Source organism: Talpa occidentalis, unplaced genomic scaffold (assembly GCF_014898055.3).
Source record: "Talpa occidentalis isolate TD23 unplaced genomic scaffold, MPIMG_talOcc4v2.1 talOcc4.11, whole genome shotgun sequence".
Taxonomy (NCBI): Eukaryota; Metazoa; Chordata; class Mammalia; order Eulipotyphla; family Talpidae; genus Talpa; species Talpa occidentalis.
In genome coordinates, this window is record NW_023601104.1 from 90,323,696 (window position 1) to 90,606,729 (window position 283,034).

Below are 283,034 nucleotides of genomic sequence, written 5' to 3' on the forward strand. Positions count from 1 at the left end.
TTTGTTCAGAGATGGGGTCTGGACACTGGGATTGTTCAAGATCTCCCATTTGCAGCTGGGATGGAGAACCCCCACATTTGCAGCTTGAGTGAAGCGGGACTGCTATTGTCCACTGTCACCTTTTCAGAAAACAACCACTGTGCACCTCCCCAGGGCCACCACGGAGTGGACTTAGGACACCTGGAGTCAGCCAGCATGGAGAGTCCTCAGGGGAGGTCAGAGGTGCCCCCAGAGTGACTCTGGGAAGGTGGAGGGGGGGAACCAGGTCTGGAGGAGCTGTGCCTGGAGGTGCCCGCCCCAGGTTTGGCCTCCTGCTTCCAGCCCTGCAGAGCCCAGCAAGTCACTCAGACAGTGCGCCAGTGCCCCGGGCAGATCCCCTTTGCGTCTGGGCCTCCTTGGCACAAGGAACATGGGGTACTCAGGCCCTTCCTGCCTCCAGCCACCAGCCTCTGCAACTGCCACCCATGGCCTTGCTCTCCTCCCAGGTTGCATTAATCTTGTGTCATGCTGTGTTGATGCAAAAAGCACTTGGGAGCACGAGCATGGGGTACATGCACCTATGATTTCAGACACCTGGGATTAAAGGGCTAAAAGGGGCTCCTTAGCTCTGGCATCACTCTGAGGCTAGGGGACTTGGTTGCTGCCTCCCTGCCTGCGGCTCTGCCTGTTGAGTCTGTTTCCCTGATTCAGCATTAAAGGTATGTTCAATATACTCAAGGCTTCAAAAACGCTCTTTTCGTCTGCCTCAATCAATAATGAACCTTCCAGGCCTGGGATGATTGCACAGTACCTGGTACCAGGCCTCTGGCTTGTCCCCAGTTCCCCCCTACCCCCAGTCCAGGAAGCTCTACCTTCTAGGCCTCCGGGCCTCCTGAATATGGAGAGGCCTGGCCATCCCCTCTGTAGGGTACATGAATTAATCAGGCTTTTTACGCCACTAGCCTCTGTGGGGCCACTGTGGCCATCACCTGTGGTTTGATGGCGTTAATTTAGAAGGCACTTGGGCGTGGGTGTGGGCACGTGTGCCTGATGGAGGACGCCTAGAGTATGGTGTGCGCATGCGTAAGTGTGCACACCTGAGCCTAGAGGCCAGGGCTATAAGGGCGGTGTCCTTCAGCGATGGACGACGGCTACGTGAAGACAAGTGGCGTGACTACAGAAGAGGTGAGACCACGTAACAATGAGAGCGGGAGCGCCCAGGGGAAGAGCTCAGATTCCCTGGGGGCTGGGACTCTGGTCCCCAACATCCCTGCCTGGTGTGCCTGTGTCCCTGAGAGAGCTTTGAAGCCTGTAAAAGTCCAGAGCTCCTGGACTCTGCATGACTCAATAGTGCACCTGCCCCAAGGCTGCTGGCACCAGGCCCTCCTTCCCTCCGAGGGCCACCTTCCCTTCCACCTTCCTTCAGCTTCTGTCTTTCTACACTTCTGCTCATCTGTCTCTGCCTGGGCCAAGTCTCCTGCGAGGTCTGCTGAAGAATGACCAGGGCCTGCGATCTGGGGGACCCTGGAGGCTGCAGGTCTGGGGGAGGGGATTCCCAGAGTCTGCGCTGACGGCAGTTCTTAGATCCTCGGGAAAGGCCCCTCCCTCCTCAGCCAGCGTGGTCTTCTTTCTTTCTCTGCCCCCTGAGGCAGCCCTTATGGATTCACCTGACTTGACAAGTGATGACTCTGATGGGTCAGGGGTCAAGAAGCTGGGCCCTGGCCGTATGCCCAGGCCGATGCCATGGGAGAGGACACTTTGAACCTATGTCCACTGATGGACTATGAAAGCGTGAGGACAGGGTCCAGCAAGGGGCCTGGGGAGCCGTTCTTGGGCAGCCTGTCCTGGAGGTGTCGTGTGTGATCTCACAGACATCAGTGGACCACATTCTCCAGCCTGCTCCCTCGGCTCGCCACACTTCCCCCCGTCGCATCCACTCGATTCAGTAAGGCGGAGCGGTGACCCTCACACCCTTCTGCTGCTACTCTCTGGACGAGATGACCAGCCGGGGTCACTGGGCTGGTCAGAGGAAGGCCAGAACATCCCCGGGGTGGGGAGGTGTGACAGCAAAGGTCCCAGCCTTTCTTAGAGGTTGTTCTTCTCCCATCTAGGCCTGACCTGGCGGCCCCCCACACGGTCCTACTGCCCAAGCTCGCCCTGACCTCCCTTGCCCCGTGCGGCTGGCTGGGGCTGGTGCAGGCCCGACCTCAAGCCCACTCCTTCTCGTCCATCCAGCCACCTGCTCACGGGGCTCCTGCCTTTGAAAAAACCCCAGGTACTCACCAGAAAGTCCTCCCCTCCTGCTGGGGGGCAGGGCTCAGAGCACCCACAGCTGAAAGGGGGAGGTGGATTCACTTCCTGTCTCTCCAGCAGACCTGGGGAAGCACTTGCCTGGTCTGCCCTGTCAGGAGGGGGCCAGGGAAGACCTCAGGGGTGAGGGGATCCCAGAAGGGCCAGCTCTGGTCCCAAGGGACAAAGCCCCTAACCTCAGGGAGGTTCATCTCTTAGCAGCTCTGCCTCCTTCCAAGCAGAGGGAAGGCCCTGCTGGGCCTGTCCAAATGCAGAGGCTCGAGCGAGCAGAGGTTGGGAGGACTTGTTTATTCAAGGCACGGTCATAGCATTAATAACAGAAGGTTCGGCATTCTGGTACATTCCTTTAGTGGTGGTAGCCAAGGGAAGTCCACACCCCCACCGGGCCCCCAGAGGATGCAATGCTGCTGATAGGCACTTTGCTTCCAGAAGCTTCTGAGAAAGAGGCAGGCAGGCATGGAGCTGCTCCAGGCCCCGTGGGGCACTTCTGGGAGGTTCTAGGCAATATCACTCCATCCCCTCCTCACCTGGGGCAGCTCCCTCCAGAAAGGATTAGGTCTGAGAGGGGGTGGTTCCCTGACAGGCAGGCCCAGCTGGGAAGGGGTTGGTGGCCTGGGGTGGGATGGTAGCAGGGAGGGGAGGTACTTGGAGGCTAGAATGTGGTGTGTGAGGAGCTAAAGCAGGCCGACACCTCTGCTTTCTCAGAACCAGACTACACTTAACCCAAATTCAGAGAGAGGAGCCGCCAATAGTGCGGCCATGTTATCTGCTGGGAGGCCTCCATAAGCAGCGTCCACAGGCTGAGGTGGTCAGCGGAGCAGAGAGGGACAGAAGAAGTAGCAGAAACAGCCCAGTGGGGGCCGCATCAGAGGGGGCCAGGCAGCAGCAACCGGCGGCCGACACAGGAGCGCCCACAGGCCAGCTTCTGGTAAGACACCCCAGCACATACAGTGTGTGACACACCGCGGGCTGGGCAGGGCTGAGCCGGCCCCCTTCCCACAGGGATCCCCGCTGAGGCCCTGACCACTCTGCTCCAGAAAGGACCCTTCCCCTTGTGGGTGGGTGAGATGCCAGGGCAGAGGTCCTGTGGGGCCAAGCTGGACCAGGACCGGGAGAGACCACCTCCCCAGTCAATCCAAGGTCTGCTGAAGAAAGATCCCTCACACCAAAGTTTGGGCCAAGACCTGGGAGAGGGCACTGTTTGCCCCTCAAGTGCTATTTTTTGCCTGGGGTGAAGCCTGGAGCGTCTGAGGCTGAGATGCAGGCAGAGGTGGAAAAGGGACCGGGCCCAGGTGAGTGAGTGCAGGGGTGTGGCGGGGGCCCACCTTCAGCAGGTTGGCTGCAGGGACCCAGGTCTCTGGAGCTCAGGAGAACCCTAGAGCATGGGGACCCCATTCGATTGGACTGGCTCTGGCCCATGGAAGCTCCTGCTGGTCCTTCTCTGTCCTCCACTAGGCTGCCTAGGGGTCCTGGTGGGGTCTGTCCCCAGAGGCGGAGGCTTGCACCCCCGCCTGCAGCACAGGTGCCAGGTGTCACCAGCACTGTTCCTACCCGGGATTTGGCTCCTTCAGGCCTCAGGTGCTGGCAGCTCTGGGAGGGCAGAGAGGGTTTCGTCATCGAAGACACAGCCCCCTCAGTCCCGCAGGGCAACCCCAGTTCTAAGCTAGGACTACCCTGGAGGCCACTTGGAGTGGCTTTCACTCTAGGGTGCAGGGTGGACCCGAGAGGAGCAGAAGGGCCCCTGCTTGGAGGCCAAGGAATGGTCAGTGCCTTCAGTTTGAAGGATGGACTTCTCCCCAGCTGCCTCTCCTCTTGGCCTTGCTGGGTGAGCGGAGGCCAGGGCACTCAGAGGGGATGAGGCAGGAGGGGCTCTCAGTGGCCACAGTCTTGGCCTTGGGGGTCCTCTCAGTAGGCTCTGGGGTGGTTTACCTAGATACTCTTCACACAGGATTTGGGGAGAGACCCCCCTCCAAGGATTCTGCCTCTGCCCCTCCCCACCTGATATTAACCAGCCGAGGTTGCCTTCATCAAAATGCACACAGGTCTCGTTTAATGAGCCCGAGTGACCGTGTCCCAGCTGCCCTTGCAAGAATAGGAAGGAGAAGGGCCTCTACCCTGCTGCTCCTGGGGCCAGCTGATGAGGGCTGGAGGGTAGGAGGGGCTCGGACAGCTCCTCTCAGGTCTGTGTTCTCAGTGACCCCTCACCCCGCACGATGCAGAAACTCTCTCTTCATGGATGCCCATGCAGGGAACCTGGGCACGGTGTTCGTCGGCCTCCTGTCGATGAGGCCCAGCACACGAGCCTTCGCTTCCTCAGACTGCGGAGGCAGGATGGACTGGGAGGAGGGTGGGTTGGGGCGGCAACTGCAGTGGAAGCTTCTTGGCAGGGCAGCTGGTAGAGGGTGGCGAAGACCCCAGAGTCTTCGGTGGGCCTCTTCTGCCGCCTCCTTTTTGCATATCTCCTCTGTCTCCATCCCAGTGGGAACCCCAACCTTCAGTCTCTGCGCCCAGAGCTTCAGCCACCTTTCCCAAGACGTGGTGCCAGCCTGTCTCCTTCAACCCATCCAGGGTCCCTTTGCACTGCCCAGCAGGTCGGCAGGTTGGGGCCTCCACAGGCCGATAGCCAGGGCAGCAGGCATCTCCACTTGGGCCTTCCCAAAGTCTGCAGGAAGTGGCCAGGAGGTGAGGCTGCCCTCCTGCCAGGCCCTCCCCTGGCTGCTGCTCCCAGCTGGAGTTGCCAGGTGGAGGCCTTGGGTCCTGGTCAGTGGTACTGGCTCTCGTGCGCCAGTTCCAGCCCTTCCTGGAACTGGGTCGAGTCCAGCTCCCTCACAAAGCCCGACGACGCAACACTCGCCTCCTCTTCCTCTCCTAGCTGTCTGCTCATGCTGCCGTAGCTTAGCCGGGCCTGGGAGGAAGCTGGGGTCAGGTTCATCTCTGGCTCTTGCAGCACGGTGGCCATGTACAGCTGCTCCGGACAGAGAGGGGACACGGGGGTGAGGTCACATCTGGGACAAGGCCTTGGGTATACCCTTCCCCTTCACACCCTACCCCCAGAGCTTCCCTGCAGCCTGAGTCCTTCCTTTCCACCCCCAGCCCAGCTGCTCTTGATCAGCCCCCAGGGCTGGAAAATGCAGGGCTCCTGACCCCTAGTCCTGTAGCCACATTCCTTTCATCTGTGGTTCCAGGTTAGGCTGAACCCACAGGGAGAAAACAGGAGGCTTCCCCAGCTGGAGCCTGGGGAGACCCCCTCCCTGAGCTCCTGCACTTTCTAAGACAGTTTCAGAGGTGCATCCCTTTGAGCACGTAACATTGCTTGGCCTGTGAATCTGGGTTTACAACTGAGACTGCCAGCTGAGGTCTGGGTCACGTGGCCGGTCAAAACCAGGATGGTCCCACGACTGCCTGGGAGGACAGCAGGATAGGAAACGCAGGAAGAACTGGGGGTTGGTGGTGGGGGGGGAGTTATTGGCATCCTTTGAAGAAACTTTAACACCAACTTCTTAATTTGAAAATAGGTAATTATGGGACAGAACTAAGCCTTTCCTATAGGAATTCATTTCAATGAAACCAAACAGCCTTAGTTGATGAGGGAGCTCTTTTCTTACAAGAGTCTAGAATATTTGCATAATACCAAAGGAAACTCTGCAGATGACCTTTCATAAGGAGAAACTAACCCTGGAAGAAGCCAGCTGTCACCCCCTAATCAGGGGGTCACTTTAGCATCATGAATGAGGTGAGCCCATGTGTCTCAGATGCTGTGCTACCTGGAATGTATTGTTGCCTCTACGTTGAACTTGAATGATGCAGCCTTTGGAGCTAACATCTAGCTTTCAGGAAATAGAGAAGTTAGTGGAAAATGCTGTAGGGCCTCAAGAAAAACAGCTAGAAAAATCGAGAAGGTGTGACATGCTGCAGGAATATTGGCTTGATCTCACCAGCAAATCAAAAAAAGAGAAGGTGCTGATAGAAAAGAGACATGCACAGGTACTACAGGTACTACACAGGTGTTAGATTAATCTAGCACAAAGACTGGATGGGGTCTTGGCTGGGAATACTTTCATTTGCAAATGAACAAAATATTTGAAGAGGCAAAAATTTATATATGGGAATGTAGAGAGTGTGAACTAAAAGTACAGGTTAAAAAATTATTTGCAGTATTTCATCTTAGCAAAAATTTTATATTTAAATCTATCTAGAAAAAGGAATGGTAGGGGTTCTCAGTGGTCATATCTGGGTGGTGGAATGTGGTGACTTTATTTCCTTTTTTTCTGACTTGCCCCTATAATTATCTACAGTATTCTTATACCCCTGTTGTAATAATGCAAGCTTTAAAAAAATAGATTTCGGTAATTTTTAAAGCTCAGGCTTTAGAGCTGGATAGAACTGGTTGGAACTTTGTTGGCCACTTCCTTGTTCAGTGCCCTGGGGTGGCATTAACTGACCTGCATGAGCCTCAGTTTCCTCTGCTATAAAATGAGATAAAACTCCCTACTTGTAGTTTTATCATAAAGATGAAGAGCAAGAAGCACTATTTAAAATAGGTAAAACCCTGAAAGAACCCAAATGCCCAAAAATGGATGACTGGATCAAGAAGATGTGGTATATATACACAATGGAATATTATTCAGCAATCAAAAAAGATAAACTCATGCCATTCTCAGCAACATGGATGGAGCTAGAAGGAATTATGCTCAGTGAAATAAGTCAGAAGGAAAAAGAAAAATATCAGATGGCTTCACTTATAACAGGAATATAGGGGAACCCAATAAGACATAAGTATAAAAAAATAATAACAGTACAAAACACAACAAAGCAACAACAGACAATTATAAACCAGCGACATCCTGCAAGGGAGGAGGCGGGAGAGGGATCAGAGGGAGGGAGGGAGGAGCACCGGGGACTGTGGTGATGGTGCACGGGTGCCTTGGGGGAGGAAACTCTAAGGGGACCACACCTGAGGGGGTGGGGGGAAGCAACTATTGTTTAAAAAAATTAAAAATTAGAAAAGGAAACTATGAACTAAAGAAAAAAACTAACACCTCTTGACTACTACTGAAGAAACAGTGACAATGTATATGTACAGATGTGACACAATTAAAAAAATGGACTATAAATAAAAAAAAAGAATAAAAAAGATTAAGAGCAAGAGTGGAAAAGCATCAGGTTCAGAAGATTTCAACAGCAGATGGCTAATAATGTTCCAGAGGGATCATGTTGGCAGGGCCCCAGCAAGATGCCAGGTGAATGGAGACTTTGGAACCTATTTAGTACCTCCAGCCCCGAAGCTCCTCCTTCCCGGCCACCTCCCAGACACTCTTCCTCCGTGGAGGTTTTTCCAAAGTGGGGCTGACCCGCAGCTCTGTGCCCGGGAGTGGGCATGGCCGCCACCGCTGTGTCTGCCTCCCTCCATCCCTGCCCAGACTGGGAGCCGTCTCTGCCTCCAGGCCCTGCCACCCACTCTGCATCAACCCCCACGCTGAAACTGACTTCAGCTCTTGCCTTCAGTTCCACCAACACCTCCACACCCCATTCCACCTGGCGCCCCCTCCAGCCCCATACCTGGAGTCAGATTAGACATTCCCTCCTCCAGGAAGCCCCTTCCGTGAGTGCCCGGGCTGGCTGATGCCCATCTTAGTGGTCCTCCAAGGACCCTAGAATCAGGGCAGGGGCTGACCTGCTACCCAGCTCAGTGCCTTGGTGAGCCCGTGTCCACATACGTGGCTGGGAGGCGGGTGAGTGCTCCCTCCAGGCTGAGCTACGGCGTGGGAGTCAGCACCCCGCTGCGGGGCTCCTGGTCCTGGTCTTCACTTGCAGCTGTGGTCTCACTTACCCGCTGCCGCCCGGCCTCCAATACCTCCCTGCAGCTGGGTCTGCGCGCTCGCCTGGCACCTGCGCCCCCGGGGGCAACCTCCGGTCCTGAGGCTGAGCCCCAGCTCATGTCTGCATCTACACAACTGAGCTCGTTGTGGCTGGGTTTGCCCTGACCTTTTTCTTCCTCTCTGAGTTCCTCCCAGAGAGTCTCCGGTAAATCTTGCTTGCTCGATCTTCCCAGGTCTTCAGCCAGGGCCACGGCAGCAAGGTGACCTGGGCCAAGTCCTGCTACATCAGAGGCGGGACCCCGGGGGCCACCGTCTCCTCCCCACTCCACCGGCACCAGGTGCCGGTGCTCCCCTCAATGATGCTGGAGTAGCCCAGCCTGTGGCCAACCCCCCTCTCGGCCTGCCCCCTGGGGTAGAGGCGCTGACTTACAAGTGAGGTGGGCGTGGAGGAGGTGCTGCTGGGCTCCATGTCAAACACAGTCTCCCTCTCCTCCTCGTGCTGCGCGGAGAGAGACGCGGAGGGTCATAAACAGAGGGTCTGCCCTCTGCCCCCGCCCTCCCCACATTCAGGGGGGCTCCTGGGCTTCTCACTCCCCTTGATCTCATCTTCTGTTGTTTCCCAGGCCTTCACCCGAGGACAGGACCGAAGCCCAGGGTGGTAGAGAGGGGGCTGGGATGTTAGGGGAACCTTCAGGCACATTCCATTCTCCAGGGCCGTAATGGAGGACATAAGCAGAGTGGAGACTGGGGTTCAAAGAGGAGCCTGCTTGGGCTCTAGGAAAAATCCTTGACTTCAACTCTCTCTTCCCGGGAGGCCCCTCTACCGGGAACAAACCCTAAACCAAGGTGCTCTAGGTCCTCCGCCACCTTCATCCTGAGAGCAGACGCTCGGGCACCCAGATCACTTGGCGTCGTTGCATCGGGAAGAAAAGCCAGAGGCGCCGTTGGCTGTGGCCCTTCACGAGCTGGACGCTCAGCCCTCCAGGGGACAGGAGGGGGGCCAGGCAGGGGGGCTCACCAGACAGGGAGCCGCGGGAGGCAAGGCGGTCCTCTTCCTTTGATTCGGCAGTATGCCAGTATTTTAAATCAACTTACTTTCTTCCCCTTATACAAGGGGGAAGGAAATAATTCACCATTATTGACAGAAAGCCTGTCAGTTGCCATCCACAGAAGGTTAAGTGGAAAAATTCATGGGTAACCATGAAGAATACTTGAGTGCACTGGAACTCATTCCAACACGCCCCTGCAGACACCCACTTTGAGAACTGCTGATGGGGCGCACACACGCCCCTGGCATGACTCCCAACAGGAAAGGACTGGCTCCCTTTTGGAATGATCTGGGCCCCCAGGGCCAGGCTTGTTCTACAGACAACCTCAGGCTCAAAACCCTGGAATGCGGAGACAATGACTGTCCCCCTTCTGCAGGTGACCATCCCTTACCACCCCCACCCTCTCTCTCAACTCCCCATCACTGGGATGCTGCTCCCAGCTCAGTGGCTGGACAGCTTCACAGTGTAGGAGGGACGGGCCAGGAGCCCGTGGTTGGAGGAGGTGACAGAAGGGGCGGGAAGGAGAGGACAGCTGTCTTCCAAATTTCCCCACCCCTGAGGTATGATTCTAGGGGTGAGAGCTGGGCCAGGGGCAAGGATATACGGGCATGCGCACACAGGCCTGGGGACCTCACCCCAGAATCACAGGAAGGCAAGGACCTCTTTATTCCTGTGGTGCTGTGGCTGCCCAGGTCAGCAGGGGGTCCTAGAGCTGTGCCCCCCCAGGGGCCCGGGAGCACCAGCGGAGGGAAGGCAGGCCTGCAACTCACCGCGAGTTCATGCACCGTGCGAAGTCTCCCCAGAAGAGTGCCAAAGCAGGCAATTACCATGGAAAGGACGAGGATGGACAGGGAAAAGAAGGTGATGACATGGGCCGAACCTGCCGAGAGAAGCGGGCGTGGGACGGGGTCCTGGAGGACCGGCGCTGCGGGAGGAGCACGCCGGCAGAGAGGCCACCCAGGCTGGCAGGTACCCGGGAAGCCCCTCCACAGCTCTGCAGGGACTCAGGAGTCGAGGGCAGAAGGACCCTTCCCCATTCGCCTAACAGCTGGGATCCTTGCATCTGCCGCTGTGGTCTCATCCTCTGCTATTTAAGAAGATTAGAATTTGGTATCTGGTGGAACCCATAACAAATTTTTAATTGACTTAAGCATCCACAAAGTGCCCATTCACTCCACTGTCAGTTACCTCCCACGCCATCAAGGTCCCTGGGAAGAATCTCTGAGTCATTCGTTTTTGCCACGGCCCCCAAATGGAGTCTCTGACCCACACCTTGCCTTGTCAGAACTTTGGAAGTGCGCGCGCTCCGGGATCTGAGCTAATAGCACTAAAAAGCAATCAAGGATTTAAGTTCTGTCCATTTCATTTGGGGATATACAGTTACTTTTTAATGAAGTAGCATTAGGTAAATATTAAAAATCAGTCTTTACAGGTAGAGGTTACTGCATAATGATGCTTATGGTTGGAGTTTTAGAACCAGAAAACCTTAACATCCAAGGCTGGAGAAGGGCTGCAGTGGCCAGAATTTAATGCTGCTGTTTAAAAGGCCTGGGCTCAGAGTTTGAATAACACACTATTTTCTTAGCTAGGAACATAATGTGCAGTGAAGGAACTCTGGAGACAAGATTGAATGTTATCAAATGATGCCACGATTTTGTAAAGTAGCAAACTGACTCCCGCTCTGCCCTCCTTCCCCAGATGTGCGCACAGAATGGCATCTGGAGCACAGACTTCAGACTCGGGGACATGATGGGTCATTTGACTTTTGATCTTTATATTTTTCCTATTTTTGATAACAAATGGTCGTCCTTCGTACTTATAGAGAAGTAGGATTAAGACATGCAGTCAGCTAGAGGGCAGGGAATGGCTGCTGGGATAAAGGCGTGGACGAGGTGCCCCAATAACTGAGAACTGACTGCTGCGAGTCAGGCAGGGTAAGAAAAGAGGGACTTGCCCTGCTCGCTGCACGCTGCACGCTGCACGGGGAAGATTAGGGTTAAGTCAAGTCCCTGTGGGAAGGCCAGTGGGGAGAGGGGCCGAGAGGAAGGGGGATGAGCCAGTCTCAGGGAATTTTCAGTCTGGAGCCCATGGGAACTTCCTCTGGAAGGGTGTCCCTGAGCTCACTGGGGCAGGCCGCTCTGTGTAGCCAAGAGTAGGAGAGAAGCTGGCAGCTGGGGCACGCTGCGAGTCTGCCAGGCTCTCAGGCACCCATGAGACCAGACTCTTCTCAGATCCCAGAGGCAATGTCACGGGCAGCGAGGCCCCTGGTTGCTGGCATTTTATTTCCTGCCAGCCTGGAGTAACAACGCAGCAAGAGGACCTTTCTTGTCCTGGGGCCTATACGCCAAATGCACAGTGTGGTTGGCATTGGTTCAAGCCCTTCCCATGGCTGCAAGGATCTGTGGGGTTTGGATGAACTCCTTAAGCCTAGAGAAGCCACCAGGCTTGGCTGCACTTGATAAGCCCTGCTCCTTCGGGGTTTTGCTGTTCTAACAGTTGTTAAGGGATTTACGGAGCAGCAAAGGGCCGAGCAGGCTTGGCACCCACCTAATCGTAGCACAGAGAAGAAGAGCATCCAGAACAGACTCAGGAGCGGTGCAAAGATGGCCTGGCTGACTGCAGCCATGTGGATCTGCTCGTTGAGCTTGGTGGGCGCGTAGGAGTAGTACATGTTGTAGCGGTCCGTCATGTGCTTCATGAACAGGTAGAGCAGGCCTGGGGGCCCGGAAGATGGAGACAGCCTCAGCTGCTGCTTCCACGGTCAGGACCCGTGCAGTCCCAAGGCCCCCAGGGGCCCGAGGGGCCAGATCCAGAGTGGTCAGAGCATCAGGGGCCAAGAGGAGGCTGTGGTGCCGACCTCTGGATCATTCACTCATGCATTCATTCAACAAGCATCCTATGTACACAGTCATCTCAAGTGGTCATCCATCCTCAGTCCTGACTACCTCATCCTCCCCCCTGATCTGGCCCTGGCCCTGACACCTCCATGCCCTGCACCAGGTTCCCTTGTGCTCCAGCGTTAGGGCCCATGTGGTGGCGCTTAGCCCCTCCTCCCATCATGAGAGTGTGCAGTCCTGGGATGATCAGGGATGACTCACCAAAAGGCACAATGATAGGGCAGGTGATACTGTATGCCATCACCACGCTGAAGACATTTATCATCCACGCATATTCTCGCCCATACTGGAAGTCCAAGGCGTGGTCCTGGAGCAGAAGGCAGGGTAACACTAAGGTGGCCTGCTGGCATAGGCTTGGTTGCTTCCGTGGCTGCTCCTTTTCCATCCCCTGGAGCTGGCTAACAGCTCAGGTCTGGAGACAGCCTATTCCACCCCTGGGATCCGAGCAGCACCAGCCCCACTGCAGCAGGCCTCCCTTTTGGGGCCCCTTGGTGCTTCCAACAGGCCCCGTTCCTGACACCCTCCCAAGGGCCTTGAGGGCCATTCTGAGGGAAGGGTCCGCCCTCACTTTTCTGATGTGGACTCTCTCTGGCTCCGACTTGGAGAAAAAGAGGCGGGTGCAGTACAGTATGAGAGACCCCGGGCGTAACAGCTCCATGCCTGTGCCAATCAAAGCTGCCGTGATGACGTAGTTGACGAAGAAGGCGCCGTTGTCTGGCAGGAACACACACCTGGGCGTGGGGGAGAAGGGAAGACAGCAGCAGGAGCCAGGGGAGAGGCGGAGGGCAGAGGTGTTGGGCAGGAAGAGGAGAGTAGGGGAGGGAGCGAGCCGAGGGAGTGCAGGTGGGGTGGAGGCAGAGATGGGGAAAATGAATTTCCTATATACAAATGAGCTTCCAGCGCAACTGAAGTTCACGAGAGCAGGGAGGGGGATGGTCTGCAGAAAGTGTGACGATGTAAGGAGATATACGCTCTGGCTTGATCTGAAGCTGAGATATTTGGTCTGGAGCCACAAACCAAAGGAGAATTTGGAGGGACTGTGACCATGAATGGGGAAAAAAATTGCATTTTTATTTCACTAACCTCTGACTACAATTTAGCACTTCTTTTGATTGTGAACATGGGAACGAACCACAGCAATGTCGGCCACAGCTGTGAGTCTGTCCCTCGCGGGCTGTGTCAGATCATGGAGCAGTCACAGCTGATAGCTCACAATAGCAGGGTGCTCGTCACCCCTTAAAGTGATGGTAGCTACGAGGCATGCAGCCAAGTTACACGAGACTGCCATCGTCCTGTCTGCACATGTGTATCAGATGTTTCGGGCCAACGTTGGCTGGGATGGATTCCTTCAGTCACCCAGTGGGCGAGCTGCCTGCCTCACCCTGGTGACCAGGGTGACTCTGGCTTTACAGTGTCGCATCTACACAATTCTGTCAACTCCCTCGAAAAGAGACATCTTGTCAACTTCCTCGAAAAGAGAGATCTGAAAGCCCCTGGACATATTTCAGGTCTCTTTCAAAGGCTATTTTTTCTGGATGACATCCAAGTTGAGTGATGGGCTCACACTGCTTCCCTCCCCATACGTAAACTATCCTGAAGACACTGACCTGTCAGAAGAAGGACTCATTCATTTTTTTTTTTGGGGGGGGGGGGAACCCAATTTATTACAATTATAGTTCCATGGCAGATACCTTGGAGAATTCTGGTTCCTGCCCTATAGTTAGGGAAGCTTGATGGTCATTTGCAACATTCTGACTTTTGAAAACTTTTTCAACATTTGTACCCCTAAAAACGAAAAACTCAAATGACTGTCTAATACCACTGCATGTTGCCTTGTCAAAGGTGCACGCCAGCCCCAATGTAATGCTCTTTTAAGTTTTATCAGCTCTCACACTGATGCACACTGCAACGAAGTAACAACAAAACTTTAGCCTTGCCTGCATTTAAAATGCATTGTCTTACTATTAAATGTGTTCATAGAGATCACTACCAATTTAAGTTTTAGAATATTTTCATCAAACATTTCACTATATTTGGTTTTCTTGAAAACCAAGTATATTGTGCACCTAAAGCTAACTCTTCTGCGTGTATGAAAAACTGGTGAAATCTGAATGCTGTCTGTGGGTTGCAGTAAGGCCAGTTTCTGTCTGCGATATTATGCTGTAGTTATGCAACAGGCTACGCTGGAGGAATCTGGGGGAAGGGATCACAGCACATTTATGGGGTTCTTTTTATGGATCTAAAATTATTTGAAAAATATCATTCAGAGAATGGCCAAAGCGGCCCATGGCACCAGGAAAGAGTAGGAGGCTGCCTAGTGAGGGCGCCTGCATGCACTTATCGCTACCAGCGTGGGAAAATAAGACTACACATGTCCGGCTGATGTGAACTACACACAGGGAAGGCCCAGTGTCCCCTGGAACATGCATTCGGTACTCACTGGAACCTGATGGATGCCTGTTCCAGATAGTAGATGTCAAAGAGCCAGCGCAAAAAGACATCCAAGCTAGAAACAAGAGCAAGACAGGCCCCATAGTTAATGAACCTATGAGAAAAGGCCTATGAACCTAGGAGTTCAATGCCTCTTAGACTGGCTTCCCTCTTCTATCTGCCCATGCCCACCCCCAAAGATGTTGCCACCTAATATTCCAGCTAGCCAGTCCACATCGCCTCTCTTCCTTCCGAGTGTGGGGCTTTCCCTGTCCCTCACCCTTTGGCCTTTCAACCTCAGGCCAATTCCTCCAGCAAACCTTTGTCAGCTATTTCTCCTGGTGTTCTCTCCTGAATTTTTACTGCGAGTTGGCTGTTTCCCCCACCTGGGCTGGCAGGCAGCTGATAGGCATGGCGGCTTTTCCCAGCTGATGATAAACTCTTTGAGGGCAGGGTTTATGGCTGAATCTGAGAGTACCTGGCTCATGCTAGGTTCATGACAGGCACTGGGCTGTCATTTGAGGACTAGATTTGCAGCAACCACAGGAAGGCCTACAGTTTCTGCAAGAGGAGGCGCCAACTCTAGGGTGAGTCTGGCTGTGAGAGGAAGTGTAGTACCTGGTCAACCCCATAGAAGGCAGAATGACCACCATGAACACCAGGAAGATATAGCACTTGTGCACTATGATCAGATTCTGACTTGATCTAGAAGGAAACAGAGATGTTCATCAGTGAGAGATAAGAGCCAAAGATCTAACTACAGAATGAAGAGAGAAACTGCTACTTGGCCTAGAAAATTGGCTTGAGTGTATTCCAATGCCATCTCAGGACCCTGATGAGCTGTGCTGCAACTGGCACCAGCAGTAAAGATGAGCATGATCAACTAGTGATGTCTGCCCTGGGCACAAGAAGGGAAGGAGGGCTCTGATTTGTCTAATACTTGACATCTTTGTGTTAAAGGGACATTACCTAGAGTTTCAATAATTGACATAAGCTTTGTTCTTGGCCAGGGGAAAGATTAGTCAGGATTTCTGTTAGGACAAACCTCCTAGTTTACTGCCTGGAAGGATGGTAGGAGTTTTTGATGCAGAGAATAACTTTAAGACCCACACAGTCTTCAGGTCAAAGCAGGAACTTGTCCCAGGACATGGAAAATACCTTCTAGCCAATTAACTACTATAAGGGCACTATAAGGGCTAACAAATAAGAAAAAGCTCCTGATTGTATAAAATGAAAGTACTGTGAGGGCTACACAGTTCATGGGCTCCTCTGATATGGTTACAGGAGCCTTCTTTGGGGGGGTCTCTTCTTATTCTAATCTGTGCGTTTTGCCTGGAGTGCCTAGCACGGCCCGATCTCTGTTTACAGCTCTATCCTCTCAGTGCATGGCTGGAGGCTCAGGGAACAGCCCAAAGATGACATGGTTTTGGCCTCACACCCTTACATGGTGAGATATCTCAATATTCTTGAGGCCAGAGGCTCAAAGACAACTCAGTGCCCTCCATCCAAAGAAAAAAAGATCTGGTAGTTTTGGGTATCAGAGTCATCCTACATCAATTCTATTCCTTTAGCCAGATGAGAAGCCAGAGCACCAAATTGGGGGTGGGGACAGGGACAGGGCTGGGGTCCCTCCCACTCACCTGGTCCAGTGGGCCTCGAGGAAGGCAGAGAAGTAGACAATCAGAGGCAGTATCACTGTAAAGGCCCAGAGCAGCAGTGAGGGGAAGAACTGGGTCACAACAGGGCTCTGCAGGGGTAGAGTAGAAGAGGGCAGGGACATTAACACAAGAAGTGGCTCTTTCCTCACCAGGCTGCCCGGTCTCTCCACACCCAGTCTCAGAGCAGGCCTGGTTTCCCTGGCGGCTGTGCAGTGGGCCTGGCCTTTCTGACCCACCTTCCTTGTCAGAGATCTACCTGTCTGGGGGTGGGCAGAGGCTGGCACCCCCAGGGGCGGAGGGGGTGCTCCCTTGGACACAGAAGAGCACAGGCCTCCTGTGTGCAGGTCCCTGGGGGGGCAGCTTGGGCTTCCTCTAGTGACCACACCTGAAGGCCAGAGCAGCATGTCACTCGTCTCAGACCTCAGGGAGAAGACCTTGACTGTCTCACTCGTGAGAGAAGTGGCAGAGAAGGGGGTGAGGGGATGTGAAGTGAGAACCTCCAAGGAGGGTTGTGGAGCTCCAAGGAGGGTGACTTAAGAGGGCAAGTAAGCAGCAGAAGCGGGTGGCCTGTGCATGAGAGCATGTGTGCATGCATGCGTGTGTGCATGAGTGCATGCATGTGTGCGTGCATGTGTGCATGAGTGCGTGTGTGCATGTGTGTGTGCATGTATGCGTGCATGAATGGCGGAGACAATATGGAAGGAGCGGCCTTTGAAGCCTGTTGTAACAGCCTTGAGGCTACAGAGTTCGGAAACAGGCCAGTGCACTCCTCGGATGCCCTCACCAGAAGGCGGCATCCTCCAACCTCAGGGACAGCGCTCCAGGGTGGGGCACTCCCATTCGGGAGCAGGGGTGTCTGGAAGTGAGGGAAGAGGAGACAGATCTGGAAGTCTTGCTTCTCTCAGAGGGGAGTATGGAACTTACCTCCTTTTTCCCAGCTTCCACCTTACCCTTCAAACCAGGGACCCTAGCTTTAGGGGAGGTGGGGGACACAGCTGACACTCACCACACCCTCTGTTCACCCTTTGTACCTCTAGTTGGCCTAGACTGACCGGATCTAAAGAAGCCCTCTGAATCTAGGCCGGTCTGGACTGCCTACCCCCCAAACTTACCCCAGAAGCTACCTATGCTCCCCACTCTCCCTCTCTTTTCCAGCCCCAGTCAGAGATGGGTAATAACCCGTCTTCACCCCCTTTAAAACTAGGGGCGCTCTAAGCCATATCAGCACCGCTGCCACCTCCACGATGCTGCGTGGACCCTGGAGCTGCGTGCCGTGGCCCGTCACATCCTCGCGGGAGCTCCTCCTTCACCTCTTTGGGGCCCACACGCCTGGCTGAGCAAAGCAGGTACCTGCAGGTTCTCGATGGGGCGGGTGACGTTGTACATGTCGATGGTGTTCATGATGATGGCAGGTGTGGTGAGGAAGAAGAAGAGGAAGAAGAGGGAGGTGTTGATTAGGATAAAGCGGGCCCACCAGGTGAAGCGGCGGACTGACAGGTGTTTCCTGGGGAGGAAGGAAGAAGGAGGTGCACTTAGGACCCCGGGTTCCAGCCCTGAGACAGAGCCCACATGCTGCTTCCTGCATGCCAGCTATGCACCCAGGCTGCCCTGGCCCAATACAACCCCTTGGGGCTCCCACAGCTGAGCCCAGAAATTGATGTGAGCTCTTCCTGCAGGAAAACCCTTTTCTTCCAGGGTGCGGTGCCTTCCATGCTCATGGTGAGGTGGGTTTCAGGAGGGCAGGGGCTGCAGTGCCCAGAAGAGGACATGGCTGCAGGTGGGCAATGAAGTGGGGCGCAGGCCCAATTCCTTTCCCCATTGTTTGCCTTCTTCAGTGTCAGAGGAGCTCTGAGGAGAGGGAGGCAGAGAGGGAGCTTACCAAATAATGTCTTTGGGGTGTGGGGCCAAGGAGATCCTCCACTGGTGGGATTTGACCACGGTGGTGACCGAGGACTGATTGGGGGGTATGCCGCAATGGATGAACTTGTAATCATCCAGGACTCTGCAGAGGGGAGAAGGGGACAGGTCTGGGGGAAAGAACAGGCTTGTGGGGAAGGGGAGTATCTCATGCCAAGGTCCCAGGTCTACTGTGAGGGTTCATCTACTCCCCGGGGATTTGAATAGTCTCAGAATTTCAGAGGTGGGCAGTGCCTAAGGCCTAATGGCTGGAGGGGAGAGGTACTGCAAGGCCCCAGACTGCCCAGGAAGGTGGCATGGGGGTTGGGGGACAGCCACATGTTTCTCAGTTAATATCTTTCCCTCTTAACAGCAGCGATGCCACAAAGACAGGCCCTTTCTGGGAGGTTGGTGGGGAGGTACTAATATCGGTCTTCTCATAATATTAACAGCTACCAATTATTGAGTTCTTTCTGTGAGCCAGATACTGTACAACTGGTGATCAGCATCATCCCGGTTGCACAGATTACTAAATTGAGGTCTGAGTTGTCTGCATATACAGCCAAAGAGGGGTAGATGCTGGCACTGGCGCCCTGTCTTTGGTCTTTGACTACAATTTTCTGTAATTAAACCCCAGCTCCTGTCTACCCAGTGACAGTACCTTGGACAATAAACCACATTGTCTCATGCAGGCATGTTCTCATATTTAATGCACACTAAATTGTCCCCCTAGGAGGTAGACAGGGAAGACAGAAGTAATCCAGTTGGACTGGTAAGGAGTTTGAGAATGTAAACAACTTGCAAAATTGCACACAATTTTTTTTTTTTTTAATTGCACACAATTTTTTGTGACTAAGTTCGGGGCTGTTCCAGTGTTCCTCTGTAGGGCTGGGTGGGTGAGGACAAAATCCTGATCATGTTGTGATCAGGCCCCCTCAGAGAGAGAAAGACCCCCATAAACCTTAGGAGACTGACTTTGGGGCTCCCATCTATTTGATGCAGTCCTAAGGATCCTTCCAGAACATTCTAGAGTGGGTCTAACCCATTCCCTACCAAGGGGGGTTGCCAGACGCTAGAGAAGAGGAGGGGGAAACAGGGAGGTTATGAAGCAGGAGAGGAGAGAGGTCAAGCGGGCCTTCTCTGCCCTGACTCTCACTCATGGTGAAGAGAGGGGTGACATGTAATGAGAGAGAAAATGGATATCATTTTTGTCAAGGCCCGAGACAGGAACCAAGGGGTCAAAAGCTACTCTACCTATCTCTGTGTTGAAGTAAGGGCTTATGGGAATAAGCTGCCCAGGGCCTATGCAAATCTGGACACAAGCTGAGCCTGGCAGCTGGAGAAAATGGAGAGACGTGGCCATGCTCTGGAAAGCAAGACGGCACTGCCTGTGAGGAGCAAGGAGAGGTAAGGGAGGGTCAGAATATGGCGGAATGGAGGGAACTTCTTTCTCCTCCCCTTGGCTGGAGTGGTGGTGAGAGGGCATGGTTCCAGAGAAGTAAAGGCTATTCTTGGGGCTACTTTGGGTACAGCAAGCCACCGGCCTTGGCACTCACTGCTTTGCCATCCTGGAGCTCTGGAAGGTGACAAAGATCAGGTCCAGACGCTTCATTCGGACTCGGTTGAACTCAGCATTGAACTCGTCGGTCAGCTGCTCCTCGAGCTCACTATAATATTGCTCGGCGTCAACCTGGGGTGAGATGTGGCCCTCAGAGCTGAAGCGGTCAGAGTGCTAGGAAGGGCTCGCCTGGATGTGGGCCTCTCTCCCCTCTGCAGCTCAGGGGGTGCAGGTCTGAGGCCCCAGTTCCAGCTCTCTTTGAAGCCCATCCAGGTGGGCTCCAAGATCCAACTCTAGAACAGGAAGAGGCTCTGACTCTGCCATTAGGCACTGGTGGGGGGAGGGAGTGTTGGGGGAGTAGGTAAGAGGTGCTGTCAGACTCGGGGTGGACTCTAGAAGAACACATTTGCAGCATTTTCAGGAAAGGGGATGATCCTTTTCCTTGACAGGCTGGCGGTTCTTCCTGCCCTGAGCAGAGTTCATGTCTGGGGCCTCCTTCAGCTGTAATATTGGGGTGAGAAGCTGGAACCCACTGCTTTCAACTATTCCTGCCCCAGCTTGAGGCCTGGCTACTGACAACAGCCTGCTGCGTGCTCTCGGGCCTTCCCATCCAAGACCAAGCCTCCAGGATCACTCTAGAGGTGGCCCCAAGAACGGCTGCAGCTCCTCTGCATTCTCAGCCAAGAGTGAGACATGGGGGGACGGAAGGGAGGAGCCACAGCCCCGGGACCACCCAAAGGGGGTCTGGGACCCCAAGATTTCGATGAGGGGCACTGTCCAGAGCCCTGGACAGAGCCTGGAGCCCCAGTATTCCCCCCCACCTCCTTTGCTGTGCCCTTGCCACCCTGGTGGCTACCTCTTTGAAGCAGGTCCAGCATTTGCAGAAGCAGAGGCGGGAGCAGGGGTGGATCTTGATCATCACCTTCCCACTTTTCTTGGCCTTGGCGGTGTAGTAGAGCCGGCCCCGCATGGCATGACGTCTGCAGGTCAGTGGGCAGAGGGGTGGGTGGGTTGGGGTGGGAAGACTCTTGTGATCAGGGACCAACAGAAACATCCTCCTGTCATCCCCACCCCAGGGGGAGACAAGCTGATGGCAGCTCACCTCTGATCATCCAAGTCAACCAGGGTCCTGACGTCATAGCAGAAGTGGACTCTGGTCACCACGCACCCTTGATAGGCCTCCCTGCAGCCACAAACACAGATGCTGAGCCCCCTGTGGGGCTGGGAGATTGCGGTCTCCACTCTGCCCAAGCTCCGGCCCACAGGCTGGGTGGCCCAGCTGCCTGTGCTCCCTGGGTCTTAGGCAGGAGAATCATCCCTGGCTCCTAAAGCCAAACTCCAGCATTCCCTGAGATTTGCCACATTCTTTCCAGCGGGCCTCTGGGACAGGGCTGGGGCAGATCGTGAGCTGGGGTTAGGAGCTTGGGTCACAAAGGGTCTCCTGTTGAACTGCTGGGTAACTTTGGTCCAGGAATTCCCTGGGCCTCGTAGTTGGAGAAACGAAGGGAAAGGAAGTTAGTGTCACCCCATCACACCCATGCCATGCAGGAAGCCCCTAACTTCAGAACCTGCTCCAGTCCCAGCGCCTGCCCCATTCTGAAGGGCTGATCCTACAGCAAAGTACCAGGGAGTCCCCACCTGGGGACCACTTGCCCACCATCCTGTGCCAGCTCACCACCCAAGTGAGGATCCATGCAGGGTGACTGGGAGGTGGCAAGCCACGCCTCAGCCCATCACCCCACTTACTGGAAATGCTTAGTGATGATTTCTGGGTCTTGGATGTCCTTGGGGACAAAGGCGATCATCAGCGTCTTTGAGGCCTAGAGAGGGAGGGATGGAGAAAGGAGGCTGTGTTCTCCCGAAGTCTCTGAGTAGGCCTCCTGGCTGCCGAGGCCCAGTGCCCCCCTGCTGGGTCAGCCAAGAGCCAGGTTCTCAGGCCGCATCCCTGAGGTCATCAGGCAGTGGAGCCGCAGGCAGGTAAATCACACCTGCCGTTCCCAGTCCCTTCGCCCTGGCCCCAGCCGCTAATGACTGTGGCGAGGGAGGAAGAGCCAGGCCTGTAGATGGGGCTGGGGTGGCCCAAAGGCCCTGCACTGAATCTGGTGGCTCTGAACCCCGTGTGAAGTCCCACGTGGTGGGGGCTGCCCTCAGCCAGAGTGGGTGGGGATGGAGAGGCCAGCTGGGCTCGGGCAGGGTTGAGAAACTGTCCAAACCAAATTTTCTTCTGGGAGTGGGGCACGTCTTCCTGAGTCATGGCCTCAGTGACAGCCTGGGAGACTGCTGCAAGAGAGGGGGTCTTGGCAGAAGCTTCCGGTGACAAGATGGAAAGACTAGTCAGGTTGCCCGAGCCTCCACGCCTGGCAGGTCAGGACGTTCAGGGAATCTTTCACGGCTGTGTAGATTTGCATCCTGGGGTGGGGCCAAGGGAATCAGTCCTTCAGTTTGGATGAACTCGAAGGTGCTGATCCCACTCGCTGGACTTTGATAGGCTCAGGATGGGCGCCAAGGACACTCCACCAACCTGTCTCACTTCCCATCGGTGCCGGACAGTCGTGTCCCTTCCCATGGTGCTGGCGCGCTCAAGAGCCAGGCAGCACCGCCACTGCCTGGGCCGCCCCAAAGGTAGCTGTGCACTTCAAACACCGGGCTCAGTTTGCACCCTCTTTTCTGGTGTTGGGGGTGTACTCAGCCCACTTCCAGAGCGAGCAAGGCGTGGAGGAGGTAAAGCACCCCACGCAGTCCTCTACCAGTGAGGGACTGGGTGCCATGCCCCAGGGCTCTCCCCTAGGCTGGATGCCCTACACCTGGACACCATTATGGGTGACGGGCACTTGAACGCAAGGGGGAGCCCTGGCCACCAGGTGTCTCACAGGGCTAAGAGGAGGCTTGCCTGGCTCAAGGACACTACCTCCAACAGGTATGCAGGAGGTGCCAAGCTGGGGTGTCTCTGCAGGCTGGAGTGGGAGGGTCCAGTAGGGGGGGGGCCAACAGCTGGGAGGGAACAGCTCCGCTAGCGCATTTTACTTACTCACCTTGTAGCTCCTCTTGGGCACAAACCCTAAGCAGTGATGAGCCATGAAGATGATGTTGGCGAGGAAGTAGAAAAAGGAGAAGAAACAGTGGAGCCACAGGATCTTATTCCTACCAGGAAAAGACACAGGAGGGTGAGGCCACCCTCCCCCAACCCCCCCAGTCGTCCTGGACCACCTTCTGGTGCTCCAGCACCCAGGCACTTGGAAGGGGGTGGCCACGGAGAGAAGGGTGTCCCACTCCAGACTCACATGTACTGAGTGCCCACTCTAGCCCATGCCCGGAGGAACAAGATACTTTCTAGACTCCTGTCCCATGTGAGGGTGGGGCTGTAACTATGTGCATTTCACCTGCAGGCAAAGAGGGTCACAGAGCTGGGTGACCCGGCAGGGGTGGCAGCCAGGGCTGCAGATGCCCTAGACTCCTTTGATTTTTTGCATAAAAGAACTGGGGTGTGGGCCAGAGGTGCAGGGGTTGAGAGGATTCACCAGAGACAGAGTGGGGAACAGAACAGGCAGACTGACTGAAATACACTGCTGAGGGGAGCAGCGGGCAAGACATGTGCCATGTGGGTTGCTCCCTGGCCAGGAATGGATCTCAGGCCATAGTGGTGATAGTGCTGAGACTTAACCCCTAGGCCACCCCAGGGAGGCCCAGAAGCCCTAGACTCTTTTTGGCTATGTCAGGCTGGCGGCAGCTGAGGGCTGGAACCCCACAGCTGCCCAGCAGGCCTGGCAGAGGCCACACAGTCTGTGGTGAAGGACTCGGGGCCCTCTAGAGGCCCACAAGGAAGGAGACCCAGCCATTGAGAAAATAGACCCACTGGTACCTTGGCCAGACCTGGTAGACTTCCCAACAAAGCTGAAGCAGCACTTCCCACAAGTGTGAGTGAGGGTTCCCAGGCTCCCACTCCACTCCGCTCCCCCACCTGGCTCCCTCTGCCCCTGCGTCCCTGCAACCCATCAAATGCCAAAGTCATCAGAAGGGGACCCCAGCATCTCCTGGGGTACCAATTCTAGGGCACTTAGAATTCGGGTTCAGGTGACACTGCCTGGAGACCTCTGGCCAGGGTGGCTGTTCAGAAATCGGGTCTGCCTTCTATAGTGTGGTTTGAGGGGAGAAAGGCTGCCTCACTTCAAAATGTATCCGCACGATTTGTCCCATAGGCTGACATTTCACTTAACATTCCCCAACTCTGGCTGCTCTATCCGCAGCTTCCTTAGAGAGGTGAGGCTATGTGGCCTCTTAGGAATATTCCAGCTCTCTGCCACATTTATGGGTGTGGAAGGCTCTTTGCCTCCCTGTTAAAATTCACCCCTGTTGGGCAGGGACAAGTACCCCTATACCAGGGGCCGGCTTGGGGAGGCTGGTAGGCACTGCACTGGGGTTGGCAGCACCTGGAGGAGTTGGCTGAAGGAGAGGTGAGAGGATGCTGGGGTCCCCTTCTGATGACTTTGGCATTTGATGGGTTGCAGGGACGCAGGGGCAGAGGGAGCCAGGTGGGGGAGCGGAGTGGAGTGGGAGCCTGGGAACCCTCACTCACACTTGTGGGAAGTGCTGCTTCAGCTTTGTTGGGAAGTCTACCAGGTCTGGCCAAGGTACCAGTGGGTCTATTTTCTCAAGATGGACCAGCAGGGCCACGTCTGGCTCAGAACAGAATGATTTAGCTACCAATTGTATTAAGTGATAGTAAAATTCACAGGGTCCAGAAGCATCAGGGATAAAGGGGGCTTGGAGATCATGCCCAACAGCTCTTCTCCTGCCAGGGACTAGGGAGGAGGTTCAGCGAGGGCGGGAGCACCGCCCAGACTCTGGCCAGCTAATGGTCATGAGGCTCCCACATCCTCTGCCGTGGGAGTCGGGTCGGTGCATAAGGGTTGATGTAAGCCCACTTTGTGGGAAGGGAAACATGTTAAACCTCTAGTTAGGATCATATTAAGCAAATAGGATCATCTTTCCAAGTCCCCACCAGAGAGTCAGGGACACCGAGGCACCAGCATCCTGCCCACACCGCTGAGAATGCAATTCGGCACCCTTCCCGGGACGCATGTGCCCAAGGAAAGCAGGCCTTTCTCTGAGCAAAGACAGTACAGGCCCAGGTGATGGACCTTCTCTTCCCAATGCCCCTCCCAGCCAACAGAATGGGAGGTAAGAGGATCAGGTACCTACTCTGTGGAGATATTGACGATGGTGGTCCGCCCAAAGTGACTGCTCCATTCTGAAAGAAAAGAAGGTGGCTGACCTCAAGCCTGGCTCCTCAGCCTGGCTGCTTGGGGGCCAGGATTCACATTCCCAGATGAATGCCCAGGTCTCGAGGTGCCCACCTCTGTGACACGCTTCCTTCTTGTCTCCAATTGCAACAAAAACAGCAGCGGACTCTTCTCCCTGGGGCTGCTGATTGGGACTCCCGGGCTGTGAAGTGTGTGGGGTGTGGCCCCCCCCAGGGTAGGACTGGCCCAGAGACACAGGAAAATGCTTGTGGAAGGGACTGGGCTGCAGGCCATGGGCAGAGATGACATGAGCAATACTGTTACCAGGGGCACCAACCACGGAATCCAAAACACCAGAGACTGTGATGCTGTCTTACTTGCACAAAACCAACCTTTCTGGCTAGGTGTCTTAGTTTGTCTATTTGCACATCAGCAGAAATGTGTCTGGAAATCCTGTGTTATTGCCAACATGCCAACATGTTTAGAATTTGGAACGATAGGACTCGGAAGTTATTTACTCTGGGAGCAGTACTTGGTGGCCTGGATATTCAGCGTGCTACACCGAATTAACCGAGGTCTACCTCTGGCCGAGGGGAAACAAGGAGCAACCCAAGGAAGCGGGTGGCCAGCCGGGCACTTGAGGGGCTGTGCTGCACCTGCCACCTGTGCACAGAGCCCTGTGCTGCGTCTATTTGTCGGGGAAACAGTGACTGTTATTATTGAGGGCCTCCTACATGGCAGGGCCTTGCTTATCTCCCAATCCCCACAGCAGTAGGTTAACTGAGGCCTTGAGATCTGCCACTGTAAGGTGAAATAATGTGATGGAGTGATGGACAGAGGTATTTTCCAGAAAGCAGATGTGGGTCCAAGTTGTGGAGTTATGGTTTTTCTCTCTTTAAAACCCAGGCTCTCACCCATATGTAATTTTGTCACAAGGACTGATCCTGTTATTACAACTGTGGGCAGACATCCCGTGAGGCACACCACACGCTGGGAGCTGTGTCCATTAGAGTGGGCCCAGGGAGAAATCAGGTTCAGGGCTCTTTGCGGTGGGTCGTACAAGGGCCTGGTGAATACCTGGTCAGCACTGGTAGGGGGTTATAGACAAAGAGTCAGTTCCAGAACTGGGCCAAACGTGACAAGGAAGTAGCACCCCCAGTCTCCACAGAAGACTGAAGAGAGGTAACATGTTATTAACATGACCACTAACTTCCAGGAGGATGATTAAAATCCAGATTTATAGATGCCGAAGACCCACACCCTGGCCCGCCAGCCAAGCTGCCTTAGGTCTGTTGGTGCCGGCCCAGGGCCTGCTGAGCTCTGCCTACCCAGAATTTTTCCAGTGTAGTTGATGGGCAAAATGATGCCCAAGGAGGGGACGCAGAGGATGAGGACGAAGAGGATGAGATGGTACTGGAACATGATGTAAATGCGGGCGTCATCTCCGCACTTGCTGATTAGATCTTCGTTCCTGGAAGAGACACAGATGGGACATTCCTCAGGAGCCAGTGTGGTCACGGCTTAAGTGGGGGCACCGTGTTTCATAGAAACACTTAGTATACATTTATCATAAATTTAGCTCTCTAAATGATAACAGGGTTCTCTAGTTCCACTATACCAAAATCCAGTGAACAAATACATTCATGATATCCACAAAAGATTTTATACATACAATAACTACCTCTAGAAACTTTTGCCATTAGGGTTTGACAAATAGTGGAAAGAAAATGAATTGGAAAGATGGGACAATTTCCTCATCTATAGGCAGATTTAAAAAAAAAAATCTATGTTTACAATGGCCAATTTTGATTAAGAATAATACTTGTTACCTGTACCCCTATGTTTATTGCAGCATTATTTACAATAGGCAAAACCTGGAAACAACCCAAATACTCAAAAATGGATGACTGGATCAAGAAGATGTGGTACATATACACCATGGAATATTGTTCAGCCATCAGAAAAGATAAACTCATGTCATTCACAGCAACGTGGATGGAGCTAGAAGGAATTGTGCTCAGTGAAATAAACCTGAAGGAAAAAAAAATATCGGATGGTTTCACTTGTAGCAGGAATATAGGGGAACCCAGTAAGACATCAGTGTAAAAAAATAATAAGAGCACAAAACACAACAAAGCAAAAACACGATCATAAACAGAGACATCCTACAGGGAAGGAGGCAGGAGAGGGAGCAGAGGGAGGGCGGGAGCAGAGGGAGGGAGCACAGGGGACTGAGGTGATGGTGCACGGGTGCCTTGGGGAAGGAAACTCTATGGGGACCACACCTGAGGGGGTGGGGTAAGCAACTATTGTTTAAAAATGAACAATGATGTAAAAATTAAAAAAAGAATTAATAAAAAAATAATACTTGTTCAATGGAAGGACATTTTCTTTCCCAAGTTTCCTGGCTTTTCTTATCATCTTGATAGGTATCATTTTAATTCTATACGTTTTCCAGCTTCACTGATGGAAATAACCCAGGAGGTGGTTCTGTGGTCACCTCGTAATGACTTACAAGCTGTGGAAGCCTGAGGTGTACAGCGTGTTCACCTGATTCACGCACACATTGCAGAACAGTTACCACCAGTTAGCTAGCACCTCTGTCTCCTCACATAATTACCATTTCTTTTTTTGTGGTGAGAACATTTAAGGTTTACTGTCTCAGCAACTTTAAAGTATACTTAAATAAGGGACCAGGAAAATGAATATAAGAAAGTGAAAATCAAAATCAACAAAAAAACTATGAACCAGAGACACTTTTTGGGGGGTGGGGGGCGGGAGGGGAAGGACTGGGGTCAGAATGGGGCGTTTGCAAGTGTATGGGGAATATAAAAATAAAATTTAATATTTAAAAAAAAAAAAAAAAAAAAAAAATAAAGTATATAATCGCCTCATTAACCATCGTCACCAGAATGCAGTTATATCCCCAGGCCTTTTCATCTTATAACTGAGTTTCTACTTTTTTTTTTTTTTAATGTTTGTTTATTTATGCATATAAGAGCTGGGGTACAGGCCAGAGATGCGAGGTGGGGGGGCTGAGAGGATTCACTAGAGACACAGTGGGGAGCAGAACAGGCAGACTGACTGAAATTCACTGCTGAGGGGAGCAGTGGGTGAGACAGGAGAGGTCTGCTGTGCCACGTGGGTTGCTCTCTGGATGGCCAGGGATCGAACGCATGCTGCAGAGGCTGCGGATTGCTTCATAGGTTGCGTCTTAACCCCTTGCACCACCAGGGAGGCCTGAGTTTCTACTCTTGATCAACATCTTCCCATTTCCCTAAACCCACAGGCCCTTGGGACCCCCCACGCTAGCCCCTGCTTCTGTGCTTTTTGACTCTTTTATGGTCCACAGATAAGAAACGTCCTACAGTGTTTGTTTTTCTCAGTCTTATTTCACTTAGCACTGTGTTATCTTCTGTGGCAGGAGTCTCTTCTTTCTCACGGACAATTTCTTTCTCTTTCTTAATCAGGTGGGAGGCAGGTGGACACCATGAGCCACAGTAAGTAGCCCCTCCTCTCCTTCCCCTTTGTCTTCTCCCTGTTGTGTCCCTGGTCACCAGTGCGGTTCACCTGGACACTGGAATAGCCTCCTCAGCTGCTCACTGGCCTTTGCACTTTCTCAACTGGCCACCGTCTTCCCTTACCCGCCACCACGATATTCCTGCCTATGAACTGATCATTATCCTGAGTTGGGTCCGCTACTGCCTGCAGAATAAAGCCCGAATGACAAGACGCCAGCTGATCCTTCCAGCCGAGTCTTCAAGTCCCCTGCTCGCCAGGTACCAGGTTTCTAGCCACAGCAGGTGCGCCTTCTGGACGGGCCTGCCACTCTGCCCCAAGTCTGCTCAGTCATTTCCTTCTGATGTTTCGTCCTCATCCACTGTCAAAATCCTTTCCATTCCTCCAGCCTTGCTCAAAACGATGCTTCTCCTGAAGCTCCTTGTTGGAATTAATTTCTGACTTTCCCAAATGCCCTTCCCACGGCAGTTATAGCCCCTGTCCCCCCAGCACCTTCCCCACTTCACCCCGTTATGAACTATGTGGGCATGTCTTGTCCTGTTTCTTTTTTTTTAAATCTTTCTTTTTTTAAGATTTATTTGTTTATTCAAGAACCGGGGTACAGGCCAGAGGCATGGGAGGGTGAGAGGATTCACCAGAGATAGAGCGGGGAACAGAACAGGCAGACGACTGACATACTCTGCTGAGGGGAGCAGCGGGCGAGACAGGAGAGGTCTGCCGCGCCATGTGGGTAGCTCCCTGGCCAGCCAGGAATAGAACCAGTGCTGCAGAGGCTGCGGACACCTTCACAGCGCTGCACTCAACCTGCTGTGCCACTGGGGAGGCCCTTGTCCTGTTTCTCTAACCAGGCCGTGTGGGCTGTGTGCATGGGGACTCTGACCTTCTGGGTCCCTCCAGGTGGGGCACTAAGTGTCTCTGGACGCTGCTCTGGGAGGGTGCAGGAGGCAGAGCGGGAGGCCCAGCCTTCCTTCCTGTGCCTGAGGGAAGGTCCACACTGATGGGGGAGAGGATTCTCACCCCACTGTGCATGCTGACCTCCCACTGCGGGCAGGTCAGGCTCGCATGTAGACACCTGCCCCTGTAGATTTGCACCAGCGCAGTGACCCGCATCTCGGACTTCACATCACACACACGACAGACACTGACCCACGTGAAGTCTTGTGAGGCTCTGCATGAAAAGAGTCTCCGCCCCCAACACAGACTTTCTTTCCTGCCTGTGTACACCCACCGACACGCCAGCAGACAGCAGAAAGTCAGTCTCGAAGTAGACTAAGGGGTCCATTTTCTTCCCACCCGGAGGATGTGATCAGCTCGGGCAGCCCCCTCGTCTCAGCATCCTTTCCTCTGACCACGCAGAGGGCTGCGTGACCCTCCTTCCTCCTCATCATTCATGAATTTTCTAAATCTGGTAACCCAGAATGAGTCTGTACAGCTTTTCGGATAACAAGCTCCAAATGTTCATACACATTATTGGTTATTTTTAAAATGCAAGAATAGTAAGTGCTTGTTGAAAAGTAAAATTCTCTGAATCTGTTGACAGATTACCTCAGTGGAGGGGTCGTGGGAGGGGCGTGAGAGACTGGAGGTGGACTTTAATGCTTCTCAAGGCAAGCGTGTTTATGTGCACTTATGCTTATTTAAAAATTACTAAAGCAAAACCAGAGAAGGTGCCAAGAAATAAAGGCTCTGCGCCGCCCCCCCGCCACTACATGTGGTAAGATTCCTGACCCCCACACCAACTAGCTAAGTCACTTTCTTGGGACTCGGATGACCAGGAAAGCAGACTGGAGGCCAAGGCCTTGGGGACACCCCCATCAGAGGGGCTGGGGCTCAGACACCAGAGGCAGCTGGTCCGAAGCCTGGTTCTCAGCGCCTAAGGCCAGGGCAGGGTGACTTGTGGCCCCTCTGGGTCCCAGGCCCTTCAATCAGTCTGGGAAAAATGTGCCCTGGTGGGGTTTGCAGGGGTTGGTGGGGTCTTGTGATAATGTATAAATGCCCCCAGCAATATCCTTAAATGCAGGCATGTGGGGAAGAAGGCCTATGAGCCTTTGGAGAGAAGCAAATTAGCAGGTCCAGTCAGACCCCCTGGTGCAAGTGGCCTCTGGGGAGCAGGGAGGCTATACCTCAAATGTAGGCATCAGCAGGCATGGACGGACACTGGGGAGGCGTCTGCAGGATGGTAGGGCAGGGTGGATGTGGCTATTTAGGCAGAACCGGTGATGTACTGGGCTCTGGGGGTGGAGGCAGAGCCGAGTGTGGCTGTGCCCGGTGTGCACACACCTGCACTGGGCACAGAGCTCTGATAAGGGTCTGCTCAGCGAAAGTGTCTGGCTGGCATGGGGGCGTGAGGAGAAAACAGGTGACTTGGGGTCTGTCTCCTTGTCAAGTGGGGTCTGGCACTACAGATACCCAGAAGATGGGGTGGGCTGGGGCTAGTAGCTCTCTGAAGTCAGTTAGCTGAGAGGAAGCCGGCTCTTATGCCCAGGGTTTGTTTTTCTTGCCATTTTTGACAAATACGGTGAATGATGTTCACAAAAATAAAACAAATAATAATAGAGGATGGACGTCTTTTTCTAGAGTGGCTTTCATAAAAGCATTTTCACAGGCACGGGCAAGCGGCCTTGCCTGGAGGCTGCGGGAGAGAGAAGCTCCGGGGCTCTGTCCAGGAGGCATTTTACCCCCTGTGCCCCAGGAAAGCGTGCTCAGCCGGGGCCACTGAGGTGGTCAGTGGGGGCTCAGAATTCAGGTCCAAGCCCAGTCCTGCAGGCTGGGGGCCCCTCCCCAGCCCCTTCCCCCAAAGAAGGCAACACTGTCAGAAGCTCGAAAGCTCAGGCACTTACTTCATGGAGATGGTGTTGAAGAACCAGGTATAGAAGCCCTGGGGAGAGGGAGAGAAAGTGTGAGAAAATCCAGTTCTGAGATTGCAGGCAGCTGGGGTTGGCGGAGCGCGAGGAGCATCCAGACAGGGCCTCCTTTCCAGGCAGGAGACGGGGAAAGTCTGGGTCCTGGAAGGAAACCAGCTGGGCCTGAATCAGTGGTGGCGGTTGAAGGAGATGTCTCCCTAGCAGTGAGGTAACATTTCCCAGCCCTCCTGTTAGAGCAAATGGGGGCTTGGAGTGGACCTAAGGGAGAGCAGGGACTTGCTCTGGAGTGGACATCCACTGCTTCCTTCTGGAACGTGCCCTTCCCCGAGGCCCGTGGCCTGGAGCGCTGTCTGTCTCCCACCAATGCGAGCATGACCCTGGGGGACCCATCAAAATTCTACTAAAGGGATTGATATTGGTGTTGGGAGAGAGGGTCTCTCCTCTTCTGACTTCCTGAGCCTTGGTAAGCACCATAAATCCTAGAGATCTGGTGCCATTTTGATGCCACATGCCAAGGGCTTGTCTGAGAAAAAGAGCCTTGTCCTCAGAGGACAGGGGACAAGACGGGGTGGGGAAAGGATCCTGGTGGCATCGCCGGAGTTCCTGGATCAAGCTGTAACTGAAGCAGGTACTTCTCTTGGATTTCCCCACACTCAAGCCACTTGATACCCTTTTGTTGTAATGCTAGTCTGAGCTGGGTTTCTTTCTTTTTTTAAAAAAAAGATTTATTTATTTATGCATGCAAGAACTGGGGCACAGGCCAGAGGCGCGGGAGGTGAGAGGACTCACCAGAGACAAAGTGGGGAGCAGAACAGGCAGACTGACTGAAATACACTGCTGAGGGGAGCAGTGGGCGAGACAGGAGAGGTCTGCTGCACCATGTGGGTAGCTCCCTGGCCAGGCGGGGGTCAAGCTCGTGCTGCAGTGGCTGCAGATAGCATCACAGTGCTGTGCTTAACCACTTGCGCCACCAGGGAGGGCCTAGTCTGAGCTGGGTTTCTTCTCCTGAACCTGAGGATCCTGTAAACTGTGCCTTTCTCGGGGGGGCTTTGCTGTCTGGAGTTTCTGGGTGGTGGGGAAACGTGACCTTGGCCATGGGGGAGTGGGGAAGGGGGCTAACTTGGGAAATATGTGCATGAGGGTGGACTGTATCCTGGTACGAGCTTCCTTCTGTGATCTCAGTGGGTTTAGCACAATCTTGGAAAGGGCTGCAGGTCTTGATTTGCTCCAAGAGTGAACCAGGCAGACCCACTTGGTTGACAGGCCCCCAGAACCACATGGCATCGGGAAGGACTATTTCCCAGAGGAAGCAATGAGGGGCAGGAGAACAAGAAACAGAGGGAAGTTCCCCACTCCCTCCAGCATAAGGCCCATTTCTAAGTCCCCTTCTGGTATTTGGTTGACTAACAGTGGGAAGGCCCATCTGGGGGAGTGTGAGCCTCGGGGGGGACCATTCCCCTACTGTGTCCTGGGAAGCTGAAATCAGGACAGATGCCCGGGTGTGAGTCAGAGACACGAAGGGGGACAGCATGACTGGGAAGCCCCAGGGAGGGGTTGGGCTGAGTCCAATCTTCCCTCCCTTTCTGGGGAGATTTTCTCCACTGTGAACCTTTGGACAAACAGGAGTGCAATTTACCAAAGGAGCAAGTAGGTTTATTGGTGGGCCCTGGGGAAGGAGGGCACACCTTCCTGGGAATCGCTACCCCTTCCAAGACGGATGCACGGGGGTGCACTGCACAGGGCACAGGTGCATCCTGGAAATGGCTCAGGACTGGACCATTCATGGAAGGGCAGAGGTCATGAGGAGGTGTGACCTGTGTGCCCATGATGAAAATTTATAGACACAGATATGTGAGCGAGCATGTGAGGACCCATCTCGCGTGCACACACATACACACATACTCCTGCACATACATGGAAGCTCTAAAAGGCTTAAACCATTCAGAAAACTTAGCAGGGCTGAGAGGCAGATGCCATCTACCCTCTATCCCCCTACCTCACCCACAAGATAACAGGAGCCAGCTCAGGTGACAGAACCAAGTGACAGTGCTTGGCTCACTGCGCCACCCTCCCCACTCCACACACGGGAGTGTCCTGATTTACCCGGGGTACTGTGGTGAGACCCACTGGCTTTGCCCACACCATGCAGCCTGGCCGAGCTCCCTCATCCTGGCTCCACTACTATAGAGGCCACTGCTACAGGGTCCCCTTTATCTGTCTTCTATCCTCCTCAGTTTGACCACCCCACTCAGCCACACTGATTTGTCTCCTATTTGTAAAGAACATAACGCTCTTTTTGTCATTGTACAAAAAAAATCCCACAAACAAAACCAAGCACACAACGAGCCAGGGTGATGTTTCTAAACATAGCCCCGAGAGCCACCGTGCAAGGCAGGTGTTACCGTCCTGATTCGGCGGAGGGAGCCTCCAGGCCACGGGCTTCTCTGCAGCTCCCACTCTGTTCCAGGCACGTCCTGGCAGGTAAAGGGACCTGGTCTTTTGGAGGGATGATCACAGAAGGCTTGTGGTTCAACTCTCTCATGGCATCCAGCAAATAGGTACCAGAGGCTAATGACATGACAGGCTGGACTGTGGCTGGGACAATGGGAGCGAACACTAGTGGGTGCCTGCTCTCTGGAGAAGTGGGGTTTGAGCTGAAATCTGAAGCAAGGGTGTGTGTGTGTGTGTGTGTGTATGTGTGTATGTGTGTGTGTGTGCGTGTGTGTGTGTAAAGGAGCCACTAGGGCAGGGGGAGAGGGACGTGCAGTGCAGGCAAAGGAGGTAGCACTTTTCAAGAGTGGCTGGGGTTGGGGGAGTTAGAAAGAGAAAGAGGAGGGACAGGTGGGCAAGAGGCCAAATCATGAGACCAAGACAAGGCGTCTGCAATTCACCCAGGAGCACAGGGAGCCACTGGGGTGTGAGTGTCTTGATTCATGGGGATCGTTCTGGATGGGGTAGGAGGCAAGTGTGGACCTAAACAGAGAGCAGCACAAACTTGATAATGAACTGGCTACGGCCAGGGGCCTGGGCAGCAGCAAAGGGAGCGTGTGTGGTTGTGATGGTGGAAAGAGATGGATCCCAGAGATGCAGGGACAGGTGGGCGTGTGGGGCGACCGTGGCTGATGTTTCAAACACACTGAATCTGAAATGCCTGTATTACGCCCATGTGGAGATCGTCTAAAAGCCATTGGGTAAATGGGACTGGAGGCCAGAGGTAAAAACTTAGGCGGGATCAGGTAGGGAAGTGTGCTTTTGTGATTAATGAGATTGATAGAGATTTGCAGATGTTTATTTTTTGTGCATGTGCAGCAAATTCTTGAGATGACCAAAGTGTGATCAGTTCCACGGACATTTTCCTCACATTTATGTGGCCTTCCTCTACCCTTCCTATCTTGCAGCTCCCAAAACCCTTACAAATGTCCTAAATAGTGAAGTGATAAAGGCATTTATTATTGGCTAAGGAGGTGACTCTGGGAAAGCCCCCCGAGGCGGGATGGGGGTGGGAGGCTGGTGGGCAGAACCAAGTGCAGGTTAGCGGGCTGGGCTTCCGGCCGGCCCCAGACCTCTGCGGAGGAGACCTGCAGGCTGAGGTCAATCATCAGTGATTTAATCAGTTGTGCCTGAGAAATGAGGCTTTCACAGGCCCCCCAAGGAGGGGCTTTAGAGAGCTTCTGGGTTGGTGGCCGAGCAGAGATTTGGGGAGAACAGCAAGCCTGGGGGGAGGGGAACATGAAGCTGACCCCTCTCCTCACACCTGGCCCTCTGCACCCCCCACAGCTGGCTGTTCCCCACTTAAGTCCTTTATAATCAATCGTGATCTAAGCAGTTAAGGGGTTTCCTGTGAGCCGCTCTAGTAAGTGAATCACACGTGTGGAGCATCGCGGGCGCTTCTGAGCTGCTGCCAGCCGGCCCAGAGAGCAGGTAAGGGCCTGGGCTTTGCTGGTGTCTGGAGGGAGGGGGTCTGAGCCTGTCACCTGTGGATCCTGACGTTCTCTTGGGTAGACGGTGTCGGAATTGGATTGAGCTCTCTGACCCCTGCTGATGGCTGAGAATTGCTTGCTGTGTGGGGAAGTCCCCACACACCCACCTTGGAGGTGGGGCGGGAACCCTGAATGCGGAGGCAAAGCAGTGAGTGCGGGTGACATTGCACGGAGGGAAAGCAAGAAGCGAGGTGGGGAGGGCCTGGGGTCAGCTGTGGGGACTGCGGGGGGTCAGCAGTGGGGTGGGGGGACTTGCAAAGGGGGCAGGGGAGGAACAGACAGCAGGAGAGGAGAACCCACAGCTACATTTCACAGAAGCAGATGAAGTGCCTGTTGGGTATGAAAGGTGCCCGGTGGCAGGTTTCTGAGGGATGAGATGAGAACTGGGGAAAGTCCATCGAATTTTGTGGCACGGGGGGGGGGGTCGTCTGGGTGGAATGATGATGAGGTGGCACCACATTTGAGGGGGTGGAGGAGGGGAAGCGCGAAATGGAGACACCTGGCCCAGCGCAAACTGCCCTTTTGGGAGCGCCTGTGATGGCGAGGGAGACAAGGCGTTGGGTTGAGACAGGCGTTGGGTCGAGACAGGCGTTGGTCGTGGGGGTGTGAGGTGCAAGGGAAGTTCCAGAGCCTCCCTCTCCCCCACGCTTTCCTGCACTCAGGTCCCTGCTCCAATGTCATTTCAGGCCTCCAGGTCTTTCCCCTCGACCACAGCCCCCAGCCATGCCACTTGAGCTGCTCCTGGGATTGCTGGGAGGATCCTTGCCCCCCTTCTTCCTTCATGCACTTGCCACCACCCTACAGGCGAGTCTGGGGGTCTCTCACCCAGGAAGACAGTGCCACAAAGCAGGACTTCACCTGCTCATTGGCTCACTGCCCAGTGCCCAGGCCAGCAGCTGGCACACAGCCATGCTCCAAAGCTTCGAGCTGAGTGACGAAGCAATTTAGGTGGAAGGTGGCATCTGAGAGGAGGGGAGGAGAGGAAGAGAAGACAAGACCACTCTCCGTGGGCGGGGTTGGGTAGCAAGAGGCTGAGGTAATTCCTGCCTGATATCTGGAATCTTCTATATGAAATGGGAAGCAAGTCCTTGGCTCAGAGTGGGGGTTTGGAGCAGGACTGGGGCTGTGAGAAGGGTTGGACATTTGAGAAAACTAGAAAAATTAGCTTTAAAAATCTCTTCAAAACAATAGAATTAGCGAACAGTTACTCAGCACCCCAGAAGGTAGCTATGGTTAACAACACCGTGAGTCTGATGGGGAAACCGAGGTCTGGGGAGGCTGAGGAATGTGCCTAAGGTCACCTTGCTAGAAGCGACCTGGCTGGCTGCCAAGCCAGAAGATGTTCTCGTTCCTTCCTGCACACACCATCCTGCTGCCCGGGTGAGGGACCCCTGCCCCGGCCCCCCAGCACTCACCTTGTCCTTGTCTTCCATCTCCAAGGAGATATCCGAGGGAGAAGTCTTCTCACTGTGCTCCCCATAGATCAGCGAGGTCATGCTGCGGGCCAGGAAAGGCAGAGGGAGGTGGAAGAGGAGGAAGAAGGCTAAGGAGCGCCTTGGTCTCTGGCCCGCTCCCTGGGCTGAGGGCAGCAGGCCACTCCTGCCCAGTAGTGGACACACGTCCACTTGCTTGTGAGCACACAGCTCTGTGTATAGAGAGCCGTCACCCTGGGGCCAGGTGCCCACACATCTGGGAGCCACAGGATCCAGAAAGTCTGAGATCTGAGAAAAAAAGTGGCCTCATGCCCAGCGATGGCTGCCCTCCAAGTCACCTTTGTCTGGGTGGGCTAGGAGGGGGCACGGGCAGTGTGGGCACCTGGTCATGGCAGCACCCCCCAGGGGAGCAAGCAGCTGACCCAGCCCTCACCTGTCATTGTGCATCAGCAGAGCCAGGCGCCCGTAGTCCCATGCAGCTTTCCGGAGGAAGGAGTAAACCACAATGATGACCTGCAGGCGAATCAGGGCAAGAGAACTCATGGATGCCTTCCCCTTGGCCAGCCTCCTGCGTTCCCAGGGGAGCTCCTGTCCCTGAGGCCCTTAGGGGGCTCCCCCAGCTAGAGGGAGGGACCATGACTTTTTGTTTTCCGAGTGCCCAGTGGCATCCTGGCTTAGAGTGCATGCTCACGCTTTGTTGGACAACCAGACAAGGAAACTCTTGAAGAAATCAGCAAGGGGAGAGAGCAGAGCCCACGGGCCCTAGCCAGGTGGGCCTTGGGACAGCGGTGCGTGGAAGACAATCTTGGGATTTCTTCCTGCTCCTCCACCCCGAGGTCCCGAGGCCCAAACACGGGGGCCACCGTGGGCAGGGCTGACATTCACACAGTTCCCACCAGTGTCTGTGGGGACAACTCAGGCCCTCGATGCACCACGTGTGAGAGCCGGGCTGTCTGCCCCAGATCAGACCTCACTTCCACCCACCACAGAGCCCAGACTCACCAGCCACAAGAAAACATTGATGAACAGCACTGTGGGGACACCTCCAAAGGGCTGCCCCTTCAGGACGGTGCTTTGAGACTGGAAACACTCGTCCATCGATATGTTATGTGTTTTTTCCACCACATTCAGTTTGGCCTGCGAGACAGCCATTCTGGAAGGCTCCCTGGTAAACAGAGGGGTCTCCAGGTCAGATATAAGGGCTCCTCCTCACTGTGAAAACACAGAAGTGAGTGCACGTCAGACCCAGTGCCCCGGGCCAGCCTGTAAGTGATGAAGGCAGGCAGGGCAGCCTCGAGATGGCCGCAGGCCTCCCTTGTGAGACAACAGCCTCCCAAACCCGGGACCATGAGCACTGGGTGACTCAGACTTCCTGGGAGAGTTTTGTTGGGGTACTAATGGCTTCATCTGGGGAGAGGTGGGGGAGACAGAAAAGGGAATAAATCTCCTGCCATGACCAGGAGATGGGGGTGACCTGGGAGCCCGAGGCTCCTGGTGCTAACATACAAAAACAGAACAAAGGGCATAATAAAGGAAGAAGATGTCCCTGGCTAGCATCTCACTGGACTAGGAAGCCTCTTGCTTATCTTTTTAAGTACCCCTAATCTCTGTTGCCTTTTCTGCCTAGGCTGCCCAGTTTTATTATCCCAGGTCACTGGTAAACTCACAAAGACACGTTTACCCAAATGTAAAAACACACTAGATTACATTGAACATGGCACGTTTTGCAAGTCAGCCTTTGCCGGAATCAGAGCAGCTGCAAGGCCGCTTCTGGGGTCTCTTGGAGGATGGAGCAACTCTGAGCCCCGGCAGGGAGTTGCAGTTCTGCTTGTGGCCACCGGAGGGAGCCAGTGCCGAGGAGGAAGCAGGTGGCAGAGGGGCGTGTGGGGCATGCAGGGCATGCTGAGGCCTAAGATTCCCTCTCCTACCTGAGTGGGGTCTCCAGAGAGGCTCCCAGTCAGGCCTGCAGGCTCCACTCAGCTATAGGGCTGCTGCAAAAGAACAGATGCAGATGCACAGGACTTAGGGACCAGATCTTTTCTGGCATCAGCCCTTTTTATGCCCAGGTTGCTGCTCTTTACCACAGACAGGTCTTGCAAACACTTTCGGTCTGTTCTTGTCTTCCCCTTCTCTTTATGGTGGATCTGAAGCACCAAAGTTTTGAATTTTGACAAAGTCCAGTTCATGCAATTTTCTTTTATGGACCACACCTTTGGTATGGCATCTAAGACGGCTCCGCCTGGCCCAAGGGCTTAGAAGGTCTTTACCAATGTCTCCTTCAAAAAATCTTATCGTTTTAGCTCTCGCATGGAAGGCTGCCATGTGTTTTGAGTTAAGGCTTGCGTCTTGGGTGAGGTAGGTTCTAAGCTCATGTTTTGGCATGTGGATGTCCAGTTATTCCAGCACTATCTTTAATAGGAAGGGAACAGCTCAGAGCCACCACCCCCATCCCCACCCCGGGGGCTTCCTGGGGATAGGAGCCAGGCCAAGGATGTAAAAAGCACTTGGGGCCACTATACAGTCATGGGGCTGTGGTGGCTGTTGCTGGTTAATACAGCACATGGCGAGGCAGGGCAGGGTCGGGGCTGTGAGGAGCTCAGGTTTCTATCTTCTCTGCGGAGGTCTGAGTCCTAGATGCTGCTCTTTCCATTCCTCAGCTCCCACTCCCCTTTGTCCCATTCTGAAAGTATCCCTCTCTCCTACCTTCCTTTCTCCCCCAAAGAAGGGCCGAGGACCTACTGTAAACCAGGCTCTGGGGGTCTAGCACCTCTGCTCCCACCTGCATGAGGCTCCCAGACCCTGGGGAGACAGGCAGGTATGCCAGGCACACACCCCTGAGGCCTCCATCAACCCAGGCCACAGGAGAGTGTCCCCTCACCCTTGAGGGGGCAGAGAAGCTCCTGCGAGGGGGTGGGTGGGGAGCATGAGCAAAGGGAGACTGAGCAAGGCAATTGGGAAAGTGAACATGAACAGTCCTGGCAAGCATGGAGGCTGAAGCACCTGTTCGTTCTTTCATTTGTCCATTTGTTCCTTTAACAAGGATTTATTTATTTATGCATACAAGAGCTGGGGTATAGGCCAGAGGTAGGCCAGAGGTGTTGGTGGGTGAGAGGATTCACCAGAGACAGAGTGGGGAGCAGAACAGGTGGATCCACTGAAATACACTGCTGAGGGAAGCAGTGGGCGAGACAGGAGAGGTCTGCCGCACCATGTGGGTAGCTCCCTGGCTGGCTGGGGATCGAACTCTTGCTGTAGTGGCTGCTGATAGCTTCCTAGTGCTGAGACTTAACCCCTTGCGCCACCAGGGAGGCCTCCCTTCAACGAGAATTTGTCGAGTATTTACTCTTGCCTGATCCCAGATAGAACCTAAACTTCAAACATGAGGTCCTTTGGGGGTGTTCATGGCTTTTGGGGTTTGGGGAGGCCTGTTCCTGGCTGCTGTTCTGCCTGGGAGGATCCCAGTTACATATCTCAGTCTCTAAGCTTGGAGTGGGGTGGAATCCACCCAGCAGGGTTAGGTCAGGACACGCTTTCCCCTCAACATGGCTGCCCCGCAGGAAGGGGAGATGAGGAAGGAGAACACAGAAGAGACTCACCCCATCTTGCCATCCTTTTCTGCTTTCTCAGCAGCAAAGAGGCAGGAATGAGGGAGGCTGTTGCCGTGGAAACCTAGAGCAGCACACGGCCTTTGTCATTACCCCTTCACCATGCCCTGACCTTCCTTCTTTCTGGAGGGAGTTACCTCTCGGGGGCTCAGGAAGGTACAGAAAGCTTTCTGGAGGCCAGTGCATCAGCACTGGGGAGAATGGACCCTGAAATCTGGGTGTGCTAAAGGAACAAAGAGCAGGGATGGCCACATGCCTGGTGGGGGGCATCAGGGATCCCTCTCTTGGGGCATGAATTTCATAGCAGAGCACAGGGAATCCCCGGAGCCAGGTCATCTGATCCATCCTTGATAGTTGTGTGACCATAGGCCGTGACTTCACCTCTCTGAGCCCCACTTTGCACATCCAGATAATCCTGGCTCATAGGATCATCGTGTAGACAAAATAATTCGGATGAAGCCCTCCGCACAGTAGATGGGAAATGCATGCGCTCAGTATGTGGCGGTACTGTCATCACCAACAGCTTACTGGTGGGCCTTCCTGACCAGTCCGAGTCTCCATCCCTCGGCTTTGTCCTCAACAGGCAAGGGAAGAGGTGGGGATTATGGGAAGGGGTCCTGCGCGCCTCAAACTGCAGCCTGGAAGTGGTCTCCCTGTGCATGAAAAGCCAACGTCAGCCTTGTTTTGGGGGCCGAGCAGGGGCAATGAAAGGTGGTATTAATATTGGTTCAGTGAGTCAGGATTTCCGAGTGCCCATCCCAGTCACATGCCCCGCCCCCCAATCCTAGCCTCCTGAGGCAAGGCTGGAGGCTCAGCAGTTGGAGGCTCACTCCCAGATTTCCAGATCTGGCCTGGACCAGACCAGCACTTAGCTCCCCACTTTTCCCTCCAGGTCAGGTGGGCACCAAGTTCAAGTCCTCTGTGTGAGAAGCCGAAAACCCAGGACTAGCGTGGCCAGAAAGTCCTAGGGAAGGGCCAATCTTACTAACAGCTAACATTTATTGAGCACTTAGTACAGGATAGATACTTCCCACTTATAAAACAGCTCGTTTAATCCTGACAAGTCTCCTAAGGTACTGGAATCATCCCTAGATGAAATAAAAATTCAAAGGCCAGACATGCGAATGGTCACAAGGTAAAGCGGCAGACTGTCCCTTGAGCCCAGCCAGTTTGTCACCCTCTGCTCTGCTGCATCCCAAGTCCTTCGGGCCTCTGCTGAGCTGGGCGGGGGCAGGGCAAGAGGATGACCTTGTTCAAGCCCTAGTTCAAGGGTAAAACCTTTCCCAGGCCTTTGGGGCAGTGCCGTGGAGAGTACTGCGGCCTGAGGGACCCCAGGAGAACGGGGCTCAGGTCCAGCAGTGCGGCCTTTGGCAGATGCCTGCCCTTATCTGGGTCACAGTCTCCTTGTCTGCAAGATGAGCGGTTTCAGGGGGAGATTTCTAAGGTCCTGGCTGGCCCCAGGATTCCAGGTGTCCCAGAGTCACAGCGCACAGCTGCTCAGCCTGCATTTACCAGCTCTGCCCAGGCCCACCCTCCAGCACCCTGTGGGTTCTCAGGCCTGCATTTTGGTTTGGAGAAGATCCCTGTAGCCATAAGCCCCATCCTAGGATAAGCAGCTGTGGGTGGACAGCCACCCCAACTCCACCTCCCCGCCCCCTGCCTGCTCACCCTACAGTGCAGAATGCCACAGGGCCTGCCCCCCCCCACCCCGCCCCACCATCTGGCCTCCGCTGTCTCTTCAATAATTCATCACCTTTATGTTAACAATAAGGAATGATCATTTCCCATGGTTCTGGGCCTTGAACAGATACACCGGAGTTCTGGCCATGGGTGTCAGAACTCACCTCCCCCTCTCTGGGTCTCTCTGCATCACCCCTTTTGTGCTCTTTGAACTCAGACCTCCTCCCCTCCTCCCTCTGTCCCCCACCCCCAACCTTTCCAGGAAGTCGGCTCTGTGGCTCAGATTCATCAGATTCATTCTCACTGCTGGGGACCCGGTGCTCTGCAGGAGGGGGGGGGCGGGGGGGGGGCTGCAGCGAGGGTTCTGGCCAATGTGCACCCCCACCCACCATGCCAGCTGGCCAGGCATCTTCCCCTACCTGTCAGTAAGCCCACCCTTGCTCTCAGTGCCCCCAGCATCGATCACTTCACATCTTCACAGCAAAGGAAGATTTGTCCAAATTTATACATGAAGAAACGGGCGGCCAGCAGGCTGGGAGATTTACCCGCGGCTGGGAAGGGAGGGGCTGTGGGATGCAAACTTGGCTTCTCTGGTTTCCCATTCAGTGCTGCCTGGCTGGGATCAGCCTGCAGGGGATGGGTGTGTGGGGAAATGCTAGAATCACCTGGAAGGAGTTTAGATCCAGATATAGGATCTGGATGCCACACTCCAGGCTTTAAAAGTGAGAATCTCTAATCAGTTCTTATCTGCAGCCAAATTAAAGAAACACCAACTTATGATTTCTAGAGTTATTTGCATCTAGATTGGAGGTTCTTGAAGCTCTGAAATGTTTCCTGAGTTCTCGCTTGAAGCTCTGAAAGGACAGACGATGGGAGATTTGGGGATAAAGGATGGCAACTCAGTGCCCCTTAAATCATGTTGTAACGGGTTAGCGCCTGAGGGGAGTCCTTATATTTCCTCTCAGGAGACCTCTCTGTATCCCCGCCTCCCTGGTACTCCCCTGTCCCAGTTCGTTCTGAATCTGTGGATGTTGGCTGGAGACATACAAAGACCACATCACCCCTTCCCTGGAATCCCCAACCTCTGGAAGTTCCACCTACACTAGAGGCCAGTGGCCCGGGCACTCCTCCACGGGCACCGTGCCCACCCACTGTCCCCGCCCCATGTCTCCCAGAGCTGCTCGATCTGCTCCACCTGAGCGTGAGCCACTTCCTGGGCTTGATGGGACCTTGGTCTCAGCAGTATTTATAGCCCCTGGGTGCAGCTCAAAGCCTAATCCCTCCCACCCAGGCTTTCTCCAATGACCAGCCAGGATTTAATCTCATCCCCACTCTCTTTACAAGCTGGCCTTGGCCACGACTGCCTGGCTTTGTCCTTTTGCTTCTCCACGCACATGAGCAGTCAGTAGCCCCAGTATATCTGTGGTCTCTTTGATAGCAGGACCCATGTCTCTTTCTCAAACTTTCCATAGTTCTTCCACAATGAGGATGCAAGCTGGAGGCCCCAGTGAAAGATCTGAAAGACGGATGACCCTTCACCCAGGACCGTTCTCAGGGCAGGACATAACATGGGGTGGTTTGCACAGGGTGCAGAGTATACCCGAGCCCCTCATTTTTGTCTCCCCACAGCACCAAGGTTACCAAGGCTTGTTCCCCAAGTCACAGCATGCAGTGGAGGGAGCATGCATGTTTGGATGAGGAGCCTGGGTGCCAATCTGGTTTTATTATTTATTAACAGCTACTGAACCCCTTGTTGCTCAGTTTTCTCTTCTATAAGAAGGATGTAACTACATTCATTCTCTGATGCCAAGATGGTTATGAGGATAAAGAAGATAGTACCTGCAGACATTCTTGTCAACTATGAATACCCAAAATAGTGGTTGTGTCTTTGCAGCCCTTTTACTAAGACTGAAGCCAGCCTTCTTTCAGAAACCCCTAAATGGACCCCTTCAGTCATCTCTGAAGCTCCGGCATGGGGTGAGTGAATTGGGGCTCCACCTTGCCATCAGGTCCACTAAAATAAAGCAGCCAGTAGCTGGGACCAGCAAAAGAGGCTGTCAGCACTATGGACAGCACCACACTGGGCAATATATTTGCGCTGCTGTCTCTTTCCCAAGCTCTGTGGACAGTGCTGGGCAGGGCCGGTGGGTGCCCCTCACCCAGTCATACCAGCTGACAGCTACAGAATGAGTTCCATGTGCAGGAACCATGCCAGATGTCTGAATGCATTATTGGGATGAACAAGCCCATCAGATTGTATGTTGGATGTGGCCAACGGCATCAGCATTCGCCCCCAGCTCTTCCCAGTGGGCCTTCCCAAGCTGCAGAGGCTGGGAAGCTAAAAACTGCATTTCCAACACTCCCTTGCAGTGGGGTTCCGAATACACATCAGGTCCCATTCCATCAATTAGATGCTCTGGACATAGAGAATACAGTGGAAGGAGGAGGCACTCATCTGCCTGGAGGTTGGGCCATGCTCTGCTGATAAGCAAGGCTGAAGAGAGGAAGGAGCGTGCAGCAGATCAATGCCCAGTCTCTGGCTCTAGCGGTGGGGGCGAGATGATTGTGGCACAGGCTGCAGAGGCTCCCTGATCCCTGGTTTGTAAATGAGGAGGCATGAATTCAAGCTTCAAGAGTCCCATTCTGGCTGTGGCTGAAGAGATGGGTCGGTGCTGCTCTGCTCTGAAGATCCAGGTCCTAACCCTTCTGGTGATTTTGCGAGCGTGTAATTCCCTGGGTTAAATTTTTAATTTTGCTTAAAGTTCTCAGAGTGGCTTTGCTTCCCGTGCAAAGAATTGGTTGGTTTATGATCCCATCTTATGGATGGAGTCTTCCACCTCTCTGAAGAAGTTAAGCAACTGGCTCAGGTAAGCAGCCAGTGAGCACAAGGACTGATGCCCAGGACAGCCGACTCTGCAGACCCTCCTACCCCTTTGCTAGATGCCATCCTATAGCAGAGAATGCCAAGCCCAGCAAATAAGAATGAAGTACCAGGTTGAAGACAAGCTAGGCAGAAAAAAGCTAACACTGATGGGGAATTCCGGCGGTGCACTCCAGGCCCAAGTAGGCACAGCCCCAAGAAGACCTCAAAAGAAGAAAGGGGAAGGAGAGGAAGCAGACATTTGTGAGATGGGTGCCCTCTTGTTATCCGTCACCCCACTGACCATCACTTATGCTCCCCGAGCAAGCTAAAAGGTAGCAGCCTAAGAGGGAGGTTATCAGTATCCCCATTTTATAGGCACAGAAATGGAGACACAGAGGGGTTAAGTATCTGGCCTAAAGCGTAGTCCACCAGGTCAGGACCACCAGGACTGCAACCCCCACCCCAGACTCCTGTTTCTCTTTTGTTTCCTCCCAGTCTAGCCTTAGTCCACACCCCCAAATTGGCTATAGGGGCCTCAGGGGCCACCATCCCCCACTGATTGATTGAGGGTGGGTGGCGGGCAGGAGAGGTGGAGCAGGCAGGAGAGGCTAGAGAGACAGAGGCAGGACTGGAATTGACAGCTTTCGGTGGCCTCTGCAGGTATAACTAGGGAGAGCTGCTTTGCCCATTCCAGGAGGGCCGTGTTTCTGGGGAGCAGGAAGACAGGCTCGCCACCCAGGTATGCTCTAACATGTAAGGCTCTCCCTGCTAAAGGGAAGGACAGGAGGCAGAGGCAGCTAGAGGGTGGAGGGGAGAGGGCAGCCGCCTGGACCTGGGCCAGAAGTGAGTATGCAGCCTACCCTCACCCCACCACCTCTGGGATGCTACAGGAGCCCCCCTAGCCAGGAAAGTTCCATCGCCTGTTTTCCAGACTCTGCGTCCCCACCAGTGGCCCATGACTTTCAGCCCTTGGCCCCAAGTCTGCAAGCCACCGCCAAAATGCCCACATGGGGGCAGGGGCCAGGCCTCCATGGGGTCATCACCCACATTCCGGGAAGTGAGCAGTGACTCGGTGGGACACTGGAAGAGAAGGGGTGACTCCCTGCTTGTGCCAAAAAGACAAAGCGCTAAGTAAAAACAGCAGAATGTAAAGCTGTTAAATGAGAGGATCTTAATTCTAAAAAAAGAAGGTAAAGAACAAAAACCCCAATGATACCTGTGGTAAAAAAAAAAAAGACCAGGGCCTCCCCCCGTGGTGCAGCAGTTGAGCGCTGGGCTGCGAAGCTGCCCACAGCTTCTGCAGAGCCGGTTTGATCCCCGGCCACCGGTGAGGGTCCCACATGGCGCGCAGACCTCTCCTGCCGCCCGCTGCTCCCCTCAGCAGTGTACTTCGGTTCTTCTGCCTGTTCTGCTCCCCGCTCTGGCTCTGGTGAATTCTCTCACCCTCCCCCGCTTCTGACTGTACCCAGTGCATGTATAAATAAATAAATCTTAAAAAAAAAAAAAAAAGACCAGCTTCTGTGGGGAGGAACTGTGTTCTTGCAGTGGTCTTTCACAAGAAATTTTGGAATTGAAAAACTATTTCATATGAGCATGTGCTAGTGATTAAAATTAGGGGGAAAAAGACTTAAAAAGGAAGACTTGGTATCTCAAGGTATCTCCAGGCACAGTCAGCTTCCTTCTGCACCAAATCCTCCTCTTTGCTCCTTAAAGGCCCTTGTTTCGAGCAGCTCCCACAGGGGCTGGTGAGGGGGTGGAGGAGACGGAGGCCTCAGCGGCTCCTGTGTGGGCTGCCTACTCAGGAGAGCCAAGGCCTGAGTCTGCCCCCCACCCCCACCCTCCCCACATAGCACCAGGCACAGGAAGATCAGGGCTGGACCCAGCAGCATGAGGTCTCAGTGGTTACCAGGGGGTCTGCCCAGAAGCCGGGGTGCCCTCCCTCTCCAGATCAGGAACTCCTGGCAGCTGACCACAGCATCAGCACCTGGGGGCAGTGATTGGGTGGGGTTGGTGGCCTCCCCAGCACAGTTCTCGCTTGGGGGCCAGCCTGCCCGGCCCCATCCACTTCTGCTACCTGCTCCACCTCTCCTGCCTGCTCCACCTCTCCTACCTGCTCCTTCTCCTGCCTGCTCCACCTCTCCAGCCTGCTCCACCTCTCCTACCTGCTCCTTCTCCTGCCTGCTCCACCTCTCCTGCCTGCTCCACCTCTCCTGCCCTCCCACCAACCCTCAATCAATCAGTGGGGGATGGTGGCCCCTGAGGCTCCTATAGCCAATTTGGAGGTGTGGACTAAGGCTAGACTGGAGGAAACAAAAGAGAAACAGGAGTCTGGGGTGAGGTTGCAACCTGGTGGTCCTGACCGGGACTACACTTTGTTCCAGGTACCCAAGAATGTTTATAGTCACCGCCTGGCAGGACAACAGCCCTGATGGGGCAGGGTGATGACTGTCTTCATTTTACAAACGAAGATACTGAGTCCCATCCTGCAGAGGGTGAGTCGCCTGCCCGCGTCGCACAGCAAGAGGTGGTGGGGGTGGGGGGCAGAGGGAGGCGTGCGGCCTGAAGCCGAGGCCCAGGCGTTAGCAGGGCCTACCTGATCCTTGTCTTCTGAGCTCCAGGCTCCCGGCCTGCTCCGGGGTGGAGGCTGGGACAGTGGCGGCTCACTAGGCTCCAGTACCCTCCCATCTCCCTACTAGAAGCCTCAGCTCTTGCACATGGGTGGCTGCTTGCCTCCTCAAGGCCTTCCTCTCCCCATTCCAAGCCTCCCCTTTGTGGGAAGCCTCTGATCCCTGCCCCCAGTGGAAATGCTCCAGGTCAACAATGGACAAGGCAGCCTTCTTCGAGCACTGGCCTCAGCAACGACGTCCTCCCTCCACTCACTTATTCTTTCCCGAGTTCCCCACAGAGACCTGGGCGCCAAGGAGGAGATGTGCTTCTCCCTCACAACCTGGTTCTCGAAGCAGGGTGATAAAGGCCTGCACTAGGGGCAGTTATAACTGGGAAGGGCTGAGCAGTCCCGGTGAAGCCACTGAATACAACCTGGAGTGTCCAGGGTCTTCCTGGACAAGCTGAGCCCAAGTAGCCCTGCAGGTTGCAATCACCAGCTAGAAGGGATGTCTGAAGCTCTCCTGAACGAGGCCAGCATGGCCTACCTGCTGCTCTTGCTTCACCTCATCCTACCCATCCCTCATCTGCACCCACGGCCTCTCATGTCTTTCCTTTACTTCCTGCAGCCACCGTCACTCTGCCACAGGGTCTTAACGTATGCTAGTCCTTTCCCTGGAATATCCCCCCTCCCGCTAGCTAACGCATTCTCTCACTAGGTAATCTCAATTTCTGCTTCCTTAGAAAAGAAATCCAGATCAGCTATAGGGCTTGGCCTCAAGGGGCTGCTAGCCAATGGCAGTGGGGAGGGACTAGAATCAAGGTCAGGTTACAGATCTACCCCCAGGTGTAGACTCACCTGGGAAATGGGAGGTCTACAGGAAGAGTGTCCCCCAAGGTGCCTGTCCTGTCACCCCTCCATTCCATATGCTCATCTTCTAGCCTCGGAGCATCTTGGGAAACAGAAGAAGTGTGGCATCTAGGGGTGGCACCCTACAGCTCCTTGGGTCCAAATCCTGTCTGCTGTTTACTTGCTCCACGTCTTTGGGCAAGTTTCTTAACCTCCCTGTGCCTCAGTCTCATCTGCAAACAGAGATGTTAATAGCATCTACCTTATTGCGTGGCTGTGAGATGAGCTCCGGTGAAGCACCAGGCCGGCGCCCAGCACACAGCAGCGGCACAATACAGTCGAGTGTTACTTTCCTTGTCAGTACCTAGTACATTGGGTGTCTATTTAGGGAACCACATAGCAAATGGCTGACTCCCCCAGTGGATGGAAAGCTCCTTGACGACAGAGCCCAGGGCAGTAGCTCCTCATTTTCGCTGCTGTGCTGGGGAGAATTTAGTGCTCTACAACGTTTGTTGAAGGAAAGAATGATTGGCAGTGGGGCTAAGGTGGGTCTCACTGGTGCAGTGTTTTGGCTGAAAAGGCTCTGAAAATCTAACACAAGTTCCTCCCTCTTCCGTAGACCAGTAAAGGGAGCTGCTGGCTAGTGTTTCCCTGGGCTTCCAATCTCACAAGGCTGGGCGGCCCTGTCACTGCCCCTTCCCCTGGGACTCTGCTCCATCAATAAACTGAGGGCATGGGGAAATCTCGGGCCAGGGCAGTCATTTCTGTCTTGATTTAGAAAAAAGTGTGGCACATGTCATATCTGAGTGTGGGGAGCAGATACATTCCCACCACCACTGGGTGAAGCTGCAGGCTTCAGTTCAACTCTGAGTTATTGCTGTAATTCCTGTCTCCGTGGCAACAGGTCCAGACTCAGCCTTCCACTAGCAAATCCCAGCAGTGCTGTTCTCTCCCCAGTCTGTTCCCTGATGGTGCCTGTGCAGGAGTTCTGAGAGCACTGAGGGGGGATGTAGCCATGGCAGAGGCCCTCCTCACCCCAGTCAGCCCCTGTTAGAGCCAAGAAGAAAGTACTCAGCAGCAGGAGCAAATGGGCAGGATGCCCATTTCCGCCCCCTGTTTCCCTGAGGACAGGCTCTGGGGGATGGTGCCCCAAATTCAGGGAGATAGAACAAAAGCTCTGCAACCTGGAGGCTGAGTCCTGGCCCCAATCAGACCCAAAGAACTGTTGATGAGACACTGATGTGTAGATAGAACCAGCCTTACCTGAACACCTGCTCTCCAGGCACTGGGCAAGGAATTAGGTAGGAAAAACAGGGAACAGGCTGCCCTTAATGAGCACACAGTCTTCCGGGGAGGCCCCAACACATGAAAGCAATGATGAGAGCAGAGGGGGGTGGATGCTGCTCAGTGCAGGATGCCGGTGTGCATGGCACACAGGGAAAGCTGCCTCTGTGCACCTGTCTGGGTCAATTGTTTCTGGACCCAAGGACCTCCTGAGAGTGTTTCCTTCTAGAAGGGGACTAGCTGCAGGCTGAGGCAGGGTGATGAAGACTGACTTTTCATTATATCATTTTTCACTGCTTGAATTTATATGCCTACCTAACCAATTCCAACAAAATCAAAAAAGCAAAAACTAAGATGAAAAGCAGCACCATGTGATGAGTGGCACAGAAAGAGTGTGACCTACTTTGTGCTGGAGCCCAAGGGGAGGAACAAGCAGCTCTGGCATCAAGGAACTTGTCTGCCCTAGGACTTCAGAGTTCTCATCTGCAAGGAGTGCCTCTCTGTCTGTCTGTCTGTCTGCCTCTCTTCATACCAGTGCACTTCTGATATGTGGATGTCTCTCCAAAACTCATGTCCCCCTAGAAACATAGAACATGACCTTCTATAGAAACAGGGTCTCTGCAAATATGATCCATTGTAATGGTGTCCTTCTAGGAAGGCTGCATGGGGACACACAGAGAAGACAGCCACGTGAAGGTGGAGACTGGAATGATGTGGCCACTAGCCAAGGTATTCGAGGAGGGCTGGTGACCACCAGAAGCTGGTGACCACCAGAAGCTGGAAGAGAGATGGTAGAGCTCTTCCCGGGAGGCGGCAGAGGGAGCACAGACAGGCCAACAACTTGGTTTCAGACTTACAGCCTCCAATATGGTGAGAAGAAATGTCTATTGATTTAAGTTACCCAGTTTATGATAACTTGTTGCAGGTGCCCGAGGAAATGAAGACAATGGGTCTATGCTTTTGTGTTTGTGTATTTTGCATGTGTGTATCAATGTAATCTGTGTGTGGGTATCTGTGCATCTTTTGGGTATCTGGATATGCTTGGGAACATGTCTGTGACTATAATTTGGGTTTGGAGCGCTTGTGTGTATTTTGGGATACATGCACATTTATATATTTGTATGTGTGCGTGTTGAGTTGTGCATGCTTATGCATGAGTGTGTATTTGTTATGTGTGTGTGAGCATATGTGTGTATAACAAATGATCTCTAGGGTCTCTCTAGCCCTAACATTCCAGAAGTCTGCCTCAGTCCCTGCTACAGGGCCTGGCCTCAAGGGGTTGCTAGCCAATGGCAGAGGGGAGGGACTAGAATCAAGGTCAGGTTAAAGACCCACCCCCAGGTCTAGACTCACCTAGGAAATGGGAGGTCTACAGGAAGAGTGTCCCCCAAGGTGCCTGTCCTGTCAGCAAAAAGGGTCTCAAGCTCAGGAATGTGGTTCCAGCAGATGCCACACTCTGGCACAAGCTGAGAGCCTTCTTGGAAGCCTTCACAGAGTAGAGACCCCCCCAAGGAGGCTCTAACCCTCTCTCCTCTTTGGGTTACTATAGGGGAAGATGAACTTGAGTCACGTTGAGGCCCAGAAGAGTGTTTCTCAAGTTCTGGTGCCTCAGCGTCACCTGAAGGGCTCTTTTTGCCGCAGATAGCTTGGCCCTGCCCAGTTTCTGATCCAGTAGGTCAAGGAGTCTGGGAATCCGCATCTCTAACAATTTCCTGGTGATTTGTTCATGTGCTGGACTGGGACATGCCTTGAGAATCATGGCCTCGTTAGACATGTAACTGGGTGGGGAGACCTCTTCAGCCTCCTCACTTTTCTCAAGCCTCAGTGCGGGCCTCCTGGTCTTCAAGAGCATGCCCTGGAAGTCAGACCTCACAGCTCACTCTTTGGTCTGTCTTCCAAACAGACTTGGGAGATCATTTATTCAGCAAAACGAGGGAGCAGGCTTAGTTCCCTGCACTCAGGGCACTTATAGCTTAGGCACAAGATTCTAGGGGGTACGTAGACCCCCCAAAGAAATGATAACAGCCTAAGTGCATTCTGGAGACCTGGTGAAGGGGTGCTGGGAGCAGAGAGGGACGTTTACTTCAGCCCTGGGCAATCCTGAAAGGCAGCGTGGAGGAGGTGCTAACCGAAGAAGTGTTTGGAGGATGGGCAGCATCCCATCTTAAGGCTGTTGTAGCAAGATTCGGAAAGCACTATCTCCCTTCACCCTCACAACAATCCTCAGATGGGAACTGCTGTTACCAGCCACATTCTCAGTCTCAGGTGCTTGTGGAGGTGGGGCAGGACATCCCGAGAGGAGATCATGCACGCACGGAGGAAGGGAGAGGGGGACAGGACAGTGGTGGGGTGAGACTGTTTTGAGGCTTCTCCTGAAGGGAGCTGAGGGCCCGCCTGGTGGAAATGCACCTTGCCCCACTTTCCCTGGGGCAGCACGAGCTTAGTCCCATCTGTCTAACTAGGGCAGGAGGCAGGCTGGCAGCTGGCTGTGGGATGGGCGGGAGCTGAAGGGAGGCGGATTGAGGGGGCTCTCCAGAGCACAGCTGCTCCAGATGGCAGAGGCTGCAGGTCTGGCTCAAATGGCCACACAGGGCCTGGAGGGCCGAGAGGGCCTGGAACTTGAGGGGCCTGAGAATTGGTGCTAGCATGCTGGGGGCTCCATTTAGAAATGTGCTTGTGAAGTATGGCCCTGAAGGGAGGCTGAGCAGAGAGGCTGAGGGACAGCTGCTGGCACAGCTTCCATACCGACAGACCCCAGACAGTCTCTGTGTGACTCTAGCAGTCACTGGCCTCCTCAACTAGAGCACAAGCTGGAAGCAGAGGAGGAACATTTGTTTCAGCCCTGAGCAATCCTGAAAGGCTGCATGGAGGAGGTGTTAGACACCATGCCTCTGCCCCTGGTGCGTGTGAGGAAGGGGGAGGTATCAGGAAAGCCACTCTGATCCATGCTGGGTGAAAACTAAGTAATCTGAATCCAGAGGGATGGAGCCAGAGGAAATGAGCTCTAGCTGCAGCACGAGGTATTCTAATTAGACTCAAGGAAGCACTGGCTGGGACACTGAAGGGAATAGTAGTCATTGCTGGGGGGGTGGTGGGGAGAGACTCACGCTTACATCTCTGACAGTCTGCCTCCCTGGGGAAAATATGGTGGGGCTTTCTCCCCTTCTAGCACTAGTTCCTCCATCAAATCTCACGTAGGTTTTACTTCCCCCGCTACTACCATGCTGGTATGTCACCTCTACCTTCCTTACCTGGGTGGGCGAAAGGCACCGCGCCCTCCCTCCCCAGCTAGTCCCAGTTGCGCGGGGCCTCTGAGCTGGGTGAGTCCTGCCCAGAGAGGTCTGAGCCAAGGCTCAGAGAGCTACAGGCCTCAGAGAGCACAGCTCCATGCGGTCGGGAAGGGCTGCAGAGCGGCGGCCAGCGGGATTTCTATGCTGACAGAAACCAGTGGGGACAGGGGCGGTTTGGCCAGAGTAGACAAATGAGTGCGAAAGCAAAGCAGGGGGGGGGAAGGGCTGTCTGGTGCGCTAACAAGCAGGGCCAACAAGCGCGAGACCCTGACTCTTGAGTGGTTTGCACGGAATTGTGCAGGCGACAGGGAGCTACTGAAGATTTCGGAGGAGAACCCGACAGTGTCTGGGTTGGGAGGAGGACTTCCAGGTTTTGCTCCTAGCCTGGGAGTTCATGAAAAGCACGATCCTTGGATTCTGAGCTGCTCAAGGGCTTCTCAGGGGCTCCCCAGGGAGGCCCACAATTGGCATCGCAAATGTCACCTTTTCAGCGAGGTCCGGCATCACGATCGTGTTTAATAACACAACTCCCCTGGTTCTCCTGATTGCCCTTTTCTTCTCTGTCCCCCCGCCACCCCCAGCATTTATCTCTGTCGAGCGTACTTCACAGTCTATACTGTTTATCGTCTGCCTCAACCCCATTAGAATGAAGGCCCTTGAAGGCAGGGTCACGGTCTGCTTTACATGGTGCTGAATAGGGCCTGGAGTCCCAAGAAATCATTTACTTGTTGAATGAATTGAAAGAAAAAATACCCCCGATCCGATGCATGAACCAGCATGGTCTGGCTGTTCCCTCCCTGTCACTTCATTCCTGGCTTCCCGATCTTGGCAGCACCCGAGTGGAAAAATCTCAGAAAGGCAGACAACTCTGCTCTTCCCTGCTGGGCCTCTCACCCTTGCCAGGAATCCGGGGAGAGTTAGCCTGTTCCTCTTCCCGTCCTCCACCAAACCACCCCCACTTTCCTGCATCTGGGAGTGGACGCCGGGGGAGGAAAATTTCAACCAAGGAAAGGCAGAGGCTTGCAGGACTAGGTGGATGATCAGCATATGGCAAATTACTGAGTGTCCACCCCAGCGAGGTGCTGGGCAGCGGCTCTGGGCCTTTTGTTCCATTTTGTCCTCCCATCAACACGAAGAAATGGACATTACCCTCCCATTTTACAATTGGGGAAAACAGAGGTTCACAGAAGTTTGCTGGCATGGCCAAGGTCTCCCCACCAGGAGATGAGCCTGTTTTGAACACAGGTCCATGTCCTACTCCAACCCAGTGCTCATTCCTCCATAGTGTTGTCCTTCTGCCGCAGAAGCAGCTGAGATGCAGGGTGTGGTGCTTGCTGAGTTTCTGTCCAAGGTCCCAGCTCCCAGGGGTCTGCGCTGGCCTCAGGCTCCCCACCTGAGCTCTGGGAATGGAGGTTTTGCCCATCCCCCAGTGGCGAACGAGCACAGTGACATCACGTCTGCCACCCGGCCTGAACTCATTGGAGAGTACGGTCACTGCCTGTGCTGGCTGGTGGCCAGGTGTCCTGTCCTCAAGCTGATGTGTACCATGAGGGCTGGAGCCCAAAGTCGGTGCCCTGCATTTGCAGCCCCAAAAGGCCCAAGGGAAACCAAATCTACCCCTGTGTCCAGACCCAGCACCCCACATCCACATTTGCACACAATGGGACCCTAGTTAGGGAGGCAAAGAGCTTGGATCAAACCTCTCAGGAAAAAGTGCTTCTGAGTAGGCTAAACACACTCCTGCTCAATTTCTGGAGCTTTAAGTGCTAGACTTCTGCTTCTTCAGACTATGTTCATCTACTTGGAGGGTGGAAACCCTCTCTCTCAGCACACATCACTGTTCCTTATTCTATGCAAGGTAAACAATATGGTTTCTGCCTTAAAGAGAAAATTAGAGCTTAGTCACTAAGTAGGCAATAGAGAGCCATTGATGGTTTTAGAGCAGGGGAGGGCATTGTGCTTTAGGGCGGTTCATCAGGCAAGAGTATGGTAGTAGAAAAGACTTTTGGAGTGATCAGCACTACCTTATATTAAGCACTTACTGAGTGCTAGATGCTGTTTCCAGCATGGTACAAATGTTAACCCGAATCCTCACTACTGCTGCTATCCCCATTTTTACAGATGAAAACACTGATGTACTTAGAGATTACAGGGCTGGCAGATGGAGGAGCTGGGGATTGCAGCCCTCTGGCTCCCGAGACTGATTTCTTTGCCACTATTTGATGTTACCTCTCACAGCAATCTAGACAGGAGGGGCAGGGGCTGGGGCAGGGCTGGGACCGTGGGCATGGCCAGAAATTAAGAAGGAAACACTACTCGCCTTGAAAGGCTCTCACAAGGCCAGATCAGAAAATAGGGAAGATGTGTCATTAAGCACTTTGATCTGTGCAGAAGAGAGCATTATCTACGCTCACTTTTATTGATAATAGCAGCCATCACAAGTTTCTTGGCCACCATCCCATACAGAATAACTTCTTTCATGGAAAAGAAATTTTAGGGACACTCTCCGATCGAGAAATCTTATCAACTCTCCAACCCTTTCTTGATTTTATTTATTAATCTATTTACTATAGGGAAGCAAGCCTCACTAGATCAGATGCTAATGGGCCTGAACACATTCTAGTTTTGGATGTCCGGTCACAATCCCTGCCAGTGTCCCTGTCCCAAAGCAGTCATGGTACCAGGAGTCACCAGGGAGGTGGAAGGCAGGGAAAGCTGGAGACAAAGGCCGGGCTGGGGCAGGACAGGGGCAGGCAGCTAAATCAGGAAGGGCAAGGTGAGACCCAGGGGCTTCCTGTGCTATTTTGACAAGATTATACTTGATTCCTCTGAGATGTTCAGCTACAACATTTTAAACTACACTATTGATATAAGGAACGCCTGAGAGCATGTGAAAAAAGAGACCGAGGTTGTATTGTATCACAAAGAGCCCTTCCAGCTCCAGCAATCTATGAAGATACCGTCTGTCTTAATCCTTTCCCGGGAGAAGGTGCGAGAGGCAGGGACCCTCAGAAGGGACTCTTCCAGGTCTGGCTGGGTTCTGGGCCTGTCCCAAGTCTGGATTGACTGGAGAAGAGCAGTTCTGCCTGAGATGTTTGTGTGGCAGGGGAACCCTAACCAAGACGAAAATGTCTTTAGTCCCCTTCCCAAGTCACCTGGGACATTGTCCTTTGGAGAAGGGACTGGGTCTTTCCTGCCTTTCCCTGCCAGGTTGTGGGTTTGGGGGCTCAGGAAAGCCTTCGCAGGCTTGAGGGAGGAGCTGGTGCTGCGGGCTGAGCCCTGCTGGGAGTATGATGGCAGAAAACCTACCTGGTGAGATCTGGGTTTCGGGCAGATGGGCTGTCACTCGCCTTCCGATCAGCTCTTAGGAAAAGGTGTTTCTGAGTGGCCCAGACAGATGCGTTCCTGCTCGATTTCCGGCCACAAAGGTGGCTTCTCCAAGGCTCTGTGGCACGGAGACAATGAAGCACTCTCAGTGCAGGCGGGCATGGATCCCAGTCCACCCTCGCCTCCGCAGGGCACCCTCCCAGCCCAAGCAGACCAGGCTCCTCCCAGGTCAACATCTTCCAACAAGGCCTGCCTTTGCAGAGTTCTGATGGGGTCAGGGGCACCCTAGATGCAGCAATGACCTCTAGTCTACCCCCCTCAATGACCTCTAGTCTACCCCACTAAATACAGCTGCCCAGAGGGTGAGCTGGGGGCTACCTTCCTCTCAGCTGATCAGGGGAACCGTGCATGGGGCACCACATGGGGAGTTTAAGCACCTAGATCTGCCCTGCCAGTTCCCTCTGGTGAGCTGGAGCATGCCACTTTCCTTCTCCCTGGTGAGCTGGAGTTCCCCACTTTCCTTACTGGGATTAGGGGGACTTCAGCCTAGGTTCACAGACAGTGTAAGCTGGGAGCCATCAGGTGACTTCAGGTAGGACTTTGGAAGCATCTTGGGGGTGAGGGACGTGCACACATGCACTAACCCACTGATCAGAATCTTCAGGGAGGTGCCTGGGAATATGCATTTAAACAAGTCTCCTATGTGGATGATAGAAAACAAGACAGGCTGGACTGCATGCTGGCAAGTGGCCAAGTCCAAAGATGAGGCTCTGATGATAAGATAAAGGGGTCATCAGCCCCTCTCCCGAAAGCTGCATCAGAGGGGTCCAGTCTCTACCAGCAGACGCTGGGGAACTTGCTGAACCCTCTCTGGGCTTTGTTTTCCTCATGGACAAAATGAAGCTTGGAGATGATCACTTGGACCATTCCAGATTTAAAATTGTGATGTGGTTAAAAAAAAAATATGTGACAAAACCCACGGAGAAATGAATTTAAAAAGAAAGTTCATGGTGAGAGACTTTTAAAATAGTTTGTATGCTTGGCTTCTTTTTAAATTCTGAAAATAATATGCTTAGGAGGAAAAAAATCAAACCATTCTAAATAATACATAATGAAAAGTTGCCCTGCTATCCCAGACCTCTGTCCTGCTACCCCAGACCTCTGTGCCAAACATTGTCAAGTTTTCTTTAAGAATTTTCCAGAAATATTAATCAAAAAATACTTAAGCCTGCACTTTATTTTAACCTCACCAGCAACAGCCCTGGTGTTCTATCTTTGTTATTTAGTACACATCACACATCTAAGCACACCAACACAGACAGATCTTTATTCTCATAGCAACTCGTCCTCCCCACCAAGGATGCATTATCTTTTTTTTTTTTTTTTCAATTTTTCTTTCTTAAAAAGTGATCTGATAGTGGTAGCTTATCAGGAGATAGGGAATGGGTTAGAGAATACGTAGGTATCTTCAGTGGAATCAGTATTTTCTTTCTTTTTTTTTTTTTTTAGAGGCATGTTTTTTATTTATTTGTTTGTTTTGTTTATACATGCACTGGGTATAGTCAGAAGCGCGGGAGGGTGAGAGAATTCACCAGAGCCAGAGCGGGGAGCAGAGCAGGCAGAAGGACCGAAGCACACTTCTGAGGGAGCAGCGGGCGGCAGGAGAGGTCTGCGGCCATGTGGGACCCTCCTCTGGTGGCCGGGGAGCAGCCGGGGATCGAACCGGCGCCGCAGAGGCCGCGGGCAGCTTTGCAACCCAGCGCTCAACCGCTGCGCCACCGGGGAAGCCCAGGATGCATTATCTTTTATGAGAATGTCCTGCTAATGAATGTTAAGGTTGTTTCTACTCTTTTGCTGCGCAAAGCTGCAATGAACATGTCTGAGTATATATCTATGGGCACATGTGTGAGGTGATCTGTAGGATAAATTCCTAGGAGTGACAAGCTGAAGTTAGGTGGATCTGCAATTCTAATCGATATTGCCAGATTGTCCTCCAAAGAGGATGAGCCAGTTTGCCCAACCTAGTCACACGTGACAGTATCTGTTACCCTCCACCCTCAACCACACAGCACATTATCAAAGTTTTAACTTTGCCAATATGAGAATTGAAAAATGAGGACTTGATTCCATTTGCAAACTTTAATTATCAGAAAGGGGGGGTCTCCCTTGTGGCACAGGGGTTAAGATGCAGCACTATGAAGCTATCTGCAACCTCTGCAGCATGAGTTCGATCCCCAGGCAGGGAGCTGACCCACATGGTACAGCAGACCTCTCCTGTCTCACCTGCTCCTTCCCTTAGCAGTGTATTTCAGTTCTGCTCCCCACTCTGTCTCTGGTGAATCCTCTCACCCCTCCCCCACCTCTGGCCCACACTCCAGCTCTTGAATGCATAAATAAATGAATCTTTAAAAAAAATTATCAGAAAGGGCAGACAGGATTTTCACATTTATTGACCGATTGGCCTTTATGCCATGTCTATGTTCTATGTCCTTTTTATCTTTCTTTCTGACTTAAGTTTTTCTAAACTAAAGCAATTGGCTTTTAGTCATATGTATTTGAATCATCATTTGTTTCTCTTTGACTGTATGATGGCATCTTTTACTTATAGAAATTTCAGATGTCTCTGTAGTTAAAAGTATTTCCCATTTGCGGATAATTTGTTTTCCACTTTTATTGCTAGGCTTGTCTTTATAATATTTCCTTCTTTTTAATCTTTTCTTTCTTGCATTTATTCTGGTGCAAGGAGTATGATAGGGCTCAGCTTTATTTTTTCCCCAAGGAGGCTCGTTATCCCAAAATCACATTTAATTAATCCATGTCCTACCCTCCCTCTATATTAAAAATCTCAGTTTAAGTATGTACTAGGCTACATACAAAGTATATAACCTTTATGTCAAGTGCTGGTTCAAACATTAGCCTCACTGGATTGAAGATAAGTTACCTAACCTTCCTATGCCTTAGTCTGGTCTAAAACTGGGGATAACAGTGGCAACATCTGCATAAGGTTATTGTGAAGATTAAATGAGTTATTTCCGGTAAGTGGTGTCAAATGAGGCAACCATGTGTTGTGTACAAGGGACTCACTTTAGATGTGAAGACACACATAGACTGCAAGTGAAAGGCTGGAAAAGATAGTGCAGGCAAAAATGGTAACCAAAAAAGAGGGGGTCCTACTGATATCATAGACTTTAGGTCACATATGATTTGGGTCCTTGTGCCTTTTACTCCATTAAATTCATATCAGTGGAAAGCTCATATGAAAGGTTTGCAAGCTACCAGAAAAAAACTTTACAGAGTGGACACCCCTTGCTTCTGAAAGCTGCCATGGAGAGAGATCCTGAGTGTCTGACAAGAGCTGGTTAAATTAAGAAATGCTTTTTATTTCTTGCACTATCTATGCTCTTTATCCACTTACAAGAAGGCCACTAAGAATTGGACACAACTGTTTAACTTGGACTCATGTAGTCTCGGAACTGAGAAATCAGTTCTATGAAAAAAATGAACAACTCAACTTCTGAACCATGGAACTTCTTGAGAAGTTCCAAAGCCAAGAGACCTATCAGACAGCTGGAGCTGCTTGTTTCCCCAAAATGACTCTCAGAGGAAGAGATGTAGGACCTCTGAACATGCCAGTATGGAGTGTTGTCAGGTCTGCAGAAAGAGAAAAACAGAAAATTCTGGGGCACAGGTTATGATGACTAAACACTCAGGCAAGGACAGCCTAAACCAGGAACTTATTCAGTGTCAAGCAGAACTTTTCATAAAGTGAAAGAGGTAAAGATATTAATTAAAGGATTATCTTTGTAACCCTATGCCTCTAATACTTGCTATAATCACAATCAGTAAGGCATAGTTATAGACGATTGAGACCTCTGTCCATGATCCCTCAAGAATGAGGTATGGGTATTCTCAGACAAGAGAATTTGTGAGCACATGATAGTAAATTGGTCCAGATCACCAGGCATTGGTCACTCTGTGCACAGCTTCTTGACCACAAATTAAACCGAAGTAAGAACCTATGCATGACAAACTTTCCCTGAAGATACACAGACCACAGACCTTTCACAGAGATAAGGACCAGAACCAGGGACAAAGACATCTCTGTAGACCCCCTGCCACAAGAAATAATACTATATAACTTTACCTAACTATCCCCTCCAAGAGACAGTTTCTTTAGAAATGCCAGTTTTTCTGTCTCCTTTGCTTGTCACAAGGAAATAAATAAGTGTCCTTTGTACAAAATAAATCAATAGACTTTAAGTCAAAAATTGCCATAAGAGACAAAGATATTCTATAAATGATAAAAAGGCCAGTTTTCCAGGAAGATATTACAATTACAAACACATGCACCTAACAACAAAGCACCTAAATATGTGAAAAAAACACAGACTTAAAGAGGAAAAAAAGTAGCACAATAATAGATTTCAATAAGCCACTTTCAATAATGGATATAACAACCAGACATAAGATCAATAAGGAAACAGAGGATTTGAATATATTCAACAACTGGACCCAACAGACTTAAACAAAACATACGCAAAACACTCCACCCAACAGCAGCAGAACACATTCTTCTCAGGCACACATGGAATCTTCTCCAGGATAGGTCACATGTTAGGCTACAGGAGAGGGCACAGAACAGAGCCAGGCACGTGGGAATGACCAGACTATGCTGGTGATTACTGTTATTACCACTGCAGGTCAAATGTGCCTGGGTCTTTATCTAGATACACTTTTCTGTTCCACTGATTCTATGACCCAGTTGACAGATACTGGGGGCCCAAAAGTGGCAAGCAGTAAAAAAGGGCACACTCACCACCTGGCTAGACTTTTCTAGTCATTTTTAGTATTTTACTGGTATTGTAAATGTTTCTTTGCATTATATTTTAAATGTGGCTAAAATTTATAGAAAGCTATGCATTTTGTTTTTAGTATTTTTAATAAATATATTTAACATATTAGCATCCACCTTAGAATATTATTTTCTTATTTCTAATAGTTTTTCTTAGTGAACTATCTTGTCCTTTTGCTCTCCAAGTGGTCCATTATATCATCTATAATTTTAATTAACAAATTTGCCTCCTTTTAGAATTTATGCTTTCAAAATTTGTATTGGCTTATATTTCTAGAGAAGTGTCACAGAATGAAGGTGTATATAGGTGCTCATTTTTTCCTGGTATATGTGTAAGTCTGCAAATACACACACATTACACAGATATAAAATCATATTAAGCAATATACAGTGAGTCTCATTAAATAAGAGTTAAAATTAGAGATATTAGGCATTTTTATCAAATGCCTTTTAGGTATTTTTAGCATTTTTGGAGCTGTTTATATGATTTTCCTCTTTTGAACCATTAATTTGTTGAATTATGAAAGCTCCACTTGCTTGTGTTCTATTCATTTTTTAAACATAATGCTACCTGATTCTATTTATTACTATTAATTTATAAATTTTATACCAATTCATACATGCAATTTTTTTTCAGTAATTTTTCTTTTTGTGCTGTCTTTGCCAGTGTTGTTCTGGTGTCATAGAATAATTTAGAACCTTTCAATATAATCCAATACAGTTGGTGCATATTAAATGCTACTGGAATTATCTGTTCCTTTAAGATTTGATAGAAATCAGAAGCTGTCTAAACAGGGTAGTTTGATGAAAACTCAGTTTCCTCCATGATTATTGGTCTGTTAGGATTTTTCTAGTTCTGATGTCAAACTGAAATTTTATATTTTCTTAGAAAAATATCAGTTTTTCTGAGAAAACTAGTTCCAGCTGGTTTTCAACAGAATTTGCATACTGTTGAACACAATATCTGTTAAAAATTCTATTTTCTCAATATTAGTGGCTCTTACCCCATTTTAATGTTTAATTTTATATATTTGGCTCCTTCCTCTCCTGGCCCCCACTAGAGTAACTTAGTCTTAAAAAAAAAATCATCTAACACCCGAACTTTTCATCTAGAAGCCTATTTACTATGAACACAGCCCAGAAAGAGCAGAGCTGGAATTAGAGACGAGGTTGAGGAGGGTAGCAGTGGAGGGGCAGCTTGACCACCAGTCATTCAACAAACATTTTAAAAGTCCAAAGAAAATAAATAAAACGTGCAAAGAGCCTGCTCTGAGCTTGAACACCCTCTGTCCCCCCATACACAGTGATTCTGCCAGCGGCCACCTCTTCCTGGAACCTTCCCTAACTTCCCTGGAAAAAGTCAGCCCCTTTGCTCTCATATCCCAGATTATGTTTCTTTTTTAATTTTGAGAATCTAAAATGCAAGAAAAGTTAGAAGAATAAAACCAACGTAATTAACAAATGCTAACAGTCTGTCATTTTGCTTCTGGCCTGTTTTGAAGAGTTACTGACACATTAGAAGTCCTTCCTTTTCCCCTTTCAGTCTCAGAAACTTCTCTCCTTCTCTAAAGTCCCCCTGGAGCATGAACTTTGTAGGAATTGTGCCATGGTTTGTATCCATAAATTGTAAATAGTGTTGTTTTGTGATTTTTTTTTTAATGTTCGCTAATGGAATTAATCTGCAGTTTCTTTCTTAATCCTGTTTGTGAGATTTATTCATTTTAATGCAAACTATGAGATCTATGTATATAGAGGTATATTTTACATAACAAAATTCTCCAATTATGGATATTCTAACTGCTGCCTAACATTGCATTTTTAGCTGTCTGCTCCGTTATTACAGATTTTGAAGATATTAAGGTTGAGATCTCCTGTGTTTCAAACATTGCTGCCCTAGATATCCTTGGAACTCTCGCCTTCTGCACAAGTATGAGTTTCTCTAGATAATTATACACCTAGATGTGAAGCTGTTGGTTATAAAGTATATACATTTTCAGCTTTAATTGCCATTATTCAAGTGTCCCCTGGCACTTTGCACTGCCATTACTGTAGCATATCTGAAGCTGTTGTCATTATCAGTTGGCTTGCCTAGCTGTTCCTTCCCAATGAATTACTGGAGGGCATGCGTGTGACTAGCACACAACAAACACTTGATAAATGAAAGGATGAGCTCATTGTTTAGCAGGAAAGAGACTTAAATGGAACAATGCATTAAAGGTTATAAGACCTCCTCTGGCTGGGATCCAGGGAAGGCTTCCTGGAGGAGGTGGCATTTGAGTTGAGCTTTGAAGGGCAGAGAGACTCTGACAGGAGAGGCTGAGGCCAAGGACAAGGTCTGGGCTGGGAGGAGAGGGGGGTCAGGCAGTGCAGGGCACATCTGATGTGCCAGAGTAGTGGTTCTTAGGCAAGCTGGGGGTGGGTGGGATGGGGTAGAAAAGCCAGGCACGTGTATGTTATAAACACTTCAATGTGATCTGGTACATCATTGTCCCAAGCAGGAAAAGCCTCTGAGCCAGGACATATTGTGAATAAAGGCCTAGAAACAAAAGCTGGAAAGGTAGTTCGGGCTTACTCCAAGGTGAGTCTTCAATGTGGTGGGCTCTGGGGAGCTGGTGGGAGGTGGGGCTCAGATGATTCATGGGATTAGCAGGTAGATAGCTGGGATGCCCAGCCCCTGGAATAAGGCCTGGGTCAGAAAGCCTCCCCCTCCCAACTCCCCTTCATTCTCATTCTCTGGGAAAAGATGGGGGAGCTGGCTTGGGTTCCTGCAGGAGAGCCCTGGGACTTGGGTCCCTTCTGCTGCTCCCCAATACAGCTCTGTGCACTCCCACAAGGGCTTCCAGCCACTTCCTGTTGCCTCTCCACCCTGGCTGGTCTGTGCAGGGGCCTGGGCCACCAGGAGCCCTCCACGAAGCCATGAGCCAAGGGCGTGGGGTAGGGGTGGGGTGGGAATCCTATCCTTCTGTTTTCCCTGCTGTCCTTCAGCAGAACCCAGCTCTGGGCGCCTTGCCCAGAAAGGAGGGGACGGGAGAGACGCACGCCCTTCACTTCCAAGTCCCTTGTCTGAAGCAACTTCAGCAAAACCACCAGCAGCAGCAGAAATAGCAGGTGAGCGGAGATGTGTCAATAGTGCTCCAGGGAGGAGGGACACTCCACTGGACTCAGACCAGTGTACATGTGTGTATGCACACGTGTTGGGGGGGGGCTATTACCACCTCTCTGAGGCTCAGCTTTTGCATCTGTCAAGCAAGCTACTCCCACCCGCACTATCTCTCACCTAGGTATCCAGAAGATGCAAACATAACAGCAAGGAATGTGAAATTGTAACAGGGTGGTCCCCAGGAAAGGGGGAGGTTCCAGGTTCCTTGCCCCACCCAAGGAAGGGTGGAGCTGAGCAGGAAGAGAAGAAGCTGCAAGAAGAGACGGAGGAAGGAAGGAGGATGGAGCCAGGAGACCTGGAGGAGGCGCATGGAGCCTAGAGACATGTGAAGAAACTGAGCTTGTCTTTTGGTCGTGGACTGGGTGACACAGATGTGGGTGAGACCCGTGGGGAGGTGACCATGGCAGCTTTTATCTGGATGTTGATTTTGCTCTTTTCCTTCCGGGCTTGTCCGGTTGTTTGTGACCCTTTTCTGTGGGTCCCCACTGGAAGATGCTTTAGACTTGTGGCAGGCTTTGGGGCCTTGTTCTGGGCCGATCCCATATGGATGGACTTTTACCCACGAGGGGATGGGTAACTTTGGGTGCTTCATTTAGAAACTAGACTCTTTGCCTTTCCTGTATTGTTTCCTAGTTTTATTAAAGTTCCTTCCCATTAAAGTCTTATATGTTTTGTGTTGATGCGGCGGATGGCAGAACCCATTTAGAATAGGCAGGTTTGCGGGGTTTGGGCTGCCCCTCTCCCTGTCCTATAACAAAATCACTCAGTGGCACCAGGTTCCCAGGCCAGGACATTGCTCAGACTATTGTTCTTCTGGTGCCTGAGAAGCTGTCCCCAAATCTTGGACTTGCTTGCAGGACTGTGCACATGAGGTCCCAGCCTAGGAGGGATGCCTGGCCCAGCCATAGCTTATTTGCTGTGCTGAGGGACACCCTCCCTTCCCCTCACATCCCCAGCCCATCCCAATGTCTGACATACCCAAATCTCCCACTCTACCAGGTCCTGGGGGTCTGAAGCTCTTTCAAAGGGAAAAACTCAGTTCTAACAGAGCCTGGAGCAATCAACATTGTTGGTAAGTCACTGCCACCAGAGTGTGGCCAGCCAGCCCAGACACTCCGGGACAGCCACACCAAGCACGATGTAAAGGGACAAGTGAGTGGGAGGGAAAGGTGGTTCCTAGTCTTTAAGCACATCCTGCAGGCACCTTCCTGCTTCCTCCCATACCTCCTCCCACTGGCCCTGTGCGGAGGGGTTATTCTGCCATGCAGTGAACAGCAGACTCACAGGGACGAAGGGAGCAGGTAAAGAAGCAGGTGAGAACCAACTTCCACGTGTCCCCAGGCAGCAGCGGCGTGCACCTGCAATGCCCAGGCAGTCTCTCCAAACATGGCTGGCTCCCCTCGGGGCCCTGGACCAGTCCAGTTACCTTCTGTGCCATTTCTAATCTATACCAAATCACTGCCACTCAGACCCCCGAGGTGACAAAACTCCCACATCAGAAGCCCAACAAAAAGCTGTATATCTGGTCAACCAGTATACCTCATTCATCTGCATCTCTCTAGATCTCAGGACCCATGCCCTTGTGCTAGTGTTATAGGACAGGGAGAGGGGCAGCCCAAACCCCGCAAACCTGCCTATTCTACAGGGGTTCTGCCATCCGCTGCATCAACACAAAACATAGGAGACTTTAATGGGAAGGAACTTTAATAAAACTAGGAAACAATACAGGTGAGGCAAAGAGTCTAGTTTCTAAATGAAGCACCCAAAGTTACCCGTCCCCTCGTGGGTAAAAGTCCATCCATATGGGAAGGGCCCAGAGCAAGGCCCCAAACCCTGCCACAAGTCTAAAGCATCTTCCAGTGGGGACCCACAGAAAAGGGTCACAAACAACTGGACAAGCCCGGAAGGAAAAGAGCAAAATCAACATCAAGATAAAAGCTGCCATGGTCACCTCCCCACGGGTCTCACCCACATCTGTGTCACCCAGTCCACGACCAAAAGACAAGCGCAGTTTCTTCACGTGTCTCTAGGCTCCATGCGCCTCTTCCAGGTCTCCTGGCTCCATCCTGCTTCCTTCCTCAGTCTCTTCTGCAGCTTCTCCTCTTCCTGCTCAGCTCCACCCTCCCTTGGGTGGGGCAGGGAACCTCCCCCTTTCCTGGGGACCACCCTGTTACACTAGGACCCTTAGCCTCAGGCCAGTGTCCCTGGTACAATTCTGAGATGACTCAGGCAGTGAGGAGACTCTGGTCTCCAGGGCCACCTTCCTTGGTGAGGCCACTCAGTGATGGGGAGGGAGGCTTGGCTTCCCCCTGGAAGCTGGCATGGCCCCTCTGCCTCTGACCCTCTGAGGGTGGCAGAGGCCCTGACCTGGCACGGAAGAGGGTGTGCAGGCACAGGACTGTGCTACACTGCTTCTCCCTGCTCCCCATCCAGGTTTTCCCTTCTCATCTTGAGGGTGATTGTGCACAGAGGGAAAAACAAAGCAGGAGCCTGAGGCACTTGTACCTGAGTCCTGGCTTTTTCAGTGGGTCCAGGCTTCAGTTCTCTTTTGGAAGATTACTAATCACCAGGAGGCAGGAGGTGACAATAGGGAGGTGCTTCCCACTCTTCTGCCTTTGCAAGTTTCAGGACCGGTCCTGGGGCTACTGACATTGGGGGGTAGCTTGGGTGATGATGCCCTAGGGCCACAGGAGGTGCAGCCACAGGTGCTCTGCTAAAAGCCACCCTCAGCTGGCCCAGAGCAATCCAGACAGATCTAGAACAAGGCCACATCATGCCTCCTAAGCTCTTCACATTCTCACATTTTCAGCTCAAGGACTCAGGTTGTCATTTCAGCAACCCCTGTGACCCTTCCTTGCAGCACAAGCTGCACCAACCAACTCATGGGCAGGAACAGGAGTCTGTTTCTACCACCTGTGCTGATGCCTGAGAGAGCCATGAAAACCGCTGGCCTCCCAGGGGCAAGGCCCCACCTCAGGCCACAGGACACTAAATGCTGCTGACCTCACTGGACGCTGACCATTTTCCCTAAGCACTTTCCTTACAGCCTTTCCTGGAGCGGGAATGGCTGTGGCCATAAGTCCCTCGAATTCCCACACATCAGACACTGTGTAAAGAGCTCCCAGGACATTATCTCGATGGTTCTACCAGCTGCTTCCCGGGCAGAACCCGAGTAGAATTTATGGGATTCTAGAGTTAGTGGGGAAGACACTGGCCTACAGGAAGGGCTACTGGTCCAATAGCCACTTGCATTTTATAGCGCAGAGATCCTTGAGTATCACAGGCAGGGAGGGGGACTAGAAGGAAGCCCTCAGGGGCCAAAACACAACTTACAGTGGCCTGGGGAGGCAAGGCCTACCTTCCAAGTCTAGAAGGGTGTGCCAGACTGGCCACAGAGAGAGAGTGCATCCTCCCGAGAGGGAACAGCCATATTTCCCACATGGAGGCGGGGAACAGAAGGCTGCAATCAGACCAGAGTCTGCGGGAATGACATTTCCCATCTGTAATAAACACTTGAGAGGTTTCCAAGCCCTCCCACCTATCTGGGGAAGGTGTTTTAATGCCCAGCTGCTAAGTGGGGAAACTGAGGGCAGAGTACCAGCCAAGAAGGGTTATGGTCTGAACTGGGCGCTGGGCTGTGCTCTGCAAGTGATTCTCTTCCCACCACGGGGGACCACTCTGTGAGGCCTGACTGCCTCTGCTAACTGGGAGCCACACTCCACCAGCTTCCAGGGGCCATGGGTAATGCCCTCCTCCTGGAGAAGGGCTTAAACAGACCCATGGGGAGCCCAGCAGAAGAGTCGGCACACTGTCTCTCTCCAATATGGTGGGTGTCCCCTCTGTGACAATGTACTGCCACCTACAGCTAACTGGTTTTGATCTCACTTATGGGGAGTCTCATCCCCTCCCACAGGTCACCCCAGTGGTTACTTGTGGTCGTCATGCACACCAAGTTGTGCAGTGGAATCGCCAGGAGCCAGCTGCTAGGGCTTGGAGCTCAGACGGCAGCTAAAGCCGGTGCAGGAGCCAAGCTCACACTGGGAGCTCCCACTCACTCTCAATGCCAGGCTGGGCAGTACCTCTGGGATGCTTCTGAGACAACTGAAGTCCTGCTGCCCAGGGTGCCCTCCCAGCTCTGATCACAGCGGCTGGCACTACTGCAGGTGGGAACTAATTTGGTTGGCTTTTGAGGTCTATAGAAATTGTGTGACCCATGGGGACATGATAGAAAATGTAATCAAGTGACTTTGGTTTCCCTCTTCAAGTTGCTACTTTCCCAAGAAACTTAAAAACATACCCTAAGGAGGAGAAAATGCCAGAGCTATCCCTATCCCTGATGTCCACCCCACCCAGGCCCCCATAGGGAGCATAGGCCCACTTTATCAGAGCTGACAGCTACGGGAGAGAGAAGACAGGAAGTGGAGGCTACAGTCTTCCCTGTGATGGGGCAGGGAGTTAGGACCTATGTGTAGACAAGAGTCCAGGCCCAACGCATGGCATGTTCTGTGCCTCAGTTTCCCCACCTGTACAATGGTGCTAGCTGGCCCTACCTCTAAAAAACTGTAGTTTGCTAGCTATCTCTGTTCCCTCCAGAGAGAGGCAACTCTCCCAGGGAGAGGATGACAAGGTGATACAGGAAAAGTTCACCTCCAAGGACAACAGATCCCAGATAGCCCATTTCTCTGGGAACAGAATTCGGAGAAAGGACAAGTTTAAGATGATACCACAGAAAATGATGCAAAGAGAGGACTGACTCATTAACACAGTTCCCTGGCCTCTTCTTGAGCGAGATGTGGGGACAGTAATGGAGAAAGTCCATCTCCTTGTATCCTGTCCTTCCAACAGCAGTCTCAGAACTTCCGAGTGGCTTCCATCAATGCTGGCGCTTGAAACTGAAGCCTGGACCTGGGCTGGGCCCTGGATCCTTCCCTCTCCCCAAAGCCAACTCTCTCTTTCCCTGAACCCAGGAGGACAGCAGAGGCCCACAGCCCCCTCTGTTCAGATGAGGCTTTTCCTCAGCAGTTTTCTCCTGCCCCCAGACAATTCTGACCCCTGCAGTGCTACAGGAATGACACCCTGGAGCCCCAGACAGTGTACCTCTTTCCAATCTCAGAGCCTGAGCACAGGGGGCATTAGGTGGGCGGTCCACCTCAGCTTGGCGGGAGAGCAAGAATGGCCCCTGCCCCTCCAGAAAGCATCAGGTCAGAGCATCGCCTGACAGACCAGTTCTGCAGGACCTACTAAGTGACTGCTGGGACTCAGTTTCCCCACGGCCATTATTCCAATCCAAAGTTTTCTCCCAAGGACAGGTGGGGATAGACAAGAACCTTCCTTTGAAAGCATCTGAGAAAAGGTGTCATCTCTTTGCCCCTGGGGACCCAGGAGCCCAGCCCATCCCGCACGTAAGGAGACCACCGCCCACCACCCCAGAACAGCAGGGCACGGGAGACGCTGTGGCCAACTCCTAACGGAGCAGTCTGCGGGCCAGAGCGCACGCTGCCCGTCCCAGGCCTGGGCTCGGGGACTCCCTGGGTGGGGTGGTCCAGAGAGGCAGCTCCCACCTAGCTCTCAGTAAGGCAGCTGGCTAGCGGGGGACCCCAAACGTGTCTCCTGCCCACCCACCCCCGCCCGCGGAGGAGGTCGACCAAGCCACAGCCGCGCTGGTGGGCGGCTCAAGCCACTCGCCTCCTGGCACAGGCCGGAGGACGGCAGGCATGGCCAGGGAGTGTGGCGCAGTCTCCCCACCCCCAGCCCTCCCAGCCCGAGGTCGGGGAGAGCTTAGAGCCAGCGATGCCTCCCCACCCCCTCCACCGTCCAGGACCCGGATCCTGCGCCCCTAAACCCCGCGCGATCAGCCCCAGCTCGCACCAGCCGCGCGCGCTCACCACATCCCGCGCTCCGCGCCGCGGCCCCAGCCCCGGGCACCGCGCTCCGGCCGTCGGGTGCGGGGACGGGCAGCCCGCTCCTACCTGGGGGGAGACGGCCCGCCGGCCCTGCACCTCGCCAGCCTCCACCAGCCGGCCCCACCTGGCAAGGGACTGTCAGCAAATTCCCCTCCGCATCACCGCGGGAGCAGCATCCCGGCTCCTCCCCGGGAAGAGCCAGCCCTGGCCCCGCCCCGGGGCTGTCTGACCCGCCGGGGAACCCTGGCTGCATTATCATATGCAAAGCCCCAGGCTCCGCCTCGGAGACCCTGTCGCCGCCAGGAACCATCTGCAAATTACCGTCGCTAAGCGCGAGGCTGCCGGGCCCCGGCTGCAGCCCCTTTGCTGTTCTGGGCCGTGGCAGCTGTCTTGCTCAGTGCCCACCGCGCAGCCCTCACCCCCGCCCTCAACTCTCCTCCCGGGCTTGTCTTCCGCTGAAATCTCTCCACCTCGCCAGCCAAAGCAAGGAAAGACACACAACCACACAAAGATAACGGCGCTCTGCCCCGCCCAGGGGCCAGCTCCTGGCACCGCCCCGTGCCTGGTGCACAGTTCCGCCTCCTCCTTCCCCAGCAAAGGGAAGATCTACAGGTTGGCCTGAGTCCTTCCTGGAGGCCCTTGGGAGCGAGCAGACTGAGTCATGGCCAGTTTGTCATGGGCTACTCTCCTGCAGGTAACCAGTTTCCTGGCTAATCTGCCAGAGAGTTTGCTAGAGATAACCAGTTTTGACTGTGGGGGGCAGGTACCAGGGCTTGGATCCCCAAAGAGCAGTATGCAAAGAAAGGGACAGTAGTAACAGCTGCCCTCACTCTTTCCCGGCAGGGAGACTGTGATCCAGGCTGGCAGCACCACAGCTAGTGGGAGGGCTGCCGAACAGTTTCTGACCGTGACTCTCAACAGTTTTATAGCGGTAAGATACTAATTGTTAGGGTTGTTAGCAAGATGATAAAGAAGGCCATAAAGAAGTAGCAGGAACACAAGGTGAGAAGATGCTCTGCTTGCACGGGGTGTCCCCCGCACACCCCAACCAGCAGCACTGTGCCCCCTCCAGGTGGATACTCCCAGATTGTCTCCCTCTGCCTTGTACCTGCCTCCCACCTATGCTCCCTGGTTCTTCTGGCCGAGCCACCCAAGAAAACCCAAGGTGAGCCATTAGGTATATTCTGTCATTCATTTATCGGTGCATTCATGTATTCACTCATTAATTCGTTCATGGCCCAGGAGGGCTTTTAGGATGTGTGTTATGCTATGGCAATAGGAATCAGGGGTCTGAGTGCTAACCCAGCACCAATTGTTAATGTGTTGTACTACAATCTTGGGTGACTTGCTTGATTGCTCTGTGTTTTTCCCTCTCTGCAATACTGAAAGGGCTACACTAGTTGGGGTCTAAGGTCTCTCTGGTCCTAACACCATTGTTACTCTCTTTTGGGAAGGGATTGGTGACAACAAAGATAAACCAAATAAATACAAGAGTAGTGTTTGAGAACTCCAGCTGTCTGGTTTCAAATTACAGCTGGGCCATCTATCTATGGAATTAATCCATCTGCTTCTCTCTTTGAATAAGTAAATGGGTGAAGTAATAATAATAATGACAACTTTAATGGCTGATTGTGAGGATTAAATGAGATCTTGCATACAAAGCTGATGTTCAGATTAGTGTCCCTGTTGCTGTTGTTATGGTACTGGTGGGAAAGAGTAAAACCTGGACACCAGCCGTCTGTCCCCTAGTTCTCTGTTTTCTCATTACAGAACTAGTATCTGACCCCAAGGTGGAAGGAATATGGGTCAAGCTGTTCCTTTAGAAGGGTGTTAAGTGGAAAGAACATGGTCATTGGATCTAGTTGAACCTTGGTGCCCATCTGGGTTCTGTCTCTTACTAGTTGTGTAACCATGCTGTATAAGTTATTTAACCATACTGAGATTAATATCTGTAAAATGAGTGCTGTAATGCAAACAAAAGGTGGTCAATAGTAGTTCTACTTCATTGAGTTGCTGTATGCATAAAGTGCATGTAAGATGCTTAGCTCAGTTTTGCACACACAGAAGATGCCTGATTAATGTTATTCTGTCTCTTTGTAGAAGGACCTGGATAGAAGGTGGAGACATCTTAGCCTTGAAATTCCCATGCTGAGTGGGAGACAATGACTGAGTGTCCTATGAGGAGACTCGGTGGTGGGTGTACTAGTCCAGATGCAGAGTTGGCTTCAGCCACTCTCCACCCACCTTCACCAAATGTGCGCCAGTCTCTGAGCATGCCCTCTGCTGGGATTGGAGGACAGAATGGGAGGCTTGGTCTCCCAGAATGGGAAGCAGGTCTTGGCAAGGCTCAGGAGTTTGGAATTAGTAGGTGCAAGGGAGTCATAGAAAGTTTTTGAGCAGTAGCCAACAGGTGAGATTTTGATCTAGCCACTCTAGGTCCCAGTGATGAGACCTGATAGATGAGCATCAAGGATGATCAATAAAGGGGGGTGCAGGATGGAGAATCCATGGAAGTGCAAGGTGGGCTATACCCTGATGAGATGACCCCAAGGTCCCAACCAACTAAAAACCAGTCACCTGGATGAGCAGGAGGCTGCTTAGTAAAGGTGTGGGAACGAAAATCTGAGTCTTTGTAGCCTTGAGAAGTTTTTAAGGGACAGATTTGTGGGTGCTAAGAACATGTTTCATGCTTGTTCTCATGTGGATTAAGGCGGAAGATCTTAAAAGAAGACCATTATTGTCTCTATGACCTCTTTGTTAATCTCTACTGCCTTATTTGGAAACACATTCCAGAACAACAACAAAAAACAAAAGCCTCTAAACAGCCCAACAACTGTCACACTGTCAAAAATCAGGTGCTTTTTCTTCAGAACACCTGGTATCTTCAGTAAGATCCCCCCTCCATTTTACTCTGCACACAATTTTAACAGATCCAGGTGACAGAGACTGCTTGGTGCCCGGCTTATAGCCTTTCCTCCCCTCTGCCTTTTAGCAGTAGAACTTTCAAGGGTAGAACTTGGATTCATGACTACCCTCCTGGAAACTACATATCCCAGACTTCCTTGCGGCCTGATGCCACAATGGAACTAAGTTGTAGCCAACGATATATGAATGGAAGTGATTTGCTTAACTTCTGAGCCACATTCTTATAAGGAAGGAGTCTGCTCTCTACTTTCTCCTTGCCTTCATACAGATTTGACCTTGGACCTGGGGGTGGGGGCAGGCAGATTTGATGATGATGACAAGGATAACACCCTAAGGTGAGACAGAAAGAACTTGAGTTTCATAATGACCTGGAAGAGAAGAGCCCTGGACCAGTGACTCCCTTAGATTTTTCCATAGAGAGCAAGACCCCTTGGAGAGATTCACTGTTTTGTCTCTGTTAAAGCAGCTGAGCCACTAGCCCAGCTGATAAACCTAGTTTCCCAAATTCACAGCAGATGAGAAGGAGCACCAGAAGGAGAAAAAGGACATATATAGAAAACAACAACAAGCAGACTCAAAAGTTTGGGACCATTTAGTGCAAGGTCACTCCAACAAGCTTTGAGAGCATCACTGTATCACTGGTTAATGCTGGAAAGATGCTCAGAACAATCCTGAATTGCAAAGAGAAGATTAATTCTGACCAAATATTTTATTTCAAAAGGAAAGTGTTTCTGATGAAAAAATGGTTCACATAAAACAAAACTTGTATGCTTAAGGGCAGAAACCTTCAACAACCAGAAAGCTCAGTCATCCCAATGATACCTTTCCTCAGGGGTCAGAAAATAAAGATTTTGATTCTTTGATATTTGCCTTCTCTGCCACTAGATTGTAAATCCTTCTAAGGTCAGATTGTCTCCTTTTTCTTTTTATTTCTAGAACCTAGCACAGTGCCCTGACTCAATAAATACTAGTTAGTGACTATGAGGGTGAATTTATGCTAGATGATAGAGCTTAGCAGGGTAGCAGTAATTTGGAATATTGAACAGTGAAATTGCCTGAGGTCATAAACCACCCCAGTGAAGAGCTGCAGGGGGGTCCATGAGCTCATTGTGACCTTGGGCCTTTGTTGTCTAGAATTATTTCATTATAAACCCTCCCCTGTGCTCGTGAGACCTACCTATAAAGATGACCATTGCAGAACTGGCTGTAACTGCCCACACAATCTGCACACCTGTACATGGCTTTTCTCCCAATGCCTGGATGAGTTCAGGAAAACTCAAAATGAGGGGGCAAAACTGAGAGGCCCAGGAAAGAGAGAGCTTGGCATGCTCACTGCTTGTGTCTCATCAGTTCAACTCTGGTGCTTTCAGCAAAAGGAGGGAGGAACTAGTGTCTCCACCACCCCAAGACCTGGTGCTGGCTGAGACTGCTAAGTAGGGGTCCCTAAGTCTGGAGGTGGTCGGTGTGAGATGCCCCACATTTTGCTCCAGGTTTCAGAGTCTAAATAGATGCCACTGCCAGCAACTTTATCTTCAGGGCAGAACCAAGTCTCTATTCACATCTGAAATGATGGTCCAAATATTTTAGGGTACCCCCTGTCCCCAAGGGTCAAATTAAGACTCTCCAAGAATATGGGTCCATTTTGGGAGTTCTGGCTTCTGTCCACACTCTAATCTGCTTTTCTGGACAGAAGGGTATTTGATTTCCTGTGCACAGGGTAGGGGAGCAATATCTTGGGGTGGAAAACTATTCTTCTAGTGGACACTGACTAACCAGACATGGGTTTGTGGAGTCTGAGAGAAGACAAGACCTCAGCTTAGGTCCAGACACACATCACTGACTCCTCATTAGAAGCTGGCAATTCCCAGGTTGCTGGGACCAGAGTGGAGAAGCCAAGGTCCTATAACCACTTGGCCCTCCATGGCGGAGAACTAACCCCTGGCCCCCCCATAGCTGCTGAGACACCCTGGCACCCTGCCCTCTCAGAGTGAGCCCTACTCACCAGCACCCCACCAGGCAGGTGCTCTTAGCTAGCAGCCATCTCTTTTACGAGTACGTCTCTCCTGGAAAATCCATGACTGTATTTCCTCCACCATCCTCCACCATCAACAGCCACTACCAATATTGAAAACTCCTGGTAGGCCAGGTCAGAAGCTGATGCTGGTGACATCACAAAGGATGTCACTTTTGTACCCCCCGCCTTGCAGGAACTCTAGAAACATTGGAGAGGGAGGGGGTCCCCATACAGAAGTGAGCTAGAGTGTTTCCAAACATATCTGTGGGTATTAAGCCTGCACAGCCATACCTCAATTCTGCCTGGAGCCCAGCTCACGCCATGCACGGTTAGGTCATTAAAGAATACTTGAGTCCTCATGTTGATGTTTTATTGAGACTAAAGTTCCCCCTGAAGCAGATCCTCATGGGATAGAAATGTGACTTTCCTATTGGGTTTCTTCTGGGCTGCAAAGTAGGATGGCCACACTCTTGAAATCAGCTCCATCATGCTCGTTCTACTGAGATTTGACATCTGTAATGTCAAATCAGTAATAAACCCTTGCTTCATTTTATAACCTTTATTAACTTCGTGAGGTATACACATGCAGAGAAAAATATATTTAAAACACGAATGAGCACACTAACGAATAATCGCAAGACAAACTCTTGGGTAACAAGTCAAGAACCAGAACATCATCACCAGGCATTCCTGTTTCCTGATCACACCCTCTCCTTCACTTGGCCGCCACCCCAGAGGGAACCCCATCCTGGCCCTTATGGTTACCCTTCCTTGCCCTTCTTTGTACTTTTACCATCCCTGATCACTATAACTTGGTTTGGTCTTTTTTTAAGTGGACATTTATGGAATCTCAGCCCATATATATTGTATTTACTTTTCATTGGGCTCTTTGGCTCAACATTTTACAGTTAGGATTCATCAGGTTGTGGCATGTAGGTGTAGTTTATTCATTGCTCTTCCTGTGTGGTGATCCATTGTTTGACTGTGTCATGAATAATTTATCCTGATTGGTGGAAATTTGGGTTATTTCTAGTTTTTTTGTTCATTAACTTTGGTTTTTTTTTTTTTTTTTTGCAATATCACTATGCCTAGTACATATTGAGGCTTCTATAAATGGAGAGTAAAAGTGTGGGGTCATACACTGGGGGTGTGTTTCTTCAGCTTTACTAATTAATGCTAAGATGTTTCCCAAAGTAGGGTACTATCAACTTATACCTCCACCAGCAGTGCATGAGAGTTCTGATACTCCACAACCTTTCCAGTGTTTGGCATTGATGAACTTATTACCGGGCTGGTGGGGTTTTAGTAGCGTCTTGTTGTGGTTTTAATATGCATTTCATGAATAATTAATGAGATGAGGCACATGGTCATAAATTTGTTGGAGAACCTTTTTCAGAGGTACTTGTTCAGGCATTTCATTCATTTCTTTTTAAAACTGGGCTGTCTTTTTCTAATTGTTTTGAAGGGTATTATAGAGTTTTTGTGCATTCTAGTTGTTCCGATTATTTCTATTTTATGATGACCTTTTTAGTCTCTGTACAGTGGTCTCGGATGATCAAGGGTCTTTAATTTTAATTTAGTAAAACTGATCTCTTTTTGAAAGGTAACCTTCTTTGGATCACATTTAAAAAACATTTCCCTGCCCTGAGGATGTGAAGATGTTCTCCTGCACTGTCTTTTAAAAGTTTAAAGTCTTTTGTGTTTGCATTTAAGTCTAAAATCTATCTGGAGGGATGTCAGTGAAAGCAGAAGAGGAAATAATTCCAAAAGTCTGCTGCCCCTCCACAAAAGCAACAAATAAGCTGTCAGAAACTGGCATGTCAACTGTTTTGGATCTCGAGAAATTAACCATAAGCTTGAAGCAACCAGGGGAATGTTTAATCAAGAAAAAGCAGCTTTATGGTATTTTAAAATAGACTTTATTTTTTAGAGCAATTTTGGGTTCAAGGCAAAGCTGAGCAGAAGGTACAGAGAGTTCCCATATACCACCTGCCCTCACATATGCACAGCCTCCCCATTATCAGAATCCTACATCAGAGTGATACATTTGTTAAAATAGTGAACCTACATTACACACCATTCTCTCTCAAAGTCCCATTAGAATTCACTCTTAGTGTTGTACATTTTGTGGGTTTTGACAAATGTATAATGACATATACCCACATTATAGTATCAGACTTGATACTTAGAGCCCTAAAAATGCTCTGTGCTCTGCCTGTTCATCCTTTTCTCCCCCTACCCCTGGCAATCAGTGATTCTTTTACTGTCTCCATAATTTTGCATTTTCCAGAATATCATATAGTTGGAATTGTATAGTAGATAGCTATTTCAGATTGCTTCTTTCACTTAGAAATATGCATTTCGGTTTCCTTCATATCTTTTCATGACATGATAGCTCATTTCTTTTTAGTGCTGAGTAATATTCCATTGTCTGGATGTAGCACAGTGGATCCATTCACCCACTGAAGAACATCTTAATTTCTTCTGAATGTTGGCAAGTTATAAATAAATATTTGAAAAGCTTCCATAAACATCTGTATACAAGCTTTTGTGTGGACGTAAGTTTTCGGCTCATTTGATTTAGTAGTAAAGAGGGCAAATTCTGGATTGTGTGATAACGGTATGACAAAACTGTCTTCTATGGAGGTTGTATCATTTTGTATCTGCACCAGCAATGAATGGGAGCTCCTATAGCTTCACATCCTTGTCAGCATTTGATATTTGTCATGTTCTGGGTTTTGATCACTCTAATAAGTGTGTTGTGGGGACCTCGTTGCTGTTTTAATTTATAATTTAATTTACAATTTACAATTCCCTAATGACATATATTGTTGAGCATCTCTTCATTGGTCTATTTGCGATCTATATATCTTTTTTAGTGAGGTGTCTGGTAAGGTCTTTTGCCCATTCGAAATTCAACCAATCCCCTCTTCTGTTCTATCCACCTTCACCTCTGGTAACCACCATTCAGTTGTGGGATCCTAAGCGTTTTCTGTTTGTTAGTTTGCTTTATTTTCTTTATATTCCTCAAGTAAGTGAAATCCATGGTATTTGTCTTTCTCCTTCTGACCTATTTCACTTAGTATAATTCCCTCAGTGTCCATCCGTGCTGTCACATATGGCAAGGTTTCATATTTGTATGACTGAGCACTATTCTATTGTGTATATGTACCACGTCTTCTGTAGCCAGTCCTCTGTCATTGGGCACTTTGGTTGTTCCCATACCTTGGCTATTGTGAATAGTGCTGCAATGAATGTAGGAGTGCATGTATCTTTTAGAATTAGCATTTTCATATTGTAGATAAATACCCAGAAGTGGAGTTAATGGATCATATGGTAGAACTATTTTTAATTTTTTAAAAGATTTCTTTTATTTATGTATGCATATAAGATCTTGGGTACAGGCCAGAAGTGCAGGGGATGAGAGGATTCGCCAGAGACAGAGTGGGGAGCAGAACAGGCAGATCCACTGCAATACACTGCTGAGGGGAGCAGTGGGTGAAAACAGGAGAGGTCTGCTGTGCCATGTGGGTTGCTCCCTGGCTGGGATCGAACTCTCGCCACAGTGACTGGTGAGAGCTTAATAGCGCTGAGACTTTAACCCCTGCACCACCAGGGAGGCCCCCTCTATGTTTAATTTTTTGAGGCGTCTCCATATGTTTCCGTAGTGGCTACACCAATTTACATCCCCACAACAGTGCCCAATGGTTCCTTCTCTCTGTCCTTGCCTACACTTACTGTTTCTTGACTTTTTGATAATAGTCATGCTAACTAGTGTGAGGTGAACTCTCATTGTGGTTTTGATTTGTATTTCTTTAATGATAAGCAACATAGAACATCTTTTCATCTTAATTTGGACATCTTTTTTTGGTGAAATGCTTATTTTAATCCTCTGCCCATCTTTACATCGGGTTGTATGTTTTGTTGTTGAATTTGTATCAGTTGTTTACATATTTTGGATACTAACTCCTCCTCTGGTAATGGTTTGCAATACTGTCTCCCGTTCTGTAGGCTGCCTTTTTGTTTTAATGATGGCTTCTTTTGCTATGCACAGTTTTGTTTGGTTGGTTTGGCTTTTTTGTTTGTTTTTTAGTCTAATGTGGTCTCATTTGCTTATTTTTGCTTTTGTTGGAATCAAGGCCCCATCACCAAGACCAGTGTCATGGAGTATATTGTCTATGTTTGCTTCTATGTATTTTAAAGTTTCAGTTCTTACATCCAAGTCTTTAATCTATTTTTAACTAATTTTTGTGTACAATGTTAGGTAATAGTCTAGTTTCATTCTTTTATTTGTGGTTGTTCAGTTTTCACACACCATTTGTTGAGGAGACTTTACTTGTTCCATTGTTTGCTCTTGGCTCCTTTGTTGTAAATTAGTTACCTGTATATAAGTGGTTTTATTTCTGGGCTCTCAATTCTGTTCCAACAATGCTTTCTCAAATTGACATCAAAAGTATAAGAAATAAAGGAAAACATGGAAAATTTGGATTTCATCAAAATTTAAAATTTTCGTGTATCAGAAGACATTATCAAGAGAATGGGCTGGAATATTTGAAAATCTCATATGAGAGAAGAACTAGATCAAGAACATATCAAGAACTCTTATAGTATATATAGGTGTTGATTTACAATGATGTACACCCAAAACCTATATAATGTTACAAGACAATGTTACTTCAGTAAAGTATTTCAAAAACTCTGACAACTTAATAACAAAAAGACAACCCAATTTTTAAAAAATCAGCAAAGGATTTAAGTCGACAGTTTTCCAAAGAAGGTGGCCAATAAGCATATAAAAAGATTTGTTCAACACCATTAGTCCTTAGGGAAAAGCAAATCAAAACCACATTGTGATACCACCTCACACCCTCCAGGGTGAGTGCAATAATTACAAGGAGTGCTGAGAATGTGGGGGAAATCAGAGAGGTCATACATTGCTGCAGGGAATGTAAAATGGTGCAACTCAGCGCAAAACAGTTTGACTTTTCTCGGCTCTTTGCATTTAGAATTAGCTTGCCAAGTTCTAAAAAGAAACCTGGTAATATTTTGACTCAAATTGAATCAAACCTATACAAAATTTGGGAATGGACATCTTTAAAGTATTGAATATCCTAACCCAAGAATATGGCATATTGCCGTATCACATCAAGAAAATAGTATAATTTTATAATCTTCCTTACAGAGAACTTCTACATTAAAGACAAATCATGTATTTCCAACTTGTGATATTTTTATATGGTATAAAATAAATTTAAAATTTTTTATTTTTGAAACATCTGTTGCTTCTATATAGGAATAGAATTGATTTTTATGTATTAACATTGCCAAATTCTAGTAATTCCTAGATTATTTTGGATTTTCTATGTATGCATATAATCAATATGACAATTTTTTTCCCTTTTCTATCTGGTATGGACTGAATTGTATTCCCCTAAATTTTTTTTTAGAAGATTTATTTATTTATGCATACAAGAGCTGGGGTCCAGGCCAGAGATGCAGGGGGTGGGGGGGGGTGTGCGAGAGGATTCACCAGAGACAGAGTGGGGAACAGAACAGGCAGATCGACCGAAGTACACTGCTGAGGGGAGCAGCGGATGAGTTGGGAGAGGTCTGCTGTGCCTTGTGCGTTGCTTCCTGGCCAGCTGGGGATTGAGGCTGCAGAAGCTGCAGATTGCTTCATAGTGCAGTGCTTAACCCCTTGCGCCACCAGTGAGGCCCTCCCCTAAATTTTTATGTTGAAGTTCTAACCCCCAAGGTGACTATATTTGAAGAAAGAACCTTTAAGGAGGTAATTATAGTTAAGTAAGGTCATAAGAGTGGAACCCTAATTCAATAGGAAGAACTCCCTTTTTCCTTATGCCACACAGAAAAGATGACCAGTGAAGAGAAGCACCTCACCAACCTTGCTGGCACTTTGACCTTGATCTTCCAGCCTCTACAACTGTATGTCCTGAATTGTATAAATTCCGCTGTTTAAGTGACTCCAGCGTGGTATAATTCTGTTATGATAGCCTGAGTAAACTTATACACTATCCTTATATCTTTTCCCTCTCTTTTTCCTTCCCTCTCTCTCTCCTTTCTTCCTTCATCGTTGCTTTTTTCTTATATTTCTGAACTGGCTAGAATGTGGAATAGAAGATATGATAGTATTGTCTTGATTCCAACCTCAAGGGAAAACTTTTATTGTTTTACCACCAGGAATGATGTTTGCTGTAATTATTACAGATTCCCTTTATCAAATTAAGGCCTATGCTAATATTCCTAGTTTTCATGATGAATGGATATTGAATTTTATCAAACACAACTATATCCAATAAAATGGTCGGTTTTTTTTTTTCCTTTTAAATGTCAACATGGCTCTGACATTTAATATAGAGAGTTAATGGATCATAGGTAGAACTATTTTTAATTTTTTAAAAGATTTCTTTTATTTATTTATGCATATAAGATCTTGGGTACAGGCCAGAGGTGCAGGGGATGAGATGATTCTCCAGAGACAGAGTGGGGAGCAGAACAGGCAGATCCACTGCAATACACTGCTGAGGGGAGCAGTGGGTGAATACAGGAGAGGCACTATATAAATATAGTGCCATGTTACACTGACTGCTCTCATTTCTAACAGATTTTGTTCTAATTCTTTTTGTACCATGCAGATATTTCAAACTGAACTTTTGTTTCTTTAATAATAGTAAGCCTATGCTTCATAGCCTGTGATCAAGAATTCCAATGCCTCATTTCTTTGAGTCTTTTCCTCCTAATGATTGATTCTGTTTCTTGCTCATAGTGTATTATTTCATTGTGTACTTGGCTATCTTTGATTTAATTATGTGCTGTATAACCAAAGATTGCATTTGAAAAGGTATTTGATAAAATTCTTTGAGCCATTCATGATAATATCTCTCCTAGAGAGGATTTGCTTGGTCACCCATCTGAGAAAAATCCTGGCTAAGGACTTACGCAAGGGTCAGTTTCTTTGTGAGTTACACTCTAAGACCCGACCTTTGGGGTGCCAGCCTGGCAGCCCAAGTCTGCAGCTTTTTCACACGGAACTGTTATTTCTTTAAAAATACTAAGCCTATATTTCATAGGCTGTGATCAGTCTTGACTTTCGCGATGTCTGTGGAGCTGTCAGGTTCCTTACTTTCTTACTAGCTGTTTGATGCCTTTCTTAGAATATTTAGTTCATTTATTTTTAAAAAACCATTTGGTAGAGATATAATTCACAGATCATACAAATCACCCATTTAAAGTGTACCATTCAATAGTTTTTACCACTGAGTCACACAAAAATTGCTATCACCGCCACATTTTTGTCACCTCCAAAAGAAACCTTTTACCAATTAGCAGCCATTTCCAGTCCCCTACCACATCCCCCACCCACCTCCTCTGTCCTAGGAAAACACTAATCTTTCTATTTTCATAGATGTGTCTTTTCTAGATGTTCCATATAAGTGCAGTCAATGTGTAGCCTTTTAAGATTGGTTCCTTATACTTTGAATAATTTTTCAAAGTTCTCCTCCATCCTTTCCTACCTTCTTTTGTATTGACTATATTTTTAGGATTCCATTTCATCTCTGTTGGCCTACTGCTGTTGTTCTCCTTTGTTTAGTGGTTGCTTTAAAATGTACACTATGCATCTTTCATTTCTCACAGTCTACTTTCAAATGACATGATACAGCTTCACACATTACACCAGCAGCTCCCCACACTGGACCCTTTCCTTCTTCTCTTGTCCTTTGTGTTCCTGTTGCATACATTTTGCTTCTGCATATATTTTTAAAATTTTTTTTAAAGATTTATTTATTTATGCATACAAGAACTGGGGCACAGGCCAAAGGTATAGGAGGGGGTGAGAGGATTCATCAGAGGCAGAGTGGGGAGCAGAACAAGCAGATCTACTGAAATACATTGCTGAGGGGAGTGGCAGGCGAGTCAGGAGAGGTCTGCTGCACCATGTGGGTAGCTCCCTGGCCGGGGATCGAACTCATGCTGCAGTGTCTGCGATAGCTTGATAGCACTGTCTTTAACCCCTGCGCCACCAGGGAGGCCCTGCATACATTTTAAATGCCACAGTATATTGCTATTATTTTTTAAACTGTTACTTATCTTTCACATAAGTTTAAAAATGAGGAGAAATATCTTTACTTTTACCATGTCCAGTGTTTGTTTCACTCAAATCTTTATGGAGATTTGACTTTCTATCTTATGTCATTTCCTCAAGCCTTCACCCTTTCTTGAAATACAAGTCAGCAGGCAATACAATCCCTCGGCTTTATCACTGAATACAGCATTCTAATTTGGCGGTATTTTCTTTTTTTTCTTGTATTATGTTAAAGATTTAATTCCATCATCTTCTGCCTTGTATTATTTCTAATAAGAAGTCAGAGTTATTATTATATTTTCTTTCTTGTATGTAACGTTGCTTTTCTTTCTCTGGCTCCTTGAAAAAGTATTTTTTATCATTGGTTTTTGGCAATTTAAATATGTGCTTGGGGTGATCTTTATGTTTGGCTTTGATTCACTTCTTGGATCTGTGAGTTTATATTTTTCATGAAATTTGGAAAATTTTCAGCCATTCTTTTTCAACCTCTACAAGAGTCTAAGTATATATATATTAATCCAGCTGATATTGTGGCAGGCTCCTGAAATTTTGTTCCTTTTTTCCCTCTCTGGTTCTCCTGCAGCTTTTCTGCAGGTCATCTCAATCCTGCCAGGGAACCCAGTGAAAGGCTCTTCACTGGACCTCAGATCTCTATGAAGCAGTCTATCCTTTCCATATGATCTATTTCTGTACTTGAAAAATAAAAAAGCATGCAAGGGCATTGTCAACATCAGGATTCAGAGTAGTGGTTACCTCTTAGAAGGTCAGAAAACGTGGTGGGAAGTACCAGGGAAAATTTAATTATTGACAATATTTTATTTCTTCAACAGGTAGCAAGAACAGGGCTTTTTGTGTTATTTCTTAAATCTTTTTGTCTGTTTTAAATATGACATAATTTTATTTTTTTAAGATTTATTTATTTATACAAGAACTGGGGTACAGGCCAGAGGCATGGGAGGGTGAGAGAATTCACCAGAGACAGAGCGGGGAACAGAACAGGCAGATGGACCAAAAACACTGCTGAGGGGAGCAGTGGGTGAGACTGGAGAGGTTGCTGCGCCATGTGGGTTTCTCCCTGGCCATCGGGAATTGAACCCACACTGCAGAGGCTGCGGACAGCTTCACAGTGCTGCACTCAACCCATTGCACCACCAGGGAGGCCCATGACATAATTTTTAAACACAGACACGACTGTCTACATGTTAGAGTCTGAGAGTATAATGAAAGAAATAAGATATTTGAGCCACAGAAAACCAACAGGGTCTAGATTTTCTCTCCCTGATAGTTTCTCCTCCTTTGAAAGCTGCTTCCTCGGTTCCGTGTCTTTCTCTCTGTTCCCTGAGAGCTGAAGGCGCCCCTACAACAGAGTGCTAGAGGAATAGGCCTGTGAATGCCCAAGGATCATTTGCTGAGGTCTGGTGCCTCTTAGCTGGAACTACCTACTTCCCAGCACAGTTTACTCCTGACTTTATTACCAGCATATTATTAGTGTGCAGGAAAATATGGCTAGCCAGTGCCTTCCTGCACAGCGAGATGGCTGAGCCATACTTATCACTCTCAGCTCTGTTCACTGCCTCCTTTAGGATCTTCCTCTTCCCCTAGAAATCCTGTGTCAGTATGCTGAGCTGGAGAGCCTACTACACCCCTACCCCAGAAATTCCCTTGCTGGCCTCACCCCTGCCCAAGTCTGTAATAGTAATAGCTAATGTTTGTTATGCCTAAGCCAGGGGAACACTTAATCCTCACGACAGCATGACAATGTAGAAACGATTGTCATTATTCTCATTTAACCTTCAAATTACTTCAGCTAAGGGTGACATCACTATTAGCATCTGTATCACTTTACAGATGAGGAATCTGAAGTTCAAGAACTTGGCCAAGGTCACGCAAGTAGGAAGTGGCTCCACTGATGCTGCAGCTCAGCTTTTCTCTTTCTAGATGGTGTGTTTTGGGTGGATGGTCAGAACTGCCTGGTCAACCCGCAGAATAATGAGGAACAGTGAGTCACTGCTGATTTAAGCCTCTGGGTTTTGGGGTGGTGTGTTGCTCAGCAGGTGTAGCGGAAATACACTGAAAAGCAGGTTATGTTGAGTGGTTTCACCATGAAGATATGTATGCACTGCTAAGTGAAAAGAACAAGCTATAAAACAATATGTACAACATGATTTCATTGTTGCTAAAAGAAAAAAAGCAAAGCATGTAACCTGAGCTAGTCTGATTCCTGATGTGGATAATGTGTGAGCAGCCAAAGGGTGACCGTGTCCCAACAGGGGGCTGATGAGTTCAGGCCCTGTTGCCTGAGTGTTGACGGCTGGAAGCCAGAGGGGAGGAGATGTGGTGCAGGCATCCTTCCCTCTGAGGATAGGTGGGGTCACTGTGGAGACCTGCAGGCTCCAGAAGCTGCTCTGCTGCCCAAACCAGCTGCGCGCCCCCACCCTTTCCCCAAGCAGGTGGGGACAAGGAGAGCAGTCAGTCCCAGGGAGGCCAGCTGCCTGATTTTCAGGGAGCGGTGAAAAATGAAAAGGAGTGGTTCTTTATTCAGAAACCATGAAGAAAGTCAAGGTAGCAGTTAGGCCAAGTGTGGGGCACTTCTGGGTAGGCCCCTGGATGACCTCAGGGCCAGACATCCCTGGTCAGGACAGAGTGCTCTGGCTTCCCCTCCAGCATCTGCAAGCAGAGAGAGGGCACCAGCTGCTCACAGCAGTGGGCTGTCTGCCAGGAGGGACGTGCATCCCATTCCTCAGGCGGTACCAGCTGACTGTCTCAGCTGCCCCATGGCCTAGAAGAGGAGAGTTGGGGAGCAGGATGGGCAGGGTCAGAGCAGCAGAGGAGGCCTCTGTGTCCCCAGGTGGCCAGGCCACGGTGCAGGAGCTTCCTGTGAGTCAAGTAAACCTTGGGAGGTGCTGGAGGGATTTGGCCTGGGAAGAGGCATTGTCTCCCCAGAGAACTCAACCACTCACCCCACTTGGAAGCCTACTTCTCCAGCCCCTCCAGCTCTCACCCCTGCGTCCCACCCCAGTCTCAGTCCTGCAAACCTCAGAGATGAAAGCATTCTGAGGGGGTGGGAGGAGAAGACACCTCCCCTTTCCTAGCCTTGCTTGGCTCTGAGGGAAAGGCAGGATCACCTTGTGTTTGTAGGTGATGTTTAACTTTCAAATTGGACTAGACTAACCTGGATTTTTAATAATTGAAAGTGAGCAGAGAACTAGGATTCTGCCAGGAGTATTGTTTGGGCCAGAAGAGATTTGACAAGCCTGGTTGAAAGCGGTGATTAAAGACAAAGCAAAAACGTGTGCTGTTTGAATCCTGTCATATCCAGACTTTTCCACAGCCAGATCCATAGGAATAGAAAGGTGTGTGGAAGATAGCAGTTGGGTGCTGGAATTTTGTTCTACCACGGAAAGTGACTTTTAATGGAAGGAAGCATGAGACACTCTGTCCAGCCCCTGAGTCTCCAGCCCACCCAGAGCCTGGCCATTCACTGGCTGCCTCTTCCCAGGGGGCCCGGTACCCAGCCAGCCAGCTCTGGGGAAATGAGCACCTCCTCACCCCCAGAGTATAATGGGCATACAGACCCAGGATCACTCATCTCTGCCCCCACAGCACAGGGATGAGACCCCCAAAGCCTGTTACATGGGAGCCCCACCTCAGAGCCAGAAAACTTCCATCCCCTGAGAGGGGCCAGGTTGGGGTAATTCACAGGGACAGAGACCAGATGAGGAGGGAATGGAGTCAGGTGACTGGGTGGCCAACTAGTTCCCAGGGCTGCGCATCATCCTGAGCCATCCAGGACAGTTGGTGACTCCAGGGCAGAAGCAGGGCTGAGGGAGGAGAGGGCTGGTGGAAATGGGGTGCAAAATGGCAGCTGAGGCAGAGAGGCAATAGGAGCTGCTCTCCCTTTGTCCCTGTGACTTTTACATTTTGTGGGGAAAAAAGAATATGAGGTATGTATATGTGTGGGGGGGGGATGTCTCAGGGGTGTGTGTGGGGGAGTGTCACAGGGGTATGTGTGGGGTGTGTATGGGTGTGTGTGGGGGGGTATTGCAGGGGTGTGTGTGTGGGTGTATGTGTGGGGATGTTGCGAGGGTGTCTGTGGGGCCTTGTATGTGGGGGGGTGTGAGTGTGGGGGGGTGTTGCAGGGGTGTGTGGGGGGGTGTCACGAGAGTATGTGTAGGGACTGTGTATATGGGGTGTGTGTATGTGGGGGGATTTGGGGGGTGTAGCAGGGGTGTGTGTATGGGGTGTGTGCAGGGGTGTGTGTGGGGTGTCGCAGGGGTGTGTGTCGGGGTGTGTATGAGGAGGGGTGTCACAGGGGTATGTGTGGGGAGGTGTCACGAGGGTGGGGGGGCTGTGTGAGGGGGTTTGTATGTGAAGGGTGTGGGGGGTGTCGCAGGGGTGTGTGTGTGTGTATGTGTGTGAGCTCATATGCTCCTGCTCACTCTCTCCCTGTCTCATACACGCTCTCTCTCTCCAGTCCTGCTCCCCTTCTTGACAATCCCAGTGGGAGTGACTCAGCAAGAAAGTAGGCCTGTTCCTTACTCAGACTCCAGTCAGGCAGGGCCCCCCAGCTGGCTCCCTGCCCGCGGTGGTGTCCACTGGCGTGAATCTTTCTGACCCACCACGAGCACAGGGACTCCCCTGCGGACGGGGACTTCACTAGCCTGGTGGCCTTGAGCAGAGGAGCTGGGCAACCTCCCCTCAGGCAGCACCACCCCCCTCACCCCAGTCCACCCTCTCCCCCAGAGCTGACTTTCGCCCACATGCCCAGCAAGCTCGATTTCATCTCCTTTCATCCCGGGGGGTTGGTGCCTTTTGGTGTTGTGTGAGTGTGAGAGGCCCAGCCACTGGGCCGGTCACTCCTTGGCGCCCACTTCTAACCGTTGTGCACAGCCACACGGCTGACGGCCCAGGCAGGTACTCACTAAGAACTGAGACAGCACCAATAAAGCCCAACAGCCCTGCTCACCCAGGAGGGCACATAAAGTCAATCTTGTCACATCTGCGTGATGGGATCCCAGGCTCCCTGTGTGTGTGTGACATGAGCAACCGCTGGGTGAGGCTGGGAAAAGGCGGCAGCTCAGCGGCAGGAAGAGCCTCGGAGGTCCCAGCTCTCTGGACAGCCCGGATGGTATTTGCACAAACACAAAATGGAGCAGAGTGTGGAGCAGCGTGCCAGTAGGTTACTGTGTGTGCACACACCCGCGTGCGTGTAACCTGCTGGCAGTGTACCTGGGCTGTGGCTGCGTGCTCACTGAGACAATCATGTGTGCATCCCTTCCCAGGTGTGCACTCTCTCTCTCACACACACACAGACGCACATCCACACACACGTGTGCTCACCTGTGGGAGGCACAAGGAAGTGGTGACCACAGTTGAAAGAGGAGGGAGGAGAAACATTTGGCACTTACTGCCCCTCTGTATCACCCTATATGTATGGCCTTCTGGAAACAAGAAGATATTGCTGCAAAGCCATGACTGGTGTGGAAAAGCAAATGCGGCCTCTGTCTGACTTCAGAGTTCAGACCCAACTGTGAGAGTGTAGCCCCTAGAGGAATTTGGACCAAAGTGTGTATACATATGAGCACATGTGTGCACGTGTGAAGTTCGAGTGTGTGAAGGGTCTGAGTGTGCTTGTGTGCATGAGTGTGAGTGTGCATGTATGCAGGAGCAGGTGTGGACCATAAACTTCACAAGTTTAAACTTCACCAGGACCAGGTCCTGGTCCCCAAGTTGTGTTTCCAGGATGTGGGCTGAGACCCTAACCCCTAACTACCCTCTCGCCCTCTCTCCATCTCCCCTTGCTGGATTGCTGAGTGGAGCTCTGCTGGGGGTTCCAAAGAGGCCTCCAGGTGCTGGCTCTCTGCTGAGGGGAGAGCACCCACCCCTTAGGACACTCTGGGAAGTTCCCAGCATTGCCCTGATCTAGTGCCCTGGCGTAGCCAGCACTGAGGGGTCAGGGTGGAGAGGCCAAGGAGAGAAACTGGGGATCCGAAGGTGTCCTGCCCTCCTTTGCTGAGTAGAGGGATGATTTTTCTGGGCTTGAAGAGACAGAGCGAGGGAGGAGCCACGGTCCCAGGAGGTCAGAGGTGTGGGTAGCTGCCTAGGGAGTGTGGGGCAGACAAGGCAAGGAGAGCTGGCGTGGTGCCCACCGTGATTTGTCTCCCCAACCACAGGCCAGGCATGTGGCTGATTGTTAACATCACCAGTAGGGTCATATTCCCTCTTCCCGCTCCAGACTTGTCCCTGAAAAGCTGGCAGGGACAGCCACTGCTATGAACATTCTCTTGCCCCAAATGTCTCTTCCTCTGCCATCTGGCAGCCTGCTGGAAACTCCATCCTACCTGGAATGGAAAACTCATGAAGGTGCTGCAGACCTTAGCATTGGAGAGGTGGCTCCAGAGCTGGTTGCCAAGGCCAACTGCCAGCGGCTCTGGGGGTCAAATGGGATGATGTGGAAGAGGTAGCTAAGGTGCAGGGCTGGGGTGAGGGTGCAGGAAAGGCAGTGTTAATGTGGTCCCCTTGTCCATGCCATAGGGTGTCTGAGGACTTGACATCCCCATTTTACAGGAAGAGGTAATGAGTGGGGAAGTATTTTAAAAGTGTGGTAGGAGAGAACTAGGTGGGACTGAGGAGTCTCAGCCTCTCAGCCCTGTCTCCTAAGCAAGAGAGAAGGCCCAGGTCAGGATAATGCATTAAGCATTCTAGAAACCTCTTTGTCCAACTCACCAAGGCAACCACCGAGTCTCCTGCTGTGCAGCAGCTGAGGTAACTGGGCCTCCCCCGCATCCCTCCCCCCCATACCTCCACTTCAGCCACATTCCACTCTAGAAAGCCAGGGTGAGGATGAGGGGTGCTGGGTGCAAAGGGGGTTTGTCTCAAAGATGGGGAGGGGATGCGCTAGCTGGACTGACTGTGGGGAGCTGAGAGGGTGGGGGTTTACATTAGGAATGTTGGCAGTGTTGCTAATGACAGCAGAATGCAAATGCCATTTATATGCAGAGAGGAAATTACCCCAATATTGTCTTTGTATAACTCTTGTTTTGTGGTTTTATGGTTATTGGGTTATTGTCCTGGTTAGTTTATGCCAAGGAGCCTGCTGGTTAGAGACCTCCCCCGTAGACAGATGGTAGCTCATAGGCAAGAGGTGGTAGAAATTCTCATGGATCCCCTAAATTACCATTCTCTTTTTATCCCTTAGGAATTGGACCCACCGTTTTAGATAGTCACATGGAAACCGGGAATAAAGACTCGTTTCTTCTCTTCATTGCATCTAGCAATGGTTATGGGACTAAATTTAAGCCAGTGGGAAATATATGAAAGTATTGGGTTGTTGGAAAAATCATGACACATTTTTGCTTGAAAGAAAACATAGAAAAAATATGTTAGGACTTTTCCTATGACCCAATATCACGAGTAACTTCCAGATAGTGTCCTCAGGTGCAAATGGCATGTTTTCTTTCCTACTTCCTGCTGGTAGAATATTGACTTGATGGCTGGAGCTTGAGCAATGATTCTGGACCATGATGTGGAAGCAGCATACTAATGGAGAGTGGGGAAATTATAAGGAAGGAACCTGGATTCTGATACAGTGAAGGACTTTGCCAGGCCTGAATTGCTACCTTCCCCGTGAGGATAAGGACTCTACCCAAGGGATACTGGATTAGGGCACTGAAAGAGCTTTGGTCCTTCTTAACACTGTACAATGATCATGTTACCTCTGCACCGCCTGCCTCAGGCTTCAGTTATGTGAGAGCGCCGTGTATGTCCACCTCATTCAAACCACAACTGCTGTAGGCCTCTTGTCTTTTCACAGCCAAGCCAGATTCTAAATGAAACCCGTGCTGAGTTTGTTCTCTGCTTCCCTCAGCTGCGCTTTCCCCAGTATAAGAGTGGCAGGAAAGACCCCACTAAGGCTTTCTTAGACTCATCCTTAGAGGTGTGTTCAGTCGCATGGACCAAAGATAGTTTCTGGTTATTAAGTGGCCTAAGAACCAAAAATGGAAGAACTAAGCAAGGCCTCTTTCTCCCTGGGGTCCCAGAAGAATGGGCTGAGTCTCTGTCTAGAAGATGGTGACTATGCTAACTTTATTGCCTCCAGAAAGCTGTAAGCAACTGGACCATAAAGCCCAGTACAGCATCCAGCACATAGTAGATGCTCATTAAATACTTGTCAACTGTCCTGTGCTGAGGAGTTGGGAGCAGAGACTAAACAAAACACCCAAGAAGTGCAGTGTGGTGGAGACTAGGAAAGAGATCCCCTAGGAGATGGCTCTGGAGGGCGGGGAAGGGGGGGTGACAAAGCTGCAGTCGTTGGGTCTGCAGCACCCTCCCCTCCCCCAATAGAGCAACATATTCTCCCCAGTTCACCTGGGCAAGTCCTGCATTTTATTAATGCAGGATACTCCCGGGCAGAGACACTTTACAGCTACAGATTCAGGGTCATGTTCCCTGTAGTGTTTGCTCCTCCCAACCCTAAGGGCAAGGATAGCAAAAGAGAAAGGTAGGTCCCAGAACTGCAAGGTCTTGCCCATGACCACTCACTAAGAAGGAGGGCCTCCCTGGTGGCGCAGGGGGTAAGTCTCAGCGCTATCACCACTATGGCTTGAGTTCAACCCCCAGCCAGGGAGCTACCCACATGGCACGGCAGACCTCTCCTGTCTCGCCCGCTGCTCCCCTCAGTAGTGTATTTTCAGTTGATCCGCTCCCCACTCTGTCTCTGGTGAATCCTCTCACCCCCCCCATACCTCTGGCCTAGACCCCAGTTCTTGTATGCATAAATAACTAAATAATATCTTTAAAAAAAAAAAAGCACAGTAGCTGGAACTTGAACCCAAGGGCTTCGGATCACGAACATCACCTTCTTTGAACAAAGGATAGAGTTGGGGACTCTGACTCTGTAGCATCTCTTCCCTGAATTCCTCAGCCCCTCACCTAGACTCTGGGTGTAGTAATGTGAAGCCCTCGAGTGCAGAGGAGGTGAGACAAGGCTGGAAAGGGTGTCAGGTAACCCCTCAGCATCTCTGAGGTCTTATTGACAGACACACGGACAGCGCAGATACCCAAACAGTGCGTTGGTATAGATGGCAAAGTGCCCTTAACTTAAGATGCTTTACTGCCATCTACTGGGAAATTGTCACAATAACCGTGCAAATCTATGATGCCTCTAGTGTGAGATGATGCCCCTCTGGGACTGTAAAGTGCAGAACAGGGGCAACTGTGCAGGGCGGTGCTAGTTGCCTCTTTTCTTCCCTATGAGAATGAAAAAAAGCAGGTTCACGCCACAGCGGCAGCTCCAGCACTTCCTTCTTTCCTGCCTGGAGCACCTGACTCAGAGGGTCTGCAGGGGTCTGTCTCTCATGGATTTACCACCCAGGTCCCTGGAGAGTCCATGCATCCTTCCTCCTACTCTGCACATGGCCAAGCATTTACTCTGGGCCAAGTTCCGTGCTGAGCACTGTGGGCACAACGTGGCGGAGCCCAGTCTCTATCCTTCCTGGAGCAAAGTATTAAGTCTCAGCACTATGAAGCTATTGGCAGCCACTGCAGCACAAATTTGATCCCCAGCCAGGGAGCTAAGCTACCCACATGGTGCAGAAGACCTCTCCTGTCTCTCCTGCTGCTCCCCTCAGCAGTGTCTTTCGGTCAGTCCACCTGTTCTGCTCCCCATTCTGTCTCTGGTGAATCCTCTCACCCCCTCTCTCCCTGCACCTCTGGCCTACACCCCAGCTCTTGTATGCATAAAATGAAAAGAAATAAAATGAAATAAAATTTCATTTTAAACTTGGCATGATATGGTATCCCAAGGTCTATGTCAGCTGGACGTATGAGCCTGCAGAAGGTTTCCTAGAGAAAATGACAGCTATGTAAAGCCTGAAGGATGAAAACAAGGCAGTCAGCTGGGCAGGAAGTGTGTTCTGGGCAGGTGTCACCACATGTTTAAAGGCTCTGCCCAGGGCAATCTCCCTGCATAGGTGGGCACTAGAAATAATGAGTTGGTTTCTAACTGAGGCAGCAGTGGGGCTGGAGTATGAGCTCACTCAATCCTCACAACCACTGATGAATAATTATTACTCTGCCCACATTCTATGGCTTATCTTGAGGCTCAGAGAGGTTAAGTAACTTGTTCAAGGTCACATAGCTGGAAAGTGATGAGTCAGATTGAATCCAGGTCTGTGTGATTCTGGGAACTGGCCGCAGCACCCCCTGAAGTTGTAACTAGGGTCAAGGACAATGTATTCTTGCCATGCAAGGCCTCAGATCCACAGTCTTTCTGTTCCTGGGATGTGGGCTTCTGAAGTCTCCTTGTTTCTCTCTTGAGGCTTACTTGCTTAAAGACATTTTAGAAATGTATTGGACATTTTTCTTGAGCATCCTTTGTCTGAATCAAAGTATGTGACTCTACCCTGGACTGTTTGGATCCTCCACTACTTATTGTCTGTGAGTTCTTGGACATTTCCTACCTCTGGCTCCTCCCCTGTGAGATGTGGACACTCTCACCGGGCAAGCTGAGATTGAAGTGAAATAATGTGTATAAAGTCCCTGGCACATGGTTGATCCTTACTGCTCCCCCCAAGTGGTCACCTGCTGACTTTCTGTGGTAGAGACTCAACAATCTTGGCCTGCTCCTGGTGCTGTTAGACTCTGAGTTACACACACACACACACCAGGCAGACAGATGGACAGTTCACCTGGGGAACACGGGAGCTCTGGTGCAGTTTCTTCAGAAACCACCAAAACCCCTGGACATGAATGCACATGAAGTGCCCAGCTCAGAGCTGAGCCCAGAGCAGACTGGGACTTAGGGCGCACCCCTTTCACCCTTTGTCCGCTTTCAATCCCTGGCTGGAAATGGATGGGCTCCAGGACCCTGATAGCTCCCGTTGGACAGTTGATGTCATGGGACCAGGCCTGCCAGCAGCATTCAACGCAGCAGGCTCGCAGGCTGTGGCTTGACCAGGCCTTTGTGGGCTACCACTGGTGCTGGGATCAGGGTCACTCAAGCCTTGAGCTTCAGTTTTCTCTTTCATAAAATGAGGCCAGTAATTCTTACTTTGCGCCATCACTGCAAGAGTTAAAATACAAGAAAAAAATTGCTCTATGGCAATGACAGAAATAAGATCAACACAAAATGCATTATAGCCCACACCACGAGTGATGGGATCCATGGGGCACGGATGCTGCTCTCAACTGCCAGTCACTGGGGGATGCTGACATGCAGGTGCTATACGTGATGAGTAACCAGAACACAAGCCCTTCACCTTCCTCCACACTTCTGGGAGGGGAGGAGGGGACAAACTTTCTGGGGGAGAGTTTGGTAATTAGGGAGCCTTCTGACCCAGCCACTCGCTTCTAGGAATTCAGCCAAGGAAATAATCATAGAGCCTCATAGAGTTGTTTGTGCTAGAACATTCATTGGAATGTTGCTAATAATAGTGAGAAATTGGAAATAATCTAAAGTTAGAGATGCACTCAATACACATTTTGGCTGCATGCCAGATGGCCTAAGCATGAACATCAGTGTTCTGCTGAAGTCTAGGCCAACGTCCAGTATCACCTTTACGGAACAAATGTTTTTGATAAAGGAGAGCATCTATACTTTCACCAGAGATTGTCTGGGATGACAATTTCGTCAGTAATGAATTTCATTGTTGATGTTTAATCGTTTGTAGCTTAAGAACAATACTTTCCTAGGGCTTGCAGTAGCCAGCTTGCTCCTGTATTCTGTACCAACATGTTTGTGTTAATAAATCAACGTTTATTGGAGCCTCCCTGGTGGCACAAGGGGTTAAGCACAGCACTGTGAAGTTATCCACAGCCTGCGCAGCATGAGTTCGATCCCCAGCCAGGGAGCTACCCACATGGTTCAGCAGACCTCTCCTGCCTCTCCCGCTGCTCCCCTCAACAGTCAATCCAACTGTTCTGCTCCCTACTCTGTCTCTGGGGAATCCTCTCACCCCCACACCTCTGGCCTACACCCCAGTTCTTGTATGCATAAATAAATAAATCTAAAAAAAAATCAATGCTTATTTTGACTGATAATGGCAGAGGGTGGAGCCTCACTTTTCTAATAATTTCTTCCTTTCTTCAGATTCTATATACTCTTTCCCATGTTGGGTCAAATATGATTCACCATGGATATTGTTACATATAATTTTAAAGGTTTTCTTCCTCTTGAAATTGGGAGGTTGGTTGACATTTTGTTTTTAGTTTATCTTTTTAAGGCCTAAGGCGTACAGAACTACAAATAAGGTTTTTAAAAGACTCTGTGACCTAAATAGAGTAAGAGTAACTAAGATTTCAATACAAATTTAAATGATTATTTTGTTTAGTGTTGCAAATGCTAATATCCCAAATAATTCCACAAAGATTCCATTTGTGGAATCTCTATTATTCTGTTTCATATTATCATTTTAATATCCTATTGTTACCTCAAAGTTATCTTTTAAAAGTATCTGGCTGACCTGCTTTCTCAATATTTGTAGTAACTATCAATGTTTCTTTCTACATCTAAAAACTTGAAAACTCACAATGATTGTTTCTGTACTGTAAAAGAACAGTGTGTATAATTGTCACGAGTGATACGCATTTTACTCTTGCAATCATAAATAATCATTTAATCTTTAACTGACAGAATCCAACAGAGCACAAAGAAAATCATTAATTACAAATCACGTCTACAAGGATATCGTTATTTGAAAGGAATTATTTTTTTTTTTAATAGAGGCATGTTTTATTTATTTATTTATTTGTTTGTTTGTTTGTTTTTGTTTATACATGCACTGGGTACAGTCAGAAGCTCGGGAGGGTGAGCGAATTCACCAGAGCCAGAGCCGGGAGCAGAGCAGGCAGAAGGACCGAAGTACACTGCTGAGGGGAGCAGCGGGCGGCAGGAGAGGTCTGCGCGCCATGTGGGACCCTCCTCCGGTGGCCGGGGAGCAGCTGGGGATCGAACCAGCGCCTTCGAGGCCGCGGGCAGCTTCGCAACCCAGCGCTCAACCGCTGCGCCACCGGGGAAGCCCGAAAGGAATTATTAACAGTAAATTGAATGACATGTCGAGTGTGTATCATGAAGGTCATTAAGCTTCTTGGATGCAAAGGTTATTTACACTGTGAGTCATGTTCAAGTGCAGGGACCCCAGAAATGACACTGAAGTCTGAATTTTGTTATCACTGTTTCAAAGGCCAAGGCTGAAGATGAAGATGAAGACCATGTTCTAAACAGAAACAAAATCAAAACCAATTTTTAGCGTGTCCCTACTAACCCGTGTCCCTTCTGTAAGGGGGATATACAAGGTGTCCACTAAAAATGATATTATAGAAATATATCTATCACCATGGGAGGAATATTTTACTATTGCTGAATTTTAAACACTGTTTATAAAGTAGAATGAAGATGTGAGCCTAAATTTGTAATTAAGAGGGAAATTTCTGCATAGGTAAAAAATTTAAGATACATGCAAAATATTAATGATGATTAGCTCTGGGTTTAGGATGAAAGGATTGCTACTTTATTTCCAATTAAATTTGTTATTTGGAATTTTCTTACAAAGCATGTTACTCATATGGCTTTTTAAAATATAAAATAACTTGGGCCTCCCCTGGTGGCGCAGCGGTTGAGCGATGGGCTACGAGGCTGCCTGCAGCTTCTGCAGCACCGGTTCGTTCCCCGGCCGCCGGCGAGGGCCCCACAAAAGTAAATAAATAAATAAATAAATAAATAAATAAATAAATAAATAAAATAAAAAATAACTTAAGTGCATCCTTTTGTCTTCCCTCTCTCTTTCACCCAGGACCAGATTTCAAGCCTGCTGAGCTGGACAGATGGTTTAGGACACTGACCACAGCTGCCTTCAGCTCTCACTGCCCATGTTCATTAGAGGTTGAGGCTTTGGCAGCTTGGAGCTTCCCTTCCTGGGCCTGTTGAAGGCAGGAGAGGTGATAAGAGGAAGGTAATGGTCAGTAGGAGAGTGGGGAAGGGTGGTGGGGGAAGGGAGAGGCCCATTTAACGTAATGAAGAACTGGAATCTCAGAGGCTGGAAGTGCCAGGGAAATCCTGTTTCTATCCCAAGGCCTGGAGGGGATGAATAACTTGAATGTGTCTAAACTTTTGCATAGTAGAAGAACTCCAAGATTTCCCCCCAAATCAGTTTCTTCTTCCTCACAAGTTTTAGTTGGTTCCACAGTAACCTGTAACTATGTATGGTCATGTGATCAAGTTCTGGCCAAAGAAGTAAGTGCCTGTGTCAAGTGCAATTTCCAGGAAATGTCCTGGAAGAGAGGGACACAAGTTTGTTTTCCTTTTCTCTCCTGTTGACTGGAATATGCACATGATGGCTGGGACAGGAGCAACCATTCTGATCCATGAGGCAACATGCTTAGGAAGATGGAGCAACAAGATGGGACGGCAAGATAGAAAAGTCTAGATCCCACCTGGACTTGCTCCTTTAGACTTTACTTATGGGAGGGTGTAGTAAACTTCATCTTCATTTAAAGCAGTGTTTTCTTGGAGTTTCTATCAAAGCCATGGAATCTAGTCTTAATTAATTATAATGGCCATCACATGGTACTTACCATGTCAGACACTGTTCTATGGGCTTTACAGATGTTAACTTGCTTAATCTGTGTAACAGCCTGATGAGATGGGAACTGTAATTGACCAGGTATCACAAACCAGGAACCGGAGGCACAGGAAGGTTGACTCACATGCTCAAGGTAACGCAGTGGACTGAAACCAGATCCTAGATCATCTGAGCCAGAGCCTGGCCTCTGATGGCCCTTTTGAATCTTCTCCTTTGCCCCCATTTCAGATCCCCTCTGATCCTTCCAGCCTCTACTGCAGTCCTGATTATCTTAACTCTACTCCCCTTTCCACCTCACTCCCTGTCACCAGCAAAAAGTCCATTCTCTCTATATCTTGTTTTGCAGAGAAAAGTGAAAAAAAAAAAAACAAAACAAAACACTAGCTACTTTATACTAAAGTGTAAGAGATCAGCATCAGCTTCCTATCTTACCTTCTGTAAGAAAAACAGGGTCTTTATTCCAAGTCAGTGTGAGGGTCAATGTGTGAGAGACAGAAGAACCCGCCTTGGTGAGACTTGAGCAAGTGGAACCAAGTGGCCTGAATTATATTTCTGTTGCCCTGTTGCCAGCCAGCCCTGCAGCCTTGGGAAATCTTATAAGCATTCTGTGCCTCCATTTCCCCCTCTCTGAAATAGGTAGAGTTGGACCTGACGAAGCAGGGCTGTTGGAAGGGTTAATGAAATAACCTCTACCAAGGCACCTGCTCTCCTGTCAGCCTGGCATATGAGTGGCAGTAAATATAAATCTTAAGTTTCTTCATCCATTGCTCCCTCAAGCCCATTTTTTAAGGGTCAGATATTGAGGTATGATTTATATACAGCAGTAGCCAGATTGAGAAGTACAGTAGCCTTTTGAGAAGTACAGTTCTACATATAATCACCATCTGGGTCAAGTTACAGATTTCCACGCCCCAAGTAGTTCCCTCATGTTCCTTTGTCTCCCCATACTGTTTCTTACTGGTTCTAATGTTTATTGGGCACTCAGTGTATGCCAGGCTCTTTGCTAGCTGCAGAAGTAAAGCCGATGGGGTAAGTCCCTGCTCTTGGTGCTTTAGAGTCTATCAGATAGACAGAGACAAAAAACAAGCAAATAAACACACACGCAAACAAGATCATCTCCGAGGCAGTAAGTGCTGTGCAGGAGGCAATATTGGGAATATTTCAGTAGAACGAATCAGCACTATGAGGTGGCATCCCTGTCACTTACATACATGACAAACTACAAGTTAGTTGAAATCCCCTTTCATGGAGAGGGAATTTGAGACTCAGAGAGGCTAAGAAACTCTCTCGAAGTCACAAGGTAAGTGAAGGGGAAAACAGAGATTCAAGGCCAGGTTAGCCGACCCCAAAGCTCACACCCAAAGCTTGTGCTGTTTTCATCATCTGTGCTGCCGCTCTCCTGGGCCCTGCGCCATCACTGCTGGAGCAGCAGGGAGATGGGGGCAGGAGTTGCAGGGGGTACAGGGGTCTGAAGTCTGGCCTGCCTGCTGCTCTGTGACCATAACAAGTATTCAGACGAGTTAGTCCTACAGACTGCAGTGATCTTGCTTTCCTGGCCTCACCCCCTCCTCCTGTAATAGAGATATCAACCTTCTGCCTCCTTCCCTCCCATGCAGGACACCTGGCATGGCAGGGCTCTCAGCGGAGGCAGCTGATACCCCCCACCCCGCGCCTCCTGAGCTTCCTTCATCATGAAGACATAAACCCAGGTGTGTCAGGCAGCTGGGTGTGCACCCCCAACCCCTTTTCTTCCCTGCTCTCCCTCCTTTCCCTGTCTCCCCTCTGTCCTCTACCTCCTTTCCTTTACCCCCCTCTTCCCTCCTCCCTCCCTCTCTCTGTCTCCTGCAAGCTTTAAGACAATAGGCCAATTAATCTTGCTGCCACCCTCTGGGCTAGCTGCACACTGGCCCACAGGCACAGGCATCCCTAGCAGGATTGCTTCAGCCATCCCAGGAAACCATGGCTAAGAGGCGAAAGATCACATTCATTCTGCATAGCCTGAAGACTCTGCCAGACGAGCCCAGATTTCCACCCTGATGCATCCATTGCCAGGGAGACCGCTGGGGAACCCGTCACCCAGAGGGCCACACTCAAACCTGCCATGCAGACTTGGGTGATAGCATTCGCCTGGTCACACACATACTCCCCAGAACCACAAACAGCAGCGTGCTTGCGAGCTTCTCCTTTGTCCACTGCTGGCTGGCTTTATTCATGCAACTTTACATAAATATCCTGCACAGAGACATCACGCAGGTATTTTATTCCGAGGAAGAATGTTACATCGCTCTTTCATTTTTGCAAGTAACATGCTCCAGAGTAGTTAAGTATCGATGAAGTTTTTGCACAGTAAATCATCGCTTAGCTCAAACATAGGCAAGACCTGCAAATGAATCTGCAGCACATTTCTGAACCTCAGTTTCTTCATAAGAAAAATGGGTTTAATCATTTTTGCCCCAGCTAGCTAATAGGGCTGTTGAGAGACAAGTGGAATGAAATTTTAATTTTGTAGAAGCACTTTATAATCTGCAAAACACTGTCTGACATCAAAGTAATGGTATTGTTGTTATTATAAAGATGTAGAGGCCAAGTAAATTACCATCTCCAAATAGAAATTCTGTGATAATCCAATTTTCACGAGTCTGATTGGTTATGATGATTACACTTCCATGTTTTCCAAATGCAGGCAGGCAGGGGTGGTATCATAATAAGTCTTCTGGGGTCTGGGGAGGATTTTGTGGTTGCCCCTGGCTGTGAGTTGTTACCAGCAATAAAGAGGATCCTCTTTGCAGATATCTATTAAAATCTTAATTTCAGGGTGCCTGCTAACCTGGAGAGCCCAATCTATCTTCACCCTCAGTCTGAAACAAGAGCATGAAAATGAAGGAGAAAAGCTCCACAATCTGCTTAGATATGGCCCCTTGCACCTTGGAATGTTCTTAATCTCAATCACTTGGGGACTGTAGGGCCAGACAGATATGTGAACGGGGGTGCCCCACCCAAGGGAGAAGCTGTTTGCTGCATAGAGCTTCTGTCTTTGTGCACAACATTTTGAGGCAAAATGGATTGACTGCCACTTGGGAGAGAATTCATTTTATGCCACACCTCCCTAAGTTATTGAGCTTTTGGGCACAGATCTCTGGAAATTGCTCCCAGAGTACACCTGTCTGTGCTCCTCCCTGTGCCCCCACCCTTGCAGATACAGTCATAGTTTAACTCTAACAACATATGACAAGAGCAATGAAGAACATAGTTTCTAATTGTTTCCTGATGCTGTTTGTGGAGGATGAGACTATAGTTAGGGTGGGTGGCAGCAGGTGGCAATACCCCCCCACCCACTTCGCCTCTGGTAACCTCAGTTCAGTGTCAGCGTCCACTAGTTTATTTTCATTTTGCTTTGTCAGTTCATCCACTCTGTTTCCCTCTATTCCCCCATATGTAAAATCTTCCAATATTTGTCTTTGTCTTTTTAGCTTGCTTCTCTTCCCTTAATCCCTTCAAGTGCCTTTCATTTTGCTGAAAATGGCAAAATTCCATCTTTCCTGATAGCTGAATGGCATTCCTTGTGTGTGTAGACCACATCTTCTTTATCTAGACTTATCATGGGCATTTAGGTTACTTCCATATCCTGGGTATTGCAAGTAATGCCACAATAACTATGGTGGAGCACTTAGTTCTTCAAGTAGATGTTTCATATTCTTTTTTTTAAAGATTTATTTATTTATGTGTACAAGAACTGGGGTGTAAGCTGCAGGTGCAGGGGGGTGAAAGGATTCACCAGAGAGAGGGGGGAGCAGAACAGGCAGATTGACTGAAATACACTGCTGAGGGGAGCAGAGGACGAGGCAGGAGAGGTCTGCTATGCCATGTGGGTAGCTCCCTGGTCGGCCAGGGATCGAACTCGTGCTGCAGTGGCTGGCAGTAGCTGGCAGTAGCTTGATAGCGCTGTCTTTAACCCCTGTGCCACCAGGGTGGCCCTGGTTTCATATTCTTTAGGTAGATGCCTAGAAATGGGACTGCTGGACGTTCACCAGACATTTCACAGAGTTAGGGATGTAGCAGAGAGGCCAGTATCAGCAAGTCATCAGTCAGCATGCTTTTACTCAATGGTTCTTCCAGGCAGGAAGAGGGGGGCCTCCCTGGAGGCCTAGGGTATCATTCTTAGTCTGAGTTCAATCCCTGCCCAGGGAGGTGACCCACATGGCGCAGCAGACCTCTCCTGTCTCGCCCGCTGCTCCCCTCAGCAGTGTATTTCAGTAGATCCGCCTGTTCTGCTCCCTACTCTGTCTCTGGTGAATCCCCTCACCCCTGCACCTCTGGCCTACACCCCACTTCATCTATGCAAAAAAAGAGAGATACAAAGGAGATCCAAAACTATTTCCAACATAGACCAGGAGCACTCATTTTCCTTGGATAAAGATAAGGATTCACACAAAAGACAGGAGGAATAAGAAGCTAGAGCCACGCAATCTCCTGCTGGGACTGAGCACCTTGATGGGCTCACCATCACCAGGTGATCCTCATCCCCACCAGGTGACATCACCCCACTTTATGGATGAGGATACTGAGAGCAGTAAAATTAAATGACTGGCTCAAGAAGCCACAGCTAGGAAGTGGCAAGGAAGGGCCCATTTTTAGCTTAATTCTGATGGGGCCAGAATCAAAGTGAAGTTTTCAAATTGACCTCCCTATTGATTTTGTCCAGGATAAGGTACCAATTTTAGAAAAGCAAAATCACATTTGACTGTACTTCCTTTCAATTCACCTAATGGAGGAGGGGACTGAGGAAACACTAGCTCTAGATCTGACGTTTTAATGTCCTTTTCTTTTGATCAACTAAATATCTAAATAAACAATTGTTCTTGTCCATTTGTGCTTCGGTGGCCAGATCTGTCTCTTTCTTGGCTGAATACTCCCTTCCCCCACTAACAGCTTCCCACATTCTTTAGCTTCCCCCTCTCTCTCCTTCCCTCTCCTCACACACACAAATTCAGACACACACCTTCCCACCACACACCCATATGCAAAATAAAATTAGAAATACCAACCCGACTCTCAAGGTATTTAGGGAATGGAGTTCTGCAATCAATACAGCCCAAACCAAGCACTCCAGGCTCCCCCTCCCCCCCCCAGTCAGCGTGAGCAGCAGGCAGAGCTAGTGAAAAGGGCTAGACAGCCATGATCCTACACACAGGGAACCTAGAGAGAAGGGCCATTTGTGCTTCCCCCACATCTACCCCGTGGTCATTGGAACTCACAGGGTCACCAGAGTCTCAGAGACCAACACCTGGCATGCCATTCTTTGGCATATATGTAAGACCCTTTCAGAACATGAAAAGCTTTTCTGGCCCCTTTTTATTTTGGTATATAGTGATAAAATGCAGGGAAAAAAACCAGTATCTGATGATTCAGAAATAAAAGATTGAGCAGATAAGCATAGAGCCCTCATTTTAAGGGATTGCTCTTGTTTTAACCAACCAGTTGAGAAAGCAATAAACAATGATTTATTTATTGCGTTTGCCTTCACCCAGGGAGTGGGACAGGGCAGGTGAGTGGGCTCGAACAGCCCAGGACACAGAGAAGTGTTGGCATCAGTATTCCTGCAGTGCTGCTAAGGCTCTGCCCCTCCATCCCCATGGCCACATACTGACCAGGAGTGCCCACCCTCTTGGCGCCTCTCATTACCCACCCCAGAAAAGTGGAGTGGGCCAGATGGGGGTGGGGCCCTCCGGGTAGACGGTCCTGTTCAAGCTCAGTTTGGATAATCCCTCTGTTCTCCTTTCTCCCAAATCAGAGTTCCCCTGGGTCTCAGGGTGATGCAGGGGTGTGCCGAGACTGACAGGGGGCACATTTGTCCAAATTCAGGCCCTGTCACTTACCCATTTTATAACCTTGGGCATGTGACTTAGTTTCTCAGAATCTTAACCTCCTCATCTAAACTGGGGGTCCTGGAGTTTCTGCTGAACTGATTAACACAGCTGTCTTTATAAAGACGAAGCACAAGGCCTGCCTGCTATTAACCAAATCAAATGTGTCAATAATCGAGAACTAATGCTCCAGTAGAGCTGACCATGGCTGGCCCTGCTTCAGGACTTTACATACATCTTGTCCTATAATCCTCACATCTCTGTTTCGCAGAGGAGGAAACTGGAATGTAAGATCACCCCATGGTGAATGGTGGATATTCAGAGCCAGCAGACAGGCTCCAGAGTGGGAGGGGTGGCCGCTCTCCACCCCCCTCTGTGCACCATAACAGATCTTTATGGGTGTTGCCCCTGGCTAAGCTCGCAAACCCCCAGGCTTCCCTGGATGCCGGCAGATAGCAGGGAGGGTTGTCCGCCCCAGCAGGGAGACAGGGCTTGATGGCTGAGCATCCACACTAGGACTCAGTCCAGATCCCCTGCTTGGAGCCGGTGTCTGAAGTCAATCAGGGCACCCCAGCACGCTCAGGGGGGAGCCGCGAGGGGGGCAAACCCACGATGCTAAAGAGGAGTGGCCAGAGCGCCGCCCCCAGGAGGGGAGGGAGGGACGGCGGGGGCTGGGGGTGCCCAGCTGCCATCCCCGCCGCCTCCTGGCCCCCACTCCCTGGCGCCCAGTGGGAGGACAGCAGCTGCCCGCTCCCTCCTCCTCACACCCCCGCTACCTGCCCAGTCCCCGAGGCGAAGCGTGAGGAGGCTGTGAGCCAGCGGGGCCGAGACCACAACTTTCCAGCCTCGGGGAAGGAGCGTCTGCGCCCAGGGCTCCTCTTGCCGGCGACCAGAGCTCGGTGAGTTCCTTCCCCAGCCTTCGGCGCTGGTGCTCGGGGGGCGGCTTCCCGGCGTCCGGGAGGCGGTGGCCGGCCGGTCAGCAGCCTCCCCGGGGCTCGGGCTGAGCCGCCCTCCCCTGCGCGCGCGGCGGGCGCCGGTGCTGAAAGGACAGCTCCCCGCGCGCCCCGGCCGCAGCCCGGCGCCGAGTCCCCCCTCCCGCTCCCCGCGGGGCCTGCGGCGCCCCCGAACACCCCTCACTTCCCGGCCCCTCTCCTGCGCCTTCCAGGCGCGCCGCGGCGCATCTGGAGGCTGCTCCTTCGCCCCCTGGCGACCGGCGCGGGGAAGACACTCGCTACGCCGGGGCCCGCGGCCGGGCTCTCCGGGGTGGCCAGAGCAGCCGCAGCCTCCGAGGAGGCCGGGCCCGCGGCGCTGCCCACTCCTCGGGGACCACACCCGGGCGTGCCCTAAGCGGATCCCTGGCCGCGGAGAGCGGTCCGCGTCCCCGCCACGGAGGCCATGGGTCCTTGGGGGCTCTGGCACCTGCAGAGGGGACTCCAAGGTGATCTGTCACCCAACCGGCACGGGACAACCTGGGCGCAGGCCCCGTGGCGTCCGCTCCTGCTGGGCGCAGCTACCTATCCAGAACTTTTCTCTGCGCCTCGGGCTCGCCACTCCTTAGCCCCTGGAAAAGTTCTCTCGGGCGCCCGGAATCCTATTTCCTGGTGGCTTCCGAGGCTGGACAGGAACCGGGCTGTGGGGGGCGGGGTGGAGAGGGCACGCGATGGGGGCTGCGCTCTGCCGGGGGTCCACCTGCTGAAAGGCTGACCAAAAGGATCCGCTCCCGAGCCCAGGGCCGCCTGGTCGGTATCAAAAGGGTTTGGGCGCCATAGGGGTTGTTTGGGTTTCTCGCTCCAGGAGGGCGGGAGGCTGGCGCGAAAGGGGGGTTTTCATTTCATCGCCTCAAATGAAAACGCTCTTTGCAAGGAAATAGCCAGAGCAATCGGAGTTGGAGAGATGGAATGACCAGGACCGGCTGACACAGGTATTCTGGCTGCGCCCCCCAACCCCACCCGGTGCTTGAGCGCTTGTGTGAACGCATGGATTGTTTCTATTGATTTTTTTTTTTTTTGAAAAGCTAGGTGGCAGTGGCTGCGTTTGTACACACAGATACACACACACACATACATTCCCAAGCACACACCGATTACATATACAAAGACACCACAAGGACCCCCCTCCGCTCCCCGGCACCATGAACCCACCACGAATCCACACGCAGGCATACCATCAAGGAGCCTTGGGGTCTCTGAGTATCACCCAAGACTGGGGGTAGGCGACAGTGGGGACAGGGGGTGCAGAAAAGGGAGGTGAAGCAGGACCTCCAGTCATTGCTCTCTGCCCCTGGCCCCAAATCCTTTGCTTTCTCCTTCTAGGGAGATCTGAACTCTATCTGGCTTCATTTCCATTGTCATAGGGAAGCCTTAGCCCCCAGCTCGCCCATCCCTTACTGACTATGAACAAGCTGCATCTTCCTTGTGTCTGACCTCCAAGGCGCCAGGGCACCACGGTCCTTAAAAACCAAGGGAACAGGCACCTGGAGGAGGGTCTGTCCCCCTAAAACCACAGTGGTCTCAGGGTCTCACAGCCTGCTTGGTCCTGGGTTAGAGAAAAGGGGAGCAGAGGGCTGAGGGACAGGGGTGGGGGAGCATGGATTTGCTTGGAACAGGACCAACGGACGGGGGTGGGGTGGGGGTGAGGCACACCCTGGGGCGCCCCCTGGACACTGCGGTGAGTCTTCCTCTCTCCCTTAGGAATGTAATCGAGGATGCTGGCCCTGCGGCTACTCAACGTGGTGGCCCCCGCCTACTTCCTGTGCATCTCCCTGGTGACCTTCGTGCTGCAGCTCTTTCTCTTCCTGCCCAGCATGCTTGAGGACCCCTCGGCCACCCCGCTCTTCTCGCCTGCGCTGCTCCACGGGGCTCTCTTCCTGTTCCTCTCAACCAACGCCCTGGGCAATTATGTCCTGGTCATCCAGAACTCCCCAGACGACCTGGATGCCTGCCAGGGGATCTCGGCCAGGAGGGCTCCGTGCCCCCCACCCAGCACCCACTTCTGCCGAGTGTGCGCCAGAGTCACCCTGAGGCACGACCATCACTGTTTCTTCACTGGCAACTGTATCGGCAGCAGAAACATGCGCAACTTTGTCCTGTTCTGCCTCTACACCTCCCTGGCCTGCCTCTACTCCATGGTGGCCGGCGTGGCCTACATCTCTGCGGTCCTGTCCATCTCCTTCTCCCACCCCCTGGCCTTCCTCACGCTCCTTCCCACCTCCATCAGCCAGTTCTTCTCTGGTGAGTGGACCTTGGCAGGCAGGTTGGTCCTATATGAAGACCCCACCCCAACCCTAGCCCCAAGTTTGCCAGATTTAGCAAATAAAAGTGCAGGATTATAATTTCAGACAAACAACACATAACCTATTTGTGTAAGTATGTTCTAAATACTGCATGGGACATACTTGCACCAAAAGCATTTACTGTTCTCTCTCTGAAATTCAAATTAACTGGGCATGTTGTATTTTATCTGGCAAACTCCTCCCCCGCCATCTCCTCCTTGCTTGCCCCTGTTCATAGAATTGTGGCAATCAGGCAATGCACTTTACCTGTGCCAGGTGGGGCTGGGAACTAGCCACCCCTCATGCAGCTGTGAGGTACATCCAAGCTGTGACTTTCCTCTGCCTGGAACCTCCCAAGGAATTTGCCCTCAGGGTCTTGCCAACCAACCACAGTGAGGTTGACCAGGGTGCCCAGCCAGCCCCGGAGGAGGTGAGGCCCCACTTTCCCACCCACTGTGTTTGAAACCACCACATTGTTCACTGATCTTCAGGGGCTCCAAGCAGGGGGCATCCCCGAGATGCTGCCATGTTTAATGGCTCCATTACCACACCACAGAGCTGCGGGCTGCTGAGGGATCTGTCCCTCTAGGAGGGCCTGACATCTGCAGGAGCTGGGCCCTTGGGCCTTCATACTGGGCTCAGCTGGGCACCCTGGTAAAGGCTGGATTGGATAGTGTATCTCAAGGAGAATTCCCTGGTTCCCAGAGGGGCTGACTGGACCTGACCCTTGCTGGCTGTTCTTACCATTTTACCTGGACTTGAAATTTGCCCCTATCTCATTCCCTTCTACTCCGTCTGCCCTGGCCTCTGACTCTGACTGACCTGGTTCTTGAAATGAGAAGAACACGCACACATACGTGTATGATGTTGTTACCACCATTTTGCAGATGAAGAAACTGAGGTTCAGATGGGATTGAATGGCTTGCCCAGGATCTTACTACTCTTGGGTGACAGCCTCTGGCCTGCCTGGTTTTTAGACACCCACAGCAGGGCAGGGGATAGAGGGTGTGTCCTCACCTGTTGACCTTTCAGGGACAATGAAGGCAGAATGCTGCTGCTTCCCCTCAGGGCCCGGGACTGATTTGATGTGCTGGGGCTGGACATTCGAAAAAAGAGGCTCCACTAGGGGAGAAGCCTCCATGTGGTCGATGTTGGGGGCATAGTGTGGTTCTTCCTGGGCATGGACTGTTGTGCATTTGGCAGCGAGAACACAGAGGCCGAGGGAGGACCCAGCTATGGGTGTTGCCTTGAGGGCTGGTGGCTGATAAGGGACCAGAACTCAGAGTTCGGGTCTTCTGGATCCTAGTGCTGGCACAGGAGGATGCTGGGACAGAAATAACCAGAACGGGGGAGGCTAGGTGGGCGGGCTGGAGGGTGGAGTGTGAGCACCGGCAGGTGCAGGCATGAGGAGAGCCAGAGAGTTTGATTACACTTTTTTTCTTTTCCAAGTGGTTTCATCACATAAAAATGGATGGTTCCAAAGGGAGGATCTTGAAATGGTTTGAGATAAACCTGGGCTTGAGGCTGGTCCATATGTGCTAGGTTTGGGAGCTAGGGAAGAAATGATCTCAAGGGAGAACCAAGCCAGATCCACCAAGGATCTCACTATCTTTTTTTTCCCTCACCTTAACCACTAGGAAAAGGAGGCCGAGACTTCTAATCTCCAGCTTTCCCATTGCATCACCCTCTTTTGCCAACCTTTCATCTCTTCCCCTTGCCAGCCCATCCTCTCCCTCCCACAGAACCCCCATCTGGACAGCTTCTCTTTCAAGCTCTTCTTCCCATGCTCTCAATCCAAATGGCTGGGGGTGCACCCTCTCTCATTTTCTCAGGAGGGCATGTGAACGGGAGGGAATACAGCATGAGATGTTGACTAGATCGAGCTGTCCCCAGTGGTGACACTGTCCCCTGAGTCAGGTCTGCCACTGGCACACAGGATGGCAGTGAGTCTCGGTCCTGTGAGCCAGAAGTGGGAGGGTCTTCCAAAGTGAAGGTAGCTGCTGAGCACAGTTCCTCGGCTAATCACAAAAAGGTAGGGGACTGGCCACTTAGATTTCTTTTGGCTTCATGGGACCAGTGCAGGGCTGTCGACTCTCTGAGCTTCTGTTGTCTTATTTGGGAAATGAAGATGACACAGTGTGATGTGACCTGTGTCGTGTCCTTTGGGTAAATACACCAGCCTGGGGGTGCGACTGGAAAATCCAACAGAAGAGAAAGGGGACTAATGTTTGTTGAGCACCTATTATGTGCTGACCACCCTGCAGGCCTCATCTCATCCAGTCCCCATGACCGGTCTGTCGGGTGCCTGTTGTCATTGTCCATTTAAAAGGCTCAGATCAAACATTCAGCAAAGTTAAGCTGCTTCGGTATCACATGACAGTATATCTGACTCCAACCCAAGATTTGGAGAGAGGGCTGCTGGCCCCCAGAGCTCACTCTTTTCACTCCCCCACACTGCCTCTCTGAGGCCATTGCTTGATGCGTGAGTCCCTTTGGGAGGGAGCGAGCCTCCTGGCTGGCCCTGGCTGGCTATTAACAATACTGACTAATGATTTGAAAAAGGTGTTATAGATGCTTGGTGGGAAGCAGGGGTGGAGCTATTGGATGCTGTAACCTTTCTGTCCCTCTAGGAAAATTCTGTGATTTTTTCTAAAAGAAGCAGAACTATTATTAAATAGATCAGAGGAGCTGAGGCTAAGCAACTTCAAACACATCCAGAGAAAGCAGGTCCCCAGAATGCCTTTTGTAGCTGCTGCATGGGGCCAGGAAAGGGCCACAAGGTCTTCTTCATACCTTGATTTAGTGCCAAAAAAGAAAAAGTCTGGAAAACAGTCTTCATCCGCCCAGGCGTGTCCCTGGGGCTGAGTTGCAAGGCAGGCTTAAGCTTGACAGCTCTGATGTTCTCACCTCCTAGCCCAGGGCCATCTTTGCCTGTCAGCCTTCCTTGAGCCCACAGGGCACCATGGTCCCAGCATCCTTCCTCCTGTGTGTGGCTGCCTGAGCTAACCTGTGCTGACAAGGAAGAAGTGGGTCAGAGGGGCCCAACGTGAGCCCTGTACCACTGCTGCCCATGTGCCAGCAGAGGGGCTGCTCTAAATGCCAGCTGGAGCCAGCCTTCTATCTCCTAGTCAGCTGTGCTTATTTGTCTCCAACTCTGCAAAGAGAAACCTACCATCAAAGCTCCTTGGACTGAAAGTAAGAGAAGGTTGCTAATGCACAAACCAGGTCAAGTTCAGATCCTTTTAACAGCTGAGTCCACCACTACTCAGACTGAGTAAGTTTAAAAAAACCTGTCTTCAGGAGGTGGAAGTTGGAGTCTGGGGAGATGAAGGAGGAGGTGGGTTGAGACTGGGGATTCTGGGAGAAAGGAGGGATGTGCTAGAGATTTGGAGAGGAGGGCTAGGTCATTAAGTGGGGAGGTCTCTGGAGCAGGAACCCTCACCTCACTGGAGAAGGTGGTGGTAGGCTGGCCCTGCAAGGACAGAGCAGTTGAGGGGGGCCCACCCCCAGGTCTACTACCCTGGCTTCCAGGCAAGTCAAGGTAGGTGTCTCTTGCAAGACTGTGAAAATTGTAGCCCAACCAGGACTCTGGAAATGAGCAGGAGAAAGCTTGATGGCCTTAGGAAAGCAGCTTAAGTTGTTTGGGGATGTAGTCTCCTCCTCTGTGCAAGGACCTTCTACAGGGGACACTGCTGATTGTAAACCAGAATTCTGGCCACTTCACAACTTCCTGGAGTCATGCACCGCTATGGAATCATTATTATTGTCCCCATTTTACAGACTAGAAAGTTGCACTCAGAGGTAAGATACTTGTGCAAGCCCATACAGCTGAGAGATTCAAACCTCCCAGGGACTGATCCCCAAATCTGACGAAGAGTGGGGGATCTCTTACTCCATGGAGAGTTACTTCCACATCAACTAAGTAGTTATATATATATATATATATATATATATATATATATATATATATAGTTTATTTGTAAAGGACTGTAGTGATTGTGTCTATACAGATAAAGTCAGTAGTAGAGAAGCTCTGGGCAGGCTCTTCCCAAGGCAGGGGGCTGGGCTGACAGCCATGGGGGCCTCTTCTGGCCTAACATCTTGGTGGCCACACTGTCCCCTTGTTAACCTGAATGACTAATTTTTTCCCTGTGTTGCACTCTGCACTGCCCTTGGAGCTCGTGACTTCTTGATGACGAGGCCGTGCTCTCCATCAACCTGTCACGTTCCTTTGTCTTCCCTGCCAGTGATCCCGGCTGCAGAAAGAGAAGGTGCTGTTGTCTAGACAGCTGCCCGGGCGCAGGGGCCCTCTCGGGGATCCTCAGCTCACCTTTCTCTCCCCCTGAGAAAAACTCCTTCTCCCTGTTTCCAGCCCAAACTTGAGCAAATCTGACTCCAAGAAAAAGTTAGCACCGAAGTGTTGGCCAAGGAAGCTTCCTTCCTTTCTCCCCCACCCCTTCACTTCCCCCCTCTCCCGGCAGGAGCCATCAGCACTAAGAAAAAGTTAAAGCAACTGGTTCATCCTTCCTCTCCCTGGCTGCCGTTCTGAGATTGCTACAAAATGCATCTTCAATCTCATTAGCCTCCCTCCCTCCCTAGCGGAAAGCGTCTGCCTGGATCGAAGTTCTGTACGTGGCTTGGGTATAAAGCGATGCTGATGTTTTCCCCGCCCCCACCCCTGCAGGAGCTGTCCTCGGTTCTGAAATGTTCGTCATCCTCATGCTCTACCTCTGGTTTGCCATTGGCCTGGCCTGCGCTGGCTTCTGCTGCCATCAGCTGCTGTTGATCCTCCGGGGGCAGACCCGCCACCAGGCGCGGAAGGGGGTGGCCGTGAGGGCCCGGCCCTGGCGCAAGAACTTACAGGAGGTCTTCGGGAAAAGGTGGCTGCTGGGCCTGCTGGTGCCCATGTTCAATGTTGGAGGTGAGAGCTCCAAGCAGCGGGACAAGTAGCAGGCACCCCATGATTTCTCTGTGTGTATTGTGGCACCTTCTGAACATAAGACCATGGCACCCTTGTCTCCACTCATGATCCACGAAAACCTTGGACCGGTAAGGTCCTAGCATCCACCCTCCTGGCCTGTGACAGAGAAAGGAATTCGTTGTTGGATCATGACAAGGAGGAAACATGAGCACCTGCCATTGCTGGCTTCTCCCACAAGCCAGCTGGGTGGCGGCTGTTAGGAGGCCTCTGCTTTTGTTTCTTGTCTTTGAGGTCCCTGCCTTCCTCCTCTGGCTCCCCACAGTATTTCACATGATCACTGCTATCTGCTAGCGCTCTCCCTCTCTGCCTCACCTTGGGAGTGAGGAGTGGATTCTCGCTGGCTGTCGGGATGATGTTCCCCAGGAGCTGAGACTGACAACATGTTTAAAGAGGCAGCCAAGTCAGCTCTGCCAACTGCTGGGGAAGTTGGGAAGTGAGGGAAGGTGTCCTAGTCCCTTCTATGGGATTGCGAGCAATGGAAAGGAATAAAGAATTCCGATTGCTGTGCATTGCCACCCCCCCCCCACCAAGTTACAGGGCCCTTTTTCTGTAAGACCTAAGTCAATGGCCTAGGGATTCTGGCTGCAGTTGCCTGCCCACCCTGCTCCAGCTGGGCCTCCTAGGGCCTGACTGGCTGCTTTTTTCTCTGCTTCTCCCTTGGTTTCCAAACTCTGGTCTTTGCTGGATGCTGGGAAGACCAGGACGAAGGGAGAAGAAAAGTGGAGAGATCAGTAATGATAGATGCAAGTGACTGCGTAACTGTATAGGAGGGTGTGTGGGGGGAACTGAGGAGTAATGTTATGAAAACAGAGAAAATGTGCGGGACGCACTGGGATATTTGAGGAGTGAGAATGAGGGAGGAAAATGGGCTCATTTCTGCCCTGGATAAAGGACACTCCAGCAGTTAAAATTGTTCGGTATTTGAATGGCTGCCTGGGATGCAGTTAGTGCTCCATCCATGCAGGAACTCTGGCATGCAGTCATCTGGCAGGCAGACCAAGGAAAGAACTTCTGCATAGGGTCAGGGAGGGGAAGTTCCCTAAGGGAAGATCCTTTCCTTCTCCGAGATTCTAGTGTTATCCTCATGATTGTCAGGTCCAGAGGCTGCAGAGATGCTTACAGGGAGGGTGGGGCAAACATGGAGGGGTCTGGAAATTATGATGTAAACTTTCATCAGCCCCGTCACTGTGGATAGAATCTCTGGAGAGGAAGGACCACCTGAGTGTTAACATTTGTTGAGGGGGTTGGCGTTTAAGGGCAGGGAGATGAAGCAGTGTTGGGAGCAGATGGAGGCAGTGGTAAAGCTGGAAGATCACACTCAACTCTGGGGTAATGTTGGGAGAGTTGAGACTGAGCGGGTCAGAATACAGGGGTGCAATTGCCAGAACAACCCTACTCATCTGGGGGACTTGATGGGGCCTTGCTGTGTGTTCTAGGCACCACAGGACCATACCCCTGGTGACTGTGAGGGATTGCAGACTATCCAAGTGCCCTCCTGACTGGGTCCCAAGTTCAGTCTGCTGTCCATGTAAGCACCAGGACAGATGCCCACACCCTAAGTGTGTAACTGGAGGTCACAGTGATCCCAACTGTCACCAAACAACACCCTGAGTTCTTTGGGAGGACAGAGCTTTGGGAGGACTTGACCTGGGTCCAGCCTTCACGCCCTCTAGAGGACTAATGTAGTGATGGCTCTACCCCCTCCTACTTTTCCCCCCATATCTGCTCATTCATGCATCCTATATACATTTCTTAAGTGCCAACTATGTGCTAAGTCTCTTCCAGGTATTAGTATACAGTGGTGAGCAAGACAATAAGATACTTCCTTTCGGGCATCTGATCACAGCCCCCAGGCACTGTCTCCCCCTGGTGGTCACTTGGCCTTCTAGCTCCCCAGGTTGGTTCACTTGGAGGGAAAGGATGTGACAGAGATGACTGAAAGGGAGCCAAGGCTGTCTGGATGGAGGTGCCATTGGGGGCAAACTTGCCACCAGTTCTGGCCACACTTAAGTAGTGGGAGTGGAGGGGAATTTTGGGGGAGGGTCTGAGCGATCCAGGTCTTCATTCCTGCCCCCAAAGTTCACCTTGGAAGTCAGCCCTGCCATTCCCAGCCTCCTGGAGGTGCCACACTGTGACAGTTGACGTGGGGGTAGGGAGCAAAGGGGTTAGCTGGTGGCAGATGGGTGAGCGGGGGTGACAGTAGGGAGCTTGCCAGATATGGGACTGGAGCAGCATTTGTTCACGTGTCCCTGTATCGTTGATGAAGAACATCAATAAAATATGTGGTTTTAAATTGGATTTGATGTGATTGTATGGGCACTGTGGCTGGTAGAAGGGCTGGCAAGCTGGCATGCACTGACACAGTCATACCAGCTGTTAAAATATTTAAGGTAAGTATTAAAAATACTTCTGTTCCAGAAGGTGACGAACCATTGTTCAGACTCCCTGAGTATCCATCCCTTGCTGCTCCATCAGCCTTGGTTCCTCCCCCGGGACTTATCCCACTATTTAGCAATTGAAAGGCTAATTCCAGACACCTGGATAGGACCCCCCAGAACACTGCTCCAGCCTCAGCCAGTATCCATCGTGCCTGGTCAGCATAGGCTGTGTTGGTGAATATCTGGATATCCTCACCCAGTGGTGACATCCATGGTGGGCTCTGTGGTCCCATGGGACCAGGAATGGCATGTCCAAGCTGGGAACTTTTCTCCTTCTCTGCAACTCTCCCATCCCTTCCTGTGTCGGAGGACAGGTGGGGAGAGAATGGAGCCGGAAGGGCACCTGCTCCTTCATCACAGCCAGAGCTGACTGCTCCCGAGGGTCAGCCAGTGTCCCTGCCCTCTCAGACTCTTAGACCATGAACACCTTGAGGGCACCCAGGAGGGGGTTAAGCCCTGCAGGCGTGGTCCCCAGCAGGTGAATGGGCATGAGCTCTGGTGCATCTTAAACACATGCAGATGTGGAACTGATGTGGGACACAATGGTAGGATAATGATTCTAATTGGTCTGTTGAAGAATCTTTAGCCTTGGCTACAGATGTATATGGGTCTGCATTCCCTGAACACACACCAATGACCTACAAACCTTCAGATGTGGACAGGCGGGGAAGGGGTGATTGAAGCTAATCCTCAGCACATTCTAGAACATGGGTTATCTACACTCCATGGGAAGACACACCTGCTTTGTTCACTTTAGTATCCTTGATGCCTAGCAGGGAGCCAGGCACATAATAAATGCTCAGCAAATGACTGACCGAATGCACAGAATTTGTGCTCACTTGCTCATCCCACATCTCTTATTCCCCTAATGTGCCCAGCATTGTGTTCTACACGTTGTGAGAACTTGAGGGGCTCATAGTTGGGCGAGCCCCTGGGAGAGCTTATACCAGCTCTAGGGCGCTACAAGCGGCTGTGGGAGCCAAGTCTCCTTGGTCCCCTGTTTACACAGGACCTGGAAGGATACATGAGACTCAGCAGGTGGAGATGGATCGGGAGGGGTTTCCAGTGGGGGAAACAGTGCTGGGATCTGAGAAGGATGGTGGAGCAGGGAGCACAGAGGACATCACAGAGAAGCCAAGGAGCTCAGCTTAAGAGTTGGGACTTGAGCAGAGGGGACCTTGAATGCCAAGCTAAGCAATCTGGAGTGAATTTGAGAAGTAATAGGTGTCTTTTGAAGGTTTTGAGCAAGGGAGCTCCATGATTAGATTTCCAAAAGGGAGCCCTGGCCATCGACTAGATGCTGGAAGGGGGCTGGTAAGAGCTATTTGCTATGACCTGAGTGTAATGTAACCGGGCTCTGAGCGGGACCAGTGGCTGAGAGCAGAAAGGAAGAGAAGGTATGAGAGCTGCTTCACAGACATGGATTCTGACTGGAGGAGGGGTGCTGGGGAGGGGTCTCAAGATAACCCCGAAGACTGGGACCAGATGATCAGGGTGAACTCCAAGCACAGGCCATCAGGAGCACTGGGTGGAGAGAAAATCATGATCCTGGGGTTCAGGGTCACCCCACTCTCCTCTGTCACTGACCCATCAGTTGGCAGTGGGTGGTAGGTATCATCAACTATCCAGTCTGTAACCTTGCATGGAGGAAAGGGTTCAGGACGATCTGAAGCTGCAGCACAGCTCTCTGACACCCCAAATCATCTGTCTGTGGCAATACAGGTCACAGGTTCCGTGGCTTACACATCCAGTGTCAGACAGGATGAGCCACGTGGCTCCCTGGTGCCTCAGTATTCCCATCTGGAAAGTGGGCCCTCTGCTTTGGCCCAAGCCTTTGTGTCAGATTAGGCAAAAATATGGATGGCTGCACTGCAGGGACTGGGAACCAATGGAGCCTCAAGAAGAGGACAAATTGAGATCTGAGCCCACATCCTCCCCTCTACCCCCCACTGCACTTCAAGGTGGGAACTAGTGCTAGGTCCCAGCAGGCCATCTTCTAGCCAGCCTCCTTCTCTAAGAGCATGGCTGTCCTGCCACTCCATGCAGTTGGCCCCCAGGTGTCCTCCTTCCCCTCTGTACCTTGAGTCCTCCAGCAGGCCCTGTTGCTACCCCCTCTCCCCATTCTGCCCTGATTCTGGGCAAGCTCTCGGGGGTGCTTGGGAGGCAGCGCTTCCTGTTGGAGAGAAAAGGAAAGGATGTGTAGGGAGCAAGGCCCAGCTCCTCCATTCCTCTAATTTTCACTGATGTTGACCCGATGCCAGGCATGTTGCCAAAAACTAGGAATGCAAAGATAAATTGAGACCCATTCCTGACCTCAGGGAACTTGCAGGAAAGAACACCAATCACAGGTGGTTGTGATTCAGTTAGCACGAGCGTGCTGATGGGCAGTAGAACCACAGGGGCTACAGATTAAAAGCCTGGAAGCCCACAGGAGCGCACTCACTCCACTGTGGGTAAGCTGGAGGGCTTCCCAGAAGCGGTGACATCAGGATCATGTAGGATAAATAGGAGTTGTCCAGACTGAAAAGCAGGGCTGTGTGGGTGGGGTGTGGACAGGTGACTGCAGAGGCAGGGATGCCAGGTGGCTTCCAGGAGTTGTGAGTTTCCATTTAGGAGCGCTGGGGCATGAATCTGCAGGTTGCAGCTACAGTCAGAGAAAATTATAATCCTCAGGCCAGCTCCCTGAGGATCCTGCCCCCTCACTTCACTCACTTTTTAGTGAAGTGAGCGACACTGGAGCTCAAGGGTGTGCCACCTGGGTGAGTCCAGCATGAACTGATACCTGCTCTTTCTAATCATCAGCAGCGTCATCTTCCAGGTAAGAGACCAAAGCCGGTGGGTCATGTTTATTCCCCTAAGACTCAGCCCCAAGCTGCTGAGAACCTCAGGGATCCCTGGACTTCTCTCTGGGAGCACCCATCAGTTTCCTCCCCTGCACAGCCTCGGCAAATGGAAAGCCTCTCTACCAAGATGGCTTCCAGGAGCTAGAGCAGAATTGAAAAGGCTGAAAGCCCCCAAATGTAGGGGTGGCCTTTCATTATGTATATTCCCCATCCTGACTGATGAGGCCCACACCTTTGTGGCCCCCTGCACCCCACTGGGCACTCCCCCTAACCTTCTCCCAGCCCCCTTGCATCCTGCATCTCCACAGGGCATGTCCTAACTGGCCAGCTCCCAGGGGAGTCCTCCCACACTCTTAGCACCCTCCACCACTTGGACTCTCTCCCTCCTATGCGATTTTCATTTTCCAACTCTCTGCAAACCTTGGAGGGGATGTCTATGCTAGTGGGGTCCTCTCGTCCCACCTACCTGGCATATAGGGCCGATGTGTGGCTGGCGTGGTAATTCTACCAAGGCAATAGTGACCAATGTTCACTCTGAAGTCACCACCCGCCAGGGCCTTGGCATACACCCACTCTACCTGTATTTACTAGTTATTCTTCATAACAAACCCTTGAAGTGTGCCCTATAAATGTTCTCTTTTCCAAGTAAAGAAACTGAGGCACCGGGTGTTTATACGAGTCACCCAAGCTGAGAGTTCAGGAGCAGGCTGCCTGCTCCTGAGTTCATCTTCTAAACCCCCAAGCTACACTGTCTTTCTATTGTGGGTTATTCTAACCCCCAATAAATTCCCTGCTGAAAGGTAACAAGGAATCAAGTTTGTTCATTAATTCACTGACGGATCACTCATTCAACGCGTTACTGAGCCCTGGCAGAGCCAGGCAAAGGGATGGGGCTCAGCCTCTGCCTTTGCTGAACCCACTGCCAGCTGCTCGGGGACAGGCCCACGAGATGCCAGTCCTTGCAGACTGATGACTCTGGGCACATTGACCTGGATGAAGCATCTTTTTCAGGAGGCTGATGTGGAGGTCTGAGGACAGTTCAGGCTGCCGACCCGCCTCAGGGCTCAAGGACAATCCTGGCCAGAGGCAGAGCCTTGAGCTATTTTGGGCTGCTGCCCTCCCCAGCAGTGTCAGGGTGCCTGCAGGAGGGGGCCAGACACTGCCAGACACTGAGCACAGCCAGGCACATCTTCACTCCCTCCCCCTGGAGACGGGGGGCGGGGTGGTGGAGTAGGGGGGTCTGCAGGGGGGCATCAGAGACCCCAAAATGGAATGGGCTCCAAGGGGAAAACATCTGCCAAAGCTCTACAGCATCTGGGGACTAGAAGGCTCTGAAGGGGCCCTTTGGGTGTCTAGGAAGGTGGCTGATGTCCTCCCGTTGAGTGACATCATCCCAGCAAAGTTCTGCAGGCCGGGGGAAGGCCCTGGGCCAGAGGGGAGAGCGGGTGCTGTGAGGGCTTCCAGGGAGGAGGCAGTCCTCTCTGTGCTCCTGCTCAGAGTTCCTGTCCCCAAAGGCCCCCTTTTGTGTTTTGCCTGAACTCCCCACCATTAGTATCTCCTTAAAAATAGCATCCCTCCCCCCAGCTCCTCCTTTCAAGTTTCGAAAGGGATTTGCTTGAGAGGCCTTCTTTTTCTGCCTGTCAGCGAGCTGAGAGTTGGGCCAGAAGTGGTCTGAATGGGTGATTTGAGAGACAGGAGGGGGGAGCAGCATCCACAGGGGGAAGCGGCAGGGGGATCAGCATCAGCAAGCAGAGGACCAGCATCCACAGTAGGGGGCAGGAGGTGGAGGGGCAGGCCCGGGGGCAGAACAGAGCAGGAACGCTCACACCTCCCCGTTCAGGACGATGCCTCTTGGAAGGGGCGCTGCCGAGTCTAGAGTGCCCCGTGGGTCTGCGGCTGTGTGACCTTGGGGAGGTCACCCACGTCCTTGGACACGCGACTCCTGGACACTCTTGGCTCTCAACGAGCACATTAGTTGAAAGACCCTCGAAGGGGCAAACCCCATTCTCAGTTGCCACAGACCCCACCCCACCCCACTACCCAAACAGGGAACGACCTCACCCTCCTCCCCCGCCCCTTTGGACGCATCAGCGGCGCTGTGTGGCCTCCCACAGGGCGCTGGCCAAGGCCACCCTGCCCGCAGGGGAGGGGCGGCCAGGGGTAGAGCTGACGAGGCAGCGAGGGCCGGGGCGTCAGAAAGGGGGAGACCCGGGAAGCGCAGTGACAGGGATTTGAGCTCCGATGGATTCAGGCCGCAGAGGTCACCACGGCCGCGCCCGCCTTTCCGCAGACTGAGGCCCGCGGGCAGGTCGCGGAGGGCCCAGGAGGCCCGCGGGGGGCGCCTCGGAGGCGCGCGCTGCGCGGCGGCCGGGCCGAGCCCCCGAGGGCGCCTGGCAGCTGCGGCCGCCCCTCCCCGGCCCGCGCTGGGTAATGAACAAACAGGCGCGGGGAGGGCACGCGACGGCTCGCCGGAGAAAGGATTTAATTAGCAACGCTTTCAGGGGAGAAAATTAAATTACTGGAGACAATGGTGCGCTCCGAGAGACGCGAACCCCCGAAGCCGGTTCCTCAGACTCCCCTGCGCGCGCCTGAGCCGCGTCTCCACAGCCCCGCGCCCCGCGCGCGCCCCCGGCTCCCGCCCGCGCCCGCGCCGCCGAAAGGGGGCGCCCCCGAGCCGCGCGCCCGGCTAGGCTGGCGCCCGCGTTCCTCAGGACGGCGGACAGGTTGCAGACTGATGACTGTGCGCACATTGTCAGTGCCCCCCCAAACCCGCCCGGGCCAACCCACCCCGGGACTGGAGGGGCTGCAGGGCTTCTTGCCTTGTGGAGCCACGAAGGGCTCAGGGGGCACAGGGGGAGGCCTGGGCCCCAGATTCTTGCTGCTGATAGTGTTCTGGAGACGGAGCTGCCTGGCAGAAAAGTGGAAAGAACAGCTTGGATCCTGGAGACGGGGTCAAGAATTGTGACCTTGTCTGCATCCTGGCGCCCCTCACGGGCCCGTGCAGCACCTCTGGGAGGGCCTTAGCACTCCAGGGCTCCCGCCCATCGCTGCTGCGGCCTCCTCAGGTGCCATCATGGCCTGCAGTTGGCCCCTTCTACCTCCTATTGCCAGAGTGTTTTTATTTGTGACAATAGTGACCCTACTCGAGCTCCTCCGAGATCCAGGCCACGTCCTGAATTCTTGCACTAGAGAAGTTTACTGACTGTGACCACAGGCCTGCAAGTGTGACCAGCCCAAAACCACAGAAGAGGAAACTGGAACCCAGACAGGTCAAGGAAGTGGCCCAGGACACACAGGTAAGTGACGACATACCACAACCACTGGCCCTGAGCTCTTCTCCAGCAGGGGAAGCATCTGGTTTTGACGCTGGGTGCATGGAGCCTCATATATGGGGGTGCTCAGTAAGGATTTGTTGAATGAATGGCAGGTATTTCCTTGGATGTTGGAAGGGTGCTAATAGCTGCGAGGTTGTGAGGATGAAATGAGAAGGTGTGTGTAAAACACCTGGCACCTCACTTGGAGGTGCTACTGTGAATATGTAATAAAAGTTGGTGCCAAAGCCTCTCAAACTTGACTCAGGGATCTGGTAACAGGGCAGGCCTATGCTGCTGCACTTCTAGCCCCTTCCCAGGGATGGCCATGCTGCTGACCACCCTTACTGCCCCTGTGCACCTAGCCCCTCCTTGCTCCCCATTCCAATCCCAGCCCCATGAAAGGGAGCCAATGCAGGGAGCCGATGCAGCAGTTCCCAGCCTTGTCTGCTCATCTGCAACAACCTGAGGAATTTTCAAAAGTACTGGTGGGTGTAGGGCCAGGGGAGGTCCCGCCTTCCAGAGACTCTGACAGAATTGGTCTGGGGTGTGGTCTGGGCGTGGGAATTTTAAAAGCTTACAGAGCTTCCGCTAAGCAGCAAGGCCAGAATGGCTGCAGTGGAAATACGTGAGAAGGGTGTCACGTGGGCAAGGAGGTTTGAAGAGGTTTGCCTGATACAGGTGTGGAAGATGGATCGTGTGGTGACCAGAGACTGAGCCACCAGGTAGGAGACTGGGCAGGTGTAAGATTAGGGATCCCGGTCGGGGGCTGACAATCAGCATTCCTGATTCCTCTGTGCTCCCCACCTCCTGGATGTACAGCGCTAAGGAGGGGTGAGGCCTGGATAGGCTGGGGAGTGTGTGCTTGCCAAGTACTCTGCAAGTGGACTAAGGAGGGGCTCTGTGCTGGGTGCAGCAGGGTGCGGAAGGCAGGCGGGGAGCTAGACTGATCTGCTGCTCACTGCCTGTAAGTAAAGTGAAAGGCTGACCTTGGACCCCGTCCAGTTCACCTTCTCCTAGAACGGCATGTTTCGCCTACAGTAGCAATCTCATGATTACGTTTACTGAACCCCATGGTGTGGTGGTGTGGACAAGGCTGTGCTGTCCTTGGCTGTACCAGACACGGTATGGCACGATCATCTTAGATAGTGACCCAGCAAATGAGGAAACAAGGCCCAGAAGGTTTATCTAACTTGCTACAGTCACACAGCGAGCAGACCCAGGCCCAAGCTGATATTTCTTCTCGCCACCAGGCCTGTACTCTGCTCTTTCCTTTGGCTGAACCACTGTCCCCTTTCCTCCCAGTTTAAGCTGCATGACCCACCAAGGCTGAGCTCCTCTCACCTTGCTGAGTTCTTTTCCAGGCCTTGGAGCAAGCCCACAGCTCTGGCTGGTCATTGGCCTTGAGCCACAAGACCTTGCGACTTTCCCTGTGACTCACACGTGGCTCGGTTGTGAGGGCTCCAAGGTCAGGCACACATGTGGCTGTTGTAGGCCCTGGGTTCAGTAAGTGTCAGTGCTGCCAGGGCCGGGATGAGGGTGAGGCCATAGAAGTGCAAAACCTGCGGTCTCACGCTTGGGGTGATGTGAAGGCTTGTGCTGGAGGCAGCCTGGGGAAGGCTGAGGATAGCAGATGCAGGTGCTGTGCAGGTGAGCTCAGAGGTCTGCAGATGAAACACTGAACAGGATCGCCCAACCGGGAGAACTCTCTTCCTATTGTGCTTGGGTGTCAAGAGGATCTTATTACCTAATTAATATACTGTGCCTATGTCAACACTTCCAACACTTCCATGCCTAACTTTCTCGGGCCCCTGTGGTTGGGGGGAACAAGAGGCAGCCCTGTCAGGGTGGCCCAAACTACACCAACATAGTCACTTACTAGCCAAGGGCCACAAGTATAACTGGGGCTCGGAAGATGTTTCCAGAATGAAGGCAACACATACTTCCAAATACATCTTGACTAGACAAGCATTGAGTTGGAGGCTTTAAGACTTGCAACTTAAAGTTGTCTCAGCCCCTCTCAGCAGGCCAGAGTCCTGGGTCATTATGGAAGTGCACTGTCAGACCAAGCCTGTATCTGCCTTGTCAGCCATGGGCATCCTGGGCTGTTTGTTTTTGGCCTCTGTATATTTTGCTTAAGTGAACGCTCATTTGCATTTCCTCGGCAGTGCCGTGACAAGCAGGAGAAGCTGGGAAGCCTGGCTGGAGAAGAGGCGAACCAAGCAAACGCGCTAGGAGGAGCTCCAGGCCTCCGGAACCAGGCCCCTGCATTTGCCAGACGCAGGGCAGGGCCTTCTGAGGTCTTTTATGTGTGGGTATCTTTAAGCTTCTCCTCCCTCCTTGACTTTGGGAGGACATCTGCAGGGGCATCCTCACGGCCTTACCACGGACAGGCAGTCCCAGGTCTTGGCTGCTCAGCCAGGACCCAGGAGCTACTGCGCTGTCAGTCCCAACAGAAGGGTGGGCTCCAGGTCAAGGACTCCCATCTGCCCACCCAGCCATCAGAGGTTTGTGAAAACTGAGGCTCTGGCCCTCCTCTGTTCTAGAGACATCTACCAGAATTATCAAGCACTGTTCCTCCAAAGCCACCGAGATTCCTGAGATGAAGTGAGTGTAGGGTAAATGGAAATCATCAGGGGTTTCCGCCCTCCCGCCATTAGCATCAACTGATCGACACCTGTGGTCTTGCACGCGTGCCTGACGCGGCACCTGGAGTATGGAGTGGGCGTGTGTCAGTGGGCACACCTGAGCTGAGAGACCGCCTATAAGGGCGGCAGCAGAGGACGGAGGCAGCGGAAAAGGCAGCGTGCGCTGGGGAGCGTCCGAGAACAGCTAAGAGAGGAAGGCGGATTTGCAGAGGGGCCCAAGCTGCTGTCTCCCTGCTGGCTTGTTTCCCCTAACCCGTGGGGATGATGCCAAGGGCTCCAAGGTTCCCTTTCAAGCTGCCTGAACTGATGATGAACGCGCCCGGCCCGGGACGGCTGCAGAACAGTGAGTTTTTACGAAAAGAAAGGAAGCTATTTTTACTTTTATGCTCTCAAGTCACTGTGGGGGCCTCGCGCTGCACACTAATGTTTGGCCCTGACAGGGGCCCTCACGCGGGCTGGCCTCGGGATCCCTCTTGCAGTTTCCATTCCCCTTCATTCTCTAACAGCTTCCGCCCACTTGCTGTGTTAACTTCATACTCCGCAGGCTTTTTTCTCTTTCTTGCTCATCTCTTCCAGCTGCTGTAATTTCAGGCAGGAACCATACAGGCCGTTCTTTCAAGCAATTTTCTAATGTATTGCATAACCACCCCTCATAAAAGAGAGCGAGCAGAAAGCATGCGTCCTAAACATGAGGAGGAATTGGGAGGCGAAACCAGGGTGGTGACAGGACCACCTGGCCTCCCAGAGCATCTCCTTCCAGGACACTAGTCAAAGGCTGGGTTCATATTTTCTCTCTTGCCATTCGTTGTACCTGAGGTGTGGGTAGGAGATAGTCTTAAGTATCCCAGGCGAAGGACAGCTCCACCGAGGGGGTCGCTTGGACGCCATCGCTGGGTTGGTGTGCAGGGGGCTGCCTTGCTCTGTGGAGCAATTTTACAACACTGCCGAGGGGCTGTCAGCTCAGTCAAGGGGACAACTAGGTTTACCCCCCTCCTCTTGACAACGGAAACAGAGCTAGTGGAGATAAAGGCTGCTTCCTGTTGCCTCTTTCTGCCCAGTGATTCGGATGGCACCATGCCAGCAACACACTGCTCTCATCTCTAATCTTATTCAGTGTGGCTGAAAGGTGACATCCAGAGAGCTGGGGCCAGACAGAGTCCTCACAAAGTAACACCACACCTTGTAGCCTGTGGCTGTTTACCTTAAAAATAATGTAAGTCAACCCACGAGGCTCCTAACACATGCAGAAACCTCCCTGGTTGTGGTGGTGGTGGGGCGTGGGGGGTATCTGGGAGGTAATGAAAGCCAACAGACATACTTCTTGAAATATAAAACCGGTTACCTCCTTCATCTCAGATGACAGGGAAGGACTGTTTGCAGATGAAGACTAGGAAAAGGTGTGACTTGATTTAACCCCCAGCTATTCTCCTTTTGGGGTAACTCTGAGAGCAGACTTTTATATGGGAACTAGTGAATCCATCTTAGCTGCAACCAGGTAATAATAGAAAGGCAAAACCAGTGCAGATGGCAAAATGCTTCATCCAGAGCCAGACACAGTAGGTTAAAAATCCCACTGGATGCTGTAACATAAAGCCATCTTACCAGAGCACCAGGAACCTGCTCTGTAGACACCCCAGGTTTAATTTTTTTTAATCTATTAATGTCATAGATGTAACATACTAGAGCTTACAAAAGGTCAGCTGGAAAGAACTGTAAAGAGAACCATTTCCAGTGCTTTACTATTCAGATGAAAGGCGGGGTTCCAAGGGGTTCTCCAAAGCCACCCAGTTAATAAGTCACAGATGTGACAGGTGCACGCAGGTCTTCAGACCCCATCGCACCAGACTACAGTCTGCAGCGATGCCATAAATAAGGTGGATTAAACACACTGTTTTGTTTGCAAAGAGGTGTCCAGGTGGACAGGTGCAGGAGCGTGCGAGGGCCCAGGCGCAGGCTGAAGTGGTGGCTCTTCTGAGCCTGCAGCACCCACTCAGGCGCACTCGTGTGCGCCTTCACCTTTCATTATGGAGGAACTGGTCTTTATTTCAGGAGAGGCCTTCTCTAGCCATTTACTCACTTTAAAATTTCAGTTTAGTGGACTTACAGCCATACGTTGAAAAAGTCAATTAGAAAATAGTGCAGGGCAGAAATAATGCTGTTGGGAATTAGATTATAGCAAACTTCCAGGCCTTTAAATGAGGAAAATTTTTTTCTTTGGTGTCTTACAATTGTGGGGATGGGTGTCTTAACTTGGGCTGGAGAGCTGGGAGGTCTCCATACATTTTAGGGTCAACACCTAAGAAGCCTGGGGAAAGGCTTGTTGATACACTTGCTAAGGACAACGTCTCTGTTGTGGAGAACTCAATGGGATGTTAGCTGATCCCAGCAGACAAATGCTACTCATGAAAATGTCAGATTAGATAGCAGAATCTCTGGATTACATTCTCCTGTCACTCCGCCCAGCTGCCCGATCTACACCTCCAAGACTCTAAGGGGCCCTGGACTGCTCATCTGCCTACAGTTCCCAAATGACACGCGCACATACATTTGAAATGTCAATCAATTCTTTACTCTAGACTTCACTTAGTATTTTTTGGAAGTTATAAAGTATAAAGGCCAAATAGTTTTCAAGTAAGTGACTTTTATTTTTCTGACATTTCACAGTCAATTTCTACAAAACTTCATACTTCCTCAAAAGAATTCACATTTGGTAAATAAATCTCTATCCTAAAGAATTCATAGCTGGAAAAACACTTCAATATATGCAAGAGAAGTACTTTCTGATGAAGGAACCAGAATAAAGTCAGACAATACTATAATCAATTAGAAGCAGTGGGAGGGTAATAAATCACACATGTCATTAAACTCCATTCCCATAACCAATTCAGTCAGCAGTTTTTTCTAGATGTTTCAATATTGCCAACAAAATCTGCCAAAAGTTCTCTAAAGGGATGGTTGGAGTTAAGAATGGCTTCTCACTTTCAGAAAACGGTAGCTTTGCCACCTCCTACTAGATCAAATCATGCACCGCTAAGACCGCTACTACTTACAGCCTGTGCAAGCCATGGAGCACTTCCTGATCAGCTCCGATGTTCGTCCACTTGCCGATCTGGCTTCCGGGCCCCAACGTCCGCTAGCCTGAGTGGATCTCTCCTTCCAAGATCTGGCTTCTAGACTTGGCTTCATCTGCTTATAGCTCCAGTGGGGAAAGAACACCCATGCTAACAGCTTAGAGACTTGCAGTGCTAAGTTACAAGATCAGAGATGAGTGGGGGGGTGGTACCACCTCTCCCTGCCACTCAGCAGTGAGGATCAGTGATGGCTTTCATCAGCTTTTCCTGTGGCAGGAAGGAAAAGGCAAACCTTCATCTAGGAAGAAGAGTCCAAGAGGCTGATAGCTCCACAGAGAGGTTTTCAGATGGAACACATTTGGTTCTCATCAAGTGTATTCTGATTCTGACACTCGGGGAGACTTATGATTGGTGCCCAGGCTGTTCTGAATGCACCTGTCTCTACAGCTTTGCTGCCAAACATATGCTCCCAAAAAGGAAGCTTCCTCGCATGATGCACAGAGTAGAGCTGCTGTAGAACCACAGCGATTCGGGGGGCCAAAGGAGTGTGCCAAGAGAAAAATAGTAAAAGAAGCTGAGTCTGCTTAAAGACATTTGCTCTGATTTTTGTAACTCTTTCAGAAAGCAAATGGCAAATAATAATTCTGCACTGATCAGGAGAATCTATAGCCTTCACCAAGTTGCTCATTTCTAAACCGGTCCTATCCAAATCAGGTCTGCTTGAGAACAAAGTACTGGCATATGAGCAAGACTCTGTCAAGACTCTAAACTTCTGGTCTTGGTAAGATTTCAAGAACATTTTCCTTGTAGGAAAGAGGAAGGCTGTCATACAGAACTTATTATGGTAACTTGGGCTAAGATTTTCAAGATGAGGAAATTGTTACGAGAGGATAAAAAGTCCGAAACTTTATTACTTAGAAATCTAAAGTTGACCTTCACAATGAAGAGGAGAGAATGGTCATCAGCTGGCGATTCTCATCATATCCTCCATTTCTAGATGAACTTCACACAGCCAACATTCTACAGCCCACCTCTGGCTTGGTAGCCAATAGCTAATACACAAAGAAACACAAAGACTGCCTCATAATCCTTCCACGTCACCATGACATGGGACAAATAAAAGTAAGAAGAATGTTATCCAATCTTTTGTGGACTCCTATGTCCTAACCTCAAGATAATTTTGATTCAAAGTTTATCAGGCTTAATTATCACTTCTTTCCTCTTTTATAAAATCAAGAATGAAAAAAGGCAGCAGAGGGCTGGGTAACTTACAATACTCTCTCAGAACCCTCAGAACCGTGAAGCTCTCTTTAAACTTTTCACACATAAAACAGGTCACACTGATTCCAAAGAAGAGAGGGGGGAAAAGTATAAATTACCAGAATCTTCCAGCTCCTGATGAAGAGATGCTGGCTGTGCCTACTTTCTTCAGACTCTATGTCAAGAAAGAATTATCAACTCTAATTTTAGGTGGTACTGAATCCATTCCATACTGTAACAATCTGAAGTATTTTGCTGACCAGTTTAAAGGGAATCTGGCATGTGGCTGAAGTGTAAGAGCTAATGGTACTACATTTACCTCTTGACTTTCAAGTTTAAGGAAACAAAGCTTTTTAAGTGACTAAGTGCTTGTTTGCTGCACCCAACCTGTGCCCGGAGCACGTCAGCTTCGCCCAAATGGCAGATTCTTATGAAAGGCTCACACCTCCTCTTAATTTTCTCTGTGATTAAGACGTTCTAGGGATCATTATGTCACCTACTCCCTGGCTTGACAGGTGTCACTCTGTGCTCTTATCCACATCACTGCACCTGTGATCACACGCTGAGTGGGACAGTGGGAGGTGACAGCTGTAAGAGCCCCACACAGTCACCTCTCCTGCTCTGCCCCGTGACCCACTCAGTGCCTGTAGGCTAAGGAGAAGGGACTCAGGGACACTCTGAATCTGAGGTCCTCTATGGAGTGGAGACATGTAGACCGTGCAAAGACCATAGGTTAAGACAGTAGCCAGGTACTTCATAAATGGCTTCATAAGTGAGCTGCTGAACAATTTAAGTTAGGGAGGAAAAGCTCTGACATAAGCTTTGGGAAATAGGAGTAAGATAACAGCAAATAAAAGAGTTAAAAAGAACCACTCAAGTAATAGGAAAATATGCCTTCTGTGTTATATGTCTGGGTGATCCGAGAATGCTTCCAGGTCACTGCCTGTATGACTAGAACCAGGTGTTAAAGATGCCTGCAGCTTGGCCCAAGCCTGGGGAGCCCTGCTCTTGGCAGCCTCTAGAAACAGCTGGGTCTGCTCCTTGAGCTGGTCTAGTTCTACCTGAGTCGCCTGATTCTGACGAATCAACTCCTTGGTTTTCAAAGTGATCTCCAGCAAACCGGATTTGTGAAGGACGACAAGGGTATTCTGGAAGCGCCTGTGTTTGTTCTGCCGCTGCTCTGAAAAGATACCAGGGCTGCGGCAGAGGTGCTCAGCGGCCCACAGAGGTGAGCTATAATTAGCGGAAAGGGGTGAAAGCGGGGAATTGCTCTCTAATCCGTGCAGAGTACTGTCTGATGCGCAGACAGGACTGGCAGGAGAAGCAAAGGTCAAGCTGGGAGCTTTAGCCACGTGGCTGCTAGAGACCGGCTGAAGAGTCTGTGGACTTCCACCTGCCACCAGGGAGGGCACCCCCTGCAGAGCGGAGTCCTCAGCAAGCTTGGCGCTGGGGGGGGCTGGAGTTGGGGGACTGGATGGCACAGCACCCGTCTTGGTTGGCTCACTGGAAGACAAGCTCGGCCCGAGTCTCTCAGTGCAGATTTTCTTCTGCATTACACTTTCTCCTCTTTCTCCTGGGCCAAGGGAAAGGCCCCTTTTGCCTGGGTGTGGAGCGATTTTGGTGTAAGAATTTAGAATGGGCAAGTAGTTCCTGGAGTCCGACTTTTTCTCGCCAGTGTGACACGGGCTGACAGGAGATGGCACCGGCGGGTGAAGGAAGAGAAGCTGTGGCTGTGCTGAGATCACTTCAAAGGAGGGCTGGACCGTCCACGATTGGAGCTGCGAGGAGCTGCTGCCCTGAAAAGGGAAGAAAAGAGCAGCATACCCCTCGTTACCTGCTCAAAGGTCAGGTGCTCGAAGCTCTGTCTCATGGGCAAAGCAGATGCTCAGATATTTATGACGATTTCAAGTATGGAGTTTCCTTCATATAAAGGGTCTTCCCTTTCAAGAATATGATTGGAGACGCAGCTTAACCATCCATTAGAGGCTGAAACCACAATTTGTTTTTTAGGGGTTTGTTTTTTTTTTTTTTTCACTTTTCCTAAGGAAAACTAAGCTAGAGGAAGTATCTTTTATTATTCAAATGCCGTCATTCAGAAAAAGAAATCATAGGTAGGTGAAGTAATGATATGGTCACAAATGAGGCAAGGAAAATACAATTTTGTGGCTTACATTAAAAATGTGCTAATCTCAAGATTAGTGCACATCTATTGATGGGACTTTACACTGAAGGCTATCTTCATTTAGTTCATCTGGAACCTCGTTTATTCGAAGATAACTTTTGATTTAAAAGTTACACTGTCAGAAGTCCTTGGGCCTGTTCTTAAGGCAGTAACATGCAGCAACCAGAAAACTACGCAGATAAGAATAGCTGCCATATATTGGTACTTACTACATACGAGCACTGTGCGTGCAGTTTCACACGGGTTGTCTCATTCATGTTCCTAGCTACCTTGTGATGTAATTATCATTTCCCTTCATACATAGGAAGCTGAGGCTCAGAGAGGGGCAACAACCCGCTCTACGTCACCAAGCTACTAAGTGACACAGCTAGGAACCCATCCCCTGACTGACTCAAACTCATCCTAATCATTCTGCTTTACTGCTTTTGTTGTATCACTCCTCAATCAGGCATCTTCATTTTCAATGAAAGCACTGACTCAGATGGAAGTTGGAATAAGAAGGGTATGGCTAGCTTGTCTCCAATATTTAAACACCAGTCTACTTGCAACCTGGTTCCAAAGATATGCATATAGATGAGTGGGGGCAGAACCTGACAAGGACCCTCTCCTGGGTGGAGGGACCTGAGCGCTGCGGAGGGAGCTATCTTCACACTGTTTTGCACTCATTTCAACTTCCCGGATGCCTGACTAGGAACTTTAGGTCAATGATAGTGCATTCCCTGTGCAAAGGCTGGGGTGACCTGGAGAGTCCCTGCGCAAACCCTCTTGTGTGCAAATACACTCCAGGATGCAGGTAAGCAAGCAATGGTAGGCCCAGAAACCACACTTCCTGGTCAGAGGAGATCCACAACCAGGGTCATCCCAACCTAGCTCAGTGAGAAGCAAAACTTCAGGCTGTCCCCCAAATCATTCATGCCCTAAGGGTTAACCTACAAGGCAAAGAGATGCAGAAAAAAACCTAATTCATTGCTCTCCCAAGGTGATTTCACCGGATTGTGCTTCCTCATGCTGTGTTATGCCTACCTCCCTAATAGATACAGAGCTTATGTGTTCCAGTTATTAGATTTTACAATGTATTATTCATGTCGAACTCATCTGAGGGAACAAGATTTTAGACTTGAATAGGATCTAACATAACACATAACACTTCATGTTAAAGATGAGGAAATGAAAGTTCATGGTGGTTAAGTAATTATGTGCAAAATCACATAACCCAGTGGCAGAACTGGATTCAGCCATTCAAAAGAAAAACACCTTAAACCAAGCAACAATAATCAAGACATTATACAATTTGCAAATATTTTAAAAAGTCTATTAGATTGTGTTGTATTCTAGCATGCTTGAAAAAACAATACTCCTAGAAAAAGGAACCCTCATCTACTACTGTTGGGAATGTAGAATGGTCCAGGCCCTGTGGAAAGCAGCATGGAGGTTTCTCAGAACATTAAAAATAGACCTACATGTGATTCAGACACCAATTCTACTCTTAGGTATCTACTCAAAGCATGCAAAATAACAGTCATTTGAAGGCAAGTAAGTACTCCTATGTTCAATGCAGCACTATTTACAATAGGCAAGTTATGGAAAGAATTCAGGTACTTAACAGCAGATGAGTGGATTAGAAAAATGTGGTATCCACACACAGCAGAATATTACTCAGCTATAAAAAGACGAGCTCTTTCCATTTGCAACAACATGGGTGGGACTGGAGGGGACAATGTTAAGTGAAATAAGCGAGAAGGCAAAAGACATACGTGGAATATAAAGAAACAAAGCAAAGGATCACACAAAACTAAACCAGTAATAACAAACAAATCTGACTGTGGAATTGAGGCTACAAGATGGAGAGGAGAAGGAGGGAAGACGAAATGGGGAGGGGACACAATGGACTACAGTGGAGGGCTCTGGTGCCTTGGCGGTGGGGGTGCTGTGGGGACACGCTTCCGGGCGGATGTGATCCTATGCGTCTGAATCACATAGCATGTTGTAAACTAATGTTACCTCAATTAATTAAAAAAACCCTAGACTACTCCATTAGGTCAGCCTGCCCCCAAGCCTCCTATTTCCTGACCAAGCGCAGCAGCCTCTGGCGGGCTCTCATGAAGAATGTGGCTCTGCTGGAAAAGGCTACTCACTCCACAACTGTGGGCTGTTCTCAGCCCTCTGGAGCTGCCAGCCTCGCCTACCACAGAGAAGGCGAATAAACAGTCACAGGAAAGAGTGACAAGAGATTCAGAGATTCAGAATGGAGGAAAAAGAGCCAGGCAGAAGGAAGCCCTGAGACGCATGGCGGCACAGGTGGGGCCTGGATGATCTCATTTGGGCTGCATTTCATGTCTTTATTCTCTCTCTTCCTTTCCACAGGAGAGCTATGTTTCCAGCTGAGATGTGATTTGCCAAGCAAAAAACTTCAAATTCTTTCCCCAAACTCACCAGACTGCCTTGCTGAAAATCAGTTTGTGTTCCTCAGAAATAACTAGGGAATAGTTAAGATGTGCCGATTCCTGTCAGCCATGTTCTACCTAAGGTAGGAAGGTCAACAACAAAAGGTCAGATTTCAGCTTTCACTGTCTTCAAGCAACCTCATCAACGGACCACTTTGAGAACTGATCTATTTCAACAGCACAAAGTACAGTAAGGTTAAATGTTCTCTGGCTTCTAGCAATCATTTCAAATCCTTAGACTTCGCTATTCTATCCTACACCCAGATCATATGATTGAATTCTGTTTCAAACATGAGGGCTAAGCTCAGATTCTCATTGAAATCTTTCATATCTAGACAATAGTCACATAATATGCATAGTTATGTGAAGAAGCCTGAAATGGCATTTTCTAACTCCTCGGCAATGCTGCGTGGACTATGCTGCTACAGCTTCACCTAAACCAGTGACAAGGTGCTGGCTGATTACTAAGAAAATGCTCAGAATGTGACAAGATACATGGAAACTGCCTCTAACTTCTCAAACAAATGAATGCCTCCTCAGTATCTAAATTCCCAGGGCAATTCAGATGAAACAGATTTTTTTGTTTCTACCATATATTATATATTAAAATGTACTTCTGAAGTAAAAACATCCCTGCTTGGTTCCTTCATACACGATGCAAGTATTTTGAGGTCCCTTTGAATATTATACAAGGGGTACAGGCATAAAACAGTCATACTGTCTGGAAAATGAAAACACATGACATGCTTCTTATATTCCTTTGTGAAGCATGGTCAAGAGGTAGAAAGAAATGCCCTCTCCCCATGACAGAAGCTTACATGGCGTGGTTCTAGCAGTCTGCTTCTAAATCTCTCCTTGGCCGAGAGGAAGAGGCTCTGTACACAGGAAGTTCAGAAACTTTAATTTGCAAAGACGTTAAGAGACACTGGCCCTCCTCACCTGTTTGACCAGCACATTCTTCATGACGACCATGGGGGACAGTGTGGGGAAGACATTGCTCGCAGGCTTGGAGTTCTGCCTTGGCCTGTCTTCTCGGCTCCAGCCTAAGGCACTCAGCATGTCCTCGGACTCCATCTGCTCTGCTGAGCTCAGACATTCTGAGCTCCCATCTGGTGGGCAGAAAAATGGTCAGTCATATGCATTCCAGGCTAGGGGTCCTAAGCTAGGAAACCATGGACCGCCTGAAATTGAATGACACATTTGTGTTATATGTTTTTGTGAATTCTTCTGAAGAGATCTTTAACTTTCATTGGATTCTCAATGGAGTCTACAGTTACCCTCTCACCCCCAAAACATTAAGAATCACTGCCCTAGGGCAGCAGATTTCCTTCTTATCTCTCATTCAGACAAATGCCTATGTCAATTAGGGTTCATGTAAAAGTAACATCACCAGTCTACAGGAAAATGGGTTGAACCTTCAAAGGTAGTTCATTACTTTGAAGAATGTGTTGTAGAGAGGCAAGGGGAGTGTGTGTGTGACCTGGGTGAGGATTAAATCTTTAAAGGATCTGGGCACAACAAGATATAATAAAGACAAAACCAACCTCAAAACTTATATCCATGATGAATTTATAATAGCTTCTAAATTTTCTAATCTGTAAAATTCAGGATATGTTGTTCAAAGCTGAAGTTTAAACTATGTCTTTATTATCCATCCATGCCCCCTCTGCTGGTGTCCTAAATGCATGCCGGAGTGCCTACTGAGGCTCCTGTACAGTGGGTGATAGGATGATAAGAAGATACGCCCCAAGGCAAAGAGAATAAACTTGCTCCATGTGAAATCCATACAAAAAGGACCTAATTAGCTATCTGCTGGAGGTAAACCAAGAAACTGCTATAACCCTGCTATTGAGGAATCTAGGAATACCCTAAATGCTCATCAAGACTCTCAGAGTAAAATGGATGAGACAGGACTGGAATGTGACTATAATTTAAATGCGTGTAACTGCCAACACTTGCATTTAATCAGAATCTCCAGTGACACTTTTTAGGAATTATGAATTTGGGGTCATCCAAATTCAGTCTACTGAATTGATTTATCTGGTGCCCAGCAGGTATATTTTCACACAGTACCAAAAGGAATTCAACTATGTACCCCTACTTAAGAACCATTAGGCCAGGGCCTCCCCGGTGGCGCAGCAGTTGAGCGCTGGGTTGCGAGGCTGGCCGCAGCCTCTGCAGCGCTGGTTCCATCCCCAGCTGCTCCCCGGCCACCGGAGGAGGGTCCCACATGGCGCGCAGACCTCCCCTGCCGCCCGCTGCTCCCCTCAGCGGTGTACTTCGGTCCCTCTGCCTGCTCTGCTCCCCGCTCTGACTCTGGTGGGTTCTCTCACCCTCCTGCGCTTCTGACTGTACCCCGTGCTTGTATAAAATAAATAAATAAAATAAATCCTTAAAAAAAAAAAGTGCATCAGATTAAAAAAAAAAAAAAAAGAACCATTAGGCCAGAAACAAAGGACTCAGAAGCAAACTGAATACCTGATGCCTGGATATTGGCTTCTAGATGGCATTCTGTACAAAAAGGAAGCCAGGACTCCTTGGAGACACTGCTGATCCAAGTCTCTGGCAGGGAAGGTACAAGATGAGCCTGAATACCTTACTGCCCCAGAAAGCAGGAAGTGCTCAAATACAAATGTCGGAAAGAGACAGGAGTGATGTAGAAGGGACTCCCGGTGGCCAAACTGCCCCAGTCGGACAATTTGAGTATCAGAAAGAATCATGAGGATGGACTGACAAACTAAATTACAAAGGAATTCCACAAATCCACAGTGATACTCCAAAATGGGGGTGGAGGAAAGTGCTTCTGTATAGAAGAATGCCAGCTAAAATAGGTACAAGGAATGATGAGATCTGATCACCATTTTTAACCCATGAAGGCAGTGACTGATTCAGGCAAATCTCATCAATAGATGCTAAAATCACTATCAAGAGTTTGTTAAAAAAAACAGGATAGGCACACAATCTTAAAGCATCATCCCACAAATTGCTTATTAATTACCAAAAAAACCTCTTTTACAATAGAGAAATCTGGAACTTGCATACCAATTTAACCAAGTAATCAACTGGGGTGGGGGAGGGGGGCAGTCACTAAGAAAAAGACAATCTTAGGCGTCTCTTTATACGTTGTAGTAAGAGGGCTATAGCATCAAAAATGTAAAAAAGCATTTATCCCGATTCTAATCATGGGAAAACTACCAGAAAAATCTAGTATGGGACAAGCTATAAGACAACAAACCTAACTATGTCAGTGTTACAAAAAAAGAGGAAAAAAAGGATGATTGAGTTTTCCTGGACTAAATCAGACTAAATAGGCAGGACAGCTAAATGAAATGCACAGTTCTCTTGGGATTCTGGATCCAAAACAAACACACAGAAAGACTAAGTGCTATAGACACTATTGGAACAGAGGGGCAAACCCCCGACTGTAGCTAATTACTAATTCTATCAATGTTAAATTCCTTGTGTATGGTAATAACACTAATTATGTAGAAGAATGCTACTGTTTCAGGAGATTCAGACTGAAGTCTTCAGGGGTGAAACGGCAAGTGTGTGGACAGAGAAAAAAAGCAAATATGGCAAAATGATATCACTCAGTGGATCTAAAAGAGAGAGAGAGAGCACTACAGTACTCACTTTTGTGTAGATTTAAAAAATTTCAAAATATCAAGATGGGAAAATAATTAAAATGGAGAAAACTACTTTGGTTTTATAGATTCCAGCACACACGAAAGTGACTGGAATGCTAACTCAGGCAGTGACAAAACCACTGGCGCCTGGCCCAGCCCAGAAGTGGCTGGAGGCGTTCGTTGCAGCCACCTTCTTGGGACAAGGAGCCTGATTATTTTTAATATGACCTTGTGTCTGGACAGCACAGTACCTCTTACAGTAGTTCTGCACAGAGAATAAGGAAACTATCAAAAAAAATATCTGCACTCTGGGACATACTGCAGAACCATGGGCTTGACAGAGCGAAAGCTGCTGGAAGAAGCACCAGGCTGTCTAGTGTTGGGGATACCAAGTGGCAGGATGACGGAGAGGGGCTGTTTTCTTCTCTGCATGTGCCCCGATTTCTAACTTTCCACAATAAGCATGTATTACCTTCATGACATGAAAAACAGACAAAAAATAAACATGATTTTAAAAGAAAAAAGGGGCCTCCCTGGTGGCATAGGAATTAAAGTCTCAGCGCTATCAAACTATTGCCAGCCACTGCGGCATGAGTTTGATCCCCAGCCAGGGAGCTGACCCGCCTGGCGCAGCAGACCTCTCCTGTCTCACCCGCTTCTCCTCTCAGCAGTGGATTTCAGCCAATATGCCTGTTCTGCTTCCCACTCTGTTTCTGGTGAGTCCTATCATCCTTGGCACCCCTGACCTGCACCCCAGTTCTTGTATGCGTAAATAAAAACAAATCTTTTAAAAAAATAAGAAAAAGAAAAAAGGAGAGTCTAGGCCTGTAACATTTCCCAAACCTGCCTGAGCACCAAATTACCTGATAGTTGTAAAGAAATAAATAAAACCCATATTCCAGGCCCTCACCCAGACCCCTGATATCACCACTTCCAGGAGCAAGGTCTGGTGGTCTGTAAATTTAACAAATACCTCAGATGAGGCAAGTTGGGGAAACAACGAGAAGAGACAGAAGAAAGAACCCCGTGGGCTGAAGGTGGCCCTCCACTGCCTGGACTGCCCGTACTCTAATAATCCCTCGGCCGCCAGTGCTCTGCTCCTCTCTGAGTAACAAGCTATTTATAATCCAGCTTCTCATCAGCATGACCAGGGAGAAAATACGCCAACCTAAGGGTGAGAGGGTCTAGTTTTTCTAACAGCTGCATTTCTCTCTGTAGATGAGGATGGACTGATTAGTCTCTGTGAGGCTGGATAATGTAAATTTTCCTCCAGGAGAGGGCCCTCCTCTTTAGGATGCGAACCCAGCCAGAGTCCCCTGACATCATCCCCCAGAGTCTCCTGGGTCAAAAATGTTGACACCAGAGCTGTAGACCTAGAAATAAAAGAGGGCCTCAGCATCACATTACAAGACATTGGTTATTCAGCTAGTCTTTTCAGGTTGGGTTTAAGCAGGGAGGGAAGTATAAAAACTGCTCTTCCTTTTAAACACAGCAAAATTACTTTCTTAGCAAAAAAGGTAAATTATATAGCACTCTTGTTTGTGACATGGTGACAACATGCAGTAGAATATTTTTTGTGCAGTGTAACTATTCCTATGAAAAAAGAGCTAAGACAACAGAACTAAGAATATCTAGATTTTTTTCCCCCAGTAACCAATTGCAATAGTTGGAACTGTAAGATTTAAAGTTGAGAGGCTGAACTAAAAAAGGGCGAAATCGTTTCTTCAGAACCAACCCCACTATTCTGGTGGGTACCTGCCATGAGGCATCAGAATAACCATTTTAAGAAATGAGAAAGCTATTTTTCTTGCATGTGACACTTCCGATTGTCAGGGAGGACTTTGTTTTCTGGGAAAATCATTCATTACAAAGTAGAAAGGATAAGGTATTTTTAACCTGAAAATCCAGAGTCCTTATCTGACTCAGCAGCTGCCAAGCCGAGTTGCCGAGCGACTTTCTTCATTTCTGTGCCTTTGCCTACTTTGGCTGAGAGTCTTCTGGGGCTCTCTCTGGGTGGGTTTTTCCTCTCCATGACTTACTGGGCTGGAAGAAGATGCATCAATACTCTTTTCATCGGGCTTGCCCTGTGAGAAACAATTACATTAGAGGTCACTGCCTGCAGAGCTAAAACAGCTCTTGTGTGGCGAGTACAGTAAGGGAGGAACACTGGGCTGGCCCACTGGCGCTGTGTGTTCTGAGGTCTCAACTGACAAAGGCTTCAAGTTTACCAAACGCAGAATGGTTTCCACCCAAAAGGAGGTTCACAGGCCTCTAACTCCATTACAAATTCAAGGCACACAAACCACATTCAGAGGAAGCTTTGTAAACTGCTAACAAAGGCACATTTGATTAGGGTTTCTGGAAGGGGTAACTCGCCCTGCTCGCTGAGAGAGGAGCGGAGGCAATGCCCACCCACGGACAAGCCTGCTCGCCCAGCTCCGCTTGCAGCTCATGGCTTACTGCCACCCCCCAGAGTGTAGTTTCTCAAATCAACCTTTCACTTCTTCGGATAAAGTACTGAACAGAGTAAAAGCAATTCCTTACAGGTACACACTACTTTTTGACTTTTCAATAGCACTTTAATAAGCTTGCATACAATAGTTTTGATTTTATAAAAACCTGTCACATCATTGTCCATCTCACTTTAGCCTCACAAGGTCCTCCTCAGTTGCTATCCCTTTGGACAGAGGAAGAAGTTGAGGCTCAGTTAAAAATATTTACCAAGTGCCCACTATGAACTAGGCATTGTGCCAGACCGGGGACACAGAGCCAGCAGAACAGACAAGAAGAGTAGGGACAAGAAGAGAGACAAACATCCGTCAAGTAATCACACAATTTATTAATTGCTGTTTAGATAACAGCTATAAGAGGAGGGGCTGATAGTCTGGGGAAACCAAGGAAGGGAAGGTTTTCCAGAGGAAGTGATATGCGGATGGGATCTGGAGGATGATGTAGTAGAGTTAGCAAGGGAAGGGGGGGGGCAGAGTAGGGTGGGATGAAGGCCCTCAGGGAGCAAGGAGCTTGACACACAACAGCTGAAAGGCCAGGGAGGCTGGAGCACAGTGCAGTGGAGTAGCAGGCCATGCTCTGATGCCAGAGGGGTAGGTGGGAGCCAGAGAGCAATGCCTTGAAACTCATGTAAAGACTGTTTAGAGCAGCAGGAAGCAGAGTCTCCTTGGTGGCTTAGGGGTTAAGTCTCAGCCCTATCACTTCTACAGCCTGAGTTCAATCCCTGGCCAGGTACTGATCCACATGGCACAGCAGACCTCTCCTGTCTCGCCCACTGCTCCCCTCAGCAGTGTATTTCAGTAAATCTGCCTGTTCTGCTCCCCACTTTGTCGCTGGTGAATCCTCTCAACCCCTGAAACCCCTGGCCTACACCCTAGTTCCTCTACACAAAAATAAAAAAAATAAAAAAAAAAAAAAAAAAAAAAAAAAGAGCCGTGGGAAGCCATAGAAGGATTTTTAACCAGGACAGTACGTGATCAGACCCACAAAGCATTTTGGATACTGGACTGAGGTGAAAGTGGAAGAGGAGAGCGAGGCACTGAGACAAGTGCATGCCAGCAGAGCAGTCCAGGTGACGTAAGTGGTGGCAGTAGAGAGGGAATGATAGGAACAGATTAGAGACAAATTTAGGAGACTGGCTGGTTGGGGCTTGGTGATTGTATGTTGGGGGGGCCAGATGATGATACCACGTTCTAAGCTAGAGGGCGTAAGAGGAGCACAGGCGGAATTGGGTGGGGTGACTAGGCTAGTGGAGTTTGGAGACCAAAGCCACCACGGGTCATCTGAGCAGAGATGTTGGGTATACTGTCACACGTACAATCAGGACTCCAAGCGAGGAGCCAAGATTTGCCCAATGACATAGAGTCTGTAGCAGATCTAGTGCAAAGAATGAGACAACTCAACCCTTCCAAGGGCTAGAAGAGGCGGAGGACACTCCAGATATTTTAACAAGGCCATTTGAGTCAGCAAAGAATGGCAGTTAGAAGGGTAGCTTGACTATAACACAAAGGACACTGCGGGGACAAAGGGAACAGGGAAAAAAGCAGTAATGCAACTGGGTGGGTATTATTGTCTGAATGTGTCTCTCCCAAATTCACATACTGAAATCCTAACCCCCAAAGAAAATTAGGAGGATGGAGCCCTCATGAAAGAGGTTAATGCCTTATAAAAGGGTCTCCCAGAGAGCTCGCTAGCCCCTTCTACCACGTGAGGATACAGCAAGACGTCTGTGACTTGGAAGAGGTCCCTTACCAGACGATGCTGGCAACCTGATCTTGGCTTCCAACCACAGAATGGTGTTTCTGTGGTTTATAAGCGACCCCGGTCTGTGGTATTTTGTTACAGTGGATGTAAGCAAAGCCTGGTGATGTTTTCATTCATAAGCCACTCTTGACTCCCTCCATTTTCCCTGAGTGGAGAGAACTGTATTTGGGATACCCCACTCAATGCCAAGTCTGAACATTTCTGCTGATACAGGCCCTAGTGAAGATCACTAGCTACTCAAGAAGCAGAAGAGGAGTCCAGATGAAATAGAAGACAGGGATGGGTGAGCGTCCCTGAGTAACCCGCTTGCTCATACTTTTCCCTACAGCAGAAAAAGGCTAAAGGGAGCACACTGATCTGAATAGCGTGCATTTTATTTTTATTTTTTAAAGATTTATTTATTTATACAAGCACTGGGTACAGTCAGAAGCATGGGAGGGTGAGAGAATTCACCAGAGCCAGAGTGGGGAACAGAACAGGCAGACTGACGAAATACACTGCTGGGGGGAGCAGCGGGCGTGGCAAGAGAGGTCTGTGCGCCATGTGGGACCCTCGCTGGTGGCCAGCGATCAAACTGGCGCCGCAGAGGCAGCGCGCAGCTTTGCAGCCCAGCGGGATCAACCGCTGCTCCACCAGGGGAGGCCCTGAGCCTGCATTTTAAACACAATTCCAAGTCAAATTATTTTGCACTCAATTTAACTCATGTAAGGGGACTGACTTCTCCATTTGAGTCATGTCAAACCGAACACTCTTTGATAGGTCATCTTTAGCATGAGGTGCATAACAGATAATGGCACTGCCACGTCTTGCTTAGCATTAGGCGACAGCAGCGTCTCTTTTATTGGTTGGCTATGGAATTTGACAGCATGGACAATCCAGTTTAAAATGCAGAATAAAATGTAAAACTATCTCTCTAATTAAATCAGGATCCTTTTGTATGAAGTCCAACAATTGTGCATAGTTTCATCTCCTTGAAATAATGCTGGATCTCAGCGAACAGGAGGTTTCTTCAAAATGGAAGGGGACGTAGCTTGTAGATGGGCAATCACACTTACTCCAATCTAACCCCACTATTGCTTTAGATGAGGAAGGTTGTTCATGTTAGTTGCAACTAATTAAAGAACTTGACAGCTTTACATAATCTTATTAAACGTGGACTATTTTGTAGCTCTTTTAGATAAAACGCCCCCCTCTAGTCTTCTGCAATCCTTGTGACAAGTCTATAAGGAAGGTCTTGCTACTATAGTTAAAATGTAGTCAATGGAGCTACAGAAGGCACACAGGAATACACTCTGGCTCAGAATGTGCAGGACAATAGTGAGTGCAGGATCAAAACATTGAAATGCTGACAAATTGGATAAAAAAGGAGAACAGATGCGAACATGGGAGGTCCTAGGGAATTGGCAGCGGTTTGAAATGCAGAACGCATGATGTACTAAATTGTCTACTTTGGATATGAAAGTGACTAAAAATATGAAATCCTCTGTCCCAAGTAAAGTTCTCTCTAAACAGGAGGAAGCCTCAGTCTGTGTCCCAGGGAGGTTCAAGTGCCATGGAGAATGAGGGACTACATCCGCCTTAACCACTCTTGCTGAGAGGAGAGGCACTCCCCCACCCAGAAGGGGGCGTTAAGGGAGTCAACTAGTGGTGAACCGTCCCACCCACTCATACTCAGCACCACTGAGACCCTCCATGGACAGCAGCAGCTGTTGTGATGGCAATTACTACCTGTGCTCTCACACCCAGTCTGAAAACCTGAAGATGTTTTTCCTCAGTTTTACTTTACAATAAAGTTAGATGCTGAACTGATTAGGGTTTGAAAATGGGTCACTCAGCCCTCACCTTTGTTTCCTGGCACAGACTGAAAACCACTAACACTACTTTGCAAACATTTCTGATCCTCAGGTGCCGAACTCAGCGTTAGAAGGAGTCTAACTTAAGCTCTCCAAACTGTCAGAATGGGCCCTGACCTGGGCTTCTTAGAAGTGTGTATGTAACACACTGTGCAAAAGGTTCTCAGAGAGAGGACACACTCTACACCGAGCAGAAAGTGACGCAACCCATACTGAAGGCTACTGAGGTAGGGATAAAATTCTAACAAGTGTTCCACAGCACTTTGTTCGACTTTTGCACTTTGCATGTGAGAGTCTAATTACTTGCTTATTCCTCTACCTCAAGGGTTAGTTTTGCATCTTTGCAACATCAGTCCCCAATAATTAATATGTCAGGTACTCCACAGGATAATAAATTCCAACAAGTCTGTTGGCCTGCTGAGTCTTGCTGACAGCCCAAGCAGCTTAGCTGTCACCAAAACACCTGAATAGCTTGAAGGTCAAGACTCTGCATTTCCAAACACCATGGTCACCTCCAGATCTAATTTCCAGCTCTGGTCTCCTACAGGAAACAGCTCATCTACACCTTATTCTAAAATGAAACCTCAAGGATAAATACACTAACCAAATTAAAGGCTGTTGTAATCTACACATAACCTCTTTGGAGATTTAGGTTTATGATAAAAAGGAGACACAGGGTTTACAAGGAAAGGTTGTGAAATGCTGCTCTCAGATCTCTTTTTATAGATACTTGGCAACTTTCCCGAGAGCTCAAGTTCCCTTTAAAAGGTGTCACGTGTATAACATGCGTGCATGGACAAAGGTGTGAGGTGAGCGCCCAGGCAGATGCTTAAGCACAGTAAGGCAACAAGGCCATACATAGCAAAGGAAGACCTTACCACCTCCAAACCATGAGTAAACCTACTTAGAATTATAATACTAGGTTTTCTCTGAAGTCATTTTCCCTCGATCTGCATATTTGGAGTTATCATTCCGGAGGAATGTCTGTGTATTTTAACAGAGGACAAAAAACCTCCATCTACCTAAATCTCCAATAGTCACCTTCCCTTCACACCCTTCATTCTCCAACTTGTCCGCCAATTCATGTCAAGGATCCTGAACTCTGATTTAATAGTGTCCTCTCTCTGAAACCAAGCGGGGCTCACTCCATTCCCCTTGTTCAAAGAGTTAGGTAAGGTTAGAAAACTTCCTCAAATCCCCTGCTTTGAGAAAGGGTTCACAGTAACAGTGCCCACCTCCCCATTCGCACCAGCCCACGCTGCATCTGTGCCAGACAGCAGGAGCACCCTCCAGGCATCCACCAGCCTGCCAGCTCAGCAGGGCAGAACTGGGCAGACCCTAGGACAGTGCTGTGACTGGCATACCACCAGCCTCCCAGGGCAAACGCCCAGTCGATGCCAGCTGCCAGGACTTGGGCAACGGCAGGGAGGCTGGCTTTGTGGCCTGTGCCCTGGATCAGAGCTTCCCCTAAACTCATCCACTAACTCCTCACTTGGCAGTGCCCACCTTCTCCCCCACCTTCCCACCCCTTGGCACCAGGCCTGGCAAGGCGGCCACAAAGGTGAAATAACCAGCAAAGTGGGTGACAACAGATATCTGGAAGACAACACACCTGTGCACTGAAGCCCAGAATGGGGCACTGACCCCCAAACTGGATTCTCACCGGGTTGCCAGTTCCTGAGCCCACTCACCTACCTGCCCCTCTGCTCACAGCCCAGCCGGCCCTCCCCATGGCCAAGCTTTGCCCCCGTCCCCGGGGCCAGCCCCAGGGTCACCAGCCCGAATGGTCTCAACCCACTCGATCCTCACGACCCCCTTCCCTGTACAACCCCCCGAACCCCGAACTCTCTCCCACGCAGCCCCGCCCCCCGCAGCAAAACCCACCAAATAAATGAGGGACGCACCATCCCCAGCTCCCACCGATTGGCCCTCGGTCCCCCGAGAGTCCCGGCTCTCCCTCTGGTCCTCCTCGCTTCCCTTCTTGTCTCCCCGAGTGTTCCTTCCCTTCCCCAAGCTCCTCGCCAAGCCCCCTCCCCTCGCGCCCAGCCCTCCCTTCCTCACCTAGGGCCGGAATCGCCGCTCCACAACCGGACTCGCGGGCCCGGGGGCGCATGCGCGAGCCCGGCCCCGCGGCTCCATGACAACCCGGTCGTCGCCGAGTGTCGGGCGATCCCCCGCGCTCGCCGCCCGGCCTCCGCCCATTTCTCCTCCCCCCGCCTCCGCGGCGGCGTCAGCCGGCCACGTGACCGGCTCGGAGGACCCGGCACCACCGAGACGGCGCGCGGCTCTCCTAGACGAGCCCTCCGCCGCGAGTGGGGCTCGCGCCTCTCCGGGCGGCGCGGACGTCCCTCAGAAGCCCGCGCGCTCTCCGCGGAAGGCGCGCGTCTCTATGGTTGGGGCCCCAGGTCCGCCGCCATTTTGCGCGGGGGCCGTGAGCGCGCCGCCAGCCGGGCGCGGTTTCCAGACGGGGTTTGGAGAAGCCGGCCGTGGGCCAGCGTGGTCCCCCCGCGGGAGCGGCTGGCGAGGGAGCGAGCCAGGCTGCTCTCGTTTCTCCGCCGGGACCCCGTGAGGGCGGGCCCCGCGACGGGCCCCGCTGCCTGGCACGCGAGCCGCCGGCGCCTCAGCCTGAGGGAGGCGGGCCCGGCCGCGCCGCGCGCGGATCACGTTTCTGCCGCGCCTGTGGCGGCTGCGCCCCACCCCCATGGCCGGCCGCGGGCGGGCGCCGTCGGGGTGTGTGTGGCCCGCGCTCGTCGGTCGGGCCCGGCGGGGCGAAGGGCCGCGGTGCGCACGCGCCGTCCGCGCTGCCGTCGGTTAAAATCGGGCTGCGTTGGCTCGTGGGTCGGTGCCTAGATTAGAAGAAATGCCAGCACCGGCAAAGGGACGAGGGTGAGCTTAAGATTGCTGACGGTCAGAGGCGAATAACCTGGTCCCTCACTCCTGGGGCCTAGTGAATTCGTAAAAATGAAATCAAAGAAAAACCCCAATTTCTCACCCGGGACGCTGCTCACGGCACACCTGTGGCTGCTTCGGTGGCGGGCAGAGTGCAGGTCGCCCGGGGCCAGGGTCAGGACGGCGCCGGCTGGGCGCTGGGTGGGGGCTTTTGGTCAGGGGCTGCTGGGTCGTTCTTGACCCCTCGGTCGTCCGGAGACGCGATGGCGACGCATAAGCGCTACCAGCAAATAATTGCACTGCCCATGTTGGGGGTCCGGTGATGGGGGCACAGTTGTTGGGTCCCTCGGAGAAGGAATGCAGACGGCCCATTCACCTGCACTGGGCAAGTTTATTACCAAAAGGAAAGAGACCCCTGCACACACAGGAGGGCAGAGAGCTGGATTTTGCCCGAGCAAAGGGGTGCTCTTGTGGTCTTTGATGGAATTACTGTGGAGTGCATATAGCCTTGGGGTCAGGTCTGGTTGGTCTGCTGTGACTGATACTCCTCTCTGCCCGATAATCTCTGCCTGATAATCTTTTCTGACCTCACCTGAGATTCCAGGAAACAGCTGTTTAAGATTTGTTAATCATCCCTGCCCTCGCCTCTGGTGTTTGTCCTTAAGAGACCTTCCATCCAGTTTGTCTATACAAGCTGCCATCACTGCAGGATATAAGGCTTAGTTTAGGGGGTGAAGAGAGGGAGAACAATAGTTAACAATTATCAAGTGAGGGCCTCCCTGGTGGTGCAGGCGGTTGAGTGCCTGAGCACTGCACTGTGAAGCTGTCTGCAGCCTCTGCAGTGTGGGTTCCATCCTGGCCGGCCAGGGAGAGTCCCACATGGCCCGGCAGACCTCTCCTGTCTCTCCCGCTGCTCCCGTCAGCAGTGTATTTCATCAGTCTGCCTGTTCTGCTCCCCACTGTGTGTGAGAATTCTCTCACACACACACCACACCACTCACCCCGCATCTCTGGCCTGTGCCCCAGTTCTTGTATAAATAAGTAAATCTTTAAAAAAAAAATCAAATGATTAAGATAAATGCAACTTTGCACATTCCTGTGATGCCTTGACACATTCATGAGGTTGGTGCTATGATCATTTCCAGGACATAGAAGAGGGCACTGAAGTTTATTCTCATAACACAACTGCTAAAGCCAGGATTTAAAAAAAATTTTTTTTAATTGCGGTAAGGTTGGTTTACAAGACTACTTGTTTTACAAGCACAGGTTCACACATCTCGCGTGTGTCGCCACACCGCCCACCAGCAACAGAGCAGATGTGCCAGGGAATTCACTGGGCCTCACCCCCTCTGGTAGCCTCATTTCCCCCTTGGATTTCTAGGGTGTGATTTATAAATCCCCAACTCTTAATCATTAAGCTACATTGCTTCTTTAAAAAAAAATATTTATATATACAAGAACTGGGGTACAGGCCAGAGTTGAGGGGGGGTAAGAGGATTCTCCAGAGACAAAGTGGAGAACAGAACAGGCAGATCGGCTGAAATACACTGCTGAGGGGAGCAGCGGGCGAGACAGGAGAGGTCTGCTGTGCCATGTGGGTAGTTCCCTGGCGAGGGTTGGAACTCATGCTGCAGTGGCTGCGGATAGCCTCGTAGGTTGCCTTGTGCCACCAGGGAGGCTCCTACATTGCTTCTTTTTGAGGTACAGTAAGACAGTCTGCCTTCCAGCACCTTAGAATCTGACATGGGAAATAAAGGCATACCCTAATAGGCAGTATGAGAGGATTTGTTCAGAGAATTCTGACAAAATCTAATGTTTTTGTTGTTGGAGGAATAGACCTTGAAGTAAAGTGTTAAGAAGGACAGCTGAAAGACTTACAGTAATGAAGTGAGTGATGTGAGCAGATGAAAGTGAATAAATGAAACAACCAAAAGCATAGAAGCATTTTAGTCCTTCAAAGGTGCAGGGAGTCCAAGTTCCCTAAAAAACTACAATGCTATAGTAAAGGTAAATTTGGTAGTGGAACTAAATGAACAATATCAATATATGGATAGAATTTTTTTAAGCTGGGTGTTCCCTGGTGGCTCAGGGGTTAAGGCAGCGCTATCAAGCTACCACCAGTCCCCCAGCCTGGGGGCTGACACACTTGGGCAGCAGACCTCTCCTGTCTCCCCTGCTGCTCCCCTCAGCAGTGGATTTCAGTAGATCCTCTTGCCCTGCTCCCCACTCTATCTCTGGTGACTCCTCACTCCCCACACCTCCTGCCTACACCCCAGTTCTTGTGTGCATTAAGTAAAAAAATCTTTTAAAAAGAATTTTTGTTAAACTATGTATGGTGATCAAGCAATGTTAAAAAAAAATGCCTTTGTTCATTCACCGGGGTTTGTAACGCAACATCTCTGTTGACAGTACCCTGGTGCCAAGCGTTCTTTAAACCTCTGTTGTCACAGTCTTGTTCAGGCTGAGCTCTCAGGGAGGGAGGGCGGGTTCCTAAGCACCGTTTCTTCATGTAGAGTCATTGCCCTGTTGAGACCTCAGTACCGGGTGTGGTTCAAGACTGATTTTGCCGCCACCTGCCGGCAGAGGGAGACCTGCTCCCTCCAATGCTGTGCTTGTGGGTAGGCAGAGGCCTCCTCTCCTTTCTCACGTCCTGGAATGGCGCAGGGTGGAGGTCTTAAACTGCACCTCTGCCCAGCTGTCTTCATTTTATCACCTGCCCTCTCCACGTGAGAATTAGCACCATCTGAGTTTTATGTGAAGATATTTTAAAGTATGCAATATAGTATATGATTTAAAACGTTAATACTGGGGCCTCCCTGCTGGCGCAAGGAGGCACTATGAAGCAATCTGCAGTCTCTGCAGCACGAGTTCCATCCCCGGCCGGCCAGGGAGCTACCCACAAGGCGCAGCAGACCTCTCCTCTCGCCCGCTGCTCCCCTCAGCAGTGCTTTCGATCTGTCTGCCTGTTCTGCTCCCCGCTCTGTCTCTGGTGGGTCCTCTCACCACCCCTGCATCTCTGGACTGTACCCCAACTCTTGTATGCATAAATAAATAAATCTTTAAAAGAAAATAAAATGTTGATACTTATTTAATCCTTTTAATATTTAAAGTTTTATTTACAATTGAATTCCTTAAATATTTAAAATAATTAAAGTTAAAAATTATTTAAAAGTTAACATACTGGCAGGGAAAATATTCAACAGGTTGAGTTTCAAATCCCAGCTCCCATCAATATCATTTTATAAAAGAAGGATCATTTCAAGATTTTTCCCACATAGCCACAAGGAAGGAAGATAGGCTATAATCTCACAATCAAAAGATGGAATAATTTCTGCTTTATGAAAAATGCATTGCATTCTTATTTTTCCAGTTTTGCTGAGGACCAGTGAAAACATCACCATAAGGACTGGGATCCTCATTTCTTTTTTTTTTTTTCCTTTAAAGATTTATCCATTTATGCATATAAGAACTGGGGCACAGGGGGAGGGATTCATGAGAGACAGTGGAAAACAGAACAGGCAGACTGACTGAAATACACTGCTGAAGGGAGCAGCAGGTGAGACAGGAGAGGTCTGCTGTGTCATGTGGCTTGCTCCCTGGCTGGCTGGGGATAGAACTCGTGCTGCAGAGGCCATGGACAGCTTCACAGTGCTGTGCTTAACCCTGTGCGCCACCAGGGAGGCCTGGGATCCTCATTTCTTACACCAGCATTTGAGAACCGTCTTGTATTTTGAACATTGTAATAAAATAGTTACCCTCTAGTTTGAATCCAGCATTAGTAGTGCTGACCAAGTCACAGTTTTTTAAGAGGTTTTGATGGGTGGTAAGTGTGTGTATGTCCTGGAGTCCCAGAAACGTGCATTAGTGACCTGTGAGTGGTCAAAGGGATCTATACGTGCAGGTGCCCCCCTGGCAGAGCAGAGGTGGGAGATAGCAGCATACATGATCCTTTCCCTTGACTGTCCGGTGACTAGGCGCCTACCAGCCAAGTTGGTTCTTGGCTTTGGATTTGTATTCCAAGCCTTGCTTTTAGCTACCCTGCTAGACTTCTCCGTGTTACAGTGGAAATGGTAATGCCACACCCTTTCCTGCTGTGCTGAGAAGGAAGCCAGAGGGGAGCCAGAAGGCCCTAGATAGAAGCTCTTATGTGGAAAGAATGCCAGGAATGGAGACTGGGAACTGTAAAGGCAAACTCTGCAGAAAACTCCTCCATCTGGTCTTCTTTTTCTTTTACTCTGAACCTGATAGAGATAGTTGAGGGGAAGGGGGTAGAACTTGCTGATTTCAACCTAGATAATCTCTCCACACTACCCAGCAGCTACCATTTACCTGTTAGAGCCCCTATCTAAAATCATTTTGGTGGAGAGATTTTGCGAGTATCATCTCCTGCCACTGAAGTCTTTGATTTAGACTTACAGCTCCTCTTTCGCTAATGACCCAGAAAGCTACTTTGTTGTCCCTTTGTTCCTTACCATTTGATTTTTGACATGTAGGTTTTCCTTGGCCTCATATCTTGCCTTATGGACTCCCCTCCTTTCTCAAAAAAACTTTGGATCCCAGCTGAGTTTCCCCAGCATGAGATGACCAAAAGGCACGGAATAGAGGCCAACCAGCAGAAGGCCAGGCAGAGCAGGAACTCCAGAGAAACCGCCCGCATCAGTCATAAGAAGCTGTCCACAGAGGCCGAGGTCAGGAGCAGCCTCCGCACAGACATTAATTATTCCTCACTGTCTCTTGGGGCTTGATCCAGATTGGTTTGCATTGTCATATCTTGCTACCTATCTGTCTCCCACACTGGAGTCTAAGTGCCTTCAGGGCTGGCTTATATCTAATGCTTTTCTCCCACAAAGTGAATTCTACATAGTGGTCAACTGACTGACATTGGTGGGACCCCTCTTCCCTGGAGATTTAACAGTGGGCTCACAGAACTCCAGAGAAGGAAAAGATGCCAGCGGCCAGGAGAATGAGTGACCGGTCGAGGCAGGGCGACTGGTCGAGGCAGCCTGGAGACCTTGACTTCTGTCAGTTCCCTGATGTACTGCTCTTTCCCACCACCGGGCCTTTGGCTCACGACTTTGTGTGGCTGGGGCAGCACAAAGGTGAAAGTAGCTATTGACAGCTTCCACTCCATGCTTGTAATTCTGGTGAAGAAATTCCAGGGCCGCCTCTGTTCCTCCAAAGCCCACTCCATTCTCCCCACCCCACTGCCCAGTCATTGGAGGGTCTTTTCTGTTCTGAGCTTTTGCTCACAACACCCCCCACATTCTTCTCCCTGACACTGATTTGATTCATAGCTGACTCTGTTCCAGGAAGAACTTCATAAAGCCTGGTGGTGATTAGGAGAGATGATGGGTAGTGGCTTTTCTTCACAGCCACAGCCGGGGGACCCCCTCACCCAGCACTTCTTCCCGGCACCCCAAGCCAGGCTGGTGCTTCTGACAGGCTCCACTCTACTGGTGCTTGTGTAGTCAGCATCACAACAGGTCAGATAAACCCAGGTCTTGGGATGAGGCCTTGCCCTGTTCATCAAAACTGCCTGCTAGATTTTATCTCAATTCAGATTCTGCTTTTTCTCCAACTGATTGCATCATCCCGGACCTCAAGACTTTACAGTTAAATCTCAAATAGGAGCCTGAAGAGCAAGCAGTCAATTTCTGAAGAATGCTTTAATAGGAGAGTTGCAAGGGTAGAGAATGGGGGAGGGCACATATTTTCAACAATTTTTTTTTTTTTATCTTGGGGAGTGGTGCTTTTGAAAATTCATATGAAAAAGATGAGTCCCCCTATCCTCCCAAATTTCAAGGGGCATTTAAATTTAAGTTCTCTTTTTCTTAATGTCAGAGAAGCTTTGAGACAGCCCTTATTCACTCTCCAAGGTTTTATCATGTTTTCAGTCTATTTCTGAGACAACCACGTCAACACCTACAGTGGCGTGGCATCTTTACAAGGCAGCTCATTTGCCTAAAATGTCTGGGAAATCACATCCAAAGAAATTGCTAAGAGCATTTTCTTCAGGTACAAAAAAGTGCCATTTATTCACCCAGAACTTGGGTTTCTTTGAGAATTGAGTGTCCCTTTTAAGACTTAAAAGGCTGCTTTTATCTGGTGAAATTTCATCCCAGCTGGAGCTGTGGGATGGCTGATCTGGAGCCCTGTTGAATTGACAGCCAGCCACATGCAAGAGCGCAGTGCTTTTGGTCTCCTGCTTTGTGGACAGGAAATACAGGCTAACCCACAGGATTTACCCACAGGGTAAATCCAGGAAAATCTACCCAAATGCCTTGTGCTAATAGTTTAATGAATTCTCCCTCCAGCACTTTCTGACGGGGCATGGGGATTTTCTCCAGGGTCAGCACACTTCAGGAGAGAATGTGTCATCCAGGTGCATGTGTTCTTGGTTGTCCTTTACCTGTTGTCTCCTCATGTCACATATAGCCAAGGAAGCAGATGACAGGTTCCTCTATTATATGGGGAATTACCAAGTGGTTGCCTAGCAACCTACACAGCGCAATCAACATGGTCTCTGTTGTGGAATGCAGAGTGGTTGGCTTGCCTTTCAAGAATGATTGTATTTGCATATTTCTTTTTGGGTTTGAAAAAAAAATAGGTATGTTTTCCTGGATTTGATGATATTAAATTGGCCTTTTGTATTACTTTACCCCAATATGCCGCTTATAGTAGCCCATTATGGTAAAAAAATGACAATTATCTAATCAAATCATTAATACGGCAATTGCTTCCATTAAATTCAATTCAGTGAGCATCTTCTAGGTGCCAGAAACGATGCTGGACACTGTCAGGAGTTATGAGGATGAAAAAGTATGGTCCCTGGCCTCAGGGAACATGTATGTTTAATAGGTTTATGAATCCTTCACTTACACATGTGAAACATAACTATGATTTGTATGTAAAATGAAAATATCTTTACTTAAAAGGGTTCCTTTGTGTTTGATCAAAGAATTTTTCACTTTTATTTAGGTTCCTGCTTTTACAGCATACAGCTGCAATCAGTTTTAAAAGCTGCAATCAGTTCAAAATCACTTTTAAGACATAGCTCTTATTAGAGTCTCAGTAATTAGCAGCTCTGAGCCCACTCTTGGTGGAGGACGACGCTGCTAGTGTTGTCGGGAGGATGGTGCTACCCTGTGTCTGAACTGCAGTCTTTCTGCATAATTGCTGCTGAGGCGTTCACAGCCTCCCCGCCTCTGTTTTACACATTCCAGTTTAAAGTCCCTTGCCTTTCTTTGTCTACTTTGCAGCAGTGCCATCAGCTTCTCGCTGCTTAAGGAGGGACTTGGGAATGTTCCAGAGCTTGCATTAGAGAGTCCTGGATCACTGGAGCTAACTTCTTTCCCATGGGGGAGACTTTGCTGCACAGAGCCTGGGATTCAACTGGCCCCTCTCCCTGTCGTTGATTTGTCTATGGGTTGGTATGGCATCTTTTCTTCCTCGGGAAGGTGCCAGGGCATGGTGTGCAGTCACTGACCCTGACAGCACTGGTGCACAGTCCTGTGCAAATCACTCCATGTCATTCCTAAGTGTGCTAGACCCACATCAGGGAATCCACAGAGGAAAGAGCATACTCTGTGGGTTGTGCTGCCACAGCACTAGAATTCTCCTCTGCCACCTTTTATTGGCACACTTTGGTTTCCCTACTTGCCTTCCCAGAATCCAGGGCAGGATGTACATCTTGCTCATTTTCTCAACCATCTAGTTCCCTCAACTGCTGGCCATTCTCCAGAAATCATTCAGAACTTCAGTCTTCTTGTAGAGTACCTGACCTTTGCATCCAGACCGGAAATCAGGCAGAAGGAAGGGGACAAGGGAGAAGGGGCTGGGGGAGACCAGATACTGTATAGGGGGTCTCCTGGCACTTCCTCCTTTCATCCTCATAGCAACTTGTACCTAGCGCCTCCTGTTCCTTCCACAGTGACACTCAAGGGGCGCTGAGGCATACCACTCCAGTAAGCATGGACATGCGCTGTTCTCTCAAGCCAGCTTTTCACTTACGATCAAACCAGCTGATATTTACTGTTGACTGTGGACCTGCTAAGGGTCAAGGACACAGTAAAGAATAAGACACAGCTTCAAACCCTCAGAAATTCACAGTTCAGTTTGGATAAGTGCTGTAATGAAGACGTGGGAACACAGAAGATCAGTGAATTCAGGTAAAGAGCAGGGGTCAGGATAAGATATGTAGAAAGCCATTTAAACTCCATACCAGAGGTTGGCAGTCAAGGGAGGCCTCTCTGTTTACCTTTTAAAATGGGCCTAGGGCAGAAAATCTATTTCCCTTTGATGCTGGGAAATCCTTTATTGCTGTAATCGAAATCCCTTATGCTGCCATTTATCCCATATTTCCTCTCATTCCAACTCAGCTGAAATAGCAAAAATCTTTGCCTAATAACCTAGCCACTCAGAAGCCTTTAGCAAATCATAGCTAGTGCTCCGCTCTGACATCAGAAAAGAGCTGCTTATTTTCCTCCCACCTCAAAACCCTCGAGCTAGACTTCTCTAGCTGTTGACCTAGGAACGGTTTCTTCTAGCCCGCCCTCCAGAAGGGTTGGGGGAAGTGGGGCAGCCAGCTCTGGGGGGGTGGGGAGGGGGCAGAGCTGGAGAGGGCTGTCCAAGTTTACTGCACTCAAAGCATCTCATGCCACCTTCACTAAAGACCGGATTTCTGAAATTGGATGGTGTGTGGAAGAGAACAGGGGCTGTGTTTCCCCACACTCCACTACTAGATTTCTCCAGCCCAGAGGTAGCAGTGAGGTCATGTTGACATCCAAACCTACATTTCATCGGCTCTGAGCCCATACCCAAGGTCTGTAGCACTTTCTACTCATCCCCTTCCCCCTTCAGCTCTTCCTGAGTTGTTTCTAGGAGGCCCCTGTGGTAGCTCCTGTAGTTTGTGGGGCGATCCACCCAGCTCTTCCACCGCCGTGTCCTCGTCGGTCTACTGTCACGGCCTCTTGAAAGGGGCACCTCACCAGCACACGTGCTCTCTGCAGCCACCGCACCTATTGCTGAGCACACACTTCTTTCCTGGGGCCTTTAAGGCAGCAATTTACCAAAGTGGCGGGGAGAGGTGGGGACAAAGAGCTTTTCATGAGTTGGCTGCACTCAGCCAGGCTGCATTCCAACTGCTGTATCTCTAGTTGCTCAAAGGCTGACATCATTACTCCCCTCTGTTTATCACCCTGGCTCTTCCCTCGCCAAGGCAGGAGATGGGTCTCTGAGACCAGGATGGGACATAACAACTCGTCAGTTCCTTCCATTACACGCTTTCTCCCCAAGGGCCTCTGTACCCAAACAAAACAACTCCCAGAAAAACAAAACAAAACCCAAACCCTTCCACTTCAGTGAAAAATAACAAAAGTATGCCGCTCGATGCAGATCAATGCTAACATGGGGGGCGGGCGGGGGCAGAAGGGGAAGAGTGGGGGTCTGCAAACTCCATCTCATAGTTCATACGAAGGGGGAGGGTTGAGGATGTTTCCAACCTCTTGTTACAGGGATATAAAGTGTCGGGCCTCCCCTGGTGGCACAGCGGTTGAGCGCTGGACTGCGAGGCTGCCTGCAGCCTCTGCAGCGTCGGTTCGATCCCTGACCACTGGCGAGGATCCCACATGGCGCGCAGACCTCTCCTGCCGCCTGCTGCTCCCCTCAGCAGTGTATTTCAGTCCATCTGCCTGTTCTGTTCCCCGCTCTGGCTCTGGTGAATTCTTTCACCCTCCGGCGCTTCTGACTGTACCCAGTGCTTGAATAAATAAATAAGATTTATTAAAAAAAATAAAATAAAGTGTAAATATTTCCAACTCATAAGCAACCTGTGAGAATGCCATTTTAAGAGACATGAGCAATGGTTGCAGTCCAAAACTTTAGGTTGTTAACATTGTGTTTTTCAAACGGGCTTCTTGCTGTATAAGAATTTTTTCTGCACACTGTCAGGAAACATCCATCCCTCCCCGGCCCACTCCCACAAGACCAACCAGCACAAAACCTACTATTTAGAACCAGACAATGGAAAAGAAAAAAAATGAAATGAACTTGCCCTAAAAGTAGCTACACCGCCGGCGCAGCCCTGAGGGTGGCATTGAAGGTCTCAGTCAAATCCAGGCTCTGTCACTAACAAGCCCAAGTGCCTGAAGCGGGTCCCTTTACCGCTCTGAGCTGCTATTTCTCGTTTCTGAAATGGAGCCACGATCACATCTGCCCTCTCTCCAGGTCGTGAGAATGGAATGAGATAATGTGGGTGAAAGTGCTTTGAGAACTGTTGTTCCCTGACGCAGGCTGGAAGAAGTCGTGGCAGCTCACTCACAGCCACGTGCCGATCTCTAGGCCAGGGTCTTTCCCGGAGGTGGCTCTCTGCCCACACGTCATGTGTTTCTGGAACAAATGTCAAGTCTGGAACTGACAGAATCCATCCTGTTCTGTCGCCTAGTCTTGAGGCACAGCAGGGGACACTCCAGTCTGGTGAGGCCAGTCCTACAGCCAGACAGAAGGGCTGTGACTGTGATTCAATGAACGTGTGTGCGTTCACTGAGCATCAGACCCCTCCTCCCTCAGAGCCTGACTCCTCCAAGCTACTTTTCCTCTTAGAATCAACAATAGCCGCCAACAATATCCTTCCTGTAAGCGCACTGGTGATGCAGCATGTCTGAAAAGAATATTGTACTGTAATCTCTGGGGTTTTTTCTCACATCACAGATACTCATCAAGTTTTGAAGCTGGTATTTTTTTTTTTATCTTTCCAGAAGAATCCACATATGCAGGAAGTGACAAACACCAGCTAAAGTGGGCAAAGCAGACTCTCTGCCTCTGTCGACCTATTCACCATTGCCATGAAGATTTATTATGGTGAAAAATGCAATGCTCTATTGTGTCATAGCCTTGGAAAGCCTGGCCTGTGTCTCTAAATGGTCGTGATGTTGACTAAAATGTTTTCTTGGTGTGACTGCCCTCTACCAAAGAGCCAACTCCCTGCAGCGAAGCCTTCTCTTAATCCTGGTATCCTTCACCCAACTCCCCATATTTAGCCAAATCCATGAACCTAAATTAACCTCTCTATATTGGATGATTATTGGAATTACATTTGTCCGTGGACTGACTTTTTTTTTTTAAAGATTTGCCTTGCTCTGATGTTGACAGACTCTGCTGATACAGAATCATGTCCCATTATCTGCCATTTCCCACTCTGTAACCCTCTAGGGTATCATGCTCACTTGCATGGTCAAAGTTGGATCATAGGCATGTTCTGGTTCAGTGGGAGGGGAAATGAGTGTGCATGAGTCAGACCCACTATCCTAAATCATAAGCCTGGACATCTTTTCTGTTCATATAGTACAAATTTAGTCACAGTCATAGCTAGCTGCAAGGGATGATGGGAAATGCCATCCTCTGCTGGGCAGCCAAGGACCCAACCACAAATTTGTTCCTGTGGAAGAAGGGGAGGAAGACTCTTCGTAATACTGATAGTCTCTATATCAAAAACCCATCTGAATGAACCATCCCGGTTGGTAGTTTATCCTAGAGACGGCTAAGGGAGCTTTTGTTTGTCAGCTGGAGATAAATTTGGACAATTATGGCACAGGCTTTGTACTTCCATTCAGGAAAGTCTTCCTTCTACGGTGGCCTCTCACCTCAACAGACTTAAGATAAGCCCTTTTGGGTTTAAAGACAGTGGTAGCTAGCTATTGTCTCTCATCATTCAGAATCCTTTCACCTGTCTTTCTGTAGCTGTAACTGATTTTTCTCTTGGGAACCCCCATTTTACCATCCTTCCTGTCCTGCACACAGAGCTGTCTCTACTCCCAGGGCTAAAGGTAGGTGGACATGTGACTACAGCCTGGCTAGGTAGGCCATCCCCTTCCCAGGTTCTGATGCCCTGCTTATTGACAGACCCATACCAAATCAGAGCCAAGGAAGTGTAATGAGACTTTGGCTGAAACTATAGAGAGCAAAATACTGCATACTTTTCTTCCATAGTTCTAAAACTGGGAAGATACTGGACTGGAGCTCTGGCCATCTTGTTTATACAGGAAGTGCAGAACAACGTGAAGTAGTGCAGAACCAAGAAATACCGATAAAGCCAAGTCCTGGTGATGGTGAGTCCAGGTACGCCTGAGCCAGCACTGTGCCTGAATCTTAGGTTTTCTACACAAGATGGTGTTCATTCCCCCAACCCCTCTTAAGTCATTTAGAATTGAATTTTCTGTCAGTACAACCAAGAAACACAAAGGCCATCTTGGCCCCTCATGGGTGGAGTGAAAATCCCCTTGGGATATGTGCCCAGCACTGACCCTGGATCTCCTTGGAGTCATTGAATGGCACCCCTCCTAGCCCGTGGTTCTCAACAGGGCTGATTTTGCTCCCCGGACATTTGGCAATGTCAGAGGGGGTTTTGATGGTCATGATGGAAGAGGAGAGGGAGGGGATGCCATAGGCGTCTTGTGGAGAGAGGCCAGGCATGGATCTCACATCCTACAAAACACAGAGCAGCCCCCGGCAAGAATTATCCTGCCCCAATGTCCTTGTGCTGAAGTTGAGAAGGTGACCCCAGATGCTCTGGAGTTGCTCCCCCACGTAAGCATGCTGGGAGAAACTGAGGCTCCCTGGTAGGGCTGTCTTCACACTTGGGAAGACTTCCTGACACCCTCCTGAGCTTGTCATTCAGGCAAAGGAACAGCAACTCATTCATGACTAAGCTCTTCGGGAAAGTGACCCGGGTGCTGTCACTGCGTGTGGGGGTTGTGACAGCTTCTTGGCACCAGGGTCTAGGAGAGAGACATGGGTGGTGACAGGGATTTTATTTAGGGCCTAGCATCCATTAAGGAGTGTTAGGAGCCCTGTTCTCTGACAGACTGAAAAGCTAGGCTTCTTTAGGCCTGGAATACCACTGTCATCCTGTGCACAATAAATTCTTTTTACTGAGGGCTCTACTCTCTGGAGCCTTTGTGCTAGAGAAGGCAGATTTTTCTAGAAGCTCTCACTGGGGACTGCCCCTGCTTTCCAGGCTCACATGCCCACTGGCATTTCAGTCCAAGCCTCTGCTCTGCCAGGTCTTGGCCAAGAGCTTAGGGGAGGGGCAGGTATCAGACGCACAGCCTCCAGCTCATTCCAGGTCCTAGTGCCTTCTCTCCTGGGGCAGCTTTTTACAAAGCCTGACTCCTAAAAAAAGGACAGAGCTAGTTCCAAACTCTGCGCAAGGACGAGGAGAAGGGAGGTCCAGAGGGAGTCATTTTTCCCAGTAATCAGAAATAAGACAGGCAAGGGACTGATCATACAGCACCTCCAACATCTCTGGGGAATTTCAATTTTTTAAGCAATGCTCTCCCCTCCCCCCTTTGCCCTGCCCCTCCCTGACGTGCACAAAGCTTGCAGAGAGGAGAGAGGCGAGGATTGTTCTGGGCCTAGCAGTCTCCTCTCAGGTACTTCTCCTCCTACAAGGGCAGTGGTAGACCTCAGGCCTCGCCCCCGCCACCCCCAGGGTGAAGTCAGGACTCCACAACCGGGTGAAGAGTTCACAGGGCGTGGATGTTTGCATGGGGACAAGGAGTCCTTTTTCTTTCTTCTTTTTTTTTTTTTTCCTTTTTTTTTGTTGTTGTTGTTCTTGGTGTCATTTCCAGACAGTTAGGAAGGAGAAAAACAGTAAACATTCTTCCGTTCTGAAGGGAAGCTGGGAAGCTGAGAAGCAGTTTTCTTCAGGAACCTCTCTGTGGGTCAAGGCTCTGTCCTGGGGGTTGGGAGGTTGGGGGGGTAGTAGGTGGGGACTACGAGGCTCAACCTCCTTTGAGGAAGCTGGCCTTGCACCGGGTTGCCTTGAGTGTGGGATGTGGTCCATTCTGCCTGGCTCCGTCCCCTTGAACCCTTCAGCGAGGGAGGCCCGCGGGGCCAGGTACCAGCTGCTTCTCCTCGGGCTCAGGTGTGGTGGTTTTATACTGCAGACGCCACCATCTCCTTTTAGAGATTGAAAGAGTCCAGGCAGGGGTGTGAAATGACACTTTCATCTTCCTGCAGAGAGGGCTTCCGCCTCCTGCCCTAGTTAAGGGGCTGCAGGCTTCCAGCGACTGGGGGACTGGGGCGTGTTATGCTTTTGTCTGTGTTCCCACCTGAACGCCCCCTCCCCGTCTGCTGGTTGCTTGCAGACTAAGTGGGAGAGATGGGAGGCTGGGCACTACGGCAAGTCTCGTCCTCGGCTGTCAGCTCCCTGGGCCAGATGGTAAACACTGTTTCCTGAATTCCTCAAAGGCGCCATCTCTGAGGTTTTCTCCTGAGATTTCCATCTCCATTCGAGGCAGTGACTTTTAGCCTGATTATCAGCACCAACTGCTTCCAGCTCAGGTCCCTTTGCCCCAGTAGGAGGCGCTACGGGTCTTAAAATGACCCAGGCCGGCCCTCTCTCCCCCCAAGGCCCTTGGTGAGCCCCTGCCCTAATTCCAGGGCAGCCCCTCTTCTTGCCACCCACCCATACCTTCCCCGCCCTGGTTCTTCATAGCTCCTGGAAGGCCCCACTGCGAGGCTCGAGACGGCGCTGGTAGGGTTCCTGACCCCATTGGGAGTGGAACTCGCAACAGGGCTTTACTCTCTGATTTTTCTTCCTTAACTTCCCAGTCTCCACATTCTGATTCATTATGCTGCTGACTGCGCAGGGGCCCAAAGGCCCTGAAGCTGGCCCACCATTACTCCTTTTGTACTTAGTGCTCCTGGGAGTCTGTCTTGGTCGTTCAACCCTCCCGACAGTCACTCATCGTGTGGCTCCTCCCGCCCTGCCTCTAGCCACCTGCTGCCGCAGAAGGGATGGTGCTCAACCTCAGAGATTGGTCCTTATTTTGGATGTGAATGTTGAGAAAGACAGGTTGACGTTCTGACCTCCCCTCTTCCCCTCCCCCCCTTACCTAGAATGTGGTCCCCTCTGGAGCAGCATCTCTACAGATATAGCCAGGAGCCGTGCTGGATGACAGTGATCCTGAATCCCAGCGACTGGTGTCCAGGTAAGGAGAGGGACAGCAGATAGCCGGGGGAGAAGGCCATGTGAAGAGTGGGCAGTTTGTGATGCTGCCACAGCGAGGAGCATGGGGCCAGCAGAAGCCAGAAGAGGCAGAATCCCCTAGAGCCTTCATCAGGCTGTGATGCTCCTGACGCCTTGATGTCAGACTTGGCGGTTGCTTTAAGCCACCCCATTTGTGGTACTGTTAGGCAGCCCTAAAAGAACAAAGTCATAGAGACATGGTGACCACCCCCCCCCCCCATTCTTGCTAGTCACTCATCCTGGTGGAAGACGGCTGCCAGGTCCTGGGGCAACTCAGGCAGACCTGTGGAGAGATCCCCAGGGCTAGGAACTGAACCTCCTGTTCACAGCTGGCACCAGCTTGCCCCCATGTGAGTAGACTCCCATGGCCCCAGTCAAGCCTTCAGATGATGGCTGCCCTGGTCAGCACGTGACTGCTACCTTCTAAGAAACCATACCCCAACCTTGAGTCAAGCCACACCCCAGTTTATTATAGATCGTGAACTAATAAATGTTTATTATTATTTTAAGCTTCTAGGTATTGCAGTAATTCTGCTGTGTAGCCACAGATAACTAGGACTAATGTCTCGCATACTAAAGCCTCAGTACAACCTGAAACACTTCATCATCCTCATACATCATTTGTAATGGTCAGGCCCCACGGCCATTCTCTCTGGGGATGGTTCCAGCAATGGACTCCAAGAACATTTGTAGTGAGCTCTGCCACTGACTCATTGCAGTGAGCATCTTCCACGTGCCAGGTGCTCTTAGGGGCGGGGATGATGGATGTGGACAGCCCTGTTCATGGCTGGTGGCCACACCTATTAGTAGACAGATAAGGTCAAGGAGGACTGTGTTCATATGCAGAGGCAGGAGGAGGAGGGGACTTTGAGACACCAAGAGAAGCCTTCAGTGGTGTCACCCTGCAGTGACAGGAAGAAGACCACGTTCAACGGTCTGTGAAAACAGTGGGAGGTAGAACTGGAACTAGGATCCAGATATCCTCTCCTGGCCTTGGAATGGTGCTTCCTGTGCTGCAGAGGCTAGTTCAGGGTCCAGAGTCTCTGCAGAGGCCACAGACTTGAATCCTGCTGGGACATGGTTCTTTGCACGTCTTTGTAGAACGCTGGGGGCCCAAAGTCCTAGGAACTGGTTTCAGCCCTGCCACCCTGGCTATGGCACTCCCTTTTCCTCTGAACCAAAACGCATCAGCAGCTCCCTCTGAAACGAGCACAAGCCTAAGGGTGAGAAACTTGGCCCTCACTTCCATCCCAGTCCTGAGCCTTGTTAGTGTGGTGTTTTTCTATAGAGGCTGGGGTCTACTGGGCCGGCCCTCCCAAGCTCGATTTGCATACCTTATGGATGAGAGCAGCCCCACTTCAGGAGAGTAAGATTTAAGAACCGGCTTGAGGGCACTGCTCATGGGCCAAAGAGCTGGGGCTCTAGCATAAAGAGCCTCGTGTCCACCTGCCTCTCATGGCCACAGAGGGTGACATGGATATTCAGTCTGGGGTGAAAGTCTGTGCCCCAGGAATGGGGATTTCCTCGTGCTTCCAGGGATTCCCCGGGGCATAGGGTGAGCTGGGTAGACACTGTGAGCAGTGTGGCCACATGGAGTGGATGTTGAAGAGAATGGAGTCTGATGTCAAACTGCCCAGGTTTGGAACCCAGCTCCCCCTTATGCTCCGAGTCTCAGACTCCTCGTCTGCCAAATAGGGTTAAAAACATGGACATTCTTGGATCGATAGTAAGATTCATGAGATAAATGCATGTGACGTTCATGGCAAGATCATTATTTTTTTTTTCTATTAATGTTATTGTTAACGTTTCTCTCCCTCCATGGTTCCTGGATTCTTATCCGATCAATATTTGCAAAGGAACAAATTTAAATGAAATAGGTGCATAGTCAGAGACGGATGGCAGGGAAATTTGTGGTTGGAAGATTGTTTTCTGGTTTTTGGAGGGTTTCTTTTCCAACTCTAAGACAGTTCCCTGTGTGAGGTGACGAGTGTGATTAATTGAAATCAATTCCTCTCCATGAATGAGGCAAGTTGCGAGTCATCCTGTGGCGTCCAACCAGATGGTGCAGTTACCCGTTGTGTCCACGAGATGTCGCTATCAATCACGCTTTGATTCCTTGCACCCGAACCAAGATACCTGGCATGGACTCATGAACTCCCATTCAGAGAGGAGACGTTGCCAGGGGCTCAGCGTTTTTCAGCAGCAGCCTTTGATCACTACATCACTACACTGTGTGGTGGGGGAGGAGGGACTCTGGTGATCAGGGGTGACTCAGCCTGGGTGACTCAGCCTAGGTGACCCAAGTGCAGAGATGGAGGAGTGTCAGGGTCCACTGGCTCCCAATTAGGTGTGCAAACCCCTTGTGTCCTGTTGTGTGTGTGTCAGAGATTTAGTGGGGACGGAGTGGAGCCTGGCCTCCTGGTCCCTAGGGACGGCCACCTCAGGGAATGTGGTTTGCGGAAGGGAGTCCTAGGTGACACTGGAGGCCCCCGGCTGTTTCCCAGGAAGCCGAGTCCTGGTGGTGGCAGCCAGCTCTCGGGTCTCCGGGCTGACTGCTGAGGACTGTTGTTTTCAGGGCAGGAATAGAATTAGCAACCTCACCAGTACCTGAGAAGGTGCTGGGAGAGCTAGTTCCTCAGGGGAAGGCTTGGTCCTCACCCCTGCTCCTGAGCTGCAGCGCTCTCTGGCTCTTGGGGAGATTGAGCCATGTCTCATGTGGGGAAGGAGACTGCCAGCCATTGCTAATTTCTCTACCCAGTGCCATTTTTACCTACTGTGATGTTGGACTTGGGATGAAGCCCTGGCATGCAAGGAGCTAAGCCTCTGCTGCCTCACCTGTACAAAGGCAGGGGAGTCCTGAGGGCCAAGCACATGTCTGGAGAGGGTTCAAGTGTGGATGTAGTAGATGCCCAGGGAGCTCTTTCCCAAGTCTCCTTAGAATTCTCAGAACTTTCTGGAAGGGGCCAGCATGGCCTGTCCTAAGACACAGGTCTTTCTTTTCTGATGAGGAGGATTTCCGTGATTTCTTTCCTTTCACACTTCCTTTTGCCATGATCTCCATTTGGCAGTGGAGCCATCTGCCCCAGGGCTCCAGCCGGCCTAGGGGGGCCTGCCGCAGGGAAGTTGGCACAGCCAGCAGAGTTCAGCAATGCCATAGAAAGCAGACGTTTCCTCCCCTGGGAGAGCATCTGGGAGAGGTGGTGCTTCTCTGAGCTGCCTCTGCACCCAGGCGGTCATCAGTCATCGTGGAGAGGCCCAGGGGTTAGGGTGCAGGCTTCTCACCTCCCATTAGTCAGGGGAAGCTTCTGGGCAGGCTGGACCCCACTCCCACTGAGATGGTAAATAGCAGGAGGGAGGAGAATGAATATGGAGCTGCAGTTTTGGGGGTTTTTTTTGGAAAGCTCTTGGGGGTTGGGAGAGGACAGGCAGCGCCAGTCTGGTTGTGTTTATTTTTATTGCTTTTTAAAAAAATCACGTGAGTGATCAATGTTCATTGAAAAAATATAGAAAACACAGAAAAGCCAAAAGAAGACAACAAAAATCATCTGTTCACATCTTGGCAAATGTCCTTGTTCCGTGCTTGCAAAGAGAATACTTTTGTTCATTAATAAAATGCTCTCTTAGTGAGCATAGCTCTAAAACCTGCTTTTTTTTCTTCTTCTTTGTAATAGAACAATATTCGAGAACATCGTTGCAGGCCAGCAGATAAGCGTGCTCACTCCCGTGATGTTGTTGGCTCCATGGTGAGGTCCGGTTGTTGGAAATTTTATGGTCACCTGCCTCCCTTTCCTCAGCAAAAATGATCCTAGCACAAGCACCCAACTTGGGGCAGGACCTGGGTTCTCAGCAGCTGCAGAAGATTTGAGACCAGTCAGGCGTAGGACTGTGCTAGAATAAAGACCTGAGATGACCTTGACCGCTTGGGCAGAGCCACAGGGAATGGAGGGCCCCGGCCCATCCTGAGTGGCCAGGAGCTGCAGCTGGGAGCTAGGGCTGTGGGGGTGGGTAGGGCCCTGGGGTCAAATACCACCTGGCTCTGTCACCCACCAGTTGGGACATTTGAACAAATGACGAGCCTTGTCATCTGTTACACTAATAATAGCTACTAAGCATGTTGATGTGAGTGTAAGGATTAAAGGACAGAATCTGTGAGTTACAAGTGTGACATGGTAGCTGCATTGAACAGCGTCAGTGGTTTCGCGATTGTTGTCACTGTGCTCAATACTACAGGCTCCCTACCCCGCCATACTCCTGATTTCTCTCACCTTGCTGCTTCCCTGCTTTCTCTTCCCTTCCCTGCCCCCTCCCCACCCCTTGAAGGGGCTGGGTGAGCTGCAGTAATCATGCCCCCCACAGGAGGGCAGCAAGCCCCTCCGGAATGGGGGAAGCTGCCCTCTACCACTGCAGCCTAAAGACCTGGGCAGCCCCACCTGGGTCCAGGAGGGGTGCTGCCAAAATGGGGGTCCCACTGTCCTCAGGCTGATCTGGCCAGGCCTGCCTGACTGTCCCCACCCCCACCCCACCCCAGCAGGCACGGTTTGAGTGACTGTTATAAGAGTCCCCCTGCAAGCAGGGTAGCTTGTCAGGTCTTGCTGGCCCTAATGGGTCTGGGGCTGCTAGAGAGAGAATCTGGAAGGATGGGGGAGATGTGAGGGTCTCCCCTCTGCCAGGAACCCACAGAGCTCCAAAGAGCAGAAGGGGCAACCCCGCCTGGTCTGGGGCCAGCCCCTGAAAATGGACCACCTAGTCTTCGGAACAACCCCGAAGAGGAAATGAGGAAGTGGGAGCTGGGGGAGCACAGCGCCCAGGCCCCCAAGCACTGAAGTCTGATGGGGATCTGGCTTTCATCCTGGCTCTAGCACTTTCCAGCGGCGTGACCTGGATCGCGTCACTTCACCTTTCTGTGCTTCCTTTTCCTGACCTATCAAGCAAAGAGGTTCCTACCTCATGGAGTTTGTGAAAGCTAAGTCAGGTGATAGACGTAAAGCCCTTGGCAACCGGTGAGGTCCGTGGTAGCGAGTTATTTCCATCATTTTCAGGTCAGTCGGCCTGGAGAGCGGGGAGACAGCTTCGGATGGAAAATGTACATGTGTTTCCCCAAGTTCAAAGCTAGTGCTCCGGGGGTGGGTGGCTGGGATCTAGAGGGAAGGAATGTCAGCGCTGGGGCGGGGCTGGAGGCAGAGGGCCTGTCAACCTATCTGCTCTGAAACCAGAAAAGAAAAAACCTTCCCCCTTGTGGTTAAGGAACCTGTTAGGTTGGTCCCGGTGGCACCTCCCTTCCCCCAGCTGCCCTTGAAGAGGCCCCCACCTCCTAGAGTGCAGGGCAAGGGTCTCAGGCCACCTAATAGGAACAGAGGCAGGTGCCTGGATCTGGGGGTGGGGGTGGGCACAGAGGGGGCTGCCTTAGCTGGAGGAGCTTGGTCTGGGGTGTAGGTGGGGGGGGTCAGTGGTGGGTCACTGCCTGGCTAGCAGGTGGCGTCTCCAGTGGGAAGCAGGGTGTGGAGGAGGGGCTCTGTGACCTTGAGCATCAAAGGCCTTGATGGCCTACTGGGTCCACTCTCCAGGGAAGCAGGTGCCCCTACACCAGCAGCCTGGGCGCTGGGCCAGGCCTCCTTCCTGCGGTGCTGCTAATGGGAGTAGTGTCTCCAAGGACAAAAGGGCTGTGCCAGTGACTGTTGGTAGGTGATGGAGAGTGAGAATGTGTCTGCCTGTGTTCTTTTAACTTCTCCAGGAAGGTCACCCAGGGGTTTCCATTACGAGCGCTCTTGAGCCCAGCACAATTTTCTCCTACAATTTAATCCGCTGCCTGGCCAGCCTCCAGTGCGCTAGCTGCTGACAATCGCCAGTCTTTGCAATTGATTTCCTGGAAGCGGGGCCCATGCAGCAGCCACGTGACAGATAAGTGCGAGAGGACGTCTGTAAGTACCCTCCTGACCATGGCCGGTCTGTCCATGTAGGCTGCCTGCCCACTCTGCTGCCCGCCTGGGGTGTCAGCACCTGGACAACGTCTCACACCTGTGCACAGAGGTGCAGACTCGCACTGACAAATGCTCTTCCTTCTCTGCCCCTGGGGTGTGGGGTCTGGCGTGGGGTGGGTCGCTGACCTTGAAGGCATTCTGACCTTGAAGGCATCCCTGGGTTTTGTGCAGAGCGCTACTCAGCCTGAAATCTCTAACCTATGCTCCCCAGAGAGGTGGGATCTACAGGGACTCTAAGTGAGGGCGTGAGTGAAGGGAAATGGTTGCATCCCCTGTGTTATAGCCCCACATGGGATATTTTGCAGAAGTTTTAAAGTGAGGGTGCTCTGTGTGTGTTGACGTGGACAGCGCCAGAGTGTACATATATGTGTGCAGGGGGGGTTTCTCGGAAAATTCTGGTCAGCATGATCCCATGCATGTAAAAGCAAAGAAAACCAAAGATCCTGGCATCGTGTGTGTGTGTGTGTGTGTGTGTGTGCGTGCGTGCGTGCGTGCGTGCGTGTGTGTGTGTGTGTGTGTGTAAATGCCCAGAAAACATCTGGGACAAAACAGCAACTAACACAGTGAACTGCTGGGGAGAACAGTGATCCTGGTCAGAGATGAGACTAAAAGGAACTTTTCACTTTTTCCTTCTTCTGTGTTTACTTTTTTTTAATGAAACTATTAAAAAATTAGGGGTTTTTTAAATAGCTACTGTTTTAAAACAAGAAAGAAAGGGTAACTGCCCTCTTCGCTGTGCTTCATACTTCACTCCTTACCCACCACCGGCTCCTGGGAATTCGCATTCCTCGCCATGCGCTGGGGTATAGGTCCCTCTCAGGCCCCTTAGTTTCTGTCTTGGAGGGGGACCCTAGGAGGGGGGGCTGGAGATGACCTGGACCCACATCCAAGGCCCCTGCCACTCTGGAGGGGCCTCTCACAGCCAAGCATCCACCCTGGGCTCCTGATTCCTCCAGTCCTATGCTGTGGGAGACCCTATGGCGGCAGCCTCTGTGGGGGGGATGCCCCCCATGTGGGCTTGCAGTAGCACAGGGGCTACTGCAGTAGCACAGGGGCTCCTTTTCCTAGCACCCCCTCCCACCTCTTGCCAGCTGATCCTTCATCCTAGGTTGTTGGAGGAAAGGGGGAGGTATAGCAGGCCCTTCTGGGGTACTGGGTGAGGGGCTTGGGCCATCCAGGCTAGGCCGCAGCCCCCTCTCTCGCCTTTGCATCAGAGCGACTGTCTCCTCTAAGAGTCGGGCAGTACCTGCTCCAGGGCTCACTAGCGCCCTAACTCTCTTCTTGGCCTGGCACTGCCCACCTCCTCCTGGGGACCCGGGGCAGGGCTCAGCTCTGAGGAAGGAGCCCTTCTGTCCGGGAGGCCCGTGTGTGTGCCAGGCCTACCGCGGGCCCATCCCCAACAGCCCTGGGAGCCTTTGCCTCCTCCTTCCTTGTTCCAGAAGGAAGGACTGGAATGGGGGCAGCGCATCGCCCGCACACCTATTCCGTGCCAAGAGCCTACCTGGGTTCTTGACACTTAGCTCATTCACACCTCTGAACCGTGCCACCCTGCTGACGGGGCTCACAGCCCTGGGGTGGGGGACTTGGTCACACAGCCACAAAGTCGGTCAGGAGCGGAGATCTGGAGATCTGTGCCCGGGTTGCGCTGCTGCACAGGCCAGCTCCCGCCCGCCGTGCCCCCACAGCACCGCCACGCAGCCTCACCGCTGGCAGGCGTCAGGGAGGGTGCGCGGGTGCCTGGCCTCTGGAGAGCAAAGATAAGAGTGACGGGGGAGGTGGTGGTAGATTCATAAACTGGACAAGCTGCCCGAAGGGAAACCACCCTCCTGTGGCTACCCCGAGGCCCTGGCCGCTCCCTGACCTGCTGTCCGAGGGGGCTGCTCCAGGTCTTCCTGCGTTCTCGGCCAATGCTGCTTCATTTACTGATTGGAAATGGGGTTGGCCAGGCCTGGCTCCTCCACATGGATTTATTGGCCTTTTCCCCAGCACCCCCCTGTACTGGCCAGCGGGCAGGACCCCTTCCTCTAAACTCTCGCCCCTTCTTGCTAACATCTTTTAGCCAAGATTGGGTTTTCCTTGATAGCGAACCAGCAGCGCCTGATGGTAACAGGGCTCCAATCCCAGCTCTGCCGCCCGCAGCCCCGTCCTCGACAATGTCTGAACACCTCAGCCTCTCCGTTTCTTTATCTGTGAAATGGGGGTGATGGAGCAGTGCTCCCGGGCAGCTGCGAGCGTCACAACGTACACACAGCCAGGACGGTCTCGCGGTGGGGAGCGCCCTGTACGTCTTCGCTGTCACTGTGTCTCTCTTCCCTGTGCCGCCGCCTCTTGAGGGATGGATCGTTCTGCAGCCCCACGGCTGGGAGGAAATCAGAGTGGGCTGGATGGAAACTAGCCCGTGGGCCTGATGAAACTGCCATATGGTGCTTTTCTCAGAGCTGGGTAAGGGAAGAACAAGTTCATGTGCCAGCTGAGGAGGTGGTGGAGACCAAGACGGGAAATAACAGGGACAGGGCTTCTAAAAGGCTCTACTTTTTGCTCCCTACCTTTCCCAAAAGATCATGGCTGCCAGTCCTCATTGTCAAGTTTGCACGACAACATGGGGAGGGGGCGGGGATCTCGTCCATAGGCAGATGCTGGGATTCCCTGAGCATCTTGTAAAAAAGCCCCAAGTGATGGGCCTCCCTGGTGGCGCAGGCAGTTGAGCGCCACACTGTGAAGCTGTCTGCAGCCTCCGCAGCACGGGTTCGATCCCGGCCGGCTGGCGAGAATCCCACATGGCATGGCAGACCTCTCCTGTCTCGCCCCCTCCTCCCCTCAGCAGTGTATTTCGTCAGTCTGCCTGTTCTGTTCCCTGCTCTGTCTCTGGTGAATCCTCTCACCCTCCCGCGCATCTGCCTGTACCCCAGTTCTTGTATAAATAAATAAATCTTTAAAAAAAAAAAAGCCCCAAGTGGAGGTGGCAATGGCTGGGAAAGGGGAAGGCAGTGCATCCTGGCCAGCCTGTCCTTAGGGAGATGCAAAGGGCCTGGGGCACCAAATGTGTTCAAACACCAGCCATTCCCGCAGCGATGTTAATTAGTGACTGTAGGCCACACCAAGGCCAACACTTCAAGTAGACTGTTTTCTTTCTCTGTGCTAAGGCACTTAAAGAAATAGCTAATAAAACAAACAAACAAGCAAAAACATGTAGGACCCTCACAGCTCCTTCTCTGGAATATTTATTTAATCTGTCTTTCCCACTAGGCTGTGAATGAGATCAGAGATGAGACCTGAGGCTGAAACCACCCTGTCCTGCCACCTCCACGGCCTCCTGTGCCACGCCCAGAGAAACAGCGGGTATGTGTTTATGGGCAGAATGAAGGCAGGAGGGATCTACCTGGGAGTTTACCCTGGGATCTAACTTGTGTAAGGGGGCCTTGAGCAGTGTCCGGCACATAGCAGGTCCCCTACAAATGTCATTTGCCTCAGAGTTGGGGTGCTATTTGGCTATCTGGGCTAATATGTCCAGCAAACAGGAATGACCACATCTGGCTCGGCCAGGCTTAGCCAGGGAACTTCATCCAGTCCTTTCTTGCAAAGAACTTGGCTTCAGCTGCTCACACTGTCAACACCCAGTGGCTCTTTATGGGGTGGGGGGGTGATGGGTGGGAAGGGTGGTTCTAGCCGCCCATGATATGATGCATGTTTCACGGCTGCTTCCTGAGGAAAGTAGAAACCGCTTCTCGTGACCCTCTGCTCAGCAGATTCAGTCTCCCTGGCTTGAGGGATCTAAATGCTTTTTTTTTTTAATGTATGCAAGAACTGGGTACGTGTAGGCCAGAGGTGCTGGGGGTGAGAGGATTCACTAGAGACAGAGTGGGGAGCAAAACAGGCAGACTGACTGAAATACACTGCTGAGGGGAGCAGCGAGTGAGACAGGAGAGGTCTGCTGCACCCTGTGGGTCACCTTCCTGGCCTGGGATTGAACTCATGCTGCAGCGGCTACTGACAGCTTCGTACTTCTGAGACTTAACCCCTTGCACCATCAGGGAGCCCCAACATTTATTTATTTATTTATTTATTTGTTTGTTTATAGAGGCATGTTTATTTATTTATTTGTTTGTTTGTTTGTTTTGTTTACACATGCACTGGGTATAGTCAGAAGCGCGGGAGGGTGAGAGAATTCACCAGAGCCAGAGCGGGGAGCAGAGCAGGCAGAAGGACCGAAGTACACTGCTGAGGGGAGCAGCGGGCGGCAGGAGGGGTCTGCGCGCCATGTGGGACCCTCCTCCGGTGGCCGGGGAGCAGCCGGGGATCGAACCGGCGCCGCAGAGGCCGCGGGCAGGTTCGCAACCCAGCGCTCAAGCGCTGTGCCACCAGGGAGGCCCTATTTATTTATTTTTTGAAGACTCATTGCATGAGCAAATGCTTCTTGAGGATGAGGAAGAGCTTCTCTCCTGGGTTCCTTCCCTGCACTGAGGATGAAAGCACTTTCCCAGCAAAGCAGCTCCTGGGATGACCGGAGCTTCCTGGAAGTGGACACACTGGCAAGGTGACCAGGGCTTTAGAAGCCATTTGATGCAGCCTCTCTCTTCTTCTCCCCTCGTCCAGTCTGAAAACTGCTCCCTGAGCGTCCCTGGTGGCCCTCAGGCTGGCTTCCTGGTGATGGGGAGGTGACTTGGTACCATAAGCCCAATGTAACATGCTCTCATCCAGCTCGTTTTGGACCACTGTGTCCCTGCACTGCAAGGCTCCCTCCAGTGACCCCAGAGTGCCTGTTTCTGGCCACCTCTGGACCTTTGAATGCTCCTTCTCAAGCCTCACCCACAGAGCTCCTGATTCAGCACATCTGGGGTAAGACACAAGAATTTGCATCACCAGCATCACCTGGTGATGGTGATGTTGCTGGTCCAGCGACTGCACTTTGAGAACTAGTGGTCTTGGCTATTCCCCCATCTGTCTCTTCAGGAAGACTTCCTTGACCTCCCAGAACACAGGAGACCCCCACTATGTGCATTCATGGGACCTGGTGCTTTTCCTTCCTGGCATCTATCACACCATATGATTGCTATATAATTGCTATAAATAAGTGAAAACATTAAGTTGATGCCAGTCTCCCTCCTTAGCCTGTTTTGTTTCCCATGGTCTCCCGGTGTCTCCATAGTGCCTTGTACATAGTAGGTGCTCAACAAATAGTTGCTGTTTGTTGAGTGACTGAATGAGTGAACGAATGATTACCTGCCAAAGATGCCCAGAGACTCCACGGTTACTATGGACTCAGGTGACTCTGAGTTCCGATACAGTTAAAGGTAGCTTGGGGGTGGTTCTGAACATGGCCGCTGAGGTTCCAAACCAGCCTGTTGTTGCCAGCTGTGTGATCTTGGGTTGGTTACTTAACCTCTCTGTGCATCACCTCGATCATCTTCACATTGGGAGTAGCACCCAGTGCTTGGGGTTGTGTGAGGACTCAGTGTGTGCTATATTGAGAACACTCACATGTTCATGCATGTGCCTGCAACATGACAAGCACATCTAAGGTCATGTCTTACTATTATTAAAGGGCCTGGCAGCGAGGCCCCTCTTGCTTTTATCAGACTCTGGTGGTGAGTTTCTGGAGTGTTTCCTCTGGTAGACCTGGGTGAGACCCAGACCCGAGGAAGCAGCCTAGGCTTTGTCTTTGGGTAGGCTTTCCCAGAATTTGCCATCCCTACCTGCCAGGCCCCCAGGATGGATGCTGGCAGTGTGCTTGGGAGGAGGGGGCACAGCTCCCACAGCCCTGGTTGCTAGCCTGTGGGGTGGATCTGGCGTTTCTGGCCCTCCCTCATGGCAGCCTGGCATGGAGCTGACTCACCGCCCGGAGGGGGTGCTGATTAGTATGCAGGGCAGGTACTGGAGGAAAGCTGTCTCCACGCAACAGCTCTTGATGTGTTTCTCTGATTAATGTGGCAGAGAGAACATTGCAGCTTTTTCCTGAATGGTCGCCACGTGGAGCCGGAGTCATTAGCATGGCATCTCCCGCTTGCCGTGACCTGCTGACCACCCTAAGTAGTTAAAAATGAAAATGGCCAAGACAGCTGCGAGCCTCAGAAACAAGCTGCCTGGTGGCCCTGCAGCCTGGGGAGAGTCTTGTAAGAGGCCGGTTTCTGGAACAGCCCTGCCTTCCCCACTCTCCCGACCCCTGGAAAGCCCTGCAAAAGCCTCCTCAGTTTCTGCTTCTGTCACTGCTGCTTCCCAGTGAGGACAGAACCCCTTTCTTGGAATCCTTGCCTCCCCCACCAGCGAATTCCAGGTGAAAAAAAATTGGGAGGGGAGGCAGGAGGTTCCAGGTGAAGGCAGCAGATTGGGCCCTGGACTGGAGGGGAGGGGTCTGTGCACGGAGGGGCTGCCTGGGGCGGAGGGCAGGTGTGGAGCAAGAAAGGAGGCTGAGGACCCCAACTTTATCCTGAGTGAAATGGGGCCTTACAAGGGGCTGAAGGGAGGGGATCTTGCGGAAAATAAGACAAGGTGTTACAAAGAGCCCTCTGTCCCAGCGTGGTAGGTATTAGGGGCTCCAAGTGGAAATGGAGGGGTGGACAGTTAGGATGGGTTGCCCTCCTCCAGGTGGGTGATGCTGCTACCACCTTGAATTAGCACCTATACTTTCCTCCGAGTGCATCCCCCCAGCCTGGGGAGAGTGGGGCAGTGGTTGGCTTATCTACTGGCTGTCTCTGGAAGGCAAAAGCTTGTATTGCTCAGGGAAACTGAGGCAACCAGTGTCTACCTATAGCCCCCCCAAGGTCAGAAGTGAAGGGTGACGGGCTCCTCTATATCTCTGTTCCGTCTTTGGCTCCGTGTGTGTGTATGTTGGGATGCAGGATGCCATGTTCTTCTGAAATCTTGGTTTTGGATTTTTTTCCCCAATTTGCCACTTTCCTTTCTGGGTCTCAGTTTCCCCAGCCATACGATGTGGGGGAGGGGAGGCAGGAAGATTGGAGCATGGCTCCTGGGCTTGCTGGTAAGAATGATGATAAGGCTGGGGCAGACACACCTGTTCTCAGTAAGCCAGTGCCCATGCCGGCTCCATGCCCCCACGTGGTGTCGCCACCACCGCCCCCCACACCATCATCACCACCCACCCTATGTGGGCAGTGGTCTTCAAAGCAGGTCCCCCAGCATCCACTTGCCAGAAAGCAGACTTCTGCACTCACCCCCGGCTGGAAGGGAATGAGCAACGGCACTAATTGTGGAGCCGGCAGGAGAGCCTGGGAGGAGGCAGCCAGGAGAGAGAGAAATCATCTTGTGATGCGCCAATTACTGATCAGCTGGGACATAATTGCGGGGCTGCCGTCCCGGCTGCTGGAGGTACCAGGCCTCCCTCTCGTTAATCAATGATAATGCAGAATTACGACCCTTAATGATTTGCAAAGACACTCATGCACACACGCACACATGCTCTCACACGGACACAAGTAATTGATAATCAGCCATGTAATTTGAGGCAATAATTCTGTCCGGGGCCAGATGACAGGCTCCACCCTGCAGCAGCACAGAGCCCAAGTCCCAGCCCACCCCTGCCATGGAGGCAGCTTCTCTGAGGGAGGGAGGCTCTTCCTCTCCCTAGAGCAGAGGCCAAGGGACCCTCCAGTTGTCTCTAGGCAGTACGGGTCTGGGGATTTTCTTTTTGTTTCCTACTTTTACTTATTTTCTAATTTTTGCCCTTTCTTGTAATATTTTAAAATATCATCGCCATTGTTGTCTCTTATTCATTGCCCTAAGCCAATGGTTTCTAACTTTGATACCCATTCTGACACCCAAAGAGATGGTTAAACCTGGTGTGGGGTCATGGAATCTGCATATTTATCTGCCCCCTGATTTGGGGGCAGATGGTCCACCGACTACACTTTAAGAACATATACCTGGGCCTCCCTGGTGGCTCAAGAGGTTAAGCACAGCACTATGAAGCTATCTGTAGCCTCTGCAGCATGAGTTCGATCCCCGGACGGCCAGGGAGCAACCCACCTGGCACAGCAGATCTCGCCTGTCTGGCCCGCTTCTCCCCTCAGCAGTGTATTTCAGTCATTCTACCTGTTCTGTTCCACTCTGTCTCTGGTGAATCCTCTCACCCCCTGCACCTCTGTCCTGTACCCCAGCTCTTGTATGCATAAATAAATAAATCTTTAAAAAAAACATTCTGAGACCTGAGCCCAGTCCCCAGAGACCAAGATGCTCTTGGTGCAGACTGAGCATCAGGATTTTTAAAATAAAAAGCACTGCGGTGAGTCTAACCACCAGTCAAGGTCCTGGAAACCCCGTCTTATCATTCCAGGTGAGGTCCCCTGGCAGCTCTTTCCAGCCTATTCCTATTCTCTCCACCTTGTGGGCCTCTCCCTGAGTTTTCTCAAACATCAGCGTGCACACGAATAGCTCAAGCGTTTGTTCAAACACAAGTTCTGGTTCAGGAGGTGGCGGTGGGAGGTCTGCATTCCTGAACACATTCTCAGGTCATGATGAGGATGTTGATCCTGGAGAAGATTCTCTTAAACTTTGGTGCCAGAAAGTCCTATTTATGAGGCTCTTCTTCTGGGGCAGGGATGGGTGCTGGGACTGGGTATCCGAAGAGGAATCAGGCCCAGTCTTGTTCAGGCAGTTGAGTACCTGGAAGTCATATGTTAGGTCCTTTCAGAGTCCTGAGAACAAGACATGCTCAGACCCACTCAGATGATAAGGACCCAGGAAGTAGGGGAAATGGTGCCTACCCTCAAGGAAACTAGATCAGATAAACCCTTGCTTGTGAAACCCTGAGAAGCTAGGCACGGAGCAGGAAGAAACCATAGAGCAGGAGGGCCAGTGAGGCCACACGTGTGCCTTAGTGGGGGCCCAACAGGCTTCAGCAAATACCTGGAAATGGGAGCTTCCTGGGGTTAGGTTGAAGGCAAAAGGAAAGGTTGGCAGTGAGGAGGCAGGGGATAACAGCCTCCCATAGTGGCTACAAGTGTCTCCCATCCCAGTCTGAGCATGCCACTGCACCCAAGAGGAGAAACCTGTTTCCTCAGGTCCTGTTTCCTCAGGTCCTGCATCTAAGCTGTGACTTGCTTTGACCAGTAGGAAGTGTCACTGTACCAGTTCCAGGCCTGCCCTAAGGAACCTGGCGACTTCTCCTTCAATCAGCTGCCTGCTAAGAAATCCAGCTACCCTGAAGTCACCGGGCTGGCCATATGGAGAGGTCATGAGGAAACCTTCTTGGCCCTCCCCTCCCCATCCAGTCACCAGCTGAATGCAACTGACTGAGTGACCCCAGTTAACACCACATGGAGCAGAAGAACCATCCAGCTGAGCCTTGCCCAAATTCTTGACTCACAAAATCACAAGAAACAATACATTGTTTTGAGCCACTCATTTTTCAAGTTGATTATCATGCAACAACAGTTCTGACACTCACAAGAGAGACCAGTAACCATGTCAGGCCTCAGTCTACTGATCTGTAAAATGAGGGTGACACAAGATGATGCATCTTGTGTGCAGTGATTGGCACACTGTGACTCTATGATGATTAGTGAGGTGGTGCCAAGGTCCCCCACACCTGTGCTCCACCCTAACCAAGTGAAGGCCATTCAGATCATGTCACCCCAGGTCCTTGCATGAACACAGGATCTGCTCTCATTCTCTAACGGGAAGGGCTATCATCATGGCAGCAACCTGGCTAAGAGCAGCATAGAAACAAGCCCTTCTCTGCAGGTTTCTAGCTATGTGACCTCGGGCAAGTTGTTTATTGTCTTTGAGCCTTTGTTTCTTCTCCTGAAAAGAGAGGAAGTCAGCCAAGCTCCTCCTCCAGGAAGCCTAACCTGATTAACCTCTTCCCCAACACATTTCTCTAAATAGAGCTTTGTTATGTCCTGCTTACAAGATAGGTGCTAATTTCTTAACTTTCAGATCTTTACTTAAATGTCACCTTTTTATTGAGATCTTCCCTGAAGACTGTTCAAAACTGTCCCCTGTCCTCAGGCACTTGAACCCCTTTTCTGCTTTGGTTTTCTCCATAGCATATATTACCCTCAAACATCATGTTTATTCTACCTGCTTACTTACTTTTCTATCCTGTGTCTCCACTACACACATATACAACAGCCTCCCACCTCCCACCCCAAACACACATGGAAGTAAGCCCCAGTGTGGATGAGGACTTATGTCTGGGTTTTCTGTTGTTGTTTTACTCCTATTTCCCCAGTACTGCCTGGCAACTTCATTGCATGAATAGATGCCAAAGCACACACATGGAGTGTGAGATGATACTACAGACATCCTTAAGGTGTCCTCAAAATGGACCTAACCTAGGTTATATCTTTTTTTTTAAGATTTATTTATTTATGCATATAAGAGCTGGGGGGTAGGCCAGAGGTGTGGGAGGGTGAGAGGATTCACCACAATAGGTGGATCCATTGAAATACCCTGCTGAGGGGAGCAGCAGGTGAGACTGGAGAGGTTTGCTGAGCCATATGTGGGTAGCTGCAGTGGCTGTGGATGGCTTCATATGCTGAGACTTAACCCCTTGCACCACCAGGGAAGCCCAACCTAGGTTATATCTTGATCCAGGTATTAAAACATTCCTCTAGTATTTATTGGTTTCCAACCCACCCCTTTGCTTTGTGTGTGTGTGTGTGTTTGTGTGTGTGCATGTGTGTGCATGTACACATGAACACATATGCAATAAATGCCATTAGGAATAGAAATTTGTTAACTGTGGTAGTGATGGTGGATGTTAATAAAAATTCATTGAGAGCACTCTTTCCTCTCTTCCTCAGCCCTGGAAGCCATGTCAAGCACGGTAGGATTTGCCCAATGGTCTGGAAGAGAACAGAGATCCAGGAAGGCAAATGGCCCTCACCAGGATGACCTCACCAGGCTGTGAGGCTAAGCAGTCCCATTAACTCCAGGCGGAATACCCAGGTGTGGGCTGGGGTGGGTTGGGGAGGATGGGGGGATGGGGGTGCATGTTGAGAGGAGCTCTTCCTGTGAGCACAGTCCTCACACCCACTTCCTCCAGGGCTAGCCCAGGCTCAAAGGGGTGAGATTTCCCTTGAGAAAATAGGACTGCTGTGCTAACTTTCACCTCCCCTCAAATGACAGCTCTGGAGATCCACACCCAGTTTCTCTTTCCTCTAGTTTGGAGTAAAGAGGGTAGGAAAGATTTCCCTTTACAGAGGAGGAAACTAAAACCCAGAGGATTTTTGTGCCCTTCCAAGGGCCCTCCTCACACTACAAATGCAAGGAACTTTGTTCACTGCCATCTCCAGCAGATTCCAGGATGGTCACTGAGCTAGAAGCCATGCCTGCTTGACTCCAAAATTAGTTGGATCCAAAATCCTACTTTACCTGTCACTTATTTTGCATCCTGCCCAGCCTGGCGCATTACCAGGTGGGTGACATCCCATGAGTATTGTGCCCATCCACTGGGCAGAGCAGGTCCTGCTTAACAAGATGGCCCTCCCCAGCCCCCTAGACCCTTGAGTCCACAGCCCTGCACCTTTGCTCCCAGCCAGCAGGGGGTGCACACACTACTCCTAGTGGGCTTGTCACCAGCCCCCAAGTGACCTGCACAGAGGTCTCCTCTCCCGTGATAGAGTAGGTGTTACGCTTACTTGGTAGGTGGGGGGCACTGTTTGAACCAGCCTGTTTCATGTGTGTGGTCCCCCGCAGGCAGCCTCTGACAACGTGGGGGACTGACATTAACTGGGAGGTGTCTACCCAGGCACTGTGGCGGTCACGTGACAAGCGTCAGCTCAAGACATCATCTGAGGTACTGAAACAATCAGTTTTACAAATGAGAAGTCTAAGGCACTGTTCTACATCGTTCTATTTATTTTAGGAAAGGTTTTCAGATTTATTTCATGACGTTCATAAATTTTGCTCTGTACCTGAGTGACAAATTCCTCTACAGAACTTACAAAGGTCTCTAACTAAAGCATTGGCTGTTATTCTTTTTCCCAAACTGCCTTTGGAGGAATTACCCAACAGAATAGATGTCCTGCAGCAGCGACTCCCTGGCATTATTATCACTGACGGAGTGAACTTGACACTTACCATATAAGCAATGTTGGTTTTTTTAGTTCAAAAAAATAAGATAAAGTTATTAAATGGGACATGATGAACCCCCCTTTTCCCCACAACCATCCCTTATATCCTCCTGACCCTTTCCCACTTCCTCTTTTTATTTATCTACGCATCCAAGATCTGGGGTGTAGGCCAGTGGTGCAAGAGGTGAGAGGATTCACCAGAGACAGAGCAGGGAGCAGAACAGGCAGACTGATGAAACACACTGCTGAGGGGAGCAGCGGGCGAGACAGGAGAGGTCTGCTGCGCCATGGACCCCATGCTGCAGTGGCTGGTGATAGCATCATAGTGCTGAGACTTAACCCCTTGCACCACCAGGGAGGCCTCTCACTTCCTCTTAACCTCAGAAACTCACTGTGTTTATTAATGTTTGCTAGTTTTTATAAGTAGTTTGCTTTGTCAAATCTTCTGCTGTGAAGATTTCCATTCTGACTTGCTTTACTGCACACAATTCCTGCAGACTGATTCTATTTTGCTGTCAGTGGCAAACTTGCACCTTCCCTTGCGGCTGAGTGGCAGTCTGTGGTGTGGACGTGCCCCATCTTAAGGGTGCAGACTCTAGCAGCGGGTACCTGGGCTGTTGCCATGTCAGTAGGACTGCATTTGCCTCATTTTAAAATGAAAATACTGAGGTTTGGGGTTGTTAAGTGACTTATCACCCCCTCCCTTGAGACCTCCTCTTTCCATTTCCAGGTATGTGTGCATGTGTGTGTGTATGTGGGGGGGCGGGGGCGGTGTTAGCAAAGGCCTGGGCCTCCAGAGAGGGTTGGTTCATGGAAACAACACTTCTCAAAAGACCCCCTCAGTTCTGCCCTGGGGCTACCTTGCTCCTTGTGGTTTGTCACTTTTGCCCAAGACTCTGGTGGGCCTGCCAGCTCTGTGCTGTTCTCACAAGGCACCCAGAGACACTTCCTCCTGCTGTCAATCCCAGCCACCTGGCATACAAGTGGGAGTGTCCTGGATAGTGAGCTTGGTGATGTGTTGGGGCACAGAGGGTCAGCCAGGGGAGGGGAGAGGCTACTTAGCACCTCATAGGACTATGAGCACACCCCCTCTGCCACTTGACCTGCAAGAAAACAGACTCTGGCCTGGGCAACCAGTGGTCCTAAGTACTTAGTTGGCAACAGCAGAGCCAGGGCTGGAACCCCAGAGGCTAAGCTGCCAGTCTTTCTTCAGGCTTAAGTGGGTTGTATTTTCCAGGGCTTATAATTGCCTCCCTCCATCACCTCCACCACATCTCATGTCCCATCACACCCATCCTGTCCTAAACACAGTCCCCTGCCCCTCTTCCCTGGAGGCATTCCCACCCAGAGGCTGCGGGGGATCTCGCTTAGAACACTTGCACTCTATTCCCCTTTGACTTTTTTTTAAGATTTATTTATTTATGCATATAGGAACTGGGGTACAGCCCGGAGGTGCGGGTGTGTGTGTGAGAGAGGATTCACCAGGGACAGAGTGGTGAGCAGAACAGGCAGATTGACTGAAATCCACTGCTGAGGGGAGCAGCGGGCGAGTCAGGAGAGGTCTGCTGCACCATGTGGGTCACCTCCCTTGCTGGAGATCAAACTCATGCTGCAGTGGCTGCTGATAGCTTCATAGTGCTGAGACTTAACCCCTTGCGCCACCAGGGAGCCCCCCTCTTGACTTACTTTATCTCCTCAGCTGATCTTTGAAATAAGCGAGGAGGGCAGGGCAGAAGGAGAGCTAGGGCACTGTGCCAAGGTGCTCAGACACTCAGACATCTGAATTGAAAACCTGGCTGGGTCACTAACTTGCAGTGTCTCGAGAGGTCATTTCTCTTCTCTGAGCCTAGGCGTCCCCTCTGGTCTAGCTCAGGGCTTCGCATATCCTACCGGTGGAGTCAGCCTCTGGTCAGAATGGACAGGATCCTGCCCCAGGTCACCTACAGCGGCCTCACTTACCTTTCTTAAATACTTGGACTTTTGTGGGGGAAGGAGGGCAAGATTCTGAGAATAAGAGAAATGTGGAAATCGTTCTGAAAACCATTCTGGAATTGTAGGCCCAGGGAAACACTCGAGTCTTGCGCTTTGTATCTCTCACCCCTATCGCTGGGAGAAATGACACAATATTTCTCTGGTGGGCAGAATAGATTGTCAGGGCTGGGAGGCAAGGCCAGGCTCAACCTGGCCGGGTGGAGGGGCCAGCAGAAAGTAAAGGGCCAGCAGGCAGAAGGGGGAGAAAGAGGGGCCTGGAACAGGCTTCTTGGGTAAAAGAGGCCTTTTTATAAAGGTCCTGAAAGTGAGAACAATAAAAACAAATAATGGACATTTACATAGCAGACAATTCAATAATGTGCAATATTTTAAAAAAATCAGTGGCCACCGGTAAACACCGCCAGGGCTCTGAGGCAACAGGGAGGGGAGAAGGAAAGGAACGAGGATATGAGGGATGGTGGGGGCAAAAAAAAGACAGTGGCTGCACTGAGCCTGCAGCTCCCACTCCTTCACTCCTCTGGGCCCCCCTGGCTGGCCCCTGAAGTGAGCAGCCCCCTCGCCCACAAACCTGCTGTGGGGCCCAAATGTCCTTGCTTGAACCCTGCCCCACGCCCCCGCTGCTAGGCGCCCCAGGGCTGGGTGGATGTGTGTCTGGCAGAGGCTGCCGTGGCCGGCTCTCCTGGAACCAGGCTCTGGGGCCATGCGGCCAGAACACACCAGCCTGTGACCCGTGAGCCGGCCAAAAGTCAGGTGGGACACCAGGCCCCTAAGGCAGGCCTTCCTGGGCGGTGGAAGCCTCTGGGCCTCTCAGAGGGACCAAGATCTGCCTGTTTTGGCCAGTGGCAAGCCCTGCTCTGCGTTGTGTGGCTTTCAAACATTCGCTCCTCCTGGGCTACAAACTACACTCTAGCGTTTATCCTGTAGCTGGGCTTCTGGCCCCAGGTAGTCAGGGACCACCAGGCTGTGCGTCCTGCCAAGCTTGGCTCTGACCTGGGGAAGAGAAGTGCAAACGGCTCGGGGAGTTCCACCAGCACGCTCAAGGTCATCATCGTGCTTGATGTCATTGCCACCGTCACCTCCTCGTCGTCCACTCACCCGCCTCTGATGGCTCTACCCTTTATTAGCTGCGATACTTTGGGGGGGGGGCCTTCATTATGGTCAGTCCCATATTCACCTCAGAAGGTCTCAGTAGGAAAAATTCGGAGAACCTTGGTTAATCACCTGCCAGGCACTGTGTTAGGTACATCATAAACTTTATTTTATTTTTTTAAATTTATTTATACACAAGAACTGGGGTACAGGCCAGAGGTGAGGGGGGTAAGAGGATTCACCAGAGACAGAGTGGGGAGCAGAACAGGCAGATGGACTGAAATACACTGCTGGGGGCAGTGGGTGAGACAGGAGAGGTCTGCTGAGCCATGTGGTCGCTCCCTGGCCAGGAATCGAACTCGTGCTGCAGTGGCTGCGGATAGCTTTATAGTGCTGTGTCATAACCCCTTGCGCCACCAGGGAGGCTCAGTCATAAACTTTATTGAGTCATTGCCACAACCCTGTGAAGTCGAGCTGTTGCCATACTCTTGGCTTCAAGTAAGAGCATCCTCCATTCTACTGGATTGACTGGGGGTGCCCTAGTAAACCAAAGGAATTGGTCTCTGGAAATAGTCCAGGGGTGGGTGGTTCTGGGGCAGCTTAATCCAGCTGCTCAGCTGGGCCACCAGCTTTCTGTTCTGTCATCTTTAATGAATTGACTTGCTTCCCTGAGCAGTTGCCTTCCTCACAGCAAGATGGGTGCTGTGGCCCCTGCCACCACGCCAGACATAACATCCCTGATGCAGAAGGAAAGTTGTTTCTTTCATGTTTTAAGAGCAAGGGAATATTTCCTAGAACAGATCTCCATACACTCCCCCAAAAGATCCAGCCCTACATCTCATTGACCAGAAGTGGATCACAGATCTACCCCAAAATTAATCTCTGGCAAAGGAAATGGGTCACCAAGATTGGTTCTGACTAATCAGGGTTCCCCTCTCCCTACCTGGGAAGAGGTGGTGAACTGAAAAAATAAAATTGAGGACACCAGGGAAGAAAGCAGTGACAATGGGACAACAACCATCAATGTCTGCCACGCAAGTAATTATTGTTATCTCCCATTTTGCAGATGGGGAAACTGAGGCTGAGGCGGAGTAATGACTTAAAGTCTCAATAAGAGGCAAGTTAGTCCTGAACTCAAAACTGTCTAAAGCCTCAACTCTTTCTACCATAGGACATAGATATATATAGATCCATAGGCTGTACCAAACAATATTCTACGTCTGTTGTGAGTAAGAAAGGTTATCATATCCATGTCTACTTCAAATTCTTGCTGGAACAAGGGCAGGTGTCAATAATACACATATATACCCACATACTATTTTACTGCCAATAAAATTATGTTATGAGAATTTACAGTCAGGTCTGTTCATTTGACTAGCATTTATTTAGGGCACTAGGTGACTGTGGGGACAGCTGGGTAAGCCCTAGCCTTGAACTTCAAGGAGGCTCCCTTGGGGGAGTTGAACAGGTAACTACAACTCTTTGTGATATATACAGATTGCCATGGAAATAGGGAGTCCTGGAGCTGAAGACTAGTTTCACAGGAGACGTAAAAACTGATTTGGGTTTTGAAAGATGCAAAGACCTTCGCTCAAAGAATAAGAGGGGGACAGCATTCTTTCCAGGCAGAAAAAAGAGGGCTGTTAGGTGGGGGGACCTGAAAGTTCACACTGCATTAAGGAACAGAGAAGACTTGAATGTGGTCAGAAAGTAATTGCTGGGCAGGAAGAGGCAGCAAGGGGCTTGGGGCAGTTTCCCAGGAGCCTTGTGTTCCTGGCTAAGGAGTTCGTTGTGATTCTGTTAGGTGCCTAGAAGATTTTTTTTAAAAAGATTTATTTTATTTATTTATACAAGAACTAGGGTACAGGACAGATGTGCGGGAGGGTGAGAGGATTCACCAAAGACAGAGCGGGGAACAGAACAGGCAGACTGACGAAATATACTGCTGAGGGGAGCAGCGGGCGAGGCAGGAGAGGTCTGCCACCTGTGTGGGATTCTCGCCAGCCTGCCGGGATCGAAGTGGCACTGTAGAGGCTGCGGACAGCTTCACAGAGCGGTGCTCAACCACCTCTGCCACCAGAGGAGGCCCCGCCTAGAAGATTTTTAAGCAGGGAAATAGAGTGATTAGATTTAATCTGATTTTGAAGACTTGGATCCCCTAGTGAACCCAAGTGAATGTGAGCTGGAGACATATTCACCATTGGCATCAGCACTGTGCCCCTCTGCACTTGGGCTGATGTGGGTGTTCAGGGCATGTGGATTTTCCAAGGGTTGGAGGAGACTCAGCAAAACTATGAATGCCTTGAATGCTGAACGAGCACAGTGACTCTGGATCATTACATCTTAGCATGAAATGTGTGCTTACTCTCTTCCAGGCACTCTGCTAGCTGTGTGTCCTGGCACAAGTTACTTAACCTCTCTGAACTTCTGTTTCTTCATCTATACTACTTCATTAGGTATAGATTAGAAGACAGAATGCAATAAAACACTTAGCACCATGCCAGACCCAGGAAAGGTACCCAGTGAATGTTAGCTGTGCGGGCCATCGTTGCTATGAATGCTACACAGCCTGAGCTGTAAGCATCTTCCCGACCTGCTATGGGGGCGATGCTTCCTGAAGTCTGTAGTTGCCCTGGGCAGAAAGGAAAGATTCTATTGCAAGAACCATGACAGCGTAACTAGTAAACAGCCTTCAAACTCCTGGGTGAGCACAGCCAGGAGCTGAGTCCTTCGGTATCCAGTGCTGCCGCCCCTGCTTGTTCCTTCCTCTCCTGAGGTCTCCGGGTCCTGTGACCACAGGAAGCAGCCTTCCCATAGGAGAGTAGCTGGGGCAACTCTGTTCTCCAGGTTCAGGGCAACCCCGACTCCCCCACCACCAGCGATGATCTCTGTTCCTTTCCCGAGAACTGGCTGAAAGGCGTGCACTTCCCAGCTGCCTCTGCTTTCCAGAACCAGCTCTGTCCTCTGGGTCCCCTCAGTCCTTTTGTCTGTCGGATGGATTTCTCATTTTGCGCGCAGATTTTAGATCCATGCTTGCATGCAGCTGTGTGTGTTTGGGGATCCAAGTGGATCTGGGCTGGCATGGGCTGGGATTGGCACCACCCTGAGCAGCAAGAGCCTAAGGACACCCTTTGCCCATTATGGCCCATGCTTGGGTGGGTCCCCTCCCTGCTGGATGAGTAGTCACCCCCTGCACTTTTCCATCTAATCTTCGAAGTGTTCTTTAGGCAGAAATTCCAAGAGCTCCTAACTTGAGAATGAAGTTCAAACCCTGGCCCCCACTGTTCTGAGCCTATCTCCAGGAGACAGGGTACTTCAGCTCTCAGACTGACATCGAGGCAGCTGCAGTAATAAAAGGCTGCAGCAGTGAAGGACAATCAGGTCTGTTAAACCACACCTTGGTTTAGCACGCTGAATGCTCACACATCTTTCCGGCACGTGTGCCTTGTTGCTTGACTGGATTCTTTGCACAAGACCTGGCTGTCCCTTCTGGGTGTCTCTGAACGACATGTTCAGCCCCTTCTAGAAAAACTCAAAGCACAGACACTCCTCATACATTTTCTTGGAAAGATTCTATTGCTGTAGCCTGGGAAAATTTTCCAAACCAAAGCTGACGATGAGAAGGATGAGGATGATGATAGTGATGATAAAAAGAGGTGGGGGGGGGGAGAGATGGCTGAGCAAATGCTCCTCCTAGTGATTGATGTTCAAGGGAGCAGACTTGGATTGTAGGGGAAGGAAAAAAGGAAGGGCTTTCCAGGTTAATTTAAACATTTGGACTGTTTGTTTTAAAGGCAATTTCAAAATAGTTGGCCTCCCCAAAGCAATTTTTTGGAATCAACCCTTTCTTCCCCCATCTGGAAAGTTTTCACACCAGAGGCCCCACTCATTCCTGAGCTTTGGCTTAGAAAGAGGAACTTTCCCAAGATCCCCTGCCCTCTCTCACCCCGCTGACCCCTTAAGGAGTTACGTTTGCTCCAGCTGCGATCCATCTGTGGCGCCATTAGGAAACAATCCGGAATCCTCTGGCTGGAGAGGTAAATGAAGAACGTGCCCTCATGACACCTGAAAGCCGGTCAATATCTGCAGAGAAGCACAGGGGCCAACTTCCGATGGAAGAAGTCAAGCACTACTTCAGCATTTGTATACAGAGAGTTCATATAGCGAACTTTACAGAACTGCTGTGCAGAAGAGCCAGCTGTGAGCCCCCAGGAAAAGTTTTCAGCTTTGCAGATAAAAGTGCTGACCAGCCCGAACCCCCTACTGTGAGACGCAACAAATGAAATTCAAACATATTTACAAGGATTCAAAAATATTTTCACTTACTCAAGAGCTCTCATCTTTTTAATGAAAAGCATAACATCTTGCTGAAAACAAGCCTTTGGAACAACAGAGTAAACAGAACCTTGTAGGAAATACCAACTGGTCTTCACCCGCCCTGTGGGCACGTTAACAGCGGCAGTTTTGAGGCCAGTGATGGGATGACCATCTCCTAGGAGGTTCCTTGCCCTTCCAAAGATAGACCTCAGAGGGCCCTCAGAGATCAACAAGGACCTTTAAATACATCGAAGTTGGCCAAACAGGACAGGCCTGAGCAAGGGGCTTCGTAGGAGGGCTGAAGCCCGCACAGCTGGCAGCACAAGTGTCACCAAGCTCCCCTGGGGGCCAAGGGAGCTGCAGCATCCACTGGGGTCCTTCCTCTCAGTCTCTTCTGGGTCAGCACTGTGGACCTTTAAGTTTGTGAGAGCCTCCTGCACTGCCTGGTTCTAGAACAGCTGGCAGCAACTGCCTAGCTACACACTATCTTATCCAACCTGCTTACTTTCCTAGCTCCTGAGCTTCTGTAACTTTTCACTAACGTCACTCAGCCAGACAACAATTAACCGCCATGGGAATGCTTTGAGAATCCAGTATCCAGAGTGAAGCACTCCATGAAGTCCTCCATTAATTCCTGGTGCTAAAAGCGGATATGGAAACTCAGGGGGTGAGGGGATGGCCTGTGTCCCAGGGGGCCACCCAGCTATTGTGAAAGAGGCCCTCTCCCTACTTCTTCCTGCTCCTACTGACCCACTTCAAACACTCCCTACAATCTACCTCTTAACACCTCCCAGGGCCACAGGCTAGCACTGCTACCCCCACACTGGTGGAACCAGCCACTTCTCTTCCAGGTCCTTTCAGAGTGTAACCTGCATGGTTGCCATGGAGAACACCCCCTTCCCTGGTACCTTTTGGGGCTTTGTGACCCTAGAAGGAAAGCACCAGGAAACCCCACAGCATTCTCCCTCCTGAAAACAATGGCTTCCAGGGTCTGTGCCAGACACACTCACAACACCCAAAATAGACTCATTGTCCTCTTGTGCAATATCCAGGAATTTGGTGAAACTCGTCATTTTTCAGGTTACCGATAATGCAAGTTTGGAAACTAAAACAGGAAGGAACACGGGCTGAAAAAGCTTTTATCCAGCCCACAGCATTTCTCTTTCCAGATGTAAGATAGGTTTTTCTGTTTGTTTGTTTCTTGTTCCACCCCCCGCCCCCCCCCACTAAGCAGTACTTTGGTGGGGTTAAAATTAGCTAGCAGCATTCTGGTCACATGCTAGACAGCAAAACAAAAGGGAGTTGTTCCCCAGAAGCTCCTGAAGCAGCCCTGACAGACTTTCCTAATCCATGGACTTCTGGGAAGCTGGCTGTTCAGGCCTTGGTAGAGGGGCCGCACCTCCGGCTTCCCCTGTTGTCATCCTGCTATCGGGGGCAGAACGTGGGCAGTGTCCAGGCTGTTTGGAATCTCAGGGCTGGCTTCCATCTGGAAAGACACTCAAGAGCCCCCAAATGGCTTTTGTAAACCTTCCCATTTGAGGCCAGTCAGGGCGACTCTTCCCGTGGTTAAAATGTAAAAAATCATACATCCAGCTACGTGTGGCAAGCTCTGTGCATAGATTCTTTATCTCTGGACCCTGCTGATAGGGGCTCCTCACAATCCTCTTTGTTCTTCCAGCTTAAAACTGTCACCAGAAGCCCTGGATGAAAAATACAGCCTCTGATCCATGTGCACAGGCAGGAAACCCCTCTCACGCTCTGTACTGAAACCTGTCCGTCAACCTGGGGAAGGAATCACCACCACAAAATGTGCTTTTGGCTTGCCAAAGCTTAGCGGTTGCGAGAGCCAGAAACCCAGCTGCCTGGATTGTCTGGGGAAGGTGGGTGGGGTGGGGTGGGGTGGGGAGGGGGGAGAGAAAGGGCTTTCTGAATCACCTGATTTCTGCCTCCAATTCCTGTTTCATTCCAAGCCAAAACCCACCTCGAAATGTCTCAAGGGCCAATTGGTCCTAAAAATCGAGTTGAACACTACCCTTTCAGCTCTGTGCCTGCCGGCAAGATGAAGCAGATGGCTTTTATTGATTAATTTATTTGTTGGAAGGGGCTACTCAAGTCAGGAAATTCCAGCGAGGCAAGAGCGCATTGCCCTGGCCGGAATTGCCACGTTGATCCTTAGCTGACACCGAGAGAGAGAGACAGGTTAAAAGAAACTGCAGCTCAGTCCCGGGAACCTGGGACATTTTCGGTGTCCCCTGTCCCAGCCTCCAGGACAGCGGTGCTCGTATGAAGGAACACCTCATTCGGGACAACATTCCTGTCACTCAGGGGCTCCTGTGAGCTGTGTAGGGCCTGCTTTGTCAAAGGCTTCAAAGCTGAACAGATCTCTGCCTTGGATCCCATCCTGAAGCCCCTCATTATACACACAGACCCACACAGAAATTCCCACTGCCTTCATGCCCGGCACAAAGTCCTCTTTAATAAACATACACCATTTTTCAGTGGAACAGCCTCAAGGTGTTAAAAGTACACAAAGGTCTGAAAGCTGAAACCCTAGATCAACAGTGTGCTGAATATATTTAGCAGAAAACATTGGAAGTCACAGGAAAAATACGTTCTCTTCCTGGGATGTTAAGGAAGGTTGAGGTTTAGGAAACCTTCAGGAAATAGCGAGTTGGGGTGAGAAGGAATACTGGCTCAATGTAAATAAATCACTAAGCGTCTTTGGCCTCCATAGGCCTTGGCTGGAATGGAGTAATTCATTTTTCCCCCATTAAACAGGCCACCCGGAGAGTTGGCATTATAGACCTGAGCATGTACCAAATCGAACATACTGTTTTGTTTCTGTACATTGAATCTGACTGTGTTTCAAATAGCAGCTCCAGCAAAATGGGGGGCCCTGCCGTGCAGATTGGTCACCCTCACCCACAGCATAAGCCACAGGCCTGCTTTATCTGGGAGCGCCCAGTGTCTGTGTCCAACAGGAAGACATGGTGGTTGTTGCTGCCCAAGGTGATGATGTCATGCTTATTCTCAAGCCCAGGGTTCTAAGGGTCTGGGTTGTCTGCTGCAGTAAGATGGCTCCAGAGAGACCCAGATTTCCTGTAGTCTCAGGGCAGAGAGAGAGAGAGAGAGAGAGAGAGAGAGAGAGAGAGAGAGAACAGGAAAGGACAAGCTGCCGTTCTCCCTAAGATGGATGCTGCATGATGTAAGTGGCTGGCTAAAATATCTGGCATCCTTGCAGTTTTAAGTTGCCAGCTAAATATTATTAAAAAGATAAAATACACGCAAACTGTGCAGAATGCAGGGCTGCTGTGTTTACATCCGGGTTTTGATGACTCAAAGACTTACACTAGGGCTTGCTGAAAAGCTCTATTAAAAACACAGCTTTGTGAAAACCCCCAGGGAACAGGAAGCTGGGGAGTGTGCATGATTGTTTGGGTGGGGGGGCTGGGGACAGGGTGACCCGCCCCTGGACGGCAGGGTGGGCCTGTGGTCCTGGCTGGCCCTTCAAGCCGGCAAGTGCTTAGAGGTTAACCTCCCCTCGGCTTCGGAACCAGAGCAGGGAGGGTTAACCTTTTTCCAGAACATTTATTTCACCATCTCAGTGACTAGAGGGAGGAGGGGCAGGAGCGAGAGCCTGCCGCGCTGAGAGGCTGCGGATCACAAGGCCATTCTGATAGCCTCCTGTCCCCATGGCAACTGCAACGGCATTTATCAGTTCCTTCTGCGCACAGGCACAGCAAATCTGCATTGCACATGGCAGGCTTCCAGCATTTCAAATGAAAGAGCACTTTGAACGGCTGCCAAGTTTGGAAGGAGCAGAACTGTCAGGGCTGCTTAAAGCTGGCAGTTTATACTGGGGAGGCATTCGCTTCCCAGCATCCTCCGGGCCTGGCGAGCTGCCAAGTACTTAGCGGAAGCTAAAAAGTAACTCGCTCCCCCCCCACCCCCCTGCGCCTCCAGCCCTGCCCTCCCCTCCCCTCCCCCTGCGCGCTCCCCCCTCCACGCCATTCACCGCAGTGCTCTCAAAATTTTCCACATGTCCTGTGTCACCAGTGCAGACTGTGCAATGAAAACCAGAGCGCGGGCTGCCCACTAGCGGGCTTTTATTAATGGGGGGCTGGGGGGGGGGTCAGGGTTAGGCACTGACAGCCGGGACAGCCCGGGCTGCGCTGGACCTGCCCTCACCACTGGGTGTGTATGTGTGTGTGGGCTGTGTATGTGTGTGCCTGTCAGCCTTGCACATACCTTAATAAAAATAAAATTAAAAGTAGTCTCAGAACTGTAGACACCCTGAATACCGGGGGCGGGTTTCAGTCGGGTGCTGGGGAGCCGCCTGTGGGGTGGGAACCGAGGTCATGGGCTGCGTTGCTCAGGCCCCGGCTTTCCAAGAGCCCTGGGGAAGAGGTTGTTATTGAGAATGAGCCTGTTTCTGGAGCTTTCCTTGAATCTCTCGGGTGTCCTGGGGAAAGCGCTGAGGCCACGGATGGGGAGGGAGTTCAGAGATGGTTTTCGAATGGAAAGTTTACCAGATAACTTGTGTCGTGCACAGCCCAGAGCACTGGGTTTCTGCTAGCAGAGATTGGCATAGTGTTTACTGTGCTGAGTTTAAAAAAAAAAAAAAAATTATAATCTGTACGGAGATCAAGGGCCGGAGCTTTATTTTCCAGCACAAATAGAAAGAAAATTGTCTGCCGCTTAGGCACTTGGATAGCGTTCAGGAAAACTATGTCTGGCATTAATTCCAAAGTGGAGGTTTTGGTTCAAGCGAGGCCCATTAATTTCAGTAAACTGTTTTCACTAGTCCAGACCCCGCTGTGCAAGGACTATTTATTACCTTTTGCTAACCTGATGTCTGCAGAGTTGTAAAGCAAAGGGGGGGGGGGACCCAGGGTGGAGATATCTATATCTTGGATCAAATGGGTTTTGCACCTCCCCTTTGGGGGCCATGTTTTATGGGGCGTTTTCTAGCCTTGGTTTTTCTTTATCAGCCCAGTTTTTTTTTTTTTTTTTTAATTCATCTTGCAATGAAAAAAAATCCCAATAGAAAGGAATCTGGTGAGAGCAAATACCTATCTCCTGCCGCTGTCAGAAGGATCCCTCCCCACCACAGGGCTGTTCTGTGTTGTGTCCCTGCCTTCCAGGATGTAGGTCCTGTGCAGAGCCCGACGTGATGGGATCCACCCTGACGATCCGGTCTAAAACACACGGAGACAGTCAATTTTGGCGTTTGTTCTCCCTTAGGAATTTTACCAGCTGCCTTAGAAAAGCACATAAATTGTTCCCCCCTTTTTTTCCATACCTCCTTTCTTCATCCCCTCTCCCCAGTCCATCTTGATGTCATTTCAAAGAGAAGGATGAAAAGGGGGGATTTGTCAGGCGGTCAGGTTTGTGAATATGTCTTTCCAACACACACACACACACACACACACACACACACACACACGCGCGCGCGCGCGCGCACACACCCAGGCACGCAAGCGCGTGCGCGCGCACACATACACACCAGCTGAGAATGTTAATCAGAATTAAAAGCCAGTCAGTGCTGTTAAAGCATCAAACAGGCAGATCTAGTGAAGGGGGGGGGCGCATATAGGGGTGAAGGTCGAGGGAGCGAGAATGAACGATCATTCAGGTCTCTGCGTTGACTTCCTAAAATAAAGGAGGGGAAAGGTAGCACCAATTTGGTCAGCTTGTGAAATGTCAAAATTATTGGTCTTTCCTTTTAACTACGCCGCCCCTCCCCCTCCCCGCCCCGCCCCTGCAGAGTCAAGTTTTGTGCATTTCCCAAGTGTGATTAATCTTTGGCAGAGGCCAGAAACAGGAGTAGGTTTCTTGGCTGCCCGCTCTGATAAACAATCTGTTCTCGGGGAGGGTAGGTGAAGGGGGCGTAAGTGGGGGGGGGGGTACTCTGCGGGCGTGGGGGGGCGGGTGTGGAGGTGGCGAGGAAGGGGCGCTTGAGGCCAGCCTTGCTCACCCCAGCAGAGGCCCGCCCGCCCGGAAAATGCAAGTGTCCTTCTTTTGGAGCGCGTGGTTTTGGGGTGGGTCAGGTTTCCTGCCCTTAAGAATGTGAGCAGACAGTGGATCCATTCTTGCTGCCAGTTCACAACGTCCAGGAAACCTCCGAGGGACACAGAGGGGGAGGGGAGGCAGGGGAGGGGAGAGGAGCCGTGCGCAGGGAGGCTTTGGACCCATTTCCAACGCGCCGGGATTTGCAGCCCCCCGCCCCGGCTCGCGCGCAAAGAGACGCCTGCAAGGGGGAAACCGAGGCAGTCACCGGGGGTCCTGGGCGGGGCGGGGCGGGGGTGGTAAGAAGTGTTGTAAAAGCCGAGCAGGGAAAGGCAGAAGATGTTCAAAACAAAAGCAAGGACTGTTTCGCCGCGTTGGGAGTCGCTGGTATCGAAACTGCAGGCAAGAAAACTGGCTGTGGATTTTGCAGAGGGTTTATTGTGCGGGCAACCAGGCAGAAAGCAGCAATATGAAAAAGTGGGGAGGGGGGCAGTCCACGGTTGAAGGGAAATCAGTGTGGAGAAGGCTGCGCACGGCTGGTGGGCTATGGTACCGAGGAGAGTGCGGCGGAACCGAATCAAAGATGAATAATAGGCTACCTTTTGGAAAAGGGATGCAAGAATATTAATAAGGGCGAGAAACCCACTTCTCAGCCTGCAAAGCAAATCCCAGTCTCATCTCCTGCCGCTTCTCTGTACCCCAGGGCGCAAGCACGTGTGCGCGCACACACACAAGAGAGCACCCCCCCCCCCCGCCCTCAACCGACCCCCCCCAAACACGCACGCCGGTTTACCTGGCATCCAAGAAGCCTCATTGAGTGAGGCTCGCTTTCCTTTGGATTTAATTACATGAAAATGCTGAACAAAACCTGTAATTACATCCTTAGTCCCTGCCACTCAGCCCTGCACACTTCCTGCCTAGTTTTTTTGTTTTTTTAAAGAAGAGGTCATTGCCTCTTTTCTTTCCAAATTGACCAAAACAAAAAATTTAAAGCCCCAAATAAATCCAACTCCTCCAAGCTTCAGCACCACCCCGATTGGGGAGGGAAAGTCCCTTAAGGAGAGAGGAGGAGGCAGCCTAACTTTGCACTAGTCTGATTCTAGCTCTGGGGTCCAAGGCTGTCACTGTTGCCACGTCCCTCAGTGCAGAACAGAGGTGCTGGGCTGGCCACACCAGGAGGAAATCCTCCAAGGGCAAGATGAAGAGTGTGGACAGGCCTCTTTCCAGATATTTTACTTAGAAGTTCTTGAGGTGGAATACACATGGCTGACAAAGGTTCACCTTCCTACAGCCCTAGGCATTAACATATGGAAGTTCCAGGAACCCCCTGAAGTAGGAAGAACCAGTTTTAACATCCAAAACATTTGACAGGTGAGGAAACTGAGGCCCAGAGAACAGATTGCTCTAAATCAATCATATGGCTGGTGCACTGTTGAGCCAGCCACTGCCTCTAATGACTTTTGGGCTATTACATCAGGAAACTAGGACACCTAAAAGGAAATGAAAGCTTCTAGATTCTGGACTAGAGCCATTCTGGCTTGGTTTATCATTAGAGCCCCAGGACTATAGAGTGTACTCTAAATCTACAGTTGAATAACTGGATGAAGGGCAGATGAAGGGCAAAGGTAAGGAGCGGGGGAATGGAAACTGGCCAGGCCCTCTGAGCCAAGTTTCTGATTTGAAACAAAATGTAAGAGATGAGAATAGTTTCACACCCACTAGGGTCATACCAAGGCTGTTCCCCTGCATCTGGCTAGAGAGGGACATTCAGGTTAAAGCATTGCTGGACCTCTAGCTGGGTTAGAGTTGGGAAGTCACCTTGTTCCCTGACTGGCTCCAGGGAGGCCTAGGCTAGGTTTGACTGTCAGCATTTAGGGCTCTCCTAGGCTGGAAGAGCTTTTAGGTCACAGCCATCAAGTGGCCCAGCCGCCCTTAGTAAGTATAACTCAGTAAGTTCCTGAATACATAAATGTGTTCCAGAACTTCAGATTTTCCTCCATCACCTCTGCCTAGGACCAGGTTATAGAACACCCTGGAAGAGAGAGAAAAATCTCAGGGGGTTGCCAGGGAAGCATGGCTACACAATTTTGCTCAGAGCTAAATGGTGAGTGATTTTAACTCCAAATAACCAGTTCTAACTTGAACATAACCTTGCATCCACTGGGACACTAGTGGCATTCTTACCTGCCAACTACTGCAGGGAGAGGCAGTTTCTTGGCTGCATCTGGGACCACCCCCCACTGGCCAAAGTCTACCAAGTGGCAGGAGAAGGAACGCTGGATTTAGAGCCAGTGACCGTGGACTTTTCATTCTGGACCCTCTCTGGACCTGCTTCCACGCGTATACAGGAAGGTGCTGAAAGGAACTCCTAACTCACGGGGTGGGTGTGGGGATTGATGAGATAATGTCTGGGAATTACACTTCGCAGCCCTAGACAAATGTTGGTCACGCTATTGTTCATAAGCTCTTCCATTTTATTAAGTGGATTATAATATTGTCTCTTCCATCCTAAACAAGGAAGCGGACAAAGGCGGCTGAGCAAGTATCCCCAATTTAAAGACTAAGAAACCAAAGTTCAAGTGATTGTCACAAGGTCACACAGCTTACTCAGGGTCAGCCAAGTGCAGGTCGAGCAACACAACGGTAAATATGTACTCAACGCTCAGCGCCCTCCCTTCCCCTGCCGAGTTTCGAGCTGAACCGCCCATCTCGGGCAAGGCAAAATATTTGGAGATCCTGGCCGTGCGCCCCAACCAAGGACAGCCGCGATGGCCGCCGGCCTGTGCCAGACTCAACCCGGGGACCCTGAGGCCGCCGGGCGGGCTTCCCGCTCGAGGCCCCGCCTTCTGGCGGCCGGGGCAGGAAAGCGCCGGCGGCGCCGGGTCTCCGAGGCCGGGCGGTGGAAATCCCCGGCCCTGGTGCCGGCCGGTGGGAGCCCGCTGGCTCGCGGGCCCGGCCGAGGTCCAGGCGCTCGCGGGGAGCGGGGGGAGCGCCCGGGGCTGCGCGCACCTGTGGCCTCGACGGCCCCAGGCCAAGCTCACCGCCCACTTGGCGTCCTCCAAGCCCGCCAGCCCTGCAGCCCTGCTCCCCCCTTCTTGGGGTGTGCGTGGGTGTTTGTGTGAACCCAACCGGGTCAGCGAATAGCACCCTTGTCTGGCGCTTCTCTTTTCCCCCACCCCTCTAGGCCTGGTCCCCAGGAGGTTCATTCCAGGGTTCCTTTATTTGTGGACCTAAAACACACACACGCCAGCTTTCGCTGAGGGCAGCGCTGGGCTCCCCCTGGCCCTGGCACGCGGGCGAGGAGAGGAAGCGGGAGGGGCAGGAACCAGACGCGCCTTTCTTCCCTTGCCTGCTCTCCGCCCCTTCAGGAAGAAAGCAGTCAGCGGTCCCGCCGCTCGCAGAGGCCGCTGTGCCAGCACCAACCACTACGTCCTCTTTTTGCTTCCACCCAATTTTGCACGGAGCGAGCGGCTGCCCGCGCGCCCCAGGCTGGGCAGGTCTTGGCGGGCGGGGCGGGCTCCCCTCCCCCGGGGTGCTCAGCGAATCGCGTCGTGCCTGGGATTTCACGCTCGAGTGGCTCTTGCGTAACCCTATGCCCCGGCCTACGTTAAGACTTTATTATTATTATTATTAAATACCAGGATTAATCCTTTAAGAAAAGGCAAATACTTCCGCCGCGGAACCGGCGCTGGAGTCAAAGTGTAAATCACCATTGCAGCCTCGAGGCCCCCCAGCGCGAGGGCCCCTTGGCTGTCTCTGCGGACCGGCCCAGGTCGTGTCCTTGGGGCTCTGGGAGCGCCCGGATGATGGCCTCGGGGAAGCTGGGCATTTGCTTTCAACTTGCTCTGATAGGACTCCAGAGGGCCGGGCCGAAGAACAGGGACCTGCTCACCGCAGCGCTGTTACCAAAAAAGGCCTTTCTCTTGCTGGAGTGCTTGGCTGCAGTTGGATGGCCGAGGTTCAGCCCAGGCCTCCTCCTCGAGGACCAAGCCAGCTGGCTGCGGGAATGCCAGGCCAAAGAGTACCCCGCGCACCCCATCTCTGTCACAAAACATCAGGGTGTGTGGTGCAGGACAGGTGGGAGGCTGCAGGGAGCTTTCAAGAGCGCCTGTGCTCACCTTCAAGGCAGGGCCTGGGGCCTCCCGGGGAAGGCCAAGTGGATAGCTGACTTTTGCTCTGTTTAGCAGGAGCAAACAGATGCCTGCTCGGGTGGCAGGCTCAGAGGAGCTTTGTACATTTTTCTTTCACATGATTCAGCCTGGTTCTGCTCCTCTCCCAGACCAAGTGGCCGGAGATCTCTTAGTCTCTCCAAGGAGGCTTTGGTTGCTCCCCCTATCCTTGACCAGCTCCTTTCCATTGTGGTGGAAATATGGTCAAATGAGATTGTCCTTTGGGGGAAACGTATCTCCAAAACACTAGTATTCTTGCCTCTCAAAATCCCTGACCCAGCCCCAAAAGGGCCAACTCCAGGGAAAGACAAAATTTATCACCATAAATGATGGTGATTCTCTGTGGGGAAGAAGGTGAGCAAATCAAGAGAGCGAAGCTAACGGAAATTTGTTTAAATGTATGTTTATCGTGAACTCAGTGTGTCTGAAGGCCCCCAGCATGTATGTGTATGTGTATCTCTTCTGTAGCAACAGCAAAGACACAGACAGACAAGGAGATGGAGACATATGTGAGCGCATACCAAACATAACACTATGGCAAAGAACCCAACTTGCTGTCTCTAGCAGTCAGGCTGGAGCGTTGAGGCTGAACTGCTATTCGTCCACATTTGTGCTTTAATATAGGGACAAGCTGAATAAATACTAATGTAAAGACATGGGTTAACCAGCCGAGTCAAAGCGAACGGCCAGCCCCAAGCCCGGGGTTGGTGGGGATGTCACACCGCTTCCCAGCACTATGTTTTGACTCACTCCAGGATAGCTGTGGTGTGGGAGGGCTGGAGTCTGGAAGGGTGAGGCAGTGCTCCCAGCAGCTCTTCACAGAGGAATCACTGCCGGGAGCCAGCGGGCCAGGGAAAGTTTATTATTGTTGGGGAGTGCACAGTGAGCTCACTGTTTTGCAAAAACAGAGAAACTGGCTGCTTTGAGATGAAAGAGGGGCGCCATAGGGCTCTTCCTTTCCCCATGCTCCCCATCCAAAAAACTCCCTTTAACCAAGGGCCTGCACATGGGTGGAAGAGGTAGTGCTGGGGGAAAGGGAAGTTGCTGATGGGGGGGAATAGGCTCTGAAGGTTAAGTGTCAAAATAAAAACAAAAACTTCCTGTTGCTTTACCTCAACTTTATTACAATTAGTAGTAATAGTGATAAGAATAATGATCCTTAGTTTTATGCAATTTACAAAGTGCATTCACAGGGTAGCAATAGCGCCAATATTAATATCAATAACAATAACCAGCACTTACTGATGGCTTCCTGTGAGCCTGACACTGTGTTCACGTATAGCACAGGGCTGAGGCAGTGACAGATCCAAAGTTTCTGAATATGGAAGAACTCAGTGGTACAATCTGTTTGGAAAGGTAGGATGAGAGTTGGTTAAGAAGGTGTATTTGCAAAACACATTCCAAGAGGTTGTATTGATATGTAACAAAGAATGGGGGGGGGGTGGGAGTAGCTGATGGAAATGTTGTGCATCCCAAATCACCTCTGAAGGCCTAAGATTGTCAAAGTCAACTCCCAACTCAGATTTACTTCATTCTGACCCTAGCTCCATCTTTAATGGCCATGTGACCTTTGGGCAATTTATTTACCCTCATTTCCTAGCCCGTAGAACAGTAAATAATAGAATCTACCTTGTAGATAATATTGTGGATTAATAATGATGCAAATGAACCACCAAGCAGTCTGTCCCATGGCAGGTCTCAGTGAGTTACCTCCCTTTATGACAAGAAACAAAATGAAATCTCAAACGCTAGTAAGTTCGAAGCTATGATCCCGTTGAACAGATGGGAAACAGAGAGGTTGTGTGAGGGTAAGTAACCAGCTCAAGGTCACAAAACCAGTAAGGGAGAGGAAATTTCAACCTGGTCTGCCAGAACCTGCAATCCCATTCTACTTCCCTTCTTCTTCAGCCCTGCCCAGGGTTATCTCAATTTTCTTTGAGGGGTGCGGGGTGCGGGGAGGCAGGCCCAATACTTGGAAGAATCAGTTGAAATGCCCCCCCCCCCCAGAGCTATGCCCCACATATCTGTTCTGCAGTAAGCAATCACGATGAGCAGCAAGTAATCTTGTAAGCCAGAAGAAAGGAAGGTCTTGCTCCTTGCAGGGCACTATGGAAGGAAATCACAGCACGTGAGACAGAAGTTCGAAAACTGCGGCAGTGCCTTAAAAAGAGCTATCACTATTATTAAAACACTGCCTCTACCTCCTTTCATCAAGCCTGGAAAAACCACTCACCTGTTTGGCCTCTCAGCACCTCCCCTCCCTGCCCCCCACTGCAGCTGTGCGCCGCCAGTAGACTGTTTTCCTTACAGGCCTCCGGGTGCTCGTAGCTTCTTTGGAGATCTAGCCAAAATGTTTAGAGTGCAGCCGGGGGGAGGAGGAGCTCGCCCTGAATTCATTGAGCTCCGTCGCTGAAATTCGGGCTCTTAGACCAAGGCTCGACAACAAATCGCAATGGCAGTTTCGGGAAGACGTGGAAAGCAGCTAATTTTGCAGGTGCTTCGGCATCGGCGGGGGCAGCGCGTGCAAGCGCCATAGCAGGGGCGGGGAGGTTTGATCGCGGATGATGAAACGGGTAATACCCAACGTGCAATTTACCACGAAAACCTCGGAGACAGGACATTTAAATGCACTGCCTGGGGGGGCTGGGGGGGAGCGGGATCGGAAACGACGTTTGTGATTTTTCACTGCGTTTTGACTCGTGGGGGGGTCGGGCGGGGAAGCAAAGGTCACGGTCTGCTGAATTTCCACCCCCGGCCCGGCCTCGCGGCCCCCGCCGGCCGGGCCTCAGCTGTCGTCCACACGCGGCGCGGGGGAGGGGCGGGCGGCGGCGCGGGGGAGGGGCCGGCGGGGAGGAATCCGGGCGCCCCGCCGCGCATGCGCCGCGCCGCAGCAACAAGTGGGCGCCGCAGACAGAGGAAGTGTAAAGGGGCGGGGCCGGGCCGCGCGCGGCGGTGACGTCAGCGCTCCGCCCGGGCGGCATCCCGCGCGGCCGAGCCGGGGACAGCGCGAGCCGCAGCGCGAGCGCCGAGACGCGCCTCCGGAACGTAGCGTAACAATCACAACCCCACATTCCCGGCGAGGCGAGCGCGAAGGGATGCGGCCCGGGCCGCGGCGCCGCGGGAGCGCCCTGCCGCCGACGTGAGCGCCGCGCGGCCCGGGGCGGCCGGAGCCTGCGAGCGCGCGCCCCGCCGCCCGGCTCGCGCGCGTCCTGCCGGCTCCTCCGGCCGCGCCGCCCGCCGCCCGCCGCCGAACGGCCGTTGCCGCTGAGGGGAGACGCGCCTCGCGGCCGCCGCGCCCTCCGGCCCCGGCCCTCCGGGGACCAGCGGCGCCAGCGAGACCGGACCCGGGGCGCCGAGCCCGGCGGGCAGAGGACGGCGCTCGTGGGGGGCCCCTCGCGGGAGAGGACGGCCCGGCCCCCCTCAGGCTTCCGCGCGCCGGCCGTGCCGGGGAGGGGGCCGAGCGCCGGCGGCCGCCCGCGCCGGGCACCCCCGCCCCCTCCCCCCGGGCCCGCGCCGGCCAGCCCGGGGCCGCGGCTCCAGGAAGAAGGCGCCGGGACGCCCGCCCCGCCGGGGCCGCCGCGGGAGGCGACGGGCGCGAGCCCCGCGCGGAGCGACTAGCCCGGCGGAGGCCCCCCGCGGAGAGGCGCGGCGCGGCCGCCGGGGCGCAACTTCCTCGCCCCCCTCCTCCCCCCGCGGCCGGACGCCCGCCCCAGCCCGCCGGCCGCCCCGGAGGAGCAGGCGCCGCGGAGGCCGCCCGGGCGGGGGCCGGCCGGCCGCGGGGCCGGCATCATGTCGGCGGCGCAGGTGTCCTCGTCCCGGAGACAGTCCTGCTACCTGTGCGACCTGCCCCGCATGCCCTGGGCCATGATCTGGGACTTCTCGGAGCCCGTCTGCCGCGGCTGCGTCAACTACGAGGGCGCGGACCGCATCGAGTTCGTGATCGAGACGGCGCGCCAGCTGAAGCGGGCGCACGGCTGCTTCCAGGACGGCCGCTCTCCCGGGCCGCCGCCGCCCGTGGGGGTCAAGACGGTGGCCCTGTCGGCCAAGGAGGCGGCGGCCGCGGCCGCGGCTGCAGCGGCGGCCGCGCAGCAGCAGCAGCAGCAGCAGCAACAGCAGCAGCAGCTCAACCACGTCGATGGCGCCGGCAAGCCCGCGGTGCTGGCGGCCCCGTCCGGCCTGGAGCGCTACGGCCTGAGCGCGGCCGCGGCCGCCGCCGCAGCCGCCGCCGCGGTGGAGCAGCGCAGCCGCTTCGAGTACCCGCCGCCCCCGGTGAGCCTGGGGAGCAGCAGCCACGCCGCGCGGCTGCCCAACGGGCTGGGGGGCCCCAACGGCTTCCCCAAGCCCGCGCCCGAGGAGGGCCCGCCGGAGCTGAACCGCCAGAGCCCCAACTCGTCCTCGGCGGCGGCGTCGGTGGCGTCCCGGCGCGGGGCGCACGGGGGGCTGGTGACCGGGCTGCCCAACCCCGGGGCGGGGGCGGCCCCCAGCTCGCCGTGCCCCCCAACCTGCTGCCGCAGACGCTGCTTAACGGCCCGGCCGGCGCCGCCGTGCTGCCCCCGCCGCCCCCGCACGGCCTGAGCGGTCGCGGGCCCCCGACGCCGGCGCCCCCGGGAGCCCCCGGCGGCCCCGCGTGCCTCGGCGGCACCCCGGGCGTCGCGGCCGCCTCGTCCTCCGCGGCGTCGTCGACCTCGTCGTCGGTGGCCGAGGTGGGCGTGGGCGCCGGTGGCAAGAGGCCCGGCTCGGTGTCGAGCACCGACCAGGAGCGCGAGCTGAAGGAGAAGCAGCGCAACGCCGAGGCCCTGGCGGAGCTGAGCGAGAGCCTGCGCAACCGCGCCGAGGAGTGGGCCAGCAAGCCCAAGATGGTGCGCGACACGCTGCTCACGCTGGCCGGCTGCACGCCCTACGAGGTGCGCTTCAAGAAGGACCACTCGCTGCTGGGCCGCGTCTTCGCCTTCGACGCCGTGTCCAAGCCCGGCATGGACTACGAGCTGAAGCTGTTCATCGAGTACCCCACGGGCTCGGGCAACGTGTACTCCAGCGCGTCGGGGGTGGCCAAGCAGATGTACCAGGACTGCATGAAGGACTTTGGCCGGGGGCTCTCCTCCGGGTTCAAGTATCTGGAGTACGAGAAGAAGCACGGCTCCGGAGACTGGCGCCTGCTCGGGGATCTGCTGCCCGAGGCCGTGCGCTTCTTCAAGGAGGGCGTGCCCGGCGCCGACATGCTCCCCCAGCCCTACCTGGACTCCAACTGCCCCATGCTGCCCACAGCGCTGGTGAGTCTGAGCCGCGCCCCGAGCGCGCCCCCCGGGACCGGAGCCCTGCCGCCCGCGGCCGCCTCGGGCCGGGGCGCAGCCGCCAGCCTGCGCAAGAGGAAGGCGTCCCCCGAACCCCCGGACTCGGCCGAGGGCGCGCTGAAGCTGGGCGAGGAGCAGCAGAGGCAGCAGTGGATGGCGAACCAGAGCGAGGCGCTGAAGCTCACCATGTCGGCCGGGGGCTTTGCGGCGCCGGGGCATGCGGCCGGAGGCCCGCCCCCGCCGCCCCCACCCCTGGGACCCCATTCCAATCGGACCACCCCGCCCGAGTCAGCCCCTCAGAACGGCCCGTCCCCCATGGCCGCCCTCATGTCGGTGGCAGACACTCTGGGCACGGCGCACTCGCCCAAGGACGGCAGCTCCGTGCACTCCACCACCGCGTCCGCGCGGCGCAACAGCAGCAGCCCGGTGTCGCCCGCCTCGGTGCCGGGGCAGCGCCGCTTGGCATCACGGAACGGGGACCTGAATTTACAGGTGGCACCTCCGCCGCCTAGCACCCACCCGGGCATGGACCAAGTACACCCCCAAAACATTCCAGATTCCCCCATGGCCAACAGCGGGCCCCTCTGCTGTACCATTTGCCACGAACGTTTGGAGGACACACATTTCGTGCAGTGCCCATCCGTCCCCAGCCACAAATTCTGCTTCCCTTGCTCCAGAGAGAGCATCAAGGCCCAGGGGGCTACCGGCGAGGTTTACTGCCCCAGCGGGGAGAAATGCCCCCTAGTCGGGTCGAATGTACCTTGGGCTTTCATGCAGGGGGAAATCGCGACTATCTTAGCTGGGGATGTCAAGGTGAAAAAGGAGAGAGACCCTTGAACCGCCTCTGCCCCAGACCTGCTCCTCGCCCACCCAGAGGGCCCCTACCCTACCCAGCTGGGGCCTCCCTCCCCTCACCCCCAAGATGTAGAATTGTGAATATATCAAACTGCAAAAAGTTAGTCTTATGTATAGACATTATTTTCGTGGTATGTTTCTATATTTTGAAACAAAGGTATGTAACTTCTTTATTTGAAGGATAAGCTGGTTTGTGTTAAGCAGTATAATATTGGTTGGATCATTTGCATCATATTCGTTAGCATTTATTTGGTGGCAGTGTTTGCCTAGGTACAGAATTAATAGCCCTTAGCAACGACTGCTGCTGGTGTGTATTTTTGTAAATGTTATGCACTCTTTGAAAGGAAAAAAACACACACAAAAGAAAATGACTTTTTTTTTTTTTTTTTTTTTTGCCAAGGCCAGTGTTGCTGCCTAAGAAAAAAATGATGCTATAAAAATGGTGAAAGCTTCCTTCTGAACAGCCCCAAGTGTTAAAGTCTTCACTTTATTTTGTTCTGTTCTGTTTTGTTTTGTTTTTCTGTTATGTTTGCAAAATGGTAAGAGGGGTGTTGGGGGGGCGGGTGTTTTCTGTTGCAAGTTTGTGAGGGAAATGTTTTGGTTTGTTTCCACTGACCTGAATGTGTTGGGTCTTCATGTGTTGTTTCGTTTTTGCTTTCTTGATGCACGGATGCTTTTGAACAGTAGAGCGAAATGCTAGACATGGAGAATCTGCTCTGTTTGTCCTTTCTACATTTCTGTAGTTTAACAGAACACTGTAATGTGCCTTGGAGCTTAGTAACTTGTAATAAATTCAATTGCTATTAATTCTGCTCCGAGTCAGTAAGTTTGTTTTTCTAGGGCTAAGGTCACAGGGCTCCAACATGGGGGACACCTGCCCTGCTTCCAACATAGAAAACCAGTGCTAATACCTTTGACAACCTGGGGAGATGGCATCTGTGTAAGGCCCTTGCACCAGCCTGCCTGCCTGCCTGCCTGCCTGCCCGCCCCACCCCCTCAGGACCAGGCTGTTTGCATTTACCTCTTGGGGGCAGGGCAGTTGCTGACTAAGCAATTCTGTTTACTCTTCAGCATCTCTTCTGGATGCAGCCCCAGCTGCAAATGGCATCGTCAAGGAATGCTTTTTGGTGCCTGGCCCTGTGGCCATGTGTATATGCTGATACCCAATACAGCTGTGACTTGTGCAAGTGGAAGACACCCCTCACTCCCTCAAACCAGAGTACTTTGCCTCTTGGGTGCGGCAGACATCACGGTTACTGCACATTTAAAGCAAAATGTCACAGCACTTGGGAACTGTCAGTGGAGGCTGGAGGAAGTGGGCAACTGAGAAATAAATGGCAGGTACACTCAGCCAGAAGAGTCCCTGCAGCCAACGGATGCACCTCACTCATTACACATACCCCTCCTCCCTTTTTGATAAGTATGTCTGAAGGTAGGACACTTGGCTTGTTGGTCGATAGTTGCAGAGAATGGGCAAGAGAAAAAAAAAAACAGCCCAGTTCCTGAGGCAGAGGTCACTCATGACACCTAATAAAACCCATTCCCACTGGTGAAGAAATGTAATATTCACCAAATCAACTTTTTGACAGCATGTGTGAAGTACAGAGGAACAGGGAAGGGGACACGGGACTGAATTAGTCTTGAGAGCGCTGTGCTCCCTGGGCTGAGACCAGACTGAATCCCTCCCTGAGCTGGGAGAAGGCAAACAAACCTGATTTGAACCTTGTACTTTCCTGGAGGCAAATGGAAGAAGAGTAGAAAACAGGAGGGAGGAAGCAAAACAGAACTAGAGATCCTATCTGAAATTCATTCTTGGCCACACCCCATTCTTGGTCGGTGCAAGGTGGGCCAGGGCGGTCTCCACCACGGCCTGGGGACCAGAAAATCAAAAAAGGCCAAACTCTTGGCATCCCCCATCTAACTCCCATCAAAGAGGGAGCATGAGGGTAGGGAGGTGGGTATGGGCACAGGCACGTTTGGGAAAAAGCAAATCACCAGTTAGCCCAGAACACTGGTGGAAGGTTGGGTTGGTGTTGGGACTTGCTGTTAATAACACCCTTTTAGTTTCTGTTGCTGCTTTGCCACCACCATCATGGAAGTAGTGGAAACCATGACTCTGTGTGTGTGTATGTGTGTGTGTGTGTGTGTGTGTGTGTGTGTGTGTTCAGAGGTGTGGATAAATGGCAATTGATGGCTCCGCTACAGCCTCTTAATCCTGGTACATGGGAGGCGCCTGTCTCACCTCTTTAAGAATCTCCCCACATATAAATAGATATGCGTGTCAGCTTCCTGCAAATGTGTCCTTGCATTTTCATCTGCTGCCAAGTGTTGTATTGGTGCTTATGAGTCATGAAACCTATTTTCATCCTCAGGGGTAATTAACTTGGGGGTGATAATGCATAGCAGACTGTAGGAAGAGTTAATTCTAAAACCCATCCTTGCCTGGCTACCAATCACACATTTCCCTTAAAGGTCTGGGTTGACTTTTCTTATAAGCTCATTAATAAAAACCAAGCATGTTTTGCCTGGAAGATCCTCTAAGGTGCTCCCAACCCCCACTCCCAACCCAGACAATCTTAAAATGGGTAAAGCTCAGCAGCCTGAGAATACGGAGATGGAGGGTCACAGGTATTTAACAACCATGGAATGAAAGAGCAGGATTGCAGCCACAGCACGGACTGTGCATGTGAACTTGGGTATGGATTACCTGTCCAGGTGTGGAGCCTATGAGTACCCCTTGGGGGCTCCAAGTGGGAGTGGGTGGGTCCTGTTACCTGCCTGGTTGTCTATCGGCTCCTGCTGGCTGTAACTGTCTCGTCATTGCAATAATATTCCATTCAGCAACTTTTATGATTATGTGCACGTAGGTAGGAAAGGGGCCTGTCATTAATAGCTGAGAACAGTGTCCTTTTCTCCCCCTTCTTGTTGCTGGGTGCATTATTAGCAGGAGAAGCAGCAGCTGTAATAATGAGGCATCCAGCAAAGGCGGCCAGTTGGTTTCACGAAGGAAGCCTGCCTTGATGAGACCAGGGGGAGGGGAGGGTGGGAGAGGGAGGGAGAGCGGATCTGTGGAGCTCAGACTGGAAGTGAATTATAATGGTTCAGTTAATTAAAGTTTACCGTAGCCAGGGGCTATTTGTTAAATGGCCACTCTCCTTTCTTTCTTTTTGGAATCCTGGGATCTTTTTCCTCTGAGCCAGTCAGCTGCCGCTCTGGTTGCCTTAACAAGTCTTGCTTGGATCCCTCAGCAGGATTCCCCTCCCCTGAAGTTCTGCACACTGCACACCTAGGAAGCGTTTTCCTCTCCAGCACTCAGGATTCTGGGGGTTGAGAGCTTCAGAGGGAGGGGGGATGAGCCTAGGCTTCCTTCACCTCAGGCTCACCCTGGACCTCCCCACTCCTCCATAGTCTTTCCTTCTCACTCTTCCCCTGCAGAGCCAAGGTGGCCAACATTAAGATCCACACTGTATTTGTTTACATGAATGGTTTGTACAGCTAATCTAAGCAGACGCTTCTTTAAGTGGGCTTGGGAGGCTTAATTCAACAGCTTTGAGAAAACAGGCTGACAGGGGTCATTTTTTGACCTTGACTTCTGAGAGCTGCACCAGCAGATCTACCATGCCCAGTTGTGCCTCCACACATGTCTGTGCATCCACAGGACCAGGGGTTCCTCCGGGCGTGCGCATCTGTGTTGTTAAATACAAGATTCCGGGGTGAATTTTCATGTGTCCAACCCAGCTGCCAATGGAAAGAGTACCGAAACTCACTTTTGTTTTCTCTAATACTTTGTCAAATCAAGGAAATTGGGAATGACCCTGAAGGTCACCTAGTGAAATGCTTTGTATACCTTTTTGAGATCAGAGACACAGGTGCCCTCCACCACATGGATTTGCATACATTTTCTTTCCTTTTAATGTAAAATTTATGTATTTATTTTGAATAGATAATACATTCCTTTGGTTCAAAATTTAAAAGATCCAAAAGGAATAGGTACAATGGTAACATCCCCTCTCTACATTTGGCCCTCTGCTTCCAGTTCCCTTCTGGGATGACATCTGCATTACTGATCCTAAAGAGGTCCATGTACATCTAAAGCCCAACCATGGAACTTAAAATTGGAACATAGGTCTAGTACATCCACCTCATAAAGATCTAGTAGGTCTAGTACATCCACCTCTGTGCTCCATGGCACAGAGAGGTAAAGTAATTTGCCTAAGGTCACACAGTGGCACAGACATGTATAGCCTGGGCTACATCCCTCTTAGGGAACATCTCCTATGGATGATTTGTTTTTTTTAATTTAAGCACTTTTTTTTTTAACATTTATTATTATTATTTTTTAATTTATCATACAAGAACAGGAGTGTAGGCCAGAGGTGCAGGGGTTGAGAGGATTCACCAGAGACAGAGTGGGGAGTAGAACAGGCAGATCTACTGAAATATGCTGCTGAGGGGAGCAGTGGGCGAGACAGGAGAGGTCTGCTGCTCCATGTGGGTCAGCTCCCTGGCTGGAATCGAACTCATGCCATGCCTCAGCCGCTGGTGATAGCTTGATAGTGCTGAGACTTTAACCCCTGCACCTCCAGGGAGGCCGCTAAGCACTCTTTTTTAACTAGAGCTTTAATATGAGAAAGGGTGATGCTGAGGTAGTGGTGTGTGCCAGTGGGTTGGGACTCAGTATTTTTAACTAACTCTTAGAGGACTGGGAACAAGAATTTGTCCCTTAGTCTGCAGACATATCTTTTGTGGAAGGGGGTGTTCAGAAAAGTTTTTATGCGTCTGGCTGTAAATGTCAGGCAGGCTTGAACTGGTGGAGTTTTTTCTTAACCTTTGAGCTGTGGACCTTTACTCCACCTCCCCCTCACTGATTGGAGGCTTCTGGAGGTTTAAAGACAGCCAGATAAGCAACCATCTGGGCATAGAAGTTAGGGGTAGGAGGAGACAGATCGACCAGTACTCCTGTCTTCCCTTGAGCTTGGGGCCTCACTCTGCTTACCCTGGCACCACCGCTGCCTGGCCGCTCAACTCCATGATAAAGAAGGATGTCCAAGAGACAGTGGCATGCCAGGTGCTGTGTGGTGTGCCAAGTAGACGCACACTGTGCCATCCAAACTTCTGGGCAGCCTATGTGGAGAGTGGATAACCCCATTTTTCAATGTGCCCACTGAACTCAGAGAAGTCACATACCCAAGGCCATGCAGACCCACCATGATTCAAGCCCAGAGCGGCCTAGAACCTGGATGCTTCCGGAACTCCCGTTTTCCCTGCAGGGGCCTCTGGCTTCTGACCCACAGACCCAGAACACCCAGGCTCCGAGCTGGATCCCTGTCCCTCAGCCCTCATTCCATCTCCCAGAGTCTTACAGGCCTGGCCTGTGCCAGTGAGCCAGCTGCCCAGGTGCGGGGAAACCCTTGGAGAGGCTGTTTCCTAGGCTGGCGTGGTGGGGACACATGGAAGTTCTGTCCAAGTAGTATTTCCAATGAGGGACTCTGGAGCAAGGCTGTTCCACTGCAGTCTCCCTCAGCCACTGGCTACCCCCAAATTTAATTAGAGAATGAGCCCACCTCTCTCTCAGCTTTGACTAAACAGATAGACAGGCAGGAGGCAGCTGGGGGTTCTAATTTCTAAGCTGTATTGCTCCTGTGGGGGTCCACCATCTTTCCCACAGTCTTGCTTGCTTTAGGGGAAAAGATGTGGCTCTTAACTTTGCTTCTGGCTTGGCCGTCCTGTCTCTTTTGGGTTCATAAATGCATATCCACCAGATAGGAGAGCCGTTGAGTGCGTTTTAATCCAGGAAAGCTTACCTCTTTGTGGGCATCATAGTATACATTCACAATTGGTGGGTGCCCGGTCAGGTTAAACTCAACAGAAGTGTCTCAGACTCCCAACTGGCCTGTTGGCTCCCGTCTTGGCTGCTCCAGGCCAAGGCTCTGCAGAGTCAATTCTCTTACACAGCCTGGCTTGACTGTCTTTACTTGGAAACCTTCCTCGGCTCCCTGTTGCCTACAGGATAAAGTCCAAATTCTTTAGCACAACAAACAAGCCCTCCACCATTTCTCCGTCCCAGGGGTAGAGTATTTGAATTTTTAAAAAGGTATTACATATACATAGTCAGTCAATCTCCTTCCTGTTCCAGGTCTTCATTCCCCTCTGACAGGTTGTGTGTGTGGGGTGGGGGGTGGCGTGGGGGCGGGGGAGAATTCTTCTGAGTATGCTTTCAACTGTACTAGATGCACAAAGAAGGTTACATTTAATATGTATGTGTGTATATAGCATGTATATCATGTATATTATATGTGTGTATATATAATATATATATCTTCTGGAGGTAGATTTTAATACAAGCCAAAAACAAGAAGGAAGGTCCAAGGAACTGGACTTGGGTCAGAGCCCAGTCTGGGGCTAGGTGTCTCCTTCCCCAGGGATTAGCTATTAGTTTTCAAAGGCTCTTGGGCAAGGGGTGTGTGTGTGTGTGTGTGTGTGTCTGTCTGTCTGTCTGTCCTTGGCCCACATGTCATGCACCTATGTCCCTGTGATGCATTGGGCTCCCTAAGCAAACCTCTGTGCGTCTTGATGCGGGGTTTCTCGGGAAGGAATGGGGAGAGGGGAACATGGCATGGAGGCCAGGTATTCCCCGCAATGTCCAGAATCTTCTTCCCACCAGTGCCAACAATTTTATGAAGTTGGCAGACGTGGAAGCTGTAGCTGAAAGAACAGAACAACATGATTGAGTGGAGACTTTGGACCTGGCGGTGGGGTAGGCGTTGTCATATACTATTTCTCTTTTATTATGGAAAAACCTTTGAGGTTGGTTGTGGCTATTATTCTCCTTTGGCAGGAAAATCCCATAGTTGGTGTTATTGTTACCCCCATTTTATCGATAGCAGTCAAGGCACAGGGCAGTAGGCAATTCGCCCCGCCTGGCTCACTCCTCTCCTCTGAGGATTGCTCACACTCTATCTTAACTCCACATCCTCATACCTCACCCTCCACCACCCAAAACCCTCGCAGGGAGGATTGGGTTTTGTTGCAAGGACTGAGCATTTGCAATTCGGAATCCCAGCTCCAGGAGAATAGCTTTGTGTCGATGGGGGCGCTGGAGGTGCTGGAGGCAACGCTGGCGGCCAGCACCCCGGGAAAGGCAGCTCTGGAATGCTGGACCATGTGAACGCGAAAGGAATTAACTCTGTGCCCTGGGTCTTGGCCCAGACAGTCACGTGACCACCTCCTACAAACTCCCCCACCCCTCTCGTCTGCCTGGAGCTGCAAGTCCATGATGCTCTGTCTGAGGAGGACCAGGCAATGGATTCCTAACTCAGGGAGTTGCTAACGTGCCCACCATGTAGGGACCCAGTGACTTGGAGATGGAGCCCTCTTGAATTAGGATAGTTTTAGGGGGAGGAGAGGAGAGGTAGCTGGGATTCAGGGTAGAGCAGAAAGGGGGACCTAGAGGAGGAGCTGCTGTGGGGTGTGCCACCTCACCAGGCTATCTGATCAAAAGCAACATCTCAGGAGCCAGGCTGGCGCTGCCCCAAAAGGGCCTTCTAGATACCGTGGTGAGCAGGATAACTCAACTGGGATGGCGGTGGGGGGGCAGGGGGTTGCGGTGGGGGTGGTGTGCAGGGCCAGGCCTAGAGCAGAGAGCTGGCCCCTGCAGCTCATCAGCCCCAGGCACAGCCACAGACTTGAAAGAGATGCCTACCACTCCCTAGCCTTGCCCTCCCCATGGAGGCAGAGGGGTCAGCAGGTGTCTGCCAGCCACAGCCATCCTGGGGGCAGGGAGGCCTTCTCTGACAGCCCGCTCTCTTTGTCTAAATCTAGCCTGGCCCAGGTCAAGGCCTTCTCCCTGGGAACCAGCTGAGTCAGAGCCTGTGGTGTCCTTATCCCTTCATCTCCTGTCCCACCTGCCAGTGGCTTCTTCCCAGGGCTCTCTTCTTCCCACTGTGTGCAGTGTCTGGAGCAGGCTTCCCGGTCCCTCAGGACAGCGTAGGTGGCAGGAGGAGCTCTCGCAGGCCCTTGCATCCATCCATGCACTGCTGCTCCCCTGTCCTTGTGTCTTCCCATCCCTCCCTGCCTCTCCTTCAACGCTTACCAAAGCCCCAGGCTGCAGTGAAAGCGTGCTTTCCACCAATATTGATTGATTGAAGTTGGCTCTGCCGTTCACTTTAGGCAAGTTGCCTTATCTCTCAGGGCTTCGGTGTCCTCCTGTGAAATGGGAATCCCGTCACAGGTTGCTGGCAGAATTCAAGCTGATAGAGGACGTCAGATCCCGGCTCCTTGGCTCTTGATCACAACCCATGGCTGTGGCTGTGGAGTACTGTGATGTCCATTCTTCCCTCGCTCCGGTATCTCCTCCAGCCCCCTAGGACAGTCAGTGCTGGGAAGGGAGGGCATGACAGGGAAAGACAGGCCTAGGAGGCCGCAGGAGCACTGATGGGGCCTGCCCGACCTGGGGCACCGGTGAAAACCCTTTCCAGAAGGTGGGGCCTGAAAAGGATGGGGAGAGAGGGGAGAAAGGGGCTAAGAGCCCGAAGAACAAGATTCCATCAGAGAAGGTGAGGAGTACACTTGGCTTGGATGTTGTTTCTGCAGCTACGAGGCTGGACTGGCAAGAGAGACCACCTGAGCTGTGCTGAGGGGCTGAGGATTAACCACGAAGGGCCACTGAGCAGAGGACACTGCCTGATTTGCTATTTGAAAGCACTTTCTGGGAGCACGAGGTTGGAGGAGAAGGAGAAGCAAGGTTAGGAAACCAGCGAGGGGGTGACTGGTGTTCCAGGCCAGAGGCGAGCAAGCTGAATTAAGGAGGCGCTGAGTGCAGGCAGGTCTGAAAGGTGCTGGGAGGAGAGATGCCAGGATGCCTGAGGGTGAGACAGAGGGAGGAAGGAGGGGCTAGCCCTCTGCTGGAGGCAGTGGGTGCGGGGGATGTGGGACAGAGCAGGTGTAGGGGGATGGTCAGTTTTCAACACTGGCCTGAGGTGCCACAGGCCAGCGGGGGGGGGGGGGGGGGGGACACTTTTCAGATAAGCTGGGGGACATGCAGGTCTGGGCAGGAGCTGAGAGGTGCTGTCTTCTTTGTGGGCGGTAGTTGGAGCTGTGAGTTTGGATGAGGGCCCTGAGGAAAGTGGGCCGAACAAATGAGAAGAGGAAACCATGCTGGGAGCACCCCTCCAGGGCAGGGGCAGGAGCAGCCAGAGGGATGGGAGGACAACCAGAGGAAACAGCCTCCGGCCACCCGAGGCCTCCTGCTGCAGGCTGTGTGGCTAGGGCCGGGTGGGGCGCCGAGATGGAGCAAAGCGAGGCCTGAAAGGGGACATTCCGTTCAGCAGAAGGGAGGACCCTGGTGCTCAGGGCGGAGAACCATGTGCAGAATGGAGAGGACATGGAGTGGGAAGGGACGGGGGCGCGTGGGGACAGCACAGGGCCCATCGCATCTCAGGGTTGGAGGGAAGGGGATCCTGGAAGTCAGGCAGCAGGTGGGGGGATGTTGTTTATAGGGGGAGGCCTAGAGAGGAGGGTTTGAGTATCCTAGAAGCGGGGTGGTATTCATGGAGTGACAGTCTGGAAGAGGGGAGAGGCATCTAGAGGGGCAGTTGGACTGAAAGTGATATTAATAAAAGTTGCCATGACTGCCACCCTTGCTCTGTTCCCTGGGGCTGTTCTAAGTGCTTTACATACGCAGTGCGGCAAAGGCCATGATTATCCACATTTCACGGATGAAGGATTCAGACATAGAAAGGTTGGGGTGCTTGCCCAAGATTCCACAACCAACTTGGTGTGCCAGGCATGTGCCGCCAGAGGTGTGGACAGGTCAAGGGTATGGATTCTGGGAGCAAAGCACCTGGGGTTCAACCCCAGTTTCACTTCTTTAGTTCATCTGTCTGTCCTCTAGTTTCCTCCCCAAAAAAAGTCAGCATGGAAATTGTACCTACTGCATAGTGCCCTTGGCTAGATCAAATATGTCAGCGCCCAGAAGTGCTTGGTGCAGAGAAAGTACAGGCGGAGGGACTCAGCTGGGACAGAACTGGGGCCTCCTTAGTGGGAGCAGGAGGAGGCAGCCAGCACAGGGGTGATGGAGGCCCTGAGTTTGGGGTTTATCTATTTTATGGGCCCCCGCTTGGGTCAGGCAGGCCTGGTTGCAGGCAGGTTTGGGAATAGCTTGTGCTGGAGGTGAGGAAGTCTAGGGACTAGTTCCCGGCCTGAGCTCTACTCAGTAGCTGTGAAACATCTGCCTCAGCCTCTTCCCAGGCCACCTGTTGGACCATGGGGAGGAGTAAGGGTGATTGATGGTGTGTGTGTGTGTGTGTGTGTGTGTGTAGGCATATCTAGTGCCATGTTGGCCCTGGATGATGCTCTTTATACAGCAGTTACTTTTAGTAGTTCTTTCTAAAAACATTGATGGAGCAGGTGCCAGGCACCATTCCAGAATGACTTGTTAGTACTATTCTAGAAGCCTCAGTGAAGTGCCTACTGGCTCAGTAAATGCTGGTCAGATAAGGAAAGATTAAGGAAAAGACACCAGAGGCTGTATTAGGATTGATTATTCAGTAAAAGGAAGTAGGGCTTTGCTCAGTAAAGACATCACCAGAGGCCCTCAGCCCACTTGCTCCACCCACTAGTTGCGTGCAGGAATGACCTGGGGTTCAACCCCAGGTGGTCTGCAACCAGAATCCACACCCTTGACCTGTCCACACCTCTGGAGTTAGCTCCTGAGGATGCCTGGGTATGGGTTGGGGGCTCTGGAACAGTGGGGAATTTGCTTCCAAGGCCTGTACTCTTGGGGGCCCTTGAGATCCAACTCACCCAACCCGGCTATGTGATTACCTGGATAAGGAGGCGTTTGGGGGGTCATGTCAGTGTGGGCCAGACTGTCACTGTGGGCGAGGGTTCATGCTATCACATCAGGCCCGTGTTCAAAGCAAAGTTAATGCTTTGTTATGGAAATTCTTCCTAATGTGGAGCAAGGGTCCTCCATTTTCATGTTTTCTTGAGCCCTGCTAATTACGTAGCCCATCCTGTTCTAGGGCTTGTCTCCCTGTCCATGATGCATGTAGGAGGGCCTGCAGGGACTCCTGGCCCCATAGAAGTTGAGAAGTGTTTGGTGAGGTCGGAGAGGGGTGAGAGAGCAGCTGTGACTGGCCCCACCAGAGGTGGTGTTAGGGGGAAAGGATGTCCTGGGGTGGGGTAAGTCCACCTGGCACTAAGTATAACATGGTGGAAAGAGTACATGACAGGGTTTGTATCTGAACTCTGCAGTTCGCTGGCCCTGTGCTCCTCAGCAGGTGCCGGACACCTCGAGCCCGTTTCTCCCGGATAGCATGGAGCTAGCACAACCACTTCACACGGTGGTGGGAAGTTAAATGAGAGAATGAGATAAAACAGGCCCTTAGCCAATGTTGGCTGTCTGGGATTGCTGGCTGGGAAGGCCATGGGTTGTGAATTCTATGGTGAAAGAAGAGGCAGGAGACTGAGAGGGATGAGACCTATGCCAGGACCCACCTGCCTGGAAACGGGTTGCCAGCTCCCCCTCCAAAGTAGATTCCATCTTTGACCTGGACTGGTCAAGAGCCTTGCATTTCCAGAGAGAGCAAAGGAAGAGCAAACCCTAGCTCCAGAGGCAGGTTTGGGAATTTTAGCTCCCGGGCCTTGCTCTGGGGCGCTGAGCCATCCTGCCCCTCCTGCTGCCCACTATTTCACACCTTAGTTTTCCCCCAAGATCCTCTCCGCTTGAACGCAGGCCTCACACTGCAGTGTCTGGGTTCAACTGGCTTTTTGTGACTCACAGTGCAGGGCCCCCTGATCTCCAAAGCCCCCCCCCCCATTCCCAGGGCTACAGCTGTGGGTTGGGGTCATGTGCCCCCTTCTCCTCAATATCCCATTCTCCCCACCTCCTTCCATATCCTTGACTTACCCTGAGCTGGTTAAGACCTTTGGCAGCCCTGAGAGTTGAGAGGTTAATGGCCCTTCCCTCCACTCACAAACCCAAAACAAAGCCCACCCTAAACCTTAAAATCAGTGTGAGGAAGTTCAACAAAGTTCTATTTTTTCCCAGGATGACTACTTCCTTGCTATTTTTGATTTACTAAGAGTTAGCCCTTTAAAAAAATAAAACACCAAAACACTTTGCTGATGCCCTTTTACTGCCAGTGCCCTAACCACATGCTTAATCTGCTATTGGGTAACCTGGCCTCCTCCACTCCCTCCCCTCTGCCAGAGCAGGACAGAGGCCTGGCCTGCAATACAGGGCATTGGGCCACGCTGCCAGAGACTTCCCCAGGGGACAGGGAGTCTGGGCCAATCAGTCCCTGCAGGGGAGGTGATGTCAGGAAAGCCCAGAAAGTTCCACTTCCGGCCCTGCCATGTGAACACTCTGTTCTGCCCACTGAGCATGTAGGGGGCCAGCTCGGGCCCTCTTCCAGCCTTCCAGCTGGCAGGGCTGTGCTGGTCTCCAGGCCCGCTGCCCTTCACACCACACCTGTCTGGCAGGTCCTGTTGTGCGGGAACTTCTGCAGACTGGCTTTTCCAGATCCTGCCTGTAAACTCTGGTTAAAAATAAACCCCACATGTCTGAGAAGGGGAAGGCGGTAGGGTACAGTGGTGGGAGATGGAGAGGCAGGCAGAAGGCTAGGACAAGCAAGAAGACCTGGCCTCCTTAGCACAATGTGGAGTATCTCAGAGAAAGAGGTTGATGCAGAACATTCTAGAAAATTCTAGGTGGAAAAGAATTTTAGAGAGCTTCGTTTTGCAGAAAGAAGTCAGGTCCAGAAAGGGGGTGGGGGGGGAGTCATTTCTACAAGGTCACCGGCAAGCAAGGGGCAGGTGGGAGAGAGCTCCTGGCCTTGTCCTCCTCTTCCCTTTTCCTGAGTGAGGCGTGAGGACTACCTTGCACCTCCCTACCTGCCCCCTCTCTAGTTCAGCCATCTCTCTCTCTCTCTCTCTCTCATGCATCCATTCCTTTTACATCTCCAAGAGAATGAATGTTTATTCAGTGTCCAAGGTGGTGCAAAGGGAAGTCATTTATTCCTTTTGAAAATAAACCAAAGCCAGAGGTTATCTGTTTTCTGAAGGACATCTCACATTCTAAGAAGAGAAGGAAAAAGATGAGTGTATTCTGAGCAATTTGCACGTGCAGCAATTCCCCTCCATCACTTCAAGCCTTAGGACAGACCTGCAAAGTGTTGAGAGGACTTTGAAGCATGTGAGCGATGAGGCCTGGAGCCAGGGGGTTTGAAAGCTCAAGGTCTCCTGCAGCCCTGCAGGAACCTGTCTTGCCACCCACCTTGCTCCTGTGGCATCAGGACCTGGGGTGGGGGTGGGGGCGAGGAGTGTGCTGTCTCTGAGGGTGTGGCCAGCCTGCAGCTGGCTCTCTGTGATGATTTCATTCATCGTCAACATCCAAGAGAGTGACTTCTACCTCCCTGAGACGCCAGGAGGGACCATGACACTGATTAAGAAGTGGAGCTAGGATTCGAACCCAGGGCCCTTGGCTGCAGGCCTGTGCTCTTAATGAGGGTTCCTTCCCACACTTACTGTTTCTTGTCCCCTTGGTCTGTGGTCTTGGGCACTGGGTTTCAAGCCAGCTGTTGGGGTCTCCCTGAGAAGGGGAGGGATTGGGAGCTTCTCATTCTAAAACTGTGTTGATGGGCAGCTGCTCTGCTTAAAGGGGCAGGAGATGAGGACAGGATCTGAAAGTGGAGTCTGAGATTTGTGTCTTTCCCTCTCTTGCCTTTTTTGGGATGAATGACTTTAGCTTTATCCCCATTACTTTGGGGGATTGTTTGTATGTTTCGCCTTCCTTGGAAGTGCACCCCCAGAAATGTCCCTAGAGCACAGAGATGGTGTCATTCAGGCTTTTGGACTAGACAGCGGCGGTTCAGATTTCTTCTGAAGTCACTCTGAGCCTTTGTTTTTCTGTCAAGCAGAACAGCGCCTCCTTCAAGGCGATACAGAGGGGAGCAAATAGCAGATTATCATGCAAGCCGTCTGCAGTGGTAGTCATGACACATGGGGATGACGATCTTTCTAAAGGACAAACTCAATTTGAGGGTCAGTGGAGGTAGCTTGTGGGGCGACAAGGTGAAAGGAGAGGCTGTTGGTAAAGTTGATTTTGTCCCAGAGCCTGAGACATCTGAGACAGGGAGTGGAGCTGCAGAGGTTATTTCCTGAGCCCTGTCCCTATCCCAGGTGTGCTGTGCCCTGGGGGATGGGAGGATCAAGAAACCTATTTGGCCTGGGCTGCCTGGGAGCCGCAAGGACTCCATTGCCTGGGGTGGAATGTGCCCTATTGCTCTTCCTGGTGCAGGGGCCACTTTCCAGCTGGTTTCAACCTGAGAAGCCCCCAAAGAAGAAAGGTCTCTGACCTGGCTGGAAAGCTGATAGACCACATCTGTCCATCTGTCCGGGGTTCTTGTTTCCCATCAGCCCTGGGGAGTTATGGGAGATTGGAGACTGGGGAAGATATGAGGAACCTTCCCCTACATGCAGCCAGGGGTAGCCAGAGGAGGGGACTGCTCCAACCTGACACAGTCTCCCTGGAATACTAACCATCTCCTTGGCCCCCTGCAAAGCATGCGCAGTGATAACCCAGACTAGATATGGGTCTCATTGAGGCTGGTTATCAGGATCTAGAATTGTCCTTGCCAAATAAGAAAATCCTACTTCCTTGGCTGAGCAAATGCCTGGGTTCTGGGGGTAGGAATGAAAGATGTAATCAGGTTCCCAGAGTCAGGAAGTTTGGATGGTCCTTGCTTTGTTGGGTCATCTGGTCAATGTTTATTTCTTCAGTGGTGGGGATGTGGTCACAAAAAAGGCAAAGTCCTTGCTATTGATATGCTTACAAACTAGTGGGGGAAAGTTCCGGAAACATACAACTTTGTAATGGAAGGGCAACTAATTTAGCTGGGACTATTTGGCTTGGGTTTTGATAAGTGAATAGGAGTTATCAGGCAGGGGGAGGGGAGGTCACTGGTCTTATTTGTTCACTGGTTTAAGATAACAAACCATCCCTGCATAGAATTCAGGAATGTTAGCAGGTTGTAGGAAAGCATGACTCAGGAATGAGGACATTCTGGGTCTAATGGTGAATTTTCTTGATACTGTAATTTTGACCTCTGCCCCACTGGTCAGGCCTCCAGCTGTTCCCTAGCCTAAGCTGGAAGAAAATTTGGCCCAAACCATATTTCTCTCTCTGAGGGAGCCATCTAGTGCCTCGCTAGCTGGGAACATAGCAGGTCAAGGGAGGACATTTTAGCAGTGCTGCACAGTCAAAACAGAAACTGGAGGCCCTCCCTCCTCCCTCCCCCACCCTCTGGCCTGCCTGCCCTGATCACATCCATCAGGCACCCCTGAAATCTCTTCACCTGTAACAGCAGAGCTGAGGCCTTGACCTTCTATTTCCCTGACCTGTCAACTTGGCTCAATGGCTGCGGACCCAGGCCCTACATGGCTCTCTCCAGGCATTCCTGGGGTCCAGACCTGACACAAATACCCTGATTGATTTCCCAGTCCCCTTCCAGACTCATAGGTAGTGTCTTGGCCAGCAACAGCCCACAGGCCCAGACCAGCTGTGTACCCACATGTATTCACCCCCTTTTCCATGGCAGAACTAGTGTCACCATTTCCAGGACCAGTGGGCCAACCACAGTGCAGAACCAGGGACAAACAAAGCTGGGCAGGGCTTTGTTCTCAGAGGAATTTACTTGCATCCTTTTTTTTCTTTTTTTTTTAAGATTTATTTATTTATTTATACAAGCACTGGGCACAGTCAGAAGCACGGGAGGGTGAGAGAATTCACCAGAGCCAGAGCACGGAGCAGAGCAGGCAGAAGGACCGAAGTACACTGCTGAGGGGAGCAGCGGGCGGCAGGAGAGGTCTGCGCACCATGTGGGACCCTCCTCTGGTGGCCGGGGAGCAGCCAGGGATCGAACCGGCGCTGCAGAGTCTGCGGGCAGCTTCGCAACCCAGCGCTCAACTGCTGCGCCACCAGGGAGGCCTGCATCCATTTTTTTTTTTTCTTTTAAGATCCACTTATTTATGCATACAAGAGCTAGGGTACAGGCCAGATTCACCAGAGACAGAGTGGGGAACAGAACAGGCAGACTGACGAAATACACTGCTGAGGGGAGCAGCGGGCGAGACAGGAGAGGTCTGCTGTGCCATGTGGGAAGCTCCCTGGCCAGGGATCGAACTCATGCTGCAGAGGCTGCAGATAGCTTCATAGGTTGGGTTTTTACCCCTTTCACCACCAGGGAGACCCCCTGCATCCTTTTTTTTTTTTTTTTTTTTAGAGATTTATTTATTTATGCATACAAGAGCTGGGGTACAGGCCAGAGGTACAGGGAGTGAAGGGATTCACCAGAGAGAGTGGGAAACAGAACAGGTGGATCAACAGAAATACACTGCTGAGGGGAGCAGTGGGTGAGTCAGGAGAAGTCTGCTGCGCCCTGTGGTTCAGCTCCCCACCCGGGGAGCAAATTTTTGCTTCATAGGCTTCAACATAGCTTCACAGTGCTGAGACTTAAACCCCTTGCGCCACCAGGGAGACCCTTGCATCCATTTTTGGATGCGTCCAAAGCACAGGCATTCAGCTCCTCATGTGTTATCTGTTTTCAAGTTCGAGTTTCCCCACGTGGCAAGCGAGAGTGGGGTTTCCTCCCTGGTTTCACTGAAGGGACAGTCAAGACACTGGAGAGTGAAATGTCTACCCTCCCTTCATTCAGCAGACACCCCTGGAGCTCCTGCTAGCTGCACATGTTTCCTCTACGCACAGGGGCTTGAGGAGGAAGCAAAACAGAGGCCCTGCCCTTGGGCAGTTTACAGTCTGGTCTGGTGAGGCAGAACAAAAACAAATAAAGATATCAAGAAGCATCAGGTGGTGGTAAGTGCTGTGAAGGTGGAGCAAGTAGGTAGGGGGAGAGTGACTGGATGGGGAGAATGTTTTTTTATAGAGATGGTTCTGAAGACCTGCAGAGGTGGACATCAGAGTAGAGACCCAGATGCCACCGGTCTCCGGACAGTGTTACCCTGCATCACTGTTTTGCGCTCCCCTCTGCAGCCTCTCTGCCTTCCTGGCTCCCGAAGCGGGGCAGTGGCTCTTTGAAAGAAGGAACAGTATTTACTCCTCTTGGATCTTTTACTTCTGAATATGGAGCAGCTGTTTGCATGTTTCTGCCTCTCCCTAGAAGGTCTTGAGTGCCCAGTCTAGGATCAGCGCCTGGAACAGAGAAGAGCGTTTGTTGGCTGACTGTCTTGTGGATAACAAGGCGGGATCAGAGACCCAAGCTGGAGAGGGGGCACAGGCAGGAGCAGAAGCGGGAGTGAGCTCTAATTTCCATCTCTGAGGCTGATTCAATAACCCTGTGTTGGTTTTCTATATAAAAATAATTGTAAACATCTTATATTGTGCCAGTCACTGTTCTAAGCACTCTACATCCAGTAATACATTTACTTTTCATAATCCTACAGGTGCTATTATGATGCTCGCTTTATAGGCCAAGGTTCTGAAACACAGAGAGGTTAAGTGATTCAGTTAAGGTCACACAGCTAATAACTGGCAGAGTCAGTATAAACCCAAGAGTGCCTGTTCTTAGTCCTACCCCATAGATTGGTCCCCTAGATTTTTCTTTTCCTTTTTCTTTTTATAAAAGAATTATTTATGCATACAAGAGCTGGGGTACAGGGCAGAGGTGCAGGAGGTGAGAGGATTCACCAGAGACAGAGTGGGGAGCAGAACAGGCAGATCTACTGAAATACACTGCTGAGGGGGCAGCAGGTGAGACAAGAGAGGTCTGTCGTGTCATGTGGGTCAGCTCCTTGGCCGGGAATCAAACTCCTGCTGCAGTGGCTGCAGATAGCTTCCTAGTGCTTCCTTTGACTTAGCCCCTTGTGCCACCAGGGAGACCCCCCTAGATTTTTCACTGGGGTGTTTGTGTCCTCATGGTCTCTGGGATGAGCCGGAAGATCTTTGAGACTCAACTTCCAAGAAGGTCAATATTTAGCAACGATTTCAGGAAAAAAAAATTTAATTATAAACCATGTAAGGTGTATTATACTCAAGGATGGCAGATATGTTATGGTGAATGACACCAAAATCAGAAAAAATTTCATTATAAAGGAGGGAGGTTTCTAAGAAATTCTGCCCCATGGTGGGCCGCAGGGCTTCCCATTTGCCCAGCTCACCCTTAGGTGTTCCCTCTTGCAGGGCCAGAAGCATTTCTGCAGCCTGAGTTTTCTGCATCTGTGGATGTCAAGCCCCGGGGACGAGTGTCCTCACTGTCACGTGCCACAGATGGGTTCCCCTGGGGAGACTATGCCCACGGGGACTTTTAAAGGCAGAACAAGATGAATGCAAGCTGACACTTCCACCCACTATTGACAAGGAGCTGACGTGCCTCGCTGAGGACAGGCCTGGTAATTAATGTGCCAGCGTCTTCATTGACAAAGCAAAAAAGCAAACACACCAGCCAAGGGGGTGAGTCACACAGGGAGACAGTGACTGTGGAAGGAAAAGGGCAAGGATGTGTGGAGTGTGTGGGGGAATAGACGGGCTCAGGCAGGGTGAGCTGAGAGGGGGAGAGAGAGAACAGAACTGTCTGTGCATCTGTGAGGAAATGTATGTGTGAGAGAGAAAGAAAATGTGAGAGAATGTGTCTGAGGGAGATTGTAGGGGTGAGGAGAACCGTGTGACTGACAGAAGGAGGGAGGAGGGAGCCGGGCCCGGTGGATGGCAGGCTGCAGCCTCTTTCTATCCCCCCTTCAGCCACAAGGGCTTCTGGAAAGCCCTGCAGTTTGAGTGAGGGACACGCAGAAGAGGTGAGATTTCATTACCTTTCCCTTTGTGTGATATTTTCGTGTTAGAAATGTAAGACTGGGGCTATAAATAATCCAGTCACAGCTGCAGCATCCTGGAGATTTATGGTACACGCCGATGCCAGCCAGCTCTGGGCTGGGGGTGCGTCTGCTTCACAAAGCCAAGATGAAAGGCTGACTCGCCCTTGCTTTCCCCACTCCCCTACCCCACTCAACCACCCTCCCTCCTGACCGGAGCCTGGAGAGACAGAAGCTCACCAGTACTTCGAGCACCCCTTGTCCTGGGTGTTGCCGGAGCTGAGTTCTCCGTGGGCAGCTTGGGGTGGTGGGAGGCTAGTGAGGTGATGGAGCAGGGTGTCCAGAGGTACAGATCCTGCCCTAGGAACCCCACTTTGCTCAGCTGCCTCAGACAAAGGGCAGGTTGGTTGTGCCTAGTGGAGCTGACAGGCCCTCTTCCCCTGCCACCCCCTGCCCCCAACCTGTCCCAGCCTGGTGAGATCCCTGGAGCACAGGACAATGGCTCCTCATTCCTGTCTTCCCCTCTGAGCGCTATCTTGTTCTGTGCCTCCTCAGCAAGTCCGCCAAGCTGTGCTTGGTTCATCTGTGTGTGTGTGTGTGTGTGTGTGTGTGTGTGTGTGTATGTTGGGGTGTTTCCATCACTCCTAGGGCAGGGCCTGTACCTCTGGCTGCTCTGCTCCATTGCCTCACTAGCCTCCCCAGCCACCCCAAGCTGCCCACGGAGAAGCACTGGCGAGCTTCTGTCTCTCCCAGGCTCCAGCCCGTTGGAGGGGGGGGTTTGGGTAGGGGGCCAGGGGAGTGGGGAAGGCAAGGGAGAGTCAGTCAGGTGATCCCCCTGTTGGGGATCATTATGGGAGGGGTCATTTGTCAAGAACTTGGGAACTGCTGACTGGGACGATGGCACCCAGGGCAGAGGTAGCTAGTGTGCCCGGCACAGTGGAAGAGCAGGAGAGGCTTCCTGTCTCCCCAGATCACCTCCCAGGATCTGTCTGCAGCCCTACTGTGGGCGCAGGTGGAGCAGGTAAGCAGCAATGGGATCCAGCCATGGATAGGCCTCAGGCTCCCCGGCATTGCAAGAAAGGATTGGAGTCTCAGGGAGAGGAGCTGGTTTACACCCCTGCAGTTTCCCACCCAAGCTGGCATCTGACTGTGCCCCCACATGCCCTAGGCTCCTGAGGGCAGGGACTCTGCTTTGGTCTCAATGCAGGCGGTGGCAGAAGATCCCTGGCCCTTGGTTGGGGTACATCAGTTCTGGGGATGATTACTCATGCCCGGCGGGTGGGAGCCTGGGGTTGGGGTGTTGGGGCAGATAGAAGCCCCTCCTGGGCCTCTGGGTCCCACCTGGTTCCCTCCTGCTGGTCCCAGGTTGCCCCTCGGGATGTGGATCTCCAGGCCTCCCTGGCCCTGCCCTTTCTGGAAAAGCTGGGCCCTGTGGCCCGGTTACCTCAGGCACAAGCCTGTCACCTTAGCAGTTTCCGCTTTGATTTTCTTCTAATGCCCTAAGCAAATATTGAGCATCCAGAGAGACATCCGAGTCTTGGGTGTAGGCCGGGGTGGAGGTGGTACACAGGTAGCTACTTCTTGGGCTAGCTCAGTGAAAGTGAACAACACCTCAGTTCCCAGGCTCTGGCAGAGGGAGGCAGCTGAGGGGCTGGGTTTGGGCCCAGGGGGCAAGCGGGAGGAGTCCTCCCTGGGTGGGTGGGCATCTCCTGCCCAGCTGCCAACTCTCAGAGCAGACACGGGGGAGTGGCAGGCTCTTTTCTTGGGGCTGGCTTTCAGCTTCCCAAAACAAGCCATGCCAGGCCGTGGGGAACAGAGTAGGAGTCTCTGCTCTGAGGTGTCCAGAGGCAGCTCAGCCAGAGACAAAGACCTCAGCTTGTCTGATTCCAGGGCTCCAGAGCCCTGACGGGGTTGGGGAAGGGAGGGAGGCAGCTGTGGATTTTAGAAACAGATCTGCTAGGTCTGACTTCTCAGGCCGGCTCTTACCACCTGAATCCTGCTGATGCTTATTTGTTCTACATATGGGATGTAAGTTAATCATTATCTCATGGATTTGCTATGAGAACTGAGTAAGAGATTCATTAAGCACTTAGGAGACCAGTGTTGGCAAAAAGGATTCATTGCATGTGCCAGCTCGATGTGCTCCCTGGAGCACTGTGTTGAGAAGAATTCTGGTATCTCGTCCTGACCTGGAGGTGATGGTCGTTGGGGAGGGAAGTCAGATGTTGCTGGTCCAGAAAGGCCAGGACCAGTGGCCATTCCTATCAGTGCTGCTCAAGTCCTGCGCCGCCCCTCCTGGTACAGCACAGGTTTCTCAGCAGTGCGGGTGCTCCCGCCAGTGCTCTCTTTTAGTTAGCAACTGTCTAGGTCCTCTCTAGGTTCTTTTCCTTTTTTTTGAAAAAAAAATTTTTTTTTAGATTTATTTATTTATTTATACAAGCACTAGGTACAGTCAGAAGCGCGGGAGGGTGAGAGAACTCACCAGAGCCAGAGCAGGGAGCAGAGCAGGCAGAAGGACCAAAGTACACTGCTGAGGGGAGCAGCGGGCGGCAGGAGAGGTCTGCGCGCCATGTGGGACCCTCCTCAGGTGGCCGGGGAGCAGCCGGGGATCGAACCGGTGCTGCAGAGGCTGCGGGCATCTTCGCAACCCAGCGCTCAACCGCTGTGCCACCGGGGAGGCCCCCTCTAGGTTCTTTAAGGTCTTTCTCTTGCCCTTTTCAATCCCCAAATGTCTAGTCTGATCCTGTCATAATCCCTGTCTGTCTCTCTCTCCCCGACTTTCTCTCCATCCCCCCATGTTACCATCTTTTCCCTATAGTAAGTCATAAGGAATTTAATACATTAGCCTGAATTTCTTCACCCCATGTCCCCTCACTTTCCAAATCTCTACCATTATTTCCTGCCCCGATGCAGGGTCAACATTACTGCAGCAACGCACAGCAGCTTGGTTGAAGGTAGATGTCCACGGGCCTCCTCTGGTGCAAAATGACACCTGAGTGCTCACCAGGTGGTCCCGGAGTAACAAAGAAGATGGTGGGAACAAGGAATTCTCTCCAAAAATAATCTTTTCTAATTTCACATAGGAACAACCTTCATTTACTCAAGAAATATTTATTGAGCACCTACTATGTGCCCGGCAGCAGTATTCAAAACAGACCTGCTCTCTGTGCATTAGGGAGCAGAGAAGTGTAACCCCTTGGGCAGCACCATGCTAAGTCGGAGGTGAGCAAGGGTGGGGCCTTCTACAGGAGGGACATGGTGGACTATCAGGGAGACTTTAATGAAGAGGCGACTCCTCAGCCATGTCTGGAAGGATTAGGAAGCTGTTCTTGGGGGCAGGCAGCATATGCCAAAGGTGAGGGTGTGTGTTTGAAGAGCTGCAGTTGTGGGGCTGGGGCTCAGAGCCAGAAGGGAGAAAGTGCTGGAGAGGAGCCACCTTGGCCGAAAGGGGGGGGGGTGGAGAAGAAAGGAGAAGGGGCAGGTCCTGTGAAGGTCTGTGTGAGCAGTCCAGACTTTCTCAAGGTAACCCCCACTCCACCCACCACCCACCCCACCCCCGGCCTGTCCTCTGTCTGCCAGGGCAGGTGAGGCCCTGAAAGGAAACCTCCCCCCTTTTCCTTCCTCTCCGGTGAGCTACAGTGAGCGAGCGAGCGAGCCAGCGCTGTTGTGGGCAGTGCAGTGAGAGCTGATTAATGCCAGGGGTGGGCAGCGGCCAAGGCTGAATAAGAGGCATTGCAGGAGTGGGTGTGAGGGTGTGAGGAGGGTGGGGTTCAACCTGATGAGTAGAGACTGTAATGCAGTCCTGCTGCAACTGGCTGAGCCAACCATCAGGTGTGGTTTAGGGGAAAACAGGACTTTGGGCTTTTTCTACCTCCAATGCCTATGTAGGTTTGCAATGACCTCCTTCTCTCATAAACCCCCTAGCATCTTATTCCCAGTCACCTCTGTGGCTCGGACCTGCTTCTCTTTGGAAAGTGGGAATTGGCGTGTCTGTGCAGCTGTGTAGAAATGTGTAGCTCTATGCGTGTGTAGGCATGGAAGCATCTCGCATATGTGTGAGGAGCTGTGTCAACGGCAGTGTGTGTGCCTGCATGTGCATGAAAATGTCTCTGTTGGTGCCTTGTACAGGAGCAGAAGTGCATGGGGCTTGTGTGCCGTGGTGCCGGGGGTGGGGGGGCATGCATGCACGCGGGTGCCGACGCGTTAGGTCAGTCTGCAGGTCTGTCTGTGAGTCAGGGGGACCGCAAGGCGTGTGTGTGTGAGTCTTCCCTGGGCATCTTTGGTCACACTGATTGTCTTTGCAGAGATAAGTTGCTGGGTGAGGATATTCATATTAACCAAAGTAATCAAATGCCCAACTGGTCTCCCTGCTTCTTCACCCAGTCAGAGCTTTGGAAAATGCAAATCAGATGATGTCACTCCTAAGCTGAACACCCTCCCGTGGTTTCTCGCTGCATCTGGAATAAGTCCAAACTTCTGCCTCTGGCCTGCAGGATGTGCCCCCACCCTGATCTTTGAAGCTTACCGGCCTCACCTCCCGCTAATTCAGGCAGCCTTTCCTCAGACACACAGACAAGAGTCTGTACACCACCATTCCCTCTCCTGGAACTCATCCAGGCTGGGTTTCAGTCCCACATGTCATCAATGGGTATTCCCTGACCTCCTAATGTAAATCAGCACCCCCAAGCTCTGTCTGTCACAGCATTCTGACTGCTTCCCACCCCAGAGCTGGGTCAGTTGGGTCTGAGATGAGTTAGGTCTGCGCAGGGTTTCATGGGGAGCAGCCGCTGGGAAGCAGTAGGAAGGGTGTGGGATGGAGGCGGAGCCAGCCAATCACGGTCCAGCTCTGACAGGGCATCTGCCGGCTCCCCAGGACGCCCGATGCAAGACTACCCAGTGGAAGAGTCCTGAGCTAGGCGGACAGGGCTACACTCTGCACCACATCTGGTTGGATCCAGGGCTGGAACCAGAAACTCCATAGTTGAGGTTCAAGACCAGGAGATGGCAAGACAGACTGGGAAAAAATATCTGCCAAAGATAGATCTAAGAAAGAACTGTTACCTGAAATATACAAAGAACTCTTAAAACTCAACAATAAGAAACCAAACAGCCAGATTAAAAATGGGCCAAAGAGGGCCTCCCTTGGTGGCGCAGGTGGTTGAGCGCACCGCTGTGAAGCTGTCTGCGGCCTCTGCAGCATGGGTTCAATTCCCCGCTGGCCAGGAAGAAACCCACCTGGCATGGCAGACCTGTCCTGACTCGCCCACTGCTCCCCTCAGCAGTGTATTTCGGTTGATCTCCCTGTTCTATTCCCCGCTCTGTCTCTGGTGAATCCTCTCACCCTCCCGCGCATCTGGCCTGTACCCTGGTTCTTGTATAAATAAATAAATAAATCTTAAAAAAAAAAAAAAAGGCCAAAGGCCTGAACAGACACCTCAGCAGTGACGACGTACTGATGGCCAACAAGCATTTGAAAACATATTCATCATCACATGTCAATTGCAGATTGAAACAATGAGCATAACATCCGCATTAGAAAGGCCAAAACCTGGGACAAGAGCTGGTGTGGGGCAAGCGGAGCCTCATCGCTGGGGGGGATGCAGGATGGTACAGCTCCTCTGGAGGACAGTCTGGCAGGTCCTTCCAAAATAAACATATTCTTACCACACATCCAGCCATCACTCTCTCTGGTATTAACCCCAAAGAGGCGAATGTTGAATGTTTCGTATAGTAATACAAACCCCTGCACATGGGTGTTTAGAGCAGCTTTCTTCATAATTGCCCAGACTTGGAAGCAACCAAGATGACCACGAGTAGCTGAGTGGATAAACGGTGGCACATCCGGACAATGAAATATCATTCAGCCCTAAAGCAAATGAGCTATGAAGCCCGGAAGAGACATGGAGGAAGTGTGAGGACATGTTCCTGAGTGAAAGGAATCTGAAAAGATGACATGCTGTGTGATTCCAACTCTGTCGTTCTGCAAAAGGCTAAACTATGGAGACCCAGAGAAGCTCGGTGAGTGCACGGGGTTACATGGGAGGGAGGGGTGACGCCACACTGCATGACACCTCGCTGGAGGATGTATGTTGTTATACATATGTCCAAGTCTGCAGGACGTACGACACGAAGAGGAAACCCTGATGTGAACCGTGGACTTTGGGCATGAACGACGTGTCAGTGGAAATTCCCTAGTATAACAGACGTACCTTCTGGTGGGGATGTTGATGGCAGAGAAGGCTGTGTGTGTCAGGGTGAGGGTTTAGGGGAGCTCTGTACCTTCTGCTCTATTTGCTGTAAACCTAAAAATGTTCTAAACAAAGTCTATTTATTTAAATATTTATTTATTTATGCATACAAGACCTGGGGTACAGGCCAGAGGTGTGGGGGGTGAGAGGATTCACCAGAGACAGAGTGGGGAACAGAACAGGCAGACTGACCGAAACACACTGCTGAGGGGAGCAGCGGGGTGAGACAGGAGAGGTCTGCTGCGCCATGTGGGTTGCTCCCTGGCTGCCCGGGGATGGAACTCATGCTGTAGAGGCTGTGGATTGCTTCATAGTGCGGTGTTTAACTCCTTGCGCCACCAGGGAGGCCCAAAGTCTGGTTTTTTTTTCTTTTTTTTTTTAAAGATTTATTTATGCATAGAAGAACTGGGGTAGAGGCCAGAGGTGCAGGGGTGGAGAGGACTCACCAGAGACATAATGGGGAGCAGAACAGGCAGATCCACTGAAATACACTGCTGAAGGGAGCAGTGGGTGAGACAAGAGAGGTCTGCCGCACCATGTGGGTAGCTCCCTGGCTGGCGATCGAACTCGTGCTGCAGACGCTGCGGACAGCTTCACGGTGCTGTGCTGTGCTTAACCCCTTGCATCACCAGAGAGACCCAACAAAGCCTATGCATGCTTTACCATGCAGGGTACAGTCAGAAGCGCGGGAGGGTGAGAGAATTCACCAGAGCCAGATTTTGAAGCAAGGAGGGTCTGCGCGCCAAAGGTGGCCGGGGAGCAGATCGAGGCGCCGCAGAGGCCGCGGGCAGCTTCGCAACCAGCGCTCAACCGCTGCGCCACCGGGGAGGCCCACAAAGCCTCCCCAGACATCTCCCTAGCCTCCCCCTCTCTCTCCATCTGCATCCTTTCCTTCTGCTACCAGGGCATTTTCTGACTTCCTCACAGAGGCAGGTGTTTGCTGGGTGTTCTTGCTGCCTATGATTTTCCTCTAGAGCTTGGCTAGATCCTTTGTTAAAGATTTTCTAACTCAGGGACCAGTCTGGCAGGGAGATTCTTCATCTATTTCCTCTGCCAACCTTGCACCCCCCTCTCCTGCTTCCACCCAGCCCTCTGACCTTCTAGAAGGAATCTCACAAACAAATGACAGCTGCAGTCTTCTATGTGAGCCTTGCCCTGGTATAAATATGTACCCTGACACCCAACCGAGGAGAAGGAAATTCAAGATTGAGAGAGGAAAATCCTGGATAACTCATTAGCATCACCTCCAACCAAGCTTGATCTTGGTGTCAGACAGAAGCAAGAGGAAAACATCTTCCCTCTCTGCCCCCAGGGGCAGACTTGAGGGGCTTTCCCTGACGGTGTACCCCACTTCCATTTCCCCAGCCTTGGTTAAGTCTTCTAGAGGCACCAAGCTCCAACAAGGTTAGGCCGCCTCTACGCCACAAGCAGTGCAACATCAAATCAATGGGAAGCCACAAATAAGGAAGTTCTTGACTTCTTGACTTCTCCCATGATGACTACCTTGAAGTTTTGTATTTTCTTATTAAATACAAATTCTTAAATGTTCTCCTTCTTTGCCAGCTCCGCAAGTGGGGGTTTGTTTGGTCTGTGTGTTGCTGCTGTCTGGAATCAGCCCTCACCCCCAGGTGGCCTTCCTGCCCCTAATAGGCCTGCCCTTTGTGGAGGCTGCATAGGGCTGCTGCAGGTTGTCCTTGAGGACCTCAGGCATGCACCCCTGAGGAAAGGCTTGGTGTGCAGCGGGGAGGGTCACAGAGTCTCAAGTTCTTGCTGCAAACTGCCAGGGCACAAAATTTGGGGCTGATCGAGAGAATGGGAGGGAACCAGGGGGCAGTGTCCTTGATGGACATTGGGAAGGGGATTTCTCCTTGGCTATGGTAGCCTGCCTTGGAAAATCAAACTTGAATCAGACCAACAGACAGCTGCTTCAGTCCCTACTGTATTCGAAAACCTAATTGTCCTTTGAGACCCTGAGTGGGCTCTTATCATGGGGCGGGGGGTGGGGGGGGGTGGTGGTGGTGGTGCTGGTGTGGTGTGTAGAAGGTAGAAACGCTGTGGGCTGTTCTGATCGGGGGTGGTACAGATGGTGGAATCAAATCGTCCGCTCTGGTGCTGCCCATCAACTCAGGTCCATTACCTCCTATAAGTGTCCCACATTACAAACAGGTAAACTGAGGCCAAGTTTATATTCCCGGGGATCCAAGAGCTTGTCTTTCTGACCCTGAACCCCCAGGGTCCATAGCCTGGGGCTCCTCATTTGTGAATTTCATCATCTCTTGGCTTCTTCTGGGGTTGAAGGAAAAAGTGAACAGCATTACAAGCATTTATGTTGTAACTGTGTATTTAGCCCTAAATGCTTCAAGTAGGTCATCTCATCCACACAGCTTCCCTGCTAGGTGGGCGTAGACTGAAGCACTCAGAAAGGGACAGGGGCTTGTCAGGGTGGTGTGGAAAGCACTGGCTGGAAGGGGGCTCCAGGAGTGCAGCGCCCCCAGCTGCACGACTTCCAGCTATTACTCCAGGTCTTGGTACTTGCCAGGAGACTGGGGAACTGGAAGCGAGCAATAAGGAGCAGGTGAATGAATGAACGAATGAATGATTAATGCCTTCTGGCCCCAAATTTGTGTTCTTTCCTGGTTCCCACCTGGTCTGGGGATCTGGGAGTGGGTAGCAGAAGCCCTGGTCTTCCTGGCAGGAAGGCTCCTGGGCTGCTTGCTGGTGAGCGCGCTGGTGAGGGGCTGCAACAGGGCCTCCTGTCTTTGCTGGCTCAGGTCAGGGAAGCCCGACCCTCACCCTTGCGCTGCACAGCCCATCTTGGTGGCCATGAGTCGTCCCAGAGGACCCGGGCAGGGGTTCACTGCAGAATTAACATCAGTGATTTTGAAGATCCTGTTGTACTGACTCCCCCTCCCTGGTTGGAGGGGGTAACACCTTGCTGTTGCCATGGCAACCAGCCTGCCCAAACCAGTGCTTCCTAAGGGGCATCCTAATTAACCCCTTCCTGGTGCAGCAGGCACTCAGTTACACCCAGCTCGCCCATCCACGTGACCTGGGCTCTCATAATGAGAGGTGACAGCACAAGGGCCACCAGATGCAGCTTCCTGTGGGCAGAAGTGCAGCCTTCAGAGGTGAGAACACCTGGGCTTGATTTTTGGGTCAGCTGTGAACTTGAACTCCCCAATAATATTTCAGACCTCAATTTGTGCTCCCTAAAATGGGTGTAACAGTGAGTGGGCTGACAGTGTTGCTGAGAGGGTGGAGGCGGAACGCTCTGTAGGACCTGGGAGGGTGACTTGGTGCAGCGGAGCTGCACTGAATGCTGGTTCCAGGAGGAGCTGCTCTGTGCACGTAGCTAGTCAGCTCCTGTTACTGCAGGGCTCCAGGGCACGTCAGGGGAGGGCACACACTGTCACAGACACACAGAGCAGTGATTCATGTGGAAAAAAGGAAGCCCACAGCCACTCAAACTCTACCAAGCCTGGAGGTTGCCCTGGGAGATCCCCTTCAAACAGCCCATTCATTCCACCTTGAACTCGAACCTCTCCAGGCCCCACTGAGCTCTGGGACTCCCAGACCAGAAGCCAAGACAGACAGAATGAAGCTGATGGAAACAGGGACAGGTCTGGGAGCACAGAGTGGGCTTGAGTGGGGGAAGGGAAGATGGGCTGGGACTGGAAGCTGGATGTCAACCTGGCAACTTGTGGGTATGGGGCCGCCTGCTGTCAACTCCAATTGAGCAAAAAAGGCCCCTAGGGGAAGTGACAGCAGAGAGCTGAGCAGACAAGGCAGAATTAATGGCCACCGTTTATTGAGGGTCAGCCAGGGGCCAGAGTGATAAACACAAAAAAACCACCTTCCTCTACCCACTGCCTAGAGCACTGCTGTCCTCACCTGGACCTAGACCCCCACTGCAGCCAGGCCTCTGTCCACCTGTCAGCAAACGTTGCCCCTAGCACTGATTATTTTTTTTAAAGATTTATTTACTTATACAAGAACTGGGGTGTAGGCCAGAAGCGTGGGAGGGTGAGAGGATTCACCAGAGACAGAGGGGGGAGCAGAACAGGCAGATGACAGAAAACACTGCTGAGGGGAGCATCGAGCACGACAGGAGAGGTCTGCTGCGCCATGCGGGAATCTCCCTGGCCTGCTGGGAATCGAACCCGCCCTGCAGAAGCTGAGAACAGCTTCACAGCGTGGCTTTCAGCCCGCTGTGCCACTGGGGAGGCCCTGATTTTTGTTTTTATTTTCAAATGAATTGTGTGTCTCCAGCCTCAGGCCTTTGGCACGGGCAGGCGTCTCTACCTGGGATGGTCACTTCCTTTGTTCCATCAGCTGGGAGATAGACTTAAGAGCACAGCTTTTATTCTGAGATAATTTCGGACTAGGTCAAAGTTGCAAAAATATGGTACAAATAATTCCCATAGTCCCTTCACTCGAGATTCCTGAAGGTTAACTTTCTACCATGTTTATTTCGGTCCTGGTGGGCTGGAGGTTAGAACCGGACCTTTGCATCTCATCCCAACTTCCTTTGGTACCTCATGTTGGTAGCTTGAAATCAGCCTGGGAGGCAGAGTTGGGAAACCACTGAAATTGGTACTTGGGGCTTTTTTCTCCTAGAAAATGTTAAACATGTATCACCATGGCTCCATTTTATCAATCTGCTTTTCTCTCTCTTTATATATCTGTGTGTGCATATTTACATGAATTTACATTCTTTTCTTTTTCTTCCTAAACTGTGAATAGGTGACAGGCATGTCCTTTAAAATCCCTAAGTACTTCTTAAAAAGGACGTTCTCATATAGTGACCACCGTACATCGATCAAAATCAGAAAATCAGTTCTGTTGTCTAATCTATAGACACTCAACATCTTCAACTGTCCTACAAACATCCTTTAGAGCAAAAAAAAAGAAGAATGGTCTGCTCTGTCTTATTTCTTATCATCCTCCAGTGTAACATCCATTTATGATTCTTGCCTAAAGCAATTAATATTATGGTGATTGGCAAAGGATGATGTTTCTAATTCTATTCTTTTTTTTTTTTTTTTAAGATTTATCTATTCATGCATACAAGAACCAGGGTACAGGCCAGAGATGTCGGGTGTGAGAGGATTCATCAGAGACAGAGTGGGGAGCAGAACAGGCAGACTGACTGAAATACACTGCTGAGGGGAGCAGCGGGGAGACAGGAGAGGTCTGCTGCACCATGTGGGTAGCTCCCTGGCTGGGGATCAAACTCATGCTGCAGTGGCTGCGGATAGCTTCACAGTGCTGTGTTTAACTCCTTGGGCCACCAGGGAGGCCCTATTTCTTATTCTTGTTGACATGTCCCTATGGATATTTTTTTTTTTACACATCACCACTTTCTGGTACAACAAGAGGTTCCAGAGTCACCTTGTACTTTCTCTGAGAGAGCCCCGCCATGGGCTGCTTCCCCAAAGTGTTCCTGGTCATGGAGAATGGCATCTAGGCAGCGACGCTTCTGGGGAACAGGCAGCTTTTTAAATCTCTGACAACAGGACGTTTTACAGTCTGTGGTGTCAACTCCCCCGATGGGGCATTTGGTTGTTCTTTGGCCTCCTCTTCTGTTCAGGCCGACCCTGCCTCCAGCAGGAAGCACTCGGCTAGGAGCCCTCCTACCCTCCTCTGCCTCCCTGTCCATCCACGTACCCTTTTGTCCTGCCTCCCCTTTCTGCTGAACCAGAGATTGGGGGCCTATCTCTGCAGCTCAGGGATTTTACTCCAGGCAAGCCTGCTGCTGGGCAAAGTGGATTTCTCCGATATTTTACCCTCTCCTGATTTGTGTGTTAGCTGTCAGTAGTGTTGAAGCTTCTGTGAGATAGAGCACACCCAGTTATCCCTCAAAGTTGAACTTGCGCTGCCTCTTCATGATCCCTTTTCCTTTGTAACGCTCAACAGAATCAGTAATTAGCGCGCTGAGGTCACTGATGGCGGCTGTCTGAGCCCCGTAGACACACATCCTGCCTCTATGTCTCGTCTCCATAGGTGCATCCTCAATGCTGGGCATGTTGTCGGTGCTCAGTCAAGGTGTGTTGAGTGGAGTGACTGAGTGTAGACTGCCTGCACGCCAGAGCTGTGACTCCTTACTTTACAGAGGAGGAAACTGAGGCTTTGCGAGCCCAAGTTTGTTCAATATCATTCCACCAGCAAGTGGTAGGTTGGGGATTCAAATCTGGATTTGTCAGATTCCAACATCTGTGCAAAGTGTTTCAACAGAGGGCATGGTTTTGGTGGAGAATAGGATTGAATTTGTAGTCGCATGACGAGTTTGGTGCCGAAGGAGTGTCTAAATATTTAGAGATTGGGGGCCTCCCCGGTGGCACAGCGGTTGAGCGCTGGGTTGCGAAGCTGCCCGCAGCCTCTGCAGCACCAGTTCGATCCCCAGCTGCTCCCCGGCCACTGGAGGAGGGTCCCACATGGCATGCAGACCTCTCCTGCCGCCCGCTGCTCCCCTCAGCAGTGTACTTTGGTCCTTCTGCCTGCTCTGCTCCCCGCTCTGGCTCTGGTGAATTCTCTCACCCTCCCGCGCTTCTGACTGTACCCAGTGCTTGTATAAATAAATAAATAAATCTTAAAAATAAAAAATAAAAAAAATATTTAGAGATTGGGGCAGCACGAATCTGATCCAGGGGAGGGCGCAGAACAGGAGCTGGCACCCCAAAGTCAGCCTCTGGGGTTTGCAGGGGAGCCACAGTCACACAGCCACTCAGCTCACCCCCGTGTTTCCACTGGGAGGATTAGGTAGAGGCATGTGGAGGGGTGTCTCCCCAGGTTGGGCCTGAACCCCAGCTCTGCCCAAAGCTGACTTCTCTCTAGGACGCCCTCTTCCCACCCCTGCGCTTTCTGGGTCCAGCAGTTGGGAAGAACGCAAGTTACAACTTCTGCTTTGAAAGAACAGTCTCTAATAGTATAAATACCAGAGGAAAAGGCTCGATTTCTCCATCTGGACGACGGGAGGATGTCACAGGTCTCGCAACTGTGCAAGTGAAGGTTTGGTGGCCATGACCACCTCCTCTGCTTGCCTCCTCCCAGCCTCAGGGCTTTCCTCCGTCTTCTCTGGGCAAACAGAACCTTCATCTACTGGTCTTTGAACTGGCTGAGTCAAAACCCAACCCTCACTTATATTTCAAAGGCCCTGATTCCCTGTCCAGATCAGACACACTGTCCACTGGTCTCTGAAAGTCCAGGTGATGGCCGGGCAACTGGGCCTTTCGTGAGATGAAGAAAGCACCCTCGGAGATGATTTGAGAGGCATCCATAGACATTCCTGCTTCTAAACAGATCTCTGTCCTAGAAACACCACGAGTCACGAGAACCACCCCCACTCCCACTGATACACACGAGGTAGTGCCGGGTCCTCCCAACAATGCTCCCTGGTTGGGGTTATCGCATCCCCATTTTACACCTAAGCACCCTGAGACACAGGAGGTTAAATGACTTGCCCAAGGTCAAGATCTGGAATTTGAACTTCTTGAGTGCAGGTTTATAACCCTGGTACCCTTGACCTGAAATTCTTTTTTGTGTGTTTTTGTTTCTTGCATGGCATTTATTAAAATGGCATTATTTGTGGGCCTCCCCGGTGGCGCAGCGGTTGAGTGCTGGGTTGCAAAGCTCCCCGCGGCCTCTGCGGCGCCAGTTCGATCCCCGGCTGCACCCCGGCCACTGGAGGAGGGTCCCACATGGCGCGCAGACCTCTCCTGCCGCCCGCTGCTCCCCTCAGCAGTGTACTTCGGTCCTTCTGCCTGCTCTGCTCCCCGCTCTGGCTCTGGTGAATTCTCTCACCCTCCCGCGCTTCTGACTGTACCCAGTGCTTGTATAAACAAACAAACAAACAAATAAACAAATAAATAAATAAAAATACATGCCTCTTTAAAAAAAATAAAATGGCATTATTTGTTCAGCATACGTAACTTAAATATGTATCATGCAGTTGCATAATTAATATTTTTATTTTTAAATTTAAAAAAATAATAATACATTTTTTACATCATTTTTCATTTTTGCACAATGTATGCATTTTCATCTTGGTTGACCTGAAATTCTACTCTGGCCTAAGCCACCCTCTCTTTCAGAATGCCAGCACCTCAGCATGAAATTGGGGGTCCAGCTGCGCTGCAGACCCATCTGGATGCTTTTTAAGGCTTTCAGTCTCCAGCCACACCTGCAGAGTCTGAACCTCTGGCAAAGGCTGGGAAGGGCTGGAGGAGCTGGAGGGGTCCCAAGAATCACTCTCCTTAGCACATGTCTCTATCAGCCACCAGGCCTGGCCTGGATGGGCCCTGTGCAGGATCCGGCAGGCAGAGAGGGCCCCTTCAGCAGGGGTGGATAAGGTGGACGGAATAGGGTCTGTCCAGCAATGAGGCGCTGATCACACCTGCTTGGAATTGGGTTTCATTCTGGGCCCAGCTTGTCACTGGGGTGACCTCTGATTTGGAAGCCATTCCTCTGCTAAGCAGATGGTGGAAGAATTACATCAAGAGAGCCTGCCCAGTAATGCCTTTCCCCTGTCCTCACTGCTCTATCCTTTCCTGGGAGAGGAGGGGTGGAGCTGGCAGAGGTGGGGTGGGAAGGATCCAGGGAGGGGCCAAATTTGACCCGGCATGGGCTTCATTCTGGCTCTGCCACTGGTTGGATGGAAGGCTCCAGGGGCAGCCCTGGACAGACCCTGATTTGTACCACCTCTGACCTGCTCCTCCCCTCCTCACTGCCCTAGGACCAGCCTGGAACTTCCAGGCCTGAAACACACCATCTGTCACCAGATTCTCACAGGTGAGAGGGGTTGCAGGTGACTTCAAACACCTCTCAGCGTTCACATCGTCCTGGGTTTCCAGGTGTGATGAAGTGTCAAGAGCAGTGTCCCAGCCTGCTCTTCCTGTGTGCCCAGACCTTGCTTCTGGTTTGGTGGGGAGTGGCCTCAAGTGCCCCAAAAGAAAGGTCAATGTGCTCAGTAAAATGACTTTGAAATGAACTCCTGACTGGAGGTGCACCGAGGTTAGGATGCACAGTGGCAGCTCGGAGAGAGCAGAGGACACCCTCACCTGCCACCTGGTGCATCTGCTCAGCCTGTGTGTGCAGGTACCATGCTCCATGTGAGGACCATGCTCCATGCCCCTGTGAGGACCACCAAGCCATGCTCACAGCTACATTTGTGTAACACACACACGTAGTTGAACCCCCAAGCCTGTCCAGCTTTCTACAGCAGGCACCCACAGGTGACAGAGTGCATGTAATTATCAAGCCATTATCTATTATTGGGGTGAAGACACCCCTGGAAGAGAAGTTGCCATGTCCTCCGTAGAGAATGATGCTTTCCTTTCCTTCCACTTCCTCTCACATGTCCCTAACCCCACTCTGAAAGTCACACCTTGGTGGGGGGGAGGTGGTAGCTAGAGAGGTAAGGAGTGCTGAGAGGTAGCAGCTGGCTTTTAACAGAAAAAGGCTGCCCTGGGCCTCCCTGGTGGCGCAAGGGGTTAAGATGCAATCTATGTGGACTTCATTCCCAGACATTCTGATTTGAAAAGTCTTGATGGGGTTCTGGAATCTCATTTTAGTCAAGCAGCCCAGTACTACTGATACAGAGACCCCAGGAGGGAGAGCTCTGGTGCCCCAGAAAACTGTGCTAGCTGTGCAGGAGCCCTCCCAGAAAGTGGGCTGCGGTTCCGAGTCCCAGTTCTGCAATTAGCCACATGGGACCTCAGTTTCTCTACCTGTGAAATGAGGGGCCCTTGCAGGTCTAACAGTCTGAGAGCACAGAGTGGGGCCCTGGTAACATCGAGGGCCACACAGAGCCAGTTCTCACGAGCACCCTGCCCTGACCGGGACAGGCTGTCTGCTCCAGTGCCTCCTGCATGTCAGTTCCCCCAAGGGCCTTGTTGCAAGCAGCTGGCAGAGCCACTCATTAACCCTGAGTTGTCCCTGTCCCCGAGGCTGCTGAATCTTTGGGGCAGAAGGAGTTGGTTGGGACGGTTGTTTTGGGGGTATGTGTGTGTCAGGGATGGAGGCTGAGATGTCAAGATCATGGAATGTCAGACCCCCAAGGCTTGTACCAGGGTGACCCTATGATTTTCCATCTGTGGGGGAAGTTTTTTCATGCCTAAGGGATGCACTTGGGGCATCCCACATGATTGTGGGTCACAGGGTGACAAGGCTTTGGGGCTCTCTGTCAAGGCTTTGGAGTAAGAACCCTGGGAGCTCAGTGACCAGGTGGATGCCTCCCCCAGCCTCGTCCCTTTCTCTCTAGAAAGATCAAACATCTCTCAGCCCCTGGCAGCCACTGTGTGCTCCTCACACATTCTGCTCTTTGCTTGCTCCTCTCCCCACTCCACTCCCTCCTCCTCTGCTTGTCCCTCCTCCAACCTTCTGGTTTGGAAGGGCAGCTGTGGGCAACCACATCCCTTCTTCCCTGCATTGATTCCCAAAATTAAGTTGGTGGGAGGAAGGAGAAGGAATGAATGCCAAATACCCCCTCCCAAGCTCTGCTCAACGCCACCATGGGAACCCCTGTTCTGTTCAAGAAACCCACGGGCTGAAAAAAACTGTGCAAGTCCTGACCAAGGAAAAGGGCTGGCATTTAGAGTGCACGCAGTCGTTTAAGTCACTAAGTGTTTATTGAGCATCTACTATGTGCCAGGCGCTGGGAGATGCAGTGAACAGACGCCATCAAGTCTTTACTCTCATGGAGGCAGCGACTGCAGCAGACCATCTTTGAGGGCCTTTTGTGTCTTTCTGCCTGGGTTGGTGGTGAACAGTTGGTCGAGCCTGGGGAACAGAGACAGGACTCGGCAGCTGCTTGTGGACATTTGCTTTCTATAGAGTCCTTTTTGTAGAACCTTGCTCTCCACCTGTCGCAGCATCTCTGGGCTTTCCCCTGGGCAGCTGTCCATACTGGCCCTGCCATTCCATCTCATTTCCTTCTTCTCTCCCCTATCTTTGTGTCCTGGCCACAGTTCTCCATCCTGGCTATCCATCGGCAGTCCTGGAAGAGCCTTCATGAAGCACAGCTCCATCCGGGGACAGGCAGATTCTGCTGCAGGTGTGGGGTGGGGTTCTGGCCTCTAATGTTTTAAAACTCTGTAGGCCTTTCCCAGGCAATTCCAGGTTGGGATCTTGACTCCAAGGGCCCACAGGGAAGGCCTGAGGGCATTTCCCCCCAGCTATGACTTGGAGCGGATATGCTGAAGGGTGGGCATGGGGGCTTCTGAAGAAATTGGGGACCTCAAATCCCCAGGACTTGGATGAGACTGGACTGAGCCCAGTAGGTCCAGAGGTAGAATCTCAGTCGTGGGGCTGATAGTAGTTCCAGGAAGGCAGTCAGAGGTGGGGGCCTCTACCTCCTTCCCAGGCCACTCCCAGAGCCTATTGTCTGATGAGCCTTTTCCAGAGGCAGAGCCTAGTTCTCTGAGATGGAGAAGCAAGTGGAGGAGAAAAGGAAAGAAGCAACTTATCTTCTTTCTCTCCTTTCCCTCTTTGGTCATTGTCCAAGGCACAAAGTGACCTTTTTACCTCCTCCAGGAAGACTTCTCTGATTGCCCAGATCAAAACCCACCAATCAGTTCCTCATGGGACTGCCACAAGAATTTTCTTTGGATGAACTTCATTTATTAGTTCAAAGAGATTTAGAAGTGACCTTAAAGTTGGACAGCGCTAGCCTGCCTCAGGCAGACCCACAGGGACATCTCATACATATGCAGACCTCACCCTGAGGTCAGAGCTCTAAGTGTCCGGGGACACTTGCAGGTATAGGAGACATTTCCATTGGCCACATGGTTCCTGGAGGATGGCGAATCTGGTTCTCTTGGGCCCTCGTACCTCCCAGTCCAGTGCCGGGAATCTGGCTCCTCGGTGACATTTTGCCCCATCCTTCCCTTGCAGGGACAGGAAGCTTCAACCAAACTTTGCAGTGCTAGTCTGGGCAAATAGCCCTTTTTGTGGATGTGTGTGGGCCAGATCAGGAAAAGGATTATGGGGCCCCTTAGCTCCTCTTATAATACAAGGAAAACCACATCAGAAAGTAAGAATCCTGCGTTCTGATTTTCCCCATGATGTCCTTTTCATTCTAAAATTAGTTCTTTTATCTTCTCCTTCTTCCCACTTGTTCGTGGTCATGATCCTCCTCTTCCTTGCCCTGCGCTGCTGGTGACCTCAGAGTGCGTGTTGGGGAATCCGGCTCTGCAAGCATGGGCGCAGGTATCCATGTGCATGCAATGTGTGCACACACGCACATCCCATCGCACTGACTAGTTCTCAACTGTGACTACATTGAGAACACCCACGGAGGAACAAATCGCAGTGTTAGGGCGCTCCCCCAACACCCTCCCTTCCCACCTGTTAAAATAAATTGCAACTGCTAGGGTAGGACCCAGCTGTCAGTAGTTGCAAATCTACCCAGGTGATTCCAAAGTGACATCACAGCTGAGAACCTCCGACAGCGATGGCGGCTTGCCTGGTGGAATTCCCTTACGGAGCGGTTAACAAAAGTGAGCATTCAGACTCTGCAATTATGAAGGGCCTGGACTTGGAGAGAGGTGGGTGGCACAAGCTTGGCCTGAATGCAGTGTTCTCACTAGCAAAATGAGACCACTGGGCCAGACCTACCCATTCTTAGTCAATGCCGTGGCTGCAATGGACAAGCCCAGGAAGGAGAGGAAGCAACATGCTCTCCCTCTTAGTGACCGACATGTCCTGGGGTTCTGAGCATCCCTAGCACCACAGCTGCTTCTCTTTGTATGATGGTTACAACCCAAGAGACTCAATGCAGGAGCAGACAGCAGCTGGTTTGAGCTGCTGGGGAGCCAGGATTAGGGAGGGATTAGTGAATGTGGTTTGGAGGGGCTCTGGGGTCTTGCAGCCAGCTCAGGAGCCTGAGGTCCAAAAATCTGAAGGGGTAGGAGCAGACAAGACTGGGTGTGGAAGGGAGGGGGAGGTGAGTCAGAGATGACTGGGTCATGGAAAGTTCATTGACTAGTCACTGATTTCTTTAAAAGCTTAATTACAAAACCAAAACATTCTTATCATGGAAAGTTGGCCCCATTTCTTTCTTAATGCTACTTCCCATCATCATCCTTTTCCACACACATTGCTTTTTTTTTTTAAAGATTTATTTATTTATGCATACAAGAGCTGGGGTACAGGCCAGAGGTGCAGGGGTGAGAGGATCCACCAGAGACAGAGTGGGGAGCAGAACAGGCAGATTGACTGAAATACACTGCTGAGGGGAGCAGCAGGTGAGCCAGGAGAGGTCTGCTGCGCCATGTGGGTCACCTCCACGTGTTTCAGTGGCTGCAGACTGCTTCATAGGCTGTGTCTTAACCCCATGCGCCACCAGGGAGGCCCCACATTGCTTTTGTTTTTTTTTTAAAATGCTGGTTTCACTCCACATGTTACTTTGTCATTTGTTTTTAAAATGGTACAGCATGGACATCCCATCGAAAAATGGGCGTGTGAACAGAGCTTGAACAAAACGCAATCCCTCGGGACACCCAGTGGCTTCCAATGATCTGTTTTCCAGGTGAGACAACGTGGTCAGGGAAGGGGAGCAGTTTCTGCCAGCAACTTGCAATGGGGAACACGGGCTGGGATGCAGGAAGGGGTTTAGGATAAGAGGCTTCTAAAGGGGTTTTCCAATGCCAATGCATGGCCTGGCACCGCACAGCCCCACCCAGGGGGCCACAAAGGTAGAATTATGCCTCAGGTAAGGACATGGTCACCCACTGCTAAATTGCCTTAGCTCAAATCCCAGCCCCACTGCCTGCTAGCTGCTGGTTTCTGAGTAGGTTACAAAGAGCCTTTCACCTCCATGTTCCCCTCTTTCAGTTTGGGGTGATGGAGCTTCCTCAGCTCTTAGGGTAAAGATTAACTGACTTGACATGTTTAGAACAGTGCCTTGCAATGCGCGTCGGCATGGACTGAGCTGCCAGTTGGTGCCCCATTCTGTTACCCTCCCTCCAGCTCCTTTTCCCTAGGATAATAGCTGCTGTTAACAGTTCCACCCGTGTCGTTCCAGACTTTTTGGAATGTGTCGTCACACGTGCATGTGACATTCTGAAGTGGTCCAGCACGCAGACTCCATTGTTCAGGAGTCTTTTAAAAACTAAAAAAAAATTTTTTTTAACAGTTATTATAGACAGCATAAAATTCAAAAAGTAAAAATAAGGTACACAGGAAAAAATAAGCATCCTTCTCCGTTTCCTAGCTTGTCAGATCCCCGGAGGTACCAATTTCTTAAGTATTTATTTTTTTTTAGAGGCATGTATTTTTATTTATTTGTTTGTTTTTATTTATTTGTTTGTCTGTTTGTTTATACAAGCACTGGGTACAGTCAGAAGCGCGGGAGGGTGAGAGAATTCACCAGAGCCAGAGCGGGGAGCAGAGCAGGCAGAAGGACCGAAGTACACTGCTGAGGGGAGCAGCGGGCGGCAGGAGAGGTCTGCGCGCCATGTGGGACCCTCCTCTGCTGGCCGGGGAGCAGCCGGGGATCGAACCGGCACCGCAGAGGCCGCAGGGAGCTTCGCAACCCAGCACTCAACCGCTGTACCACTGGGGAGGCCCTCTTAAGTATTTTTTTTTAAGGTTGATTTATTTATGCATATAAGAACTGGGGTACAGGCCAGAGGTAGAGGAGTGAGAGGATTCACCAGAGACAGAGTGGGGAGCAGAACAGGTGGACTGACTGAAATAAACTGCTGAGGGGAGCAGCAGGCGAGACAGGTGGGGTCTGCTGCGCCATGTGGGTCACCTCCCTGGCTGGGGATCGAACTTGTGCTGCAGTAGCTGCGGATAGCTTCGTAGTGCTGATGCTTAACCCCTTGAGCCACCAGGGAGGCACCTTCTTAAGTATCCATAAAGAGGTATTTCAAGAATTTTTATAAACATGTAAGTTTATATATAATTTTTGCCTCACAAAATGGTAGCAAAGTTTACATAATCTTCTGCATTTCCGCTGAACGGTGTATCTTGGGTATACCTTTCACATCACCCATCATCCTTCAGATCGTGTTACCGGCTCCTCTCCCTCCCCCAAGGCTGGCTTAGCTGGTTCTCACCGTGGGTCTCTGTAGCACCAGGCATCAGGCTGTGGAGCCTTTGTTCTATTCTTAATTGCTTCACAGTTAGAAATACCCTCACTGCTTTAATCCTTTTCTAAAGAAAACTCAGATTTTCTAATATTTTGCTCATAGATAAAACTTTTTTAAGATTTATTTTTATTTAGTTATTCATACAGAACTGGGGTGTAGGCCAGAGGTGCGGGTGTGTATGTGTGTGTGTGTATAGGTGTGCATGTGTGTGAGAGGACTCACCAGAGACACAATGGGGAGCAGAACAGGCAGATCTACTGATATACACTGCTGAGGGGAGCAGCGGGTGAGACAGGAGAGGTCTGCTGCGCCATGTGGGTCATTTCCCTGGCCGGGGATTGAACTCAGGCTGCAGTGGCTGGCAATAGCTTCATAGTGCTGAGACTTTAACCCCTCCGCCACCAGGGAGGCCCTCATAGATAAAACTTTAATAAATATCCTTATAAGGAGTCTTGTGAAAGTGAAAGAAAACCTAGCTAAAATGAACTTACAGTAACAAGCAAAAAAACCCCCCAAAACTTGTGAAGTCTCAGTAATTGCCTGAATCCAGAAATAGATTTGGCTTCCATGAAGTCTTCCCCAGCCCCTCAGCATCCGCACAGCCCTGATTCTCTGTCTCTTTTCTATCTTTTTATATGTGGATTTTCTCTCGAGGCTCCTCGAGGTGTTTGCTCCCCTTCCCTCCTCACTAGCTGTAGGGTGCTCACTCATGGCATAAAAAGGCTGCCACAGTTCTAGCCCTCCACCCTCAAACCACAACTCCAAAGCAAGGGAGAATGTCTGTCTGCTGCAGCTTCTACAGAGGGGAAGGAAATGACTTGTCCCGGAAGCCCAGCAAACCACAGTGTCTTACACAGTCCCGCCTCTTGTCTTTTTCATTGTAATGTTCTCCTAGGTAGTTTACATACATCTATTTCATTCTTTTTTAAATGGATTCGTTTTTTAAAAATGAAATACTTGATTGTAGATTCACAGTCACTCTCTCCGATGGACTGGACAGCTAGGTGTTCCCATTAAAAAAACAAAACAGAACAAACTTACAGCAACAATATTGAAATGAACAGCTGTATCTATTAGGATGCAGGTTCAGATGCCTTCACAAAGCCCCACGATAACAGGCACTTGCACAAAACAGTGGTTATTGCTAAGATTTCAGAAAGCGCGTGAATATTTCAAGGTTGACAGGTGGGCTCTGCTTTGTCAGGGAGGCAGGTTCCTTTTATCCTGATTACATGGACAAATTGGCACCAGTGAGGCCGGGAAATGCCATCTTTATATTGAGAAGGTGTGTGCCCCACCAAGAGGGTGGGTCTGCTATTGCAAAAAGAAGTGGGGAGGGCCTCCCTGGTGGCCAAGGGGTTAAGTCTCAGCACTATGAAGCTATCCACAACCTCCGCAGCTCCTTGCAGCTAGCAGCTCCAGTTCCATCCCTAGCTGACCAGGGAGCAACCCACATGGCGCAGCAGACCTCTCCTGTCAGCCCTACTGCTCCCCTCAGCAGTGTCTTCGGTCAGTCTGCCTGTCCTGTTCCCCACTCTGTCTCTGGTGAGTCCTCTCACTCCACCCCCAGCACCTCTGGCCTGTACCCCAGCTCTTGTATGCATAAATAAATCTTGAAAAAAAAAAAGGTTGTGGGGGGAATACCTTGTGGGATAATTAGCAATCTCTGATACAGCATCCTTACACATCTGTCTATAAAATAAACTCATTATTTTTTAGTATAGAATTTTTTTAGTAACCTCCAAAATGTTTCTCCCAATACAGGCTCCCTCTGCCAGCTTTTGGATCTTACTTTCTCACCACATCCTCTCTCCACCTCTGCTGCCATAGCCACCTGCTGCCCTGGCTGGTGTCAGCTCTGCCCAACGCCTGGGCCTGTGGCTCTGATTGCTCTGCTGATCACAAGCTCTGTGGCCTTGGCCGCCCTTAGTTTCTTTATCTGTAAAATGAGGACCGTGAACCTAGTCTAGGTCTTAAAGAATCTCAGCCTCTTTCCCAGTCTTAGAGTCATTCTGTGATTGAGGTTCGTGCAGCAGCAAATGGCATTTGGAAAGTGAGAGGTGATGGTGCCATCCTGCATGCTGGTGGGACCCACCCAGTGGGCCGTGTGCATATCTGAGCATGTCTCTAAGTGCCAACACACTGGATTATGGCCAGGGGAGAACAACCAAGGCAGAATCGGGCCTGAGTTTGGAGGAAGCAGAATGGAAAGGATGGAAGTGTTTAATCTGGGCCGAGGAGACCAGGGGAGGAGGCAGGCAGACGTGTTTTTTTTTTTTTTTTTTTTTTTTTTTTTAAAGATTTATTTATTTATTTATACAAGCACTGGGTACAGTCAGAAGTGTGGGAGGGTGAGAGAATTCACTAGAGCCAGAGCGGGGAGCAGAGCAGGCAGAAGGACCGAAGTACACTGCTGAGGGGAGCAGCGGGCAGCTGGAGAGGTCTGCGCGCCATGTGGGACCCTCCTCCAGTGGCCAGGGAGCAGCAGGGGATCGAACCAGGGGATCGAACCAGCGCTGCAGAGTCTGTGGGCAGCTTCGCAACCCAGCACTCAACCGCTGCGCCACCAGGGAGGCCCCAGACGTGTTTTTATAAACAGCCCCTGGACAACTTTGAATGGAGGGTGGGGAAGGACTGGCTATGTTCCTCCCACCCACCCCTACCGTCTCTCCCTCCCCCTCAAATTTGCTGGGCAATAGGTTTGGGGACAAGATAAGAAACAATCTAGTAAGGACAGTAAAGATGGAAGGAACAGCAGTAGTTAGAGAATACCACTCAAAAACCAAGAGATGCTTGGGGCCCTGGTGCACTGGCCTGCTCCTCCCTAGCCTCAAAACCAAACTGTTCTTTCATCACTCCCCTCTGTCACTGCCACTGAAGCTGCTCTCAACACCACGCACGACACTCACGTTTTCGCTCCATCTCACGGACGCCTCTCTGGCTTTGCCTTCTCTGGCCTCTCCGCAGCAGCCACAGCATTCACCGCCTCCCGTTGCTTGAAGCACTGAGTTTCCTCCAACCCCTGCTCCAAGTTTCCCTCCTCTTGTCCCTGCTGGTCCCTCTGGGGCCCCTGGCTGGTGTCATTTCCCCCCGGTGGTGTCTCTAGGCCCTCACGGCCTGACACCTTCTTACTGTATGCCTCCCCTGGCCTCTGCTTGTAGGTGGGGACAAGTCCAGAACGTGCCCTAAGCCCCGGTTTAGGGGCCCAGGGCACCGTAGGTGTGGCTTAGTCTCCCAGACACCTAGAATTCAACCTGTCCCAGAAGGCCCTGGTCACCCGGCCCCTCTCCCCATCCCTCATCTCTCCCTCCTGCAGGGAACAGAGGACCACACCACTCCCATGGAAACTGGGGGTCATCCTTGCCCGTTTCCTTTCCCCAGCCTCCATCGCTAGTGGATCCTGCATCGCAGACACCTCTCACGCCCATCCACGTCCCTCCCTGGCCACTTCCAGCGCCTGACTGGTCTCACCAGGTCTAACTCCTCCAACTCCATCCTGGGTAATGACATCACTCTGGCTTCAGACCCTTCCATGGCGTCCCATGACTCTCAGGACAGAATCCAAAGGGCTCAGCAGGCGTTCAGGGTCCTTTTAGATCTGGCTTTGGGGGCCCCAGCTCTTTGCACTACCCCCATACTTGGGGGGCTCCAGCCAGTCTCACCAAAGATGGCACCACTCACAGCCTCTTCCCTTGGCCTGAGAAGACTCTTCCTTCCGCTCCCCTGGCCAACGGCCAACTCCAAGTCACGCTTGGGGCTTCTCTCCCTCCCCCAAGGCTGGCTGAGCGGGTTCTCAGCTCGGCTCTCTGGAGCACCGGCACCAGGCGGCTGAGCCTTTGTCCGGTTTTTAATTGCTTCTAGAAGCCGCGCGTGCAGGAGCCTTGCCCATGGGCCGCTATCATTACACACTTGCAGCCTGGAACAGAATGTGCTTGATAAATATTTGGGGACTATCGTTGAATCATAACCTGACTAATTGAGCACAGCCCTGGGCCCCCACCTTGAGGAAGGGCCAGGGCTCCGTGCTGGGGTGAGACGCTGATACAGAAGTGAGAGTGAGCAGAAAGTGAAAGCAAAGCTGCCAGGGGAGGAAAGCACCCTAGAGGGCCAAGTCTGGGGAAGCGGGGCGGCCAGAGTTCATTCAACCCAGTCTCGGGAGGGCGTCAGCAGCTAGTGTAGGGTTTTGGGAAGCGGGGTGCTGCGGGCGGGAAGTGAGCAGAACAAAAGAGAGAGAGACGGTGTTTTGTAATTAGTCATTGCCCCCTGGGGTTAGGCTGGGAGTTTTCACCGGAGGTGGGTAGACCAGATTTGCAAAATGACAAACAGGGGCTAACCACCGGCTGGGGCCACAGTGGGGCTTCCGCCCTGGTGGCAGAGTGGAGCTTTCTAGTTTTTTCTCTGTCCCGCCCCATTGCTTTCAAGATTCTGCCAAACAGTGGAAATGGGAGGGTAAGGCATCCGAGGAAAGACTTGCCTGGGCCCAACCTGCCTCTCCTGACTTTCTCGGGATGGGGAGAGGGGACGTGGTGGCCCTCACGTCCCTTGGAAGGTCAGCACAGGATCTTGACCTATGGGCCCCTGGGGGTTCATCAAACATTCCAGGGTTTGGGCGTCTTGGTAAAGGTCCACCCTCTCTCTCTTGCTAAAGAAAGCAGCACGGGGATCCAGGCACACTGGGGTGTAAAGGGGTCCTCACGAAACCACTTAGGAGACCGGTTGTTCCCTCCCAGATGCTGCTGGGGCACCTAGGACAAACACTGCAGAGCAGTGGCTTTCAAGCTTAAACCATGACCCACAGTAAGATACAGCTCAACCCATTACTCAGATGAGGGCTTCCATGCGCCGGAACTAAGGTTTTATGTAACTCTGTGTTCCTTTTCAGACTACAGAAGCTTGCTTACGTTTGTCCATTCTCTTGTGTTTCTTTTTTAAAAATAATCCTGGGTGCAGGATTACTAAACCAATTTCATGACCCACCAATGGGTCTCAACCCTCCACTGGTAAGAACACTGCTTTCTGGGAGTTGATTCTTCACTCAGCCGGGTCTTCAACCCCTGGCAGCTGAAATCTGGTCCCAGTTTTCCTGATGAAGTTCCACCACCAGGTTTTCATGACAAATGCACCCTGCACCAGACAGACTGTAGTCCTAAAAACCACCACCTCCATCCGATTACCATGTCGTTCCAATCACACTTCCTCACATCCCCTGGGAGCTCCAGGATAGGCCCAACATTGTCTGAGGTGAGAATCACGTCCCAGGAGACCCACCGGGTTCATAAATCAGTGAGCTGTTTTCAGAGAGAAGAATACTGCAAAAATACAATACTTAATTCAAGCAACTTCAACAATAAGGGGTTAATAAGATCACACAGCAGGAAACCCAGAGGTGGGTGGTTCCTGAGTTGGTTAAATAAGCGATCACGTGGGCCTTTGTTTATTTCCCTGTTGCCATCCACCAACCTTTGGAAATGTCTTTCTGGACTTTAGTCTCAGAGTGACAAGACTGCTAAGGGGCTTTTGTGAGTAGCAGGAGGGAAGGGTGGGGCCCGGGTTCTCGCTGGCTTGGTAAGTGGGTGAGTCACCAGTGGCTGGTCCCTGAAGCCCCATGTAAGGACAGGCTCCAGCCGCCCACTGCCCGCCAGGACTGTGTCTGGACAGAAAAGGGCATGTCTGCTTTGCACGGCCCCACCTCGTGCTTGGACAGCACTGAATAGGGAAGGCCAGAGATGCTTATCACCCCAGTTCTCCCCACTAGTCACAGTCCCCCAGAGTAGAAATGACTCCTGGCCTCATCTACAGACCCAGGCCCGAGCTGAGCAGGGCACCCAGGTCCTGTGTTGAGCTCAGGGCGGGATTCCCTGGAGCTGGAAGAGCCCATCAGATGCCACCTTCTATAAGCTTTTTCTGTCAGATCTCGATACCCTGTTCCCTCTTGCTCGCTCCTTTTGTTCACAAGGGCCCGCTTTCCTTCTTTCTTTCTTTCTTTTTTTTTTTTTTGGTGAAGATTTATTTATTTATGCATGCAAGAGCTGGAGTGCAGGCCAGAGACGCTGGGGTGAGAGGATTCACCAGAAACAGAGCAGGGAACAGAACAGGTGGACTGACTGAAGTACACTGCTGAGGGGAGCAGCGGACGAGACAGGAGAGGTCTGCTGTGCCATGTGGGTGGCTCCCTGGCCAGCCGGGGATCAAACTCCTGCTGCAGAGGCTGCAGATTGCTTCATAGTGCTGTGCTTAACCCCTTGCGCCACCAGGGAGGCCCCAGGGCCCGTTTTCTACCAGCTTTCCCAGGGAAGAACGAGGCATGATGGTGGTGGAGTCTCCGCTGGTCTCCAGACCTGTGGTAGCCTCTGACAGCACAGCCCTAGCCAAGACCAAGTATAGTGGCATCTGGGATTGTGTGTGAGTAAAACGACCCTGACAGCACCTCCCTCATGTCATAGAGGTGGGCACTCAGACCCAGGGAGAGGTAGTGACTTCCCCAGGGTCATACAGCTAATTAGCAGCAGAGGCATGGACTGGGGTTCCCTGCCCTCCAAGTCCCTACTCTTTCCCTACTCCTACCTGCTTGGATCCCTGGCGGGCCCTTTAGTCAGCTTCATCCTCTACCCCCTGGACCCAGGACCAAGCCCAGGCTCCTCTGCTAGTGCAGGAAGGCAGGCCCTGTGTCCCTAGCCCAAGCCGGTTGCCTCTCTCCAATTGGACACAGAGAAAGGATGGAGTGAGGACCCGCACTGCAGGCCCTGGGAAGATAAATACTAACCTTTAACAAGGCACAGCAGGGGTTGGCTGGCTCTGAGAATTTGCTCCAGGTGCTGGTGCTAGGGAGGGTGTGGCGCCAGCCCGTGTGGGAGCTCTGCCTGTGGGCAGGGAGGGAGAACCCAAGACCTCATGTGTGCCGGTGCCTGTGTGCATGTGCGGGAAATTGGCAGGCAAGGTAGACACGCAGGGGGTGCTGCACGGGGCGTGGGAATGCCGGGGTTCTCTGTGCCACGTGTTAGCCCTGTGACCTTGGAACACAACCTCCCAGAGCCTCAGTCTTACCAGATGCAAAATGGGGATGCTAAGAATCTCCTTGTCAAGGTTGTTAAGAAGACCCAAACAAATAGAGGGCGACTCTGAGGGTGGGCCGGGGAGGTGTTTCACAGCTCCCCCGAGGCCCTCATCAGAGCTGGGGTGTTAGGCAGCACTTGGTTTGGGGCAGGGTAGAGCAGGGCAGGGAGGCTTCCTTTCTCGCTTCCTTGGCTGCCCAAGGCAGCACTAAATCAGGTCACCGCTCCTTTCCTCGCAGTAGCTGTCATGCAAACAGCTCCTGCCCAGCTCCCCAATCCAGGTCACCGGCTCCCACACCCCTCCCTCCCTTCCTCAGCAGCTAGGAGAAGGCCGCTCGGTGCTTGTGTTCTCCAGTGCTGTTCACTGCCCCCCGGCTGTGTGCAGGGCTCGACCCATTGCTGTAAGAAGAAATGACAGGGACCCTTTGTAGCAGGCCATCTGCCAGGTTCCATTACGGGATTATCTCTTTAGGGAGATACGATCACTTCTATTTCATAAGTGAGGAAACTGAGGCTCAGAAAAGCTCAGGGTGTCAGTCAAGGTCACGCAGCAGTGCAGCGGCTGAGACTGATCTGACTTCAGAACCTGTGCTTTTCACCCCCGAGGTCCTTCCTGGGTTTAGAGGGCTGTTAGCAGAGAGTACAGTTGGGGGGCCTCATGGTGGGGGTCACTCAGGATCAAGGTGAGGACTAGGGAGAGAAGCAGGGACAGGCCTGTGATGGGATGGGGAAGCCCACACACTCACCGGTCTACAACAGCCAACACACACATGCACCACACACACGCACACGCACAGACACACACACAGGGGAGAAGTCAACACCGACACCCACAGATACAAAGAACCACAGACAGGCACATACAGTAACACACAAAACACACACACACACACAGGCTCAGCTGCACACCAGGACACACACAGACCCTGCAATGCACTCCCACGTTGACACACATCACAGACGCACATGCACAGACACAGGTGCACACTCACACCCAGAGACCCAGACCCAGACACTCACAGTCCCACCCCCGCCCCGCCCCGCCCCTACCCCCGCCCCACCCCCACCCCACCCCACCCCACCCGGCTGGCGGGAAGGGAAGGAAGAGCCGGGGCGGCCACATTTCCAGCCGCCCCCAAGGGAAGGGAAAAGCCTCCCCGAAGTGCTGAGTCAGCAGCGGGTGCCGCCGCGGGCCGGGCCGAGCTCTCAGCATGCCGGGCGCGCGCGTGCCGGCTCCAGCCCCGCCGGGCGAGGGGGGCGGGAGCGCCCGCCGCTCAGGGGGGGCCCCGGGGAGGAAGTGACTCACTTTGACTTTGCAAGCGCCGGACTTTGCAGCTCAAGGTCACGCAGCAGGCGCTGCCGGCCGGGAAGGGGGAGGTGGGCTCTGGCCTCGGCGGGGTGGTGCGAGCTGCGGGCCTGGGGGGGTAGAAGGGGGGATGCCTTGGGGGCAGGGGGTGCCCCACTAGTTCCCCCTCGCTTGCTTGCTCGGCCAGAACAATGGAAACATGGGGAGCGCTCCCTGCTAGTACTAGGCACATCTCTGCATGCTGGGGGTGGGGTGGGGTTGGGGGGCGGTGGGGGGGACTCCCCTTCTGTCCTCTTGCCCCATCTAATGTATTCTTAAGGCAGCAGACAGGGAGATTTCTGGAGACACCATCACGTGGTTTTCTCCAGCGGCTTCCCCTGCCCTTAGATGAAATCCACCCTCTCCTCAAGGATGACACCTCCCAAAGGGGCAGCGCTTGCCCAGGGGGGAAGGAGAGGAACCACAAAAACACCTGTGACCTGGTACTATTTTGGGCTCAGCCTGATTTGGGGGTTGTTCCCCACCCCAATTGTTGCATGGCTCGTCCTAATCTCAGCATAAATATCACCTCCTGGAATAGACCTTCCCAGACCCCGCACCTGGACCCCGTTGCTGCTGCTGTCCTTTCTCACGCTAGCTCTGCTGTATTTCCTTCCCAGCGTTCACGCGGTCTGGATTTATCTTCTCTTACTTGTTTACTTCTTTTGCCACCAACTCTCTTGCTTCCACAAAAGCTTCTCCACAGCCAAGACTTGGATTGTTTGACCCTGCTGTAGCACAGCATTCCTCAGTGACAGGACAGGAAGGGCAGGCCAGGAGAGGGGCTGGGCCCACGGGGGGATGTTTGTGGCAGGTGGGGTGGTCCGCCACCCCGAAACCAACAGGAAGGCTTTGGAGTGACCCCTGAGCTGGCTGAGAATTGTCGCTTTCTCAGTTGGTAGTTTTCTCTCTCGGGCTGCCCTGAGACAGAAAGTTTCTAGATAGCTTTAACTATAGAAAAAACGAGCGTGGGCACACCCTCTCGCAGGGTCACCCGTGCCTCTGGCTCCCTCCCAGTGTCATTTCCTCTCCGTGCAGCTTCTCAGTCACACTGGGCTCTGCCAGGGAATTCTGTTCCTTAGGGGCGCCTTGCAGGTGCCAGCCCTGTTCCCAGTGCAGGCCCCATGCCCCGGTGTCCTCCTAGGTGGGCAGGGATTGAGCAGGACCCCCTGGGGAAGGTGGGCCCTGGGGCCAGTGAGGAATCCAGCAGAGCAGAAGAGCTTCCGTGTGCGTGTCCCGGTTCTGTGGCTTTGGTCACCTCCGGGTGTGGAGGACATTTTTTGCCTTTGTTTTTTAGCTCCGGTCTTCTGTATCCACCCCAACTCCAGTAAGATACTTTGGAAAATGTCCCTGCTAGAGGGATGTGGGGACTGTCACCAGAGCTATTTCTCTGTTGAGGTTTACTCACGGGGTGCGGGGCACAGAGTGCCACCAAGTCCCCTTTCTCGCCAGCCCAGAGGCCTCTAGGGACCTATTTTTTGACTCCCTAACTCTCACCCCATTTCCATCAGCTGGCTTTGGTGGAGAAAATAGAAAGTAAAAGCCACTGGCTGCTTCCAGAGGGACCCCAGAAAGGAAGGGAATCTCTAAATCCCCAGCCTCAACCCGTCTTGTTGCTCCAGCCTCAACCTGTCTTGTGCCTGGGATTTCTTCCTGCCACAGTCTTGGGCAGAGTGGGTGAGCAGGCAGAGAGAGGGTGGCCTGAGGTCACTGTTCCCCAATCTTCTGTCCTGACGCAACCTTCTGCGTGGGTGAGAGGAATGGAGGGCGGGCCTGGCAGCCTGGGGTGTCCCCGGGGGATGGGTCAGAAGCCGAGGGGCTGGCTTCTGGGTGAGGATGCTGCCTGCCTCAGCCATGGCTTCCCATCACAGGCTCCCAACAGGGTTCTCCAAGGGCCTCACTGGGGGGGGGGGGGGTCCAAGACATGGGTGTGAGCAGAGGCAAGTGAAAGGAACAAGACAATAGCCTCAACCAGCCTCAGAGCTGAGGATCAGCTCTCATGCCAGGTGCTTCATCCACCTGGTAAAATTCCGGGGTGCCTCAGAATCACAGCCTGTGAAAAATACCTTTGCCATTACCCTGTTGCTATGCACCCATTTGTTCAACAAATATATTTTTTAAAAAGATTTATTTATTTATGCATACAAGAATGGGGTACAGACCAGAGGTGTGGGGGTGGGGTAAGAGGACTCACCAGAGACAGAGTGGGGAACAGAACAGGTAGATTGACTGAAATACACTGCTGAGGGGAGCAGCGGACGAGACAGGAGAGGTCTGCTGCGCCATGTGGGTAGCTCCCTGGCCAGGGATCGAACTCGTGCTGCAGTGTCTGTGGATAGTTTCATAGATTGTGTCTTAGCCAGGGAGGCCCTCAACAAATATTTGTTGAGTGCCATTGTGTGCCAGGCACTGTTCTAGATACAGGGGACAGAACCATGGAACAGATTTTTTAAAAAATCCCTCTCTTGATAGAGATTACAGTCTAGTGAAGACAAAACAGTCTACACCCAAAATAAGTGAATAGTATATATGATGGTGGTATAGGCTATGGGGAAAAATAAAGAAGTGTAGCAGCTGCTGTAGTGGGCAAGTCTTGTGATTTTTTTTTTTAAAGATTTATTTATTTATTTGTACAAGCACTGGGTACAGTCAGAAGCACGGGAGGGTGAGAGGATTCACCAGAGCCAGAGCAGGGAACAGGCAGACTGATGAAACCCACTGCTGAGGGGAGCAGCGGGCACAGCAGGAAAGGTCTGTGTATGGAACCGGCGCTGCAGAGGCTGCAGGCAGCTTCGCAACCCAGTGTTCAACTGCTGAGCCACCAGGGAGGCCCAAGTCTTGTGATTTTAAACAGAGAAGGTGGGGAGGGTCTTTCTGAGAAGGTGGCACTGGTTCTGCTTCAGTGAGTGACTTTAGCAACTCAAAAAAGTCAGGATGTAAGTATGTTTGCTCATTATCATCCCTATGAAGGACAAGTAAATCAAGCCCCAAGGACAACCTCAAGGTCAAATGTCTGGGACAAGAAAGAACCAAAATCTGAGCTCAGGTTGTGTCTGTGCTTATAACCCCCACTGATCTTGGGGAGAGACAGAAAAAGAGAAGGGAAAAGAGAAATAAGAGAGTGGATGTGGGCCTGCAATGGGGGCCATCTGTTTCCAAACTGAAAATCAGGACACGATCTGAAAAGATTTTCCTGTTGCTCAGAGGAGAGTGGCCGTCTGGGAGAGGCGGTTTGGATGCTGGCCTGAAGGGTGGGATTTCTGAGACATTCCAGTGGCTTGTGGGGCCCACGAGGCAGTCCAGGGGTAGGGCATCACCATGGCAACACCAGCCTGGCCTGAGGGCCAACAGCCTGGTGCAGGGCCACATGGCAGAGACGCTTCACTAGGCACGGGCTGGGCTGAAGACTCTGAGCCAAGAAGTAGTGGAGAGGGCTGAGGGGTGTGGCCTGCAGCCTGTGTTCTGGGCCAATGGGGAAGGGAGGTGGCTGGCAGTTTCCAGGAAGCCCCCTGGCAGCATGATGAGAGGCCTATAGAGAAAGAACCCAGAATTTCCTGTTCAGCAGGTTTGAATCTTCTTTCTCTGTGGCCCTGGGCAAGTCACACCACTCAGATGTGCTTGTTTCCTCATCTGTGAAATGGGGAGAATAACCTACCTCTGAGGATGGTCACACGATGATCATGTATTGAGATGATGCATGAATTGTGCTTGTCCTGTTGCAGACTCAAAAAATGATTACTGGGCACCCCTGGTGACCTAGGGGTTAATTCCCAGTGCTGTCACCACTGCTATGGCCTGAGTTCGATCCCCAGCCAGGGAGCTGACCCACATGGCGCAGCAGACCTCTCCTGCCTCACCTGCTGCTCCCCTCAGCAGTGTATTTCGGTCAATCTGCTTGTTCTGCTCCCCACTCTGTCTCTGGTGAATCCTCTCACCCCCACACCTCTGGCCTACACCCCAGTTCTTCTACAAAATAAATAAATAAATATTTTTAAAAAAATGATTACTGCACTTCCCCTCCACCCAGCAGGGCCCTGGGAGCCTGCCAAGATGGTGAGCAGGGCAGAATGGGGAGACTGGTAGAGCTTGGGAAACAAGTGACCCAGTCAACCAGGGCAGCCGCAGGTTCCCAGCCAAACCCTGAACAGGGGCCAGGGCTGGGTCAGCAAGGAGAGAACAATACCGTCCCTAAGAGCCAGACCCCAGGAGCAAGCCCTTCCCCCAACTCCCTCCTCCCTGCAGTGCCAGCGCCCTAGTCCTCAGGCCTTTCCCCCATGCACCTCTACTCTGGTATTCTGGTGGCCCCAGGGGTCTCAGTGTCCCTTGCTCAGATGAGCAGCCAATGTACCCCCAAGAGGTGGAACAGGCTTCGCTCTTGCTCCTGCTAGTGCTGGCTTCCAGTCTGCCCAGTTGCCCCAGGCTTCCACTAAACTGCTGCCCCTCTGTTGCTTCAGAAAGACTGTCCTTAAAAAAGGGCAAGAACCAGGAGGAACTTCAAAGGCTTTTACAACACCCCCCCGCCTCCCTCCCCAGCTTCTATGGACTGAGCTGCACCCCTCTGGCCATGGCCGTGGCAGAGTCAAGGACAGTTGGAATCCAGCCCAGCTTTTAGGATGACCTTGAACTTTCTGGGCCTCCATTCCTTCATTTGTAAAGTGAAGGGTTTAGATGAGGTTATCACTCAGATCTAGTCGTGGCATCTGAATCCAGCCAATGGGATCAGCAGCAGATGTTTACACCCTCCATTCTTTCAACCACTTGCCCATTCATGCACACACCACCACTTCCTGACACATAGAGTTTCTGTTTGTTTGTTGTCTGTCTTGCTCCACACCATGGCAGGGGGTTTGTTACTCTTGTTCATTGCTCTGTTCCCGCCACCTACAAAAGGGGATGGCGGACAGTAGGAGCTTGCGTTCGTCATGGGAGAGGGCGCCGGCGGCACGCCCCAACAGGCAGATGAGGGGCGTTCTGTGGGGTGTCCCCTCTAAAACTGTAAAATAGGAAGGAGAATTGACAACCAATGGTGAAGGTCCCAGGGCTAGAAACAGGGTAGGCATGGGATGGGGAGAGCTGCTGCCAAGCTGAGCTGTCGGAGAGGATCATGGGACAAGGGCTGTGGCCTTAGACGAAAGCCGCCACTGCCAGTCCAAGGTCAGCAGGGAAGTGAGTGGGGATAAAAGCCCACCTCTTTTTGCTCCTGTCTCTGATCACCTGCTGTAGCTTCTTATTGACGGAGTCTGACCAGGAGTCAAAGAGCAAGATCGCTTATGGACGCAGCCCTGAGAGGTCTGGCTCCCAGGGCAGAGAAAGGGTGGGGGCGGATGGCTGTGGATCTGGAGGGGACTGTGGAATGTTCACTGCAGCGGGAGGAGACAATTGCTGAGACTCGCTCTGTGTCAGTGTCCACTGGAGACAATCACATGACACCTGGGCTTGAAGAGTAAGGTCACCGTCTCTGAGCTGGGCCTCTGAAAGGCCCCTTTCCTTCTGCCAGCAGTCTTCCCTCAGTGTCTGACTTGGGGACACCGAGTAGCTACATACCAGTCTGATTTGCAGGATGACACTGGCAGATGGAAATGAGGGAGCGCTGTTGAAGGGAGGCTAGGGTGAGAGATGGATGGGATAGGTGGAGGTTGGAGGGTGGGCTGATGGTAACTGATTGCCCCAAGGTGACCTTGAAGTTGTTGTTCAGGTCTGGAGCCTGAGGGGTTCACATCGTCCTCTTTCATTAATTACACTGTCATCCTGGGCCTGTTCCTTGATACTCAGTTCTGTTTCATCATTTGAATAAATAGGAATTTTGTGAGGATTAAACAAAAATCTGTGCAAAGGGCTTAGCACGGTGTCTGGGTCCAAGGCGAACACTATTATTATAATTAGAGAGAATCCCCCCCTCCATTTCTCACCGACAAGGGATCTCCACCCCCCTTTCCAGCTCCATTTACTTCTGAGTGTTTTAGGTCATTCTATGCCTGGCGTTCTGCCAAAGCTCTGACAAAGACAGGACTTTCTGCTCATTCATCCTAATGCAAGTTCCTGCGTTTATGATAATAGGGAAAAAATGCATGAAAGGGCTTGCTGCCTGTGGAGGGGAAATCTGCTTAGAATTGAAAATCTGAGTCCTTCCTTGGCCCAGCTTTCCCCTCCCAGTGCTTTGGCAAAGCCTGCAGAATGGGCGGGGGGAGCCGGCTGGCGGCTGGGAGGAAAAGGAGGGGGAGATGGAAGGGGTGGGGGAGGAAGAGCCGGCAGCAGAGGACAGAAGGGCGGCTGGGGGGCAGGGGCCAGGCCCTGGCTCCCTGGGTGAATGGGTTTCAGGGTGGCTGAGGAAGCCTGCCAAAAAGGCAAAGCGAAAAGGCCAGGCCCTGTGTGGCGCAGCAGCGGTTTCCATGGCAACACCAGCTGTGGCCCGGGCCTGAGCTAGCTGGCTCCTTCTCGGGGCCTCGTCTGCCACCACATGGTTACCCAGCTCGGTGAGGAGGAAAATGCCGATGGGTCGCCATGGCCCAGAGTGTCGCCAGCTAGTGCCGCTGTGTTCGTGGCGCCACGCTCAGCTCTGCAGGAGAGACAGGGGTCCGGGGAAGTGGCTCTGGGATCTTCTGCAGCTCATGCTGTGGTCAGTCCAGCGCGGGGAGAGAGGGGACACAGAGGGGCCGGGCAGGCGGGGCAGGATGGGGCAGGAGGTTGTCGGGTCTTGGGTGGAAAATGTCAGGGGCAGCTGAGTTTGTTAAAGATGCCTGAGCCCGCAGACAGCAGGAGGTGCAGGAAGGACGTGCAGGAGATCAGGCTACTTAGGAGGGAGAATGGATGGAATCTGGCGCTTGGACTGAAGAGATGATCGGTGGCGGTTTAGGTCATTTCCCAGTGCATGCAGGCAGGGCGGGCTGTGCTTCCCGACTCAGAAAATAGGGATTTCAACTGAGGATTCCCTTGTGCCTTTCTTGTCTGACTCCTCCCCTACCCCTCAGCCTACCAAGGACTTGGATTATGGTGGGGATGCCCAAGTTTGATGAATGACCAAGTGAAAGAGGAAGAGAGAGGAAAAGTGCATGAAGCATATTGGAGATAGTGATGTGCTTTCCTAACACACCAGCCCCCTAGATGCAAACCATCCAAGGAATTTCGAGCCCGAGATCGCAGTCGCGGCCCTCTCACTGGCAGACATGCATCCTATTGAACCCTATCACTGAGATCTGATTGTCTTATTTTTTTTTAAGATTTATTTTATTTATTTATGCATCCAAGAAGTGGGGTGTAGGCCAGAGGTGTGTGTGGGGGGTGAGGACCCACTAGACACAGAATGGAGAATAGAACAGGCAGATCCACTGAAATACACTGCTGAGGGCAGCAGCAGGAGAGACAAGAGAAGTCTGCTGTGCCACGTGGGTTAGCTTCCTGGCCAGGGATCGAACTTGTGCTGCAGTGGTTGGTGATAGCTTGATAGTGCTGAGACTTTAACCCCTGCACCACCAGGGAGACCCCTGATTGTCTTTTGTCATCAACATCCAGACCAGGTATCACAGATCATTGCCATTATGCTTTGGTTATGCTCATTTCTTTTGCAGACTGTGCCTGGGTGGAGCCCTATGTCCTGTGCCCTAAAACAAGGCTACCCATGAGGACATGGGCTTGCAGGCACCCCTCATTTTAAGTAGGCAGATCCATCAGGTGGCTATGGAACAAGAAGGACCTGCAGCATTGACCCATGCTCTACAGATGTAACCCCTGCAGTTTTCCTGGTGTGGGGACCCACAGGGTGGAGGCCACCATGCTTCTGAAGGGCTTGGTGGCCCAGTGCCTCACAGCACTGTGCTGTTTTGTTTTTTTTTATAGATATATTTTATTTATTTATGCATACAAGAGCTGGGGTGTAGGCCAGAGGTGCTGGGACCGAGGGTATGGTGAGAGGATTCACCAGAGACAGAGTGGGGAACAGAACAGGCGGATTGACTGATATACACTGCTAAGGGGAGGAGCAGGTGAGACAGGAGAGGTCTGTTGTGCCATGTGGGTCAGCCCCCTGGCCAAGATTGAACTCATGCTGCATGGCTGCCCATAGCTTGATAGTGCTGAGACTTAACCCTTTGTGCTACCAGCGAGGCCCCGCCCTGTGCTGCTTTTATGGGGAGCTTGTTGGTCAAAGGCATACTTCATTGGCTCCCTCCTGCCTGCTCCTGCCTTCCTACCCATCACATCTTGAGACTTGGCAATAAAATTAGATGCGGGTCGGGGAGAGGTGCCTGGTGTACATCAGGCCTGCTCTGTGTTCACAATCCTCAGACCTCCCAGACCTCTCCCACCACTACCTCACTCCAAACCTACTCCCAAGACCGAGTTTTAGTTTTTCCTGCACCCTTACCACTCTCTGTACCTGTTTTGTTTACTTGTTTATGGTCAAATGTTTATTTTGGAAGTTTCTTGGAGCAAGGGTGTGATCAGGACTGTTCACCACTAAAGTCTCAGGGCCTGGAACAGTCTCTGGTTATCAGGGACCACTTATTGTTGGGTTTTTTTTTAAAGATTTATTTATTTATGCAAAAACTGGGGTATAGGCCAGAGGCGCGGGAGGGTGAGGGAATTTACCAGAGACAGAGTGGGGAACAGAACAGGCAGACTGACTGAAACACACTGCTGAGGGGAGCAGTGGGCGAGGCAGTAGAGGTCTGCCATGCCATGTGGGTATCTCCCTGGCCGGCCGGGAATCGAACCTGCACTGCAGAGGCTGCAGACAGACTCAAAGCATTGTGCTGAACCCACTGTGCCATTGGGGAGGCCTGACCACTTGGTTTTTGCTAAAGGGATTACCATGTGGATGAGTGAAGTGGTGACCTGTGAGAAATGGCCAGTTTTTCCTGAATGCACTTGTCCCCTGATGGGCTCAGGAGGCCTTGGCTGCCTTCATGGCCACCTCCCTGTTTCCAAGGAGGACTGGTTCCAAATACCCCTGAAGCTGGACATGGGTGAGGATGTAATTTATCATCCAAACAGCCAATGCCCTGTATGCCTGCAAGTGGCAGGCCTGGTGTGGGGCACTGCAGTTAAAAGGTGGGCAAGAGAAAAGTGCTTACCTGTTAGTGTGCTGAGCAGACAATGACCCAGATGGATGAGAAAGACAATCACACTATACATGACACAGAAGAAATGAAAAAATTGGCTCTACTAGTTAAAAAAATGGGGGGGGTGCCTCCCTGGTAGCACAAAGGGTTAAGTCTCAGGACTATGAAGCTATCTGCAGCCTCTGCAGCATGAGTTTGATCCCCGGCCAGGGAGCTACCCACATGGCACAGCAGACCTCTCGTGTCTTGCCTGCTGCTCCCCTCAGCAGTGTATTTTAGTAGATTTGCCTGTTCTGCTCCCCACTCTGTCTCTGGTAGGTCCTCACCCACCTCCCACACCTCTGGCCTGCACCCCAGCTCTATTATACATAAATAAATAAATCTTTGTTTCAAGAAAAAACAAAGAACTCTGATTTAGGTAGTGCAGTCGGGTGAGGTCTTCCTGAGAAGGGAATTTCCAGGAGACTGGAATTTTGAGAAGGAATTGTGTGAAGAGCTCATAGAATGACATTCTGCGGACAAGGACCAGCAAATGCAAAGGCCTTCAGGCAGGACAAGGCTGGGCATCCTTCTAGAAGGCTAGTGGTCAGGGAGGTTGGGCAGAATCTGGTGCTGAGAGTGAGGAGGGCTTCATTACTAATGAAGTCCATTAGTTGTCATTGTGAAGTTTAGCCAGGTGAATGGCAGGATCTGGTCCCAACTCTGGCTTCCAGGCAGAGACTGAATTGGGGTAGAAAGCAGGATCAGGAGTAGAGAGCACAGTTAGGAGATGAAAAGTAAGGGGCATATGGGTAGGTTGGGGGGTGGCTGTGAGAAGGAGACACTGGGTAGAAATGGCACCTGACTGCGTGCGGGACTGAGTAACTGTTCAGGGGTTGGGACAGGGGGGCAATGGGATGAGTGTCTGGTTTCCCAGGATTCTAGCCCAGTGACCTTGGTAAACAATGCAAGGTCCAGGGCCTCCCCTGGTGGTGCAGCGGTTGAGCCCTGGGCTGCGAAGCTGCCCGCAGCCTCTGCAGCACCGGTTCAATCCCCAGCCGCCGGCGAGGGTCCCACATGGCGCACAGACCTCTCTTGCCGCACCCGCTGCTCCCCTCAGTAGTGTATTTCATTGGTCTGCCTGTTCTGTTCCCTGCTCTGGCTCTGGTGAATTCTTTTTTTTTTTAATTTTTTTTATAGAGGCATGTTTTATTTTTATTTATTTATTTGTTTGTTTTTTTTTGTTTTTGTTTATACAAGCACTGGGTACAGTCAGAAGCGCGGGAGGGTGAGAGAATTCACCAGAGCCAGAGCGGGGAGCAGAGCAGGTAGAAGGACCGAAGTACACTGCTGAGGGGAGCAGCGGGCGGCAGGAGAGGTCTGCGCGCCATGCGGGACCCTCCTCTGGTGGCCGGGGAGCAGCCGGGGATCGAACCGACGCCGCAGAGGCTGCGGGCAGCTTTGCAACCCAGCGCTCAACCGCTGCGCCACCGGGGAGGCCCGGCTCTGGTGAATTCTCTCACCCTCCTGTGAGAGACTGTACCCAGTGCTTATATAAATAAATAAATAAAATCTTAAAAAAAAAAAACAATGCAAGGTCCAGCTGCAGGTGAAGAAAGACCTCAAGCCATTGAATCTCTGAGCATATTTCCGGAGTCCTGTGTACACAGTGAGCAGGAAAAGCTTCTATTCTTGCTAAATACAAGAATAGAATGACACCTTATCGGCAGGTGTCTTTGAGACATGGTGTCATGAGAGTAGAGGCTGGGTAGCTTTCTTATCAACCAGGCAGCATGGTTTTGAAAGGGCCGATTTTTCCCATAGCTGTGGCCAGTTCTAGCACTCAAAAGCATGCCTGGACCTAGTCCTCCGAAAGCCGGTACTCTGTCTTTGAATGGTCTTTCTATGGAAAGGGAAGCAGCTTTGTGGCCCTGGCGGGTAGAAACAGGTGGTAAGAGGCATGGACATGGAGACTCTAGGCCAACACCACCAGGAAGAACAAGAGGATAATCAGAACTTTCTCAGAGGGATGAGACTCCCGTCCCTGGGTGCATTCAAGCCAAGACTGACAGGGTGCTGGGGGCCTCTCCAACCTGGCATCCTGTCAACAGGAGACTGAATTCCTGTGGGTGTGAATACCACTTTCCTCTAGCTCCTCTAAATCTCCTGAGGACAGCAGTTGCCTCCCAGGGCACAAAAACTCCTTAGAGGCCTCCCTGGTGGTGCAAGGGAATAAGATGCAGCACTATGAAGAAGCGATCTGCAGCCTCTAGCTTCAGGGAGCCAACCCACATGGCGCAGCAGACCTCTCCTGTCTCGCCCACGTTCCCCTCAGCAGTGTATTTCAGTCAATCTGCCTGTTCTGCCCCCCCACTCTGTCTTTGGTGAATCCTCTTACCCCACCCCCACATCTCTGGCCTGCACCCAGCTCTTGTATGCATAAATAAATAAATCTTAAAAAAAACAAAAAACAAACAAAAACAAAATCCCTTAGACTGCCCCCCCCTGCTGCCACTGGCTGGAAACAGCAGCTAAGTCACCGCTTCCTGGCCTGCCTTACTTTGGAAGAGTAAAGCCCAGTGTGGGCGGAGCAGGGGGACAGGCTGATGCTGCACAGGCCTGTCCAAGGCCTCCTGGCTTTTCAGGAAAGGGCGTCCTCCTGTCTGTGGGGCTAGTGGGGCCAGGAAACTCCTCCACTCATAGGCTGACTCCGGCAGGGACACTCCAAGGAGATCATGGGTGTGAGAAGGGGTTTCTCCTGCCCCAGCCACATGGGCAGCCCCTGCTCCCTGGCCCTCTTCCCAGGAGCACCATCAGAAGAGCAGCAGCACTCTAGATGGAAAGAATTCTACCCTGGGGTCCCAGCTGTGGGGCAGACTGGGAGTGGGCTGCCGCTTCCAGAAGGCTCTGAACTCTGGCAGACTTGACTGCCTTGCTCCAGGGCTGGTCTTGGCCGCCCCCTGCTCCCTCCCAGCTGCTGGACTCCAGTGTACCTCTGCTGAGGGAGACCCCGGCTCCCAAGGGAGGCAGTCCCAGGCTACCACTCCTGTATCTGGGCCACTTCTGACGGCTTTAGTTCCCTAGCTGGACATAGGGAGACTATCATCCCCGATTCCTGTGAGAAGGGAATGAGTTTTTGAGAATGAGTTTCCTCCTGGAATTGTCTCTTCCTCCATGCTTGGTTCTCCCTCATCTACAGGTGTGGAACTGCTTACCCATGGGGAGGGAGGTGCTTGTAAGGGAGAACAAGATCCTTCTTGGTCTGAAGGGGCCTAGCCTTGGCTGATAGGACTATAAACTTGTATTTTGCCCCCCAAAACAATAGAGAAGGCAGGAGGGAGGTTGCTACCTTGTAGGGCCATGGCTTCTGCCCAGATTTTCCTGTGGGTGCCAAGGGGGTGAGGGGGAGGTCTAGCTGGTGTGGGCGCCCACCTCCCTTGTGGCTCCACACCTGGGGGCAGGGTATGGGAAGGCGACTCTGGGCTGGAGATAGCACATTAGCATTCCAGACTTCTGGACGGTGGCCCTGTTGAAAGCTGGGGGAGATATGAGGGCTGGCTCGGGGCAGCCCAGTAGGGGTGGGTGGGGAGGGGCTAGAGGCCTGTTCTTCTTCCAGGCAGCTGACTGGTTATTTTTAGTTCTAGAATGCTCCTCCCAAGCCCCCTTCAGCTCTGTTTATCTTGCTTTTGTGTCCCTGTTCCTCTCTGGGGAAACTCAGTAGCAGGAGTGGGATGGACCAAAGGGAGTGAGAGGAGATTAGAGGTTCCAGCAAGAATGGGAGAAAGTGGCTGGGTCTGGAAAGAGGGTGGAGGTGGGAGCTGCATCCTCCACTCCCACCCCGCACCCAGCACTGCCAGTTCCGGAGCATTTTCCTCTTTCTGTTTACTTTGGGTTGGGGGCCACCAGGTTATCCCCTCTCTATCACTAGGGCTTGGATCTCCAGTGTGCTTATTAGCACCTCTGCCCATCCCAGGCCTTGGGGAGCCCCACCTCTCTCCTTGTGTGGGGTCAGCCATGGGTCAGGACACAGTATGGGCCCCTCAGAGGGAATCCTGTGTGGAAATGAATGGACTGGGGCAAAGAGTTGGTGTGAACTCTTATGTTGCTTTGTTTGGTGCTCCAGCCTCTGGTGCATCTGACGTAAAATGGAAAGACATTAGTCCCCTCTCTAGCACTGTGTGAAATACCCAACCCAAAGCATAGTTGACATGTAGAAGCTGCTAGATAATGGTTAGCCAGTGCTGCTAGGACAGGTCAGTCACATCTGTGGGGTGCTTGTGGGGTACTGTTGGGGCCCAGTCTCCTGGAGTATTTTAATTTAGCAGCAATTGCAAAGCCACACCCTCCTCACAGCTCCCTTAGTCACTGCTGGGCAGCTGAAGGCCCTGGTTCTGGCTCTCTCCCTTTTCCCCACAACCGAGGGGTGCTGTTCGCACTGGATGCTGGACAAAAGGGACTCTGGAAGAGAGGGCTCCAGGTTACCTGCCTCCTGTCAGCCCCAGCCACAGATCCCAGACCTCAGAGAAGGGGACAGTGGCTAGAGGAGGGAGTCTTTTTTTTTTTTTTTTAAAGAAGGCCCGTTTATTTATTATTTGTTTGTTTTTTAACATTTATTTATTTATTTATTTATTTATTTATTTATTTGTTTATACAAGCACTGGGTACAGTCAGAAGCGTGGGAGGGTGAGAGAATTCACCAGAGCCAGAGCGGGGAGCAGAGCAGGCAGAAGGACCAAAGTACACTGCTGAGGGGAGCAGCGGGCGGCAGGAGAGGTCTGCACGCCATGCGGGACCCTCCTCCGGTGGCCGGGGAGCAGCCGGGGATCGAACCGGCGCTGCAGAGGCTGCAGGCAGCTTTGCAACCCAGCGCTCAACTGCTGCGCCACCGGGGAGGCCCGGGAGTCTTTTTTTTTTTCTTTTAAAAGATTTATTTATTTATGCCCACAAGAGCTGGGGTACAGACCAGAGGTGTGGAGAGTGAGAGGATTCACCAGAGACAGAGCGGGGAGCAGAACAGGCAGATTGACTGAAATACACTGCTGAGGGGAGCAGCGGGCGAGTCAGGAGAGGTCTGCTGCACCATGTGGGTAGCTCCGTGGCCGGGGATTGAACTCGTGCTGCAGTAGCTGCGGACAGCTTCATAGGTTGCGTCTTAACCTCTTGCACCACCAGGGAGGCCCTAGAGGAGAGACTCTTGAGGGGAGGAAGTGTAAGCCCAAGGCTCCCCGGTCACTACTTGCTGGGGTGGGCATGCTCTGCTCTTCCTTTTAGGCCTCTATATAGGAAAAACCTGTTAACCTGGGGAGCTCTGGGAGAGCGGCCCAGGTGGTCAGCGGTGGGCCAGGTGCCGAAGGGGTGGCAGGAACATTCTGGCCACTGGCTGGGGTCAGTGAGTCAGTCTATAAAGGGCTGTGTTCCAGGTGTTGGCGTGGGGAGGCCACATCTGGGCCTGGGTGAGAGTGAGGGAGTGGGGAGCCTTCTGGGGCAACCACCATTCCTCATGGGACTAACACCTCTTGGAGGTGGAGAAAGGCAGCAGCTGCCATGTCCCAGGAAAGGCGCTGACCTTTAAAACAGAAGACAGAAATAGCCAGGGAGGTACACAACCTGTGTGGGAGTGCTGCCGGGCAGGGCAGGGGCAGGCCCAAACACGAGGAAGCAGGGAGAGCCACAGGGCACACCAGCACCGAACTCCGGGGCATTTCACGGGCTTCCTGTTGCTCACGTGGGATCTCCATTTCACATATGAGGAAACTGAGGCTCAGAGCAGCATCGCCGCCTTGTAATCAGCAGAGCTAGGACTGAGCCAGGCCTGGCTGGTCTGCAGCCCCCTTCCCACATTTCTTGCAGTGTCCTCCTCACTTATTGGTGCCATCCTGGTGTGGGGTGGGGTCCTCCGCTGAACCCCACCCTATGGAGGAGAAGAGGCAAACCTCTCATTGAGGCCTGTAGGCCTCAGAGGTGAACCTCAGCTACCTCTGTTGAGTAAATGACCCTTGAGTCCCTGAACCTTGTCACCCTGTGACCAACTTTCTGTCCCATCCTTGTTCACAGAGAGGGAAGCTCATTAGCCCCTTTTCTACTACCCCCAAATTGTGCTGGGCTTAGGGCTGGGCAGAGCTCTGAGGGGCCCTCCCCAATGGCAATGGCAAGGGCAAGCGTGGGGGAAAGGCCCTAGCTCAAGCTGAAGTCTGGGAAGGTGAGAATAACAGGCTGAAAATAACCCCGACTGACTGGCTGGCTCCTCCGCTCTCCCTCCCCACCGACAGCTTCCCAGCCAGGCTGCTCCCAGCTGTTTCTGCTAATCTGAAGCCAGGAGGCTGGTTGCCTGGATACCAGCGCTTCTGATGAGCAGTTGGGTCCTGCAGGGCCAGGCGGCCATATCCCCAGGCCCTCCGGAGCTGGCTCTTGGAAAGGTGACCAGGGAGGTTTGGGGGAGCATGGGGAACCTTATGAAAAGACATCCTCCCCTTTGGCGGGCGTTGTCTCGAGGACTGAGCCTTGGACATCCAGTAGCAGAGACGGCTACTCAGCAATCCGGGCCTTGCCCCCACCCGCCATGGCTGGGCCCTCTGGACCCTGCTGTCTGTGTGTCCTCTTTGGAAGGCCTGTGGGGCCCCTGAGACAGGAACTGGGGAGATTCTGAGCAGGTGGCACTGCTCTGGCCCACTTGCTCCAGGGGAAGGATGCCATGCTGGCCTGGTCCCCCCAGTGCTTAGTTGGGGTTGGGGAGGAGGTTCCTGGGTGGAGCAGGGGAGCCTGGACAGGTGAGTGGGCACAGGAGGCATCTTGAGGGATGGCATTTCCTGCCCTTGAGGGTCAAGGAAAGCGTGCTTGGCACCCAAGCAATGGTGAACGTTCCAACCCAGGGTCCTTTCTTGGCAAAGGTGGAAGTGGATGGATGGGGTGAGGTGCATGGAAGACCCAGGGAGGGGGCAAGCACAGCCCAGTGGTGTGAGTGGCTTGAGATGGAGGGGGAGGGGTAAGGCAGGAGCAAGCTGGGGGTGCAGGGCACAGGAATGACCAAGTGGGTGTGTTCTGGCCTCCTCAGGTCCAGTGGTCCTCAACGAACCCTTCATTTGAAGGGAAATGAAGCAACTCCCAGGTCTGTGAGCAGGATGGAGAAATCTGGGCCACTCTACAGAAAGGGCTTTCCCTAGGCTTACCCCTCAGCCTTCCCGAGATCCTTCCCAGAGCCAGACCCTGGAGTTGGCAGCGGGTCTGCCTGCCGAGGGCCCCAGTGACTCCACAGGCCATGTGTGGCCATCCCAGAACCTCTTCTTCACCCTCTTGACTTCAGAGAATGTTAGAGAAGAACAGAGATGGTGGGAGGAGCAAGGAGGAGGCAGCGTTTCAGGAGGGCCTTTACTTCCCCACTCTCTGAATGGAGCCTGAGATCCGTGTGTGCCTCTCTGGGGCAGAGACAGCAGAGCCCATGAATAATGTAAAGGGGAGCACAGGGCAGCTAGAAATGGTTACTGTTTCATCAAAGTGGCTAACAGGCCTTGAATACAAAATGGAGGGAGAGGGCTAGACCGTGAAGAATCACTCCCTCCTGCCCTTGGGGTTCTGAGCTGAGGGCCTGGCTGTCCCTGGTTGGTCCTGGGTCCTGGCACATGGCATCTGCAGCAGCTCTGGGCATGCGGACCAGGCCCAACGCTGGGCCTTGCCTTCTGCTGAGACTTCCAGTGCGCTAGGGCAACAGGAGGTGGTGCCCACCTGTTAATACCTCCCCAGAAATGCAGGTGCTGTAGAGGTGCTTGCAAGGAAGGTTTGGGAGATGAACTTTCTCAGGGAAACTGCAGAGCTTCTGGAAATAATCTCAGTGGGGGTGGGTGCTCTCTGCAGCCTGAGAGTTTTGGAATTGGGGGATTCTAATGGAAAGATGTTATGGAAAAGTTAAAGAAGAAAGTCCCATCAAGAGTCATTTCAAGTGGGTCTCGGGGAGCTTGCCAGTGGGCAGGAGAGTGCCCGGTCTTGAAGTTGCCCTCCAGACTGGCCCTTGAGTTCCACTGGGCCTGTGGAGGACACAGATGAGATCAGATCTGAGTGTGAGCAAATCCACTCCAGCTGCTGGGGAAGGCTGCAGAGTGGCCAGAACATCTGGCCACGTGGATTTTATTATTGTACCCTGAAATGTCATGTGAGATTAAAAACTGTTTATTCTATATTCATCTCTGCTTCCAGGCTCAGTGGTGGCACTGAGGACATGCTGACTGGGGAGAGAGAGAGCAGGGCAAGTGAAGGGAGCTGCAGACCTGCCCAGTGCCGGTGGCAGGCGTGGTGCTGGGCCTGGGCAGCAGCAGAGGGCAGGGGCTGTGTGCAGAAGGTCACTGTGACTACTCTTGTTGACTGCTTCAGTGGGGCTGGGGGTGACAGCGAGGTATCAAAGAATCCCCAGTTTCTGGGTACTTTGTGTAACTGGGTATTGGGTACTTTGTGGGTACTTGAGTAACTGGGTACTTTGTGGATGGGGAGGTCTTTTATCCTGAAGGGGAGCACTGGGCCTTTGGAACTGGGGTGTGGGAAGATGCCGAGTTTGAGATTCTGTGAGGGGAGGACCTGTTGGGGATGGAAGTTGGGTCAAGAGTTTGCTGCTGGACCTGGCTCTGTAAGGGGCCTGTGACTTCTGGCCACTGGTAAGGAGGGGCCAGATGACGGTACTTAGTCCTTCCAGCTGGGACCTGGGGCTGTGAGTGATTCAATCACCCAGCACAGCTTTCCTGCCACGAGGGGACCCTCTGCAGCCTTTGATCCTTAGGCCTCTGAAGCCCAGGGTACCCGGGGGCCTTTCTTCTCTCTGCTTGCTATTTGGCCCTGGAGCAGACCCCTGAGCCTCTTTCCATCAGGCTTTCTCTTCCCATCACCACCTCCTCTGCCAGCAAAAAGTCCTCAGGGGCTCAGGTGTCCTGGCAAGCCCGGAGGGGTGCCCCAGGGTAGTGGGGGTTAAGTGCAAGTTGGTCCCCTGGGGTGAATGTTTACTGCTCTCTGTTGCTTCCCAGCCCTCCAGGGGCTTCTGGCTGCTTCTCTGCTGGGACCCGACTCCACGCAACTGCACCATGGAAAGGGGTTCCCACAAAAGCATCCCCAAATGGCATGTGTACAAATAATCCAATTACAGAAGCAATAGCAGCCTGGAAAGAGACAGTCTTTGAGCAGGGCCCAAGCAAGGACGGAAAGGAAGCTGTTTAACTGAGATTGGGGGTGCGGGCAAGAGCAGGCTGTTTGGAGGGGCCCAGAATGCAGGAAAAGGTCCAGAGTAGTGGGGGGTTGGGACTGGCGGGAGACAGAAAGCCCCAGGGACCTGGTGAAGACAGGTGGTGTCAAGTTGAGTGGGAAACTGGAATGCGGCGGTTTTAAGGGTCTCTGCAGAGCATGGAAAATAGAGTACCATTTATTCACACACACTTCACTGTGTCCATGCCTACTGCGCTCCAGGGAGTGTTCTGAAGATGCAGAGAAAGGACACAGCCTGGTCATGGAGTAGTTCACAGCTGGGAGGGGCAAAGGCAGGGTAGGACCCCAGAAGCTGGAGCCCTGACGTGGGCTGGAAGGTTGCGAGATGGGGTCAGTGTCCTGGAGGTGGTGGATCCTAGAGGGAGCCATAGCAGAATGTATCCACCTAGAGGGAGACAAAGCAGACACCGGGTACAGCAGGAGCATGGAGGTGGGGGCACGGAGGAGGAGAAGCCAGTGAGCAAAAGCCAAGTGACAGGGGAGAGGCTGGCGCTTCCTGAGCTAGAGGGGAGCAATACGACTTGAGAACGATTTGTGCATTTGTGTGTGTGTGTGTGTGTGTGTGTGTGTGTGTGTACACCTATGTGCACAGGATGGCAGGAAATGAGATAAGGCTGCATAAGTAGGTCAGAGCTGCCTTGACAAAGGCCCTGTATGCTCTGCTGCAGATTTTTGGATCTTAACTTGAACGCAGTGGAACACATTCAGATGACACAGACCTAGTAAGATTTGTGTTTTGAGGAAGATTGAGGTGCTGGGAAACTGGAGCTGGTGAGCAGTTGGGTAGGAAACCTTGCAGTGATCGATGCAAGAGAGGAAATGATCCCTCAAATTCCTAGAGCCTTGTCTGCGCCAGGCATTGTTCTCTCTCTTTCCAGAGGGTAATTCACTTACTCATCACAGTTCGATAACATCGATATTACTACCGTCCCGGATTTGCAGCCCAGGCAACTGAGGCTGAGGAGGGCTGAAGTAACATTCCCAAGCCCTGGTTCCGAGCAGGGAAGCCAGCGGGTGTCACTCTGCTCCAGCGTCAGTGCGGAATGGAAAGGCCGGGCTGTGGGTGATGGTGAAGAGGGCCTGGCCTAGAGGGATGTCAGGGGGGGAGATCAGGTTGACTTGAGAGCTCCTTTGGGAGCAGTGGAGATGAGGGACGGGGAAAAATCCCAGATAAGAGTGAGAGAGTATGTTGCTGGGTTCCCTAGCGTGCCCCCACCTTCAGGAGCCCCAGGGCCTGTGAATGAGACCTCATTTGGAAATAGGGTGACTGCAGATGCAATCAGGTTGAAATGAGGTTTTACTAGAGTAGGGTGAACCCTGAGTCCGAAGACTGGTGTAAGAAGAAGGGGATCTGAACACAGGCACAGAGGGGCTTCCGGGGAGGGGTGGGGCATGGAACGATGGAGGCAGAGAAGGGGGTAGCAGCTCCACAGGGCAAGGAATACCAGGACTTGCCCGCAGACATCAGAAGCTGGAGGAGACAAGGAGGATCCCCCTGGAGTCTTCGTGAGAGCACCACCCTGCCGACACCTGGACTTCAGCCTTCTGGCCTCCAAACTAGGAGATAAATGCCTGCTGTTTTAGGTCCCCAGTTTGTGATGACTTGTTAGGCAGCCTCAGGAAACAAATCCACTCCCTGCTGCAAAGAACCGGACTTGGACAGGAGGATGGTAGCGCAGCTAACCTGCTTAGGCAACATTCGAAACGAAACACAGGGGATGGGGGGGGGCGGGGGAGGGGCTTCCCTGTGGTGCAAGGGGTTAAATCTCAGTGCAATCAAGCTATTGCCAGCCACTGCAGCATGAGTCCAATCCCTGACCAGGGAGGTGACCCTCATGGCACAGCAGAGCTCTCCTGTCTCGCCTGCTGCTCCCCTCACCAGTGTATTTCAGTGGATCTGCCTTTTCTGCTCCCCACTCTGTCTCTGGTGGATGCTCTCACTCCCGACACCTCTGGCCTGTACCCCAGTTCTTGTATGCATACATAAATAAAATAAATCTTTAAAACAAACAAACAAAACACAGAGGGGAAGGGGGCATGAGCATATAGATGAGCTTCAAAGAAGAGCTGGGTTGGGCCCAGAGGCTAGGGGCAGCCACGCTGTGAGCATGTAATGCTGAAAGGTCTTGCTGAGAAGAAGGGGCGGGGCCTGCGGACTGAAGTGCACGATCATGGAGCAAGTGGAGGATCTTTGCTGCAGAAGGATGCTCTTAAAGCGGGAGGAAGGATGCAGAAGAAAGGGCAAGAATAAAGGAGCCTCTAAAACAACAGGAACAGAACCTGCAGCAGCCCACATGGGGCTGAAGCTTGCAGAAGGGGCCAAGAGGAAAATGGTATTTTTGAAGGTGGGGGAGGGAAAGGAGAGGGCGCTTTAGGTTTTGCCAGACTCAGGAAGCCCTGCCTGGGGGCGAGGGCTGACTGTGCATTCATGGATGGTGGATTTACCTACATCTATTTGTCATGGAGCTTCTCTGAGAAGAGAAAGGACAAGGAAGCACAATTCTTTCTTTTTTTTTTTAAGATTTATTTATTTATGCATACAAGAGCTGGGGTACAGGCCAGAGATGCAGGGGGGTGAGAGATAGAGTGGGGAACAGAACAGGCAGACTGACAGAAACACACTGCAGAGGGGAGCAGCGGGCGAGACAGGAGAGGTCTGTCTGCTGTGCCTTGTGGGTTGCTCCCTGGCCGGCCAGGGATCGAACTCGTGCTGCAGAGGCTGCGAATGCTTTAGTGTGGTGCTTAACCCCTTGCGCCACCAGGGAGGCCCCACAATTCTTTTTTGTTGTTGTTGTTTATTGTTTAATGGAAAGGGTGACATAAATATTGGCAGGAGGAAATTGAAGCCCAGGGTTAAGGAGAGGTGATACCTGTGAGGTGGTGAGAGCCGTGTGCCAGGAGGCATTCAAGCAGAGGCTAGCGGAACCTCTCCCCAGCAGTGTTGTAGAAATGATTCTGCTGAGATTTTATAGAGGACACAGTTAATCACCCCAGGCCTCTGGCCATGGAGGCGCTTTTGCTTCATTGCTTCGGTGAGGGGCCAGTAGAAAGACAGCATGATTTCAGGGCCTGGGATTAAACTGGGCCTCCCAGGCTCCTCAGAACCTTGGGGTGTGCTGGCTTTCTTGGCGTGAAAGTTTTGTAACCTGAAAAGCCTGACACACCTCACTTTTCAGCTTTGTTTTGATTATTGAGCAATAACCCCATCATCACTCTCCTGAGCCTTACAGCTTATGTCCACCTGCCCATCTTTGGTCTCCCCCTCATTCCTGAATTTAGCAACTCCCAGTCGGTTCTGGGGCCTGGCGGGAGGAGCAGCGAGGCAAGGCCCTCTTCTGGTGGCAGCGGAGAGCTGGGTTTCCTCCTTTCCCTCCCTCCTGCCTCTCCTCTTTGTTCTCCTCCCTTCCCTGTCACGCCTTTACAGCTGGCAGCACGGGCTGGTTGGGGATGAGCCAGGACCAGCCCTGGGCTCCTTGTCATCTGTCTGTCCGTCAAATGAGCGTGATCCCTGTGCCCTTACTTCCCCCCAACTCAGGATGCTCGGATTCCCCAGGTGCTTGGGTCCACAAGGAAACAGAGGAGCCCGTGCCCTTGACTGAGGACAAGAACCCGCCTGCCGTTTCCTTTGACCTTGACAATGCCTTCCGCTGCCCTGTCTCTGGAGGCGGAGATTTGGAACTTGCTCCTTTGGCACTGTCAGCCTGTCTGCAGCTTTCGCACATTCTCCAGCACAATTGAGCCAAATCCCCATCTAAGGCTGGAGAGACCTCGTCGGGCGGGGGTGGGGGAAGGGGAGGTCAGCACCCTCTGTCAGGGGCTTTGGGGAGAGGCTGCTGTGCCAGAGTGTGTCCTCAGATCACCACTGTTGCCACCTCAGTGCACAGCAGCTGCCAGAGTCTTACTCTGGGCCGCCTTATTTGGGCAGCCAGCCTTTGTCTCCTGTTCTGACTTAAGATCCTTGGCGCCTCTCACGGACACCATGGAGAGCGGCTTCACTTCTCCAAGCTCAGGCTTGTGACGGGAGCTGGCAGAGAGCGATGCTCGGCCCAGCTGTTGGTGAGGAGGGCCTCTGGTTTGCCCAGCTCTCCGTCCTCTTGCGAGTTCTCATCCCTTCTTTTCTTGCAGATCCAACAAATAAACATGTTTATTCTTATCCATTTTTGTTCACTGAAGAAAAGCAGCAAAGGGATAATCATCTAAAAAGCAATCGTGGTAACATTTTGCAATGTATTATTTTTTCTCTATCCTCAGATACTGGGGATTCATCAGTGACAAGACAGGCAGGCTCCTACCCTATAGGTGCTTACAAGTCAGCAGGAAAAATGATCCATAATCCATATACCATCTGCTGACAGGCAGCTCTCACCTAGGCCCTCTCCCCTCTGTCTCTATGCTATGATTTCCTCTCCAACCATCCTTCCTTTTCTTTTGCGCCTCTCTGTGTTGGCAGGAGAAGACTGGTGCCACACGAAGGTGGCAGGACACACATCTGGGCTTGGCTTTGTGCCCAATGGGGAGAAGAGAGCCCCCCCATCTGGACGCTCCATCAGAGAGAGGCAGGGTGTGCTGGGAGCACTGTGCCCGCACAGCCTGCATCAGCAAAGCCACTCCCTTGTGTGGAAGGAAGGCCCTGGCCCTGCAAGAGCATCCCCACCCCAGAGAAAGATCCAATCCCAGGGATTGGCCTGAATAGCCACTGCCCAGCCAGGGCCCAGGACTCCATGTGCTCCCCCAGCGCCGCCCCCCACCCCACCACCCGGGTTCACCGGCATCCCAAGTGGAGTGAAGGAGGAGGGGGTGGTGAGGTGGAGAGAAAGGAAGAGAAAGTGAGAGGAGAGGAAGGAGAGGGTGGGGAGAAGCAGCCTCGTTTCCATAGCAACCACACCTGTGAGCCAGCTGCTGTTGCCATGGAAACAGGGGGAGCCAGCTCAAAGGCTGCGCTGTCTCAGGGGAGACACAATTTTTGACAAAAAAATACCCTTTGATAAAAATAAAGAAAAAATAATAAAAGCCACCCTTTCTGGGATTCGGGGGCACTGCCGAGTGAGGTGACAAAGGAGAGGCGGAGGCCGGGTTGTGGGGGAGGAGGCTGCGTGGCCAGGGGTTTCTGTCTGCTTCAGAGAATTGCCGAGTCAGGGTTTTAGAGCCAAGGGGGCCTGGGAGATCACCCCCACTTGATGCATGTGAGGGGGTACTGTGAAGGGAGGTGGGCTGCTCACTCAGGAGCCCGGGGCAGGAGGAAATCCAGGGGCTCCTGGGAGAAAGGAAAAAACGTGCTCGTTCTGTGCGGCGACTGAGGGAAGTTTGTGGGGTTCTTCTTGAGCCAGGGTGTGGAACGAGAGAGAGACAAGGGCCGACTTCAGCCTCTTCAGCTGGGGAGGGGCCTTCAGCAGGCACCTCAGCCTCGGGGTGCCTCTCCCTGTGCCCCCTCTGCTGCCTTCGCCTTCCCAGGTGTCTGCTGTCTCTCAGGGACCAAGTTCAGATAAGGCCCCCAGAATGGCTGGAGAGAACTGCCAGCCAGAGACTAGGAGGGAGCCTGTCAGTGAGAAGGCAGGGGAGGGGGGATGGTTCAGACAAAGCTGTTGCCTTCTCCAGGGAAAACCTTCAGCTTGGTGGGGGTGGGGCAGCAAGGCGATTTCTGGGCCCTGGGTTCTAGACTAGGTATCTGGCCAGAAGTGGATGTTCTCAAGCCCAGGGGAGGTCAGTCAAGACAGTCAGTACGGAAAGGTGAGAGCTGGCAAAAACCCAGGGATTTGACGCAAGGGTTTCTGAAGGCCCGGGCTCCAAGCAGGGTAACCGGGCCCTTGGTCAGACCCAGGTGCTCGCCCAGTGCCCGTTTCACCAGGGACATCTCTGCTTGTGCCCTTTTATATGTTTGTTTTTCACAAAGCACTTTTGCTAATGTCATCTCATCGCTCCCCTCTGCTAACACTGAGGAGCAGGTGGGGTCACCTCCGTGGGGAAGAGGGCCCCCACCCCAGAGAGGCTAAGCCCTGGGCCAAGATCACACAGTGCAGTAGCCCTGCAGGAATTCAAACCCTGCTCCAAAACAGGATGCCAACCCCACCTCCGAGGAGGGACGAAGAGACTGAAAGCAGGTTCCTGCCCAGGATTCCCCAGGCCTCTCCTTGAAAAGCCCAGATGTTGTTCCAGTGCCCAGGCAGTGGCCCAGAGTGGTGCAGGTCAAGGGTACATATAGGGGAAGTGATCCTGCTGCCTCATTGTCCCACAGCTGGTTCCTCTTTCCTCGGGGTTTTGTGTGGCCTCAGCAGGGGACCTGGGGAGGAGGGTGAAAGGCAGAGCGGATGAGGGGGGCTGGAAGGGTAGGACTTTGCCCTCACCTTCCAGGATGGCCTCTGGCCTCCTGTCAGCTGCCCTTCACTGCTCGCCACTTCAGCCTCAGAGCAGGGACCACGTGGGTGAGTTGCCATGGAAACTGGAGTTCCATTTGAAAGCCAGGCATGGGTAATCTGAGATGGTGGGGGAAGGGTGCTGGGATCCAGAGGTGGGCAGCTACACCTGTTTGCCTAACGGCTCCTAGCCCACCTCTTCCCACCAGAAGCCTTCTGTTGTAAGGCCTGCTGCCCTTCTACCCTGTAAGATCCCGCGGTTCCATGGCCCTACTCTCTATCCCCAAGGCCGGTCGGCATCGTAGACAGTGGCCCCACAGGCGTGGCCCTGATTCCCCAGAGAAGGAGTGATTATCCCTGTTACACAACAGACTGGGGGGAAAAACACCCGAAGACAAGTCCTTTTTTTGCCCCACCAGGGGCGGGACAGAACCTCAGGGATTATCTGGATTAAAGGGGCTGTGTGGGAGAAGGAGGTGGGCATGGGCACTTGGCGCTCCAGAGATGGGGCCCTGCACCCCGGCCCTCTTCTCCCCACTACAGTTCAAGGGCGGCTGACAGAGGCCAAGCACACACGGTAAACAGAAGGCTCTGAGCTGGACTGGCTGAGCAGTGCGTTCTCTTCTCTCGGCCTCGGTTAGGATCCCGGCTCGGCCACTCCAGATGCTGGCTGTGCCTCGCTGGAGCCTGGTTCAGCACAGGGCTTGCTCTTGCCTGCGGTCACTCTTGCTGTCTGCCCCACCCCACCCCCACCGACAACCGAGGAGTTAGGAATTTTGCTTCTCCTCTTTGCTGTGTGACTTGGCACAAATTGCCTCGACTTGCTGAGCCTCAATTTCTTCCATGAAATAAGACAATAATTGCCTTTTAGGGTGGTTGGGGGATTAACCAATACAATGCGTTCAAATGGCTTAGCACAGCGGCTGGTGTCAACAAAAGTAGAATTATAGTTATTAACTATCCGTCTCTCAACACCCAGAACAAGCCGTCTCCTCCACGAAGGCTTCCTTTCTCTAAGGAGAGAGGAACTGGCACCTGGGAGCACCTGGGTGCCCGGTGCTCCCCATGCATTTCCTCATTGCGTCTCCCATGGCCGGCCCTGTGAGTGAGGTGCTTTCTATTATCCCCACTGTCAGAGGTGGGCATTGAGGTGCAATGAGTGTCTTGCCCAAGGTCGAGCTACTAAGAGGCAGAGGCAAGAGTCAAGCCCGGCCTGTCTGGTCTCAAAGGTTTTGTTCTTTCTGTAACCGGCACCTCTCACATGGCACAACCATCCGCCGGTCATTTTCCTCTCCGTACAAAGCAGGTTATTGTTGCTTGCGATTTGTTTCTCACCTGGACTCCCTGCACCCGGGCCAAGAGGGCGGAGGGACCCAGATATTTCCTGCTCCGCTGGGAGTTTCTGCAGCCGGGAGCTGGGAGCTGGGAGCTGGGCAGGTGTTTACAGGAAGCAGGTGACCTGTCCTAGGAATCCCCAGGTAGGGAGGGGATTCCAGGTGCCGGTAGGGGTTGTCTGGACTCTGAGACAAACTCTGATTTTCTGTTCGACTCTCACCTTGGCCTCTGGACCTGGACCTCCCATACCGGGGCTGGCGAGAGCTTGATGGATGACCTTGACCTGCCTTTGTTTGGGGACTCAAAGTGTCTCCTTTAGGCAGAAAGGAGGGGTGGGGGCGGGCAAGGGGGAGAAAAGAGAAACAGGAGGAGGGAAGGAGGCGGAGGGAGGCGAAGGGGAAGGGGAGGGAGAGACTGGGGGGCAGGGAGGACCCCGAGGCGGGGGAGGGGCAGCCTGCCAAGTGTGAGTCTGATCTCAGAGGAAGAAGAAAGGATGAGAAAGCAAGAAATCAGCCTCACGGAAAGGATGAAAGGAGGCGGGGACTGAGGTTGGAGGGAGAGCGAGAGAAAGAGGGTGAGAAAGTAAGTGGCAGAGAGGGAGCTGGGGGAAGGAGATGAAAGGAGGGGAGCGGCTGAGGGCCGGGAGGAAAAGGAACAAAGACTGAGGTTGAGCAGCTGCGGGGTCCTCCCTCCCGCCCAGGGAGGGCCTCAGCGGGCCTCGTGGCTGAAGGAGCCGGGAGCCAGCCTTGACTCAGTCTCAGGTTCCTCCCACCCCACCCCCCACCCCAAATCCTTGCTGGCTCAGCAGTTTCCAGGGGGCGGGGCACCCTGCTCTGCCCTCCACCCTATTCTTGCAGCATCCTCTCTGCAGACGCAGTGAAATACCCCCACCTCCGCCTCCCAGGTCTCTGAGGCTGGCACCTGCCCTCGGCGTTCCCTCATGCATGCTGTCCTGGGCAACCCTTTGAGAACTTTCCAAAGAGGCAGAAACCCAGAGCTGGGGCTGGGGGGAGGGTGATGGAAGCAGGTGCGCTTTACAGCCCAAAGGAATTCCCCCTCCTCTCGGTGATAAGGCCTGACACCTTGCTAGGGGGTGGAGACAGCTCCCAGGACTGGCTCCACCATAATAAAATAATTCAAAGGCATTGAGAGGCTAGCAGGAACTAAACAGGTTGTGTTTTATCTCACTCGGTCCCCAGAGCAACCCGGAGAGGTCTGGACTATTATTGTTTCCAGTTTCCAGAAAAAAAACAAGAGCCAAGGAGGTGTGGTTGTTTGCTCAGCTCACAGAGCTGATAAGAGGAGGGACGGGGTGCCTTGCTGGTGGGGACAGAGGTCATGGTCCTCCTGGGCTTTAAACCCGGGGGCGGGGGCGGGGGCTGGAAGGCATGGGTTGTGGGTGGCAGCCTGAGGGGCCACGGAGAAGTTAACGGTCTGTGCTGGTTTGGGCAGGTCTCAGAAGGCTCTGTGCCTCAGTTTCCACATCTGACACCACTGTTGCTGTAGGTTTGTGCCCGATGAGGCACTGACCAGGGGAGCCAGGACACAAGGACCGTGAGGCATTCCTCCTCCAAGGACAGGGACAAAGACGGGCACCTGTTGAGAGAGCTGTTAAATTGAGAACAGCTACCCCCCAAGCCTTGCCAGCTCCTTCAGGGAAGGCTAGATGGAGGGACCTAGGCCCTGCCTTCCCAGCGCTCCTGTGAACCTTTCTCTAAAGTGCTTGCATGTACGGGTAAACACACTCTCACGCACACTGTTCTTATCTTCACGGCCACCTTCCAGGGCACATAAAGTACACCTGGCATTAATTTATGTGGCTGGAGGAAACTAAGGTCACGCCATTGGCTGTAGGGAACACAGATGCCACTTGGACACCTGGGCAGTGAGAGTTCTGCCCTCAAGGCAGCTGTGGCCTCTTAGGACAACAGCAGGCACCTGTACCCACCTGGCAGCCAGCCTGCCCACCCCCCACAATACCAGGGGTCATCCTGCAGACCCTGCAGATATTCTGGCCTCCTTGGCACCACCAGGCAGCCTCCCTGTGCTCCTCTGGCTGATGAGGAGCTGGACCTGCTCCCCTCCCACCGCAGGGCCCTGGTAGATTCCCCTGTCACCTTCAATCAGGGCCCCATTACGTTACAGCCTGAGTATGGAAAAGGGTTTCCGCTCCCCCTCCCTCACCTCTACCCATAAGGCAGCTCCTTCCCTCCAGAGACCAGGGATGAAGCCTGTGGTTGCATGGTGGTGGCCCTCGCTTGGGTTTTCATGGGTGGAGGGATCATGGGGGAGGAGGGTCTTGTGTGTTGTGTGTCCATTTTCAGTCCCAGGTAAGGGGGATTCATGATGGAGGGGATCCATCCCCTTCCCTGGCAGATAGGGGTAGAGCTGGTCCCTCACAATGCAGCCCTAGCCGGCGCAATCTTCAGCACAGAGGCGTGGAGGATGGCAGGACAGACAGGGAACTGACTGAAGAAAGATGCCCCAGGAGGAGAGCTGGGGGTGTGAGGGCAGGCGGTATAGAAATGGGCAGTTGTCAAGGATGAAGGCCCGGATGTGGGGTGGGCACTGCAGGAAGGAGGGAGCTAGGGTGGTGGAGCTGGCAAGGGGAAGGATCCAGAGTCTCAGAGGGGAAGACCCAGGAAGGGGTGGGCCCCTTTTTTCTGCGATCCCCCCCCCTTCTGGGTCCCCTGCTGCGCTTCCCCAGCCGAGAGAAGGCCCCTCTGCTCCTCCAACATGATCTGTAATTTCCGGCAGACATTTGAGGTCCCTGACATCTGCATAATGTGGGCCAGTCTCTTAGCAACGGGGAACAGCTGTCTGGCATTTCCAAGATTAAACTGTAACTATACACGGTCCTTGCCAGGGGGAGGGAGAGGGGGAAGGGGATAAACACTGCCTCCTGGCATTTTCAAACTCATTTAGCTTTTATTCATTTCCTGCCTCCAGTAAAGAGGCCGGGGAATCGGGCTGGGCCAGGCTGTGACTGCCCCTGCCTCTGCCGCCGCCGCTGAGATTGCAGATGACTCTTCACCCAGATATGTTTGCTTGCAGGAGGAAAGCCGGTAGAGGGGAAGGCTGGCCTTTTTGTTTTCATGTGATTTATTTTTGCGGGTGCAGTGATCCTGGCACACACAGGAAGAAGGGCCGTGTAGCCCACTGATGAAAGCCCCCAGGTGGCTCCCATCAGACATAATTCATTAGCTCCATTGCTAATAACTCCGTGACCTTGGGCCAAATCCCTTTACCTGTCTACACCCCCATCCGTGAAGGGAGATAATTCCACCCTCTCCCCCTACCAGGGCTACTGTGAGATGTGCGCCTCTCGGTCCCTCTGGTCACCCTCCCAACCTGCCCTCTGTGTTCTCAGTCTCAGCTCCACCATGGGACAGAGGCAGACGCCATCCCTTGCCCCAGGAGCCACCTTGAACTCTGGTTCCCTTGGGGCCCCGAGCAAGGCTGCTTGTACCCTGCAGGACCTACGCGGAGCTCAGCAGCGCTGGGAGGGCCTTCTCTGCTGGCTGGCGTCTGCTCCCCCAGCCCGGCCTGCCCGGGCCGCGTCAGCTCCTGTGTCCCCACCCCTCTGCCGCCAGCTCCTGCCATTTGGCTGCAGCTCCCGACCTCGTGAATGCTGTGTTTTGGTCTTGCAGCAAGAAGGAAAAATAAAAGGGCGGGTGTGGGGCGGCCTAGGAGGGGAGAGGCAGAGGGAGGAGGAGGGAAAAACCCTTTAGCCGCCTGTGCTGGCTAGTTCCAGGAATGCGTTCTGGGACATCAGTGCCAAAGCAGTGACCCAGGCACAGCGGCCAGGCCCGGAGGCCAGCCCCCGAGAAGGGAGAGGCCGCTCCAGGGCGAGAGCTCTCCTCCTCCCACGGCTGCCTTGCTGACTCACGCCTGCTCCAGCTGGCAGGAGCCTTTTCTGGGGATGGCTGTTGCTAAGATTCCTTGGAGATGACTGATTGCTTCTCCTTGAGCTTGGTGAAAACATGTTTGTAGACTGCATGCAAACACACGCACGCATGCTTGTGGGCTCGCACGCTCAGCACGGGCACCTGCACACCCATGTGGGTGCCCAAACGTGTGTGCAAGCACAGAGCACTCACACTTGCTGACTCTTCCCATCACCTTGGTGATCCTTAGGCACTGATGCTGGCCACCACAAGGGACCAGCGCCCACCCCAGCCCCCGCAAAATAAAGGGGGTGCAGACATGTCAGGCTTTCTGAGACCGTACTTGGGCAGTGGGGAGGCGGCCTGTGTTTAGGCCTGCTTTCATCTGAAAGAGTTTTCAGGTTGCCTTGAAACATTCTTGGCCTCTGTCCCTGCTCCCCTCCCTCGGTTTCCTTCATTCTGCTATAATGATCTAATCTTCCTTTTCCCATTGCCTGCCAGGTTTTTGATGTCTGGTGTTCCAGGCACTCAGCTGGGAGCTGGAATCCTCTGGAGCCAAATTCTTGGCCTGGCCCCGACGCCCCGAGGTCTCCTAGAGAGCTTCGGGGCCTCTATTTCCCCCGGAGAGAGGGACCCTGGGGTGAGGACTCAAGGATGGGTAGGCCGGGCTTATCTCTGGGCCCTGCTGCTGGTGGGTTTTGGGAAATGTTTGTTGCTCCTCTTTGCTGGCCCAGGGTCTTGCTGGGGTGGGCCTGAGCGCTCAGGGCTCGCTCAGCCTGGGCCCTGATGCCTGGCGTCCCGCCTGGTGGCCAGCGCTGTGTGTGACCTTGGTCACATCGGGCTCTTGCTGCCTTGGTTTCCCCACCCACTGGGCTGAAACTGGACTCCTTGCTGAGTCTGCCAGGGTTTGACTGTGACGGGGCTTGGCAGGCACTTGGGCACTGGGCAAGGTTGTTTGTCACGGGTTCTTGAAGGAGCGGAGGGGCAGAGGGCCGCGTGCCAGCGTGGAGCCCACACTCCTCTCACTGCCGGCGCTGCAGGGCTCAGGTTCAAGCGTGGTTTCTTTAAATGGACCCGCCCCAGAGCCAGATCCCAGGAGCACTCTGCTGGGATTCAGGGGAGGTTGCTAAGGAAGGCCTGGTATGAGGCCTCCAGGGATGAGCTGGGGCCAGCCTGGATTCAGCAGGCCTGGCAGGATTCGTGCCAGCCTTGAGGAGATCATTCCTCCGTGCTCAGGGTCCTCATTCCGAAAGGGAAGACAAGCTTGGCTCCAGGGTTCCTGCTGGTTTTGATGTGCAATGACATGGGGTAGAATGTCATTGGGAATGAAGAGAGTAAAGCAAATGACGAAAATGAAAATACGCTGCACAAAGAGAAGACCCTTTGTGGGGATGTCGGCCCCGGAAAGCAAGCTCCGGACAGCAGGCAGGAGTGCTCCGCTGGGTGCGTGCTTTGTACAGCACACGAGAGTCCAGCGGTGCCGCATTCCATTAACTGGGTCTCTGCAGAGTGAGCAGAGGCCTGTGGCTTAACCCCTTGGACCTCTCTTCTCTCCTCTGCACAAGTGGCCTACTGGACCCTTCGGTTTCTTTGCTGCTCTGACATGCAATGATCTGACATGCAATGCTGCTCTGACATGCAACACCTTTCTCCCAAGGGTTCCCAGCACAAAGTTGTGGGTGCACACCCACATTCATGCGCACCACACTTCCACAGAGTCCCAGAAACACTATGGAAGTTGGGACGGCCTTCCAGGCATGTTGCATTCTTTTATGTTCAGAGTGACTGGGGAGCAGCTACAAGCAAACATTTAGTAGTGGGGGGTCTCCTACACTGTACGGTGTCACACTTTCCTAGCAGCATGGCGTGCGATGCACACCCATGCGTGTTCTGATTCCTGTCTTGGCTTCTTGGACCTAGAGGCTTTGAGACCAGGTTGTTTGCTGGTGTCTCCCCTAATTGCCTGGCACCGTGCTGCCTCTAGTGGGTGATCAGTTTCCATTTGTGCATCGATGGGTGAGAGAAAGACACTGGGTGATTTATGTTAATTGGTTAGATGCATTCGCCAGCCCTCCATACCGTCCAACCAGCCTCTCACTCAGCTATCCTAACCTGTGCCTCCCAGTATTTGGGGACGGTGCCCCCTGCATGCCCTTCTTTTCTTAGTGCCTGCCCATGCCCTAACTTCCTTATCCTTCTCACATCGGGACTGTGAGTCCCTCACAGAGTTACTTACTCTTCCCTTCCGCTAGGCCCTCTGATCTTCCTCTCCAGATGGAGGCCTTTGGGTGGCTGTTGGAGAGAGAATGAACTGGAGGCGACAGGTCCAGACCTGGGGGAGTCCCCCTGTCTCTTCATTTGGACCTTCTGTCTGGTGAGGCCAAGTGCAGAACTGTAACTGGAGCTGAGGTGCGCTCATCAGTCCTCAAGTGGTGAGGGGCTGAGGAGGGCCTTCCCTGCAGTGCTGCCCTGTGCCTGGGGCTTGGGAATGGAGGCTGGACCTGGGGAGTCTTGCTGGGTCCCAAAAGCACGGGAAGGCAGCCAGTGTTGGGGCTTGCCGATTTTGGTGTGGCCTGCCTTCAGGCCTTAGGTTTCTCTGGAAATGAGCATTCTGAGCCTCCCAGTCCTGTCTGACTTGAACCAGCTTGGCTTGGGGCTGGGGAGTGGGGGCTCTGCTGGCCAGGGCTGGTGACATGTGAACCCTTCCTCTGGGCATGCCGTCTACACAGCCTGCCACCCCCTGCTGTAGGTGAGGGTTGGGGTGGCCCCACCAGGGCCCGGGAGTTGAGTGGCACTGCTGGAGAAGGACGTGGTGGGCGTGGGAAGGCGCCCCCAGCCCCACACAGTGCGTGAGAAGGCGTGGCCCTGCAGACAGGTGGAAATTGTTTTACCTCCTCACTCTCATCTCAGACCTTGGATGGAGACCTCTGCTGTCCCAGGTGTGTAGCGCGTGACTGGTGCCCTTACGGGGGTGCTGCTCCAGTCCTTGGGGCTAGGGTCGTTGCCCGCTCCACCGGGCCTCTTGCCTTCACCTCCCAATCCCTAAGGTGGGTGCTGGAGAAAATGCTCTCAATAGCACCCTTCATCCTGCCAGCTACACAGCGACACCTGGTGGGCCTGAAGAGCATCACAGAGCCCAGGGACCCTTCTCAGGTGGAGCCCCTGGGTGCAGTTCTCTCAGGGCATTGAGGCCAAGCTCCTGGGTGGCTCTCTCAGCCCCTTCCCCTGGGTAGTTAAAACCTATCC

General features: G+C 51.8%; 4 protein-coding genes and 2 long non-coding RNA genes across 27 annotated transcripts; 4 read left to right on the forward strand and 2 right to left on the reverse strand.

The window, feature by feature from the left end:
• Positions 1 to 2,341: 2,341 nt before the first annotated feature.
• On the reverse strand, positions 2,342 to 75,115 carry TMEM63C (transmembrane protein 63C). Of its 6 annotated transcripts, XM_037503796.2 has the most exons (26): positions 74,978 to 75,115; positions 56,118 to 56,253; positions 38,561 to 38,623; positions 37,635 to 37,797; positions 37,066 to 37,145; positions 36,615 to 36,696; positions 31,196 to 31,233; positions 26,165 to 26,307; positions 24,796 to 24,844; positions 22,629 to 22,737; positions 21,343 to 21,416; positions 20,699 to 20,779; positions 20,453 to 20,576; positions 19,595 to 19,728; positions 18,022 to 18,144; positions 17,493 to 17,646; positions 16,125 to 16,231; positions 15,103 to 15,189; positions 14,495 to 14,560; positions 12,623 to 12,785; positions 12,256 to 12,361; positions 11,705 to 11,872; positions 9,928 to 10,037; positions 8,539 to 8,607; positions 8,275 to 8,373; positions 2,345 to 5,254 (listed from the first exon to the last, which is right to left on the reverse strand). In XM_037503796.2, the coding sequence occupies exons 4-26, from the start codon at positions 37,782 to 37,784 to the stop codon at positions 5,051 to 5,053; spliced, it is 2,520 nt and encodes an 839-aa protein (XP_037359693.1). In that variant the 5' UTR covers positions 37,785 to 37,797; positions 38,561 to 38,623; positions 56,118 to 56,253; positions 74,978 to 75,115; the 3' UTR covers positions 2,345 to 5,050. The 6 variants fall into 6 exon arrangements, with proteins under 6 accessions (XP_037359697.1, XP_037359693.1, XP_037359694.1 ...); XM_037503797.2 differs by lacking the exon at positions 38,561 to 38,623; XM_037503801.2 differs by lacking the exons at positions 38,561 to 38,623; positions 74,978 to 75,115 and adding an exon at positions 70,117 to 70,160.
• ZDHHC22 (zinc finger DHHC-type palmitoyltransferase 22) lies at positions 70,625 to 112,189 on the forward strand. Its single transcript, XM_037503803.2, has 6 exons — positions 70,625 to 70,744; positions 71,123 to 71,215; positions 96,881 to 97,039; positions 104,318 to 104,432; positions 106,224 to 106,763; positions 111,489 to 112,189. The coding sequence occupies exons 5-6, from the start codon at positions 106,238 to 106,240 to the stop codon at positions 111,752 to 111,754; spliced, it is 792 nt and encodes a 263-aa protein (XP_037359700.1). The 5' UTR covers positions 70,625 to 70,744; positions 71,123 to 71,215; positions 96,881 to 97,039; positions 104,318 to 104,432; positions 106,224 to 106,237; the 3' UTR covers positions 111,755 to 112,189.
• Positions 112,190 to 119,817: 7,628 nt separating this feature from the next.
• LOC119239339 (uncharacterized) lies at positions 119,818 to 132,647 on the forward strand. The gene is made up of 3 exons (XR_005123821.2): positions 119,818 to 120,362; positions 122,546 to 123,368; positions 131,903 to 132,647. It is a non-coding gene; the product is annotated as an uncharacterized LOC119239339 (long non-coding RNA).
• Positions 124,853 to 144,748, reverse strand: CIPC (CLOCK interacting pacemaker). Of its 4 annotated transcripts, none has more exons than XM_037503808.2 (4): positions 144,726 to 144,748; positions 137,505 to 137,692; positions 132,922 to 133,091; positions 124,853 to 129,152 (listed from the first exon to the last, which is right to left on the reverse strand). In XM_037503808.2, the coding sequence occupies exons 2-4, from the start codon at positions 137,638 to 137,640 to the stop codon at positions 128,259 to 128,261; spliced, it is 1,200 nt and encodes a 399-aa protein (XP_037359705.1). In that variant the 5' UTR covers positions 137,641 to 137,692; positions 144,726 to 144,748; the 3' UTR covers positions 124,853 to 128,258. The 4 variants fall into 4 exon arrangements, with proteins under 4 accessions (XP_037359705.1, XP_037359702.1, XP_037359706.1 ...); XM_037503805.2 differs by lacking the exon at positions 144,726 to 144,748 and adding an exon at positions 143,795 to 143,896; XM_037503809.2 differs by lacking the exon at positions 144,726 to 144,748 and adding an exon at positions 143,795 to 143,878 and having other exon boundaries at positions 137,648 to 137,692.
• LOC119239338 (uncharacterized) lies at positions 144,509 to 186,925 on the forward strand. Of its 14 annotated transcripts, XR_008550500.1 has the most exons (13): positions 144,509 to 144,619; positions 155,377 to 155,629; positions 156,608 to 156,736; positions 159,521 to 159,612; positions 163,322 to 163,393; positions 165,382 to 165,568; positions 168,875 to 168,967; positions 170,019 to 170,162; positions 170,327 to 170,464; positions 171,560 to 171,738; positions 176,389 to 176,533; positions 177,284 to 177,383; positions 186,737 to 186,925. It is a non-coding gene; the product is annotated as an uncharacterized LOC119239338 (long non-coding RNA). The 14 variants fall into 14 exon arrangements; XR_005123812.2 differs by lacking the exons at positions 170,327 to 170,464; positions 171,560 to 171,738 and adding an exon at positions 152,553 to 152,790; XR_005123818.2 differs by lacking the exon at positions 171,560 to 171,738.
• A 12,071-nt stretch (positions 186,926 to 198,996) lies between these two features.
• IRF2BPL (interferon regulatory factor 2 binding protein like) lies at positions 198,997 to 202,189 on the forward strand. The gene is given in 2 exon segments (XM_037503811.2): positions 198,997 to 199,698; positions 199,701 to 202,189. Coding segments are annotated over 2 exon segments (2,337 nt in total). The 5' UTR covers positions 198,997 to 199,025; the 3' UTR covers positions 201,365 to 202,189.
• Positions 202,190 to 283,034: the final 80,845 nt, after the last annotated feature.

Coding starts and splice junctions, on each gene's coding strand:
- CIPC (XM_037503808.2), bottom strand. CDS start 137,640: ATGGAGAGGAAAAACCCACCCAGAGAGAGCCCCAGAAGACTCTCAGCC. Junction 133,092..137,504: donor TAAGGACTCTGGATTTTCAG/GTTAAAAATACC, acceptor TCTGCCCACCAG/ATGGGAGCTCAGAATGTCTG. Junction 129,153..132,921: donor AGAATGTGCTGGTCAAACAG/GTGAGGAGGGCC, acceptor TTCCCTTTTCAG/GGCAGCAGCTCCTCGCAGCT.
- TMEM63C (XM_037503797.2), bottom strand. CDS start 37,784: ATGGCTGTCTCGCAGGCCAAACTGAATGTGGTGGAAAAAACACATAAC. Junction 24,845..26,164: donor CTACACTGGAAAAATTCTGG/GTAGGCAGAGCT, acceptor CTTTTCTTTCAG/AATGGAGCAGTCACTTTGGG. Junction 16,232..17,492: donor GCCCCATCGAGAACCTGCAG/GTACCTGCTTTG, acceptor CTACCCCTGCAG/AGCCCTGTTGTGACCCAGTT.
- ZDHHC22 (XM_037503803.2), top strand. CDS start 106,238: ATGCTGGCCCTGCGGCTACTCAACGTGGTGGCCCCCGCCTACTTCCTG. Junction 106,764..111,488: donor CATCAGCCAGTTCTTCTCTG/GTGAGTGGACCT, acceptor CCACCCCTGCAG/GAGCTGTCCTCGGTTCTGAA.